The sequence below is a fragment of the Odocoileus virginianus genome, chromosome 13 (assembly GCF_023699985.2).
Source record: "Odocoileus virginianus isolate 20LAN1187 ecotype Illinois chromosome 13, Ovbor_1.2, whole genome shotgun sequence".
NCBI lineage: Eukaryota > Metazoa > Chordata > Mammalia > Artiodactyla > Cervidae > Odocoileus > Odocoileus virginianus.
Window position 1 is genome coordinate 7519323 of NC_069686.1, and position 288358 is coordinate 7807680.

Below are 288358 nucleotides of genomic sequence, written 5' to 3' on the forward strand. Positions count from 1 at the left end.
CAGAGTAGAAAAATATGCCATGGGAAGGCATAGGAAGGGTGTGTACGGTTGACTTGGAAATGGGCTTTTTCAAAAGAGTTTCCCAGAGAAATGATGTCAGCAAAATTGAAAAACTATTTAAATAGGAATATTGAATCAACAGAATAACTAAAACTGTAAAATATTTCAAATGAAGTGGTTTACACTGTGAAGGGCTAGAGCAAGAGAGAGTTTGGGCATTTGAGGAACTAAAATTTTGTGACTCACCGAAAGGACTGTATGATAAATAAGGCATGTGGGGGGTGGGGTGCCAGATGAAAAAATTACCATGAAGAACCATGTGGTCCATGATATAAATCCAAACTTATACTGCTTCTTAAGAAAAAATGGGGAGTTACTGAAGAGTTTTAATGTGAAGACAGATGGACATTAATAAGATACCTTCTCATGAACACAGCATGTTTGAATTTGTTAGTCTTATCTAGTAGTTTTTGAGTTCTTTACATATTCTCAGAAAAAAATAATGAATCTTGCTAATGTAACACCTAACTCAGAAGACATAATTTGTCAAATTGACAAATTTGGCTACTTAAAAAAATTTGTTTTTAAATTTTTCTTGGCAAATATCAGTTTGCTGACTTTACCAAAAGTAAAGTCAGAGAGCAATTGCTAAAACCTTAAGAAGAAAAATCAGCAGACCATCATGAGACTAAAAAAAATTTGTAACTTAACTGTCAGATAAACATTAATTTCCCTAAACAATAAACAGTCCTTAAAAATTAAAAAAAAAAAGTCAACCTACTGAATGAAAATAGATTACCTCTGAACAGAAAGTTAAAAGAAAGGGAATACAAATGACTTAAACATAAAGCTTGCTCAGTCTCACTCATTATAGTAAAAGAAAATTATAATTACATCAAGATATTATATCTTTTGCCTTCTTGGCTGGCAAGGCTCAGGAAGTTTGAGAACATTCTGCGCTGACAAAGATATGAGTAAAAAATTACACTTACACATGCTGGTGAGAGCACAAATTGACATAACTTCTATGAAAGGCAACTCAACAAGTTATCAAATCAAACACGTTTTAACTTTGTTAGCTTCCGAGAGTCTATCCTACAGGTAACATAGACACTTGCCAAAGACCTATGTCTGTGGCTTTTCATAACAGCATTGCATATAATAACATTGGGCTGAAAATATCTAAATGTCCAGCATTAGGAAACTGCTCTTAAAAGTTATGCACTCATAGAGTGTAATATTATGCAGTCATAAGAGAACAAGAAGTGTGTCTTTTCTGCTTACACTGAATGACCCATAAGATACATTAGTAAGTGAGAAAACCAAAACAGTACAGTAAAATATGGATAGGATGCTTCTGTGGACAGTCTGTTTGTATATGCAAGGTCTTTGGAGGGCTTCACAAGAAACTTATGGCCTGGACTGTCTGCAGCATATTCAGTTGCTGGTAGACAGGAGTGGGCAAGACTTATGCCCTTTCATAGTTTTGGAGTCAAGTGCCTCAAAAGTAAAGAAATTTAAATTTTGAACATGTTAGTTTAACCACTGAAGGATTTTTTCTAAATTATTTCACTTGATACTCTTGGGAGGGGAAAAAAAAAAAAACTGAACTTTCCTGATTCCCTGATGTTAGATAACAAAGGGCAGTTCCATGGTATTAAAATCTTGATGGTAATAAAAAGAGTTCAGAGGATATACTCATGCCCATAGAATGTTTATGAAAGCAACTAGTTCATTCATATAAAATTCTGCAACTGCCTCTAGAACTTAGCACTTTTTGGGGGGGGGGGTATTTGTTCATTTGTTTACTTGTACAGTTTGTGGGACCTTAGTCCCCTGACCAGATATCGAACCTGGGCCCTTGACAGTGTAAGCATGGACTCCTAATCACTAGAACACCAGGTAATCCCAGAACTTAGCACTTCTGATTATAAAACCATAACCTGTTAATCACACAGAATGGTGGAGATGGTTGCAGTGGATTTTCTGTGTTCTCTGCTTAGCGCCTTTTCAACAGAAGTCTAACATTTGGAGAATTGTCCACCTTTCTAACCCCAACTCTCCAAGGTTGAAACTAGAAATCTCACTTGCCTGCCTTGCTTAAACAGTCAGAAACCTGCAACCACTCACCAGCATGCACTACCCAGCTTTGCCCGGGCGTCCTGCTTGCTGGTGAGTGAGCCGCAGAGGCACGTGGGGGACAGCCATGACTGTGAGGTGGCGATACCAACAGCCGGAGCTTGAGGTCTGAGGAGAACACGTCTGTGGGGTACAGTGCCTGATTGCCGTGGTGGCCGCTAGGTCGTTTTCTCCTCAGGCTGGTGTATGGATATTTTCAGGATTTTTTTCCTAGAAGTTTAGTTTTGAGGGCTTGAGGGTATTCTCTAGTCCTCTTAATGCCTGTGGAATAGTAGTAGTGTTAGTCACTCAGTCGCGTCCAACTCTGCCACCCCACGAACTGTAGCCCTCCCGGCTCCTCTGTCCACGGGGCTAGGAGGCCAGAAGGAGGAATTCTCATTCATGTGCTGAATCTCAGGAGGAGGTACAGAAGGTACCTGAATCTGTATCGTTAGGAAAAAAAAAAAAAAGAAACTGTATTGTTTCTGACCTAAAGGAAGGTCTAGGTAAGAAGAGTAATACATAGAACTGTTACAAAAGACTAAACAAATGCCTTGAAGTCGTCTTAAGATTCTTAACATCATTACTATCCTTAGAACATACCCAAAAATTTCCAGGAGGCAAGTTAATATTAACCCTACTATAAAGCTGTCTACATTTCCTGTAAAGCACTTGTTCTCCATCTTTTAATTCATTGTATAATGTCTAGATGTTTCTTTTCCCCCATTTGAATCAGTTGCTTTTTCAATTTATAAATCCTTTTATTTATTCCAAATATTTTAAGATGTTTTTAAAGAAGATTTTGAGTATGCAAGGACTGAAGCTAAGGATGCATTCAAGGCCAAAAGGTAGTCAATTTATAAAGAGGAAGGAATTCATCAACAGTTTGCTAGTCATTCTCGCATACTGCCAATGGAGCACTATGTATTCTTCAGCAGATAGCGGGAACCTAATTACTTTCCATGTTGACAGGAAAACACACAAGAATAATTACTGCATGTTCTATATCTTCACAAAACTGCAACCTAAGAGAAAAGATGGAATATGATTTTTTAAAAAAAACTATAGTTCAAGTTGAAAATAAATGTCATGAAAAGGAAATAAATATACAGATCTTGACATGCAAATTGTCTAGGGAGAGCATTCAGGTGTAAGAGGCAACATGAGGAAAAACTCAAGGAATGAAAGCCTTGGTGTCTGTGCACAACATAGAAAAGTATGATTTCACTGTTAGGTAGTATTATTAAGGGTAAAGTATGGGATCAGACTGGAAACAGAGTTTGATTTGGGAAACTTTCAATGCTGACTCACAAGTCAGAATTTAATTCGAGAGGCCATGATCATCTACACTGGTTTCTTATATGCTGAGTTCTGATACACTAGATCAGATGCACTGAGTTCTGACTGTGTTTTGGCCATAAAAGGTGCTCAATCAGTGACACCTACTTCATCATTATTTATTATGACATATCTTTCACATTAGTAGAATTAGTGAGTTGAGCAAAAGAAATGGCCCATTAGTAAATGGATACTAATGGATTAAATTTTAATCCTTATGTTTTACATTTATTCTGCCTGGCATTTATAGTTTTGAGAAATATGTGACATGCTAATGCTTCCCAAAATATTCACTTGATAGGTAACAAAGTTAAATGAGTTCTCATACTGGAAATAAAGAATTGGATACCCTAAGTGCATACATACATAAACATAAATCTGAGTTTTCTTTTTCATTTATGTGCCCAGCATGAAGCTGTTAGAATAAAGCTGTTTTATACATCATTAAATAATAATATTTATCCTGCAGAGTTAAACCATATTAATTGCATTTCTCATTTTTCTTTTGAAAACAAGTTGAAATAATGCAAAAATTTTGATCATTTTTAAGTTGATGATGAAAATGTCCAAAATTTAATTTTTCCACTCAAGTCATATTAATCTATATTCATTGTTTGAATAGTAAGTTTTAGACAAATGTAAGTTTAATTTAATTCCTCCTTAGCTTACTTTGGGGGACACCTAGTTCCCTACTATTTGGATCAAGATGTTTTTAATTACCATTTAAGTTGACTGAAAATGAGTTTTACAGCATCTTTTTTTTCTAATATGTGTCTCCTCAGTTCAGTTCAGTCACTCAGTCATGTCAGACTCTTTGCAACCCCACGGACAGCAGCATGCCAGGCCTTGCTGTCCATCACCAATTCCCAGAACTTGCTCAAAATCATGTTCATCGAGTCCGTCATGCCATCCAACCAACTCATCCTCTGTTGTCCCCTTGTCCTCCTGCCTTCAATCTTTCCCAGCAGCAGGGTCTTTTCCAATGAGTCAGTTCTTTGCATCAGGTGGCCCAAGTATTGGAGCTTCAGTTTCAGCATCACTCCTTGCAATGAATATTCAAGACTGACTTCCTTTAGGATTGACTGGTTGGATCCCCTTTCAGTCCAAGGGACACTCAAGAGTCTTCTCCAACAGGACAGTTCAAAAGTTTCAGTTCTTCAGCACTCAACTTTCTTTATGGTCCAACTCTCACATCCATACATGACTACTGGAAAAATCATAGCTTTGACTAGACAGACCTTTGCCAGCAAAGTCAAGTCTCTGCTTTTTAATGTGCTGTCTAGGTTTGTTATAGCTTTTCTTCCAAGGAGCAAGCATCTTTTAATTTTATGGCTGCAGTCACCATCTGTGGTGATTTTGGAGCCCAAGAAAATAAAGTCTGTCACCATTTCCCCCTCTTTATGAAAGTGAAAGAGGAGAGAGAAAAAGTCAGCTTAAAACTCAACATTTAAAAAACTAAGATCATGGCATCTAGTCCCATCACTTATTGGCAAACAAATGGGAAAGAATGGAAACATGTATCTACTACCCGATGCCTGTACCTGAGAGAATCACTTTCCAGGTGAGAAAGCATGCCTGGAAAATTGCTAATCATTTGTCATTTAGGAAAACAGGAGACATACATTATTGTGTTTTCATCTATTAAAATATTTCTCTTGAGTACACACTAAGCTTAAGACTGTCATGATATCAGTTCAGTTCAGTCGCTCAGTCATGTCTGACTCTTTGAGACCCCATGAACCAGAGCACGCCAGGCCTCCCTGTCCATCACCAACTCCCAGAGTCCACTCAAACCCATGTCCATTGTGTCGGTGATGCCATCCAACCATCTCATCCCCTGTCATCCCCTTCTCCTCCTGCCTTCAATCTTTCCCAGCATCAGGGTCTTTTCAAATGAGTCAGCTCTCTGCATCTGGTGGCCAAAGTATTGGAGTTTCAGCTTCAGCATCAGTTCTTCCAGTGAATATTCAGGACTGATCTCCTTTAAGATGGACTGGTTGGATCTCCTTGCAGTCCAAGGGACTCTCAAGAGTCTTCTCCAACACCACAGTTCAAAAGCATCAATTCTTTAGCACTCAACTTCCTTTATAGTCCAACTCACATCCATACATGAACACTGGATAAACCATAGCCTTGACTAGATGGACCTTTGTTGGCAAGGTAATGTTTCTGCTTTTTAATATTCTGTCTATATTGGTCATAACTTTTCTTCCAAGGAGCTAGTGTCTATTAATTTCATGTCTGCAATCACCATCCATGGTGATTTTGGAGCCCAGAAAAGTAAAGTCAGCCACTGTTTCCACTATTTCCCCATCTATTTGCCATGAAGTGATGGGACCGGATGCCATGATCTTAGTTTTCTGAATGTTGAGCTTTAAGCCAACTTTTTCACTCTCCTCTTTCACTTTCATCAAGAGGCTCTTTAGTTCTTCACTTTCTGCCATAAGGGTGGTATCATCTGCAGATCTGAGGTTATTGATATTTCTCCCGGCAATCTTGATTCCAGCTTGTGCTTCCTCCAGTTCAGCGTTTCTCATGATGTACTCAGGATAGACATTAAATAAGCAGGGTGACAATATACAGCCTTGACGTACTCCTTTTCCTATTTGGAACCAGTCTGTTGTTCCATGTCCAGTTCTAACTGTTGCTTCCTGACCTGCATATAGGTTTCTCAAGAGGCAGGTCAGGTGGTCTGGTATTCCAATCTCTTTTGTACAAAAGTGTTAAAGTCAAAACTCAATTATGGAAATAGATGACTATGACTCTGTAATTAGCAGGGCAGAGCTGCAGACCTCTTCATAAGTCAAACATGGTGCTCTCTATCATCCTGTTCTATTAGTGGTTCTGTGCTAATGACAACCTATACATTATGAGCCTAGAAGCTGAGAGTGGTCAAACACAGTGTTTATATGAAAGAGTTGGTTGTGTTCCCTTGAATCTGGAGACAGGTTGGCCTAGGAATCAGCAGAATTGGGTTTTGTCCCAATTTAGCTACCAACAAATGTGTGGAACATCTTCTCTAACCTGGTTCTCATCTGTGAAATAGCATTGATTCTAAAGGAAGACAAGCTCTGGCCAAATGTTATAATAAGAAAAAGAGCTTATATGGTATATTTCCACTTATGCTAAGTCGCTTCAGTCATGTCCGATTCTTTGAGACCCTATGGACCATAACTTACCAGGCTCCTCTGTCCATGGGATTACCCCAGGCAAGAATACTGGAGTAGGTTGCCATGCCCTAATCCAGGGGATCTTCCCAACCCAGGGATCCAACCCATGTCTCTTACATCCCCTGCATTGACAGATAGGTTCTTTACCACTAATGCCACCTGGGAAGCCCTATATTTCCATATGCATTGCCTGAAGTAATATCATGAACCTGTGAGAAGGTACATGATGAATGTGAAAGGCAAGAGGCTCACAGTAAACGCAAAAATTTCAAAAGAAAACTCCAAGATATTTCCCAAGCAACCTGTCAAGCCTTACTAAATTAATAAAACCCAGAGTCTGGTCCCCATATTTATAGGCTTCAAAACTCTCATTTACTGACAGGTTTACCACTACCATCAATTACTTTTCAAAGAAAACATCTTTGGCTGAACAAGTTACAATTTTGTCCATAATCTAAATGGAAATGGGTTAAAAAAAAAATTTAAGACAAAGCTTGCTATTGATAATAATGAGCAGAGCAATGCAAATTTGGCAGAACAAATCAAATTTGGTTGTAAAATAAAAACACTTTCCAAGCCTGGATAGAGGTTTCAGTTGTTTGTGTATGCAGTGTCACTCTCATTAGTAAAGGCTATCTTGCATCTCCAGTCTGTAGTTTCTTATTAATAAAATGGAAAGTGAATATACATACTAAATTAAACATTTCACCTCTTCAAGACCATATCTGACAACTCTTTTTATCCATGCATTCACTCAGTTCAACAGTCATTTATTAAGCCTTGCTGTATAGAAGGCACATTCATTTTGGGTAGCATCAAAGAAGTCAATACTTTCACAAGCAGTTTCATATTTTTATTGAATCATAAAAATGTAGATTACAGAGAAGATATATAACAACACTGATATCTTTGGCTGAAGCAAAACGGTCTCCATTCAAAACTGGGGTGTGTCCTGTATGTTACACTTTCTAGATGCTGCAATTCACTGTCTTCACCGCAGAGCCAGGGGGGGAGTGGGGCTTCCCAGAGGCCCACTTCAGCTGCCCCCACCCCTCTGCTTCAGAAAGAACCACCTTCGCTGGTTACCAGAAGCTTACATTTCAGCTGCTGCTGGAAGGATTTTTGTTCTATTATATTCATGTTTTGAATCAAAGTTTGTATGGGAAAATAGCCAACAGTAAACCGTTCTCCTAAAATAAGTTGTAGATGAGCAACCGCAACTGCCACTAGGTTGCAAGTTGTCGTTGTTTAGTTGCTAAGTCGCATCTGACTCTTTGTGACCCCACAGACTGTAGCCTGCCAGACTCCTCTGTCCATGGGATTTCCCAGAAAAGAATACTGGAAGGGGCTGCCAATTCCTTCTCCAGTGGATCTTCCTGACCCAGGGATCAAACCCGAGTCTCCTGCACTGCACGTGGATTCTTTACCTGTGAGCCACTGGGGAATAGTCAACCATTCCCCTAAAATAATCTATGGGATGAGTAACTACATAGTTGATTTTAAGAGTTACATACCTCGTTAGCTCCACTTAATTGTATTCTACCATTTGTTCAGGGCCAAACTTACATGCCTCTTCTTCTACAAAGATTTCCTTGTTCCCTTCAACTACAAATATATTCATCTTTTTTCAACAGTCCTCATTCTGAGGCGGGTTAGGTTAAAAACATTTTTTTATGAAAGATAAAGTGATAAAATATAGTTTTATTCCTAATGTTCTTATTTTATTTTTAAAGTTCAAATATGTCTTACACAACCTTAATAGGAATCTCTGGAAAAAATAAAAAAAAGATCAAAGTATAATAGTATTAAAAGTATAGTAAGGAGATCTTATAAATCTTTTTTTTAAAAAGGAGAAATTGCCAGAACACATAAAAGAACAGAAACTATGCAACAAAATCATAGAGATAAGGTTAAGTACATCTGTTAATAGCAGCAACTATGAATGGCTTAAAGACCTCTGTATATTTTTTTAATGGCTTTCAGATTAGTTTACAAAAAACAAGTGCCAATTGTATAGCTTAGAAAACACACAGCTAAAACAAAAGAATACAGAAAGAGGATGGGAAGAAAAGGGTTGCCAGCAGAAATGTAATTCAGTCCCTCCTTCTTCAAGGACACGAGAGGCCCTTGACCTCAGTTAGAACTGCTCATCACACCAAGGGAATTTAATAGCCATAAAAAAATATTTTTTTTAATGATGCTTTTTTTGTGGTTTCCATATACTCATCTAAAGAATCCTTCCACCAGAATATATCTGCTCTGACTGGATTTTTTGGTAATAAATAGGCATGAATTTTAAATTGATTATCTCAACTCTCCTGCTGGAGAGTGCTATGTGACTACATAGCATTCCTGGTTACATGACTAAGAGATCTCCAAACTGAGCAGCTTCCAGGCACAGAATTACACCTGGCACTCTGAGCCCAAATAATCCCAAGTCTTTGTCTAGCTAGGAGCATATGACTGAGTCAGACACTCCAAGATAGCACTTTAATGATGGATATGGCTCTTTTCTCAAGTCCTTGCACAAAACTTTGTACCAGATAAGACAATTTTGTTGGAGTCTGCTGGACACTTGAGGCCTCTGTGATAGTGCAGAGGATAGTGTGATGCAGGGCCATGATTTGTTATAAAATCAATAAGGAAACACACAAACAATATTGCCATAATGTGGAATGATTATTTTTTTGAAAAGGTAGACTTTGAGACAAAGATCCTAAGTAGAAAACCCCAAAAAGTAACAAAGAAAGATGCAAACTAATATCCTTTGTATATTGGATGTGGATTCAAATGTCTTTAAGCTCTTTGTGACCCCACAGACTGTAGCCCACCAGGCTTCTCTGACCATGGAATTCTCCAGGCAAGAATACTGGAGTGGATTGCCATTCCCTTCTCCAGAGGAACTTCCCAACCCAGGGATTGAACCCTGGTCTCCTGTGTCACAGGCAGATTCTTTACCATTTGAGCTACAGGGAAGTCTAAGCAAATATATGCATATTGATATATAAAAGGATTCTGTGCCATAACCAAGTGAAATGTATTCTGGGAATACAAGACTGATTTAAACATCCAAAAATCAAACAATGCAATATGTCATATCAATAGAAAAAAGGACAAAAATCACAATATATTGATTAAAAAACAAAAGATCTCTCAAACAACAAGGATTCGAAGGGAAGTTTCTAATCCTCAAAAAAAAAAAAAAAAAATCTACAAAAAACTTACAGCTAACATATATTTAATGATGAGACTAAAAGTTTTCTTCCCTAAAATCAGGGATAAGACAATGATGTCAACTTTCACCATTTCTATTCAATATTGAATTGGAGTTTCTGGTCAGTGCAGTTAGAAAGGAAAAATAAATTTAAAAACATCAGATTGCAAGGGAAGAAGTAAAAGTGGGCATATTCACAAATGAGCTGATTATCTATGCAGATATCCTAAGGAATTTACGGGAAGAAAAAGCTACTAGAAATAATAGAAAATTTAGCAAGTTCATAGAATACAAGATTAAAATGCTAATTTTGTTTCTAATACTGGAAACAAAATAAAAATGAAATGAAGGGACAATTCCATCACAATACTATCAAACAGATTTAAATGTTTAGGAATACATTTAACAAAAGAAATACAAAACTTGTAACCAAAAACTAAAAAGCACTACAGAGATAAATTAAATATACAAGTAAATTCAGTTCAGTCACTCAGTCACGTCTGACTCTGCGACCCTATGGACTGCAGCACGCCAGGCCTCCCTGTCCATCACCAACTCCCGGAGCTTGCTCAAACTCATGGCCATCGAGTCCGTCATGCCATCCAACCAGCTTATCCTGCCTTCAATCTTGCCAAGCAGCAGGGTCTTTTCCAATGAGTCAGTTCTTCGCATCAGGTGACCAAAGTATTGGAATTTCAGCTTCAGCATCAGTTCTTCCAATGAATATTCATGACTGATTTCCTTTAGAATGGACTGGTTGGCTCTCCTTGCAGTCCAAAGGACTCTCAAGTCTTTTCCAATGCCACAGTTCAAAAGCATCAATTCTTTGGTGCTCAGCTTTCTTAATAGTCCAACTCTCACATCCATACATGACTACTGGAAAAGCCATAGCTTTGACTAGATGGACCTTTGTCTGCAAAGTAATGTCTCTGTCTTTTAATATGCTGTCTAGGTTGGTCATAGCTTTTCTTCCAAGGAGCAAACATTTTTTAATTTCATGGCTGCAGTCACCATCTGCAGTGATTTTGGAGCCCAAAAGCCGAAGTCCATCACTGTTTCCATTGTTTTCCCATCTATTTGCCATGAAGTGATGTGACCAGATGCCATGATCTTAGTTTTTTAAATGTTGAGTTTTAAGCCAGCTTTTTCACTCTCTTCCTTCACCTTCATAGAGAGGCTCTTTAGTTCTTCTTCACTTTCCGTCATAAGGGTGGTGTCATCTGCATATCTGAGGTTATTGATATCCAGGTAAAGGGATTTCTTTATCCAAGTAAGTATACAAGTAAAAAAGTGAAAGAAAGTGAAAGTTAAGTCACTCAGTCGTGTCCAACTCTTTACAACCCTGTGGACTGTAGCCCACCAAGCTCCTCCGTCCATGGGATTCTCCAGGCAAGAGTACTGGAGTGGATTGCCATTTCCTTCTCCAGGGGATCTTCCCAACCCAGGGATCAAACCCAGGTCTCCTGCATTGCAGGCAGACACTTTAACCTCTGAGCCACCAGGGAAGCAAGACAAATTACATTCATGGATTGTTAACAAGGCAATTTATCTCAAATTCAACACATCAGATTCAACATAAAAATCAAAATCCCAGCCGCTAATTTTGCAAAACTTGACAATCCAAACTTAAAACTGATATAGAAATATAAAGCACCTGGAATAGCCAAAACAATTTTGAAAAAGAATAAACGAATTAGGTTTACATTTTCTGACCTCAACACTTACTGTGAAGCTACAGTAAGCAAGATGGTGCAGCACTGACATAAGCATAAGCGCATAAATCAGTGGAGCACAGATAAACTCCTAAATTTATGATCAATTAATTTTTGACAAAAATGCCAGGCAATTCAATGGGGGAAGAATAGTCCTTACAATAAATATTGAAGGACAATGCCTAGCTATTTGAGCCCTAAAAATCTAATATTAAAAGCTTCCCTCAACCTCACACCATACATAAAAATTAACTGAAAATGGGTCATCAGCTAAATGTAAATCTGTAACACTTCTATAAGAGAGCATAAGAGAAAATGTTTGGAATGTTAGGTTAGGCAAAGATTTCTTAATACGACAGAACAGAATCCATTTTCAAAACTGATAAATTGGACTTCGTCAAAACTAAAAATTTTGAAAAAATATGGGCTAAATTATACCGTCATGATAATTTATAATGAATTGTTTGGTATACTAACTAACGCTCATAGCACTAAACAAAATAACGTTGAAGAATTGCAGAAGTTGTACTGATTGTGGCTTCCTGGTGGACAAAATGCTTTCAAGGGATAGGTCTTTATTTGCTCTGTATATTTCAAAAAATATATCTTGTTTAATACTAACTATAAAACTCATATGCTGTTTGTGGCACATTGGATCACTGGTCTCTGTTCTTTAATCTCTTTGCAATGGGCTCCTGGGAGACAAAAGACTTTTTCCTGCCCCTTGACTTTGGGTTTCTTCAATGTGACTTGTGTAGGGGAATGGGATGTTAGTGGATATGATGCAAAGATTTGAAATGTGTTTATGTAATTAATTTTGCCCCCCTTGAACTTCTGGTTTTCACCATGAAAAGAACTTAGTTTGGATAGCTTCTTGTCCAAGAAGGAGAAGGAATATGTAGACTTAACTCATACCTTTGAAACACAGCTGAATTTAGCCTTTATCTGTTAAACCTACCCAACTAGCCCATACTTGCATGAGCAAAAAATAAATGCTTATTGTTAATTCCCAAAACAAATACTTTAAAAATTTTGTTCTTCAAAAGAAGAAAAAAGAAGAAATGAAAATAAAAAAACAAGTCACAATCTAGGAGAAATTATTAATATTTGCAAATCCTATATCATCATATATCTGATAAAGGACTAGTAAGTTCCAGAATATACAGGGAACTTTTACAAATCAATAATAAGAAAACTTCCAGTTTAAAAATAGGCAAAAATCTGAGTAAATATTCACCAAAGAGGATATACAAATATCTAATAAGCACATGAAAAGATGTTTAACATTATTAGTTATTAGGGAAATGCAAATTAAAACTTTAATGAAATATTACCACATTCTCACTGGAGTGACCATAATTCTAAAGACTGATAATACTAGTATGGATAAGGACACAAAACTATGAACCTTCATATTTTTCTGTTATAAATTCTAATGATAATCAACTTTGAAAAACCAATTTAGCAATTTCTTAAAAGATTAAACAGGTACCTGCCATGCTACACAGCAATTCTACTCCTAAGTATCTACCCAAGGGAAACAACTTTGGTCCACAAAAATAAGTAAATACATGTACATACCCACACATACATACTTTTACACACAAATGTTCATAACGACATTATTCAAAAAGAGAGCCCAAATGGGAAATTTAGTAGAGTAACTGAAAATGGATAAGCAAAATATGGTATATCCATAATATGAGCTATTACTAGTATAAAGAAATAAACTCTTTATACATGCTACAACAAGGATAAATCTCAAAAGCACTGTACCAATTGAAAGAAGCCAGATGCAAAAAACAAAAAAAAAAAAGACTACGTATTGCATGACTCCATTCATTTGAAATTTCTACTTAAGGCAAACCTATAGAGATAGAATGCAGATTGGTGGTTACCTAAAGCTACAGTTCATGGGGTCACAAAGAATCAGACATGACTGAACACACATGTACCCACACAACGTGGTAGAGGGGGACAGGGATTGACTACAGACTAGCAGGAGAGAAGTTTTAAGTTGATGGAAATATGCTCTGAAATTCATTGTGTTGTGAATTTGTTCTTATTTTACTACTGAGTAAAGCAAGATCATGTGTCATGAAATAAAAATATAGCATTCCATTTAATGAGCTCTGCACATACATCTCATAGCTAGTGCTATGATTCTACTTGTTATTGTTATTGCCTCTATTAGACCATAGAAAGGTTATGGTCATAAGACTATGTAGCCATAAAAAGAACTTGATGCTTCCATCCAAGGTCATCCTAAGCCCATGGCAGCTCTCAAAAGACCAGTCTGTTACTTAAGTTGAGAAATTGATATCTTTTCTCATTATGTACAAAATATTTGGCCTTAAAATAACTGTTTCAAAGAATGAACATACTCTGTGAGTTATAGCATTTCTTGACAACTGCTAACACTTTCTACTTTGAATGCATTTTCATTTGTAATCTTTGTCAATATAGAAGAAATGGAAGACATTTTGTCTCCAATTTACATGATGGAACTGGAGCTTGGGGATTTTTAAATGAACTCCTAAATTCACAGGGATATTATGAAGGGGGAGCTAGGACATGACCCTGAGTCTTTCTGTTCCCAGATGTCTGCCTCCCCCACTGCAGTGCCTTTTATCCTAAATTAGTTCTTTCCCCTGCAAGCACAAAATAATGTTTAAAATACACAATCTGTTTAAAATATATTCAAAGAAATTGGGTAACAATAATTAAAAATCCTGTCTTACATTGGAATACTACTTATGTTTTCAGTTTTATTGAAGTATAATTGAAAAAACTTAAAATGAAACATGATGACTTGATATATGTCTAAATGAGTTCTTATAACTTTTTATACTATGCTCTATGATCTGAGTCACTGGAAGGATTTGTTTTGCTAGGAGTTGGAAATAAGTGTATCAAACTTTTGCTTTAAAAAACAAATCCAACTAAACAAAAAGCCTTCTAAATATAAAAAATAGAAATGAATAAAGGCTGCATAGTAATTTAATAATTTTAATACTATTATATGTTCATAAACCAAATAAGCATAGTGTGATTTAAAATAAAATCACATAAACAAGGAAAAATTTAAATATTACCTGAAAATTCTACTAATTAGCTAATTTATTTTTCACTAAGTACCTGAATCATCAAAGGGAGTTTATATTCTTGGAAAAATCTATCAAATTTCTCTTTACTCTCAATAATTAAATACTATGAAAGCAAATGTGTATTAATATATAATTATACACTGAAGCACATTTTATTTAGTTGATACATATACATAATTTTTCATTTACATACTTACATGTATGCCTACTGAGATGAAATAATTTTTTAAGTTGTGTCATAGATTTTCATACACACACACACACTTAGGAAAAGATTTGTGAAGTCAAAATTCCAGTTAAATTGTGAATACTAAATCACTCAAGTAACTAATTCTTGAAGAAAATAAAATTGAGCTTAGTTGACAGTCCCTTATTCTTATCATACTCTTTTCTAAATCAAGACTAGGTAGGTAAAATTTGAACTAAGAAAATATTTCTGATTCCTCCTACTCTCATAACTTTTCTCCTTTCTCACTTCATCCCATAATATTTGGGGGTGGAGGTGGGGATGTCCAGACTAATCTGTTCCAAAAGGATGCTACTTGGCGGAAACATTCAGAAAGAGATCAGATGTACATATTCCTGCCAAGGTGTTAACATCCTACTAGAGATCAAAATCCAACTCTCTGAATGTCACCTGATGGCTTACAGGTATGACAAAAAGCAATGGAAAAGGCTTTAGATAGAGATAACTAACAGATATGTGTAACACTCCCTGTCTTCTCTGATAACCAACCTATATCATTATTCTCATCACTTTAATTAATAAATATTTATTGACAATAATGAAGATCAATATCATATGTTAAAGGCCACTATGTTGAAAGAATCTAAATACATCTCTGTTCTTTAAGATTTGAAAACAAGTTGACAAGGAGTCTGGTAAGACTATATTTCATTTGAGAAAAATTAAACAGAAATTCTATATCATCTCTCTTATGCTTAGTGCATTGCAAAAGAATTCCAAGAAGAGAGAAAACAGCCAGATCTTTAAATATTAATATCTGTAAGGTAAAATGGTTAATCCTGCTAATAACTTAAACCTATGGTAAACTTCTGAGATGTTTAGATATTAAATGAATATATGCATAATTAACTAGATATAATCACAGATGGACAGCCCCACTTAAGCAAACCATCAGCATCATTATATGAACAGAGAGAAGATAAGATAGCTTAAGCAGTGACATTATTTTCAAATCACTTAAGCCAAATAACTCTGAATCCAAAAGCTTTGATCATGTATAATCCTGCTAAAAGACTGACTTGTAACCAGCCTGTGATACACTATGTTGCAAAGCTGCAGCACTAGAGCATAACAGAATCTTACTTTCCATTAATTCTTTTTTTTTTCTGAAAATGCAAACACTCCATATGCTTAATAGCCCAAGAAAGAACGTTCTCCCTTTTTGGAATTTCCCATTAGTGAGCATTTTATTTTTTATAAAAACACACGTACAAAGAAAACAGTGATTCAAAGCCATTTTTAAAAACTGACTTAATCTATGCTGCTTCCCTGATAGCTCAGTTGGTAAAGAATCTGCCTGAAATGCAGGAGACTTGGGTTCAATCCTTGGGTGGGAAGATCCCCTGGAGAAGGGAAAGGCTACCCACTCCAGTACTCTGGCCTGGAGAATTCCATGGACTGTATAGTCCTTGAGGTCACAAGCTTAACCTATCCAATAATAGTAACCTGTCAAATAATATTAGTCCAACTGTGTATTTTACCAAAAAAAAAAAAAACAACATATGCTGTGTTTATAGTGACTTCTGAATTTATTTAATGTGATACCTCCTCCACAAGACTGGATTCAGATGCAAGATACAAAAGAAAGAGCTCTAGCAGAAGCAAAATTAGAGTACGTAGGAAGATCTGTCACTAATATAAGGACCCACCAATAAAGAAAATTTTATTGGAAGTAGATCCCTTTATAAATATTAATCTAAGATTAAAGATAAACAAGATACCTGGGGCCATAAAACTGCCTCACATTCCAGAGCTGTATTGTCCAAAGAGGTAGCCACTTGCCACATGTGACTCTTCAAATTTAAATTTTTTAATTAATTAAAATTAAATAAAGTTTTAAATACTATTCATCATTTACACTAGTCATGTTTCAACCCAAAATTCACCTGTAGTTATAGAGCTAGACAGCAGAAAAAGAACTTTCCCATCATCACAAATATTTCTGTTGGATAGCACTGCTCTAGAACAAATGCCTTATGGGCAGGGACCATAAGTGTTTGAACCACTAATTTAAGTGCCTAGCACAGTACCTGGAACATAGGAGATACTCATTAAACAATGATCTACTTAATTAACAACCAAATGAATGGCCATCATTTTTTTTTTTTTTTGGTAGCTCCACTATTCTACATAGAACTAGACAAGGTCAACCACTAATCAGATGATTCACAGTCTTAAAGAGGAATTACCCCATCTAAATTCCCACTTTCAACACTAAAATGACTGAAACTGGAAGGCGATTTGTGAAAAAGTCAGATAAATGAATTTCAGCATGTCATATTTAAGCCATTTTTGGTACATGATATTGTTTACCTATTTTGTTTATTCTGGACGTCAGAATCTTAACTGAAAAATCAGGTGGTATACTTGCAACCACAAATTTTAATCATTAGAATACCCAAAGTGGTCCTCTAGCTCATATCTTTATAAAAGCAACAACAACTAAAGTTATAAATTACTGAACTCACATGAGAACAATAAGGAGCTATATATATTAATTTTAGAGTGTACATAATATATTGGATTCTGATCAAAAGTTTCTAATTCTCCTCCTGAGAAAATTCTGAAACTCTTCAAGTGGTTAAGGTAACTATTCCTGTTTGGGGAAAAGTTTTCAATTAGTTTAATCACACCTCAGATACACCTCATTGTCTATAAATCCACCACTCTGCAAAGCCACTATTCCTGTTTTGGTTTGCTCTGGATTTCTCATCTGGTGAGTTCCACATTCTTGTGTTCTTCTATATGATTCATAGGGATGAAGATATTCATGTACTTGAAACAAAATTACTAGTACTACTTGCAGACTTTCTCAGCTTTTGCCAGCAATTGCTCCAACTTGATTTTAAATATTTAATATTTTTCAACAGATTCTCATGAAAAATTTTTCCTCCATTACTCTGAAAACTATCTGCCATGTTTTCATTGGATCTCATTCTTTTGGACTGAACACTCTATGCAATCAAAGTTGTCTTTTCTGTTCCCTGCCCTGCTCTGGAATGTCAGAAATGGGTATGTGTTGCTGCTGACTGAGGTCCGCTCCCCAGAAACATGGAAGACAGCATGGGATTTCCTTCCTAACACCTTTCCCACAGCTAACCCACCCACATCATGGACCACTCGAGTAGCGTATCAGAGGCAAGGAGAGGCAGGGGGGAGGCAGGGATTGGGCAGCTGGTAGACAGTTGGAGAGACAGGGAATTTACTGAAAAAATATCATTCAGCAACTGTTGTCATACAACAGTTTGCCCAGAATCAGCTGCTCTCCCTTATTTACTGTAGCACTCTTCATTACAGCCAAGATACAGCAACAGCCTAAGGGTCCATTTACAGATAAACAGATAAGGAAGATATGGTGTGCATATGTGTCCGTGTGTGTTGGTGTGTGTGTATACAAACACACAATTGAATATTATTCAGCCATGAGGAAAAAAGGAAATTTGTGACAACATAGATAGAACTTGAGGGCATTATGCTAAGTGAGCCATAAAACAGAAAAAGACAAATATACTACATGATATCATTTATGTGCGGAACTTTTTTAAAAAGTCAGACTCACAGAAACAAAGAATAGAAAAGTGGTTGCCAGGGGCCACAGGGTGGGAGAAATAAGGAGGAGAGATTGGTTAAAGGGTGCAGGCTTTCAGTTGCACAGTGAATAAGGTCTCAGGATCTAATATAAATCGTGGTGACTATTGTTGACAGCACTGTATTGTATAATTGAAATTTGCTAAGAAAGTAGAACTTAACTCTTCTCATACACACACACACCAAAAAAAAACAATATAAGTATGTAAGGTAATGGGTGTATAAGTTAACTAGATGGGGGGAATCCTTTCACAATGTATACATAAATCACCATGATGTATACTTCTAATATCTTATGATGGTACTTGTTAATTGCACCTTATTGAAGCTAATTTTTAAAGCCTCTTAACCAATAGATTCAATGTTATTTCCTGGACACATACATGAAAAATAATGATAGTGGATTTGGGAAGTATAAAAATGATACTAACTTCCTCATTTCATTCTTTAACTAAATAAGCAATAAAATATACAGTATATGAAAGACTAAACATTTTCTCAAAGATCATAAAATAATAATTAATGTTTATTATGTTTGATAATGTTAATAAGTAGCCTTTAATTATTATTAAAATTATCTTAATTTTCACATTTTAATTTAATATTTAAAAATAATGCTTCATTATCTGTTGTAATTATGACTTCTCAAGTACAGTATAATTATTTTTAATACTTATACATAAATATACATATAAACACACACATACACATACACCACTCAATTACTAGAAACTCTTTTCAAATAAAGTTTCAAATAAAATAGGTCCACGTACTAGAGAAAAGAAGAGACTGAAATCTAGGGATAGAAAGAATTAAGAAAATCAATCAACAAAAGCATAAATCTTATTGTGGTTCCCAGCAAGTACCAAAATACAGTAGAATTATATAGCGGGAAGAATTTACTGGATTGCTTGATATTTTTTTCCACTAAGGAATCAGCAAGTAGTATTGACTAGGATACTGATTACATGTGGTTGTAAGTACAGGTTGAGAGTTACATTCTTCAGTGGTGGGAAGTGGCAGCTTATCCTCTTAGTTGGCTAACTCCAAGTAAAAATCATTAAAGCAACCTTATCTCCCTCAGGGATCTCCACCCTCTGCCTCAGTCGGTGCACTTCAGTTTTTACAGCATCATTTGTTTCTCTGGCATCTCAATTTTCCTCTCCATAGACCCATGAGATTTAATCACACATGCAGCAAAAACCTTACGTTCTATTTCCTCTTTTTCAAGAGCTACAATTTTGCATCTGTGCTGCCTGCCCACACCACCACAGATTTAATTTACTTGTCTAACTCATCAAAATTTCAGACATATCTGTGCCTTCTGTCTCGACGATCTTCATACTTCCTTCTCTCTTGCCAACAGCCAAAGCTCACCATGGACCTGGTTCTCCAGCCACACAGCATTGTCCATTTTATGCTGGGCATTTTCTCATCATTTCTCCTTGTTTGGAAACTGTTGTTTCTCTACATGTTTCCAATTGTTGTCCCCTGTTACATTTATATCCTCATTTAATGGAGATTAAAACAACAAAAGCAAAATGGTGCTGAAATCAACAACCCGAATTAATGAAAACTCCCCAATAGAACAGATGGCTGTCCCAGCTCTAATTTTAATAAATATCATGATTCAAAGATTCTCTTCTGCCTATAAGAAAGAGGGTTGTATTTCAGTTGGGTCCAAATGGAAAACACACAGTTCAGGTTAGTATATGCTCAGGTTCATATTTAAGGAGTCAGATTGAGGGTTTTCATAGGCTTATTACTACTCCTTTTTTTCTCATTATATTCTCCCTAGGAAAATTCCATCATATGAAATTTTTTTTTAATCCAACCAGTGGGAGAAGAGGTGAACAAGGCAAGATTTCCAATTTGTCAGAACTAAAAAAATTGGTATTTTATGCAATATTTCATACTCAATTCACTGTACACTTGAATGTTCTTTAGCCTTGGATAACCTCTAAGTGCATTTCCCTCGGGTGTTTGAGGAAGCTGGGATGACTGTTTTAATCCTGCCCATACACTGGTAGACAGAATGCTAGAAACTATGGACAGAGGTTCATAACACTGTACAGGAGATTATGACCAATACCAACCCCAAGAAAAAGAAATGCAAGAAGGCCAAGTGGTCTGAGGAGGTCTTACAAATAGCTGAGAAAAGAAGAGAAGCAAAAGGCAAAACAGAAGGGGAAAGACATAACCAACTGAGTACAGAGTTCCAGAGAACAGCAAGGAAAGATAAGAAAGCCTTCTTAAGTGAATAATGTAGAAAAGTAGAAGAAAACAACAAGATGGGAAAGACTAGAGATCTCTTCAAGAAAATTAGAGACACCAAGGGGACATTTCATGCAAAGATGGGCTCGATAAAGGAAAGAAACGGCAAGGACTTAACAGAAGCAAAGAGATTAAGAAGAGGTGACACAGAAGAACTATACCAAAAAGATCTTAATGACCCAGATAACCATGATGGTATAGTCACCAACCTAGAGCCAGGCACCTTGGTATGTGAAGTCAATTGGGCCTTAGGAAGCATCACTACAAACAAAGCTAGTGGAGGAGATGGAATTCCAGCTGAGCTATTTCAAATCCTAAAAGATGATGCTGCTAAATTATTGCACTCAATATGCCAGCAAATTTGGAAAACTCAGCAATGGTCACAGGCCCAGAAAAGGTCCGTTTTCCTTTCAATCCCAAAGAAGTCTAATACTAAAGAAAGCTCGAACTACAGCACAATTGTGCTCATTTCACGTGTTATCAAGGTAATGCTCAAAATCCTTCAAGCTAGGCTTCAACACAGTTAGGGGAGAAGGTACATGAACCAAGAAATTTCCAGATGTACAAGTTGAATTTAGAAAAGGCAGAGGAACCAGAGATCAAATTGCCAACATCCATTAGATCATAGAAAAAGCAAGAGAATTCCAGAAAAATATCGACTTTTGCTTGGTTGACTACACTAGAGCCTTTGACTGTGTGGATCACAACAAACTGTGGAAAACTCTTCAAGAGATGGGACTATCAGACTACCTTACCTGCCTCCTGAGAAACCTATATGAAGGTCAAAAAGCAATAGTTAGAACCAGACATGGAACAATGAACTGGTTTAAAATTGGGAAAGGAGTACTTGAACACTGTATATTGTCATCTTGCTTGTTTAACCTATATGCAGAGTACATCAGGAGAAATACCAAGCTGGATGAATCACAAGCAGGAATCAAGATTTCTGGCAGGAATATCAACAACCTCAGATGTGCAGATGATTCCACTCTAATGGCAGAAAGTGAATAGGAAGGTGAAAGAGGAGAAATGAAGGTGAAAGAGGAGAATGAAAAAGCTAACTTAAAGCTCAACTTTCAAAACTAAGATCATGGCATCTGGTCCCATCACTTCATGCCAAATAAAAGAGGAAAAAGTGGAAGCAATGACAGATTTTATTTTCTTGGGCTCCAAAATCACTATGGACAGTGACTGCAGCCACCAAATTAAAAGACACTTGTTCCTTGCAAGAATAGCTATGACAAATCTAAACAGCATATTAAAAAGCAGAGACGTCACTTTGCCGACAAAGTCCATAAAGTCAAAGCTATGTTTTTTCCTGTGGTCATGTATGGATATGAGAGTTTGGCCATAAAGAAGGCTGAGTGCTGAAGAATTGATATTTTCAAACTCTGATGCTGGAGAAGACTCTTGAGAGTCCCTTGGACAGCAAGGAAATCAGTCAATCCTACAGAAAATCAACTCTGAGTATTCATTGGAAGGACTGGTGCTAAAACTGAAGCTCTAATACTTTGGTCACCTGTTACGAAGAACTGACTCATTAGAAAAGAGCTTCATGCTGGGAAAGATTGAGGGCAAGAGGAGAAGGGGAGGACAGAGGATGCGATGGTTGGATGGCATCACTGACTCAATGGAAATGAGTTTGCGCAAACTCCAGCAGATAGTGTAAGACAGGGAAGAGTGTCATAAAGAAGCGGACATGACTGAGCAACTAAAAAACAATACACTGACCCAATCCTCCATGGTGATGTCTGCCCCTTTTGACTAGCAGTAACTTTCACGAGACTAGCAGAAACCTGCAAGGTTCATGTCCCCCTTCACCGAAATCACATGTATACTGACCTTCCCCCCTACGTCTTCAGACCAGTTTCTCAGAGCTCTCTGGGGTGCTGTCTCCCAGCCTATAGTCCTGATTTTGCCCCAGATAAAACTTGACTCACAACTCTCACACTGTGCAATTTTTTTAAGTCAACACACTGCCTTTAACAAAACCTCATGATTAAGGGAGTCAGTTGAATCATGAAAAAAATGATAACTTTACCAAGTAATGCTGATAATACCATACCTCCTTTTCCTTAGAGGGATCATCTTGGCACTTAAAAAAAAGCTGAAAGCACATGGATATGTATATATATTCTCATGATTGGCTGAGACCCTGAATAAATTAGATTATGTTTGATAAGATCTTAAATTTTAAGATTGTGATAGATTGTGATAAAGTTTAAGGTTGTGATAGATCCTCATGTGCATAGAAAGAGTGCTATAACTGAATAATCCAAGGAAAAAACCAGAGAAAATTACTTTTCTTCATATAGTAATTAACTCACATGGACCTGCAATGTCTCTGCCTAAACCTATATGCCAAAAAAAATAAATAAATAAATAGATCCGGTGACATTAGAAAGTATGTTAAGAATTTTCAATAGAGTACTACTTTATACAAAAGCTATTCGTGTGTGTGTGTTTAGTGTGTGTGCGGAAGTTTTTTCTGACTTCTCCAGAATAGCTTCACTGACCCATTATTTTTCAGTCTGTATATCTAGCCAACTATTTACCAAACAACCAGAATGATTCAGCAAGCTGTTAGAGCTGGTGAAAGGAATATTGAAACTTACAACCTTCTTAGTATTTGTAAACTGGATACTTGTGTTATTCATTGGGAGCTTTAGTGAAAGAAAAGAATCGCTTCCTTTGTGAGGTAGTTCACAGTTCTTTAAAAAACACTGGAGTTATCTCAAAGACTTGTTAAATTTCTGCAGCAAATGTGTTTTAGCAATAGCTGAATATAAATAGGACTTCCTTTAACACTAGCATTTTTCAGTGACTGAAGTCAAGTCTCTGTAAGGCAAAACATGTCAGCCTTCCAGTTCAAAGTGTCTCCAAAAACAAACTCTGTAGAGAGTTAAGGGTCAACATCTCAACAGAAACATGTATATATTTCAATTTCTATCATGAATTAGAATTAATAATGTCCAGTAAATCTATATGCAGACTCACTATGATAAGGTTATAGCTATGTTAAAAAATGCATTTGTATACTTGAATACTAAGGTTTCTCAGAAACAGGCAAGTCATAAGGTTTGAATTTACCTCACAATAATTTTTCAGATACTCAGAACTTACCTTTTTGCTGCTAATTTTTCTTTCCCCTGAGTCTTTTTTTATAAAAATAAATATATAGTTTTACTTACCCTTCTTTATTGTATAAAAGACATACACTATTAGTTACCTATTGCTGCATAACCTATTGCTATAAAACTTAGGAATATAAAATAATATACATCTCACAGTCTCTGTGGGACCAGAATTCAGAAAAGGCATCGCTAAGTGGATCCTCTGGTCCAGGGTTTGTCATGAGACTGCAATCACAGTGTTAGCCCACATGCTGGGCTAAAGTCATCTCAGTATTCAGGTGAAACAGGATCTAACTCACTCAGTGCCAGTGGCGTGATTAGGTTTCTCCCAAACTACTGAATTGACTGCCTCACATTATTGAAGGCTGTTCACCAAAGGCAGCCCAGATAGCGCTCTCCATCAAAACTAACAGGTGAGGAGATCCAGGGAGACAGGATACCAACAAAACAGAAGTCATAGCGTTTTATGACAACATTCCATCACTGTTGCTGTAAACGATCCCTGAGAAGCAAATCACAAAGTCTAGCTACACTCAAGGGGAGGGCTAGAATACCAGGAAGTAGGGGTCACTGGAAAACGTCAGAAGTTGCCCGACACAACTATAATTATACTCTTTTTACACCTTTTTTCACACACAAATAAATTGCAGAAATTATTTGCTTTCAGTATATAGAGCCTTTTTCATGGTCACATAGTACTTTAGTTGCTGCACCATATTCAACCAATTATTTGTAGTTGGGCATTTAGGTTATTTCCCACATTTTACTATTACAGTGACACAATCAATAGCATCTTCTATAATTCAAATTCATATTTGTACAGATGTATCTTCAAAGCAGATCTCTAGATATGATCATAGGTAAATGCATGTTTAACTTTATTAGATATTACAAAATTCCCCTCTATAGGGATTATAATATTTTGCCTTCACATCAATAGGACAATATATGTTTCTCCACAGCCTTACCAAAGTATATTGTCAAGTGTTTATGCTTTTACTAGTCTTTCAATCATTCCATATATCTGAGCTACTAGATATCTTTTTCTGTGAACTATTTATATCTTTCTTCTCTCAGGTTTTGGCCTTTTATCCTCTCACTTTTTATGATTCCTCTTATATATTAAGAAAATCAGTTCACTGTCTATTACATGTCACAGATATTTTCTCCCAATTGGTCATTTGTCTTTTGAATTTGCTGATAATTTTTTCCCCATGCAAAAGTTTCATGTGGTCAAATTTACCAACCTTTAATTTCATTACTTCTGAATTTTGAGTCATAAAGAGAAAAGTTTTCCCACATCGAAGTTATAAGAAAATTCACAGATATTATCTCCTAGAACACAAATAGTTTCATTTTTTAATATTTAAATCTCAGATCCATTTGCAGTTTATTCTAGTGTTTTTATGGAAAGCACAGATTCAATTTTATCATTTTTAAATGGCCAGTCTGTTTTCTCAACACCATTTATTTTAAAAGTCCATCTTTTCCACAGAGAATTTAGATGCCATCTTTACTAGGTAACAAATTCCAACATGCGTTAGATCTATTCTTGGAATTTCCATTCTTTCCAGAAGAGTTTCTAATCAAGCACTAGTACCACACTGCTTCCCTGGTGGCTCAGCTGGTAAAGAATCTGCCTGCAATGTGGGAAACCTGGGCTCAATTCCTGGGTTGAGAAGATCCCCTGGAGAAGGGAATGGCTACTTCACTCCAGGGTTCTGGTCTGGAGAATTTCATGGACTGTACAGTCCATGGGGTTGCAAAAAGTTGGACACAACTGAGCGACTTTCACTAGAGTACCATACTAGTTTAATTGTAGCAGTTTTATAGTATGCTTTAATATCCCCCTCATTGCTGTTTTTTTAGAGCTTTTCTAGTTTCTTCTTCATGATTTTTTCTACATCAACTTTATTACCAACTTGTCTAACTCCAAACGAAAAAGAAACTTGTTGACATTGTTCTTGGGATCATGCTGAATTGACATCCCTATAATGTGGAATTTACCCATCCAAGAACAAAGAATGTCATTTCACTTGTTCAAGTGTTCAAAGTTCTTCTCATACAGTCCTTTCATATTTCATAAGGTTATTCCTATTTTATGCTGCATTGCACATAGGTTTTCCTCTTTCATCAAGTCTTCTAACCAAAATACATAAACTATTGATTTTTGTACCTTAAGTTTATATCTTATTACAATGTATCAATATATCCCAAACCACATGTAAGCACATTGTGCTTCCATAATCAGAGTAAATGAGAATTTGAGAGATTTGAAGGTCACCCACAATTTATTACCTAACCTAATGAAATTCTAGTAGCTTTCAAAATCCTGGTTAAAGAATTTATTACTGCTGGTTTTAAGGGTGAATAAAATTTAATGATTACAATGTTTTGAAATGTCCTAGTTAAAACATAAACAGTAAAAGAAATACTGGTTTTATTATACAGTTTAAATCAGTTTTTAAACTGATTTAAAATTTAAAATAAGTAATATTTTTTAGAAATAAAATGAATGAATGTTCATGCTTCAGATAGTGCAATGCCAAGATTACTACTACCTCAGATACCATATTTTAAAAATTAAAGTTCACACTTACTGAGTGAACAAACAGATGGATAAATACTAATGGGCACTAGGCCACATTTATCCATTGGAGTAATGAATGCCACCTCATTTTCATTTGGTCAAGAAGAAAAATCTAAGCAGTTTCGATCTACAAACATCAATATTTCTTACTGATAGATGAAATAAAATCAGAAAAGCAAACAACTTTTATTGATGGTTTTCCCTTTAACTGCTAAATCTGCTTTCTGACAGGCAATGAAATAATAACACATAACATCAGAATCAAATTTTGTAATCACCAACAGGAACTCTGGAAACTAAATGAAGATGAAGCCCCCACACATGGAATGTACTTGAAATTTTAAATAGTAAAATGAGGTCATCTCAAATAGCTATTTTTAGCCCAAACACACAAGCCAAAGAACACTAAATACAAACCAATTAAGTTGTCAGACAATCTCTTCAACTCCAGCCCTCTAATGTGAAAACTGTGCCATGCAAAATTGCTGAGGTTAAAATTGCAACACCATTTTAGAAAGGATTTAATTTTTTTAATGCACACAGAAAGGAAAACTTTCAGTTGAAGTAAATGTCCTTGAGTTCTTTACGTAAACAAGTTTTGAATGTAGTAAAGAGAAAGAACCTACTGGATTTTATATTAGAACTAGCTCACCTAACATTAAAATAATCAAATTGCAAAGATGCCTTACCCTTCACCTAATTCTATATTCACCTTTCACTTTTATATCTAACAGTCAATCCCAAGGTATTTCATCCCATCTCCCTGAAAAGCACTTTCATATTCCTTTCCTTCTATAGTAATAACTTAATAAGAGTGTGTAATTTTGCCTCACCTTTCTTTGAGAGTTTTTAGGGAATACAATAAATGAAGCTTTTGCTATTTAGTAGAATTTGGCCACAGCTTTATTAAACTTCACTGAACTCCATCAAGTTCATTTTTATACAAGGCTGAATATCTTAACAACTCAAAAACCAATTCAAACCATTTGTGAGGTTATACAGTTCCAGGTGGGTTTAAGTGTAGTCTTTAGAACAGACCAGAATCAGAAAATATTAGTTATGTAAAATTTTTAAAAGATTCTATAAAACCACAAAAAATTGAACTTTAAAAACTATTAAGAACACATGATATCTAAAAGTTAAGGAGAAACCGACTGACATCATTCCAGTTCAAGATAAAGCTTCCAATCTGTTCTCTTTAACAGCCAAACAAACCTATCCCCGTTATGGAAGATCCATCATTCCAAAATTTCAAACAGCCCTTTTTTCCCTTAATCAGAAGTCTGTACAACAGTGAAAAACATATCTGACAAAACAGACCTCTTGTCATTTATTGCTGTTTACCCTTGAATGCATTTCACAGCTTGAATAAGTCTTTGTTTTACCAACTCCAACCCACAAAAAATGCTCACTTGTCAACCCACATAGAAAATAACTCAAATTGTTTCTTTACAACTCGAGATTATAGAGTGGTGGTAACCCTTTCATCCAGAGTACCTTAGCAATGCCAATTTATTTCTGACTTTCATATTTTAAAGCATCCAAATCAGATGGTTTGGTAAGTCTCAAATAAAATTTCCTAGTAAGCATTTAAAAAATAAGAATCAAAAAGTGGTTCTTTGTCACCAAGGTCATGCAGAAAAATGTAGGAGTAACCAACTGCTCAATGAGTAAGTGCATTTACATTAAAGGTTAATATATTCAGTCTTTCAGTTCAAGAATAAACCATCTGGTTTCAAATGCAGAGTTGAAACGAGCCTATAAAAAGGTAAGAATTCTTTAAAACAGCTCAGAAATATACATCCAGTAACTTCAAGTATTCACTACCTTCTTTAAAAAAAAAAAAGGTTATGATTTATATTCAAACCTACCAAATGAACATCTGCCCTCCACACATCACTGACACACAGGTGAGTAGGGTGTTACTATCTCTAGACTTCCATCTACCAAGAGTTGTCATTTTAATGTGTCAGGACCGGAGTCAGGTAGACCTATGCCTGACCTCAGAAAATATATTCTTCATCTATCATCTTCCCTCCATCCCTGGGCATCACCCTCTCCATCTTGTGGGCACAGTGCCATGCAGGGTTGTAACAGGAGACGTAGGAACCTGTGGCCTCATCTTCATGACACCCCTGAGAAGCACTGCCAGATTTTTATTTCCCAGCAATCACTTGCTACCCCTCCGATACCTCTGTTAGAGTGTCTACCAAATGGAATAAACCACTTTCATAACCTTGTGGAAACTCACCAAAGAACTTCAAACAAAGTCCAAAATTAAACATTAAACCACAATCCTTTGGTGCCCCAAAGTCCTTTGTATCAGTTATCTATTGCAATTTAGCAAACCACCCCAAAACTTAGACCTCAAAATAGCAATGTATGGCATCTCACAATTCTGAAGTTACTTCTTCTATTCCATATGGTGTTGGTTACGGTCCCTCACACAGCTGCATTTCTTTGGTAGCTGAGCAGGAACTGGGTCATCCAAGAAAACCTCATTCATATAGCTAGGAATTGGTCCTGACTGTCAGCTGGACAACTCAGTTTTTCTCCAGGTGGCATCTCTCTCCATATGGTGACTCACGTTCCAGGGCCTCCCCACCTTGGTTCTTCTCACTGGCAGGATGGCCTGGATTTCCCTATATCGTGGCAGCTGGATTCCAAAAGAGCAAGAGCAAAACTGCCACTCCCTCAAAACGAGGCCCAGAACTGGCTCAGCATCACTTTTTTGTCTTCGGTATTCTACTGGTTAGAACCAGTCACAAGGCCAGCCCAACTCAAGGTGGGCGGGGTGTTTGGGAGATAGGTTGCCACTCTGGTAGGAGTGGAATGCATACTCAGGAAAAGGAGGAATTGTTGTGCAACTATTTTGGGAGACTATCTACCACATCTTAAGCACAATTTGCATGAAAATGCCTCTAAAGAAGAGGAAAAGGTATCCTTACATAATAGGGCAACTTATGTTCACTTGACTCTCTGCTTGCACAGGAAACAGATATTAAATGACACAAGGAAGAAATGTCAAGAAAAGTCTATTTTTACTGGAGTGGGTAGCCATTCCCTTCTCCAGGGGATCTTCTCAACCCAGGGATCGAACCTGGGCCTCCTGCATTGCAGGCGGACTCTTTACCAACTGAGCCACCTGAAAAGCCCATGATACATAAAAATCAGGACAGCATGACATGCTTCTTTTATTCTTAATATTACTCAGTTCCATGATTACTAAAAATTGCTAAAAAAAAAAAAAAAATAGCCACTGCAGTAACTAATGAGAGTTACACAGCTCTACCAGACCTCCCCAGCTTGGCTTGCTTTCAATGGTAATCAGTCATATTCTGCTGCAGTAAACACAGAGGTCCAGAAATTAGAACAGTGCTATGAAAGGGAGTCAGACCATCTTTCCCAAAACCACAAATCAGATAGGAGCATCTATTACTACATTGGTAGCCATGTTAATATTTAGTTAATACTTACACTGTTTTCATCCTTCAGTAATTATTTAAGCCTTGCCAGGTTGTAGGCATGTTTGGAAAGAAAACAATACTATGGTATCAATTCCTACTTTTGAGTGCCATTTCAAAATTACAACCAAAGTAGGAAAATATTGGGCTTCCCAGGTGGTGCTAGTGGCAAAGAACCCACCTGCCCATGGAGGAGACATGAAAGTCATTGGCTGATCCCTGGGTTGGGAAGATCCCCTGCAACCTGCTACAGTATTCTTGCCTGGAGAATCCCATGGATAGAGGAGCCTGATGGGCTACAGTCCATGGGGTCACAAAGAATCACAGTGAAGTGACTTATTGCTTCCCCCAATAACCCCCTTTCTGATGGCCAGGAGATAGAAGGAAAATTGAAATAAAAATGAGAGCTCCCTAGAAGAATAAGAAGTTATGTGCCTTCCTATACACAAAAGCCTCAGCTAGCCTCTATGGCCTTTCTCTTCAAAAGAGTCAACAGTAATTGGGCTGTGGTGAGTTATTCTTTGGAAATCATGTGGAGTAATGGAAATGCCATCCAATGAGACAGGGAAGACTGCAGCAAAAGTAGGTTTGGAAGGGAAGAGCTTTGAACATGTCTAATTTGAGATGCTTGTTAGACATCCAGGTGGAGAAGTCAAGTCAGCAGTTAAATACTGAGTTCATAGTTCAGGCTCTGGGCTGGAGCTATAAACTTGGAATTTGTTGGCATCTACTTGGTATATCAGCTATGAGAAAGGATACAACCACCAAGGGAGTGAGTGTGTTGGAATACTTCAGCAATCGGAGGGAAGGGAGAAGAGGGAGCAACAGTTAATGAGACTGAGAACCGGCCAGTGTGCCCAGATGAAAACCACAGAACCATGTGAAGTAAGGGTATTAAGGAAAAGGGAGTGTCATATAACTAGTGTCATATAACCTCAAAGGTCAAGTAAGATGAAGACTGAGAAATGACCATTAAAAAACAAAGCAAAAAACAAAATGCATTATTTCACAAGCACAATGTCAAACTGCCCTGAGAGACAGCGTGTAATCATGCTCTAATAACCACATAAATTTAAATTTTCTAGTCCCGTACTCTTCTACTTAAGTTTAAAGGAAAAACTATTAAGTAAACTGGTTTTCTGTCAGACACAAGTAAAAATGTTATTTTTTGATTCCCAAAATCAACATGGCATGACCATATGCCTTATGCTTAGTTACCTCAATAACAGCAACTCCTGCAGTGCAGGACACAGCCTGTTGTTAAGATCATACCCGAGGCACCAGTGCCCATCTGTTTGAAGTCTCCTTTTCCCATCTTCCTTATCTACAGAAAATAACCTGAACAAAAGAAAAAAAAAATCAAAGATAGTACAAGTCAAAATCTAACCATAAACTATAACAGCAACACTTACAGTTTGCAACATCCCAAAGATTAAAATAAAAGTTTCACTGAGGAAAAAACTTAACTGTCTTGAGTTCTTATGTTTAAGTGTCTTTTTACCCCAATCATATAACAAGGCAAAGATGAAGATCTTCCATAAGGAATCACACACTCTCAGAAAAGAACTTTACCCACGGTCTGACACCTATGTGTTACATATGGCAAGTAAATAGCTTAAATGCTAAGAATGTTACTGCTGCATTAACAGGGCTGCAAGGATGCTGGACTCTTAAAATGCTATAGTAACTCATTTTTCTCAGAACCGGGGAAAAAAAGAAGGAAAAAAAAGGAAGAGATCAAAATAACAAACTCCCCTGCATTTCATCACATTTCCCTCGATGCCATGATTTCCTTCAAGTCCATAACACTATTATCCTGTCATCCATCTTCCAGTTACAAGAACAAAAGTGTTTATTACTCTGCATATTAGCTATATTTCTAATGAAGCGGTGCACAAATAGAACTGTATTTTCCTTATGATTGAGATTATGATTTCAGAGTTCTGAAGGAAGACACACTTTAAGATTATTTTCCAAGATGAAACACACTCACTCAACAATGAGATATGCATGGAACGCTAGTTCATGGGAGACAGCACTGCAGGCTTTGTGATTTCAAACCACAGCTCCTGCTTACGAGGAGGTATGACCCTTGTACATCTATAAAAACACATGTACCTAAAAGGTAACAATAAAGAGCTGGGCAACATGAGCAGCAAGTGAGTGATACAGAAAATAAGTGTTATGGAACCTGAGTCTGCAAAAGTTGACTCTCAAGAGATGTGGTCTAGACAGTCTCCAAAAGCCAATGAGTGTCCCCCAGGGCTTTTCAGAAGGAGTAGGAACTGAACCTAGAGGCAAGAGGCAAGACATGGCACAGACAAAGATGCAGAGGCGAGGTGATTGTGGGTTGATGACTAGACATGACCAGTTGAAGTGGAAAATTCAAATTAGAAAATTGAAAAGAGAAGGAAACAAACGGCAGGATGCTAAGGACAGCACCGGTGCTCTTCTTTCCCTCTCATTTCCTGCTTCTTCTCCCCGTGCCCCATGCCACCCTCTGCCTGGCTTTGGATTAGCCATAACCTCTAGAGTCAGAGGAGAAGGCAATGGCACCCCACTCCAGTACTCTTGCCTGGAAACTCTCATGGACGGAGGAGCCTGGTGGGCTGCAGTCCACGGGGTTGCAAAGAGTCGGACACGACTGAGTGACTTAACTTTCACTTTTCACTTTCACTTTTCACTGTCCAAAATTCTATGAGATATTTTTATCTGTTATTCTTGTTTTTCTTGCTATTATCATTATTATTATAGATGAGAAAACTGAAATCCAGAGATTTTATGTAACTTTCCCCATGTGACATGGCAGGCAGCTCACAGCAAAAATAGACTAGAGTCTGATTAACAAAGTTCTTAGATTTCAAGTTTAAAAATTTGTTCATTTTCCTCCATTAGTAGAGCACCATTGCAGTTTGCTTAATGTAGGAAAGAATAATAAAGGCATTCCTTTAGAAGGGTCAATCATCCCTAACAGAATCAAAATGTTCTGTCTTTGGAAAGACACAAATGACTCTCCTCATTTTGTTATATATGTTGAACATAGTTCTTCCCTCTTGTCTTGACTAGAAGTTCCTTAAGAGGAAAATTTATTTCCTATATATCTTTATATATCCAGAGTTTAGCATAAGTTTATGTACCTTAGTGCAGATGCAAAAGTGTTTGATTGCAAAAAGAATGGATGAATGAAATGAATATATTGAGTTCAAATGGAAGCACTTTTAGGAGTCCACATGGCAGCTTCAGGGATTTATGAACCTCACTCAAATTTATTTAAAATGTAGACTGTACGTGCTTAAGTGCATTTTCAAGAAAGAAGCTCCACATTTTTGGTCAGATTCTCAGAAAAATCCAGGACCTCATAAGCATTAAATACCATTAGACTCAGGTAGGAAGACCAGTTAAAAGTGATCAAATTTGTTCAGGGAAAGAAAAGGAAATTAATGATATTGCAACAGACATGGAAAGAATAACATGGCTAATGACATTCCATAAATAAATCCACAGAATTTGACACCAAAAACCAGAGGTCACATAGAAATAGAGAATAGACGTGGCTGCTAAGAAAGAAGGGAGTTGAGGGAAGGAGGGTTTGGGATTAGCAGCTATATTAATAAACTATTATACGTAGGACTGACAAACAGTAAGGTATTACTGTATAGCACAGGAAGCTATATGCAATACCCTGTGATAAACATAATGGAAAAGAATATATATGTACAATGGAGTCACTTTGCTCTATAGCAGAAATTAACACAACAATGTAAGTCAACTATACTTCAATAAAACTAAAAAATAAAACAGTAGTCATTGGGTCTAGCATAATAATACTATGTGGTGTCATTGTAATGGCTAGTTCCAAGGAGAGATAGCAGAGATATAACTTTTCCAGCTACCTGACTTCTTTCATAAATGCTAGAAAGTCTTCAGAAATTAAAAATGCATAGATCATATTGTTAAAATCCTACAGTGAAAGCAGACACTCTTTTTGCAAATGAGAGTCTACAAATGTTTATTGAATTCTGATATATGTGAAGAAATTGAAATTAGAGACACAGAGGTAAGAAGTAGCAATTGTGTCCCTTTTTGCTAGAAAATTGGAGAAATCTTATTTAATGAGAAGAAGAAGCCCAGAGATTTTTAAAGTATACTTAATGAATCACTAACATGATATGGATCAAACCAGAGACAATGGCCTCTTTAGTAAGACTGAGAGTGTATATTTGTCTCTAGGCATTGTGAGATTGAAATAAATCAAACTACAGTCTTGCTCTTATTTCCCTTCTGTTTTCAGTATTTTTAGATGAATTATATTAAGCTTTAAAAAGCATAAGTTTTCAATAAATATGCAAAGAGAGGGCTCCAAAGAAGAGGCCAAAAGAAGATATCCCATTGTTCATTGCAGCACTATTTACAGTAGCTAGAACTTGGAAGCAACCTAGATGTCCATTGACAGATGAATGGATAAAGAAGTTGTGGTGTGTATATTCACAATGGAATATTACTCAGCCATAAAAAGGAATGCATTTGAGTCAGTTCTGATGAGGTGGGTGAACCTAGAACCTATTATACAGAGTGAAGAGAGTCAGAAAGAGAAAGATATTGAATTCTAATATATATATGCGGAATCTAGAAAAATGGTACTGAAGAATTTATTTACAGGGCAGCAGTGGAGAAACAGACATAGAGAATAGACTTATGGACGTGAGGAGAGAGGAGGGGAGGGTGAGATATGTGGAAAGAGTAACACGGAAACTTACATTACTATATGTAAAATAGATACGCAACTGGAAAGTGCTGTATGGCTCAGGAAACTCAAACAGGGGCTCTGAATCAACCTAGAGGGGTGGGATGGGGAGGGAGATGGGAGGGAGGTTCAGAAGGATGGGGATGTATGTATACCTATGGCTGATTCATGTTGAGGCTTGACAGAAAACAACAAAATTCTGTAAAGCAATTATCCTTGTGAGGTCCATAAGAATTTCAAGCCATAGCATTTCTACTAACAGATATACACTGCTATTTTTTCACTGCTCTCTCTCTAGGTGACTGCCAGTATAGCTGAACATCTGCTAGTTTTAAATTAACTAATTCAAGTTTTCCTGAAAATGACCGTGCATGTTAAATGTATGTGAAAGAAATTATTCAAACTCAATGACAAAGGAAAATTTATAAAAATATTTAACATCTTTGCTAGCTGAAAAGAATGAAAATTGAAGACAGTGTGCAGGGACAGTCATAGACCTGCTCTACTCTTGAGCCTGAAGCAGCCACTAGTGGCTCAGAGTGTCTTATTATCTGCAGATAATAAGAACTAAATGCTCCCCTAAAGAAAAGATGTGACAAAGTTAGAGTCTTTGCTGGAAGTCAGAGGCTGGACTGTTGTAACTCCTCCAACTTGTTCTTGAGGTGGGTGTAGCTTTATAAGATGCTCCAGATGGAAGGAGGCAAGAGAAGAACAGCAGAGCCTCATCAATGTCAAGCAAGGTTTCTCTAGGATCAGTGGCATGATCTGCACTGTTGCTACTAGATAGTGACAATCAGTACCAATAAGAGACTTGAATCTGGGCTGGGACACCAATGGCTAGTGGGAAACAACTGAAAAAATCAGTCTATGAAGGATGATCCAGAAGTAGAAGGACAGGAAAAAAATAAATGCAAAAGTCTCCCACCAAAGTTGATCTTACCATATCACTTTTGCAATTTTATTGCATGTTACTAGCCAGAGAGAGGGATAAAACATCTGGAGGAGCATAACCAAGCTAGACCCAGTGGTTATTTCTAGACATTTTGTTTTCTATTACATATTCCTTTTACGCAATTTTTATAAGGAGCAATGTATTGATTTTTATATCAGAAGAAATAAAGACATGTACTTTTATGCCTATAAAAAACAACTTATCTACTAAACAAAATTCCCGAACCCCATGAAGATGTCTAATGCCAAAAAAAGTCAAAAATCAAATGATAAATTCACTCAAAATTAATTTTATGAAATAATATGGCAAAAATTTTATTTTTTAATTGTATATAGTTAAAGGTATATTATAGCAAAGACTTTCAAATAAATATGTGTAGATTGCCCAAGGAGATGTAGTAAAGAAAAACTTGCATGAAAAAAATGAAGAGGAAATTATGAAACAAAAGGCAAAAGCATTTAGACTCAAATACTGGGGAAATTTCCCAGAATAATGCATAAAAAGAGAAAGGCATTTTTAAAAGAAAGAATAGCCAAGAAATATGGAAGGACAAGAACCAGTCCTGGCCATGATACGTACTTCATAGCTGCTGTATTTAGGTATAATCTACATACAGTAAATTCAACCTTGTTAAAGAAAATAAAGAAAAGGAAAAGAAACATGGAAAATACATTGAGAATCGCCAATATACACATAAGAGGAGTTCCAGAAGAATGTAGACTATAGGAGTAGAAATACTTGAAGAAGCCATAACCAAGAAATTTTCAAATATGAAGCAGTACATATATCTTCATATCAAAAATGCTCTGTTACTAAGCATAATAAATGAATTCACACCCTAATGCATTACAGGGAAAGTGAAATAACATCAGGCGTGAAAGTATGTCAAACACATATCCAAGTAATACACTACACATTTTTTATCTGCATTATTATTTGTATTTTAAAATCTCACACATAGTATTTATTTATTTCTCTCCCCTTAGTTCTCTTGTCTTTCTCTGACTTAACCTTCTGCATCATAACTTTTCAAGATGAACAATATCATTTACTATAATGTGGGATAAAGATTATTATTTCACTAATGTTTTAGTCCCTAAGGACAGAGACCATGTACTCTTTTTCACAGTTGTAACCCAGCACCTGGAACCGTCTTGTACTTAGTTCTAGTGTTCAATCATGTTCAATAGCTGAAAGAGTAAATACTCTAAGAAATTGAGTGACTTCCCTACTTTGACCCCTCATAAATGATAGAGCTGAACAATTTGTTGTTGACTGTTAATTCATTTTGGTTTCACCACAGAGTCAAATACTTAAGTACTCTCTACATAGGCTACTGCCCATCCATTTCCTCTTCATCTATTTCTTGGCCGATGATTTCTTTCAGATCAATGTTCTAATTAACCCTGCTTTTTTTTTAATCTAGTCTTCCTTTTTGGCTCTTTCTTTTGTCATTCAACATGTTGTTATCAGTCACAAATTTACATACTCCTCAAATTTATTGCATATATTTTTATATCTATATGCAAGTTATTGGGACAAATATACATCCAAAACAGACAAGTCAAGAAAAGATGATGATTTGAAGGGGTAAGTGCAACTCAACAAATATTTTTTAAGGCATATGTTCAAAGCAAGATGCTAGGTTCATCCTTCAAAGGTATTACATAGTATATTAAAAAGCACATTATAAATACATAAACATGATAGAGGGTGATTCTAGGGAAAACATGTTATAGCATTCTGAAAAGGAAAAACAATTTTAGGGTAAGTAACATCACGGAATAGGTGACTACTGTGAGGGCCTTGGAAAGACTAGCAGCATACTGACAGAAGTAGATGAAAGTAGATAGAATTTCAGTCCAAGAAAAAGAATGAGCAAACAAATAGAAGCAGAAAAATATGTGACTGTTTAAAATGCAGCCATCTCTTAACTTAGTCTTCATAATAGGGTAGGTACAGAAAAGTAACAAAGAAGAAAATGTTGGAAATATGGCTTAATGATATATAGAGCCTTGAATGTCTACTGAAGACCTTGTATATAATTTAGTAGGCAACAAGGAACCGTTAAAGATTTTAAAAAGAGAGAGAGAGAGGGAGAAACTGTATTATGTCAAAGATATGCTTTTTGGAGTTTGAGTATGATGAGTTAGTACTTATCCCCATGAATTTAAAGTTTGGCAGAACATCTAGGGGGAAATGCACAGGGGAAAATGAAAGATGGCCCTCAGGAGAGGAGCTGGAGCTAGAAACAGTGATTAACATCTCGGGTGGGGAACAGGGACAAAGACAAGTGTAAAACACACTAGGCAGCTATTCCAGGATCCAGTCAGTGAGCTTGGGGCAGTCAGCAATGAAGAGTGCTTCATTAAGTCAAGAGGAAATAAGGTTAAGAAAAAGACCCTGGATTTGGCCTTTAGAAAACACTCTTTAATGATAAATATCAGTACCAGTGGGATGGGTGAGAGTAAAAGCCTGAATGATAGAGATAAACTATAAGATAGGAGAAAGAGCTAATGTCCTATGGGAAAATCTGGTAGTAAAAGGTGTCCAGTATAAGAATTGAATGAGGTTTCTTAGGATAAAGGAATCCTGAGCATTATTTTGACATAGAAGAATTAGGGCTGTTGTCTTTGTGCTAATATTACAGACTCTCAAAATACTCATTTCTCTATCTTGTGATACCTATTTACTTCTCATTCCCCCATGTTGGACTGCAATTTAATCAAGGATAGATGCTCTGTCTTATTCACTGTTGTTTTCCCAGCAACCAACCCATTGCCTAACACACTGAAGACACTTAATACAAATATTTTAAGATTCAAGAAAAGATTTTGGGATGTTATGAGGGAAACTGAAACTATGGTATAGTAAGTTCCTGGAGGATATGTGAAGGATTAGGATCAGCAATAGGATGAAGGATTAAATGTGAGTGATAATAGTATTTATTATCTAATTATCCCCACTGGTTTAGTTGAAAAAGTTAAAAAGTCATGTTATAAAAATATTTATATAGAAAATAAATACTCATCCTATACAGGTAGTATATATTCCTTCCAAATAGTCTCAGCTACGCATTTGTGTCAGAAGTGTTCTGTTTTCAGCTTTGAAATACCCATTCAAAAAAGTTTGTGTGATCTTAAATAGTACTTTAAATAACAAACAGATAAGCTTGGAAGTTAAAGCAAGAAAAGTTAACCCTGATTCAAGGAGAAAAAGCTGGGAAGTCTAAGAAATCTTTGATGAGCAGAAAGAAGAAAGTCACATAACACAGAAGATAAAACTCAGGAGAATATTCATCATCCCTCTTCTATCCTTGGGCTTCCCTGGTGACGCAGACGGTAAAGAATCCACCTGCAATGCGGGAGACCTGGGTTCAATCCCAGGGAAGGGTTGGGAAGATCCCCTGGAGAAGGGAAAGGCTACCCACTCCAGTATTCTGGCCTGGAGAATTCCATGGACTGTATAGTTCGTGGGGTCCCAAAGAATCGGAGGTGACTGAGCGACTGTCACTTTCACTTCATACTATCCTCACTGCCTCCTTTGCTTGTTTGGTTGGTTGGTTTGGGAATTTTGTTTTTAAGTACTTCTAGCCCTGTGAGAATAAAGAAGCCAGGATATGGGTATCTATATTTCAAATCCACTTGAGTTTCCAGTTTGTTTTATGGTACCAACTGGAAGCTGCATTTTAAGAATTTGAGAAAAAAAGGAATAAAGGCATGACTGTATCTGCCAGGAATCAACTTGGTCCCCAAATAGCCACATGGTGAGAGCTGATTTCTTTGAGGATCTGGATATAGTCTATCTTGGGTGTCCAACGGTTTTGTGTGTGGTCAAATGACTCAAGGTGGCAATGTTTTCTATTCCAATTGGGCCAAGTGAATAGATTGCAGAAAAATAATTTTTATATTAATATAAGATGCCTCTGGGTTTCCCTGGTAACTCAGTTAGTAAAGAATCCTCCTGCAATGCAGGAGACCCCGGTTTGATTCCTGGTTTGGGAAGACACCTTTGGAGAAGCGATAGGCTACCCACTCCAGTATTCATGGGATCCCCTGGTGACTCAGATGGTAAAGAATTCGTCAGCAATGCAGGAGACCTGGGTTCGATCCCTGGGTTGGGAAGATCCCCTGGAGGACAGCATAGCAGACCACTCCAGTATTCTTGCCTGGAGAATTCCATGGACAGAGGAGCCTGGTGGGCTACAGTCCACGGGGTCTCAGAGTCTGACACGCTGAGAGACTCACAGAACACAGCACAGCAAGATGCCTCTAGCTTCAGTTCCTAAATTTCAAATGTGAATGGAATTGTGGGAGGTGGTTACAATGAACAAAGAAAGCTGTAAGGAAGCAGCGGTGTTTATCCTGGGTTCCCAGTTCAGTGAAGGACTCCATAAGAGGAAAGCAAATATGCCCATGCCCATTAGGTATGCTGTCACCTTCTGAACCCATTCAGCTGCAGCAACTGAATCTCAGATGGGAAGTGATTTGTCTGTACAGGCACAACAGGGTGAGATAATCACAGTGCCAGGATCAGAATGTATCATCCCCCAATTTTCAGTCTAAGTCTTGAGCCATTACACTTTTATTATTTTACTCTCCAATTTATCCAGGGATATTTTTATTGTAGTTCCACTGTATTTCTGTTTAATGTTTCTCTTTCCACCCAAGCAGGCTATCTTCTAACACTTTGCTGGCCCTCACAATTATCTCTTTCTCCCAGTGTGAGGCCATCCTCTCCACAGCCCTCCCAGTGGGCTAGGTGAGTCATAACTCTGTAGGGATTTTCAGGTTTTGAAAAAGAAGGTGATTTCTCATGCAAAGGCAAGCCATTACATTGGTTTCATACATCCCTGGAGCACTAATCACCTTAGAGTTCTGGTCCCAGAAGAACAGATGTGCTTCTCTAGTCTTAAGACCAAAATTACTCTTTGGGTAACTTTTAATGCTCTTGAAGAAACAAAGCTCCATAAGAGAGAGAAAGACAAAATAATATGCCAACTACAACAGAAATTTTCAACAGTCAGTATGAAATTTGCTTTTTTCTTCTTTTCATTTCATCAAATATTCTGCAAACACTAATAGTTGTCCTTCATTCTTTATCTGAAAATAAATTCTGTTCATAAGAGAAAAAAGTACTAAAAGAGGGAGAATGCTTTGATATGATTTATTCAAGCCAGATCATTTGCACATCAGCATACCAAACTGCTTTTGCATATCAGAACCCAGAATCATAAATCAAATGGCCACATGAGACTCTGGAAAGTGATCTAGCCCAACTCACTACCTTCAGGGACAGGAGGACTCTCAAATTGCCTCAGCTATAAAGAGATTTTTAATGACCTTTAAAGAAAAAGATACCTTCCTTCTTTCTAATATTTAATAATGCAGAGATGGAAGGAAGGATCTCCTTTATATCCAACCAAAATGTCTTAAGGGACAACAATAAAATAGCATAAGAGTTTTGCTCTATTTTGTAACATATTGCTAATTTTTTAATGACATAGTTGATGGCTATTGCAGAAAAAGTAAAAGTGCATATGTATAGTTTATATAATTCAAAATTTTTCCTTTTTTAATGGAGGATAGTTGCTTTCAATATTGTGTTGGGTTTTGCCATACATCAACATGAATCAGCCACAAGTATACATGTGTCCCCTTCCTCCTGAATCCCCTTCCATCTCCCCTCCCACCCCACCCCTCTATGTTGTCACAGATCACTGGGCTGAGCTCCCTGTATCACACTCACATTTCCCACTTGCTATCTGTTTTACATATGATAGTGTATATGTTTCCATACTTGTCCCTCAGTTCATCCCACTGGCTCTTAAAAATAATAGATCATTGGTTAGGGTGATATAAGCAAACAGCCTAAACTAAGCTTCCTACACAATATGCTGTTACATAAAACCTGGAGGAAGTAATTCTAGAGGCAACTCTGTATCTTAGAAACAGTCATATCTAGTGGTAGAAGCAAAATGTGAATTAATTTAAATAAAAAATTGAACTAAGCAATAACTGAACAATAATTTTTCTCTCCATCATGTAAGACTTGAACAATATTCCCTTTAAAGAGGATTATGTAAGTGAACTATAGTTTCTAAAAGGAGAATTATGTTTTCACATAGATGTTTTCTAAGGAAACTATAATTTTAGTAGGCAATTATTTAAATGCTTTTTCTTAACTTTAAATCTCTTTGAGTTTGTGTTGCCTGATATTTACAGTTAAGCTCCCAGATTTGCACATTCTAGACTAAGTACTGTTTTTCTAAAATCACCAATAGCTTTCTTGTTAGAATAAGATATGTTTTTATTAAAATTCCCTGCCCATGCTTGTACCATCATTTCCAAGCTTACTCCAAACAGAGAATTCAAAGAACTGGCAAGGTCAATTGGTGACAGACAGAGGTGGTGACAGACAGAGGTCATGGCTTTCTAGGAAAAGTTTATACAAAACTTCAGAGGACTTCAAAATCCCTATGGATCATTCATTTGCCATTGAAACAAAGAATCCAAGCAATTCATAGGTCACAGTACACACAAGTTGTTCAAGGACCTTCTCTAGATTTTGTCATGGTCCAGATTCTTATGTGTAATCTTTACTTGGATACACAGACCCCCAAGAGAACCATGAATAAAATTCAGAGGATCAGAGAATGCAGACTATAAAAAGTAACATTTTTATTGTCACTGATCTCTAAATGAAATTTATCATTTCCTGAAATTATGAGGCAACAAACTACAGTGGTATTAAAATGCCACCAATAGTAATCATAGATATTTCCATATCACAATATGGTTGTTGCAGATATTCTAAAATACATGCTTCATTTATGTTCATATCTCCTTTAAAGTAAGATAGTTATGTATGCTGATATAGTAGGGAGTCCCTAAAGAAAGAGAACCAAGAATGATTTTCTTGACATAAGAAATGTCATTTTAGACCTAAGCTATTTCATGATCTAAGCCTGGCCACAACGCTTGCCTTTGAACTAGTCTTAGTAATTAACAATCTTAAGGGAACAAAGGAATGCAGGAACAAAGGAAAAGCAGTCAAGAAATAACAGTGCAGAGGTAAAACAGAATCCCAGTTCCTCCTGGAAGGACATATATAGCAATCTGATACAAATCTTCAAGTTCTGCAGGAGCGAAAACCCACACCCACATGGAGGATGGAGACTATAGGCTGAGACTGCAGACAAGTCAGTTGAAACCTAAGAAATGACGGTGTTGAACTTTTCTGACCCTTGCGACATCGATCAACTAAAATTTGGACTCCGCTACTTCTGCTTCTTGACTATGCTAAAGCTCTTGACTGTACAGATCACAATAAACTATGGAAAATTCTTAAAGAGATGGGAATACCAAACCACATTACCTGCCTCCTGAGAAAGCTGTATTCAGGTCAAGAAGCAACAGTTAGGACAGAACATGGAACTACAGACTGGCTTAAAATTGAGAAAGGCTGTATATTGTCACTCTACTTATTTAACTTACATATAAGGTACATCATGTGAAATGCAGGGCTGGATGAATCACAAACTGGAATCAAGATTGCCAAGAGAAATATCAGCAACCTCAGATATGCAGATGAAACCACCTTAACAGCAGACAGTGAAGAGTAACTAAAAAGTCTCTTGATGAAGGTGAAAGAGGAGAGTGAAAAACCTGGCTTAAAACTCAATGCTCATAAAACATAGATTATGGCATCTGGTCCTATCACTTCATGGCAAAAAGATGGGAAAAAATAGAAATAGTGACAGACTTTATTTTCTTGGGCTCCAAAATCACTGCAGATGGTGACTGCAGCCATGAAATAAAAGATGCTTGTTCCTTGGAAGAAAAACTATGACCAACCTAGACAGTGTATTAAAAAGCAGAGACATCACTTTGCCAACAAAGGTCATTATAGTCAAAGCTATGGTTTTTCCAGTAGTCATGTATGGATGTGAGAGTTGGACCATAAAGAAGGCTGAGCACTGAAGAACTGATGCTTTTGAATTGTGTTAGAGAAGACTCTTGAGAGTCCCTTGGACTCCTAAAGGAATTCCTAAAGGAAATCAACCCTGAATATGCATTGGAAGGACTGATGCTGAAGCTGAACCTCCAGTACTTTGGCTACCTGATGTGAAAAGTGGACTTATTAGAAAAGACCCCGAGGCTGGGAACTATTGAGGGCAGGAGGAGAAGGATGAGACTGAGAATAAGATAGCTGGATGGCATCACTGAACCAATGGGCATGAGTTTGAGCAAACTCCAGGAGATGGTGAAGGACAGTGAAGCTTGGTGAGCTGCAGTCCATGGGGTCACAAAGAGTCGGACATGACTTAGCAACTGAACAACAACAACCTTTGCTCCAGTTCTATGCTGAATCCCCCTCTGCCCAAGCCCCTTCGATTTCCCTCTTTATGACTGAGTGACTGAACAACTGAACAACAAGTGCCTTCACGAATATGCATATGCCACCACATCCATACATGAATACGAATGTGCCCTTAGCTTAGAGTGGCAAAGAGTCAGACACGACTGATCAACTGATCGACTGAACTGAACTGAACTTAGCTTAAAACTTCTGCAATTTAGTTGTTCCAGGAGATCAGGAAAGATCTCTGGTGTTCTTACTTGCTGCAAGAAACAAATCCTTTCTGCTTCCTGTCTTTGGCTTGGTTGTGTCTTTTGGCTCAACAACCACCAAGAAGTGAACCTAGACTTCAAGTAACAGTTATTATTATTAAATTCACAATTTTAAATCTTTTTATGACTATACTTAAATATAATTTATTTCCTTGGTAATCCTATATGTTTTATTTTATCCATTTAAAAATTATTCTTTGACAATAGAAGTAACTTTGTTAACCTGCTCCCTAGTGTAACTGGAGAAAATTATTTTTCAAAAACAATCTTTCACAGACTGGGAATAATCATGAGTATAAACAAAAAAAAATTTTTTTTTAATGAACTAAGTAAAATCAATGAAAATTCAGTAAAAAAAGATGAAAGTCTGCAGTACTTGAATTGATACTATTCCTTCCCTCTCTTCCCCCAGCTCAGTAAGGTGGACACTCCACTCCAGACTGCTGCAAGTCAAGAACACAGGACTCCCTTTCTCCCCAGCTCCCTGTCAGAGGACCTTCTTCCCAGAAGGAGCAGGACTTCAGTGTTTCTCCTCCTGTTCCCTGATGCCTGATGCTGTGGTTCAGCCCCAGGTGAATACTTCTAAGAGGTGAGGTTCCCTTTTTCTGTCCAAGCCCTACTCATGGAACTGAGGCTCTGCCCTGGGTATGGCAGGCTGAAAATACGGGGAGCCTAAAAGTCCTTTCCCTACTCATGAGGTAATTGCTCCACACCAGGTAAAACAAACCAAGAGGCTTCAGGATGCTAAACCCCATCCACTGAGTACTCAGCTCCTAGAGCAGGGATGTCACTCAGAGAGAAGCTTGCCATTGTCTCAACCCAACCTCCAGGCCTCTAGAGCCCTCACGCAGAGATTTTGCCTGTGGGGGGAAGCTGATTGTTTAAAAAAAGAAAAAAAGAAAAATGACATTTTGATTGGATTCAGAAGAGATGTGTAGATAGAAGGAAGATTGGCCTAGATGGTAAACTGGCTAAATTGTAGTAGAGAACCAGGGACAGAAAATAGCAAATACTGACCTCAGGAAATATAAAGGAGCCACAGTTTGATTGGATTCATTTCTGTAGCAGTTTATGTCCTAGAGCATTTTTGGAAACAGAGCAATCAGTCACCAACAGTGAAGTTTAACAACTGGTTGGGGCTTCCTAGATGGCTCAGTTGGTAAAGAATCTGCATACAATGCAGGAGACCCAGGTTCCATTCCTGGGTGGGGAAGATTCCCTGGGGAAGGAAATGGCAACCCACTCCAGTATTCTTGCCTGGAAAATCCCATGGACAGAAGAGCCCAGCAGGCTCAGACATGACTGAGCAACTAACAAATAAAAATAAATAAATGATAGGTTAGGGAAGAGTAAACAAGGGCCCTAGTAGGACCACTGTCATCCTAGAATGAATGGTGGCACATCCAACCAGCACCTGCTCGAGGTGCAACATCAGAGATTTAATACTGGGGGTGGTGTGAGGAGGGAGAGGAGAAGAGACTTCACTAAAATAATACTGGCAGTCACTGCGTGTCTGTGCGCTAAGTTGCTTCAGCCATGCCTGACTTTTTGTGACCCTATGGACTGTCGCCCACCAGGCTTCTCTGTCCAGGGGGATTCTCCAGGCAAGAAAACTGGAGACTGGAGTGGGTTGCCATTTCCTCCTCCAGGGGATGTTCCTGACCCAGGGATCTAGGCAGTCACTATATAAATAAGCAAATAACAAGAAGAGAGGAGCTCAGAGCAGGGGAATTGGAACCATACCCATATTTGCTATAATGTATCAAAAATATTCAGTTTCCAACCAAAAAAAAAATCATGAGCTATGGAAAGTATTACACTAGAAAAAAAGCTGGCAACAGAAGCTACCTGTGAGTGTCAAAGTGAGGGATGTCAGATTTAAAAGAAAAAAATTTCAAAGTAGCCATTATAAATACGTTCACAGAGCTACAAGAAAGAATTACTAAAGAAGTAAAGGGATGGTGGCAATGTCCCATTAAATAGAGAATATCAATAAAGAGACAGAAATTAGAAAAAAGAACCAATGGAACAGAAAAATACAATAACTGACATCAAAAGATCACTGTAGGGGCTCAAAAGTGACTTGAACTGGCAGAGGAAAATAATAGTGAACTTGAAAATAGATTGGCAGTGATTTTACAAGATGAACAGAGAGGGGGAAAAAAAGAATGAAGAAAAATGAATGGAGCCTCAGAGAAAGATGGGTACCATTAAGCACACTAACACATTCACTGATGGAAATACTGGGAGGAGAGGAGAGGGAAGAGAAAATATATTCAAGGAAATAATGACTGAACACTTCACAAATTTATTGAAAAAGAATAACCCATATATACAGGGAGCAAAATGAACTCTAAGCAAGAAAACACAAACAAATACATTACAGTAAAAATGCTGAAAGTCAAAAAACTAAGAGGAAAATTTTAAATCAGCAAGAAAAATATGCACTTTGAGATGTTCAGGCAATAGACTACCACAGGGGCCAAGGACACAGAACAAGTTGAAGAACCTCAGGTACACTCATCTAAAATAAAATAACTGGCCACAGGACACAGTGCGGGATGGGGAGGAAATCCCAGTTTTCAATCTGCTTTTATCAAAATGCTGCAGAAGATAAAGTGTCCATAGTCAAAAACAAAAGGTGGGGGGTAGGTTAAACAAAATTAAGTCAATTTTATTACTACAAGACTTGTCATAAATTTTAAAACATCAATGTGACTCTCAAGATATTGATAAAACATATCATTTCCCAAATTCCTTTAACCATAAAAAAACTTTTTGGAGTACCTCTCAAGGCTCAAAATTTGAAGAGCACTTTTAGAAACACTGACCTGGCAGTTAATAAAAGTGAGGGGTATTGATAACTGCTGAGGTCAATTGACATTTCTGTTCCTATGTCTATATCAGATACTACTTTCTCTTAAGAGCATCCATAATAGACCACTACCCATATTTTCAAGGACATCCTAGTTCAAAAGCTGTCTGAGGTTCCTGGTAATGCTGCTTGCTAAGGCCCCAAAATTTAAGTCACCCTAAGGGGTGACTGTGCCCTGGCCTGTCTTTTTTGATTTGAGGATCATATTCGGTTAAAAATCTTTAGACTTCTATATTAATGAGTGCAGAAAAGGACAACCACTGCTAACGGGCTTCTGTGCATGGAAAATTCTTTCCCATTGCTGTTTCTAGTCTTTAGGTGCTGGTTTATAATAACAGCCTATCAAAATGTTGCATGCCTCTTCAAAAAACATAGTCATCATCTGAGAGCTATACTTAACATCAAATGCCAAGGCAGATTTATCAGCAGTTGAGGCCTGGAGCAGAGCCAGTTCACGGCACTGAAGATTCGCTTGCTGCAACTCACCATCAGAGGGTGTATATTAGAAGGGGATGAACTCAAGCCAGATATCAAGGAACTGTGGCTCAGCAAACGGAATCAGGGTGACAGCAAACAAGAGGACTGGAGGAACAGGATACAGGCACATGAAGACAACTTGAAGGAACATAATATTGCTGCTGCCTGTTGGAAAATAGCAATAGCAGCACACAGACCAACCTTAGTGTACCAGGAGCTGAAGCGGCTTTTCTTTTGTTTTTTTAAACAAAAATGCTTACAGTCTCTAAGATCAAATATGACTCATAAAAAGAGCTCAGCACTATCTGCAATGCAAACAGATTAAGACTCACTGTGGAAATGACCCTAGTCTAACCAATTATATCATCAAATAGAAAGTCTACATGGAAAACTTGGTTCCTGTATATTCTGTATGGTCATTGACTTTGCTTCTCATATCCTTCTAACAGCTGTGCAAGTTTGTGAATCTGAATTGAGTCCCATCCTGCTCGAAATACTTAGAATGGTTTCTGTTTTCCTGATTAAAATAATTGTATTGCATTTTTCCAGTTAGGAGGGCTATGGACAGTTGCCTGAATGACTGTAGGGACAGGGTTCTACTTTCCTAGAAAGTTGTCCATAAGTTTGTCAGCATGAAAATACTCTTTAATAGATTATGAAAGAATAGAGAGATCTATCCTAGCTATGGCATGGCAGCCTTCCTATAAACAGGTTTCTTTCTGAGGAGAAAAAGGAGCAAGTGAAGGAAAAATCTAATGCATGCTTAAGATAAAACCACAAGACACAATTACCAACAGCTAGGACAAGCAGATCTCAAAGACCCAGGACAACTTTGGATAACAAAGGGGTGGCAGGTAGGAAGATAAGCATCATAGATTAAGAACCAATGAGCAATCAGAAACCCAAGGATTATCCCAAGAACCTGTAAAAATTGAAAGAGCACACCTTTCATATTGACTTTTTAAAATATTATCTCATTTTTGCAAATTCAGAAATACAACCACTTATACATAGTGCTAATGGGAATACAAATTGCTACACTGATTCAGGAGAACAATTTGATGATATGTTTTAAATAGTTAAAGAAGTTCTCAGTTTTAACCATACATTTCCACACCTAGAAAAGTTTTCTAACAAAATCACTTTTGTTTAAGAAAAAAGTGTGTGTGTCTCTAAGTGCCTTAAGGAAGGCTGGAAGAATAGTCTAAAGAATATCAGCAGTGATTCTATCTGGGTATTTTTACTTTCTGTTTTGATTTCCTTTATTTTCTTTAGAATAGTCTCTGACAAACATATTAATTCTGTAATACATGAAATAAAATATACTCATGAAATAAAATATACTCATATACTCAACTGAAAGGGCAATAGACTGAAAATATACACAGGTGTCAGGAAAACTTGACCATAGTTTTATGTCTCTTGTTAATTATTCTGTGGCTCCAAAGATGCAAGAGTTATTTTTGGACCCTAAGTTAGGAACTGATAAAGGGAGACTCCCAATCAAAGTGGTGAAGGCAGCAACTGAGGAGCAACAATTCCAACTGGAAAAAAAAAAAATTCCAAGCTAGCAAACCTTACCCTAACACAAATAGAGTCTCCAATCTCTGACTCTCATTCAGAAGCATATAAATAGGGAGACCTTGGCGGAGTGCAAGGGAACAGAATGATATAATCTAGGAAAGAATAGAAGAAAATAAACATTACCTGTTCTTTCCCAGCTCTTCCAGGCTTTCCAAAGCACTTCACATTGCATCCATTACAGCTTTTCAGCAAGGCCAGGAAAATTGTTTTAAAAAACAAAGAAAAAGGAAAACTTAAAAAGCAAAATAATGCTAGTTGTTTAAATTCAATGAAATTTCTTTTCCTAATACTCTGTGAGACTCAAGAGGATAGAGGCCTAGTCTTAGTTGTCTTTGTATTCTCAATGCTGTGCGTGGCTCAAGGAAGTTTGATGAACAGATGGATGAATCAATGAATAACGATTTGAATCTTTTCAAATAAATCCTAGAGCCATCAGACTTTATCCAGAAAAGTGCCAGTAACAAATCAAAACAAATGTCTTTGGAATAACATGCAAATATGCAAAATAAACTTACAAGCATTTTCACTACTTCATTTTTACTGGTATCTGTGTTAAATTCAGCTCCTACCCCCATTTATCAGGCTCCTAATACATCTATCAAAAGTATGCCAGTTGCCACACTTCTCTAGGTATTTCAGGGCCTTGTGCTTTATTACTGAATCATTGAGAAGAAACATTTAGGTAGTTGACCCTCAGTGAATCTAACAAGAGATTGACATGCATCTGCAATATCAAAGCTGACTCATACACAGAAGAAATTTGTGCTGACTGGGTGACAGCCTGTACTGCGGGACAGTGAGGGGCTTGAGGGTCTTTATTGTCACTGAGAGTGACAGCACTTCAGAAAGGCCTGATGCTGATTCTTTGACAGGTTATATAGTCACACACAAAAGTATTCTTGCTGCTGTCACATAACAACATTTTTTTAAATCTCAAACCTGTATTACACTGAATTTTAAAAGTAAAGAAAATTCTAGCCCTGACTGCATGTGAAATAGCAAATTAAAAATTATTTCACTTCTAAATCCAGACAATGATAAAAAAAAAAAAAAAAAGCAAGTGACCTCTGTGGTTCTCATACTTGTGGTTTAAAAAACAATTGGATTATTTTATTAGCAAATTTGTTTTAACTTAATCATTTCAATTATTTAACAAATACCTGAATAGTATCAATGGATTTATAGGAGTGCCTATGTGCTAAGTCACTTCAGTCATGTCCAACTCTTTGCTACCCTATGAACTGTAGCTGGCTGGGGTCCTCGGTCCATGGGATTCTCCAGGCAGGAATACTGGAGTGGGTTGCCATACCTTCCTCTAGAGAATCTTCTCAACCCAGGGATCGAACCAGTTTCTCTTACATCTCCTCCATTAGCAGGCAGGTTCTTTACCACTAGCGTCATCTGGGAAGCCCGTTTATAGGGGTGTGTTTCACTTTTTCCAAGAAAATTCATTCAAGGTCAAATTCATTCTGAGTGAGTAAGTTTAGCCATCTCCTTTCGAGGTCCCTGCCTTCATGTTTTGCAGAAGTAGGCCATTCCCTTGTCTATTCTCAGTCTTGCCCTTCTATGAGCTAAATGCTCTTACTATTGTTTTCACACACCATGAAACCTACTGCCTACATAGACATCTGTTTAGACCTCCTACTGGATTCTCTTGACATTGTTTTGCCCACCTATCTCTGGGACACTTACCCATTCCCAGCTTAGTAATAGTAAAAGCTCTCACTTATCAAGCATAATCAAGGGCCATCACTGAAGTGGAAACTTTTTATCAGTTAAGACTAATCCTCACCACAGCCCATTAAGGCAGGTATTAATAATAGCATCACCATTTCACCGGTAGAGAAGCTGGAGCTGAGAAGACTGAGCAATTTGTCCTGTAAGATGATATATGGGAAAAGCACACAACCTTGGAGTTGAAAAAATCTGAGAAGTCCTACCATTAACTAAGTATATGATCCTAAGCAAGTTCCTTCGCACCTCTAGCCTCAACTTTCTCATGAGTAAAACAAGAATACAGAAGTACTACAGTGAGTTTAGGACACGGGCCAGGGAGATGCTCACCTATGGAGTTGAACCTTCGATGACCATGCCATATAATTTTTCTTTCTTGATTAAGGGAAAAGAAAATACCAGTAACTTATAATACTATCCCCAGAATAGGCTGCCTATGACCACTGCATTCTCTCATATTATATTTTTACATGTTTTCCTGAGGGCAAATCAATGACGTACATAAATCCCACACTCAGACTTAGGCAAACTTCACCTATGATATATTAGTTGCCCCAAACTATTTAAGCAAATGCTTATCTTTTTCTTAAGGCATTGCATTTTGCCCTTTTTTGAGCCCAGCAAAAAGAGCCAGTAGGACTAAGACCTAGAGAGTCTCAATAAGATTTCTTCATCAGCCACGGCATCTACCATCACTGGACCTTGGAAAGGTTGTAATCAGTTGCTAGAGAAATTCTCCACAATTGTCCAGCAGTTCAATTTTTGTGTTGTCCTCTGATTCTTCATTGCAAACATTAGCATTTAACGAGGCTTGACATAGGACCCTCAGACGGTTGAAATCATTCACTTCCTAGCTGAGAGCTCAAAGTAAATTTTGAGGACTGCATTAAAAGGGCTTCCACAGTGGCTCAGCAGTAAAGAACCTGCCTGCAATGCAGGAGCCTCAGGAAATGTGGGTTTGATCCCTTGGTCAAGAAGATTCCCCTGGAGAAGGGCGTGGCAATCCACTCTAATATTCCTGCCTGGAGAATTCCATGAGCAGAGGAGCCTGGTGGGCTACAGTCCCTAGGACAGCAAAGAACTGGCCACAACTGAAGCGACTTAGCACACATACACGCACCACATTAAAAATAGAAAGTCAACGGTAATATGAAGATTTTGATCAGTTTTTGCCTGTTGTGGTCCTGATATTTACTTCTCTTTGCAATTAAAAGAATCAAAGTTTGGCTCAGAGAAGGGGGTCACTCATAATTTATAAGAAATCCTAAAGCACAATGGCATGCTAAAATAGTAAAGGGCTGCTCTTTTAGATGAAAGAAATATAGAATCAGAAATATGATTCTATCTTTAAGAGATAAGTCAGTTTCAATAAAAGTAGACTCTGAGGTACCCACATGAAGTTTTTGTTTATCCAGAGGCAATGGAGTGTATCATCTCTGGCAGTGCCACTGACAGTACCATTTTGGGTTACCAAGCTTATTGGTAGACTAACTATCACCAATGAGTTAGTTTCCACTCTCCACTCTTTCCTTCCTCATGAGTGTTCTCCCTCCCTAAGTTTCCAGTCTCACAAGGACAAGAAGATAAGAGCACTCTAATCCGTACATAGCTGTCTTTATTTTAGAACTTCTATGTATACATACAGTGTATATTAAACAATAAATTTCTAAATATATGTTTATATGTATATGTGTCTTTATTTGTATAAATAGCAGTGTTGGGTGAATTTTGAGCTTTGTAAAATATGGAATCAGAATACATGACTGGTATTGAAAATATAAATACCTTATAAATTTGTACCTGATGCCAAATTGAAAATCATTTATGATACAGGCCTCCTCTGATTTATTTTTCTTCCTCCTTTTCCCATCTTTGTTTTGTGGGTTTTTGTTTTTTTACAAAACATATAAAACTCAGTGCAATTTCTGATGCTTAAAAAGTAGTATACTCTGAGCATCTCTCCACTGCAGTGTTTTGTAGAAGTTTGTATTATTAAAAATATTTCTAACAATCTGTATCGTTAAAAACAATGCTTAGCTTTTTGTTTAAATCTTTGGCAATAAAGTCTACCTCATGGGGTTGCTGCAAATATTACATGACATATTTATAAAGCACTTTATATTCAATATATAATTATATGATTTACCTAATACTCTGTTAACTCATCTAGTAAGTAATGAAACAAAAATCCAGGTTTTCCCATTTCTGTCACTTGGGCAAATTATTTTACATTTGGTACCTATTCCTTAGTGTCTCCAACAGGAAAGAACCCACCTGTAATTCAGGACACCCGGGTTTGATCCCTGAGTTGGGAAGATCTCCTGGAGAAGGGAATGGCTACCCACTCCAGCGTTCTTGCCTAGAGAATTCCATGGACAGAGGAGCCTAGTAGGCTACAATCCATGGGGTCACAAAGAGTCAGACATGACTGAGCAACTAACACACACACACACGCAGTTTTCCTTACCTCTGTAAAGGAGATAATAATAGTATCTATCTCACAGGGCTGTTATGAAGAATAAAGTTAATAAAGGAAGCATATAGGCCAATGTCTAGCATGCAATGAAGCTTGTGGATTAGATACCATCATATCATTATTATTATCATTCCGGGCAGGACTTTAACACATATCTACCTTTAAAACATGCAAACTTCTCAACCTATTGCCTGTTAGCCTGAATCTAGTCTGATTTCCTGCTGCCTGAAATATCTAAAAATGCCTTCTCTACTTGGCCTATCTGATATTCAGATTGGGAACAGGCTCCCTCTGGCCTATCCATCTGCTGCCTAAACCTTGATTATCACAATCTCCAAGCCTTTTATGCACACCTTTACTGTCTTCCAGGGTGGCCGGATAAAGTGTGTGTGTGTGTGTGTGTGTGTGTAATTGCTAAGTTGTGTTTGACTCTTTGCAACCCCAGGGACGGTAGCCTGCCATGTTCCCCCATCCATGGGATATTCCAGGCAAGAATACTGGAGTGGGTTGCCATTTCCTTCTGCACAGATAAAGTACAGGAGACCAAGTTAACTTTTAATTTCAAATAAACAGTGAACACTTTTAGTATAAGTGTACTGTCTTAGTCCATCTGGGTTGCTATAACAAAATGCCACAGACTTGGTGGCCACAAATAACAGAAGGTTATTTCTCCCAATTTGGGGAGCTGGAGGTGCAAGACTAGGATCTAGCATGGTTGTGGTGGAAAACTGCTTCTGGCTTCAGATTGTTGACTTCCTGTGTCCTCACTTAGAAGAGATAAGCTCTCTGGAGGTTTTCTTATGAGGGTATCAATTTCATTCCTGAGGATTCCACCCTCATGACCTAATCACCTCCTAATATCATCACACTGTGCCTTAGTATTTCAACATATGAATTTGGGGAGGATACATTCAGACCATAGCATATATACACTAAATATTTCATGGAACATACTTATATTACAATAGTGTTTGTTGTTTATCTGAAATGCAACTAACTAAACATCTTGTATTTTTGACTGCTAAATCTTACCCCTCTACCCTATTCTAATCCAGTTCTAACGTGGTAAATACAGGAAGATGAACTTTTATTTCAGTATTCATTACTATTGTTTGGACTTAATCATGTCGGGTCTTGGGGAGGAGGTAAACTATGGAAGGGCTAAGGAAGGCAAAACTACAGCATAGAATTTCCAGTTATATTCCCAACCTTAATGGCTAATTTCTTTATATAACAGATTGCTTGGGATTCTCCTCCTATATTCCAAACCTTTCTTAACATATAAATCTCTCACAGCAAATAATGTTACCAAATTTTATAATTTTAAAATCATTATTTTCTATTCTATTTAAGTCAGTGTTTCTTTTAAGGTTTGTATGACTTCAAAAAGTCTCTGAGATCTGAATAATAGAACCACATTTCCAAAGCAGTCTTCATCACCACCATCATCTTCATCTCCTGAGTACTGAGAGAGTATCTCAACAGGTAAAAGTCATGTGGTTTGGGAACTAACAGCATGCAGACCGTAGAATATAGGTTGAAACTCAAATGCCTACACTGTTAGTCAGGTAACCTAAAACGAGTTGTCAGCTGGAGAAGAGAATTTGCATACATGTTATGAGCAAGAGAGTAAGAAATGAAAAATGTACACCTCAGCTGAAAACATACACTTGTGCCTTGTGTTGAACATCATTTTGATTTTTTTTTTAAGAGAAGCCAAAACTCCTGATTTTTATGTGAAATCCTTCCGTTGACTTTTTATTTATAAAACATCATGCATGCAGGCCTAATACAATATACCTATGAGAGGTTGCAAGGCAACCTCTTGCTCACAGCTTCCAAAATTCTAATTCCTTGAACCTCAGTAAATTTGATCCTCATGGATAATTTAGGTTATTCAATAATTGAATTTTTAATTACTGATAAAAGTATGAGTCTTCAAAAACAATTTTCTATTCAACATAAACCTGCCATCCAACACTTTGATCAAAGGCAGTTCTGTGTTTTGAATCCAAGTTAGCAGACCATGGGTCTGTCATTGTTTCCTACCCATCCACTGACAGATAAGGAAAACGACGATTACATTGATTCTGACTCATTTAAAATGCACATTTTTAAACAAAGATGTTTTAACAGAAGCTTTCTTTCTTTTTAAATTAATAGAACATTACACCTATTGCTTCTATAAAACATTCTCCTTAGCCTGTAAATATAAGGCCTGGGAGAGTGATTGTAGAGATACAAACTGTTGAGTGCTTTTCCGTTTAAAAATTTCTTTACTGTAATCATTTTTCTTTATATTTCCTGCGAAGTCATCTCAAATGCATTCCCCAAGATGGGGAAATTGTCCCCAGTATGGCTAGTACTTGGTCGTATGATTCATGTGGTTTTACACTGCATGGGCAAGAAATCATTTAAAGTGCTGAGAATTAGTGAATGTAACGTGGAAGTCCATCGTGGGAATTCCAGCTGCTGCTTTGAGTACTTGGGCCCCTGATTAATTATTCAGATAAATATGCAATTACCTTGAGCCAAGGCCACAGAAAAAAACCCTTCCTACCACCTGATTAGCAACAATGAGTTCTTCCCTCAGAACCCACTGTTACTCAGCATCAGGGCCTCCAGTGCAGGTTTTTTAAGAAATGAAGTCCTGTTGGTAAAGATGAGTCTTAAGTTTTTTATTCACTTTACAAAAAAGGAGAAAGAAACAAAATGGAAGTTTTAAAGTCACTATGAACTAATGCTTTATGTGTTCCCATATCTCTACTGTAACTGGAAAGAGCACAAGCTTTGGAATAAGCTCAGATGTGGGTTCAAATCTGCCACTTACTGCAATGGGCCCTGAGGTAGGACAGAGATTATCTTTGAGTCACCTATGAAGGCAGGTGGCAGGCAAGCGACAGATGAGTTGGGCCTATTGTCTGTGTGGGGTTAGGGGACCCCAGTGTGCGGCAGGGAGGCTCCCAGTGGGTCTTTAAAAAAAAAAAAAAATTGCCTCTTAGCAGACCTTGAGCAGTATCCATCAATGACTCTAAACCTCCATTTCTTCACCAGAAATTACAAGTAAGAATACCTACCCAGTAGCATTCTTATTAGAATTAAGTAATTACCATGTCTGCTTAAGGGTGTGATTTATGTCCCTATATTTACTAGGTACCTCTCTCCATGAAATAAGTGCACCTAGAACATGAAATTCTCCTAAAAAACTCCTCCTAGCTTACAGGATGAATGCAACTCCTAAATTTAATAAAAGCACTTATTGTATAATTTCCTCTTCATGTTTAGTACTATCTGCCTTGTGCCTGGAACCATTGGTATACCATAAATATTTACTGTTAAAGGAAACTTATTCCTCTACCCACAACAATTCTAAAGTCAAATGGATGGGGTTTTCCCCATGTCAATCAACTTTTCAGCTCTCTGAACACCAACTAGGTGTCCTATAACTTAATTCAATGCCAGGAGTTAGTGTCCAGTTCCATAGGTTTAGAGTTCAGTCTAAAAGCCCTCACATCAGATGCCAGTCACAAGTAATAAGTCTGTCCAAAGTGGCTGCAAACACAGGAGAAACTTCAAACCTACCCCCAGGTTACAATGGCTCACAAAACTCAAAGGAGCATTTACTTATATTCACCCATTTATTGTGAAGAATACTATAAAGGATGCAGATGAACAACCAGATGAAGTATGTAGTGTGAGGTACAAAAGGATCGAAAGCACAAGAATTTCTGCCCCCTTGGATTAGGGGTGTACCACCCTCCCAGCTTTCCTGGTGGCTCAGTTGGTAAAGAGTCTGCCTGCAATGCAGGAGACCTGGGTTTGATCCCTGGGTTGGGAAGATCCCTTGGAGAAGGGAATGGCAGCCCACTCCAGTATTCTTGCCTGAAGAATCCCATGGACAGAAAAGCTGGCAGGCTACAGTCAGTGGGGTCACAAAGAGTCGGACATGGCTGAATGACTAACAGTTTTCACCCTCCCAGCATGTGGATGTGTTCACCAACGCAGAAGCTCTTCAAACCCTGCGGTTTTTATGTAGGCTTCATTAGGTTGGCATGATAGGTTAAATCATTGACCACTGATGGTTAACTCACCTCCAAGTTCTCTCCCCTTCCCAGAAGTCAAGAAAAGGGACTGAAACTTCCAACCCTCTAAACATGCCTTGATCATTTTGGTGAAAAGACCTCATCCTAAAGCCACCTAGAGCCTGCCAGCCATCAGTTATTTCACTAGAATACAAAAGACACGTCATTTAGGATATAACAAAAGTTTTAGGACCTCTATGCCCAGAACCACGAACAAAGACCACATACAATTTTTTTTTTATTATATCATGATATAACATGATATCACACTTAACCTGAAGAAAGGCCCAGGAATGTCAGGAGACAGGAAAGAAAAGCCAGCAAGCCCATGTCCTGAGGGTAGTAAGCCAGAAGATGTCATCTTCCCCTAAACAATTAAGTGTCTTAAGCAATACGAGCGTGTACCTTTCACGGAGGCAAAATACAAGCATGCAGGTCAGAGATCAGCATGGGAACAGAGTAGGGCCTTTGCCCCTCAACTACCCTGAAAACAAACTCAGCTGGGGGTCTTTTCCTCACCTGGAGAAACCAAGCACTGAATACACACGTTGTCGGCTATTGTTCAGTCGCTAAGTTATGTCCAACTCTTTGTGACCCCATGGACTGCAGTGCACCAGGCTCCTCTGTCCTCCTCCATCTCCCAGAGTTTGCTCAGATTCATTGAGTCAGTGACACTAGCTAACCATCTCATCCTCTGCGGCCTCCTTTTGCCCTCAATCTTTCCCAGCATCAGAGTCTTTTCCAGTGAGTCAGCTCTTCTCATCAGGTGGCCAACGTATTGGAACTTCAGCTTCAGCATCAGTGCTTCCAATGAGTATTTAGAGTTGACTTCCTTTAGGATTGACTGGTTTGAATACATAGGTAATTCAATTCAATCCCAGAAGTAATTCAATCACCTATTAAAGGCAAAGAGACTGCATGTTTCTCAGAGAAGCATATTTAAGGAGAGCTGAGCCATGTTTAAATCTTGACAGTGCTACAATTCCTTGGGGACTGGCTGTCCAAGGGAAAACAGCAAGCGCGTGGCATTCCCTGAAGGGCTAATGGCCGCCTGTCAGATCCTTGTTCGTGGCGCAGGCTGACTGCACATAGCGGGAGCAGGAGCAGGGGATGGGCCACACTGATATCCTGCTCAGGGAGGATGGTTTAAATGACAAGAATTTCATTCGTTTCCACCCAGTTCTTTAGCCTGTAAGGCGCTCAAGTTAACCTCTGGGGGGAAATAGGTGGGAAGAGAGAACCGTAAAGCTATTGCCTCAAACCTGGAGGCAGTTCAGGGGGATGACCTTTCAGTCACACCCAGAGGTCACATGGTCTCTCATTCCATCTCAGGGAAATGTGCTAGATTATAATTTTACTTTTTTGTAAAGCCTCACAGCCCCAACCCTACTATGTAGTTCACCTGTTTGCATCCTTTTCATCTCATGCTCCTTTTAAAAAAATTTTTTTTTATTTTGCATTAGGGTATAGCCTATTAACAACATTGTGATCATTTCAGGTGAACAGCCAAGGGACTCAGCCACACATATGTATGTATTCATTCACCCCAGAAGTCCCCTCCCAGCCAGGCTGCCACATAATTTAGAGTTCCATGTGCTATACAATAGGTCCTTCTTGGTTATCCATTTCAAATATAGCAGTGTGTACATGTGCTCCACATTTAATTGCAAAGATCACACATGTTTTCAAATGAAAATTACTGTGAGTGAATGTGATGTTCCAAAGTCATCTCTTCCTGACAGTTGCATGCAAAGGTTATTACCCAGACTAGCTGACCTTACGTCAAGGTGACCACTCTTTGTCAATTGAAAGAGAGTGACAAGACTAAGGAGGGAAGAATCAGTGGTCTGCACCAGAGCATGGTTATGAGCCTGTGTGCTGGCAAGCTCACTGATGGCCTTATCTACACACCCCTGAAAGGCTAAGTGTAAAAGAAAGAGCAGTATTTTCTGGCTCACTAAGCCTAAGTGATATTGTGAACAATAGAAGTTGACAAAAGGAATATAGACCTCTGTGATTAATAATGTTTGAAACTTTCTTCTCTAAATTCCACCAGGAATTTTGGAATCACATTTAAAAGCAAAGTACAAAGTTTCAGAACACATAAAATTACATACAGCAAAAATAAGATTAAAAGCTGGCTTAAAACTCAACATTCGAAAAACTAAGATTGTGGCATCCAGTACCATCATTTCATGGCAAATAGATGGGGAAAAAATGGAAACAGTGGCAGACTTTATTTTCTTGGGATCCAAAATCACTGTGGACAGTGATTGCAGCCACAAAATTAAAAAGCACTTTCTCCTTGTGAGGAAAGCTATGACAAACATAAACAGCAGATAAAAAAGCAGAGATATCACTTTGCCAACAAAGGTCTGTACAGTCAAAGCTATAGTTTTTCCAGTAGTCATCTACAGATGTGAGAGTTGGATCATAAAGAAGGCTGAGCACCAAAGAACTGATGTTTTTGAACTGGGGTGCTGGAGAAGACTCCTCTCTCCAGAGCAGGAAGATCAAACCAGTCAATCCTAAAAGAAATCAGCATTGAATATTCATTGGAAGAATTGATGCTGAAGCTGAAGCTCCAATACTTTGGTCATCTGATGCAAACAGTCAACTCACTGGAAAAGACCCTGATGCTGGGAAAGACTGAGAGCAGGAGGAGAAGAGGGCAACGGAGGATGAGATGGTTCGATGGCATCACTGACTCAATGGACATGAATTTGAGCAAACTATGGGAGGTAGTGAAGGACAGGGAAGCCTGGTATGCTACAGTCCATGGGATAGCAAAAAGTCAGACATGACTTAGCTACTGAACAACAACAAAAATAACAAAAGTCCACTGGATTTAAAACTGGATATGTTTTCCTTTTGATTTAGACAATATCAATTTGGAAAATATATAAACCAAAATATTGAGCGAAATGAGCTTTACACAGTATTGTTAAGGTTTTTTCATATTTTTTCAGTTCAGTTCAATTCAGTGGTTCAGTCTGTCTGACTCTTTTCGACCCCATGAATCGCAGCATGCCAGGCCTCCCTATCCATCACCAACTCCCAGAGTTTACTCAAACTCATGTCCATCGAGTCGGTGATGCCAGCCAGCCATCTCATCCTCTGTCGTCCCTTTCTCCTCCTGCCCCCAATCCCTCCCAGCATCAGGGTCTTTTCCAACGAGTCAACTCTTCGCCTGAGGTGGCCAAAATATTGGAGTTTCAGCTACAGCATCAGTCCTTCCAATGAACACCCAGGACTGATCTGCTTTAGGATGGACTGGTTGGATCTCCTTGCAGTCCAAAGGACTCACAAGAGTCTTCTCCAACACCACAGTTCAAAAGCATCAATTCTTCATCACTCAGCTTTTTAGTTCCTCTTCACTTTCTGCCATAAGGGTGGTGTCATCTGAAGATCTGAGGTTATTGATATTTCTCCAGGCAATCTTGATTTCAGCTTGTGCTTCTTCCAGCCCAGCATTTCTCATGATGTACTCTGCATATAAGTTAAATAAGCAGGGTGACAATATACAGCCTTGACGCACTCCTTTTTCTATTTGGAACCAGTCTGTTGTTCCATGGCCAGCTCTAACTTTGCTTCCTGACCTGCATATAGGTTTCTCAAGAGGTAGGTCAGGTGGTCTGGTATTCCCATCTCTTAAAGAATTTTCCACAGTTTATCGTGATCCACACAGTCAAAGGGTTTGACATAGTCAATAAAGCAGAAGTAGATGTTTTTCTGGAACTCTCTTGCTTTCTCAATGATCCAGCAGATGTTGGCAATTTGATCTCTGGTTCCTCTGCCTTTTCTAAAACCAGCTTGAATATCTGGAAGTTCATGGTTCACATATTGCTGAAGCCTGGCTTGGAGAATTTTGAGCATTACTTTACTAGTGTGTGAGATGAGTGCGATTGTGCGGTAGTTTGAACATTCTTTGGGATTGCCTTTCTTAGGGATTGGAATGAAAACTGACCTTTTCCAGTCCTGTGGCCACTGCTGAGTTTTCCAAATTTGCTGGCATATTGAGTGCAGCACTTTCACAGCATCATCTTCCAGGATTTGAAATAGCTCAACTGGAATTCCATCACATCCACTAGCTTTGTTCATAGTGATGCTTCCTAAGGCCCACTTGACTTCACATTCCAGGATGTCTGGCTCTAGGTGAGTGATAACACCATCGTGATTATCTGGGTCGTGAAGATCTTTTTTGTACAGTTCTCCTCTGTATTCTTGCCACCTCTTCTTAATATCTTCTGCTTCTGTTAGGTCCATACAATTTCTGTCCTTTATTGAGCCTGTCTTTGCATGAAATTTTTGCTTGGTATCTCTAATTATCTTGAAGAGACCTCTAGCCTTTCCCATTCTGTTGTTTTCCTTTATTTCTTTGCATTGATCGCTGAGGAAGGCTTTCTTATCTCTCATTGCTATTCTTTGGAACTCTGCATCCAAATGGGTATATCTTTCCTTTTCTCCTTTGTTTTTCACTTCTCTTCTTTTCACACCTATTTGTAAGGCCTCCTCAAACAGCCATTTTGCTTTTTTGCATTTCTTTTCCATGGGGATGGTCTTGATCCCTGTCTCCTGTACAATGTCATGAACCTCTGTCCATAGTTCATCAGGCACTCTGTTTATCAGATCTAGTCCCTTAAACCTATTTCTCACTCCCACTGTATAATCATAAGGGATTTGATTTAGATCATACCTGAATGGTCTAGTGGTTTTCCTTACTTTATTCAATTTAAGTCTGAATTTGGCAATAAGGAGTTCATGATCTGAGCCACAGTCAGCTCCTGGTCTTGTTTTTGCTGACTGTATAGAGCTTCTCCATCTTTGGCTGCAAAGAATATAATCAATCTGATTTTGTTGTTGACCACCTGGTGATGTCCATGTGTAGAGTCTTCTCTGTGTTGTTGGAAGAAGGTGTTTGCTATGACCAGTGCATTCTCTTGGCAGAACTCTATTAGCCTTTGCCCTGCTTCATTCCGTACTCCAAGGCCAAATTTGCCTGTTACTCCAGGTGTTTCTTGACTTCCTACTTTTGCATTCCAGCCCCCTATAATGAAAAGGACATCTTGTTTGGGTGTTAGTTCTAAAAGGTCTTGTAGGTCTTCATAGAACCGTTCAACTTCAGCTTCTTCAGCATTACTAGTTGGGGCACAGGCTTGGATTACCGTGATATTGAATGGTTTGCCTTGGAAACGAACAGAGATCATTCTGTCATTTTGAGATTGCATCCAAGTACTGCGTTTCAGAGTCTTTTGTTGACTATGATGGCTACTCCACTTCTTCTAAGGGATTCCTGCCCACAGTAGTAGATATAATGGTCATCTGAGTTAAATTCACCCATTCCAGTTCATTTTAGTTCACTGATTCCTAGAATGTCAATGCTCACTCTTGCCATCTCCTGTTTTACCACTTCCAATTTGCCTTGATTCATGGACCTAACATTCCAGGTTTCTATGCAATATTGTTCTTTACAGCATCAGACCTTGCTTCTATCACCAGTCACATCCACAGCTGGGTATTGATTTTGCTTTGGCTCCATCTCTTCATTCTTTCTGGAGTTATTTCTCCACTAATCTCCAGTAACTTATTGGGCACCTAGCCACCTGGGGAGTTCTTCTTTCAGGATCCTATCATTTTGCCTTTTCATACTGTTCACAGGGTTCTCAAGGCAAGAATACTGAAGTGGTTTGCCATTCCCTTCTCCAGTGGACCACATTCTGTCAGACCTCTCCATCATGACCCGTCCATCTTGGGTGGCCCCACACAGCATGGCTTAGTTTCATTGAGTTAGACGTGACTGTGGTCCTGTGATCAGAATGGCCAGATCATATTCTCTAAATGAAATCAAAAGTTTCCCAAGTCAGGAAAATGAAATAAATAAAATATACAGTATTATCTTCCAGCCTGCTACATAATAACTTATTGACCTCACATATCAAAAGGACAGTAAGTGATATATCCTTTTAGATGTTTTTTTAAATGATAATAAAAAATGACTCAATAGTAAAAATGATTATACCAGCTAGCTCCCACTTTGAAGAGATAATCAGGTAAATGAGATATGTGGAGTTTTAGGAGATTAAGTTGAACGAAATCTGACACTTGGCTACTATTTCACTTGCCCACAGGAGTGAGTTTGATACTGAAGGTTGAATTAGATTTTTCTAGGAGAAAAAAATCACAAAGGAAATTCAAGTCAAGTCAGAATAAGAGATGAAGGCATATATTGACTAAAGCACAGCTCTGCTGGATAGCTCTAAAATGGGGATATATGGAGGTGGAGTTTAATCACAGATTTCTTCAAGGTCAGGGGAAAACAGGCAATGAACAAGGACTGCTTTTGAGCAACTTAAAAGTATAAGAATGTTTCAAACTAAGATGCAAGCTTGGAATAAATAGGCTACTCACTTTTGTATTTTATTATTTCTAAAGCATCATTTAAGAATGTGGGTATTGTTTACCTATGGTACTAGGTTCACTTTGTTCCCTAAGAGGGACCCTTTGCCCTTTTATTAAGATTTCAAATTAGAATATAGTTTTTTCAGGATTAATTCTAAATTATCACATCTTTTTTGTAATCTAGCCCATATGCCAATTATCTTAGTTTTTCCAAACTCAAATTCCCATAGCTGGTATAGACAAACAAATCCATTTTCACTTTCTCCTTTTGATAACAAACTTTTTGTTATTCATATTTGTATCTAAATGCACTGAATTCCCTTTATCCTTGTGTATTCTCTGAGGGTGACCATAACAGTTGCCTCAGTGTAGTCATGGCAACACTCAGGGCTTTAAAATGGCCAACTGTGGCTACTGATCTTAATTCTTTCCTGTAACAAACACGCTATCTGATACTATATCTCCTCGCAAAATCACTTGCTGTTACCATTGCTTCTTCTCTCCTGAAATATTATCTTCCTTCCCCACCATTTCTTAGTTCACTAGGACACGAATTTTCAAGACCCTGGACTTTACCTTTTTTCTGTGCTTTGAAAAACATATATCAATAAAACACAAATGAGAAAGAAAGATGGGGGAAAAAAAAGCACTGCATTATTTATGCTGATAGTATACAATCAAGGCAGGGTGAGAGCTATCATCAAGAGCAACATGATCAATGATAACAGGAACAACAAATTTGTCACTGGCTTTCTGTCCAGTATCTATAATTTTCTCTCTGGCTAGATACTATGTATTTGATTGTTGTTGTTGTTCAGTCACTAAGTTGTGTCCAAGTCTGAAATCTCGTGGACTGCAACATGCCAGGCTCCTCTGTCCTCCACTATCTCCCAGAGTTTGCTCAAATTCAAATTCATTTATTTGATAAGATTTAATTATTTGATAATATTCATTAGTTATCAGCATTGTGTATATTGCCTTATTCAGAGAAGTGAAGATGAAGTAGATGAACTGTACAACAGGTACAGGTCACAAAAGATGCAGAATAAAGTGGAGAACATTGCGGAAAAGAGGAAGAGCTTGTGAAGGGACACAGGGACGTGTGGGAGAGGGAGGCTGCAGCCTTGTAGAAACTGAAAGATATTTGATGCCGCTCTGAAGGTCAAGATGTGCATGGGAAGTAGTAAGAGAGGGTCAGAAGAGTCTGTGAAAATTCATTGCAGAATAAAATTCAAATGACTGGCAGTGGTTGACAAACATTCCTGTTAAAGGCCAGACACTATGTATTTTAGACACAGGTTCAGGCCACTTATGGTCTCTGTCACAGATTCTTATTTGTTTTTTGTTTTGTTTTGTTTTTCAGTGTGGAAACCACACTCACCGTGCAGGCCAGGGCTAGACTGGGCCCACAGGCCTCAGTTTGCCTACTTCTGCTGTAGTCAGCTGTTTATCCTGCCATGTTGCCAGATTCCCCAGGCACTGCAGAAGCAAAGGGAAACCTGAAGAGTGACCTCAAGGAGCTAATAGGATAAGGGAGGATAAGTTGAGGAGGCCAGGAAACAATCCACCTGGCTGGCCAGGATGGGCTGTAATGATTTCGCCATTCCCGCCATCACACAGTTCCTTTTAGCTTTTGAACACTGAGGTGACAGAGAATAATACGTACCTGAACATTTTGGAAAATAATACATGCCCAGGCACAGATTTAGGTTTCTTATTATGATAACAAGTATTTTGATCTTTAGAATTACTTGTTCTCCAACTATCAAAGACAGGCTTTGCTTTCAGAACCAGATCACCAGGCAGTGAGTGCAACATCCTTCTGCATTATAATTCATAGCCTCCTTTGAAAAAACTGAGTAGAAATCTTACCTGAGCAGTATTTTATTCTTCCTGCTTACTGTATCCACCTCACAAAATAAAAAGTCTCAGACACAGAAATGAGGGGCTCAGCTATAGAGATTTTCAAGGACGTTCAGTGAACCTAAATTAGCTCACAATACATGCCGACAGCCAATGCGGGCATATCTCTCTGCAAAGAACAAGCACCATACCTGTCTGGATGAGTCTCCATAAAAGATGAGGAAAAGAGGGCACTCTGCATTTATAGCTCCCAGCTTTTGTCCTCTGCCACCTATATATCAGTAGCTAGGGGTATAGCCGTTAGACTGACTCACAGCTCACACTGTGGCACCAACATCCTCCCTATTGTGAGTCCAGGCAGGTGATAAAGCCCGAAGTCTTCCTGTGTCTGAGGCACATCCCTTTACTGCTTCTGTGCCTAAAAAATCAAGGTTTGTCCTCAACTCAGGCATTAGATGCCCCAATTTTCAACATGCTAGTTCTACCCCATGTCAATGAATAGTTTCACCAGTCCATTTCCCTGTTTAGTGCAAGACATAGATCTAATTTGTCCTAAAACTGATTTTTCGATATGCATTTAACTGGATATCCAGTGGCAGTTCTTAGTGTTATCATAAATTTATTCAACTTTTTTACAACACTTTGAACTTAAACACATCAAAACTTTTTCTCTGACCTTTAACCAATTGTCAGTCCCTTACTGACTGTGCTAAACACAGCTGATAAACACAACAAGAATGTTAAAAGATAAAAATGTATCTCCTTTCTCAGTAACTCAATGTGGGGCTATTTTCCTGCTGCTTGCAATATTTCTTATCATGTTTATGTATTTTACATATGAATCTAATTTTAACTAATTAAAAAATTTTAATAATCTAGAACATAACTATTATATATTTCTGTTTGGGGGAATAAACAAGAATTAATGGGGTTATATTCTTAATAAAAAGAACACACAATGAAAGTTTTAAAAGAATAAACATAAAAACACAGTTCAAAATCTTAGAACTGAGCACAAATTAAGGAAAACATATAATTAAAAATAGAAAGAACTTACCTTAGAACATTACATGGTTACATATTGATTACCCAACTAACAATCATAACTTAGAAATGTGAAGTTTCATGAGTGTTTAAGTGGGCAAGAGAATCTATGAGAAACAGCTCTATCTATTGCAACAATTAATGTTCATTATTCAAAACACACAAATGAAACAACAAACAAAAAAAGTTATAAGGTACCACTGTACCAAGTACCAAACTAGACGTGGAGATACAAAACTGAACAAAAAAATGTCCTGTGCCCTTTTATTACAGTCCATTGGAGGAGAAGATACTTATAGTAAAATGGGGGGAAATACCATTAAAATGGTATATGTAAATTATTGGAGTAACCTAAAAAAGGAAAAAGTAAAGCCTTCACAAAGGTGACATCTGAACTAGCTCATTTGAAACTGTGATTTACAACACAAAAGAAATGTCTCATCTTTCTGTTTATAAGAAGAAACGTGCATGCTTCACCAGATGATGACAACCACACTTGCTCCCTGAACTGACCCATCTGTGTTGGGCTCTGTGGGCCTCTGTCATACCTCTTGACCCCTCAAGGTCCCCAGAGTGAAAGCGTCTGTTGCAGCCAACGCAATCCATACCTGGGCACTAGGTCAGTGACCACAATATATATTGAGTTTAAAAAGTGCTGAATATTTTGAAACTCAGGAGAAAGAAATTAAAGGAGAGAAGATCTCCGAAACAGTATGCAATAGCCTATAAGAACATTTCTGAGAGGCCTTTAGTTCAGTTCAGTCACTCAGTCGTGTCCGACTCTTTGTGACCCCATGAATCGCAGCATGCCAGACCTCCCTGTCCATCACCAACTCCCGGGATCCACCCAAACCCATGTCTATCGAGTCAGTGATGCCATCCAACCATCTCATCCTCCGTCCTCCCCTTCTCCTCCTAACCCCAATCCCTCCCAGTATCAGGGTCTTTTCCAATGAGTCAGCTCTTCACATCAGGTGGCCAAAGTATTGGAGTTTCAGCTTCAGCATCAGTCCTTCCAATGAACACCCAGGACTGATCTCTTTTAGGATGGACTGGTTGGATCTCCTTGCAGTCCAAGGGACTCTCAACAGTCTTCTCCAACACCATAGTTCAAAAGCATCAATCTTTCGGTGCTCAGCTTTCTTCACAGTCCAACTCTCACATCTATACATGACTACTGGAAAAACCATAGCCTTGACCAGACAGACCTTTGTTGGCAAAGTAATGCCTCTGCTTTTTAATATGCTATCTAGGTTGGTCATAATTTTCCTTCCAAGGAGTAAGTGTCTTTTAATTTCATGGCTGCAATCACCATCTGCAGTGATTTTGGAGCCCAAAAAAATTAAGTCTGACACTGTTTCCACTGTCTCCCCATCTATTTCCCACGAGGTGATGGGACCAGATGCCATGATCTTAGTTTTCTGAATGTTAAGCTTTAAACCAACTTTTTCACTTTCCTCTTTCACTTTTATCAAGAGGCTTTTTAGTTCCTCTTCAGTTTCTGCCAAAAGGGTGGTATCATCTGCATCTGAGGTTATTGATATTTCTCCCAGCAATCTTGATTCCAGCTTGTGCTTCTTCCAGCCCAGCATTTCTCATGATGAGAGGCCTTAATGGACTTCAAAATAGAGCATTAGACAAATGGAATCATTGGTTCAAAGGAATAAATCCCAAGGGCTTTTGTAGATATCACTTTCCAAAACTCTGACGTTTGAAACTCAAGCTTTTTCTCCATAATAATTTCTGTCTTTCAAGTCTATCAGTTTCATGGATGTTGTCTATTATTATTTTCATCTTTCCCTCTTCCACTCCATGAGGAACTGCTTCCTATTTCCACAGTTCTCAAAATATTTCATGTTATTTTTGTTTTATTTTTGAAATATTATTAACCCAAATCAATTACATTTACAAATATTCCTTCCTTTACTGATACAAAATAAGAGTGACATCCTTTCAAGTTTACTTATTTGGAATAGGAAGGTACAAATTCATTGTTGATTTTTATTTTTATTTTATTTGACTCGTTACATATTTAAAATCTTGGCAAAAATAATCCAATTAACAAAATTACTTAATTGACAAAATGGAGCATTCATATTGCCTACATTCCTGTTTATTACACTTAAAAAGTGATACTAAGCAGTTTCTGTGCCAGCCACTGTCTTTTATCTTTCCTCATAAGAATCATCTCAGAACTTACCACATATCAAGCACTCTTCAGACACTGGTAAACAGGTGGACATAGTGTTGGCTTAATATAGATAGGCTGTTCAGTGATGTTCACCATTTCAGTGATAAGAAACCAACATTTAATTTATACTCACTCACCTAGAATAGAGGTGTTTGGCCCAGACCACATCCTAAAACATACCAGGCTAGCCATAAGAACTGATTTTCAGGCTGGAAATATCAGTGGGCCAAAGTGGTTGTTTGCAGTGGGCATAACTCTGGCTGTTGGTAAGCATATTACACAAGTTGTTGAATGGTTTTAATATCATCCCTACAGTCATGTAATACATATTAGTTTGTATGTAAAGACTTAAATGTTTCTTTGCCAACCACAACCATTGAATTTTTGCCATTACTTTGATAGATTTCTTTTCTGTAGAAGAAAAGGAAGTAAAATTTGTGATGTAAACTTACTTTTCTCATTATGCTGTCAATTACCAAGATGGGTGGTATTTGCAAATGAGGGTCCAACCAGAAAGAGAACAAGCCCTTTTCTTAATAGTCAACAGCACAAGAAATAGTTTTGATAAGTCTTCCTCTCAAATTTTACATGGGGTACCTTAGCCCCTAATGATAAACGTTCAGTACTAAATATGTCTTATTTCTCCTCAGAACAGAGATTTTTATTTCATTACTCCAGTTCCTTTTTAGTCTGCCAGGAAATAATTAGTATTTCTCTCAAAGTGAAAACAAGTTTCAGACAGTATGAACATCCCCTTGGAAACTTCTTTGGAATGTAATTGGCATAATCAGCAATCAGCTTCTAATTAAACATCAGCGGTCATGACACCAGTACAGTTTTGTTAAATCAATTAATTAATTTCTTATTAGATACCATTCAGGATAGGGATCATGCTCTCTTTTTACATTCAAAAAAAAAAAAACTTTGAATTGGATATTAAATAACATATAAATTCCTTATGCCATTATCTAATACCATATTCATTGCCTTAAATCTCTTTCTATTGTATACAGTTCTCTCACCTTTCCAGCTCAGCTCACTCTGATTTTCAAGGTTATCTTTCAATTTCCACTCTTTTATTAGCTCAGCAGTCACAATTAATCCTTACTTGACAATTGTATATATCCTCCCAATTTCTCCTTCAATCAGGTGAATATGGTCTCAACTCCCAGGATCTTACCAAATAAATTATATCTGGGCCTATTCCATCTGGACCATCCCATGTCAGTGTATTCTCATCAGGTTTATTTTTCCAGTCTACATCTTAGAGAATGAGATTGTTAGACAGTGTCACCAACTCAATGGAATGTGAATTGGAGCAAACTCCAGGAGATAGTAGGGGATAGAGGAGCCTGGCACGCTGCCATCCATGGGGTCTTTTCAAAGAGTTGGACACAACTTAGCAACTGAACCACCAACACAACAATATCTTAGTTCAGTTCAGTCCAGTTCAGTTCAGTCGCTCAGTTGTGTCCGACTCTGCAACCCAATGAATCGCAGCACACCAGGCCTCCCTGTCTATCATCAACTCCCAGAGTCCACTCAAACTCATGTCCGTCGAGTCGGTGATGCCATCCAGCCATCTCATCCTTTGTCGTCCCCTTCTCCTCCTGCCTTCAATCTTTCCCAGCATCAGGGTCTTTTCCAATGAATCAGCTCTTTGCAGCAGGTGGCCAAAGTATTGGAGTTTCAGCTTCAACATCAGTCCTTCCAATGAACACCCAGGACTAATCTCCTTTAGGATGGATTGGTTGGATCTCCCTGCAGTCCAAGGGACTCTCAAGAGTCTTTTCCAACATTATCTTTTTTTAAATGCTAGGAACAACTATATGAAATTTTGTTTAGTTATTCAAAGTTTCATAAAGTTTTTCTACAGCTCCAACTTTTATTATTTTCAAAGAATGCAACTTATTATTTCATGCATCATAGGTAGCTTTTTCTTAGTGTTCATTAAAATGATAGAATAGCTCTAATCTCTCCCTGTCTACCATTTAAATGAATAACTAAGCTATTTGCATCATAGCTGCCATCACCTACAATGCTGAGACTTGATCACTTTGGCATTTTGAGCCATATTTACGGCAGTAAGAAAAATAGTAATATTTCTTTTTTTTGTGGTTGTCAGATATTTCTATAGAAAGGAAAAAAATACTGCACTAACTTTATTTTGCAAATATCATTTGCAAATATCACTCATCTCAGTAATTGACAGCATAATGAAAAAAAGTAAGTTTTCATCACAAATTGTACTTCCTTTTCCTCTACAGAAAAAAAAAATCTATCAAAGTAATGGCAAAAATTCAATGGTTGTTTGGCAGAGGAATGTTTAAGTCTTTACATACAAACCAATATGTGTCATTTGCAGCCAGTCTTCAGAGCTTACTAGATTTTAAAAATAATGGATGTAAATCTCGAGATTTAAAAACTTCTATAGCTGATACTTAACTGCTGTTTCATTTTGGCTGACACAGGAACTAAAAAACTCAAAAAAGACTAATACGTTTTTACAATGAAAACTTTTAACAGCATTAAAGTTTATGAGACATCTGACTTAAATCCTGTTTTGAGAAAAGTTCCATTAGGAACTCAGAGAAAATGCTAAGCATGAGCTCGAAGACCTTGTTAATGACCCTTTAATGGAATTTTATATGTTGTTGTCACACTCCATATTGACAGATTTTGACAGCTTAATAATATCCCTGATGAATCAGAATCAATTTATGCTTCAGACCTCTGACTCTCTTATGTAACTAATGAAGTAATTATTGCTCCTTCCTTCACCAGAGAAAGTCTTTACAGGGTTCTGTGAAATAGTATAAAATCTCATGCTGTGACCCACAATAGCATCCTGAAAATTCTCCCTACCAGGATACCATTTGTGGAGTTTTCAGTAAATAAAATACAGACATTTAGGAAGGTGTTTATTGCCAAAGCAAAGATAATAATGGCTAGTATATGCTAAAATGTGCTATTTTAGAATTGCTAGCTTCCAGCCTGTAAAAGGTAGCAGATGTTGAAGTAAAAATACTGAAACATTATTTATTGATATAAAGTTCTTTTTATGGAACTTCCAGAATATTGATCTCATACTGACCTCTGAAAGTTCATTTCTCAAGTAATTTAAACTCTTCAGAAGCTTTGCCAAACTCATAGGCAACCACAATATTCAATTAGAAATGATACCAGAATTTAGCATCCAAGTATGTTTATAAGAAACATTATTTCCAATATTATTTAGACTAGCTTTTATCTACAACTATTTTGTATATCTATTACATTAAAATGCTACTATAAACCACCTCACACTTACAATTGTTCACAGAAAAATTAGCCTGAAATAATTTTGCTATAAATGTTAATCAACCAAAGAACTGAGATCAACTTATGCAAAGTGCAACTATCAGAATTCACAGAGTCACAATGTCACTCTAACCTTGCTCCTTTGTAGAAATGGGATTCTAACTGATTTTGTTATAAATGTTACGGTTGGAACTATTCTAGACCAAGAAACACAACCTGGTTCAACACAATGTGAATGAACCATTCTGAGTATTTAACCTTAAGAAGTTAGTTTAGAGAAAGATCTATGTCATGTTTCCATACTGTTCCCCTGCCAGTTAACTGGCTATTGGTTATAGGAGGGCTGTCAAACCTAAAACAAAGTCCTCTGTAACTTTGGGTCTGGTGTCCGGGGGAAAAGAAACAGCTATTATAATCACTGTAATAATTACATAAATAGTACATTTGGGGCCTATAATAGAATAAGTTAGAGAAAAACTAAAAAAAAAATTTATTTTTAAAAAAGCTAATCTTGGAATCCTGCTCAATGTCATTAAGCCTGGGCTCAAAAATAGCAGAGAGCTCATGACCGAGCAACTGACAGCCACACTTGGAGAAAGGAGGAGGGACTTGGATTGAGGAAGGGCCTCACATAATAAAGCTGGAAAGAGAAATGAAGGAGAAGAGAAGTCTCATGTATTTAGCAAATACTATGTCAAGTCTGTCCTAAGACTGTCTTAACCCATAAAATGTTGCCTTAATCAATATTTACAATGACCTTGTGAGAAAGGTAAAACTAGCCTTATTTTCAGATGAGAAAACAAACTCACCTCTCCAGGGGGCCAGCTATGAAAGGTAGAGCTGAAGCAGAAAGCCAGCTCTCTTTATCCAAAGGCCTTTATCTTTTCTCCAGTCGATGTGAGGGGTATTTTCCCTGCACAGGAAGAGAATATAACAGTGTCATCAATCTCTATTCTAACACCCACTCAAAGATCGCCATGAGTTCTTTGTCTATTTGGTGGTTCTCCCAAGCCCTGAATTTCTAGAAAGAAAAATTAATAATTTCCTTTTAGTTACTAAGGAATCTCCGACACCACTGTTGAACACTTTGTTAGAGACATTTTCCCAGCAGCACTCAAGAATCACTGTTCTGAGCCCACATGTCACATAGTAAAAATGGTGCTACAAAATCAAGTGTAAATGAAAAAGCCTTCTCCCTTATCACAAACAACTTAAGCAGTACTATATGCGAAAGAGTGCCACCCCCCAGTGTTTGCTATCAAAATGAAAGAAGTTCTATTTTCATATTACCACAGCTTCCCCATAATAAAAGGTCTATGAATGTGCCATTAATTAAAAATAAGTGCAATAGTTTGAAGATGACCTTAATGGATACTTGAAATGTTGTGACACTAACCAGCTATATTGACTTAATAAATAGTACATCAAAATTGTCAGAATACTTTATCCACTGATTTTAAAGATAAAGGTGCCATTTTACACATTAGGCTAAATATACAAGTAAAAGTAATAACAATAATAATTATTGCATTTGCTTTTTAAAATAACATATTCTTTCTTTTTTCTTTTATTACTGTGTTAGTCAGTAAGTTGTCGGATTCTTTGTGACCCCATGGACTGTAGCCCACCAGGCTCCTCTGTCCATGGAATTCTCCAAGCAAAAACACTGGAATGGGTAGCGATTTCCATCTTCAGGGGATCTTCCCAACCCAGGAATCAAACCTGGGTCACCCACATTGCTGACAGATTCTTTACCATCTGAGCCACTAGGGAAGCCACAATATAATGTATACCATGCTAAAATTTTCCTTTCTCAATTTTTTTCAATGATTCATATTCCAATACATTTAAATAACTATAATATTAATGTTCCCCAGAGAAAGTTTCTATTAAAGTTAAAGTTTCCCTCTTAAACCAGCCAAGAAAAGGAAATGCTTAGATATGATATAGTTTTGGGACCATGGCTAAAACTATTAAGCCCTGAAACTCCTCTTTAATGCCAAATTCAGAGTGGTAAACCACAGATCCTTCCAACATATGTCTCTTTTAAAATTAGATTGGGCAGACTAACAACCTTGGAATTTTCACTTTCCCCTTGACATTTCATCCCAATCACATCTCAGTATCCAATTAAATGCTTTCACTTACCATTAGAAGGACTGATTATTGCCAGCCTTTACAACAATGCTCCCAGCTGCCTGACAAGCCAGCATCAGTTAATCCTAAGAAGGGCCACTTCAATTTGTCATTGTCCTAAAGATCTGATATTCCTTGGATATAAATTCAAGACAGGGATTCTTAAAGCAGTCAGATGGCTTAGCTCGAAGCTAGCACAGCTGTTATACGGACGTATTGTTCCAGACAGTCATTCAGAATCTGCTCTGGTAGTAGACAAGAACCCTTTCTTCTCTGTGCCAGATACTTGGGCAGGCATCAACACAGCCTTCTCCCTAGAAAGCACTGTGATTGCTTTTAACATCCGCATGCCTTCACCTCTTTGCAGAGGCTGCCATGACACTTACACTCATAAAACCATCTCAGGAACAAGTCTCCCTTGCTTGAGATCTTGAGAACGATGTTTTCATGCATCGGAGAATGTTCTGAAATCATATAGTATCCGATAGTATGAAATTAGAGCATTTAGGGCTGAAGCGGGAGCATTACTCCTTTATATTCATAAAGAGGTTTTTCTTTTACAGCATTTTTCAGATATAATAACATCTGTCTGCACAACCTTCCCACAAGGGATGCCAGTGGGAAGATGATTATCCAGGTTTTGTACACCAGTAATGCAAACAAAGCCCAGAAAGGGAGACCAAGGTTTTATATTCCTTGTCCCTGGAGAGCTGAGGAAATAATTCAGGTCTTTCGAGTTTCAGGAAAATCTGCTTCCTTTTAGATAGCAAGCTAGCTTTCATTAGATAGCTTGTTTTAAGGGGGATACTCCTCTAAAAACCCATTAAATGCTTTTATATCAGTTTGAAGGATTTGAATCAGAAATGAAGGAAGGCTATTAGAAGGTGTATTCTGTGACTGTAGCAGAAAGGAGGAAGTTGGCAGTTACCCTGTCAGATCCAAAATTTGCTTAACTTTACATTCCTAGGACTGGGACTTTCTGCAGACTTTGGAATCAACAAATCTAGTCAATTTGTTGTGCCTCTTATTTCAAATTGGAATCATGATATTTAAGTATTCCATAGACAGGGATATAACAATAGTCAATCTATAGGGTCTCCTAATATTTATCTTATGTCTCATAGGATATTTAAAATATAATAAATCATCCACCAAGTTTCCAGTACTTAGAACAACATGCTGTTCTAATAAAAAAAAGCATGTGCCAAAGTCAAAAACACATCATCCCCATCCATCTTACTATGGCCTCTCAGCCTTTTATGCAATTTAGCATATAACCTCACATCTCAATTATTTTCCATAACTTACTCACTCTCCTCAGAGAATTTATAGTCAGAGAAAACCTTAGCCAGAGACACTGGCTGTATTTCTGATTAAATATTCTCCCCTGACAACAGAAAAGCCCTGGTCAAAATTAAAAGGCCTAAATAAAATTTATTTTTAGTGCTTTACTTACACCCAATCAAAAACCTTCCTTGCTTAAATTTTGTGACTTTTCTTTCCTGCCTTAAAGCCACAATAAAATAAAGAAAAGGGGGTGATAAACACTTGCAGAATGTTAAAGCATACTGATGCAGTGCCTTAACCCTTCTCTGCCTGGCTTCTCCTAACACCTACCCACCACCCTCCTCAGCCTGAATCCAAGCCAGCCTGCCCCAATAATAGTGAGTGTCTATCCACACACAGCTCCCCATTTCCGTCACTTAAGCCACCACGTCCTGTATATCATGCCTACGAAATATTTCTGTTTTATCTCCTTGTCTCTAGTTCCACTTTGTGTTTTTAGTTAATGCTGATTTCATCCCTGGCTGCAATATTTTTCTAACTGGTCCCAGATGCCAGGCTCATTCCTTCAAATCTATGAATTTTCTGAAGCAAAAATGTGACGATGCTGGCTCTGCCAGAAGATAATACTGAAACAAGGGAATCACAGGCCTTCATTACCTGGCCTGCAGGCATTCCAGCCTCCTTCCTCCACACCCTCCGTAAATCAGCCACGCACCTCTGCCCCTCTTCCGCTACGCATCTTGTCTCTATCCATGGACAGGTCTTGCTTCGCAGACTGCCCCTCCTTCCTCTCCCACAGTTGGATCATGCCCATCTCTGAAGATAGCTCAAGTTTTAAGTCTCTACTAAAGACTTCTCTATTATTGGTACAACCTTTATTTGTCCACATTTTACTATATTAAAATCATTTATAATTTTTATTTATTCAATATTTATTGAGTTCTTCCTCTCTTCTACCATATAGATGTGTCTGAGCTCTGAGCATAAAGCATAAGCAAAACAAACATAAACTCAACCTCATGATGCTTACAGTTTAGTGGGGAAGCGTGTGTGCTTGCTCAGTCATGTCCGACTCTTTGCAACCCAATGGACTGTAGCCCACCAGGCTCCTCTGTCCATGGGATTTTCCAGACAAGAAGGCTGGAGTATGTTGCCATTTCTTTCTCCAGGGATTGAACCCACATCTGCATTGGCAACAGATTCTTTACCACTGAGCCACCAGTAATGTCCAGTGGGGAAGACAGGCCTTAACCAAATAATCACAAAAGAATGTGATCGCAACTACAGTGTTATGAAAGAACAGTAGACAGAGCAATGAGAACATGAGCAGGAAGACCTGATCTAGTCTTTGAGAAAAGAGAGGGCCTCTCTGAGGAAATAACTTTTGAACAACTGTAAGCAGAAAGATAGAAGAAAAGGAAGGAGGATGGATAAGTCAAATGATAAGGATTAGACTCACAATGGTGCAATCAGGATATATAGAAGGCAAGTCCTAAGTACTTAACACTGGACTCTTATAATTCATCAACATTTTATGTAAGTGACACCAGCAAATTTCTTCTGACCAGGACCTTCCTGCTCAAGTAAGAAATATTTTCCAATTGTACAAGTGTATATACTATGAAATTTTAAAAAATGAAATTTTTGTCTCAAATAATATCAGTCATGCAACCCTCAACCTTGTCTCAGTTCCACAGATCTGTTTTTACCCAGATAGAGAGCATAAAGTTCAGATTTAGTAGGCTGTTTAAGAAAGAAAAGAATCTAGCCCAGGTAGACATCACTATGGATCACAACCCTCTTTCCCAAGGAGTGTCAACTCAGCTTCAAAATCTTTCTCCTGGATCACCCCAATCAATTACTTTTAATAAGCCAAAACTTTTTTCAATTCAGATATGTTTTGGCATTCCCATTCTAAACCAGCCTTCTGCCTTGAAGTTGAATTATATATTTGTTGATGTAATTTTTGTTACAGTAACTTTCAAAATAAAATTACATCTGCGTTTTCCCTAACAAACCCATATTACAACTGATGGGACATGGACGTGTCTGCTTCTCATTTGGAACACTCTGAAGAATAAAAATGATTGAAGAGTTCCAAAGGTTTGAGAGTAAGCATTAATCTACATCAGCATCTGTCTGTTGGTGAGAAAGAGGATGAATGCTGCTCTTTGCTCACAAAGTAACAGCAGGTGGCCCTTCTCTCCCCTTCTCTCTTCTTCTAATGAGCTAGCCCTAAATACAGCAGTGCATTTCAGAATACACTGCAGCTGGAATTCTGGCTCCGTATCAAGACAAGATAAGTCAGGATCAAACCCCTGAAGAAGTCATATACAATCTGTTGACATACATTGAAGGACCTGTTTAATTGTATTAGGGAAAAAATATTTGTGATTTAAAGCTTCAGCCACAACTTGATCCTGGGTGGGAGGCAGTACCAAAATACTTGAACCACTTAAGACAGAGAGCTGTCTCCTCTAAAAGTTACCTTAAAATAAAAACCAGTACTGAATCACTGCCAGAACAACATGCTCTATTTTGTTTTATCCTAGATTTACTTTGAAATGACTTTTCTTGTTGTTGCTTAGTTGTGTCCAGCTTTTTGCAATCCAACTGCAGCACACCAGATTTCCCTGTCCTTCACTATCTCCTGGAGTTTGCTCAAATTCATGTCCATTGATGCTATCTAACCATCTCATCCTCTACTGCCCTCTTCTCATTTTCCACTACTTTGGGATCCTATGGACTGTAGCCCACCAGTCTCCTGTGGCTCTTCTTTCCATTTCTCAGCAAGAACACTGGGGTGGATTGCCATTTCCTCTTCCATGGGATCTTCCCTATCTAGGGATCAAATTCACATCTCCTGCATCTTCCTGCATTAGCAGGCAGATCCTTTAGCACTGAGCCACGTGGGAAGCCGTTAAAGGACTTTAGAAACTCATCATTTTTAGTCCTCTCACCTCTAGCCACGCCCTGCTTCAAATCTTTCTCTGCATTACAATCCAAATCATTTTTTTTTAATCAAAAGTTGTTTTATGTCCATCTTCATTTAAAATCTTTAGAGGCTTCCCTTGCTGTCAGTAAAAAGTTAAACCCTTTGATAAGGTTTATCACAATATTGATGACCTAACTCCAGCTTGTTTCACTGGCCTCTAGCCACTCCATTCTCCCCTTGATCTCTACCCCCGCCATACAGCGTTGAACCACCTTCAGTTCCTCAAAAGCGATGCTGCTCCTTGCTTCTCTGTTTTTGGTCAAGTTATTTCTTCTGTCAAGGATATAGTGTCACTATCCTCAGTTGGAGGCCATCGCCAGTACCTCTGTAAGGATCAGGCTTTTTATCTATTCTTTTAGGAAGGGTCTTGGATCTGGAAATTCATATATGGTCTATTGCAAGTGCTTAGTTAATAAACTCTTTTTTCCACTGCTTTGTGAGTCTAGGAGGGCAGAAAAATTGTATGTCTTGCTCAACAATGAACACCCAGCTCTCAGTATAATACCAGATGTGTAAAATATGACATGGAAATTATCAAATTCTCCAAAAATCAGATACCAAACTTTTCCTCAGTGAATAAATTAGTCTGATTCCCCCTCTCATATAATTGCATGAAATACAAAATCTACTTGGATTTCTTAAGTATTTGTATGAGTACTCAAGAAAACATCCCACAATGTACATTTAATTGATTGTCAGTTTTATCTCAATATAACTATTTTGATTTGTTTTGTTTTGTTTTAAAAAAAAGACCCACTCTTGACTTCTTGTTAGAGCAAAAGAAGTCCAAAAAATGAATACTGCTAACTTAGGACTCTATATTCAGTGAAAAATTCTCATCAGAAATTTAAGAGAAATAAAGATATTTCAGACAAAGGCTAGAACTTATCAGCAGAACTGCACTAACAGATACTCTAAACAACAGCAGCAAAAACCAAACACTCAGAGACATACAAAGAAATGAAAATCAGTAAAAAGAGATGTTAATATGCAGGCAAATTCAAATGAATGTTAAATGTAAAGCAAACACTAATGTCTCAATTATATATATATATATATATATATATATATATATATATATATAGCAAAGACAAAAATGATATATTAAAGGATTCTAAGGTCCTTTTGTCATCCAGAAAGAAGGGGAAAATGCTAATATTGCAGTTTGGAAAATCAAGGATACATATTGGAAAGGGTCTGCTTTGCAGGTAGAGAGGAGGCACAATGGACTTCTGAAGTGGCAACAATATTCATTTCTTGACCTAGGTGATACTTTTATGGCCATCTGCTTTGTAATTAATCATTGAGCTGTACATTTCTGTCTTGTGCATTTTTCTGCATGTGTGTTATAATTCACATATAAAATTTTAAAAATATGAGGGGCATGGAGGACTCCCAGGGCTCAAGCTCAAACTCCTAAACACTTTTTGAGATTTTTCTCACATCACACCTGCTAACATCCCACAAGCCAAGGCAAAGCCCGAAATCCAGGGTGGAGAGATGCTCTTAACCTTCCGTTAGACTGGGGAATTAGTAACGCATCCTGTGAGATGCCAGATAGAAATATTTTAGGTTTTATGGGCCAAATATCTCTTTTTGCAAATTTTTCTTTTTTTCAATATCTAAAAACACAAAGGCCAGGGCTTCCCTGGTGATCCAGTGGCTAAGGATCTGCCTGCCATTGCAGGGAACACAGGTTTGTTCCCTAGTCAGGGAAGATTTTGCATGCCAGGGAGCAGCTAAGCCCATGTCAACAACTATTGAGCCCAGAAAGGCCACCACAATGTGAAGCTCCTGCACCACAATGAAGAGTAGCTCCCACTGGCAGCAACTAGAGAAGACTCAGTACAACCAAAAATAGATAAAATTGTAATACATACATACATACACACATACACACACACACACACACACACACACACACACACACACACATATATATGTATGGGCCATTATTAGCTGAGGATCTTACAAAAACTAGCTAAAGCTGGATTTGGCCCTCAGGCCATACTTTGCCCACCATTACATTGGGCCATGCTCTTCTGTCCCTGGAATTTTCCAGGAAAGAATACTGGAGTGGGTTGCCATTTTCTTCTCTAGGGGATCCTCCTGACCCAAAGACTGAACTCAAATCTCCTGCATCTCCTGCATTGGCAGGTAGATTCTTTACCACTTGTGCCACCTGGGAGGCCCAACATTCCATAGGGAAGTTTTTCTTAAAAAGTAGGGCAAATAATTTAATCTTCCCCAATTCATCTTCTGGGTTGTGACTATTCATATCCCTATCGTGAGGAGAATATATTGACCCCTATCTCAAGACACCACCAAATCCACTTAAACAAAGCATCAAGCTATCGTCCTGATATACATTAGGTTCAAATGTGGCCCCTCTAGATCCATAGATATAGGAAGTAAATAAAGTTCCTCAGTGGTCAGTGGACAGGGTAACTGGAATAAGACATTTCCATTCAGAAAAGGGAGAAGAATAACAGGCACATAGGAATCACTGCTCCCTAGAAATTCTGAAATATAATGGGCAAATGTTGCCCCGTCCATCACAGTAAAAGAACTTTCCTTGATTAGACTCTAGTTTTAAAAATAGGTAAATTCCTTCCTGGAGGAGGGTTGTATTTTCTGTTTGTTTGTTGGTTTATCACAGTAGTTATCAAAATTTTCCAGGAGGCAAAGCTAGCCATGCAAGCCCCTTTCTTGTCTGCTACCATCCCATTTGTCAAAGAAAGCCATATGGCCAAGTTCAAAGTGAAAAAGTAAAAAAAAGTACATGAGTATACACCCACCATGAGGACATGACAAGAATGTGGCTGCATAATACTACTTAAAAAGACTAAAGCATTAAGGTCAACTGCTTCATCTGCCTGAAGGACCCCACTTTATGATATAATGGCCTGGAAATTTAGGTTTGACCTCTGTGATTCCATATTCACATTGTTTTCCAAAAACAAATTAGATCCCAAATCAGGGTCACCTGAACATTAAACACAAGATTTTTGTTTACAACAATGAATATTAAATTATAACAAATATTTAAACTCAATAAACAAAATCCTTAAATTGACTGTAAAGAGTTAAACTTTATTCAAAAAAAATAATAAATCTAATAATTTAAAAAGGGAGGAGTAGCTAATGTCAAAAATAATGCACAAATTTCTGTGAAAATGGATTTCAGTTGACTTGCTGCTTATCATGAGCTGACATTGTAATGAGTCTTCCAAAAACCTAATGGAGTCAAGCAGCATTTGGAAGGTAGATACCCAACACAGGTGATACTGTCACTATTCTGACGTTCAAACCACATATTATAAAATATGTTCCATTTTAACAGAAACATTGATTAAATGGAATGGTCTAGAGGAAGGTGACCAAGAGAATGAAGGGTCTTTAAATAATGCTCTATGATAAATATAGAAAGGAACTTTGAAATTTCATCTTGGAAAACAAAAAAGCAAGAGAGGAGAGAAACATGAGAAATGTGTTGAAATGTTTTCATTCAAGGTTATCATTTGGAAGAGGAAATATATTAATTCACTACTGCTAAAGATCAAAGGTTGGCAATATGTAGGTCCAAGAATGGGCCTACTTTTTCAGCAATAAACCAGCTAGGATATAAATATTTTAGGCCTGGTAGTCTGCAGCAACCACTCAACTTTACCACTGTAACAGGAAAATGGTCATAGATGATGCATAAACTGAGATTGCTGTTCAGTCGCTCAGTCAGTCGGGCTCCTTGCAAACCCATGGACTGCTGCACGCCAGGCTTCCCTGTCCTTTACCATCTCCCAGAGCTTGCTCAAACTCAAATCCATTGAGTCAGCGATGCCATCCAACACCTCATCCTCTGTTGACTCCTTCTCCTCCTGCCTTCAATCTTTCCCAGCATCAGGGCAACCTGGGAGTGCTGAGAATTCAATTCAACCAGGAGCATTCCTGACCAGTGAGGGCGAGAAGACAGAATCCATACCTCAGTGTCCCCCGCTTAGTGGAAGAATCCGAAGGTGGGTTCTTCACTGTCCATCAGAGAACCCCCATCATAACTGAACCCCAGCTGCCTCATTAATTCAAACTGCACTAGCTTCCCCTGTCAATGGCTCATTTTTCCCCACTCTCACTTTTGCTTCTGAGAATCACCTCCCAAATTAACCACCTGCCCTCAAGGACTTATCTCAGATTCTACTTTCTGCAGTCTCAAATTAAAATAGATGTGTCAGGCTGGAGTTAATGAACATGCCCTTAGGGACCAGATGATCACTAGCTATCAAAATGGAAGGTATTTTTAAGTTAGACAAATGGTTCTCAACTGATTTCGTCCCCTAGAGGCAATTTTTGAGTGTCATGACCGCCTCAATCCTCACTCTGGCACCTAGTAAGTAGAGCAAAGTGATTCTCTTAAATATCCCACAATACGTGGAACAGTCCCACACGACAAAGAATTATCAGTCCCAAATGTCCACAATGCTGAGTTTGAAAAACCTCCAGTTAAGCTGGAGATTGATTTTAAATGGACTCTAACATCCATGCACTATTCTAAGATTCTACCATTTTAAGAAACCACACTAAAATTCTTAACCTGATGAGCTTCAGAGGATTCATAATGTCTTGGAAATTAAGTGCAGAATTTTTTGCCTATGTCTATCTTTACATTTTAGTGGACAGTGTCCACGGCTCTCATAAATTTCTCTAAGGGGTCTGTAACCCATAAAAGGTTAAAAGCCAAGTCTTAGAAAATAATTCTTAATAATTTTATCATAGTTCTAAATCTTTAATCACCTTTTTTCCTCTTCCATAAGATTAAAAATGTAAGGATTGACTTCTCACATTTAACAGCAGTTTTTCCTAAGGCTGTGTAATTCTGATGGATATAAGAAGTAGGCAAAGAAGAGACTGAATTTAGTTAATTATGATACAGTAAGAGGACACAAACTTCCTGGCAATCAATCTGGCACTTTCCTCAAGTACAAATAAAACTAATTTTTAAACCCCTAATTAATATTTCTCAGTAAATATCGCTACATATTAAAGAAGAAACTGAGCAAATGAAAACTGCCTAGAGAGAAGAGTCCTTTATAGCCTCTTAACCCGTATCTTCTTGAACATAAAGCCACTGCCAACCAAGTGCCTAAGATAAAGAATTGGTATAGACCTTCCTTCTGTAGATTTCTTAAGCCGGGGCCATATAAATCAAACAGGATTACTTTATCTGCAGCTAAGAATTCTGTAGAGACATATTGAACCTATAAGAGATGGCAGAACCTGGCCAAGTTCTGTCTTTTTGGTAATAAATTCTACTACCATTCTGACTCTGCTTTCAGAGTCCTTTCTAAATTGATTTTAGGGCAAGATATGTGGATTTATCTGCAATATTAAACAGATTTTTCTTTTACAAGAATCCAAAACTTTGCTGCCTTAGATTAAGTATGACTCTTCTGGTACTGTGCATATATGAAAGAATGAGAAAAATAATACAACTAAATACATGTGATATAAAATTCAATGTAAAACACAAGTCAGGTATTAGACTACCCTGAAATAATATGATATTCAGCTTTATGATGTACTTAATGAAAACTACCTTTTATGAGAACTTACTAAGTGCCAGATATGATAGAGTCAGATAGATATTTAAAGCCCATGGCAATTATTTGAACTAGAAACAATTTTTCCATTCCCACTTTACAACTTAGGGCTTGGAGAGTTAAAATAATTTACCTAGGACGATAGAATTAAAAATGCCAGAGCAAGGATTTAAATCCAGATTTCTAGCTCCAGAAAGTATCCTTATCCACATAAGACAATACTGCCTTACATGGTATAGCAGTTTAATTAGGAAATGTTGGGAAGATATGAATCTCTGCACTGGAAATATCTGAGTCACCACAGAAAATTTTGGAAAGAAGCTGGAGTTGATAACTTTACCTGAAAAAGTTTTAACCTGCAAATAAGTTTAAGGGCACCAAAACTTCTATGCTGTGCAAGTGAGCCAGGAGCTTGAAGTATTCATCACCAAAAGAGGCCAGAACTTTGTGGGAGGCACAGACACATTTAGGTTTTGAAAAAGAGAGTAGGAGTCGGCTTCTGTCAAAAGCAGGAGTCTGCATCTATCAGAAGTGTGTGAGAGCAGGAAGGTGCAATCTACCAATGACTAAAATGACTGAGCTAAGAACTTGGCCCAGAAGAAGTGAAGAGTCTAAATTATACCTGGTTTTTAAAATTAACTACAAAGTCAATTTAGATTAATGGAATAATTTAGAGAGAAATAGGTCCCAAATAAGAACTAGGAAAACACTTCTGTATTAGTAAGGACAATTTCAGTTTTAAACCAAAAAAGCTGAATTCACCTTAGGGAAAATTATATCTATTGGACATATAACTGAAAACTCTAAATATATTTCAACTAGGGCTAGATAAAGGTAATCAGAAAAAGGGCTTCCCTGGTGGCTTAGCTGGCAAAGCATCCCCCTCCACTGCAGGAGATGCAAGAGATGCAGGTTCCATCCCTGGGTTGGGAAGATTTCCCTGGAGAAGGAAATGGTAACCTACTCCAGTATTCTGAAAATTCCACGGACAGAGGAGCCTGGCTGGCTACAGTCCATGGGGTTGCAAAGAGTCAGATACAACTGAGCACTCATGCACACACACACACACACACACACACACACACACACACAAAGATGACCAGAGGTTGCCAGGCAACTTTATAACTCAATTCTGCTTCCCTCTCAACAGGCTTCGCTCTCAACAGGCTTCCTCCTCTTCAGAGAGACAATTTCTGTAATAAAAAGGTGACCACCACAAGCTGCAGGCCTGAAAGGTCCTAAAAGATCTTTGTCACCCTCAAAAAGAAAGCCTGTTTCCTGGTAGCTTTGACAAAAGCTGGGGTCTGAGTTGGCTTGGATCATGTGGCCATCCCTAAGCCAGCCACTGTGGCCCTATGGCGCAGGTCTCGAGGAGCCGTTGCAAGTCCTCCCTGGCCCTATTTTGGGGAGTGCAGGGATTGAAATCAAGCCCACTCAACAGAGGGACAGAGCATAGGTGGGAGGAATAGCTTCCTGTAAGAAGGGATGCTGGGCAGGAAAAATATAAATGAACATAGAAATAATGTATCAAATTCTGAACAGGATTTGCAGGATGGGTACTGGCTAGAACACAGTGCAGCCTGGATCCAGAGGCCCACACACGGAGCATCAGGGGGTGGGGAGTCATATTTCAAGCAGTCAAGCATTTGTTGAGTATTTATTATTATATTTCATTGATTGTAAGATGCACATTTTTCACATTTTAACAACTTAGATATCAGAATGTGTCTTGCAATGAATGACATCCTGTCATGGCTGCTGGCCAGAGGGCAGCTGTGTTACAGTTTTCAAAGTCTGCACAGAACTGGGTCATAATTCTTCATATTTCCTGTCTCTTCAAATGAGTTATGTACATTGTTAATACTATATTTGCAGAGTTCAATGGCTGTTTAAAATATCTTCTGAAAGATTAAGCTATGATCCAGCACGGAAATGAAATGTTATTATATATGCAGAAAAGGAATCTGTGTGACAGGGCATACAGTTAATATTAATGAAGCACATACTCATGGTTGGGAGAATGATCACCATCCCAAAATTTTTTGCAAAGTAACACCAAGTGCTTTTTTACACCCAAGAAAGGATGACACCCACAAATAGATTACATTTTTGTACTGATATATACATGAAAAGTATTGCCTTTCACATGCCAATGGCCCTAAAGATATTAGTAATTAATAATAGCAACACTGAATGATAAACATGTATGTCTAAATAGTCCAAAATAACTCTTTCAATAAATTTCAGTTAAGTTAAATTTACTATTAGAATTTAAAAAATAATGTCACTTAACAAAGTGGTACCATTTGTTGGTAGTACATAAAATAATATTATATCTTAAAAATCAGCAGCAATGGATTTGATGAAATAAGGCATATGACAGACACTGCAGTAGGGTACTAAAAATGCAAGAGAAATAATTCATAGTCACTATATTTGAGATGAGCATTGTTAGTGGTGTGTGGTAGAAAGGTGTTATCAAGACAACCTTCACTGAGTCAGAAACTTTCCCTCACATATCACATGTGTTTTGCATTCTGACCCAGTCTTCATTTCCAAAGTATTATATGAAAAATATTTACGGAAATGTTTGCAGATTTTAGATTAATAAATGATTATAAATTATGTAACTGTCTTGAAAACTCCAGTACTCCAAATATTTAAGCCAAAAACCTTAGAGTCACTCTTGACTTCTCTCCGTCTCACATTTCACATCCAATCCTTCAGAAAAGCTTTAGCTTCAAAATATACCTAAAGAATCAACTACTCTGCTACTGTTTCAATCCTATCCACCACCCTATCTAACCTAGAATACTGCAAGAATCTCCTTACAAGTTTTCCTGTTTTCATCTTTACTCATCCACCTCTCATCCACAGTCTGGCTTCAAGGCAAACCAAATAATGTAGATTTTTTAATGTAGATTAAGTGTAATGTAGATTATGACACTCTTGTGTCACAAATTCTGAAATGGCCTACCATTTCACTCAGAATAATGGCCAAGGTCCCTGCAAATGACCAACAACACTCTCAACAACTAATCTTGGGTCACCTCTCTGATTTCGACTATTATTCCCCCTATTAGTTACTTCACCCCAACTTGCTGGCCTCCTTGCTGCCCTTTGAACACACCAGGCATGCCCTTGCTTCCAGCGTTTGCTCCTGTTTTTCCCTCAGCTGAATGTTCCTCTGCAAGACAACTGCTTGGCTAATTTTCTTGCCTCCTCTCAATCTCTGCTCCAATCTCATCTTGTCAGTGAGTCCCCTCCTGATCACTCTAATGCCTACTGTGAGTGTCTCCTCTCCTCGGCTCTCCCAGCCCCCCTTACCCTGATCTCATTTCCTTTCTTACTACAGCTTTTATCTGCTTCTAACACATTATATAATTTCCTTATTTGTTATGTTTATCTCATTACTTCATTCCCCACTTCTTCCATCTCACAAATCTAAGCTCCATGAGGACTATCTTTTCTGCTCACTGTTGCATTCTAGCACTTAGAACAATGAAAAGCAAATAAGTAGGTGCCCCATAAACATTTGCTGAATGAATAAATGGATAATTTTCCCTGGTCCAAATATGTATATGAATATAAATTTACATCTGTAAAACCACTTAGGATGGGCAGAGAGGACATAAGCTAAAAATCCTCTAAAATAAAAAAATAAACATGCTGACAGAGTGTGCAAAGGAAAATAACCTATAGAAGCAATAGTACTAAGAGTCCAGAAAACAGAGATAGGAGGAGAGACAGGAAAAACAGACAACAGGATTGCTACCTTAGGTGAAGGGCAGGTCTGCTAGGATTAATGATCCAAGCTTCTGGAATTAATGTCTTCAGACCATATTCAATTGAATGCATAAACCCTTCCAACAAGCCTCTGTAAAAATAAGCAAGCTCAGGGACATCTTCCATTCCCCCTAACCTACCCCTAATCCCCAGCAAAGGCTACAGGGAATGTCCCAGAATACTCATCTTCTAAATAGAACCCAGATCTGTGTACCCAAAGCAGACATCTCACTCCTGTCAAAATGAAATCCACAGATTGCCTGTGGACACACAGCTGGCATAAGCAAGCCAGTAGCAATCCAAGCATATATTCTACTTTCTCTCTCTCCTTTATCCCTTATATTCTATATGCCAAAGGGGTGAAAGGAGAATTGGAGCTAATTGGAGAATCATTAAATTGCCTTTTACTCTTCAGCTCTATCTATATCTGTCTTTAGGGTAAAACTCCTCTATAGAAATAAAGGTTTTGAAATAATATTCGAAATCCAATAAAAGTGCATGTCATGGAAAGCTGACTACCTGAGGATTCAAACTCCTTTACTTTCAGAATCTCAAATTCTCTGGCACTGGCATCTTATTTCTCGCTTTTCTCTCTTCTCACTTAGATTGGATAGGCCTCCTACAAGACCACACACTTCCTCCATTTTGCCCCCACCTCTAGCTGCAAAAATCCCACCCATCCCATCCTTCAATGCCTAGCTCCAATACCAAACCCCTCTGGAAAACTGCAGCCTTTGACTTTTTCCCTTCTTCTGACATGTCCCTTTTCTTTTCTTTTCAAAGGCAGCACATGGGCATTTGATACAATTTTCCATAACAGACGGGAGCTTCTCCCTTATCTCTGCATTCCAAAAGCACATGAGCAGAACAGCACTGAACCGAAGGACTGTCGAGGCCACAGTCCAACCATGCAGAAAGCACACTTGGAAATACATGAAAAAACATGGTTCCAAGAAGACAAGGATCTGAAGTATAATGTCCTCTTTTATATCACATGGACACTCTTCTATAGTTAGAACCTAGTAGATTTTTTTCAAATATCTTTTTAAAATTTATCTGATTGTTTGGTATTATTCTGCTCTTAGTAGCTCTTGGAAGAAAAAGCTCATATTTTTAACCCAGATGCATTAAACTGTCTCTTCTACTTTTTCCAAAAAACTTGGGAGAGTAAACTCAGTTTGCCTCTGTGGTGGAGGTCTCACAAAAGGTGTAGGAGGAGGGACGTGGGACGCTTGCCAATACCTAAGACAGCACTGCCAGGAATGAGTACACCTCATTTAAGGAGAAGAAACCCTTCTGGTGTAATAGAGCCACGTTTAGGTAACCCGACGACTTATTGTCCAAACCAGGTCACTGCTGCAAGTGAAAGACGCAGCATTAACCATGCTAACAGGCAGCAAGTATTAACTGGAACTGTATCCGGCAAAACAGAACCTATGACAAGCCTTCCAAAAGTCCGTGAACCTGAAGCTTCAGGGCACACACAGCAGGAGAGAGACCATTGCAGGTCTAAAGCAGATCTAGCTAGCTTAGAATAAATCCTCTGACAAAGCTGACTATTGAAAGAGCCATTCAGCATTCTACCACCTCTAGAAAGCTCAGCAGGAAAAGAGAAAAGTGCTGAGAAAGTTATGTTGAACAACCTAGTCACCATGGAATTAGCAGAGTGGAGGCTGCAAGAAGTCTCTGCTATCCATCAAAATCCACCTCCCACTGCTGTCACCAACCATTAGGATCAGCAAGTAACCTACCAGGTTGAAGAGACTTTATTATCCAGGAGTCTGTATCTTCTCTGCCATCAAGACAGAGGTAATGACTGAAGGGGAAAGAAGAAAAGCCCCATTATCTTCCACAATCAGATGAAGGAAAGAACTATAGAGATACAAAATGCTGACACTAGAAAGGGTCTCAGGGACAATCTAATCCAGGTTCCCAAAATATAAATGAGGTAACTTAGTTCAGCAAGAATAAATAATACATTTTATGCACCTGGAAAGCATTTGTGATTTAATTCATTCATTTCTTCATTCAACTGGGCACTCTCAACATGTCAGACCCTAGTATAAGTACTAGAAAATGAAAAGATAAATAAGACATTGCCTGCCCTTGACAGTCTGTGTATTTATAGTTTAAATGTCTTAATAATAAAATTGATTTTGAGTGTATCATGAGACTATTGGGTTAATACCACTTGACTATTCTAGCCAAATGGCAAAAGGAAAAGGATACTTAATAGGGAGAATGTGAGAAAATATGGTAACTTTACTGAGAATTCTTAGACTGAAAAAAAAATGTTTAATAATAAACCTTCTTCCACTTGTCTTCTTTATCTATTTTTTCTTACCCCACATGTATGCATCACCATATGCAAAATGAGAATCAAATTGAATCCTACAATTTTCTATCTGTAAAATAAATGAGCCTCCAAAACCACACTAATGAATCTTTACCGTTTATTCACAGAATGTCATCATGTAGAAAGATGGTCATTATATGAAATTAGTTTGACTAGAAGATCTTTCTAATTCATTCATTCTTTATAGAATTTATAATAACAAGCATGGAGGACTCTAAATGTTTTGTAAGAAAAATAGGATTTGGAGCTTAAATGAAACCAGAATCTAGAATGATTTCAACATAACCCAAATAAAACATTACTTAAACCTGCAAATATTGGTTACACTCTTTCATACTGAATAAAATTATTTGTCATATCAATAAAGCATCAGAACCCAACACTGTGAAAAGTCTTGTTGTAGTATGACAATTTTATTTTTTTGTTCTAACTTCATTTCTCAATATTGCTAAATTCAAATTTTATCAAGTTTAATTAGATTTTCATATTCAAATATAATATGGTTTCTCCTTAAATACTCATAAAAATAATTTTTTCTTTATGTACATGTGAACAGTTCAAATTGTGTCATGAAAAAGACTGAAGAAAAAAATGAGTTTCTCCAATATTGTACTTTCACATTCAATTACGATAATAAACTGGCACACGTTTTCACAGTTTTAAATATTTTCAACCCACATTGAGCATAATGGTTTGCATTATGTGAATGCTAAATTAAATGAGGACAAGGTGAGTGAAAATATTTTCAGAAACCCTCATACCATTCCCGGTTAGTATAATTTCTTTATGAAACAAAGGTATTCAAATATGTCCAATGCTGAATATATCTGAGCTTCCTCTAGTTCATGAGAATAATAAGGCTTTGAAAATAAAAGAACTATTAACAAAAATATAAAACAGAAAGAGATCCACAGACCTTATGGGAGGTAGATAGAAGGATACTTTGGGAGACTGGGAATAATATATACATACACATTACTATGTATAGAATGGATAATCAATGGGGAACCACTCCATAGCACAGGGAACTATGTTCAATATTATGAAGTGACCTATAAGGGAAGGAAATCTGAAAAAGAATACATATATATATATTCTTTTTATACACACACACACACACACACACACACTCATACATACATATGGTTGAAACCCTATACTCTACACCTGAAACTTATGCAATATTGTAAATCAACTATATTTGAATTTAAAACATTTTCAATATAACTACCAAGTCTGTATAGTGTGATTAAGTACAGATGGGAAAAAAAAAAAACAATATTCTCCTTAGCAGGTTCTATACAAGTTTGGGGCTTCACAGACTGCAAATGGTGAGAAATATTCTAAATCATAAAAGAAATAATTATTTTTCATTTATTTTTATTAGTTGAGAAATAATATTTTTTACTTCACTTCATAATCATACATGTAAAAGGTCACCAGCCTAGACTGAGACTCCAAAATATGTTGAGCTTGATTTAGCTCTAGCCTTTGCGCAAAACCATGGATGCCGTCATAGAGTCAAGTCTGCAGCACACTTTGTTCATTTCCTCATTAGAGAGAGGATGATGAAAGAGACACATGCACCCCACTGTTCATCGCAGCACTGTTTATAATAGCCAGGACATGGAAGCAACCCAGATGCCCATCAGCAGACGAATGGATGAGGAAGCTGTGGTACATATACACCATGGAATATTACTCAGCCATTAAAAAGAATTCATTTGAATCAGTTCTAATGAGATGGATGAAACTGGAGCCCATTATACAGAGCGAAGTAAGCCAGAAAGATAAAGACCATTACAGTATACTAACACATATATATGGAATTTAGAAAGATGGTAACGATAACCCTATATGCAAAACAGAAAAAGAGACTCAGATGTATAGAACAGACTTGTGGACTCTGGGAGAAGGCGAGGGTGGGATGTTTCAAGAGAACAGCATCGAAACATGTATATTATCTAGGGTGAAACAGATCACCAGCCCAGGTTGGGTGCATGAGACAAGTGCTCGGGCCTGGTGCACTGGGAAGACCCAGAGGGATCAGGTGGAGAGGGAGGTGGGAGGGGGGACCGGGATGGGGAATACATGTAAATCCATGGCTAATTCATTTCAATGTATGACAAAAACCACTGCAATGTTGTAAAGTAATTAGCCTCCAACTAATAAAAATAAATGAAAAAAAAAAAAAAAAAAAGTCAGCGGAGCAGCGAAAACCCAGCGCAGCCAAAAATATATAAGTAAACATTATTTTTTTTAAAAGTAGGGCTCAGTTTGATAAATCAGGCATTAAACCAATTTTGGAAGCTATCAGAAAACTTGCTTTTGAGACAATAGCATGCTTGCCTGGAGACCTAACAAGCAATTGTTAAAGAAACACAGTTAACTACGGTACAATCTTGATGGTGAGTTTAGATTGCTTTGCTAACTTAAGCCTTCAGCAGTAAGGAGCTACTTCAGTCTAGGTTACACCCTCCCTCAAGGCAGCTTGCGTCTACTGACCAGTCACTGCAGTGGTACTAGGGCTTGGCCTTTTGCCTCAAAACGAGGCAACCCTGCAGGACCATTCCAGCTCTCAGTCACAGCACTGACTGAGCTTGTGTTGCAATTTTATCACAATCCTATCCAGTCCTGCGTCCCTACCATCCTAATAGATATCAGTCCTGAATGTACTCTCCTGTTAATCCCCTCCACGCCAACTCTCCAAACAGTTGGTCTCAAAAACCATTCCCAGGGCACGTAACCTGTAAGGTGAAAATCTCTGATATATCTGCACATTTCAAAAATCTTTTCTTCCTCTAATGTCATCTGTATCAAAATTCAGGGATGGGGGGTGGGATGAAATGGGAGTTTGGGATCGACATATGTACGCTGTTGGTGTATGAAATAGGTAACTAGGGAGAACCTACTGTAAAGTACAAGGAACTCTGCTTAGCACTCTGCACTGACCTAATGGGAAAGAAATCCAAGAAAGAGTGGATATATGTGTACGTATGGCTGATTGGCTTTGCTGTACAGTAGAAAGTAACACAACATTGTAAGTCATCTATATGCCAATAAAGATTAATTTAAAAAAAAAAGAGAGAGAGAGGATGAGGATAGCATGGTTTACAGACATGGGCTTTCAAATCCTACAAACACGGGCAAAACCCTGGTCTTGTGATTTTGCACAAGTTCATCCACGTTTCTAAACTCATTACCTCATTTCACAACAGTTGCTGAAGGGTAAAATAAAACTCAGTATGTTAAATTGAAAGGTTGTTGCTGAACAATAAGACGCTGGGATTCTTGGCCTCTGGAGGAGATGAATTCAATCCGGGGCCAGAGACGAGGCTGGACCACTCAGAGCTTTTGTGTAATAAAGTTTTATTAAAGTATAAAGGAGATAGAGAAAGCTTCTGACATAGGCATCAGAAGGGGGCAAAAGAGTACCCCTTTGCTAGTATTAGCAATGGAGTTATATACTCTCCAAAGAATCCAAAGAATGTCTGGAGGTTGTAAAGACCTCACCAGACCTACTCCCATAATTTACATTTTAAGATAACAGAGTTGGCCAGAAGGTTTAATCTAAAGATTGTCCTCAGGCAGGATACATCCTTGTAAAGACCAGACCTACTCCCATAATTTATGTTTTAAGATAACAGAATTAGCCAGAGGGTTTAATCCAAAGACTGTCCTCAGGCAGGATACGTTATTGTTATATAATCCTAAGGAATGTAGAGGAAAAAAGTAAGAAAGTTTGTCCTTTCTTCCTCCTTGAATATCCCAGACCTCTCTCTCCTTGGGGGCCCCTAGACTTCTTATCAACCTGCCTAGGAAACGACTCTCTCAAAATGTTAATAATTATTACTTATTTATACAAATTTTATCCAACATCACTGTGGTAGGCATAATAATGGCCTTCCAAAGATGTCCATGTCCTAATCCCCTGAACCTATAAGTTTGTTACCTTATGTGACAAAGAGGAAGTAAGGTTGACAATCAGATGACCTTAAGATATGAGAGTTATCCTGGATTCTTCAGGTGGGCTTAACATCATCACAAGCATTCTTAAAGGTGAAGAAGGGAGGCAGGATTGCTGGGGTCAGAAGATGTGACTATAGAAAAGCAGCCACAGAAATTCAGTGTTGTTGGCTTTGAAAATGAAGCAGAGGACTTGAGCCAAGGAAGAGGGGACTGTGGGAAGCATCTTGAAGGTGGAAAAGGCATGGACAAGGATCTTCCTTGAGAGCCTCCAGAAAGGAAGGTAGCCCTGCCAACACCTTGACTCCAGTTCAGTGAAACCAGCATCGGACTCCTAACCTGCAAAATTGTAAGATAGTAAATGCGGGTTTTTTTAAGCCACCAAATTTGAGGTAATCTGTTGCAGCAGCAATAGAAAGCTAATACTATTATTATCTATATGGCTCTCTAGGCTTCCCTGGTGTCCCAGTGGTAAAGCATCTGCCTGCAATGCAGGAGACACAGATGCAGGTTTGATACCTGGGTCAGGAAGATCCCCTGGAGAAGGAAATGGCAACCCACTCCAGTATTCTTGCCTGGAAATCCTATGGACAGAGGAGCCTGGTGGGCTACAATCCATGGGGTCACAAAAGAGTTGGACACAACTTAGTGACTAAACAACAACTGCTGGGTTCTAGAGATAATGACTTAAGTAAGACACTTTAGGGATATATTTCCATCTCAACAAGTCCCATTTTAGAGTCCTGGAGAAACTTCTTACAGTATACAATATCATGAGTATTGCTTAGAAAAGTTCTATACCTATAGTCTAGACAACTAACATAATTTATTAAAACATATCTTTGGAATTTTAAGGACTCATATCTGGTTCTCCTTCTACCTATGGTAAATAGTTGAAGGCAGAAATTTTGCCATAGATGAAGCTTTTTGCAGAAACAGCAAGTTGCCTGCCAAAATTCTATCTGCCCTTCTTCCCCTACTCTTACACAATTGGTGAATCAATGTTTCCAAATGAAATCCTAAATTTCTACATTGCTTTTGCATAAAAAGGTACCAAATGAGATGTAAGCTAAATTTTCAAGGTAGAACTCCTTGAAATGATCTCTTCAGGGGATTACTTATCTTATAGACATGCTTATTCCTCTATCCTTCTTTCTGCCTGGAATGAAGTAGCAATTTTGTGACCATATGAGAATGATGACAGAAACCAAAGGTAGAAATTAAGAGAGAACTCAAGAATAAAACCCATGCTTAATGAAAGGGCTAATAGAATTACCGAAGGAGCCAGGGATGACATGATATAGTATGAATACTAATTGCAACCTATGGAATTCTTTTATGAGAAAAAATAAACCTTTAAGTTGTTAAGCAAGCCAAAAGCAACACTTATACCTGATCCAGTGTTCCTTTCTCTAGTTTTCCAAGTGGCATATCCTCAAAATTCAACATTGAAAAGAGGACACTAAATAGTGCTAGAACGACTAGACATCCACATGAGAAAAAACGAATCCATACCCAACCTTACAATTTACACACGCACGCGTGTGTGCACAAGAACCAAAAAAAAAAAAAAACCTCAAAATGGCTTACAGACCTCAATGTAAAACTATAAAATCCCTAGAAGATAACATATAGCTGGTAAAAGAAGGTTATCTAAAATATACAAGTGAAAGTCGCTCAGTCATGTCTGACTCCTTGCAACCCCATGGACTATACAGTCCTTGGATTCTCCAGGCCAGAATACTGGAGTGGGTAGCCTTTCCCTTCTCCAGGGGATCTTCCCAACCCAGGGATTGAACCCAGGTTTCCTGCACTTCAGGCAGATTCTTTACGAACTGAGCTATCACGGAAGCCCTGATATACAAAAATAAACAAAAAACTATGCAAAGAATCTTGAAAACTCAACAATAAGAAAGCAAACAACCTAATTAAAAAGTAAATCAAAGACCTTAACAGACACTTCACCAGAGAAGATATTCAGGTGGCAAATAAGCATATGGAACTATATTCCACATCAAACATCATCAGGGAAATGTAAATTAAAAATAGAAATGTGACACTACTACATACATACTAGAGTGGCCAAAATTCAGATACCATCAATTACTGGTAAGGACATGGAAGAGGAGGAGCTCACGTTAATTGCTATTGAGAATGGAAAATTATACAGTCACTCTGAAAGACAAGTTGGAGGTATCTTACAAAACTAAACATACCCTTACCTCACCCACAAGAAATTGTGCTCTTTGGTATTGCCCAAAAGAGCTGAAAACATCTTCACAACCCAGATAATCATGATGGTGTGATCACTCACACTCACCTAGAGCCAGACATCCTGGAATGTGAAGTCGAGTGGGCCTTAGCTAGCATCACTACGAACAAAGCTAGTGGAGGTGATGGAATTCCAGTTGAGCTACTTCAAATCCTAAAAGATGATGCTGTGAAAGTGCTGCACTCAATATGCCAGTAAATTTGGAAGACTCAGCAGTGGCCACAGGACTAGAAAATGTCAATTTTCATATCAATCCCAAAGAAAGGCAATGCCAAAGAATGCTCAAACTACTGCACAATTGCACTCATAAAATTCTCCAAGCCAGGCTTCAGCAATACATGAACCATGAACTTCCAAATGTTCAAGTCAGATTTAGGAAAGGCAGAGGAACCAGAGATCACATTGCCAATGTCCGCTGGATCATTGAAAAACCAAGAGAGTTCCAGAAAAACATCTACTTCTGCTTTATCGACTATGCCAAAGCCTTTGACTCTGTGGATCACAATAAACTGTGGAAAATTCTGAAGGAGATGGGAATACCAGACCACCTGACCTGCCTCTTGAGAAACCTGTATGCAGGTAAGGAAGCAACAGTTAGAACTGGACATGGAACAAGAGATTGGTTCCAAATAGGGAAAGGAGTATGTTACGGCTGTATATTGTCACCCTGCTTATTTAACTTATATGCAGAGTACATCATGAGAAACGCTGGGCTGGAAGAAGCACAAGCTGGAATCAAATTGCTGGGAGAAATATCAATAACCTCTGATATGCAGATGACACCACCCTTATGGCAGAAAGTAAAAAGGAACTAAAGAGCCTCTTGATGAAGGTAAAAGAGGAGAGTGAAAAAGTTGGCTTAAAGCTCAACATTCAGAAAACTAAGATCATGGCATCCGGTCCCATCACTTCATGGCAAATAGATGGGGAAACAGTGGCTGACTTTATTTTGGGGGGCTCCAAAATCACTGCAGATGGTGATTGCAGCCATGAAATTAAAAGACACTTACTCCTTGGAAGGGAAGTTATGACCAACCCAGACAGCATATTAAAAACCAGAGATATTACTTTGTCAACAAAGTTTTGTCTAGTCGAGGCTATGGTTTTTCCAGTAGTCGTGTATGGATGTGAGAGTTGGACTGTAAAGAAAGCTGAGCTCCAAAGAATTGATGCTTTTGAACTGTGGTGTTGGAGAAGACTCTTGAGAGTCCCTTGGACTGCAAAGAGATCCAACCAGGCCATCCTAAAGGAGATCAGTCCTGGGTGTTCATTGGAAGGACTGATGTTGAAGCTGAAACTCCAAATCTTTGACCACCTGATGTGAAGAGCTGACTCATTTGAAAAGACCCTGATGCTGGGAGGGATTGGGGGCAGGAGGAGAAGGGGACGACAGAGGATGAGATGGTTGGATGGCATCACTGACTCAATGAACATGGGTTTGGGTGGACTCCGGATGTTGGTGATGGACAGGGAGGCCTGGCGTGCTGCAGTCCGTGCTGCAGTCTTTTGCAGTCGCAAAGAGTTGGACATGACTGAGCGACTTAACTGAACTGAACTCCTTTTGTAATTGTTCCATAGTCTTTGGTATTCTCTTTTATGTCTATTTGGTTTTAATTTTGGAGGTTTCTATTGAGAGATCCTCTAGCTCAGCAATTCTTTCTTCAGCCATATCCAGTGTAATAATAACAAGCCCATCAAAGGCATTTTTCATTTCTGTTGCAGTTTTATCTCTAGCATTCTTTTTTCAGTTCTCCCTTAAGATTTCCATTTTTATGCTAACACTACCCATGTGTTCTTGCAGGTTTTCTCCTTTATCCATTAGGACTCTTAGCATATTTTTCATAGTTTTTTTTAATGAAACAAAGAATTCCAGCATTTTTGCCCTGTCTAGTTCTGATGCTTGCTCTGTCTCTTCAGATTCTGTGTTTTGCCTTTTGGTATGCCTTGTAATTTTTTTTTCTTTATAACTAGACATGATGTACTAAGTAAAAGGAACTGACATACATAGGTCTTTAGTAATATGGTGGTGAGGTTTGGGGGTAAAAAATGTTCTACAGGTCTATGCCTAGGTCTCAGTCTTTTAGTGAGCTTACGCCTTTGGACTGTGAAATTCACAAGTATTCTCAGCTTGTATCTCTCCCCTTAAGTGGGAGAGGCTGAGGAAAGTTAGCTAGAGTTGGGCATTTCCCGTTCCCAAAGTGAGTGAGGCTTTGATAACACCCCAGCAGGTTAGGCTTTGTTAACTAGTTTCTCTTGAGAGCAGGCCTTGGTAAGGAGAATAGAGTGCCCTGGATATATCAAAATGGTTCCTTTTTCATCCCTTTCCTGGAAGCACAAAAAGGTTTTTCTCCAGTGTTTGCTGTGAGAACCTGGTCAAGCTCCTTGAGGTAAAACTCACAAAAATAGGGGGCCCCCTATGACTGGGTTCCCCCTGAGTTTTTAATTCAGAGTTTTCCACTGAGCTTCCATCAATGAGTCAATTATAGTTCAGATTTTCCTACCCAGCACTAGTTCTCATAGCAGTTTCCTCTTGTGAGGCTCTGCTCTAATCCATCATGACTCCCTGTTTTTGCATAAACTGTCTCTCCAGTCTTTGGGGCAGTGGTTTACCCTGTGTCTTTACCTCTCTTATGGATCCTAGGAGAGTTGTCAATTTTTCAGTCTGTTTAGATTTTTACCTGTTGTTAGGATAAAGTGGAAAATTCCAAGCTCCTTACATGTAGAACCAGAAACAAGAAGTCACTTCTGCTCAATTTTCCAGTGAAGCTAAACTGTTCTAAAAAAATAAAGTCTAGTAATAAAAATATTTTTTAAAAGTCTCTAGTTCCTTGAGACTTCTGAGATCTGGCAGCATAAAATGCCTTTCATTTAACCCAGTCTCCTGAGCCTCCAGAACTCTTACGTTCAATAAATAATCAGTATTCCTATAAATATCTATTCACAAATGTAACAATCTTAAAGAGTCCTTCCTATGTTTTTGTGTCTGAACAAAGCAGCAACAATATACACTATTTCCTTGGAAGGAACTCTGCAAAGTGAAAGCTGCTCAGTCGTGTTTGTGACCCCCTGGACTGTATTCCAGTCCATGGAATTCTCCAGGCCAGAATACTGGAGTGGGTAGCTATTCCTTTCTCCAAGGGATCTTCCCAACCCAGGGATGGAACCCAGGTCTCCCACATTGCAGGCAGATAATGAACTACTAAATAGGTTTAATGATGAGGCTGCTTATGAGAAAACTTGGGAAGGGTTAAGGCTTTCCTGTTTGCATATACATTCTAAATCCTAGTATAGTATGTAGATAACCATCTTATAGAGACTCAGATTTCCACCCCTAACAGTGTTCTGGTATGAAGGCCTGAATATTCCATCATGGCAATTCAACACTTGCTTTTAAAAAAATCATTATAATCAGTTCACAGAAAGATATTGAGGAATAGCCAGAGGCAAGAAAAATGCATGGGCCTCAACTAGCTTCAAGAGAGTTTAATCATAAAGTAGGATTCTGTATCACTTTTTCTCCTGGATTTTTGCCTTGTTAGCACCAAAGATTTATGATGAAAAGCAGTAATCTCTCATCTAATAACCTCCCTCTTGCAGATATACTCTCCAAGGATAATATCTCTTAACTCTTTTCTGTTTCTAGGAGTTTGGGTGGTTATCTCCATAAGTGTAAGTAAGAAATTTGTTTCTTTTTTATTATCCTGACAGTATACTAAGTTTAGATAATATCTATTGACTGTCATCTTTATGAATTGTGAAAATTGAATTCATTTTCCTTGATCCTTCCTCCCCTTCTTCTCTCTCCAGTCTTGGATATTTATATTGTTATTTTTAGCTTTTGCATTTGTTGACCATTAATTATAAATAACATACTAAATACTTACTTCTCAATATATTGCCTCTCTACAGAAGCTCTTGAAGACACTTTGTAATATAAACACATTAACCCCAAAGCATGTTTTCTCTGCTTCTCATAAGATTGATTCTAAAAATGGAAATCAATAAACACAACAATAATGACTATGTAAATCTGTTCTAATGTTTTACTAGAAATATATTCCCTTCGCTACAGTTTTCGTAACATGAATAACATATCAGTTGAGTTCAGTTCAGTTCAGTCACTCAGTCGTGTCCGACTCTTTGCAACCCCATGAACTGCAGCACACCAGGCTTCCCTGTCCATCACCAATTCCCGGAGTTTACTCAAACCCATGTCCATTGAGTCAGTGATGCCATCCAACCATCTCATCCTCTGTCATCCCCTTCTCCTCCTGCCCTCAATTTTTCCCAGCATCAGGGTCTTTTCAAATGTGTCAGCTCTTCGCATCAGGTGGCCAAAGTATTGGAGTTTCAGCTTCAACATCAGTCCTTCCAATGGACATCCAGGACTGATCTTTAGGATGGACTGGCTGGATCTCCTTGCAGTCCAAGGGACTGTCAAGAGTCTTCTCCAATACCACAGTTCAAAAGAATCAATTCTTTGGTGCTCAGCTTTCTTTATAGTCCAACTCTCACCTCCATACATGACCATTAGAAAAACCATAGCCTTGACTAGATGGCTTTGTTGACAAAGTAATGTCTCTGGTTTTTAATATGCTGTCTAGGTTGGTCATAGCTTTCCTTCCAAGGAGTAAGCGTCTTTTAATTTCACAGCTGCATATGTTATAATATGGTTATATAATTCTTTCTTTTTGCCTAAAAGAAAGAATTCAACAAATACTTATTTAGGAGTTACCATACACAAGTCATTATCAAATCTAGTGCATAAAGATGTGAAGGAAAATATGTGTTTCTATACAAGAAAAAAGAAAAACCTATGATTCAGGTAGAAAGTCATGAGATCTGAAAAGTATTTGGTATGTTATGAATGCTGACTTAACCCTTTCCTAACTGTTTGGAATTTTAGTTATTAGGATTCATTTAGTCATGCAACAAATGTTCTAGTGCTTATTATATATCACGTAGTGCATAGAACACTCAGGAAAAATTGGCAAGCCAAAATAAACATGGTGCTATAAAGACTCTAAGAAAAGGTGGGTTGTAAGAACACAATAGAAGTGGACATGATTTAGTTTTAGGAAAGTGAAGACAGAGTTGGGAAATAACAGTTGAGCTGAGATTCAAAGGAAAATAAAAAGGCAGCATCCTGAGCAGAGCAAACAATATGCATAAAGCCCTTGGGACTGCCCTTTAGATAAACAGAAAGAAACCAGGTAGAATCCAGAACAAAAGTGAAAATGCAAATTGTTTTATGCCTGATAGATGAATGATATGTATGTATGTAATTAAAATACATATTGTATATGTAACTTTACATATCTGTGTGTTCAGTTGACCCTTGAACACTGCAGGTTTAAACTGCACAGGTCCACTTACACTCAGGAGTTTTTCAATAGCAAATACTATACTACTTATATGGTCCACAGTTTGTTCAACTCATGGATGCGAAACTGTAGATATGGAGGAACTAAACTACACATATATATATATATACAGAAAGGTAACTAAGTTTATATAGAATTTCCGACTGTAGGAAGTGTTGGTGTCCCTAACCCCCTAGTTATTCAAGGGTCAGCTGTATATGTGTATATATATATAAAATTTCATATATGTGTAAAAAGTTTAAAAGGATATATTATCATAAAAATCATATCTGATATTAATTCCTATATGTTATATATAATAGTATAATTATATATCCATATATGTATTTCTAATTAATTTATCAATTACTCTATGAATTACTAAAATAATCCTTTTTTTCTAGAAGAATTGTATAAGCAAACTATGAGAACCTATGTAACCCCATATATAAGATTTAAGTTATTTCTTCCAAAAGTTTTTAAGCCTCATGTTTATGTAGCTAGAAAGACAAATAGGATTTATGTAATGTCCACACTAGTGAAATTACTCTCTGCTTTGCAGTTCTTGAAGCTCTTCTGTACCCCCTCCTTTTTGTTTTTCAAAACACTGTACACTCATCAATGCTGCTGTTTCTGTATGGCCCATTTCCTAGAATACTATTTTTTGCAATGGTACTTTGAATCTGTTAATGAAATCAATTAAGTGAATTAATGTTTGTTAAAAGTGAAGAATAGAATCAAACTTTTTAAATGGTACAATGCATTATACATAAAGGGAAGTGTTTCTGAATCTTTTGTTTTAGCTATATATATGTATACATATATACACATACACACACACACACTCATCACATCGAAATTTTCTATTGTCATAGTCAAAAACACGTGAGAAATACTGATCTAGAAACTACTATGATAGAAATGTCAGTAACAATGCCAAGGGAGTAATTTTTCCAAAATATATATAATTCAATCTATTTGCAATAGAAGTATTTTCACCATCATCATCAAGTGTTAAGAAAGGCAGTCTCATGCATGCTTGACCACATAAGAATGAGCCCTGGGCCTAGAACACTTCTCTGTGTGGGTGCTCAGTCACTTCAGTTGTGTCCAACTCTTTGCAACCCCATGGACTGTAGCCCACCACACTCTTCTGTCCATGGGATTCTTCAGGCAAGAATACTGGAGTGGGTTACCGTGTCTTCCTCCAGGGGATTTTCCTGACCCAGGACTCGAACCCATATCTCTTGTGTCTCTTGCATTGCAGGCAGGTTCTTAACCCACTGCACCACCTGGGAAGACCAGAGCACTTCCTTCTCAAGAGATAAAGAATCCTTATAGTCTGTGCGAGGTTATCACATGCTGTTTGGATTATCTTTCCCTGCTTCAGACCCACTGTGTATTCCCTTGTTCTGCTTAAGCATATACATCAACGGCCCCCACCCATGTTTCCTGCCTGCTTTGTCTATTTCAGACCCCAGAGGAGACGGGCCAAGTCTTTCTACTTCAGTAGAAAATGGGCGAGTACAACAATATTGCCTGTGCTAGCTTGCTGCAGAGTAGATTCAGAGGCCATGGGGGACAGACACATTGCAAGGGGCTGGATCTCATGCACTCATGCACTTTCTCTCCTCTTGCAATGATTAAATGCTGACCCACCTGAGCCTGGGGTACCTGATGTCTGCTCTCAGCAACCTCAAATCATGGTCTGGTTTCTTCTTTGTGTGGTACTTACTGCCTTTTAACCTTGACTTCATAGCCTGGACACTTAGGGAATGGCAAACATCAAGCATATCATCAAATAAGATTTAATAAATGACTATTCAATGTGTAGAATACAGACAGAATTGAGTCTTGTTAAGACAGAGTTATATAAAGGGTCCAGCTTCCTGATTGTACATAATCCAAACATCTGAATCTTGACTAGAACAGAAGATAGGGCTCACCAGATCAGGCATCTACCTACAGAAATACTTATAGTTGGTTAATCTACAAAAACAGTTACAAAAGTCAAACCATACTCAGTGCCCTTCAACATCATGTTCATATACAATAAAATATAAAAAATATACACTAGTTCTCATGTCAGACTCCAGTGTTGACTCACTAAGATGTTGATAACCTCTAGTGTGTGTGGTAAAGGAAATAGCATGATCAATATTCAAACCTCTTTCCATGTCCAACATTGGAGAATTTTCTGAAGTGATAAAATAATAATCAATTAGTGAACGTTATTCACTGAACACCTAATATATCAATCAGGGAAGAACTTCAATAGGCTGAAAGTGCGTCATATACTAAGGTTTGTGGTTAATTCAAGTCTGTGCATCTGAAGTTAAAATAAAGAAGACAATGAGCATAAACACTGCTTCCTATGTCAAGAGATTTAAAAATTAGTAAAAATTAGTAAGGAAGGAGAATTTCTCAGCAGTATAGAAAAGTCATTGTAGGGAGACCATACTAGGTGAGAAGAATAAGAAAGCAGAATATTCAAGTTTCTCATAGTAGTGAAATTGTTTCCTAAATGTTTGTATCAGCAAACACTTAATTCGTTCTAACTCTAGGATTGCTTTTTATCAAATGCCTGTGCTTACCACACTCTAAAATCAGTATTCTTTGGTGCAAATAACAGTTTTAAAATACACCAGAATCTAAATCAAAAGACTGTAAGAGGAAAAATTACGACCTAAGAAGCTGGGTGAGCAGGTTTTGAAAACTCATAGTCATCCCTTCAGGAAGAAACAGGGTAATTTAACTGGAAAAGATGCTGGTTGAAAGGGAGATCAATATGTAATTTTAGCTAGATCGCTTCCCTATTGTCCTTTGGGCCAATGCCAAAGAAACTCTCTGCCTAACTTGGGACAATGGGTCAAACCAGAAACATTGCTTTGCACCTGAAAGAGAAAATGAAGCTGGTACAGGCAGTCTGAGATAGTCTGAGATTCCGCTAGAGTGTCAGTCATGAATAAGGTAAGATGCAATTTCTATGGCTTTGAGATAGTCTCACCATCATCAAGTCTCCCTGGGCAAATTCATTGATGCATTTATGATGAAACCTCTCATTTTCTGCTATGTTTCCTCTCTTGAACCTTAAAGTAAATTCATCTTTTATCAGTTCCACCCTTCATTGAGTGTCATGATCTAGAGGAGATAATAAAATACTGGCTAGTGCTGCAGTCCATGGGGTCGCAAAGAGTCGGACACGACTGAGCAACTGAACTGAACTGAGTGCTGCCCCAAGAGAGGACACTGAACCTGCCTTCATTTCAGGAGACCATACTTATGGGAATTGATTTACCTGCCAAGACCACTGTCGATTTAAAAAAAAAGTCATCTTGAAGCAAAGCAGAGCCAGAAAATTAGACGCTGTTGTCTAAATGTAGACACCGTCCTCAAAGACTAGTAGGAAGAAGGATAAGACAGTATTCTCAAATTCAGAAAAGCAAGAATGAATAATTACTATCATCAATTCTTCCTTGAATTTTATTTATTTTTCCTTAAATTTTATTTAAAAATATTTTTCAGTGTTTATTTTGCCCTCTGCTTCTAGGCAATAGCATTCACATTATTTTAAATCACATAGATTTTTTAGAGAGATAAACAACATTTAAAAATAAATCTTCTCAAGATTATACCTCATATTACTGGCATGAGTTTGTGTGTGTGTGTGTGTGTGTGTGTGTGAACACTAGGGTCAGGAATATCACTATCTAAAATCTTAACCATCAAAGTAATAGCACTTTTACCTTGAAGCATACCTTTAAATCCAAAAGTTTTAGCCCTAGTACTTCAGTGATTTGCCCTCTTGTTAAATTTGTTCTTCCCCAACCAGTAAAAGGGCGTTTCTTCTATATTGAGAAAAGTTTTCCAGATCAATATATTTTGATTGACAGTCAATGATTTTTACCTCTAACTAGACAAATATTAGGAGAATACAGTGAAATTAGGAAAAGACCTGGGGAAACCTGCACAGCTTAAATTGGAAACATAGAATGCCACTGGCCCATCTATTCGGTAAAATTTTTATGAAGTCAGCTGTCTTCAGAAGACTCTACAAAGGAGATACAGTTATTATGAGATCATTTTATAATTTACTTTGATTTAACATTAAAATCTGCCAAATAGCTTGACTATCTCTGAATGCAAATCTAAAATATTCTTTCCTAAGCAATAAATGAATCCAGAATGTTACATTCCTAAGTAATAAAAAGAGTTAATTTCCCTCAGGTAACTTGTTTAGAAGACATCATTGGTTGCGTCTGTCTTCTCGTCCCTGATTTCTGACATGCGCTCAAGTATCCACCCCTAGGCCAGTTAGCTCATGAACTTGAAGAGAAATTGACCACACACACAATTTGAGGGTTGGCCCTGAGTGCTCCAATGTAGTGCAGTTTCCTTCCCATGACTGGTTCAAAAAGTAAACCTAACCCAACAAGCTAACAGCATTTCTTTGGTTGAAGGTTATTGATAAAATAATTAGGCTAGTTAGACATGAGGGGAAGTTTACTAGACAAAGTGGAAAGAAAGTTTCTCTGCCTTAGAGAAAGGCAGAAAAGACAACCCTTCAGATGGTGACAGCAGCCATGAAATTAAGAGACACTTGCTCCTTGGAAGAAAAGTTATGACCAACCTAGACAGCATATTAAAAAGCAGAGACATTACTTTGCCAACAAAGGTCTGTCTAGTCAGAGATATGGTTTTTCTAGTATTCATATATGGATATGAGAATTGGACTATAAAGAAAGCTGAGTGCCAAAGAATTGATGCTTTTAAACTGTGGTGTTGGAGAAGACTCTTGAGAGTCCCTTGGACTGCAAGGAGATCCAATCAGTCAATCTTAAAGGAAATCAGTCCTGAATATTCATTGGAAGGACTGATGCTGAAGCTGAAACTCCAATGCTTTGGCTACCTGATGTGAACAACTGACTCACTGGAAAAGTCCCTGATGCTGGGAAAGATTGAAGGCAGGAGGAGAAGGGGACAACAGAGGATGAGATGGTTGGATGGTATCACCAACTCAATGGACATGAGTTTGAATAAGTTTCAGGAGCTGGTGATGGACAGGGAAGCCTGGCATGCTGCAGTCCATGGGGCTGCAAAGAGTCAGACATGACTGAGTGACTGAAGTGATGAAGGTGAGACCTAGTACTGCTGCAGCCTTGTGACAAGACTGAGAGGAAATCAACACAAAAAGATGAAAATGCCAAGAATATCTCAGCCAATCAGACCACGCTCTGCTTAAACGAGGCCTAATTTCCATCCCAACTAGAAGTTTCTTGGGATTCTTGAGGGCCAGTTTGAGTTGAATCTGCAATTACTTATGACTTAAAATACTCTAACACATATAATTAATAGGGTTCTCTTTCATAATTAAGACAATTGTATAATTCATCATGTTTCACTTTTTCTGATAGGAATTTAGAGTCAAATTTGAAACTCAGTCACAAAAATTATACATAAGCTTGGTGGTGTTCATTTTCAGTCCCATTTAATAAGGTCGAGTTTTCCCTCTTGCCTATTTTTTTTCCTGGTTGTTCAACATTTTCTTTATAATTTTTAATTTTTATTATAAATGCATAAAGATTACTTGCAGGATAAGTTGAGATATAAATAAATTAATAAAGTAAAATAAAATGAACTACAGAATAAGTGCAACTTTCTCAGAAGACCCGCAGTACAAACACAAGCAAGGAAAAATCAAAGAAATGATTAAAGGTATTTTACAAATCAGAAATGTTTACTGAAGAAAGTATGTTCTGTTCATTTCCCACATAAATGAAACTTATTATTATATTTTATGTAATCGACCAGAAGAAATAAAATTGGTTTTATATAATTTTTGATGATCTAAATAGAATTCAAGTTACAAAGTAACAGAATTGATAGCCTAAGAATTACTGCAAAATGCCTCATGTTACATAGCTCATCTTATTTTTTCTTATTCAGACCATCTCACTTCATTACTCAATTAATTTATACTAAAATATGTCAAACCTGTTGCATTAAATTTTACATTAAAGTTGTTAGCTTTCCAAAGAATATTTGTCTCTATAATTGGGTTTTGGAATAAATACATATTGCCTGTTACACATTTTTCACCATTTTGATAGGCATATACTTTCTTTTCATAAGTATGCATAGCATGGAAATCATAGTGCATTTTATACCTTGAAATACATGTTAAATATTTGATGAGAGTGCTACAAATATAATTTAAATATATATATGAATTTATACTAAGTCTGGTGGAAAAGCAATCAGCTCTGCTTAATTTTATCTTCTTCTTTGTGATTATAAATCCAAATTGTATTCCTATAGGATTAACCCTTCAGAAGCAAGACAGACTGTCAACCAGACAGGAGCGAAATGTTTGTCAATCCATATAAGGACAAGCAAATATGGTTTCTCTAAGAAAAAAAGTAAAAAATGGATAAAATATTTTAATACTTCTTTGATATGTTAATGGCTTACAAATCACAGAATTGGTTGCTTTTAGAAATACAGGAAAGCACACTAAAGAAAAAAATAAAAATAAATTCCCTGGCTTTAAGAGTACAAGGGCTTCCCTGGTGTCTCCACAGTAAAGAATCTGAGGACCCACCTGCCAATGCTGGAGACGCAGGTCAGGAAGATCCCCTGGAGAAGGAGATGGCAATCTGCTCCAGTATTCTTGCCCGGGAAATCCCATGGACAGAGGAGACTGGCGGGCTACAGTCCACGCGATCGCAAAAGAGTCAGACAGAAGTTAGCAACTAAACAACGGGAGCACAAACTCCCATCATTTAGAACCTTTTTTTTTTTTTATTGACTATTACTTTCATCACTAAGATGCTCAGGATGATGCTTAAATTTTCAGTTCTCCTGATATGATGAAAGCAAGATTTGATTAAGGGAAGAAAGTAGCACGGAGAGTTTGGACAAGATGGAAACACCGTAAGTTTTGCCCATTTCCTCATTGAGCCCATGCCAGCTCGGAGGTGTGCAAACACAGGTCAGTGCTCACTATTTCAGCCTAAGGCATCCGTGTATGCTGAAGACTTAGCAACCAGGCCAACTGCAGAGCTTCTAGGCCGTCTATAGACCTCTCACTGCTCTATTTGTATGTGGCTGCTTAAAGTCATTTACAAATCAAAATTCAAGAAAAATTTCTCTTGTTATAATTTGTAAATGTGTGTCAATTATAACTACAAAATTAAATATAAACAATTTAAAATCTGCAACTGTTATCAAAGTGTATCTAAAAATTATTTTCATTTAGTGACAATTATATATGTATATGCATGCCTTCATTAGACGGCAGCTATCTTTAACAAATTGACATAAATGGCAAAAGGAACTCGGGTTTGTTGCTGCTTGTCAATCAATCAAACCCTTATTTAAGGACCTATTACTTGGTTCAGAGCACTTCTAACCACCGCAAACATTTTCATCCTGTTTTCCATCATTAACATGCTCTTCCGTAGCTTCATGGAAGGGTCATGGGGGGGTTCATAAGTAAGACTAGTGCTGTAAGGAACTAGAATCTGGATGTGAGCAAATCACAGCACACACCCACGCAAAGTCTTCTGTGCAGACAGACAGGTAAATCTCTTTAAACAGATTGTTTTTAAACTTAAATTACTTGAGCAAAGCAAGTAATGCAAGACTCTAGCAGCAGGGCAAAGTTCAGAGTCTGAGGCCTCCATACTTAAACCAAAGTCTCAAATTAGCTTTCTTATGGAAACAGTAAGGAAGGAGAAGCTATTCCCCATACGCTCTTACACCCCAAAGCACAATTTCCTCGCTCCCATTTCCCAAAGCACCCACAGACCTCTCTGGTCTCAGAAACAGTTATTCTGAATTAGTCTGTGGTTTGGGAATTGTGGATAACTTTTTACTCATTATAATATTTACTTGTAATGCTCATTTACCTATTTTCTTATTCTGGTTTTTCTGTGTTAGAATCATTGTAATTGCTGTCCATTATTTACTGAGACAAATAAGAATTCAAACTGACAAGAACTTTCAAACTCCAGCAGAGGAGAGATTATGCTTTAGTGACTAGCTGTGAATTCATGTATATGGATATTCATAAGAACAAGTAATTCCAATTTTTCTCTTTAGTATGTTTGCTATTATTGGGGGATAAATACTGACAAGGAGATGTTACATATGAATTCAAAGACCTAAGATCCAATGTGCAGTTTATTCTTGTCTTGCAATTCCTTCCCATCTGGCCCTAAATCCCTAACAATGACTTAAAAAGCTTTCAAGAAAAAAACAAGAATATTGACAACTTTCTGAAATGCTGCCCTTAGAGTCCATGCCATCGATCGTTTATTCCCCCGTCCTATGCAGCTATAATCACAGAATGCCACAGAAGACAGAATTGACTTCTGAGTCAGACAGCCCTGGATTAGTATTCCAGCGCAGTCTTTCTACTGTGCGCTTATCCGCTCTAAGCCTCAGCCACCTCATCTACAAGCTGGAGGTAATACGAGCACCCACTTCAGAAGGTGCTGGAAGCTTTAATGGAACAACTCACATACAGCATCCATGTCTGGCACAAAGAGTGCTCAGTAAACATTACTCCTTTCTCCCCACCCCTCTACAAAGCCTAAACTATTGCAGGGCAAAACTGCAGATTAGGAGAGAGAACCTTTCATGTAAATGGGATTCATAACTATGACTGTCATTGATTCAGTATCAAACATCTGTAAGTAATTCCTGGTGCCTTGGCGTGCTAACAGCACCAAAGCTTGCACCTCATTCCACTTGTTACCTTTGGACTTTCTGCTGTGTTCCAATGGAACATACTTTCTCAGATGAAAATGGAGTTTATTTCCTTGGACTGACACTCATCCTACCTCCTGCCAATTATTTCCCCAAGGTAGCAGAAAAATGAAGCCTTCTCCCTCACATCCTTAAAGGATGGCTAAAGTCCTCTCCAAATGAACAAATTATCTGAAAATTCTGAGTAACGCTGCTGTCAAAAAACTCCTGTCTTGCTCACCAATTGGTCTCTGTGGTTACTAGGAAAGATAACATTTCCAGAAACAGCATAATCTTAGTAACAACATTTTGCAAAACATACTATTGAAATTGTAAGCTACATTTATGGTAGGCCAAGATACATTCAACTTAAATGTATTATGTTCCAAAATGCCATGTGTAAGCCAATTATTTGGAACTCAAAATATGTTTTCCCATAAAATATTATACAATGATTTAGTACTTCTGTCTGTCATACATAAACTACTATAATTCATGATGTAATCCACCTGAGGTAGACTACCAGACATACTGATGTGCACAATTAGTCTCTATGTGTATAGCTCACTTTTTCTCAGCCCTCATCAGCCTTCAAGTTTAAATTTGTTCATTTGTTCAACACAAGAATATAACATGCATCACCTGCTGCTAAATGCCAAGCACCCTTCTAGATTCTTCAGATGTAGACAAGACAAAGACCTTGCCTCATCATGTTTACAGACAAATGGGGGGAAAGAGACAGAGAACAGAGAAGCCCTATATAACTTCAGGTATGGAGAAGTGCTGTGAAAGATTTTTAAAATCTTAGAGACATTCTTTCTGAGGAGGTGACATTAAAGCAGGCTAAAGTGGGAATGGTAACAAGGTGACCATCAGGGATAAGCACTGAAATTAGAGGGAACAGCAGTGCAAAATGCTTAACTGGGCTTGGTAGTTAGAATGTTCTCAGAACAAAATATTTATTTTAGTTCAGTGTCAAAGGAAAATTGTACCAGATTGAGTTAAATAGGCAAGGAAGACTCTCTTCAAGATTATTGCAATAGAGAAATGAGACTTAACTCTGCTGAAACAAAAGGTGGGAGGGTTTTTAAGCATTGTGGTGAGCTTGTGAAAAAGTACCACAGTAAGTTAGGGAAGAGGTGGATCAATCTGATTATGCTATCTGTCTCTGCTAATTGGTGCTTACCTTTCACAGAAACTGAGAGATAAAGGTGCTAGCTTCTCTGACAAGATTACATTTCAAACGGATGTCTCTCAGATTCTTAAGGTGGTGTCCCCAGTGGCTCATTGATAAGAATCTGCCTGCCAATGCAGGAGACAGGAGTTCAATCCCTGGGTCACGAAGATCCCCTGCAGGAGGAAAGGGCAACCCACTCCAGTATTCTTGCCTGCAAAATTCCATGGACAGAGAAGCCTGGTAGGCCTAGCAGGCTACAGTTCACAGGGTCACAAAGAGTTGGACACGACTAAGTATGCATACTCGCACAGGTCGCACAGAAGATCTCAAAGGGGCAGAGAAAGAATTTACAATTGCAATTTTTCTAAAGTAAAAGCTGTAAAGTCATATCTAATTGTGATATTGATTTGCATTTCTCTGAGGATTAGCAATGTTAAGATTTTTTATGTGCCAGTTGGCCATTTGTATACCTTCTTTGGAAAAATGTCTATTCAGGTTTTCTGCCCATTTTTTAATTGAGTTCTTTGGGATTTTTTATTTGAATTGCATGAGCTCTTTATATATTTTGGATTTTTACCCCTTATCATTCATGGAAAGTTAAAGTCACTCAGTTGTATCCAACTCTTTGTGACCCCATGGACTGTAGTCCATGGAATTCTCCAGGCCAGAATGCTGGACTGGGTAGACTTTCCCTTCTCCAGGGGATCTTCCAAAGCCAGGGATTAAACCCAGGTCTCCCACATTGCAGGTGGATTCTTTACCAGCTGAGCCACAAGGGACATCCAAGGATACTGGAGTGGGTAGTCTATCCCTTCTCCAGCAGATCTTCCTGACCCAGGAATTGAATCAGGGTCTCCTGCATTGCAGGCAGATTCTTTACCAACTGAGCTATCACTCATACCATTTGTAAATATTTTCTCCCATTCAGTAGGTTGTCTTTTCATTTTGTCAATGGTTCCCTTTGCTGTGCAAAAGTTTTGAAATTTAATCAGGTCCCATTTGCTTATTTTTGCTTTTATTTCTTTTGTCTCTTTTTCTTAAGAGATAAATAAAAAAAAATCTATGATTTATGTCAAAGAGTGTTTCACTCATATTCTCTTCTATGAATCTCATGATTTCAGGTCTTATATTTATGTCTTTGATCCATATTTATTTTATTTTTGTATATGGTATAGGGAAATATTCTAATTTCATTCTTTCTTTTACATGTAACTGTCCAGTTTTCCCAGCACCACTTATTGAAGAAACTGTCTTTTCTCCATTGTTTATTCTTGTTTCCTTTGTTGATGATTGGTTTGGTTGTTTAGTCACTAAGTCATGCCCAACTATTTTGCAACCCCTTGGACTGATGCTCACCAGGCTCCTCTGTCCATGAGATTTCCCAGGCAAGAATATGGGAGTGGGTTGCCATCTCCTCCTCCAGGAGATCTTCCTAACTCAGAGATGGGACCTGTATCTCCTGCATTGGCAGGCGCATTCTTTACCACCAACTCACCAGAGAAGCCCTTGTTGTTGATTAACTGACCATAAATGCACGGGTTTATTTCTGTACTCTCTGGTTTGTTCCACTGATCTACATATCTGCTTTTCTGCATCAGTGCCATGCCACTTTGATTGCTGTTGTTTTCTAGTAAAGTCTGAGAGATAATACCTCTAGCTTTGCTCTTTTTTTCTCAAGGTTGCTTCGGCAATTCAGGGTCTTCTGTAGTTCTAAAGGCATATTAGGATTATTTTTTCTAGTTCTGTGAAAAACGTCATGGGGGTTTTGATGGGGATTGCATTGACCCTATAGATTGCTTTGAGTAGTATGGATATTTTAATATTTATTCTTCCAATCCAAGAACACAAGATTTCTTTCCATGTCTTTGTATCATTCTCAGATTCCTTCATCAACATTTCATAGTATTCAGAGTATAGGTCTTTTATCTCCTTGCTTAAGTTTATTCCTAGGTTTTCTCCTTTCTGATGTAGTTACAAATAGCTGTCATCAAAAAGTCTACAAATAACAAATGTTGACAATGATGTAGAGAAAAGGGAACCCTTGTAGCATTAGTGGGATTGTAAATTGGTGCAGCCACCATGGAAAAGAATATGGAAGCTGCTCAAAAAACTAAAAGTAGAACTACCATATGATCCAGCAATTCCACTGCTGGATATACATCTGAAGAAAACAAAACATTAACTTAAAAAGATTCATGTACTCCAATGTTCATAGAAGCATTACATACTATAGCTAAGATAGAGAAGCAACCTAAGTGCTCATCAAATGAACAGAAAAAGTTACACACACACACACACACACACACACACACACAGGAATATTATTCAGCCATAAAAAGGATGGAATTTTGCCATTAGCAACAACAGGGATGGAACTAGAGAGTACTATGCAAAGTGAAATAAGGCAGACAAAGACAAATGCTCTGTTATCACTTATATGTTGAATCTAAAAAAATAAAAGAAAGTATACAACAAAAGAGAAACAGGCTTACAGATTTAGAGAACAAACTATTGGTTACCTGAGGGTTGAGGGAACTCAGGAAGGGCAATATAGGGGTGTGAGATTAAGAGACACAAACTATTATGTATAAAATAAATACAAGAATATATTGTATAGCACAGGGAAATATAATCATTGCTTTGTTGTAACTTTAAATGGAGTATAATCTATAAAAATACTGAATCACCATGCTGTACATCTGAAACTAATACAATGTTGTAAATCAACTATAATTCAATTGAAAAAAAAAACCAAGAAAGTCAAAGCTTTAAGACAAAGGAAGTCAAGGACTACAGTCAGGAAGAAACTTGTCAATTTTAGTCAAGCTGAGGGGAATGTTAAGGCTGTCTTGGTCAGTAAAAACATCAATATCCAATGATTAGATTCAATAAGAGAAATCTTTGTCTACAAGTTTTCCAGCCTTCCATTCACTGCTGCTAAAATTCCTTAAATGAAGTGATAGAGTATGTCAGCACCTGAACACCATCTGCACCAGAAAAGGTTATCAAAGGTCCAGAACCCTGTTGGAGCAGAAGCTACTCAGCTGCAGGTAAATAAACCTCTATCCACCTCCCAAATGGCTAGAACATCAGACTCATGAAATTTCACAGAGATTGATAAACTTCTTTGTCTTTGGGGTCTGGAAATGTTTGCTGTATTGTTTTTTGTTTTTCTTTGGTTTTTTTTTTTTTTTTTAAGTATTAAAAACCAAAGGTTTAGCCTAGAGACAGTAGTCAACCCTGATTTTGGTAAGGGACTAAAAGAGCCATTTCCTGGAACTTTGAACCTGATAACATTGCCTCCTGAGAAAAGAGGTTTTCTCAATTCAGGCTTCCACACTATTCATACAAGGTCACATAAATCAAATATTTATAAGCCAGGAACTGCATACATAATGTCAAGCCTAATAGTTCTAAATTCTTTGTCAGCGTTTCCCAGGAGGCACCAGTCGTAAAGTATACGCCTGCCAATGCAGGAGCTACAAGAGACCCAAGTTCAATCCCTGGGTCAGGAAGATCCCCAGGAGTAGGAAACAGCAACCCACTCCAATATTCCTTCTTGGAAAATTCCATGGATGGAGGAGCCTGGCCGTGGGGTCTCAGAGAGTCAGATTTGACTAGGCACCCACATGCATGCAACTCTTCATCAGGTTTTTAAAGATATGGACATTTTTAACATTTGCAAAATAACAAAATTACAGAGATGGAGAATAGCATAGTGGCTCCTAGGGGTCAGTGATGGGGGAGGGTGCAAGGGTGGCCATAAACGGACAGCATAGAGATTCCTGTGGTAATGATCCACCATTAGTTTAAGAGTAAATTAAGTATCTTTAATTGTGGTGGTTATACAAAGCTATATATGTGATGGAATGTGAAAGTGGGAAGTCAAGATATACCTGGAGTAACAGGCAAATTTTGCCTTGAAGTACAGAATGAAGTAGGGCAAAGTCTAACAGAGTGTTACTAAGAGAACGCACTGGTCATAGCAAAACACCCTCTTCCAACAACACAAAGGAAGACTCTGCACATGGACATCACCAGATGGTCAATACCGAAATCAGACTGATTATATTCTTCACACCCAAAGATGGAGAAGCTCTATACAGTCAGCAAAAACAAGATTGGGAGCTGACTGTGGCTCAGATCATGAACTCCTTATGGCCAAATTCAGATTTAAATTGAAGAAAGTAGGGAAAACCACTAGACCATTCAGGTATGACCTAAATAAATCCCTTACAATTATACAGTGGAAGTGACAAATAGATTCAAGGAATTAGATCTGATAGACAGAGTGCCTGAAGAATTATGGATGGAGGTTCATGACATTATACAGGAGTCAGTGATCAAGACCATCCCCAAGAAAAAGAAACGCAAAAAGGATCATCGAAAAAGCAAGAGAGTTCCAGAAAAACATCTACTTCTGTTTTATTGACTACACCAAAGCCTTTGACTGAGTGAATCACAACAAACTGTGAAAATTCTTAAAGAGATGAGAATACCAGACCATCTTACCTGACTCCTGAGAAATCCTAAGGCCTCTGAGGAGGCCTTACAAATAGCTGAGAAAAGAGAAGAAGCTAAAGGCAAAGGAGAAAAGGGAAGATATACACATATGAATGCAGAATTCCAAAGAATAGCAAGGAGAGAAAAGAAAGCCTTCCTCAGTGATTAGTGCAAAGAAATAGAGGAAAGCAATAGAATGGGAAAGACTAGAGATCTCTTCAAGAAAATTAGAGATACCAAGGGAACATTTTATGCAAAGATGGCACAATAAAGGACGGAAATGGTAGGGACTTACCATAAGGAGAAGATATTAAGAAGAGATGGCAAAAGTACACAGAACTATACAAAAAAGATCTTCATGACCAAGACAACCACAATGGTGTGATCACTCACCTAGAGCCAGATCTGGAATGCAAAGTCAAGTGGGCCTTAGAAAGCATCACTACAAACAAAGCCAGTGGAGGTGATGGAATTCCAACTGAGCTATTTCAAATCCTAAAAGATGATTTGTGAAATTGCTGCACTCAATATGCCAGCAAATTTTGAAAACTCAGCAGTGGCCACAGGACTGGAAAAGGTCAGTTTTCATTCCAGTCCCAAAGAAAGGCAATGCCAAAGAATGTTCAAACTACCACACAATTGCACTCATCTCACATGCTAGCAAAGTAATCCTCAAAATTCTCCAGGCCAGGCTTCAACTGTACTTGAACCACAAACTTCCAGGTGTTCAAGCTGGATTTAGAAAAGGCAGAGGAACCAGAGATCAAATTGCCAACATCAATTGGATCATCGATAAAACAAGAGAGTTCCAGAAAAACATCTACTTCTGCCTTATTGACTATACCAAAGCCTTTGACTCTGTGGATCACAACAACTGTGGAAAATTCTTCAAGAGATGAGAATACCAGACCACCTTACCTGCCTCCTGAGAAATTTGTATGCAGGTCAAGAAGCAACAGTCAGAACTGGACGTGGAACAACAGACTGGTTCCAAATTGGGAAAGGAGTATGTCAAGACTATATATTGTCACCTTGCTTATTTAACTTATATGCAGAGAACATCATGCAAAATGCTGGACTGGATGAAGCACAAGCTGGAATCAAGATTGCCAGGAGAAATATCAATAACCTTAGATATGCAGATGACACCACTCTTATGGCAGAAAGCAAATAAGAACTAAAGAACCTCTTGATGAAAGTGAAAGAGGAGAGTGAAAAAGCTGGCTTAAAACTCATCATTTAGAAAACTAAGATCATGGCATATCTGGTCCCATCACTTCATGGTAAATAGATGGAGAAACAATGGAAATAGTGACAGACTTTATTTTGGGGGGCTCCAAAATCAGTGCAGATTGTGACTGCAGCCATGAAATTAAAAGATGCTTGCTCCTTGGATGAAAAGCTATATATAACAAACCTAGACAGCATATTAAAAAGCAGAGACATTACTTTGCCAACAAAGCTCCATCTAGTCAAAGCTATGGTTTTTCCAGTAATCATGTATGGATGTGAGAGTTGGACTATAAAGAAAGCTGAGCTCCTAAGAACTGATGCTTTTGAACTGTGGTGTTAGAGAAGACTCTTGAGAGTCCCTTGGACTGCAAGGAGATCCAGCCAGTCCATCCTAAAGGAAATCAGTCCAGAATATTCATTGGAAGGGCTGATACTGAAGCTGAAACTCCAATACTTTGGCCACCTGATGCGAAGAGTTGACACATTGGAAAAGACCCTGATGCTGGGAGGGATTGGGGGCAGGAGAAGAAGGGGACGACAGAGGATGAGATGGTTGGATGGCATCACCGACTCAATGGACATGAGTTTGAGCAAGCTTCAGGAGTTGAGATGGACAGAGAGCCTAGTGTGCTGCAGTCCATGAGGTCACAAAGAGTTGGACACGACTGAGCTACTGAACTGAAACATTTTTTCACTGAATATGCTCAGTCAAACTTGGTTGAGTAATTTTCATGAACACTATTGTGGAGTAATTTTCGATTAGGGTAAGAAAATGGATTTTTCTTAAGTGTCTGGCCAAAAAAAAACTCCATGACTATTTCTTCTCTGGCTATAAGGATTAATATACACAGATTCTACCTACCTTACACTTATAGCCTAGACGAGTTGAAAAAAAATCACTGTAATGAAAAATGTCATTTTTTCCTTTATTATCCAGAGAAATTCAAAGGGTGACAAATTTATGTTAAGACAAATGGAAAATGTTTAGCAAAATATTTTCTAAAATAGAGCTGTTCACTTAAAACAGGAAACAATGGAATTATAAAAGTAAACGATGTTGCAATGTTTCAACATACAACTTCTAACATGTTCAGTTCAGCCTGATTTTCAAAATATAAATATACAGTTTAAAAAATTCCCCTAAGTGTTGGAAAACTACTTCCTAGTCCAAATTACATTAAATCTGTTTGTTTCTAAAGTGTCTAAACTTACAGACACAGCATCAAAGGTATGATGGAATGACAGAATGTTTAAGATAGAATGGACAGAAGGACAAGCTACCTAACTCCAGCCACAATTTCCAGACCAGTGTTTTTCTACTATTCCTTATTCAATGTAAATTGAGTAATACCCTTTAAAGCGATTGTGCTGCAAAGAGCAGAAAGAAAAAACAAACTTCACTTAGGTCAGTAGACAGAAGAGCTAGAATTATGAAATCAGACAAGGAACATGCAACTCATGGCATGATTGACCACCGCTGAATACTGTCTGTGAAAGAACAATGATTGAAAATTGCTCGTTTTTAGTGCACTTGGGATTTTGCTTTAGTTTGTAAAGGACACAGAAAGAACAAAAGGATAAAATGTTTCCACCTTGTGCTCTAGCATAAGGGTCACCCTTGGAGATGAAAAGCTCACATATAACTATTTGAGTGAGAAAAAGAACTACTTAATCCAGATGGCAGTAGTGCTGTGATGGAGAAGGAACAAAAAGGGCAAGCACTCAGCAATTTAGGGCTGAGATGAGGAGAAAATTTAGAGGAACCATGAAATTCAAATGAGTTCTGAGTAAGCATGCTCCTATCTGACGGTGCAATAGCAATTAGATTAAGTTTTGTACCATCAATAAGAACTGTTATTGCAAGTGAAATGAATAGTTTAAGCATTGATTTCTTTAAATCTTCCCTGGAAATATACAACTTGCTCGATACAGCATCCATATAAATTGTATTCTAGTAACTATTTAGTTCATCCATATATTCATCTAACATTCACACTGGGGGTAACATAAATGCACCTGTCATTCATTCGCTTATTCATTGTATATTTACATCATGTTGGTTATATGATGGTTATTTTCCTAGACACTAGGGATACAAATATAAATAAGAAAATGTTTTAACCTTCCAACCAATCTAGGATTCTTTCTTAAAATATCCCTGAAAGCTAGTCCCTCTTTGACTAGATTCAGTGACAGGAAACATAATTTCTCTGATATCCAATTTCATTTCTAGACTAATAAAATTGTCTAAGAATTCTATTTAAGATTGGTATAAACTGTTTCACAATATTGAGGTACATATAATAAATGTCATAATTTTGAAATTAGGCAAACCAAATTAAAACAAATTCACCAAGACTGGCAGGAAAGTCACTATGAGTTATTCCATAGGAAGACATACACAACCTTAGCCAAGCACCTGCAAATAGATAGATAATGCACACTCATTCATACACCAGTGAACCAGTGAAGTCGCTCAGTCATGTCTGACTCTTTGCAACCCCATGGACTGTAGCCTACCAGGCTCCTCCATCCATGGAATTTTCCAGGCAAGAGTACTGGAGTGGATTCCCATTTCCTTCTCCAGGAAGATCTTCCCAACCCAGGGATCGAACCCAGGTCTCCAGCATTGCAGGCAGACGCTTTACCATCTCAGCCACCAGGGAAGCCCATTCATACATACATATACACAACTTACTCTGAAGTGAAAATCAAACATGATCTCTCAGGCACACAGCCATTCTTCCTCCACTCTGTGCCTAGTGCAATGACTCTATGTGAAACACATTTAGGTACTTATGAGTCATAGTGGATTGGCAGCATGATTGGGCGTGGCAGATTTTCCCTGAGCCCTAGACACTTATCACCAAGGCATTCACACCCTCTCAGAACTGTAACCTCCAAGATCCTGCAGTCTCAGAGCTAATACATTCATGGAGAGTCCAGAACTAAGTTCACCTGAAAATGCACTACTCTCTCTAAGCTACCAACAATATCTCTAGGTCAACACTTTAAGCACACAGCTTATATCTCATTTCCTCTTAGACAATTAACTCTAATTGCTTCTCAGAGTCTTGACTTGTTAATTTTTCCTTAAAGGTAAGAAAGATAAGGATTTTAAAGAAAACACAGCTACATTTTTGGAATAAGGAGGGGGAAAACACTTTTCATTGTTTTAAGCATGGTTAATTTCTCCATAGGTGGTTCTGCATAATTAAATGTTAATAACTTTTCTATTACATTCACCATGAGATGAAATCTGTCATCCTGTAAATTCTTCCAAACAGTACTAATCACACCTCATGTAAAATCTACTGTCAAAGGAAAGAGGCCATGATATTTAAGGCAGCTCTGAGGTCTATCAAAGTCTTCTCCAGTTTAAATATGCTCAAAGCCTTCAATTGCACCCAGCAGCACTTTATCGTATTTAACACTGAAGACCTCTAATGCAGCCAGAATTTTTTTTAAGTAGAATGGTATGCCAGAATGGTGACTGATTTTAAAGTACTTGATTTTGCATTTCAGGGCTCAAACCCAGTGATGAATGATTTTAGTTTGGCTGGCATTAAACTAGCATCTGGAGAATGAAGTCAGGTGGGTCTTAAGAAGCACTGCTGTTAATAAAGCTAACAGACGCGACAGAATTCCAGTAGGACTACTCAGACCCTAAAGAAGGATGCCATCAAGGTGCTGCACTCAATATGTCAGCAAATCTGGAAGACCCAGCATGGTCACAGGACTGGAAAAGGTCAATCCTCATCCCAACTCCTAAGAAGAATAGTACCAAAGAATGTGCTAACCATCAGACAATTGCACTCATCTTCCATGCTAGTAAGGTCATGCTTAAAACCTTGCACACTAGACTTCAGCATTATGTGAACCAACAATTCCTAGTTGTCCAAGCTAAGTTTAAAAAAGGAAGAGAAACCAGAGATTGAATTTCCAACACTTGTTGGGTCATAGAGAAAGCTAGGAATTCCAGCAAAACATCTACCTCTGTTTCATCAATTACACCAAAGCCCTTGATTGTGTGAATCATAATAAACTGTGGGAAACTCTTAAAGAAATGGGAATACCAGACTATCTTATCTGTCTCCTGTGAAACTTGTATGCAGATCAAGAAGCAACAGTTAGAACCCTGTATGGAACAACTTATTGGTTCAGGATTGAGAAAGGAGTATAACAGGGCTGTCTGCTATAACCCTAGTTTGTTTAATCTATACACTGAGCACATCATGAGAAATGCCAGGCTGGATGAATTACAAGCTGGAATCAAGATAGGTGGGAGAAACATCAATAACCTTAGATATGCAAATAATACCACTCTAATAGCAGAAAGCAAAGAGGAATTAAAGAGCATCTTGATGAGGGTGAAGGAGGAGAGTGAAAGAGCTGGCTTAAAACTAAATATTAAAAAAGAACTAAGATCATGGCAACCAGCCCCATTACATCTTGGCAAATAGAAGGGGAAAAGGTAGAAGTAGTGACAGATTTCTTCTTCTTGGGCTCTAAAAGCACTAAGGATGGTGACTGCAGTCATGAAATCAGAAGACGATTGCTTCTTGGCAGGAAAGCTATGACAAACCTAGACAGTGTGTTGAAAAGCAGAGACATTACTCTGCTGCCAAAGGCCCATATAGTCAAGACTATGGTCTTCCCAGTGGTCATGTATGGTTGTAAGAGCTGGACCATAAAGAAGGCAGAGCACCGAAGAATTGATGCTTTCGAAATATGGTGCTGGAAAAGACTCCTGAAAGTCCCTTGCACAGTAAGGAGATCAAACCAGTCAATCTTAAGGGAAATCAACCTCAAATACTCATTGGAAGGACTGATGCTAAAGCTGAAACTCCAGTATTTTGGTCATCTGATGTGAATAGCCGACTCATTGGAAAGGTCCCTGATGCTGGCAAAGATTGAGGGAGAAGGAGTAGAAGGCATAAGAGAATGAAACAGCTGGGTGGCTTCACTGATGCAATGGACAGAAACTTGGGTAAACTCGGGAGATGGTGAGGGACAGGGAAGCCTGGCGTGCTGCAGTCCATGGGGTCACAAAGAGTCGAACACAACTCAGCAACTGAACAAGAACAAACCAGCATTAAGAACATCTTCACTTCTTAGCATGCTTTTTTTCTCTTCCCTCTTCTCATCAGCTGATAAAATTGTTTCATTGACAAGTCTAACTCAGACATGGAGATTAATTCATCAAGCTATCATAGTAAGTCTGTAGTTATTAACATGAACCAACTAACTCTTTGCTTTTCATTATTCTTTGTGTATTAATAAATCACCAGTACCTGCATAAAGAAAAAGTGAAAGAATCTATAAAAAAGTGCATTCAATGGCAAAACAAAGAGTGGTCGATTTAATCAGGAAAAGTTGATGAGAAATGGATCAATAAAAGCTCCAAAGAAGAAGAAAACCTTGAAATTTAACTTTGTTAGCTGGGCAGGGGTGAAAAAGTAAGCTTTTTTTTTTTTTCCTCAGGGGAGAGGGGCTGCGCCACACAGCATGTCAGACCTTAGTTCCCTGAGCAGGGATCAAACCTGTGCCCCCTGCACTAGAAGCACAGAGTCCTAACCATCGGACCACCAAGGAATCCTCTAGAAGGGGGTTCTTGGCAAAGAATTTTAGGCCTGTCCCAGCCTAAATTCAGTTACTAAGTTAACAGAAATCAAGGAAAGCTGAGTTTTAGGGTATCAGTGGTTCAAGTCAACTTTTTCTCTACCTGGGTTAACTATGGGATTTTGCCTTTTTTCTCTGGTCAACTCTTTGGCTTTTTCAAAGAATATGAACCCCTGCCTTACTTTCCAGTATTCCCCAGGGCTTAGATTCCTGCCTTCCATTTCAAGCACCCTAGAAGACAAAATGCCCTTTGTAAATCTGAGCCTTGTAACTGGGCGCCCCCCCACCCACCCCCGCACCTTCCTACACACACATCTACAGCCAAATCAGCCAGCCTAGATGTAACCCTGGATTCTTTTCCCTACCAAAATGCTGAGATGTTCTCCTGTTTGAGCTTCCTTGATTTGGCCATTTTCAGTAACTTCTATGAAGACTTCTCCTACTAGTGGGTTTGTTTGGTCTCTGGATTCCAGTCTTTCTCAGTTTGGCCTTCATAGCCAAGTCATCATTATAACTCATTTGTAAAACATCTACTTTGCTTGTAAAGAGCAAAACTGACTTCATGTGATTTATTTCACCTAAAAAAAAAAATAATGGTTTCAAAAGACTGTTTAAAAAAATGTAAATGAGACTTCCAATTCAGATAGGCTAGAATACTTTGTGATAAACTAAAGTTGCCACATAGAACAAGCAGAAAAGCCAGATAAAACAATGTTTATAATCATTAGACATCTGAGGAAGCAACTCAAGCAATGGAAGTTAAAATTCTGAAGGGAGACTGTCAGAAAGGTAAGCTAATTATCTGAAGCAGCTTTATTCCTGGGGTTTCTTGCTGACTCTGGGGGTCAAGCAAAGGCTAAGAATCTGAAAAATCTGGGCTTGGCTTAGGCAGAGTGCCATGGAGTTAGGGTGACAAAATTGGAGACTAAAAGATCTCAAAATGACTTTTTTCAAATTTTGAAGGCACATAGGGTTGGAGGCAAAAGCTTCTGAAAACAAGAATATTTTTCAGAGTCTTTCAAAGCTTTGGACATTACCGATTGGATTTAAGGACCTATCAGAGAAAAGATTCCCAGTAAATACACTGGAATCTTAGTTCAAAGACTTGTAGAGCTGTACCCTAAGAGCAAGAATGAGTAAAAGATGGACTACAGACTTCTAAAAAAAAAATGGCTGCCATTCAGCCTTCTCACAGCACAGTCATCAGTTGGATTAGCTTCCACTCTATAAGCCATATTTATAAACAATGTCTAATGTTTTTCTCTTTAACAGGCAATAAAAATAGATGCACAAGTGATCTGAATATTGCTTTAGCAGACAAAAGTTTAAAAGAACTATGACTAATAGGTTCATGGAAAGAGAGGGAAAGATGGAGAAACTATATTAAAATGGAGATGTTTTTGCCACAGAACTGATATCCATCACATAATCAAGTGAAAATTCTGGAATTAAAAAAATGTGTCTGTTATTAAGAACTAAATAGATGGGCAAACAAAAGGCTACAAATCACAAGAAACATGATTGATGAACTAGAGGGCCGATCAATTTCTGAACAAAAACACAAAGAGAAAAAAGAATGAAAAATTCAGGAAAGATTGTTAGAAATGAGTGGAACACAAGAAAAAAGTTTTATGCTATGTGAGTTAGAACACAAAAGAAGAGGATTGAAACAATGGGGAGGAAGAAATATTTACAAAGATAAAGACCAACAATTTTCCATTGATGAAACACATCAATCCAAACTTGAGAAATCCATTGAACCACAAGTAGGATAAATCCAAACAAAGCCATACTTTTCATGTAATAGAAACAAAATTACCTTGAACTATAATTACAAGCCTTGGGTATAGCACTTCAGTTCTCAAAGGTATGACTAGTCATATTGCAAAATAATATTTACAGGTCACAGAGGCACTTGATTTTTTTTTCTCAGGAGCTATCCATTCTAGTCAGCTAAGATGGAAATTCTTAAGAAGCTTCACTATGTTTGTCAAGATGCTCACTTCTCCCAAAAGAATAGAGGAGCAAATAGGAGTAAGGAGAAGAGAGACTCAAAATTTCATCAATAAGTTTGAGTCCCCAGCTACAGAAGCCACACATATTTCTTATATTGCTTCATCATCACCTTTAATCACAAACTCTACTGATGGTTAATGAATAGACTGAGATCACAAACCACCATGAACAAACTTTCTCATGACACAGGACTGTTGAGTTGGCTGCAACTCTGCCGCATTAGCAGCATTTGAACACTAAATGGTAAAATGACTTTCAAGTAGCTGCTGAATGAGTAAGAAATGTGGGGAAGCCAGAAGCACAGAGAGTAATTAATGCTGAAGAGCCCCAGGCACACTTCCCTGGAAATAGGAGCCGTGGGGAGTCCAGCCCAGTTAGTAGCTATCAGGGAAGGATTACTCTGGGAACAAAGCCGGAAGCCAAACTCTAGTATAGGTCTATAAACAACTAATTCTTCAAATAATTAAATTCCTTTATCTAGTGTGCAAAGTATTTTTGGTTCTATATTGCATTGGAAAGGGAAATGCCCTCTTCCGTGTTATTATCAGACCCATTTCTGCCCACTTTCCTGCTGGTTCCAGCCCCTCCCGAGGGTGGCAGGTCACCGTCTGCTGAGTTAGAGCCCAGATACTCACTGGGCCATGTTCACATAGTGGCTGAAGTCATTGGGCTTTCAAGTCAGCACTATGGAGTGTAGCATTCTCTTCTATTTTCTATGGCAAATTTCAGCTTTTTCTCTCTGCATCTCCAACTGTGTCCTCAGTTATGTAAGGGCAATCTCTGAACCTACAGACTTTTTTTTTTTTTCCATCACAGACATGCCTAATGAACCAAAACTAGATTATGGAGGAAGTGCTCTCTCCATGTGCTACAAGTCAGTATACCAGAGGGACCAGCCACTGCAGATTATTAAAAGTTCTTGGCATAGCTAACAATAAACTTGCATTTTGATTTGTTATTTCTTATGCATACCTCCCACTTTTTAAAAACTTGAGGGGAGGATAGATGATCAGTAAGGCATATTTTGGATACTATAGAATCTGTAGCCCTAAAATCATTATAATAATGTGTCACAAATAGTCTTCACAGCTTTAGTCATGTGATCATTCTAGTCATAGCCAAAAATCACTATAAATATCATAATATTTTAAGGTATAAAATCAATCTAGGTATTTTAAGTGGTAATCCTAATTTAAACATACACAATTTTTTTAAAAATCCTAATTTTAAAATATGTTATGTGTGCCCAGAAATATTTCATATCCTCCAATTTTGAGTATGACAGTAAGAATATCTAAAGATCTAGGATTTCAATAAGATCGAATTATTAATCATTTTAAAGTGAGTTCCAAAAAAAAAGAAAAAGAAAGAAAAAAATAAAGTGAGTTCCATAGCAACCTTTTATAGAATTACAGAGTTGAGAACCCTTAAAATGAGGTCTTTTTGCTTGTAAAGGACAGAAAACAAACTCAAGTTACTTTAAGTTAAAAAAAAATCTTTGTCATAGAGATGAAAAGTACAAAGATAGAACTGACTCCAGAACTTTGCAAGGCAGTTACTCAAAGAATGTCATTAGGATCTATCTCCATCTCTCAATTCCCTTTTTTCTGGCATACCTTCTTCCCCCATAAGATATCTACAAGTATATCAGACTTAGAAATCACAATAGAATGAAATTGTCCCATAGTGATAGCAGAAACCCCATGGCTGGTCTTCAACAGGCCCAGATTAAGTCATATACCTATCTCTGAAATAATTTCTGTGACTTATTTGGACCTTGGTCATTACCCAGCCCTGGACAACATAGAGTGAGGGTATGAGTGATTTCCCTTTTAAAAAGTCAGTTTTAACAGTTAATAGGAAAAGGAATGAGGTTGACCAAGATAGAAATAAACAAATATCTTTTCCCTGAAGTTTTCTCTATAATAGAGAAATTTTAATAGACTCTGCGGCCCTGATGATGAAACACATGCATAAATTCACATTTCAAAAATGTTCCTCAAATATAAGAAATCCAATTTGACAACACTTGAAATTACTGAGAGTGTAATTATCACATAAGCTAGTGTGCTCACCCATGCAGAGATCTTTCCCCTCCTCTCCAACTTCTTACTACCATTTAAACTGTCTCTTTTGATGGCTCCAACTTGATGGAGACATGTATTTATCATAAATTCAAGTTTTAGACAGGCATAAAGGGAGAAATGAATTCTGCATGTTCTATATAATTTATTCATGATTATAGATGTTAGAAGTTTAAAATTAGAAATTATCTAAGCATTACTGCTTTCTATGTTGTAGAAAGATTTTTAAATGCTGCCTTGGAATAGATCATTAGTTTGAAAAATACGCATCTAAACTCTTCATAGGTCCCCCAATTTAGCTATACAAATGGTAAAGAAAATAGGGTTTCCATTATCTCATTTCAGTTGTTACCTTATGGATTTGCTATGGGCTGAACAAAAATTTTCATTGAGCTATACAAAGATTTTGGTTGGCTTTTCAGAGTTCACTTTGGGTACTACATAAAACTGAAGCACAAAGCCGTTGTGAATCATATTTCTGCCTTCATTATAAAGAATAATAGGACATTTAAAAGAGCTATACTAAGTCATTAAATTCAGAGCATTCCTCTTCCTCTCTCCCTTGCCTGTGACAGACATCACGAACTGATCAATGTACTCCTTAAACCTTTCTCAAAATAGCACTCCAGACAGCTACCACAAACACAGAAAGCCCTGAAAACAAAATTATTTACCAATTTTGTCCTTAAAGAATGTTTACTAAGCCAACCAACAAGAACTGAAAAATCATCTTACCTTTTATCAATGACCCTATCTGGATTGTTCTTCCAATCCTGGATCTTTGGAGCTTAATTTCCTTGGAATTACATCTACCTGTATCTTTAAGCATAAACAATATCAATAGCTACCTAAGACTCCAGAGTTATTGGAATGTTCCATGAATCTGTCTAATCCCGTCCAGAGAGCAATATGAAATAGCCAGGAACAGCATTCAGAAGCGTTAGGGACTCTTACCTCCTGGCCATTAGAATAGAATACCTAAAGTATCTCTATCAGAGTGGGTCCCTGGGAGTGTCTAAAGAACCCAGAGAGCTCAGGAATAGGCTTTGTTTTACATAAGCCCGAACATTGGCTGCAAAGATGTTCATATTCTCCAGGATTCCCTCAATCAATGCAGAAGACTTCTCTACTCACTTCCCCAAATGAAAAGTCTTTCTTCAAAGAATCATTCATTTACCCAACTCAGTTTGCTTTTGAAATAAGTGCAAAGATCTGTTTCTTTGAGATTTCAATCGTTTGCATCTTTTTTAATGCTCTCTTTGGTTGCCTTGATAAGAAAGCAAGGCAATGAATAAATTAATAAATAATTAGAAAAGTGTGATTGTTTTGATATAAGTGTGCTTACCCATGGAATGACTGCATGGCTTTGGCATCATGTGCTGCACATCTGGGCAGAAGTCTGCTTGGGGAGTTAGCTTGCATCATACCCTCCCTCAGTGTGTGGAAGCTAATTCACCAAAATGAATTATTCAGTCTCTGAGGGCAGGAAAGCATTCTGGCAATGACAGGAGCATTAGTTTCAGCATTGTTTCTAGGAGAACCAAGGGATCTTTTCTATGAAGTGAATTGTTATTAAAATTACAAAACACAATAAGAAATATATCTCATCAAGCAATGTTGTGTCTCTCACTTTATGGAATAGTGGTGTTTGGCCAAACAGTTTATAAAGGCAAAGTGAATCACATGTTGTAAATGTCTGTTATAAAAATCATGTGTGTTTCCACAGGGGAGGGTCCACCAAATGAGAGAGTTGATCAAGGTTTATTGGAAAGCAGTCACAATTATAGCTGTCTCATGGCGTGCACTATCACTGCTCATAGGGATAGACCTTCCCAGCAACTCATTTTTCTTTGGCAGCCCTTTTCTTGTTCAAGATCTTCTAAGACCAGGCACAATACTACTCCCATCCCCAGAAAATAGTATGAATTCTGGACAATTCTGGAAATTATGTGATTCAATATTCCCCAACATGCCCCCTCAGATTCTTTTTGTAAAGGCATTTATAGCACCTAACAGCTTAAATTTGTCAAAGCAAGTGAAACTGGAAAGATGGAAAGGGCAAACTTGAGAGAAACCTGAATTACCAAACTACCAGCAGGTACTTTCAACCTGAACAATTCTGAGAATATGAGTTGAAGGTGTGTTTATAAATAGCTATCTGTCATCTAGAGAGTCCCCTATCAGAAGAAAATATTTTAATTTGCTTCTCTGATTTGACATCAAGTTTAAATATTTATTTTAGTTTAGTTGATTTTTAGTATGCCTAAAAAGTATCAACACATACATTGCCATAGTGCACAAAGAAGCTAAGTGAGTTGCCCACAAGTTGATCAGTTGCTAAGACTCTTTGTCTTTTCTAAATATAACTTTTTGAAATAAACTTGATGTCATTTATGCTAATCCAAATGACTCAATCAAATTTCATAGTTAAGATGTAATTAAATTACATTAGATTAGATCATAGACCCTCCCACACAGTACATAAAATATTGCCAGTTAATTAGCCTGGTCAGTCCTTCATTTATTCATCTTGTGTGCAAGTTATTATGCTAACTGCTGTACCTTAAGCAGGTACAATGTAGTCAAGACATAGTAAGTAACACTAAAACTGCAATCTAGTGTCAAGAGAGTGTAGCAAGAAAGGCACAAAGAAATTTCTATGAGAGTTTACAGAAAAGAGAAAATATTTCTATTTGAAGATATCGAGAGAAGCAGAATTTGCCTTGAAAGATGGGTGGGGTTTTAACAAACAGACGTAGCAGAGAAGATCATTCCAGGGAGAGAAGAAAGTTAAGTGGTCCAGAAGTGGGGAAATGTTAGAGGACTGGAAAGAAGCCTAGTTGGGCTGCAAAATAGAGTCTAAGAGAAAAGTTAGTAAACACAGCTGGTGGGGCTAGACTATGGGTACAGCAAACCAAAGGAATGCCAAGTTAGTTGGTAACGAACAATGGGAGTTGTTTAAAGTATTACACAGAAAGATAATGTCTTATGCTTTTAAGATTAATCTAGTAAGATGGAGTAGAGAAACACTGGCTGCCAAGAGCTAAGCAAAGACACGATAGACTAGTGCCAAGAGAACAGTTACGAGACTGCAGGTTTCCTCACAAAAGCCAAGTGGTGGCAAGGACCATAATGCTTTTCTGATGAGTCTACACTCTGGAGTTAAGAGATACTGAAGAAGTAATGATGGCAGACCTGTGAAACTGACTAACAATGGAAGGAAAGGGGGGTGATTAAGATTTTGAGATTTTAAGAGCAATTTTATAATAAATTCAGAAAATCTGAGCATGATACATTCATTCAAAAAATATTTTTGAGCCTCTACTACATGCAAGTTCATATAGAATTTTGAAGACACTGAATCTGAAGTGCTAAGACAGATATTCAAGCAGAGATGACCAGCTGTTCAAAATGTGTTTTTACATTCAGTAGAGAAACTTCAGACAAGAAAACATTTTAATGACCTCTCATTTACCCAGGACTTTAGTGTGGCTAGATCATATTTCATATCAAAAATTTTTTTTGGCCTCCAAACCGCCATGTCTGCTTTAGTAATTTGTGACCTTCCATTTTAAAAACAATTGTTTGAAAAACACATTTTGCCTTTCCTTCTTATTCCATGGTGAAAAATTATGATGTAATAAGTCCTATAAAAAATAGATATTACCCATAAGAAATTCAGAACTTAACAGTTTATCAATTATCTAATTTTCTCTTAATATCCACATTCTAAATGTCACAAAAATGGAATTTTTGCAAAGTAATGATAACCAATCTTGATGACAGAGGTTGGTGAAAATAAAAGATAAATTTTTTTTTAATTTTAACTGGCTTAAACAATGAAACTTTAGTATTGTACTAGTTTGGGATATGTCTTTTCAAAAACTGAGAGCCTTAGGAAATGTCTTACATTTATTCTGTTTTTCTTATAAAATACTTGCCATTCATTTTTGAAGGAAAAGAGGGGCCATATGATTGGTATACACTTACCCCCCCAAAACAAATCATTAGAGAATATTCAGAGGGATTTTTCTGAAAGTTCCATTTGTAAGGTAAATTCAAACCTAGAGTTAAGTATGATTCTCTTTATTTGAGGGGCTGGGGGTAGGACAAAGTTTAAAGGACAAATAAATAAACTGAAGCATATATAATCTACAGATGCTATATACGCTTTAGTGATTCTATTATCTCTTTAAGCCATCTCCTTGGTGTTTGCATACATTCACATACAGGGTGTGTGTGTGTGTGTGTGTGTGTGTACTGTCTGCTTTCTTTCTAAGTTTCTTCTGAAGTGTTAGCATCCTATTGCATTATCCATCCTAATTTCAGTTACAACTAATGGACACCTATACCTAGTGACTACTAAATTAATTATTGTAACTGGATTCTAATGGTTCTATTTATCTTTTTTATTATGGGTATGGGAAGAACACTCCTCAAATTTAATCTAAAACATAAAAGAGGCCATTTAGCCTAAAGAGCCTTAAGAGAGCTTCTAAATGTGGGTTCTTTGGGTAACAGCACATTTTTGCCTTTTAAGGCATTTGTTTCCCTACTGGTTCATTCTTCAAGATAAATAGCTGTTTCCATATTTTATTGGAAACAGACCATGCATAACTGGACCCAATAAGCAACCTCTATCCTTAAAGTACATTATGAACCCATCTATAAGGTACTGGCAGAGTTTAACAAGGAAAGGCAGACGTCTCCTGTTGTATTAAGGCATAAGAAAATAAAATCATCATGTTTCACATCTCACTGGAGAACTTTGAGAGGTACATTTTATTCTCAGGAAATTTAAACATATCATAAAAGTTTAACATATATAAATCAAGATAATAATTCCGTAATTATACTTAATATGGATGACACAGGGAAGAATATATTTTGAAAGACCAACTGTGAAAGGAAAATGTTAATATAAATTTTCCACAAAGGTGTAAATAGTTCAGTAGTCTATCCTGTAAGGTACTTGAAAACAATTTTTAACTAAGTAAAGAGATGAATTAGTTGTTTGGCAAATGACAGATATTCTTGGAAAGTCCTTGAGTTATGCTTTGGATAAATATGAGCCACTCTTCTTGAAAGACCTAAAATACAGCATCCAGGGGACCTCCATTATCCTGCAGAACTAGCACAAAGCTTCCACACTCCAGCTTTCAACTCTATCACCATGATAACAAACAACCCTATAAAACTGTCTGTATACGACTGCAAGATTTTAAAGATAGTGTGGATATTTAAGCTGATTGTATAGACTAGAATCTTTAATAAATTTGGAACTGTTGGCCATTTTAAGGATATTCACAGACTACAATAGAACTTTATATTCTTGCAGCAATAATTGCCACAAAAATAGGCTCATGTGGTGACTGTATTCTTACAAGCTTTTTTCGAAAAATGATGCAACAAAATGTTTCACTTCATTTATGCTCTCTTTCTGGCTAATGTGAAATTGCATTAAATCTTTCCTAGGGCCTGGAGTTTGACTGTGGTAGACTTTAATTTTCTAGTTATAAATTTGAAAGAAAAATCAGAACAGAAAATAAAAGAGAAAAAAAGAAATAGAACATTAAGTTTAGTAAACACGCACTAGGCCATTTTCCCTTGTAATTTATCACTCTTTCTACAAATATTTAGTGAGTCCCAACTCTGTATCAAGTACATGTTTTAGCTACCAGGAATACAAAAATAAACCAAGCAGAAAAACTTACATTAAAAAACTAGAAGACAAAAGATAAACTGGTAAACAAACACATTTAAAAGAATTTTAGTTAGTGTTTGTGCTCTGAAAAAACCAGAGGGCACTATGATAGTGACTGGTCCGGGTTAGGAGCGCAGCTTTAGATTGGACAGGTATTTTTAAGCACAATGGGAAGATGAAGATCTACTGGATGGTTTTAGGAAGGAAAGAAGCATCTAATATATAAATTTTTGAAGGATCTTATTGGCTGCTCTGCTGGTAGTAGATCATAAGGTTGCAAAAGTAGAAAGCAGGTAACCAGTTGCAGTTGTTGCGGCAACTTAGGAAAGCAATGGCATCCTGGTCTAGTGTTTAGAAAAAAGATCATCAGAAATAGACCGGTCATATACCTTGGTGGTAGAGCACACATGAATTGTCAATGGATTGTATTTGGAGGTGCTCTGGAGAAAAAGATGACAACCCCCTCCAGTATTCTTGCCTAGGAATCCCCATGGACAGAGGAGCTTGGCGGGCTACAGTCCATGGGGTCTCAAAGAATTGGATACGACTGAGTATGACTGAGCATCCCTGGGTGGTAGAGCACACGTGACACGCCAAAGGATTGTATTTGGAGGCTAAGTAAGGAGAAGAATCAATAATATTTCTTAATTTATGAATGTGATATGGTGCTGCTCACTGACACTGAAAAGCCTGGAGAGAAGCAGATTAGGGGAAACGGTTCTTGAGGGTTGTCCTGTGGCTCTTGAATTAGGGTAGGATACATTCTGCTATATAGTTAATAATAACTACAAAATCTCAGGGACTTATAACAAAGATGTACTTCCCACTCAGCCTACAAGTTCAATGTTCAGGAGTGAGGCTGTGCACCACGTGGTCCCTACAGATCCAGGATGATAGCGGTTCCACCAAGCAGTAGGTGCATTAATTGAATCATAGTGTTCCCTCAGTTGCTAAAGGCAAAGAGAGAGACTAGAGAATTATTCATGTGTTTTCATGGGAAAACAAAGGTTCACATTTCATTGGCCAGACTAATCTCACAGCCCCACTGAACTTCAAGAGGTCTGGGATATGAGGAGCAAATTGAAACTTTGTTGAGATTTCTGCTTTTGCTATAGACCTGTGGTTTCTGAGATGCCTGTGAGTGATTCTTATTTATTGTCTTCCTTTTGACACCATGCAAATTATTGAGATTTTAGTCAATCAGCAAAAGGGATTTCCTATCAAACCAATCACCAAGAGCTAAGACAATCATGCACTGGCTAACATATTTCTTAGAATCTGAACATTCCAAAATAGTAGGTAACTTAGCTATCAAAGTGTCAACAAAAAAGAGATAACATACTCAACTGAGGAAAATTCAAGGATGATTTGTAAAGGGTCCTTAAAGCACACACACCATACTCACCACACACACAAACGCTTTTACAATCCTGAAGCCCAAAGAGATAAGGAGAAACATTTATCAGAACCCAGAAGGAGACAGTAATATAGAGAAGACAGCCTATAAAGGAGCAGCAAAATGCTCCTCACAATCAAAGGAAAACTGACCAGGAGGAACCACTTGATACAATTTCCTAACCTCACTCTCACTGTTTCCCATCTCCAAATGTGACTACGAGTTGCCAAATCCAATAGGAAGCTAGAAGACAGGGAAGCCCATGGTCTATACAACTTGCCTCGCAGGGCAAAAACACAGGATGAAGATGGGTGAAGAGTAAAACAACTGGTGATATACATAGAAGATATCTGACACAGAGAAATCACTACCTAAGTTTTTCTTACATGAAGCTGTATATACAGTGGACAATCATTCTACTCAGAATCCTGCATGTGGATTCTGTATTTACAGAATGTTTACCTAAAGATTATATGCTACACTCCCAAAGGACAATAATGCTGAGCACCAAAGAATTGATGTCTTTGAACTGCAGTGCTGGAGAAGACTCTTGAGAGTCCGCTGGACTGCAAGGAGACCAAACCTGTCTATCCTAAAGGAAATCAACCCTGAATATTCATTGGAAGGACTGATGCTAAAGCTAAAGCTCCAGTACTTTGACCACCTGATGCAAACAGCTGACTCGTTGGAAAAGACCCTGATGCTGGGAAAGATTGAAGGCAATAGAATGGGATGACAGAGAATGAGATGGTTGGATGGGATCACCAACTCAATGGACATGAGTTTGAGCATACTCCAGGAAATGGTGAAGGACAGGTAAGCCTGGTATGCTGCAGTCCATGGGGTCACAAAGAGCCAGATGTGACTGAATCACTGAACAACTCAAAGAAAATGCTTTAAGATTTAGAAGTTTTAAAAGATTGAAAAGTTTTTGAGGAATAGGTGTAATTATAATTATATAGTAAATATAGTAATTATAACATTTTAATTACTAAATATCATCCTTTGTATATTGTAAACTAATGGCATAAATATGAGAAATTACTGGTATACTATTTTAAATTAAAATATACAGTGAAGCTAGCATTTCAAAAATATGTCTAAGTATCATGTAAAATTCAACTGTAGTCATATTTTTTATCTTTCTTTAAAATTATGGTTTCAACCACTTATGCATTTGTTCAGGCTCCAAAATGAAATTTTTATTTGACTTAATATAAATATGCAAAAATTTAATGCAGGTTAACATATACACCAATATATTCCATATAGCCCATGTAATATATACAAACATATATATATATGACTAGAGGAATTATTAACAAAATATTGGTATGTTCTTGAGCAATGATTGCTGTAAGAATAAAATGTACATGAATATTTCAGTGTTCCTTAGTATGTCATATCGCCAACTATCAGACAAACTCATTGAAACAAAGATTATACTAGAGGCCAAACAGAAAATTGCTGAGATAATATGAGCAAGAATTGAACTAAGCCATGGAAATGGAAATTGGAGAGCCTGAGGTAGCAAATGGTAAGGGAACCTCCAAAAAGTATTACGAAGAAATCATTTAAAGTCAGTGGTTTATTGGATGTAATATTGGATATCAAGGGATATGTAAGGGATCAACATCTAAGATGATACACAATGCCGCATTACTCTGTGATCAAGTCATTTTTACACACTATGACTGTGAAATGCCTGTGGAGTATCCAAGTGAAAATGCGAAGCAAGCAATTGTTCTAGTTCACAGCCAGGCAGCTAAATATATTAGATTCAAATATTAACATGTGATCAACTCCTTCTGCATTCAGACCACTCTAATGAACTTCTGAAGATTAGATACTTTAAGATATTTATTGGTATTATTAAAAGGTTAATGATTATAGCTTAAATATGTAAATACTATATGTGTTGAAGAATGGGTTCTAGCTTATGGTGGATTCAGGCATCATTCATCTTTTACTGCCTTTTGCTGTTTCAAACCAGCAATTCAACGAAGAGAGCATTTAGATGCTAATGCTCAGATACTAGGTTTACAGTCTATAGTCCCTGACCGCCATATCTCACATAGCATCTTGGTTTGAGTCGGAATCATAGGTCTGCAGAATCAAAGTCCTGTCACCAAGTACCCCTGGTCATTAGTCAGTCAAGGAGGTGATGCTATCGTTCTTCATATTTCTAACAGCCAAGGAGAGTGGGTGAAGTGAGGTGGGCCAGACCTCAGGCATGGAGAGAGATGAGATGGGTGAAAGTTATTATTCCATAAATTCATAAGAAAACAGGCATTGATTGCCAAGAGTTAGGATTATAACTAATAGACTCTTTGAGGTGGGTGATAAATCTCATCAAATAAACCTAACAGACATACATAAAACATTTGATATAACAGTAGTAGAAAACACAATCTCCTCAAGGTACATGGAACATTCTCCAGGACAGATCATATATTAAATCACAAATATGTCTTTAAAAATTGAAGTATATTGAAATCATATCAAGCACCTTTTTGACTACAATGGTATGAAACTAAAAAACAATTGCAAGAAAAAACTGGAAAATTGACAAATATGTGGTGATTTAACATGTTCCTGAAAAAATCAAAAAGTAAATAAAATTATATCTTGAAACTAATGCAAATGGAAACCCAGTGAACCAAAACCTGTGTAATTCTGCCAAAAGAGTTCTAAGAAGGAAGTGATAAATGCCCACAATTTTTTTAAAAAATAAAGCTCTCAAATGAACATCCTAACTAAACACCTTGGGGACAAACTAAGCCCAAGTGAGTAGGAAAAAGAAAGTCACAGCAGAAGTAAATGAAATAGAGACTGAAAAGACAATTAAAAAGATCAATGAAACAAAAAATTGTTTTTTTAAGCATAAATAAAATTGACAAATCTGCATTTAAAGACACAGAGAGAGAAAATACGCAAATAAAAGGAGGAAACATTATAACTGATAATTCAGAAATAGTGAGGATTATAAGAAATTACATGCCAACAAATTAGATAACCCAGAAGGGATGGATAAATTCCTCAGAACATAAAATCTACCAAGACTGAACCATGAAGAAACAGAAAATCCGAACAGACCAATTACTAATAAGCAGATTGAATCAATAATCAAAAACTCCCAAACAAACAAAAGTCTAGGACCAGATGGCTTCATTGTTAATTCTACCAAACATTTAAAAAAGAATTAATACCAATCCTTCTCCAACTCTTCCAAAAAATAGAAGAGAAGGGAACACTTCCAGACTCATTTTATGAGGCCAGAAGTACCCTTATAGCAAAGCCAAAGACACTACCAAAAACTAGGGCAAAATCCCAAATGAACATAGATGCAAAAATTCTCAACAAAATGTTAGTAAGCAAAATTCAGCAGTACATTGAAAAGATCATACACCATGATTAAATGAGGTTTGTTCCAGGGATGAAAGTACAGTTCAACATCCACAAATCAATCAATATGATACACTATGTTAACAAAATGAAGGATAAAAATTGTATGATAATTTCAATGGATGCAGAAAACATGACAAAATTTAAGATGCTTTTATGATTTTAACAAAACTCTCAACAAGCTGACTATATTGATAGAAAGAACATAACATAATTAAAGCTGTATTCAACAAGCCCACATCCAACATCATACTCAATGGTGAAAAGCTGAAAGCTTTCCTCAAGATCAGGAGCAAGTCAAGGATTTCCATTCTTACTACTTTTTTTTCCCCATATTAGTACTAGAATACCTAGCCAGAACAACCAGGCAAAACAAATAGAATGCATCCAAATCTAAGAGGAAGAATTTAAACTGTCTCTGTTTGCAGATGACATGATACTACATAGAAAACTCTAAATATTCAACAACAAAATCCTGTTAAAACTAATAAATTCAGTAAAGTTGCAGGATACAAAATCAGTATTAAAAATCTGTTGCAATTCTATACACTAACAATGAACTATTAGAAATAGAAATTAAGAAACAATCTCATTTATGATAGCATCAAGAAGAATAAAATTGCTTAGGAAGAAATCTGGGGCTTCCCATGTCGCTCAGCCCAGTACTCTTGCCTGGAAAATCCCATGGACGGAGGAGCCTGGTGGGCTACAGTCCATGGGGTCGTGAAAACTTGGACTCGACTGAGCGACTTCACTTTCACGTATTGGAGAAGGAAATGGCAACCCACTCCAGTGTTCTTGCCTGGAGAATCCCAGGGACGGGGGAGCCTGGTGGGTTGCCGCCTTTGGGGTCTCACAGAGTCGGACACGACTGACACGACTTAGCAGCAGCAGCATGTCGCTCAGTAGGTGAAGAATTCGCCTAAAATGCAGGAAATGCAAGGACACGTGGATTCAACCCCTGGGTGGGAAAGATTCCCTAGAGGAGGGCATAGCAACCCACTCCAGTATTCTTGCCTGGAGAATTGCATGGGAAGAGGAGATTGGAGGGCTACAGTCCATGGGGTCACAAAGAGTAGGACATGATTGAACTGACTGAGTGCACACGCAGGAACTTTAAACAAGGAGGTGAAAGATCTGTACACTGGAGACCGAAAGGCCTTAATGAAAGAAATTGAAGAGACACAAATGAATGGAAAGACACTCCATATTCATGAGTCAAAAGAATTGGTATTGTGAAGATGGCCACAATAGCCAAAGTGAGATACAAATTTAGTGCAACCCCAATCAAAATTTCAATGGCATTTTTCACATAAATATTTAATAGAAAAACAACCCTAAAATTTGTGTAAAACCACAATGACTCTGAATAGACAAAGCAATCTTTGAAAAAGAACAAAGCTAGAGACATCACAGTTTTTTATTTCAAACTATAGAATATGGCTATAGTAATCATAACAGTATGTTATTGGCATAAAAACAGACACATAGATTAATGGAACAGAACAGAGTCCAGAAGTAATCCCATGCATAGATGGTCATTTCACTTTCAACAAAGGAACCAATAACATACAAAAGAACAGTTCCTTCAGTACATGGTACTGTAATAAACAATAGCCACATGCAAAAGAATGAAGCTGGACCACTATATCACACCACATAAGAATCAACTCAAGAAAAGATTAAAAGATTTGTATGTGAAATCTGAAACCATAAAAATCCTATAAGAAAACACAGGGAGTAAGCCTCCTGACATTGATCTTGGTGATGAATTTTTTGAATTTGATACCAAAATCAAGGGCAATGAATGCCAAAATAAATGGGTAGGACTGCATCAAACTAAAAGCTTCTGCTCAGCAAAGTAAACCATCAACCAAATGAAAAGGCACCTATGGAATGGGATAAAATATTTTCAAACCACATATCTGATAGGGGTTACTATCCAAAACATATAAAGAACTCATACAACTCAACAGCAAAAATAAATAACCCAGTTTAAAAATGGGCAAAGAATCTGACAGGCATTTTCCAAAGGCATACAAATGGCCAACACGTACACGAATAGGTGTTCAATGATACTAGTTATCAGAGAAATTGAAATCAAAACCACAGTGAGGTATCATCTCACATCTATTAGAATGTTTATTATTAAAAAGACAAGAGATAATATCCTGGCAAGGATGTAGAAAAGGGGGAGCCTTTGTGCACTGTTGGAGGCAATATATAAACTGGTACAGCCATTATGGAAAACTGTGGGGTTTCCTCAAGAAATTAAAAATAGAGTTACTGTATGATCCAGCAATCCCAGCTCTGGGTATCTGTATAAATGAATGAAATCAGGATCTTGAAAAGATATCTGTTATATTCTGTTCATCATAGCATTTTGACAATATTCAAGGTATATTTTAAACAACCAAGTGTCTTTCAATGGGTGAATGGATCAATAAAATGTGGTATAGATAGAAAATGAAATATTATTCAGTCATTAAAAAGGTGAATCCTGTCACTTGCAACAACATGAATGAAACTGGAGGGCATTATCCTAAGTGAAAAAATCCAGACAGAGAAAGACAAATATTGCATGATATCATTTATACATAAAATGGAAAAAAAATCAGGCCCACAGAAACTGATTAGAAGCATGGTTTCAGGGGCTGATTATGGAGAGAAATAGAGATTGATAAAAGAGTATAAACCTTCAGTTATAAGATGAATAAGGTCTGAGGGTCTAATATATAACATGGTAATTACAGGTGATAACACTGTATTGTGGATTGAAATCTGCTGAGAGAGTCGAACTCAATGTTCTCTCACACACACATACACACAAATAAAGCAAATACGTGAGGTGACTTAAGTGTTAATTCAATAAAGGGAACTCTTTCATAATTTATATGCATATCAAATTATTACATTGTGCACTTTAAACATATTACAACTTTATTTGTCAATTATACCTCAGGAGAACTGAAAAAATAAATAAAGATCTTTGACTTCTCTGGGACAAACTAAGTAACAGCTGAAGTCATGGGCAAATGTTGTTACCTGGGGAATGCATAAAGCAAATGGCTGTGAGTGGACTCTTAGGGAATATTGCATTTAACATGCATTATTGACAAGAAATACTCATTACACTAAGGGCTTCATGGTGACTCAGTGGTAAATAGTCCACCCGCAATGCAGGAGATGCGGGTTCCATCACTGGGTCAGGAAGATCCCCTAGGGAAGGAAATGGCAACCCCCTCCAATATTCTTGCCTGGAGAATTCCATGGACAGAGGAGCCTGGCAGGCTACAATCCATAGGGTCACAAAAGAATCGGACATGACTTAGTGACTAAACAACTCGTTACACGAAGTCAAACGGTATTCACATGCACATTCTTAAAGAAATATTCTTTTAAGAACTTCTGACACTGAAAAATATTAATCAGGTTAACTGAAAGAAACACAAAATACATTTGTCAGTAGTTGATATAACAAATTGATAAATCCCTCCTTTCTCCCTGCCCGCGATCCTGGCCTCGTTTAGATGGCTGGTTTAGATGCTGGTTTAGATGGCTGGAGATGAGAAGAGTGGTTCTTTCACAGGTCATTTTTTTATTTATTTATTTATTTTTTTTGCCACTTCTGCTGCCTCCCAGGTTTTGTGTTTCTGTCTCTTTTCTTTCAGCGGTTCACATAGCCTGCTCCAGTTGGAAGGATGGATTCCATCTTCATTCCCTACTCTTTTTCCTTTCCAAATCAGAGAGTTGCTTCCAGTTTTGTTTTTTGTTTTACCTAGTTTATTTTTTCCTACTTTTCCAGCTAGTTTGAGAACAGCTTCTTCCCAGTCTTCCAATCACACCCTGTTCCATGAAATATTTGTATACTATATAATTCCAGGTGCTGGGACAAGAAAATTTTACTTTCTTTTTCAAATTAAGATCAAAGGAAAGTTGAACCATTGCCAAGAAACATCTCTGCATTGCACCATTTCTTGACTACAGACAGAGCTGGTACAGGACTCAGAAGCAGGATAACAAACCTGATGGAGCAGGCAGAGGAAGTGATGCCTGGAAAACAGCTGAGACTTGAAGCAGGGAAGTGAAAAACTGACAATTCATGACTAATGTGTGAATTTTTGACTACTCTCTAAACATATTAATCCCACCATCTTACTCAGTGAATAAATACTGCATATTGATGTGAAGATTTCTGGTCTAAAAATTACTAATGGCATCATTACCAGTTCCTACAAAGTTCCTTAAATATAAAAGGGTGCTTGTCAGCTGACTGCTATTTTGATAACATCCAACTGAAATCTGGTTCCTTCTTTTTGACCATCTTTTTCATCACTCTACTCTGACTTTCAGCTCTGGTTAGTTGATCTGAGCTGATATTTTTCCCTGATGGCAGAGGAGAGAAAAGCATAAGCCTGTGCCTCTGCAGAGTCATCTATTACCAGCTGAAGATTTGGCAGATACAGAAGGGGAAATCAGGCTGCAGGGTCTTTATCTGACCTCCATTGTTTCTATCTATTTTAGGTTAGAAAAGGTGTTAGAAGTGAGGGCTATTTTGTACAGTATATCATAAATTCTGGGCAAGTTGTGCAATATCACAAAGGCAGAATTCAGAAACAATGGGGTTCATATCATATCCTGTGACCATTTTCTCCTCTTTCCCTGTTAAAAATTTTTCACCGTGTTAAATCCAAATAATGTCAATAACCAATAAAAGTAATTTATATTTCTGGTGATGACAGAAATTTCATGAAATCATGTATTTCAGATTGGAAAGGTCTCAGGCGTAATATACCTGATTTAAATAACATTGGATAAGAAGACATACAATATAAAACAAACAGAGAAATCTTGCTCATGTACTCTAGCACAACCTTTGCTAGTAATTTATCAAGAAAAATTGGCCAGGAGTTTTGATTTGACTGGGACATACCTCATTTTGATTATCTTTATGATAATTCCTGTGGACTACTCTCAAAATTCATATGAAGTCCTAACCCACCGTGAGATGGTACTTGGAGATCGGGCTTTGGGAAGTAGTTAGGGTTAGATGAGATCATGAGGGTGAGGACCTCATGACAGTGTTATCATTTTATAAGAAGTAGAAGAGAGAGAAGGAGGCCACCTGCAAGCCAAGGACAGGGCTCTCACCAAGACGTGGATCGGCTGGCATCTTCATCTTAGACTTCCCAGCCTCCAGAACTATGAGAAACAAATATTCAAGTCACCCAGTGTATGGTATTTTGTAGTTTCAGCCAGAGACGACTAATACAATGCCCAGGTGGAAAAATTCCCAGGGGGCACAGTGGCAAAGAATCTGCCTACCAATGCAGGAGATGTAGGTTTGATCCTGGGCTAGGAAGATCCCCTGGAGGAGGAAATGGCAAGCCACTCCAGTGCTCTTGCCTGGGAAATCCCATGGACAGAGGAGCCTGGTGGTCTACAGTCCATGGGGTCACAGAAGGGACGGTCACAACTGAGCAACAGAGCACATGTAACAAAAGAGTAACCAAAATCACCAAAGAATTTAAATTCTCTTCCAAAATTACCATAACTGTAGATGGAAATAGTATCATATGAAGGCACAGTAAATGTTATTCTCTTTTCCTCAACTCCCACATTTATTCATAATCAAGTTCCATTAACTCTATTACCAAATAATCACACAATAAACCCAAACATTTCTTTTCGTTCTACTAAAGTCACCACCATCTTTCACCCAGATAATGCAGCAGCCTCACAGCCGGTCTCTCAGCTTCATCTCTGCACCTCCCACCAGCCATTCTCCCCACAGCAGCCAGAGTGGGTTTTCAAAAATAAAACACACCCTCCAGCTGAACAATTGCCAATGACTTTGCACTGCACTTCAGTATAATTCAAACTTCTCACCCGCTTTACAAAGCCCTGTACATCTTGCGGCCTGATTATGCTGGTCTCATATCACTCTCCCCTGTAGCTTTGCTGTTTCCCCAGCCTGCCTGCCCATCAAGCACATTTCTGCCTTAGTACTATGCTGTTACAGTGCTCTCCCGAGATCCTCTTCACTCTGATCTCCACCTGATTGGCTTCTCCATGTTGTTCAGATCTGAGTTTAAAAGTCAGCTTTTCAGATAGGTTTTCCTGAGTGTGCAGCCTAAAATAAGCGCTCTGCCATTCTCTATCACACCATTCTGTCTAAATACTGTAGAACATTGTTGCTGGTTGATATTTTGCTTACTTGGGGGCTTCCCTGGTAACTCAGCTGGTAAAGAAACTCTGCCTGCAATGCAGAGACCCCGGTTAAATTTCTGGGTTCGGGAAGATCTGCTGGAGAAGGAGATAGGCTACCCACTCTAGTATTCTTGATCTTCCCTAGTGGTGCAGATAGTAAACAATCTGCCTGCATTGTGGGAGACCTGAGTTCAATCCCTGGGTTGAAAAGATCCTCTGGAGAAGGGAACAGCTACCCACTCCAATATTCTGGCCTGGAGAATTCCATGGACTGTATAGTCCATGGGGTCACAAAAAGTCAGACATGACTGACCGACTTTCATTTTCATCTTTATTGGATGTAAGCTCCATGAGAGCCAGAACTGGTTTACCTAGCTACATCCCCAGCTCCTAAGAGAGTCTGGCACAGAGTTAGTCACACATATTTTTTAAGTGAATGAATAAATTATATAATTTCAGAGGACTAAAGAGGCCTACCTATAGAAATGTATTCCCTTTATTTGCCATAGTACCAGAAATGTCTATAATTAAAATCATTTTTATGAATATGACTTTATTAAAATATAAGTATATAAGTAAAGTGAGGCTTTCCAAGTGGCGCTAGTAGTAAAGAGCTTGCCTGCCAATGCAGGAGATGAGACTTAAGAGACACAGTTTCAATCCCTGGTTGGGAAGATCCCCTAGAGGAGGGCATGACAGCCCACTCCAGTATTCTTGCCTAGAGAATCCCAAGGACAGAGGAGCCTGGCAGGTTACAGTCCAGACCGTCACACAGAGTCAGGCATGACTGAAGCAACTTAGCATGCAAGCAGGTAAGCAAAGTAACCTACTAAGATATGATTAATTATTAAAACTTTCATATAACTAATCAACCATAGATAAAAACATTGCTTCAACAGAATGGATTTTAAGAGGAGGGGAGAAAAGGAGAGTAGGATTTGGAAGTTACGTCTCAGAACGAGAAAGTAGTATAATGGGAAAGCTTTGAGTAGCTAGAGCGATTCATGGAGGACAATGAGTGAAGGGGTCACCTGAGCGACAATTTTGAATAAGTCCTGCTCTGAGAAAAGTGTATGTAGTGAGTAACAGAAGCACCCCCGGAACTCAGAGTTTTATTTCTCATTTTATTCTCCCTCCGGAGTGTTAAAGTATCTCCCTAGTTATGCTCTCAGTTTTCATCTACCATCTCTGTGAATCAGGGAGGTTGCATTGTCCCTGCTAATCCACTAAAAAGGAGAAGTTAGGACACTCTGTCACATGGTTGGAGAAGGAAATGGCAACCCACTCCAGTATTCTCGCCTGGAGAACCCCATGAACAGAAGAGCCTGGGGGTCACAGTCCCTGGGGTCACAAAGAGTTGGACACAGCTGAGCGACAGAACAACAGCCACACCGTCAGTCACTCCCCGTTAGATCTGAGATCCAGCCACAGCTCTTCTCATTGCCAACCCATTCTTCCACAGTGTCCACTGGACCTCTAGCTCAGAAAAGTCTCACTAAAAATTCTATGGGCTGGTAAGATTGTAGTATTCTGTGAGTAACATGAGAGGTGTGAGAGGTGGAGTTCAGTCACTAAGTCGTGTCCCACTCTTCTGCAGCCCCGTGGACTGTAGCCCACCGGGGCCCTCTGTCCATGGAATTTCCCAAGCAAGAATACAGGAGTGGGTTGCCATTTCCTTCTCCAGGGGATCTTCCTGACCCAGGGGTCGAACTTGCATCTCCTGCATCGGCAGGCAGATTTCTGTACAGCTAAGCCACCAGGGAAGCCCTGACGTGGGGTTTGGAGGGAAGCAAATTACAGGGATGAAGCGATTTTGGAAACATCAGTAACCTCACAACTAGTCTCCTATCCTGCTCCATGTCTAGATTGTTGCTCACATAGTCACATCACTTAGTTGCACTTTGTTTTGTAATTCATTCATTACGCAGTCAACAAATATTTCTTGAGCATAGGGAAGTGATAGGCACTGGTCTAAGGGCCTGGGACACAGTAAAGAGCCAAATTAATTCCTTTTCTTTATGTTACTTTATTATTGCAAGGCTTTCAAGGCTTTCAAGTTTCTTAATGGCTATACATATATATATATATACTTTTTTTTTTAGTTCAGGTCTACCATCTCTTCCCTTAGATATCCTTATCCTCACTCCACTGGCAAGTGAACATTTACTAAAGTTAATGAAATTGAATAGAATAGGAGAGAGGAGATGGATGATCTGTGTTCTGACCCCCACGCTGCACCCAGGTCATGTTTGTCTTATGTTGTTCAGGGTTTAAGGAGAATTGCAGAAGAATGGCCAATGTAGTAAACAACTGAAAGCAATAAGTCAGTGTTTCCAAAGTATGGTCTTTGGACCATAGACATTTGTGGTCTAGGATACCTGTTAAAAGTGAAAATTCCAAAATCTCAACCCAAATCTCCTACGTCAAAATCCCCTAGGCACATCTGCAGTAATCCCAAAGATTCTTACACACGTTCAAGTCTGACCAACACTGTTTTAGGCCTCAAATTAGAGCCAGGGGTTATCACACAATGCACTTCACTTGTTCTGAGAGTGCTATGGAACTTATAAATGATTTTTTTTTTTTTTTTTAGTATCTCTTCTGTTGACACAAGTTCACTTGTTAGTACCTGATAGACAAATGACCAAAAAAAAAAAAGAAGCAGCCATTTTAGATAGGGCCTGAAGTTAAGATGTATATCTACAGCTTATCAAGCATCTGATTGACATAGTCATTTTTGTGGAAGTTCTGCAAAGGGCAGACAGCATCTCTGCAAAAGCTATCTAGTGATGATTGACTTTGGTTCTTTTATTTTAGTGGAATAATTATCTCAAATAAAGGCAGCTTCTTTATCTAAATATCCCTCAACAATTATTCCAATTTTCTGCTTGACTTTAATGCTGAAGATCTGGCTGACTGGTACCAAGAAAATATACTGCTACCATTTTTAATAATATAATTCCAATTATTACAAATTTAATTATGAAACTGGAACTATACTTATTAATAGGAGCACTTGCTTTTCCAAATGAAGGTAGCTTTCATTATCACGGGTAACTCTACCTCAATTTCCTTACACTATTTTAAATTATCACTCCAACTATTTGTATTCTCATCTTGGCATTTATCTAATGAAATACTTTAAAACTTCTTCCCCAGAAACTAACACAAAGTTATAAATCAACTGTACTCCAATAAAAATTTTTTAAGAAACTACTTCCACAGATAATGTCAGAACATAATGACATCCAAATGGCCCCATAATGCAGTAACCACTGGAGTTTGTTTAAAGTTTTTATTTTAATATATTGAAAAATAAAAAGGAAGGGTACTTCTATGGATTAAAATATAATCCTCATGAGAATCTATTAAGTACAAGTTCTTCCTGACTTCTAATATTTTTTAAAAGATTTTGTGCTGTGTAAAATCTTTATTATGGCTATCTATTTAAGGCTGAGTATTATCAAGCTCTCCAAATTTATTTCCCCTACTCTGAGAAAGAAACCACCATTACAACCACTGAAAATATAGTTCTTTGTTTTTACCGTTAGACATAGATCCAAATTAACCAGTTTTATTTTTCAGATTAATCTGCTTTATATGCTCCTTCATTTTATCACTTCTTTTACTGCAAGTAATATATAAATCCAGCCCACCTCCAAAATAAAGTCATTTACATTTAATTTATTGATTCTGATATAACTTGGTAAAGAGTGGTAAGAGACTTGCAGCTATTTGAAGGGCAGATTTTTTAAGTCTAAAAGTTTACAGAGTTTTAAGCTATCTCCAGAAAAACATCAGCAGCCAGAGTTTTAGGAGGAAATAATGGCGTTGGCTCCATAACCTCCATCCTCATAGCTCATACCCAGTCCTGCTCCAGGCCCAGGATTCTATTTCATCTTTATTTTCAGCCTTCTTCCCAGAGTTTCTTTATAGACCAGGAGTTTCTGGGATACATACAGAGGACGGTACAAAAAAAAAAAAAAAAAAAGAATCAGAGAAATCTGATTGTAGAGAGAAATCTACAACAGATAAAGGAGAGTGTGGGAGTGAAATTTACTATGGTTCAATCAGTTCAGCCCAGAAAAGATGAAACAGAAGTAGTTGCTTTCTCCTATTCCCATACTTATGGATGAATATCATCAGGCTACTTTTGGAGGAGTTCTGAAGAGACCTGAAAAGCAGAAAGTACCACAGGCTACACCACATCTTTTAGGTCAAAAGATTTGAGTGGTTGCTTTCAGGGGGTTGGTTGGAGGCAAGGAAAGAGTTGACAGATTTAGCAAATAAAAATGCAGAACCACCAGTTAAATATGAATTTCAGATCTTAAAAATGACAGATTTTTAGTATTTAGTATATAGTCCCCCAATATTGAGGACATATACTAAAATAGTCTTCATTATTTATCCAAAGTTCTAATTTACATAGGCATCCTGTACAGTAAGACTCCTTTCAAGTCTGGGAGGTCTTAAGCTTCCCATTGATCTCTGGGAGGGCAGACAGACAAGAATGGAGCTCTCCAAGAGCCTTGGAGCACAAAAAAAATAACAGGAAAATGCCCAAAAGGAGCTGGTAGGAGAGAGAGACAGAGAGAAAAGAGAGAACAAGGAGACAGAACACCTTCTAGGAAATCTATCCTACCTCACTGGAATGGGCAGAAGATGAAACCTGTCATCTGCTTGCTCAACAAGGATATCCAGATGGTTTAAGAGAGAAAGGATTGACCCAGAGAAGTTAAAGTATTTTAAGAATTAAAGAACATATAAGAACCACACTAGAGCTAACCTGCAGGCATGCAGGCTAAGTCACTTCAGTCCTATCTGATTCTTTGCACCCCTATAGACTGTAGCCCGCCAGGCTATTGGATTCTCCAGGGGCATATGTATACCTAGGGCTGATTCATGTTGATGTTTGACAGAAACCAACACAACTCTGTAAAGCAAATATCCTTCCATTTGAAAATAAATAAATTTTTTATAAAAAGAATATTGGAGTGGGTTGTCATGCACTCCTCTAGGGGATCTTCCCACCCAGGGATCAAACCTGTCTCCAGTGCCTCCTGCCCTTCAGGTAGATTCTTTACTGCTGAGTCCCTGGGGAAGCTTAACCTAGTAAGCAGTAAAGAATAAAACAGATGAAACACATTAAACCTGTTGATGAGTCTTATAGTAAAATCATTGTGTTTAAATTTGCCATTTAGGAGACAATAACTAAATAGTTTTCCTTCAGTCAATTTAAGACGTATGTATGAAACTTGACCCTGAAGGGTCAAAATTTTAAAGTCAAAGCAATTTACAAAAAAGAAAAGCACAGTCATAATCTGCTCACTACAGAGGGCAGTGTTGCCTCAGAACTTGCAATTTCTCTAACAATAAATCCATTCAAGAAAAAAAATTAAGTTTGACTGCTTATCTGAAATTTGCCAAACAAACATTTTGGCTGAGTAGTCAGGTGAGATATCTCTCATGAACAAGTTTTGTGCAGGGTTTCTAACTTAAGCAGCTGCTTTCCCCCCACCCCCCAACCCAGTTCTTTCAGGTACCAAGAGAAATCTACTGCACAGAAATGTTTATTTGAAATTATTAAGTCCATGTGATCAATTTGAATTTTATTCAAACTATCCTTCATCAAGAATATCAAGCTTTTTGGTTTCAGTGATTTGTACTCAGATATATTGAGTTAAATTCTCCCAAGATTCAGAACTTAAAAGTCCATATGCTCAGGCAAATGATATTAAGGCATTCTTAACCTTCTTAATAATTTCCTTTAAGAAAATATTTATAAACTTTAGTAAACAATAAGTTACAAAAAAAAACCCCTAGCAAAGATATTATGCTGTCATTCATCATTTAATGATCTTACTAAAGATCAGTTTTTATTAATCTGTCTTCTTTTATCTCATCACAAACACTTTGACATCTAAACTACTGACTCGCATTATAGGAGCTCAAAATCAAGGTAATGTTAATATGATATTAGATTACTAAGGAAACTTGTTATATGAGAGAGATGACATTGCAAATCAATGAGAAGCCAGTCAATAAACAGAGCTGGGAAAATTAGTCACCCTTCAGGGAAAAAGGACTGAATTCCTACCTCATAGCAAAACCAAAAATCTATCACAGATGGACTAAAGATTTAAACATTAAAAAAGCAGAATTTCTAAATTTTTGGAAGAAAACCTAGTAGATTATCTTTTTTATGCTCTCTGGATAGGGAAAGATTGAAACAGTGAAAAGTAGTTATCATCTATTAAAAGTTTAAAAACATTAAAATAAAAATTTATGCTCACCAAAATAGAGAATGAATTAAGTGCCAATCTAGAGGAAACAGCAAGACTGATTCATTCAGATCCCTCTTGGTATCTTGGAGATAAGGATGTACCTTTCCTCTGGGCATAGGGAGAGCACCTCACATGAGCCTCAGGGGAAGTTCCTTCCTGCACATGCCATTTCTCAGATTCCTTCAGCTTAAAATATTTAATCTGCCAAGATACCATATTTTGGAGTAATGTGTTCTGAACTCCATCAACATGCACACATACCCTGTAGACACTCCTATACATGTGTAGCATGAGACATGTTCAAAAATGTTAATAATGGCAATGTTCATATAGCAAAGAAATTGATAAAAATCCAAGTGTCCATCAAAAGGAGATTAGGTAAGGTGGAGAATATTATTTAGCAGTGAAAATAGGCTAATTGCTATATACAATACACTCAACTATATACTAATACATACTGCACATAATATTAGATGGTTTCTGTATGCATAATATTACTTTTTTTTAAAAAAGTCACAAAACACTGCATATAGCATGATGCCATTGAATACAGATGAAATAAGCAAAATTGAAGATGCATCATTTATATTTATGTGCGGTAATTTTTCTGAAGCAAAATAATGCAGAATTTTGCTGTCAAAAAACAAGAGAATGAGAAGCACAAATATCTTCAATGTTATAAGTAATTTGATGATTATTAGTGGTGAGGTGTGCTCATAAGGATTTGCTGTACTATTATGTTTAACAAATATAAGTTACATATTCTGTTGTGTGAGTCAAATAGTACATACAACTGTTTATTAAAGAATTAGAGCATTACAAATCGAGAGAGAGCATTGACATGTATCCACTACAATGTGTAAAATAGCTAGCGGGAAGCTGCTGCCTTGCACAGGGCACACAACTCTGTGATGACTTAGCGGGGTAAAATGGGGGCACGGGGTGGGAGGGAGGCGCAAGAGGGTTGCTGTACAGCAGAAATTAACACAACATTGTAAAGCAATTATATTACAATTTTAAAAATCAAAATGAAAAAAGAAAAACTTGGAGAATAAGATTTTAGCTAGGTTGACTGTAGCTCACTGATATCCCATGGCAAAACTTAAGCCAAGAAATAGTCATAAAAGCAAATGAAAGTTAGCAGAAAAAGAAAAGAAAGAAATCAGACCACAAGCCATGGTTTAGTCATATAGATCATGGTTTAATTGTGCATAACATTAATTTTTTTTAAATATATTGGTCTCCTATTTACTGTCTAAATCTAATTTTCTTAAGTAGCTATAACCCAAAACCAGACCATGGGACGACCAAATCCAGCCTGTATTCTGTTTCCAGGCACATTAGGTATCATTCTTAAAAATAAGCCATCCCTTAGTCAGGGAGTTGGGACGGCCATATACACACTGTTATATTTAAAACGATCATCAACTTAGAGCATATGGAACTCTGTTCAATGTTATGCGGCACCCTGGATGGGAGGAGAGTTTGGGGGAGAATGGATACATTTATACATATGGATGAGTCCCTTTGCTCTACACGTGAAACTAACACAACATTGCTTGTTAACTGGCTGTATTCCAATAAAACTAAGCCATCCCTGAACCACTGAAAACAATTATGTGGCTCTTTGCAGTGCTCTAGGAGGACATTCTTCTGCAGCTAAGTGTCCTACAACAATAAACAGACGGTTACAAGAGAGTGCCAACTGCTGTGATAGAGAAGTTCACAATGTGTTGGGAGCATATGTCTACAACACCACACAGAGAGAAGTAGATCAAAGACTTTCCAGGAGATGACATGTACTTGAAGTTCAAAGGACATATAGGAATTGTCAAATGAATCAAAGAGTGACAAATTATTTAGAAAAACATAGTCATACATTCTTAAGTACTACCAGGTATACTTTATGAACAGTTTAAGAGATCTTCAGGAATAATTTCTGGTGCTCCAGATTTCTACCCTACTTGGTAATTTTGAAATCTAATTCCTGAAATAAATTCAACTCTAACATATATTGAAACACTGCTCTTGAATTCCAAGCTAGGATTCAGTTCAGTTCAGTTGCTGAGTCATGTCCGACTCTTTGCGACCCATGAACTGCAGCATGCCAGGCCTCCCTGTCCATCACCAACTCCCGGAGTCCTCCCAAACCCATGTCCATTGAGTTGGTGATGCCATCCAACCATCTCATCCTCTGTTGTTCCCTTCTTCTCCTGCCCTCAATCTTTCCCAGTATCAGGGTCTTTTCAAATGAGTCAGCTCTTCGCATCAGGTGGCCAAAGTATTGGAGTTTCAGCTTCAACATCAATCCTACCAATGAACACCCAGGACTGATCTTCTTTAGGATGGACTGGTTGGATCTCCTTGCAGTCCAAGGGACTCTCAAGAGTCTTCTCCAATACCACAGTTCAAAAGCATCAATTCTTCAGCACTCAGCTTTCTTTATAGTCCAACAGTCACATCCATTTGTGACCACTGGAAAAACCATAGCTTTGACTAGACGGACCTTTGTTGGCAAAGTAATGTCTCTGATTTTTAGTATGCTATCTCGGTTGCTCATAACTTTCCTTCCAAGGAGTAAGTGTATTTTAATTTCATGGCTGCAATCACCATCTGCAGTGATTTTGGAGCCCAGAAAAATAAAGTCTACCACTGTTTCCACTGTTCCCCCATCTATTTGCCATGAAGTGATAGGACCAGATGCCATGATCTTAGTTTTCTGAATGCTGAGCTTTAAGCCAACTTTCTCACTCTCCTCTTTCACTTTCATCAAGAGGCTCTTTAGTTATTCTTCACTTTCTGCCATAAGGGTGGTGTCATCTGCAGATCTGAGGTTGTTGATATTTCTCCCAGCAATCTTGATTCCAGCTTGTGCTTCCACCAGCCCAGCGTTTCTCATGATGTACTCTGCATATAAGTTAAATAAGCAGGGTGACAATATACAGCCTTGATGTACTCCTTTTCCTATTTGGAACCAGCCTGTTGTTCCATGTCCAGTTCTAACTGTTGCTTCCTGACCTGCATACAGGTTTCTCAAGAGGCAGATCAGGTGGTCTGATATTCCCATCTCTTACCACAGTTTATTGTGATCCATACAGTCAAAGGCTTTGGCATAGTCAATAAAGCAGAAATAGATGTTTTTCTGGAACTCTCTTGCTTTTTAGGTGATCCAGCAGATGTTGGCAATTTGACCTCTGGTTCCTCTGCCTTTTCTAAATCCAGTTTGAACATCTGGAAGTTCACAGTTCACGTATTGCTGAAGCCTGGCTTGGACAATTTTGAGCATTACTTTACTAGCATGTGAGATGAGCGCAATTGTGTGGTAGTTTGAGCATTCTTTGGCATTTCCTTTCTTTGAGATTGGAATGAAAACTGACCTTTTCCAGTCCTGTGGCCACTGATGAGTTTTCCAAATTTGCTGGCATATTGAGTGCAGCACTTTCACAGCACCATCTTTCAGGATTTGAAATACCTCAACTGGAATTCCATCACCTCCACTACCTTTGTTCATAGTGATGCTTCCTAAGGCCCACTTGACTTCACATTCCAGGATGTCTGTCTCTAGGTGAGTGATCACACCATCGTGATTATCTGGGTCATGAAGATCTTTTTTGTACAGTTCTTCTGTGTATTCTTGCCACCTCTTCTTAATATCTTCTGCTCTGTTAGGTCCATACCATTACTGTCCTTTATTGAGCCCATCTTTGCATGAAATGTTCCCTTGGTATCTCTAATTATCTCAAAGAGATCTCTAGTCTTTCCCATTGTATTATTTTCCTCTATTTCTTTGCATTGATCACTGAGAAAGGCTTTGTTATCTCTCCTTTCTATTCTTTGGAACTCAGCATTTAATGGGTATGTCTTTCCTTTTCTCCTTTGCTTTTCGATCCCTGTCTCCTGTACAGTGTCACAAACCTCCGTCCATAGTTCTCAGGCACTCTGTCTGTCAGATCTAGTCCCTTAAATCTATTTCTCACTTCCACTGTATAGTAATAAGGGATTTGACTTAGGTCATACCTGAATGGTCTAGTGGTTTTCTCCACTTTCTTCATTTTTAGTCTGAATTTGGCAATAAGGAGTCCATGATCTGAGCCACAGTCAGCTCTCAGTCTTGTTTTTGCTGACTGTATAGAGCTTCTCCATCTTTGACTCCAAAGAATATAATCAATCTGATTTCCGTGTTGACCATCTGGTGATGTCCATGTGTAGAGTGTTCTCTTGTGTTGTTGGAAGAGGGTGTTTGCTATGACCATGCATTCTCTTGGCAGAACACTATTAGCCTTTGCCCTGCTTCATTCTGTACTCCAAGGCCAAATTTGCCTGTTACTCCAGGTGTTTCTTGACTTCCTACTTTTGCATTCCAGTTCCCTATAATGAAAAGGACATCTTTTTTGGGTGTTAGTTCTAGACAGTCATGTAGGTCTTCATAGAACTATTCAACTTCAGGTTCTTCAGTGTTACTGGACAGAATGATCTGTTTGTTTCTAAGCTAATATATTTAGCTTTTAGAGTTTCTTTTCCAAAGTCACTCTGAACCACCACATTGGCTTTAAAAGTCATGGAAATACAGTCTTAGAAGAGATTTGAATGATCATCTAATTCATTTCCTTTATCTTATACACATAATTCTAACATACCCAGAATCTCATGTGAATCAGTTTCAGAACAGTGGCATGTTTTATATCTCAATTAATGACAAAAGTACATTTTTAATTCCATTTTTACTTACTTTTCTCATAAACCATTGTAACTAATTAAGTAATCTGGACTCATTCAAACATGAAAGAAACCATATTCTTTTTACTCCTCCCCATTAAGCCAGCTTCACGGACTCATTCTTTGCCTCTTCTCAATGAAATCCCAGACAGATCCCATAGCTTTTCCAGTCACTATTACAAATTAAATAAGCAGAAGCTTATTTTTTAACCTTTTTTAAAAGTGTAGCCCAATATAAAAATCAAATACGTCTGTCCAAGCCAGTGTAAAAATCAAAGGCAATTCAGAACTTCTTCCTTCCCCCAGATCACATCTGAAGCTGATTTGGAAGCCCAAGGGATGAGGAAAGCTATGTGGTGAGGTCTGCCCTCTTCCTCTCCCATCTGCTACTCCCTCCAAGCCCAGAGCATAAAGCCAAAGAAGAGGTAAAAGAACAGCTGTCTCACAGGACTGCCCTAGTCAGGATCTGGGATTTGTGTTCTACGTGTGTGACCGATATCCAAAGCAAATCTTTTTTTCCAGTGGAGGGACATGAGGAGACTTTGGCAGACACCTCACAGATCTCCTCACTAGGAACTTCAGACAGCAAGACTACCCTCCCAGGGGCACATGCAGTGCCCTTCTCCAGCCAGCTACCTCCAATTCACCCCATTCCCTGTGTTCACCTTTTCTTCTTTGGACCACACTGTCTAATGGCCTTCTTGGGCAGAATGGTTTTTAAGAAGTCTCTATCAATATCCATAAGCTCTACATCTGTCCCCAAGAAACCTTGCCTTTGCCCCACCACTGGTGGAAATGCAACTTGCTTCTATTACAGCCTTCAGTCCTCTAACTAGGAAGGGCCAACTCCAACTTCTTAACTCTTGACCTTTCAGGCATGAGTTAAATACCAGCTCTGGAGTCCGTCTTCCACTAAAGGACACAGACTTCAAACTTTCAAAAGGGCAGTTCCCCTCCTATCCATTACCTGTGCTGGGGGCACAGATGGTGAAGGAGAACAATCTCACACACTGACAACTTCCTCCAACAAATATCCTCTCTCAGCCTCTTCAGTCTCACCGTCTTATATGGATGCAATATAGGTGATGGATTCTTACTAAGAAAATCCATCTTGGACCACTCACTTTTCAAGTGCCACCGAAGCGGCAGGCACCTCACTTTAGAATGTGAAGTCCCCTTCCTTCAGCCTTTTGACCTCTACAAAAACTCCAAGGCAAGAGGAAGACATGGTACTGACATCTTATTTCATCATGAACACACAATTCATGGCCTCATTTACTCAAATCCTTATTCTCAGATCCACTTCCTGACACCCCACAACTCTTCTGGTACCATACATCACTCCAAAATACCCCCTAAATAATTCTTTATTCATAAGATGCAGACCTGAACTTTCCTTTTCTTCCTTTACCTTTCTCTTAGCCTTTTACTGAGTGGCTTTTAAAGGTCCTTTGGAAGGTGTAGAGGAAGTAAAAATGACCTGTCACATATAGGATTCACTCTTTACAGCCTGGGATAGTATGAGGAAATCAATGTACAGTCTCAAGCTAATGATTTGTCCCTTACACTTATGAGGAATCATATCTAGAGAGGTAAAATAACATGTTCAAGGTCTTATAATGATTAGGGGCAGAGGTACCAATGGAGCCTTCCTGGGACCAAAAAATACTCTAATCAGTAGAATAAATTACATTACATATTATTAAGGATTTAGCAAACAATTTAAAATAATTTAGGAGGCTTTTAAGTGTATCAATATATTGTTGGTTTGGAAGCCATATTTTTAAAATGGCAAGTCTGTGGTTTCTTGAATGAGTAAGATAGTTTACAGTGCATTATCCTATTCATTCTGATGATACAAATTCCCAGTCACTGAATTGTAAAGATTTCTTAGACATGTCAATATTTGTACAGATTTGCAAAAATAAAAATAAAAAATAATTTAGAGGCAATAATGAGCATAATACCTCATAAGATTTTGAATTCCTGTGTCTTTTATTGGAGACACATCTGCCACCGTAAATAGACACACACAAACACCCACCTGCCCCACCCAGTCAGAGAAGGAGAATTTCTAAAGAAAGTTTATTTCCTTTTCAGAAAAAAAAATTACTGCCTACTATGTGTCTAGCCCTATGTTAGACAGAGTGGAAGATATAAAGATGAATAAAAATATACCCTGCCTTCCAAAAACTGACATTTTTATATTTTAAAAAATCAATATATATTACCAGTATAAAAATGAAAGTACCAAGATAAAATGATATGGGTTCAGAAGAGGGTTCTCAATAAATATTTCTTGAATGAGTAAATGACCACTCTCTGGAGGAGGTGGCGTTTGAAATGGCATTTGAAAATGGGTAGAATGTGAACATGCAGAGACTAGAAAAGGGCCTTAAATCAGAGGGACTAGCACAAGAACAGGTAGGAGAGAAATCACAAAGATGGGAACTGCAGCTACAGTTTCTGCCTGGCACTTCATTTATCACCTCACAAGTATCCTCCGATTCTACCCTCACAGTCATGATGCCATTGGCATGATTTTACAGATCACACCAAGAGCTAACCTTTATCGAATGCTTACTGAATGCCCCGCATGTACTTAGGACTTGTATATAGTCTTATTTAATCTTCTTAACAAACCTATGATATGAATAATGTGATGTCTCCATTTTCCAGTAAAGAAAATAAGGATCATAGAGATGAAATATCTTGCCAAGGTCATGCGGCAAGTCAGGATGAAGACTGATTTCAAGACCAGGTCAATTCCATTCCAGAGGCTTTGCTCTCAATTTCTGTTATACTCCTCTGGAAAATAGCAAGTTCAGTTTGATCTGAACAAAGGGTAAAAGCAAAGGATAGTTGAAAATAAAATATTAAAAGTAAAACAAATCTTAAATACTTGACTATGTTGGGGCTTTATTTTATGGAAACAGGAAGTTATTGAGACCTATTTGTAGGTTCTGGGTTTCAAAAACCATTCGCAACAAAGTTGTTTATTGCTTTTTAATCTAGATGTTAAACAGCTCATATCGACAATTTTTACTTGTTTTTGCCAAGTGTGGGAAAGTCAGACTGCAATAAATAACCTCCCACAAATTCCAGAAAGTGATGGTGGAGGGGAGCGTGGTATGTGAGCTCTTCATTCAAAGATTGAGGAGAAAAGATCAAAACCACAGAATTCCCTGGTGATCTAGTGGTTAGGACTCTGCACTTCTACAGCAGAGGAAAGCAAGGGTTTGATTCCTAGTCAGCAACTAAAAATCCCGCAAGTTGTGTGATGTGATCAAAAAATAAAATTAAAGGACAGCCATAATTTAAATAAAATAAAATAAAACCAGTGTCCCACCAGCCAAATCCTGGACACAGATATTTCATTTAGTCCACAATTTCTTTTAAATGTTGGAAGTTTTAACTTAAAAATTTGAATTTGCCTTCTCTTAAAAATTCTGCAGATTTCACACCACCATATTATACAGCAATATTTAGCTGGAGCCAAACAGCTTTTCTGCTTTAGACAGGTCATGCTCTCCAGCTTGCCAGCATCCCTAAAACTCTCTATGTGCTTTTATTTAGCCCTTCCTTTATCTTTTTTAAACTTTTTATGATTAATTATATAATATTTCAAACATACCAAAAAAAAAATCCCATAAGAAAATAGACACACTCAACCCACTAACTATTAAGACATTTTTGTCCTACTGCTTAATATCAACTTTTTCTAATTTAAAGAAAAAATATTATGGGATTTTTTAATATTTCTGGTGGAGAGTGAGAATCACTATAAGTACTTTTGAGAGCAATTTGACCATGCCAAATAAAGCTCAAATCTTCAAACACAGCCATATCTAGAGATATCTACTCTAGAAAAACTCTCGTATACACACGTGCATGAGACACACAACTTTCTCTTCTCTTATATAATCGGCTTACTTCACGTGTTTATATTACTTCCCTCTGCTTGTTATCAGTCATTAATCTATTTCTCTAATTGCCCACCAACATCAGCATCACCTAGAAACTTAGGGATGCAAATTCTCAGACCCATCCCTAGATCTACTGAATCAGAAACTAATAGAGACAAGATGGGCTCCAGAAATTTATACTTTAATGTTTGGAAAGCACTATTCTAGGATTACAAATGAACTTCACTGTGATATATCTTTAAAGCATTATTTTTTCCTATGCGAAGTAGATTGAATTATGTCCCACTCCCTCAAATTCATATGTTGAAGCCCTAACCATCAATCTGTCAGAATATGACTATATTTAGAGATAGGACTTTTAAGGAAGTGATTAAGTTAGAATGAAGGTTAGGATGTACTCCAATCCAATCTGACTGGTATCTTCATAAGAGGACCTGCAAGTTAAAGAAAGAAGCCTCAGAAGAAATCAAACCTGCTTACACCTTGATCGTGAATTTCCACCCTCCAGAAGCATGAGAAAATAAATTCCTGTTGTTTAAGCCACCTGGTCTGTAGGATTTTGTTACGGCAGCCCTTACAGACTAATTAGTTCAGTTCAGTACAGTCACTCACTCATGTCCGACTCTTTGTGACCCTGTGGAAAGCAGCACACCAGGCTTCCCTGTCCATCACCAGCACCCAGAGCTTACTCAAACTCATGTCTTGGGGTCAGTGATGCCATCCAACAATCTCATCCTCTGTCTGCCCCCTTTTTCTCCCTCCTTCAATCTTTCCCAGAATCAGGGTCTTTTCTAGTGAGTCAGTTCTTCCCATCAGGTGGCCTAAGTATTGGAGCTTCAGCTTCAGCATCAGTCCTTCCAATGAATATTCAGGACTGTTTTCCTTTATGATATACTGGTTGGATCTCCTTGCAGTCCAAGGGACTCTCAAGAGTCTTCTGCAACACCACAGTTCAAAAGCATCAATACTTCACTCAGCTTTCTTTCTTTTATTTTTTTTCATTTATTTTTATTAGTTGGAGGCTAATTACTTTACAATATTGTAGTGGTTTTTGCCATACATTGACATGAATCAGCCATGGATTTACATGTGTTCCCCATCCCGATCCCCCCTCCCAACTCCCTCTCCATCCCATCACTCTGGGTCTTCCCAGTGCACCAGCCCTAAGCGCTTGTCTCCTGCATCCAACCTGGGCTGGTGATCTGTTTCACCGTTGATAGTATACTTGTTTCAATGCTGTTCTCTCAGAACATCCCACCCTCGCCTTCTCCCACAGAGTCCCAAAATCTGTTCTGTACATCTGTGTCTCTTTTTCTGTTTTGCATATTGGGTTATTGTTACCATCTTTTAAAATTCCATATATATGCATTAGTATACTGTATTGGTGTTTATCTTTCTGGCTTACTTCACTCTGTATAATGGGCTCCAGTTTCATCCATCTCATTAGAACTGATTCAAATGAATTCTTTTTAATGGCTGGACACTCAGCTTTCTTTATAGTCCAACTCTCACTTCCATACATGACTACTGGGAAAAACCACAGCTTTGACTATTTGTACCTTTGTTGGCAAAGTAATGTCTCTGCTTTTGAATATGTTTTCTAGGTTGATCATAGCTTTCCTTCCAGGGAGCAAGCATCTTTTAATTTCATGGCTGCAGTTACCATCTGCAGTGATTTTGGAGCCCTCCAAAATAAAGTCTGTCTCTGTTTCCATTGTTTCCCTGTCTATTTGCCATGAAATGATTGAACTGGATGTCATGATTTTAGTTTTCTGAATGCTGAGTTTAAAGTCAACTTTTCCACTCTCCTCTTTCACTTTCATCAAGAGGTTCTTTAGTTCTTCTTCACTTTCTGCCATAAGGCTGGTGTCATCTGCATATCTGAGGTTGTTGATGTTTCTCCCTGCAATCTTGATTCCAGCTTGTGCTTCCACCAGCCCAGTGTTTCTCATGATGTACTCTGCATAGACGTTAAATAAGCAGGGTGACAATACACAGCCTTGACATACTCCTTTTCCTATTTGGAACCCATCTGTTAGTCCACGTTCAGTTCTGACTGTTGCTTCCTGACCTGCATACAGATTTCTCAGGAGGCAGGTCGGGTGGTCTGGTATTCCCATCTCTTAAAGAATCTTCACAGTTTGTTGTGATCCACACAGTCAAAGGCTTTGGCATAGTCAATAAAGCAGAAGTAGATGTTTTTCTGGAACTCTGTTGCTTTTTCTATGATCCAACGGATACTGGCAATTTGATCTCTGGTCCCTCTGCCTTTTCCAAAACCAGCTTGAACATCTGGAAGTTCACAGTTCACATACTGAAGAAGCCTGGCTTGGAGAACTTTGAGCATTACTTTATTAGCGTGTGAGATGAGTGCAATAGTGTGGTAGTTTGAGCATTCTTTGGCATTGCTTTTCTTTGGGATTGGAATGAAAACTGATCTTTTGCAGTCCTGCGGCCACTGATGAGTTTTCCAAATTTGCTGGCATGTTGAGTGCAGCACTTTCACAGCATCATCTTTCAGGATTTCAAATAGCTCAACTGGAATTCCATCACCTCCACTACCTTTGTTCATAGTGATGCTTCCTAAAGCCCACTTGACTTCACATTCCAGGATGTCTGGCTCTAGGTGAGTGATCACACCATCATGATTATCTGGGTCGTGAAGATCTTTTTTGTACAGTTCTTCTGTGTATTCTTGCCATCTCTTCTTAATATCTTCTGCTTCTGTTAGACCCATAGAATTTCTGTCCTTTATCGAGCCCATCTTTGCATGAAATGTTCCCTTGGTATCTCTAATTTTCTTGACGAGATCTTTAGTCATTCCCATTCCATTGTTTTCCTCTATTTCTTTGCACTGATCACTGATGAAGGCTTTTTTTTAAATCTCTCCTTACTATTCTTTGGAACTCTGCATTCAAATGGGTATATCTTTCCTTTTCTCCTTTGCCTTTCACTTCTCTTTTTACTCAGCTATTTTTAAGGCCTAATACAGAGTAATAGATTAAGTGAAATCAATATATTACTTTGAGTTATTCACATCAAGTTTCTCCTCCAGGGACTGGGTGATTTTCATCCTGACCTCTACTATTCTGATTTCACATCTTCATCTGGACCCTTTCCAGGTGAGTCCACCTAACAGCTCCCTCTGCAGCATCCAGCTCTGCCCAGCCCTCTGTGCCTTTTGAGTCCAGTCTTGCTCACAAATGTCCACCCACAGATCGGTCTAACCCTGCTCTGCTTGTCTGTCACCAGGCTGCTCATAATGAATCAGGGATATTAGTCAGCCTCTGTCTTTCTCAGTTGTAGGCCTCTTAAGAAAAACATGCTGTTTTCTACCTGACACATATTAGTTGTGTGTTGAATGAAAACACAAAAAGCTAGATGTGAAGGCAAAAATTGGAGAAAACGAGTGTGTCATGCCATACCAAAAACAAAGCTAAGGGAAAGCTTTCAGAATAAGAGAACTAGGACAGAAAATTTACATTACGAACAACATGAATGTGAATTCATGGATTTCTCAAATCAGACTTCATTGTGAACCACGCAAATACCTGAGCATTTGCATCTGCTGAGGAGCACAGACAGCCAACAGATTTATCGACGTTAACTGAACAGCTAATCTGGTAAGGTGAGGACGTGCTGTGAATTTTAGGAGTAAAGTATACACTTCAGTGACACTGAAATGTCAAGTATAATGAAGCAACTTATTGTGATGTCTCTTAAGCCCAATTTTTAAAAGTTAATATTAGTTCTAAAATCAAAAAGAAAAGACAAGTGTATGCAAGATTAAGAGGAAATGGGCCAAATAAATTTCCTTCAGTGAATGAAATTATAAAAATGAGATTTACTAAATGGTCATGGCTGAAATTATGGAGTAGGACACAGCTCTGCTAACAGCCTCAGAGGAGGAGATTTCTAAATGTTCTCCCTTCAAACACAAGAGGGTCTTAGCACCTGGAAACCACCTGTAGATTCACTTTTTTCTTTAAGTCATACTAATTCAGGCATGTAAGTAGGTTGGCAGGAAAGAAGCTTAATCCATTGCTTCCTTTATGCTGCATTCATCCTACTGTTGGCTTCTGGGAGAAGTAAGGTAAAATATTTTCTATAGAAAACAAGACTATTTTCTGGATACTCATAGGCGTTGTACTCAGCATATGGCAAGTGGATGTATGCTGAAGTGAACTTATAAAATCATCATTGATGAAAAAGAACAACAAACTTCTACTGGGAATAGTAATATTTGCTGTCTAGAAAGTTGTTCCTGGAAGTACATGGAAGGCACTATCCTTTCATATCCCGTGTTTCTTTCATTCGCTCATTCATCTATTTTATTCACTCATGCAACATTACTGTGCACATACTATGTGCCACCTCTGAGCAGCCTCTGCTCTCGAGAAGCTCCAGTCAAGTAGGTGAAACAGGTAAGAAAAGAGCTGATAGCCTGATGGACCAGGCCCTTTAATCAGACATGAACAAATGTTATGGTGCATGGGACGATTAGTATTTATAAAAGTGTAACTTGAGGTTAGATTTGAAAAACGTTTCTGCTCCCCCAGAGCTTTCCACCTGGGGTAGAGACTACACTGGAAACAGTTCAGAGCCAAGAACAAAAAGAAGTGCATGATTCACCCCCTAAATTCAAAGAAAATCAGCATAAATAACATGATAGATAAATGTAAGTTTTCAAAGTAGCAGCATTCCAAGGGAATGTGATGGCAAAATGTTGTGCTTGCTCCCAACTCTGCCATCTGTGTAGGAGTTTGTGAGTTATCAGAGGTCACTGACTCACCTCCAGCCTCCTTCCCTTAGGGATGGGTTTTTCTCTTTACCCTCGACCTCAAACGACAGAGCCACAAGCCTGCAGATGGACTTTATTCTGTCAGAATATGGGGGAAAGTCTATATGTGAAGCTGAGAGTTGAAATGCCCAGCATGGTCTGAAACCCCACAGCTTAGCCTACATGGATGACTAAGTACTCCCTGGTTTAAAAACACCCCTGGATGCAAGTGGTACTTAAGTCATCTACTGGTATTCTATAACGACTGCCCATTGAACTGGTAAGATTCCAGTTGCAAGACTTCTTGCCAAGACGATAAAGAGTGGCTACAACTAGGAAGAGTCACCCACATTGGAGAACTGGCTAAGAGGAAGCCAAGGCAGATTCCCCAGAAGAACTCACAAATGTGATGCCCAAAGGGCCAACACTGATGTGCCAGAGGCACAGAGGGAGCCAACAGACAGCTGGTATTAGAAGGAAAAATAACAATGACCAACAGAAGAGGGGACCACACTTGCCACCGCCAAACCATGGTCTCTCATGGAACAGACATTCACACACGCTCATGCGCGCGTGCACACACACACACACACACACACACACACACACACACCTGCAGCTTCTACAGCTGAGTGGACATAGGAAGCTGGAAGAAGGGAGGGGAATGTGTTCAGACACAAGCCTGCCTTTGGTCAGTGGGACTCTGTAGCTGTGTGGGATCTCTGAGTCCAGGAAAGGGGCTTTGAAATAGACGCTCACATACAGTTTCTCAAATTGACTGAAATGGAGCTTCTTTAAACTGGAAATGACTGAAGAGGAGAGGGGGCAGATTCTGAGATAGGGAAACAAATACAAAAACTATCTGGAATATTTTTCATATTTGAACATCACTATTGAAATGCTTCTAGAACTAACACCCAAAAAAGATGTCCTTTTCACTTTAGGGGACTGAAATGCAAAAGTAGGAAGTTAAATACCTGGAGTAACAGGCAAATTTGGCCTTGAGTACAGAATGAAGCAGGGCAAAGGCTAACAGAGTTTTGCCAAGAGAACGCACTGGTCATAGCAAACACCCTCTTCCAACAACACAAGAGAAGACTCTACACATGGACATCATAAGATGGTCAACACTGAAATCAGATTGATTATATTCCTTGCACCCAAAGATGGAGAAGCTCTATACAGTCAGCAAAAACAAGACTGGGTGCTGACTGTGGTTCAGATCATGAACTCCTTATTGCAAAATTCAGAATTGAACTAAAGAAAGTAGGGAAAACCACTAGACCATTCAGGTATGACTGATATCAAATCCCTTATGATTGTACAGCAGAAGTGAGAAATAGATTTAAAGGACTATATCTGACAGACAGAGTGACTGAGGAACTACAGACAGAGAGGTTCATGACACTGTACAGGAGACAGGGATCAAGACCATCCCCAAGAAAAGGAAATGCAAAAAAGCAAAACGGCTGTCTGAGGAGGCCTTACAAATACTTGTGAAAAGAAGGGAAGCGAAAAGCAAAGGAGAAAAGGAAAGATATACTCATTTGAATGCAGAGTTTCAAAGAATAGCAACAAGAGATAAGAAAGCCTTCTTCAGTGATCAGTGCAAAGAAATAGAGGAAAATAATAGAATTGGAATGACTAGAGGTCTCTTCAAAAAAATTAGAGATACCAAGGGAACATTTCATGCAAAGATGGGCTCAATAAAGGACAGAAATTGTATGGACCTAACAGAAGCAGAAGATATTAAGAAGAGGTGGCAAGAATACACAGAAAAACTATACAAAAAGATCTTCACGACCCAGATAATCACAATGGTGTGATCACTCACCTAGAGCCAGACATCCTGGAATGTGAAGTCAAGTGGGCTTTAGGAAGCATCACTATGAACAAAGGTAGTGGAGGTGATGGAATTCCAGTTGAGGTATTTCAAATCCTGAAAGATGATGCTGTGAAAGTGCTGCACTCAATATGCCAGCAAATTTGGAAAACTCATCAGTGGCCACAGGACTGGAAAAGGTTAGTTTTCATTCCAATCCCAAAGAAAAGCAATGCCAAAGAATGCTCAAACTACCACACAATTGCACTCATCTCACATGCTAGTAAAGTAATGCTCAAAATTGTCCAAGCCAGGCTTCAGCAATACGTGAACCATGAACTTTCAGATGTTCAGCTGGTTTTGGAAAAGGCAGACGAACCAGAGATCAAATCACCAACATCCACTGCATCATAGAAAAAGCAAGAAAGTTCCAGAAAAATCATCTACTTCTGCTTTATTGACTATCCTATAGTCTTTGTGTGGACCACAACAAACTGTGAAGATTCTTCAAGAGATGGGAATACCGGACCACCTGACCTGCCTCCTGAGAAATCTGTATGCAGGTCAGGAAGCAACAGTCAGAACTGAACGTGGAAAAACAGACTGGTTCCAAATAGGAAAAGGAGTACGTCAAGTCTGTATATTGTCACCCTGCTTATTTAACTTCTATGCAGAGTACATCATGAGAAACACTGGGCTGGTGGAAGCACAAGCTGGAATCAAGATTGCGGGAGAAATATAAACAACCTCAGATATGCAGATGACACCATCCTTATGGCAGAAAGTGAAGAGGAACTAAAGAGCCTCCTGATGAAAGTGAAAAAGGAGAATGAAAAAGTTGACTTAAAGCTCATTATTCAGAAAACTAATGGCATCTGGTCCCATCATTTCATTGCAAATAGATGGGGAAACAGTGGAAACAGTGGTAGACTTTATTTTTGGGGGCTCCAAAATCACTGCAGATAGTGACTGCAGCCACGAAATTAAAAGATGCTTACTCCTTGGAAGAAAGGTTATGACCAACCTAGAAAACATATTAAAAAGCAGAGACATTACCTTGCCAACAAACATCCATCTAGTCAAAGCTATGGTTTACCTAATAGTCATGTATGGATGTGAGGGTTGGACTATGAAGAAAGTTGAGCACAGAAGAATTGATGCTTTTGAACTGTGGTGTTGGAGAAGACTCTTGAGAGTACCTTGGACTGCAAGGAGATCCAATCAGTCCATCCTAAATGAAATCAGTCCTGAATAGTCATTGGAAAGACTGATGTTGAAGCTGAAGCTCCAATACTCTAGCCACCTTATGGGAAAAACTGACTCATTTGAAAAGACCCTGATGCTGGGAAAGATTGAAGGCGGGAGGAGAAGGGGACAACAGAGGATGAGAAGGTTGGATGTCATCACCGACTCAATGGACATGAGTTTGAGTAAACTCCAGGAGTTGGTGATGGACAGGGAGGCCTGGCATGCTGCTGTCCATAGGATCGCAAAGAATAGGACACTACTGAGCAACTGAACTGAACTGACTGAAATGCTTATGTCCTATCTACTGCATAATTAAAAAAATTTTTTGAACTTAAATTTGTATATTACATTTGAATGTGCAAGGACATTTAACATATTTCTGTTTCATTTTATCATCTCAATAAGTCTACAGTGCAGGAAGAGTAATTGAAATCCCTATTTGACTGATGTGAAGATTGAAGTTCACTGATATCACACAGATAATATATTGCAAAAGTGAGACTAGATCTCAGTTTCACTTTGAATGGATAACATTTTAAATGAATAAACTGGTTTTAAAGTAGGGTATTCTGACCATATGGCCTAGAACTTTTTAAAATTCATATTAACAGTAGAATTTATAAAGTTTACCACACCTGGCTTTAAGTAATGGGCTCTACCTATAAATGCTGCCATCGACTGGTACTTATATAATTATTAGCAATGTTTTACATTCTTTAAACTAGTAGGAAACTATGTTTACATATTGGAAAATGGTACAAAACATGCTGATTAATTATAAGAGAAACTGACCAAAGGCAAATTTTCCCTCTCACAAAAGAAAAAAAAAAAATTAAATCTATAGCATCTGGGCAAATTAGCATGAGTTTAAAATCACACATTGACCAAAGAAATAATGATAATTTCCCTAGGTTGAATATCCCTTTTTTAGAAGGGAAGCAGTTGCAACTGTTTCTGAGTAAGGATCAAGTTGCTTAAGGTGTCAGCTATGTCTAAAACAGGAATCAATGAAAAGTGAATCATTCTAAGTGCTCATTAATTCTTGAAAGAATGAATGAATAAATGAAAGAATGGATATTTTGAGACTTTTTACATGTGAAGTGCTCTGCCATCATTTGTTAATCTAGGAAGATTGAGTTTGCGGTCTTGGGGTCTATGATTATCAATCAGTTGTATTTGTTAAAAACTTATTATGATCATAGACAGCTGAAATAAGGAAAAATCTTATCAGACAGGTCACAGAGGTCAAGAACCACTATATAGTAGTTAGTCTCTGAAGCATGAAATAGAAGTTTCACCAGGGGAAATAGGGCAAAAAGGTATAACCTTGACTGATCATCTATGAAATGGGTGAAGTTATGAGCTCTACTTGAGAATCAATTCTACCAGCATGTGGAATTTGGAGAAAAGAATCTGTTAGCAAGAGAGAAGTATTAGAAACTACACCGATTTTCTCCTATGAAAGCCTTAGTGCTTAAAAAAAATTGACAAACTTGAAGATTATCACTCTCTAACAAAATATAAAGTGGTCATATCCATACAGAATTAATTTATTTTTAAAAATCATCTCTGAGCAGAAGTTGCTTACTTTATTTATCTGTTATGGGAACTAAAATTTCAACCATAACAGTCATATAGGACTGGCACAGAACTGAACCACAAAACTGAACCAGAAAGAAATAGAAGATCTTAACAGACCCATCACAAGTGAGGAAATCGAAACCATAATCGGAAATCAAAACCATAATCAGAAATCTTCCAGCAAACAAAAGCCCAGGACCAGATGGCTTCACAGCTGAATTCTACCAAAAATTTAGAGAAGAGCTAACACCTATCTTACTCAAACTCTTCCAGAAAATTGTAGAAGAAGGCAAACTTCCAAACTCATTCTATGAGGGCATCATCACCCTAATACCAAAACCAGACAAGGATGCCACAAAAAAAGAAAACTACAGGCCAATATCACTGATGAACATAAATATAAAAATCCTTAACAAAATTCTGGCAAACAGAATCCAACAACATATTAAAAAGATCATACATCATGACCAAGTGGGCTTTATCCCAGGAATGCAAGGATTCTTTAATATCCACAAATCAATCAATGTAATACACCACATTAACAAATTGAAAGATAAAAACCATACGATTATCTCAATAGATGCAGAAAAAGCCTTTGACAAAATTCAACATCCATTTATGATAAAAACTCTCCAGAAAAACAGGCATAGAAGGAACATACCTCAACATAATAAAAGCTATATATGACAAACCCACAGCAAACATTATCCTCAATGGTGAAAAATTGAAAGCATTTCCCCTAAAATCAGGAATAAGACAAGGGTGCCCATTCTCAACACTACTATTCAACATAGTTTTGGAAGTCTTGTCCATAGCAATCAGAGCAGAAAAAGGAATAAAAGGAATCCAGATAGGAAAAGAAGAAGTAAAACTCTCACTGTTTGCAGACATGATGCTCTACATAGAAAACCCTAAAGACTCTACCAGAAATTACTACAGCTAATCAATGAATACAGTAATGTTGCAGGATATAAAATTAACACACAGAAATCCCTTGCATTCCTATATGCTAACAATGAGAAAACAGAAAGAGAAATTAAGGAAACAATACCATTCACCATTGCAACAAAAAGAATAAAATACTTAGGAGTATATCTACCTAAAGAAACAAAAGACCTATACATAGAAAACTATAAAACACTGATGAAAGAAATCAAAGAGGACACAAATAGATGGAGAAATATACCGTGTTCATGGATTGGAAGAATCAATATTGTCAAAATGGCTGTACTACCCAAAGCAACCTATAGATTCAACACAATCCCTATCAAGCTACCAATGGTATTCTTCACAGAACTAGAACAGATAATTTCACAATTTGTATGGAAATACAAAAAACCTTGAATAGCCAAAGCAATCATGAGAAAGAAGAATGGAATTGGAGGAATCAACCTGCCCGACTTCAGGCTCTACTACAAAGCCACAGTCATCAAGACAGTATGGTACTGGCACAAAGACAGAAATATAGATCAATGGAACAGAATAGAAAGCCCAGAGATAGATTCATGTACCTACGGACACCTTATCTCCGACAAAGGAGGCAAGGATATACAACGGAAAAAAGACAACCTCTTTAACAAGCGGTGCTGGGAAAACTGGTCAACCACTTGTAAAAGAATGAAACTAGAACACTTTCTAACACCATACACAAAAATAAACTCAAAATGGATTAAAGATCTAAATGTAAGACCATAAAACTCCTGGAGGATAACGTAGGCAAAACACTCCGACATAAATCACAGCAGGATCCTCTATGACCCACCACCCAGAGTAATGGAAATAAAAGCAAAAATAAACAAATGGGATCTAATGAAACTTAAAAGCTTTTGCACAACAAAGGAAACTATAAGCAAGGTGAAAAAGACAGCCCTCAGATTGGGAGAAAATAATAGCAAACGAAGTGACAGACAAAATATTAATCTCAAAAATATACAAGCAACTCCTGCAGCTCAATTCCAGAAAAATAAATGACCCAGTCAAAAAATGGGCCAAAGAACTAAACCAACATTTCTGCAAAGAAGACATAAAGATGGCTAACAAACACATGAAAAGATGCTCAACATCACTCATCATCAGAGAAATGCAAATCAAAACCACAATGAGGTACCATTATATGCCAGTCAGCATGGATGCTATCCAAAAGTCTACAAGCAATAAACGCTGGAGAGGGTGTGGAGAAAAGGGAACCCTCTTACACTGTTGGTGGGAATGCAAACTAGTACAGCCGCTATAGAGAACAGTGTGGAGATTTCTTAAAAAACTGGAAATAGAATTTCCATATGACCCAACAATCCCCCTTTGGGCATACACACTGAGGAAACCAGATCTGAAAGAGACACGTGCACCCCAATGTTCATTGCAGCACTGTTTATAATAGCCAGGACATGGAAGCAACCTAGATGCCCATCAGCAGAAGAATGGATAAGGAAGCTATGGTACATATACACCATGGAATATTACTCAGCCATTAAAAAGAATTCATTTGAATTAGTTCAAATGAGATGGATGAAACTGGAGCCCATTATACAGACTGAAGTAAGCCAGAAAGATAAACACCAATACAGTATACTAACGCATATATATGGAATTTAGAAAGATGGTAATGAAAAGAGACACAGATGTACAGAACAGAATTTTGGACTCTGTGGGAGAAGGCGAGGATGGGATGTTTCAAGAGAACAGCACTGAAACATGTATATTATCAAGGGTGAAACAGATTAGCAGCCCAGGTTGGATGCATGAGACAAGTGCTGAGGGCTGATGCACTGGGAAGACCTAGAGGGATGGGGTGGGGAGGGAGGCGGGAGGGGGGATTGGGATGGGGAATACATGTAAATCCACAGCTGATTCATGTCAATGTATGGCAAAACCACTACAATATTGTAAAGTAATTAACCTACAACTAATAAAAATAAATGAAAACAAAAAACAAAACAGTGATTTCGGGAACAAGTAAAGATATAAAAAACCAAGTAATAGCAAAATCAGATCTGGCCAAAAGGTAAAAGACTAATCAAGATACTCTATATTATAGTGTATCTGGGCAAGAGGGGGATGGGCAGGGGTGGGGATGGGGCACTGGTGCGTTTTTAAGACTTTGTGCAATGTCCGAACCTTTTATCACAGCTCTCCTGCCCACCCCTCTGTGTCTTCCTGTCTCTCTTTCTCTCTCACACCCAGCCTGAATATCATTTAAATATTTTTAAGTTAGTATCAACAGTTACATTATAAGATTCAAATTATTACATACTGCTTTTCTTTAAGCCATTGTTCACAGTAGCAAAGCTTTGCATGGGGAAGGGGGGATAGTCCTTGAGGTCATTTTTTTAAAAACTGAAAATGGCTTCATTTCATGTACTTTTCTGTTGTCTGAAACCTGAAATATTCAACAGTAGCACAAAAGTTTAGGTAATTTCTGCCCATATTTAAATGACTGGAAGGATTAATGACTCTGTGCCGAAGAGGTTCTCATTATCGGAGATTTTCTGATGTAACTCAGGCTTGCAGATGCATCCATTGCATGCCTCTATGTCAATCCCTGGCTTTATGTAGGAAAGATAGGCCATATAGAGTTTAGGTCACTTCTATCTAAATATGTCCACAAATTCTTTTCCATGTGCACATATCATATTAATCAAAAGTGCTGATAACTTAGAAGGCTGATAAAAAGAAAACAACTTCTTGCCCTTGACCTTCCAACTCTAATGACTGATTTGTAGATAGAAGTGGTTCTGCTATGGATGATTACATTTTTCACAGAGAGACAAGACAGTCATCTGAGAAGCTCATTCTTTGCAGATTGTTTTTCTAAGTGCTTTCCATGTAAATTATGGATGTATGAGAGTAAAATAAAATGAAGAGGTAGAAGCTGTTACATCCAGTAACATGTCTAGTCTTAGTATAGTGTGCAGATATTTTCCATTAATTTAGTTTGTTATTTGAAACATAAAGTTACAGTATCTTTCCACTCCCTAGATAAAGGGAATTTCATTTTTAAACCACTCTAAAAAAATAGTCTAATAATGTCCATATTTGAATTTTCCTCTAAAATTAGTATTTCATTTTGGTTGATATATTCTGATTAGCAAACTGATATACTCTTGATACAACTGAGACCAAGTATGTGTTTCCTTTAGCTATTTCATGATTTAATATTTTATTATGATTTGCTACCTATTCTATAACAAAGAATTGTATTATTTTTTCAGTAGCACAATTGAATGATTATCTCATTGACCTTTATTAACTGCTCATTTTTCTCCTTAATTAGATTATTATTCATAGATGGCCTTAAATGCATTGATTGAAGATTTTCAGTGGTATACGAAAGGTTTAAACTGCTTAACGAAAATAAAGATAGATTTCTGTGACTTCAGAAGTTCATGAAATATATGATTACCTGCAATAAACATTAGTTATACAGAAGGCTAAGCAAAGTAATATATTGATTCAACTACTATTTCCTTTAATGTTCAGTGTTTCCAACTGTTCATCCAAAAGGGAATGTGGACAAATTATCCTGCAATGCTACTCTGGATAGAAAGACTCAATCTCCAATTCTGCAGTATCATACTAACATTTTTCTATTAAAAATAAGAAGAAATAACTAGGATAACTGACACATTCAAATAAACCTTTTCATGATTGATTTTCCATTATTGTAAGGAGTTCATGTATGCTTACTTTCATTTTGACTAAACATTACTTGTCAGTTTCAATACAATTTTGTTCACTTAATTCTTCAAACTGGATTTTTTTTCCTTGAAAGTGTAGGACCTTATTTGCTTTGTTTTATCAAGAAACTTCTGCTAATAGAGAAATAGGAAGAAATGATCAGAAAACTTAATGATAATTTTCATCCTGAAATATGAGAAAATACTAGTCCTAGAACCATTGTGCAAACTAATGGGATTGTTTTGATTTTATTGTTAGTATTATTCTTTTTAAGTAAGGGTTACATTTGAATTTTACTGTATTCTAAAATAATAAAATCTCATCTAAATCATATTCTAGTGACAGCAAAAAACAAACAAAAACAACTAAATGGTGAACATACATACGATGAAATCTCAGTATTTGTTCTTTAAAAGGAAGCAAACAGATTGGCTAATGAATGGCTCAGATTACCACGAAAATGTTTGAAATTCATATAAATAACAGAAACAACTAGGGAAAGTTCAAAGATGTGTTGCTTATACTCTCACTATCTTTCTTGCTTTGGATATTCACTTCTCTTCTCTCTCTGTGTTGAATGAATTGTGTGTCAAACCCCACCCCCCCCCAATATAAGATACTTGTGAATGTTACCACATTTGGAAATAAATTCTTTACAGATATAAAGTTAAGATAAAGTCATACTGGATTAAGAAACACCCTAAATCTAGTGTGACTGCTACGTTTCTAAGAAGAGAAAATGACACATTTACGAGGGAAAAGGCCATGTGAATACACAGGGGAGACGAGTTCTGCAGCGACCAGCCAAGGAATGTTAGGCTAGTCCGGAGCCATTAGAAGCTACAAGAAAGGCATTGGAACAGATTCTCCTGCAAAGCCCCCATGAAAGAACCAAGCTGGCTGACAAAGTGATAAGACCTCTGGCCTCCTGAACTACAGGAGAATAAATTTCTGTGTTTTTCTAACCCACTCCATCTGTGGCCCTTTGATACTGTAGCCCGAGGAGATTATACACCATAAGTGAGTGGTTCACTGAAGACACAGATCAAATGCTAATTTCTGGAAAGCATATTCCTGATCAGTCCGGTCCACAGCTTTTTTTCCTTCGCGAAATTACCAAGGAATCATAGGACACAATTTAGGAATCAGTAATGTCTATCCAGATAATTCATACCCTACTTGTAGCTCAGGGATGGTTTTTCGTCTTTTGCATCATTCGCATACCTCTGTGAACAGTCTCATCCTTTCCTCATCCAAACACCTAGGAGCTGACTGCCTACACAATATGAATTATTCTTACTGACTGGCTAAGACACATACCAGCAGAGACATGGCTGGGATAAATAAGAATAAACTAGTATAATAAGTCTGCTTTTCCCCAAGGAAATGAGTAAGTAGAAATTACCATTATTTACTTCTTCAACTAAAAATAATCTTTAATTCATTAAAGACTACTTTGACTTATATGAGTGGGTGTACTCTGAAATTGGAATTTTGCATTAGCTTCATCTAAAGGTTGATGTATTCTTTTGTTATGCTTTCAAAATTATGCAGACCACAGAGAAAGCAACTTATGAAGTTCTTAAATGTTTAGCATAGTTATAGATAAAACAATAAAGTTATTGAATGCTTATTTTTTTCCCAGTTTATGTTCTAAATATATTATTTAGGCCTCTCAACAAACCAATGGAGTAGGCTTATCACTACACTTTTTTAAGATGAAGAAAACTAAGGCACAAAGCAGTTAACTAGCTTACTTACCTAAGATTACAGAGATACTATGTAACAAAAGCAGTTCCAAAGGATACATCTGTACTCAAAATTGACAAAGTTGCATGGGTTTTTCTTTTTTCTGATTTTAACAAATAGCGCAGTTATAAATGCAGAATTTCATAGGAAAGTGATTCAGTGAAAAAATGAGAAATTGCTCATTATCCCACTTAAACTAGTCACTAATAGCAAAATGAATGTAAACAAAGATTCCAAATGAAACCAGATACATGCATGAGAGGAATGTTAACTGCTATGCACATAATGATTGAAATACCATGTTTTAATATTTACTGATGTCACATATAAGACTTTTCTTAAAGTTGGTGACAGCTCAAAAACCTGTTAGAATAATTGGAATTACAGGACAAAATTTTAGCCTACTTATTTTTTAAGATTTTTTCAAATTTATTTATTTATTTAATTTTGGCTGTGCTGGGTCTTCATTGCTACGAGGGTTTTCCTCTAGCTGTCGCGAGTGGGGGCGACTCTCTAGTTGCTGTGAGCAGGCTTCACATTGCGGTGGCTATTCTCGTTGCGTAGCATGGGCTCTAGGGCACACGAGGTTCAGTAGCTGCAGCGCGTGGGCTCAGGAATCGCGGTTCCTGGGCTCGAGAGCTTAGACTCAGCAGCTGTGGAAGGCGTTAGTTGCTCCGCAGTATGTGGGCTCTCCCCACACCAGGGATTTAACCCGTGTCTCCTGCATTGGCAGGCGGATTCTTTCCCACCGCACCACCAGGCAAGCCCTAGCCTGTTTAGACAGTCAGACTTTGTAAAATTCTAACCCACTGTATTAATATTATTCAAATATATTTAGTCAATATAAGTGAGTCATCTGTTCTTTAAAGGAGACCCAGAGCAAGCATACTGTTCACCTTTGTTACTATCCATACTTAAATTAATAATAACAATAGAGAAATTGCATTCAGTATCTCATAGGCTGCAAAGACTCTCAGATGCATTATCTTGTGTGTTCTGCAAAGATCTAGTGGTCCAGGGAAGCTGGTATGATAACCATCCTACACATGTAGAAACTGATGGTCAGAAGTTGTGTCCAGTTCAAGGTCAGTAGTCTATTAAATATGTCTCAAGTCTTTTGTTGCCTATTTCTATTAATTAAACTCAGACTTTTAGTTCAAACTTGATGTCTTCTTCCTTCTGTCTCCACCATTAAACCAGATTAGTGAGATGTGGGATGTTACAGAATATAAAGAAAAGTGCATTTGCTTATATACCCTGTAGAGTCCTATCATTTCTCATTTTTAAAAGAAAAAATTCACTTAGGAAGGAAACAATTGAATTCTATGACCCTGAGATCAGCAAAGAGCCCTACATTAGCTGTTAAAATGTTCTCATTAAATAATAAACACTTAAGTTTAATTTAGATCTTTAATCACACTAAAGGGCATCACAAACTTGCACATGAGATTATTAAATCACGATGAGGAATGAAATCCAATTTAGTCTTCATGTGTCATGTCTAATAAAACCATTTACATTAGCTAAACTTTACAGGAGTGTCTGCTTTTTAAAAATGCTCTAAATTTGTGTTGAGAAATCCATTTTCTAACTGGACCTTTTCAGTTATGGCACATCCAAGCTCAGAGTCATGCCTTTCAATTTCCTATTGTCCAGTTCTCTCAAACACCCACTACCAATTTATTATAACAAAATGAGGAAACAAGGTTGAGAAAAGAAAATGCTAGCATACACTACTCAGAAATAACCAAAAGAAAAGATTCTAAGTATATGTAAATATTTTACTTATAATTGTATAACATCTTATTTGGAGCTAGGCTACTAAAATTGTTTATAAGTTCAAGGGTCCACGTACCAAAATACATTCTCAATATATCAAGTATTTAAATGTAAAAACTGAAATCATACAAGTGGTAGGAGAAAAATAGGCAAATATTTATTAAATTTTGGGATGGTGAAGGACATTCTCAGCATAGTTTATGAGAAAGAAGCTAGTGAAGGAATCTGCCTATGATATTAACAGATGTGATCCTGTTCACTGCTGATATTCCATCATTAAGCAGAATCCAGGGAGCTGAGTAAAGTATTAAACCCACAAGTACTCATTGTTACAAAAAATTTTGATGGAAAAACATTATAATACATTTAACACCTAAAAAATTAGTGTTCTTAATTTATAAAGCATTCTTACCTATCGATAAAAATTTATTGCATTTTCAGGCTCACACACGGCTAGTATATTCACATTAATTCAAGAGTTAAAACAATATACCACTATAATAAAAAATTTTTTCTGCTAATATTTAAATGTTTTAGAGTACTTTTAAAAATACAACACCACAATCTTAAAATTTTACACTTTGGGCTCTTAATGTTTTAGAATAAGCAAATAATATTTGAGAACATGTTTTAAGCATAAACTTCTTATAACACCTGACATTGGAAAATACTATAGATAAACACTATAAAACAAATTTGTTCTTTAAATTCAAAATTAAGGAAGATATTCTTAAATATAGTAAACTTTCTACTGAATGTTTAAAAGCCTCAAATGTACATCCTTCACTAACTTTTCAATATTTTGTAGTTTTTAATGCAAATAGCTTCACTTTTGAATTTTCTCTCACCCCCAGTTTCTCAGAGAGCCCTGCATAGCTTGTCTATTTGATCCTATTTTTGACCTTTATTATTTTGACCTGGCACAGAGACCTGCCTTTGGTTTCTTTTATTCTGTTTCCAACTACCATGAAAGATTCTCTCTTAAAGGGTCTTTGTTTAAATTCTTATTACCCATCATTCATCAATCCCCCATGAAGATTTCCCATGATTTAAAGGTACCAATGTAATAGACTCATCAAAGACATCATTATTCTGAAGTATTTGCTCTTGATCTCTCTTTGTCATCTAGTTTTCTGTTTCTGACTGATTTCTCTCATTGCTGGCCAGTTATTCAAGATGAGCACAATGAGGTTTTGTGATGGCTCTCTGAAATCAGAAAAACAATGTTCCTAGTTAAGAAATATATATGATTTCTTTATTTTACGTCTAAAAACTCAAGCATCCTCCTGTTGACTGTTCCTTTTACATAATTCCAGGAATGACATAGTCACCTGGTAGGTTATGGCATGAAAAAGTAATATAATACAGTAATTTATCAACCCTTAGCAAAAAAATTCTTGAAGTTCTCTTTCTTTGTAAATTGTAAAATAAGCATATCTCCAATTCCATTTCAAGGACTCTCTGTGATATTGAAATCTATGGGCTGCAGAAGAGGAATCTAATAGAAACAGTCTTCTATTGCCTTTTGCACTTGATCCACATGAACTCTGGGTTTAATGAAACTTCCATATTTTGAAAAGTTCATCTACAGAAAGGAGCTGATTGTTCTCTTAAATTATTGTACATAAATGTCATTCCTTATGGAGCTTTAGATATCTTGATAACATTCTATAAATGCCTCCTTTTAATTAAATAAAAAATACCTTCGGTCATTACGGCATTTTCCCTGGAAATCCTGAAGTTTATTCTTACTATCTCATGCTTTGGGTCCTCCAGATTTCTTTGGGTTGTGCTTATGCCAACAATATTAGAGCTCAAACTAGAATGGTCTTTAAAAATAAAAGGTAAAAATATTTCTATAGAGTACATATAAAGGCTAGCAAAAGCCACACAATCATAAAAATCCTTAAAAGTAAGTAGATTATAGCAGTGAACTATATTATAGATCAAAGTTACTTCAAGAAGATCCCTGCTCCACTCTATAAATATCTAGTCTATTCACCCAGCTAAACGACATGTGAATTCTAAAAAGCATATTTATTCCTTTGGTGTAACTTGATAAAACATCAATGTCCCTGAGCATATTACAAAATTTTATCAATCACCTTTACCATTAATTTGAATGAATTTCGGAATTATTTCTAAGAATAAATTTTAATAAGAAAAGAAAGGGTAATGGGGTTTAAAAACAGGAATGAGTCTGAAGAAGCTTAAACAATTAAAATTATTAATAACTTACTTTCAAAATGCATAGTTGAGTCCACATATGTGTTAGGAGCCAAAAGTATAACTGAAAGCTCTGAAAATTAGCTTCCATGAAATACAATGCTTTTTTTAAATTTATTTATTTTTGGCTGCATTGTACAACTTGTGGGATTTTAGTTCCCTGGCCAGGGATTCAACCTGGGCCCTCAGCAATGAGAACCTGGAGTCCTAAACACTGAACCACCAGGGAATTCCTACATACAATGTTTTTTTAAAGGTTAAATAATAAAATGTACTGGGACTTCCCTGGCGGCTCAGTGGTAAAGAATACACATCACAATGCAGGAGACAAGAGTTCAAACCCTGGGTCAGGAAGATACTTTGGAGAAGGAAATGGCAACCCACTCTAGTATTCTTGCCTGGGAAATCCCATGGACAGAGGAGTCTCACAAGCTATAGTTCATGGGGTCATAAGAGTCAGATACAAATTGGTGACTAAACAACAACAAATAAAATGTACTAATGTGAATATGCATTATTAAAGTTCAGTAGTAAATGTAGCAGTTGTTTAGGACTTAAACAAAAGACTGATTTTTTTTTGAAAGAGAAGGATTTTATCAATGACATTTATCAATTACAATTGCCAGCCCATGGTGACCATTCAAAGCATGCCAGCTTTTAGCCAATTTTGTTATTTTTTTTAATTCTCCAGTGACAATATATCCCTTTAAAGCCTACACTATATTGGAGCAGTCTATAATATATTGGTCTATTTCCTTCTCAAAAGGAAAGCTATGACAAAACTAGACACTGTATTAAAAAGCAAAGACATCATTTTGCCAACAAAGGCCCATATAGTCAAGGCCATGATCTTTTCAGGAGTCATGTACAGGTGATGTGAGAGATGGACCATAAAGAAGGCAGAGCACCAAAGAACTGATGCTTTCAAACTGTGGTGCTGGAGAAGAGTCTTGAGAGTCCCTTGCATAGCTAGATCAAACCAGTCAACCTTAAAGGAAATCATTCCTGAATACTCATTAGAAAGACTGATGCCGAAGCTGAAGCTCCAATACTTTGGCCACCTGAAGCAAACAGCCAACTCATTGGAAAAGACCCTGTTGCTGGAAAAAAACTGAAGGCAGAAGGAGAAGAGGGCAATAGAGGATGAGGTGGTTGGATGGCATTATCAGTTCAATGGACAGGAACTTGGGCAAACTCCAAAAATTAGTGAGCGACAGGGAAGCCTGGCATGCTGGAATCCATGGGGTAGCAAAGAGTCAGACACAACTTGACAACTGAACAACAATTCCCATAGCCCTATATTGAAGTTGAAATTTTTGTTTTTCTTTAGTTTTATACTTGTTATAGAAAGTTAAAATTTATACCTAGGTAAAACACAAAAACAGCTTTCCATATTAGTCATTTATTCAAATTATTGTCCAGGGCAAATTTAGGATAGTTACATTACACTCTGTTTGTGTGTGTGTGTGTGTTCAGTTATGCTCAACTCTTTGCAACCCCATGTACTGTAGCCAACCCCATGGAGTGTAGCTCCTCTGTCCATGGGATTCTCCAGGCAAGAATACTGGAGTGGGCTGCCATTTTATTCTCCAGGGGATCTTTCCAACCCAAGAATCAAACCTGCATGTCTTGAGTTTCCTGCACAAGCAGGTGGATTCTTTACCACTGCCCACCTGAGAGCTACACTAATGATTGGTAAAGAAAATGGTGCATAGGCCAAAATTTGGGTCAAAAATCCAGGAGTGTTCTATTGGCCATATATAGCTTATCATTTGAATTTGTTCTAAGAAGACATGGACACAGTTGTGCTTGTAATAATAATTCTCTTGTAAGTATTTCAGAGATTATAAATAATGTTTTCTTGATATTACCAAAGAAGAAACATCTTGCTGAAGCACATGTATATTTAACCTCACAACAGTCTGATGTCAATACCATCTAATGTTATTAGAACAATTTAATTTAGGCAAGATGCAAAACATTCTAAAGAGTTAAGCAAAACAACAGAAGATTCTCAAAGAGCAGATCGTGGTCTCTGACAGAATATAAACAAAATTTGAATTTGAGCTCTCCACAATATTTTGAATGAATTTTTGGTTACTACTAATAATTTTAGAAAAAGCTGATTAGAAAAACCAAACAAATCTAAATTTGGCTTATAGTGGAAATTTTTAAGCTTTTTTTTTCAGCTTTTAGAGAAAATACTTCTTTTGATATTGAATATCAAAACAAATAAAGCAAGTGAGTATGCAACAAAAGTGACACTCCAGTAAAATATAAAGAAAGTAAAAGGGAAACATTTATATGACTATGAAGGGGAATATCTCTATGTAAAAACTCCTAATATCAATTTCTGAAGACTGCTTTCTAACCTTTATAAATAAAAAGCACAAAATTAATTCTTTATAATATCCCAGCACTGAAAAATATGAAAAAAGATTTTAAAATGTTGCATAGCTCTAGAAATTAACTTAGATGATAAAATTACAATATGAGTGATAGTGATTTATGATTATGTTAAAACATTTTCTGTAATAAAAATAACATCATATGTGAATTATTATAATCCTTGAGAATGTTACATATAAGCATGGTTCATTTCCAAACGCTTTAACAATTTCAACAATTTCAATTATAACAGTCTGAGCAGGGGATCTTCTTAGGTAAACCAAGTAGTACCAGAAAGGGGAAAATATATACTGAAACAAAGAAAAAAATAAAACTAGTTAAGTTTCTATGAATTGGGATAATAAGGCTGATCTGTAAAGGGCTCAGGGGCATCCTGCCTCTGGTTGGAAAGGTCTGTTCCTCCTGCTTAGGGATGCTTCTGTTTCCAAGCATCTACCCAATTCCTGCATGAGTACCCGTCATACCTCATATAGAATCCCAACATTGGAAATACAAGTTGACCTCATGAAGCTCACAGACAAATGGCAGAGACAGGCATTCAGGAACACACAGTATCAGTAATGTTATAAAGACCCTATAATTAATATAACTATAGGAAATGTGGCCTTCCCTGGTGGCTCAGAGGTAAAGAATCAGCCTGCAATGCAGGAACTGCAGGAGATGCAGATTCGATCCCAGGGTCCAGACGATCCCCTGGAGGAGGGCATGGCAACCCACTCCAGTATTCTTGCCTGGAGAATCCCATGGACAGAGGAGCCTGGCAGGCCACAGTCCATAGGGTCACAAAGAGTCGGACACGACTAAAGTGACTTAGTCTGCACACACACAGGAAATGTAAAATGTAAAGGGAGCTCTCTTAAGACAATGTGAGTAATTAACAGATTACCTGAAGTCACTTGATTTCAACCTTAAGTAAGTAAGAATTAGTCTAGTGAAAAAGAAGATGAGGATGTTCAAATTAAAGGGATATATAATGGCACTAAGGCAAGAAAGACCAGGGTGTACATTCTTTGAGATGGCTGACACTTAGGTATATGTGGGGAAGTGAAAAAGGATCAATCTTGTTTGTACACCTAAGGAGATCAAAACTGGACTTTATCCCAAAGGTCAAGAGGGAATTTAAACAGGAGACATTGATTTTAAACAAAAAAAAACAGTCTAAGATTAGTTTTAGAATTTCCCTCTGGAAATGCCTAGGAAAAAGAATCTTAAAAAGAGGAGGCAAAAAATAATTTCAAATCAAATAGATGAGAAACGTTCCATAAACTGAGTTAGTAACAATGAGGAGGGGAAAAAAGAGATATTCTAACTGAAAAAATGTTTAAGAAAAAGAAGCAACAGAATTTGATAGCTGAGAGTATATAAGCTAAAGAAGGCAATTCTCAGATCATTCCTTATTTCCGCCTTGAGGGACTTGATGAATAGTTGTTCCATGTTTAAATTTAGAGAATAAAAAGAGTAAGTTGGAATTTAATTAACAATAACTTTATTTTAATGGAAGCTCATGTTTTATTTTGCTCTTAATACTCCCAGTGAATTCTAACATCACTTTTTCTTTTTCCTTCATATTCACATCACTTTTATCATTGACTTCATGGGACAAATTGTTGGTTAAATCTTTATTCTGAGACTCCCTATAAAGTATCTTGAAACACGTAGGTGAAATATTTGTGGGGAGAAATATCTTGGATCTGGGGAATCAAGTTGCTGTCAACAGTAGGATTGCCCTTGTTGAAAAATAAAAACCTGCTCTTACTTTTCTCTTTTTATATAATAAATGTACAATCACATTCCTTATCTGTAAGGATTCTATGCAGAAAATCCTTCAATCAAAATTACCTATTTCTCTTGCTCTGTCATAAATTTGCAATTGCTTTGTCATAATACTGAATTTTCCAAGCAACACAGCCAAAAGGTTACTATATATGAAGATGCCAATAGTTTTTCTTCCTTTGTTGATTCTCTTCTTGAAACTATAAACAGATGCCCTTTTCCCTGAAATCATGTTTTTATCAGTCAGCTCCTTTCATGCCATACTTCATACCATATGTTTCTCTAGTAAGTTTATTCAATCATTCTAAAGGGCAGCATCTATTCCTTTCCCTTCTGTTTAAAATCTTTGCACTCAATAAATTTATATGATAATCCAATAGGTAGAAAAAACAGCACTCAAAACTCCTCTGAAAATGAAACAGGATCATGGCAGTTAAGTGAGAATCTCTTTGTAACTATGCATTAAAACAGTCAATAAGAGGAACAAAACTTGGGAAGAAAAGAGGTGAGACCCATACCTGCTAATGACACATAAAACTAAATCCCAAGCAATCCTGATGATTATTTCACGTGGAAAACAAAGTTTCTCAAAACAAAGTAAAAGATCAAAGAATCTTAAAGATGATAATAACAAAAGAACAAGGCAAAAAAATTTACTCACAGTACATTTCCATTTATATAAATTTCAAAAACTGTATTGTTACAGAATGCATACATAGGTGGTTAAATAAGAAAGAAATGCCATGGCATCACAAGAGTCATTTTAGTGATACCCTCTTAGTAGGAGGAATTATCTTAGAGGATCACCTTTTTGAAAGCTCTTAATATTCTATTTTTTGGACCTAGAATACATTACAGAGATGTTTGCTTTATAATTTATTTTACTATAATTTGATGTATTTTGTACTTGTTCATATGAGTGTTATACTTTACAATAGAAAGATATTTTCATAATTGCACAAATAATAGAGTAGAGATAAATGCAATAAAGAACTTTTCTTCATGTATTATCATCAGTCAGTGAAAAGTTGTTACCTGGCAAGTTTGCTGAAGCAATTTCAATAGAGTCAATCAGGAAAATACTTAAATGAGACCATGGGGGACAACATACAACAAAAGATAACAAGCCAGAGAGTTTTCCATTTTTCTGAAAAATATTTTTTATATAACAATTTAAAAAAAAATAGGAAGGAAGAGCCTTAAACTTTACAAGCTTATATAATTCAGTTCAGTTCAGTTCGTAGCTCAGTCATGTCTGACTCTTTGCAACCCCATGGACCACAGCACACCAGGCCTCCCTGTCCATCACCAACTCCCAGAGTTTACACAAACTCATGTCTATTGAGTCGATGATACCATCCAACCAACCATCTCATCCTCTGTCGTCCTCTTCTTCTCCTGCCTTCAAATGTTCCCAGCATCACAGTCTTTTCAAATAAGTCAGTTCTTCACATCAGGTGGCCAAAATATTGGAGTTTCAGCTTCAGCATCAGCCCTTCAAATGCATATTCAGGACTGATTTCCTTTAGGATGGACTGGTTGGATCTCCTTGCAGTCCAATGGACTCTCAAGAGTCTTCTCCAACCCCACGATTCAAAAGCATCAATTCTTTGGTGCTCAACTTTCTTTATAGTCCAACTCTCACATTCATACATGACCGCTGGAAAAACCATAGCTTTGATTATTCGTACATTTGTTGGCAAAGTAATGTCTCTGCTTTTTAATATGCTGTCTAGGTTGATCATAGCTTTCCTTCCAAGGAGCAAGCATCATTTAATTTCATGGCTGCAATCACCATCTGCAGTGATTTTGGAGCCCCCAAAAATAAAATCTGTCACTGTTTCCATTGTTTCCCCATCTATTTACCATGAAGTGATGGGACCAGGTGATATGACCTTAGTTTCCTGCATGTTAAGATTTAAGCCAACTTTTTCACTCTCCTCTTTCACTTTCATCAACAGGCTCTTTAGTTCTTCTTTGCTTTCTGCCATAAGGGTCGTGTCATATGCATATCTGAGGTTGTTGATATTTCTCCCAGCAATCTTGATTCCAGCTTGTGCTTCATCCAGACCAGCATTTCACATGATGTACTCTTCATAGAAGTTAAATAAGCAGGGTGACAATATACAGCTTTGACATACTCCTTACCCGACTTGGAACCAGTCTGTCGTTCCATGCCCAGTTCTAACTGTTGCTTCTGGACCTGCATAGAGATTTCTCAGAAGGCAGATCAGGTGGTCTGGTATTCCCATCTCTTTAAGAATTTTCCAGTTTATTGTGATCCACACAGTCAAAGGCTTTGGCATAGTCAATAAAGCAGAAGTAGATGTTTTTCCAGAACTCTCTTGTTTTTTCCATGATCCAGCAGATGTTGGCAATTTGATCTCTGGTTTCTCTGCCTTTCCTAAATCCAGCTTGAACATCTGGAACTTCACGTTTCACATACTGATGTAGCCTGACTTAGAGAATTTTGAGCATTACTTTACTAGCATGTGAGATGAATGCAATTGTGCCATAGTCTGAGCATTCCTTGGCATTGCCTTTCTTTGGGATTGGAATGAAAACTGACCTTTTGCAGTCCTGTGGCCACTGATGAGTTTTCCAAATTTGCTGGCATATTGAGTGCAGCACTTTCACAGCATCATCTTTCAGGATTTGAAATACCTCAACTGGAATTCCATCACCTCCACTACTTTTGTTCGTAGTGATGCTTCCTAAGGCCCACTTGACTTCACATTCTGGGATGTCTGGCTCTAGGTGAGTGATCACACCATCATGATTATCTGGTCGTGAAGATATTTTTTGTACAGTTCTTCTGTGTATTCTTGCCACTTCTTCTTAATATCTTCTGCTTCTGTTAGGTCCATCCCATTTCTGTCCTTTATCGAGCCCATCTTTGCATGAAATGTTCCCTTGGTATCTCTAATTATCTTGAAGAGATTTCTAGCCTTTCCCATTCTGTTGTTTTCCTCTATTTCTTTGCACTGATTACTGAGGAAGGCTTTCTTATCTCTCCTTGATATCCTTTGGAACTCTGCATTCAAATGGGTATATCTTTCCTTTTCTCCTTTGCCTTTAACTTCTCTTCTTTTCTTAGCTATTTGTAAGGCCTCCTCAGACAACCATTTTGCCTTTTTGCATTTCTTTTTCTTGGGGTTGGTCTTGATCACTGCCTCCTATACAATGTCATGAACATCCATCCATAGTTCTCAGGCACTCTGTCAGATCTAATCCCCTGAATCTATTTCTCACATCTACTGTATAATCATAAGGGATTTTATTTAGGTCATACCTGAATGGTCTAGTGGTTTTCCCTACTTTCTTCAACTTAAGTCTGAATTTAGCAACAAGGAGTTCATGATCTGAGCCACAGTCAGCTCCCAGTCTTGTTTTTGCTGACTGTATAGAGCTTCTCCATATTTGGTTGCAAAGAAAATAATCAATCTGACTTTGGTATTGAACATCTGGTTATATAATTATCCAGCAATAAATGTGTCAATTTTTTAAATTCTATTGCCTCAAAATTGCTAAATTTCAATTTCCTGACTAGAAATTCATATGAAACAATATATTTATTTGTTAATCCAATGTTAAAAGCTATATATCACTTTATATATTTCCTATAAAATGTTATTAAAAGGGAGGGCGGGGAGGCAAAAAAAAAATGCTGTTATTACAGATTTTAGCCACAATGTATTGTAATCTTTTAGCCCTTCCATTATAATTCTATTTACAGTACTATGACTAACAAATCTAAAATTCCTCCATGAATTATTGAATTAATGGTACCAGAAAAATATTAACTGTTGCTCTAATAAATAAAATTAAAATAAACTTTGCAAAATAAAGATTGAAAATCATTCTTCTCAGTAAAAAACAAAGGCAAATATCAAATTCATATATTACTGGTTTGAAGGGTTACACAAAGTGCACAAAAGTTGGACTGTGCACCATAACTGGCCCCTCTACCACCCTCCCTCCCATAATTTCCCTCAGTATCTATCAATTCATCCTAAATAAAACTGTTATAAATAAATATACAAGGAAATTAGCAAGAAGAAATGTGTGCTTGCTACACAGCTTCAAGGTAAGAGACTCAGCACTCCTTCCTACAGTATTCACATCCTGCTACACCCAAAATTGTTTGCTAAGTTCACACCAATCAATGAGATCATTTATCCTATCTTCATTGAACATGCTTTATTTTAAGAATTATTGTTCTCCCTGTATTTTTCAGGCAAAGGATCAAGATTCAGATTACTCTCCAAAATCATGATAGGCATTATCCGACAGTGACAGTCTATAGTGTAAGCAAACTCATTCAGTTGTGTCTGACTCTGCAACCCCATGGACTGTAGCCCAGCAGGCTCCTCTGTCCATGAAATTTTTCAGGCAAGAGTACTTGGGTGGGTTGTCATTTCCAACTCCAGGGGATCTTCCCAACCCATGTCTCATGCATTTCCTGCTGGTATATTCTTTACCACTGCACCACCTGTGAAGCCCCAATCATTTATAGGTACTGCTAAGTCGCTTCAGTCATGTCCGACTCTGTGCGACCCCATAGACAGCAGCCCACCAGGCTCCCCCGTCCCTGGGATTCTCCAGGCAAGAACACTGGAGTGAGTTGCCATTTCCTTCTCCAATGCAAGAAAGTGAAAAGTGAAAGTGAAGTTGCTCGGTCGCGTCTGACTCTTTGCGACCCCACGGACTGCAGCCTACCAGGCTCCTCCGTCCATGGGATTTTCCAGGCAAGAGTACTGGAGTGGGTTGCCAGTGCATCTCTGATAGTTTATAAAGATCAGACCTAATAAAGAAATCAACTAAAGTTTCAGTCCTACAGCTTGGTGGTCACCAGATCATAGCCAATGCACCAGAAGATTCACAGATTCTCATTAAGCAAAAATCACATTGGTTTTGGCCTACAGTTTGGGGGTTACAATTTGCAACCAATCTACATCAGTCTTGCAGCAAGGTCAAATACTGAGTGAAAGAAAACAAACCTAAGAGCAACAGAATTTCCTCATTGGCATTATCCCTCTCTATGAACTGAAATAATCCCTGGTCCAGACCTACAAAATCCCAAGGATACTAAATAACTTCAGGTGAAATGAATGTAAAATATAAAGGAACATAGATTCTCAGGGTTCAATGGCACATTTAAATAATTGATTCAATCATCCATCCAACAGTGTACAATATTTCTGTTAAGCAGTCATCCAACTTCTGCTTGAATAGAACTTGCAGATTTTCAGTTACTATGTGTATACATTGTTACAGATGCTGAGGAAATTTGTTTGCAATAGTCATTTTAGCATGGGAAGCAGGCATGACTAATAGAACTGGTCAGAGCTTGATATTTATTGATACTGATTGACATTCCTGGCATTCATGTTTTACTGGGCAGAAAGTTTGGCCCCTCACTTCTTGTCATGTGCTGTGGGTTTTCCTTCACTACCTGTGTCCAACCCTATGGTTTATTGACTAGTTATCTGTAACTGGGTGATAAAGTGAGGCCAGGTACAGAGTGCAAAATTAGTGCACTTCCAAAAACCTCATTTCCAATTCAGTGGTGCTAGTGGTAAAGCCACTAACCCACTCAGGAGATGCAAGAGAGGCAGGTTCAATCCCTGGGTTGGGAAGACCCCCTGGAGTAGGAAATGACAACCCACTCCAGTATTCTGGCCTGGAAAATTCCATGGACAGAGGAGCCTTGGTGGTCTACAGCCCATGGGGTCACAAAGAGTCAGACACGACTGAGCATGCATACAATTTGTCCCTCATAAACTTCCTCGATGTAGTTTATTAGAAATCTTGGAAGAGAGTAATAAAAACAATAAGGGATGAGAGGTACATTGAACTCTTAACATCCATGCTGTGATAGCATTACTCAAGGTGCCAACATGGAAATGATAATGCTCCTACCTTCAAATAATGCACAAGCTAAATGAGGCATCAAGAGTTACAGCCAATATGAGAAAACTGTATCCTGGATACACTCCTCAGCTCTACACAGAGGATCCATGAAATTTTGATGAGAGAATATCTGATCCAAATTCTGAAATACATGTAGATATTTCCAGTGAATGAGAAGAGAAAGGATAACCCAGTTCAAAGAGACAGCATGCGCAAAGGCAGAGAGGCATGAACCAAGCTATACTAAGCCATTTTTGGGTTATTAAAGATATTTTGTCCTCAATTTCTGGGACTTTACACATGCTTGAACCAGTCTCTTCCCATTGCTCTTTTCCTCTATCCTTCCCATTTCCTGATGCACCCTTTGGTCTCAGTTTAGCTATCTCCTCTCCCAGGAAGTCTCCCTTGGCCCCAGGTGTGTGTTACATGCCACTCCTCACTGCTTTCATAGCCCCCTGCACTTCCTCAAACCAAACTTCATTACTTTGCTTTGGAATCATCTGTTATCTATCTCCCCAGTGAAGCTATAAGGTCCACAGGGTAGCAACCTTCTCCTTTTTTGTTGTATACCCAAAAACCAACACATTGCTTGGCTCACACTAGGAGCCTAGAAATGTTTACAGACTTAATGATAACCATTAGTTAGTTAGTTAGATAATTAATGTTCCGAAAAGATATAGTCTTTAGGTAGAATATCTAATGATAATTTATACATGTATTCTTTCAATAGCTAGAAAACTACAGAGTTCCCAATAAAACTTCTTACCAGTGATCATTTTCACATAAATAAAACAGACTGAAATGGAAATAGATTATTTTGACAGATAAGATATTTATTAATAGAAATTATTCATAACTTTGCATGTGGGTTTACAGGGATGATAGCCAGCTGAAACATACCTGTGAGGTGTTCCAGATGTTTACGGTGGAGTCTGCTCTCTCTGGCAGTGCGCATGTCTATGTCATATCAATTGTCAAACATTATTAGCATCACCCTCTATACACACAGGGCTTTCCTGGTGGCTCAGACAGTAAGGAATCTGCCTGCAGTACAGGAGACACAGGTTTGATCCCTGGGTTGGGAAGATCCCCTGGAGAAGGGAATGACAACCCACTCCAGTATTCTTGCCTGGAGAATCCCATGGACAGAGGAGCCTGGTGGGCTACAGTCCATGGGGTCGCAAAGAGTCAAACACGACTAAATGTCTAACACTATATATGAAAACCACAGATGAGGTTCCATCTCACGGAATTAGTTGTGAGTAACGTTATAAAGTGATTTGAATCCCGTCACTGATTTTTATTTCCCTGCTTTTCAAATTGTATGTTTATGACTTCTAGAAGTTACGGTGACACTGTTGAGGGATGGAAAATTTTAGCCATCTCTCTCTACCCCATCACCCTCCCAGAGCAACTCAGTCACTGCAACCTCATCCTCCTGTCTCAGTAATCTTCTTTCCAAAGAACTGAGTAACAAAGCTATCTATTTTCTCTTCTTTTCAAGAAAAGCACTCACTTTGAGCCATGTGAATGAGAGTGAGTGTGTGTGTGCATGTATGTATTAGGCATTGCCTGGCTCCACAAGGATGGTTACATTCTAGTGAAACATTTTAAAACACTTAAACATTTATAAATATACATAACTATTAACTAGCTATTAATAAGCTGCCTTTATAGTACTGATGAAGGCTATACTCATTCACTATTAAAAATTGTCAAGACATACTTTCTCATTTTGTATCAATCTGCTTTTCTAGCCTTCAGGAATTAAATAAAATTAATAATTCTGTGTTATTTAATTCGAAATTACTAATCTACTACTTTTCTATAATGAAGATCACTGCCTTAGAGGGAAAAAAGTCTACTCAGTAAATATAAAGGGAAAATGTTATTTACATATTTCACATTAGATAAAAGAAATGTTCCCACTTGGAAGCTTATAAAACTGTGAGCCCGAAAGAGTCTTCATTACAGTAGGACAGAGAACAACCCAGGACAAAATCACCCTTGCATCAGCTGCTAAGTCAGATTTAAGTTTTTCCTGCCTAATTTATTTCCTAATAACCTCCCTCAGCTAGCTAAATTTTTATCATATTTATTGAAATAGACCTTTGTCTGTCTGCCCAGTATGCTTTTCTTGGGGGAGTCGTTTTCCCTGCAGTAATCCTCTTTAATTCATCCTCTTTGATCCAGGGGAGGCTGACACAGCCCAGGAAAGGAGTACATGCCCCGAGGCAGGACAGTCAAAAAACTGCCTCCAGAACATTTGTGAAGACTTTCTGTGAGGGCATTTGTGTTTTCTCTAAGATCATTAACTTAAGGACTATGTTCCCAGAGCTTCAGGCGCTGTGTTCTCACTGCATAGAGTGAGAAACTCTCACTGCATAGAGTGTGTGCCTGAGAATGAGGCCACAGGGGAAAGGCACAGCTGAGCAATGGGAAGGACTGTTCAACAGTAAGTCAGTGAGGACGAGACAGAGGTGTGTTTTTTATAAAATATCTTGGAAGTACCACTGGTGTTCTGAAATCTCTAGAAGGAAGTTTTCTTCTTCTGTTAGAATACAATTTTATATGTTTCAAAATGGAAAATATCATATTAGCCATCCATAGTGACTATGTGAATATTTAATAAGAAGAGGGAAAATAGATGACTCCTAGGCAGATGAAGAAACAGCATCATCCAAGAAAGATAATCCCTCCTTAAAGTCTTTCTCTGTGCATTTTCTCTCATGACTTGCAGTCATTCCTTTTCCTTCCTTACCATTTGCATTGCCATCATACCTGAAGAAATCTCAGGCCCTCCCAGAGACAGCCTAAACTGGGATGATGCCAAATGTGTAAAATAGCAAGCAGCCTAGCAAATACAAGAGGAGAGCCGTCCAGCAAAGAGGGTGGCAAAGTGAAGAGACAGACAGCAAATATAAAGGAACTTCTCCAACAAGACTTCTATGAAAAAGCACAGCACAAAATAGGTATTCCGTATTCCATCTCTATTTTTATCTAGCCAATTCCAGAGGAATTTACTATCTAATTTTATTTTTCCATGATTGCTAGTATTGCCATTTCTCAAAGGACCTGATGAGAAGGAGGACTTTTCTCTGTCCACAAATTTCAGAATAAACAACTTAGAGTCAATACGACTTTCTAAACTAAGAAACAAGGTCAGAAGCCTGAGGCCACAGGATTACCTGGCTGGCACACCTTCCAAGGCAGATGAGGGTCTGCCCACTGTGATACTGTGTCAGGCAGCACACACACACACCTGATTTGCACAAGGGTGAGGGGTGAGAAGATGCCAATGAGGGCAGACAGAAGGAGTTGGACAGGTACAGAGCCTTGCACTCTAGGTAAAAGATCAATCAGCACACCTAAATCTGCAGCAGTGACACAGGCAGGAACTTTAGGAGCCCAGCTGTAAATGCTTCTGCATACCTCTGCCACACACTAAAGGGCTTGTGAGGAGAAATCGAGAAGCAATAAGTCAGCATAAGCAAAGGCAAAGCAGACAACAGGCAAAGGGGGAGGGGTTGTGGAAGAAGGTCCATAAATTCACAACCCCTATTCTAATCAAATTTAAGAAAAAGCTGGGCTCCAAAAGCTCTTGAACTCTAAGCATGACAGGAACATGCTGTTTCTGGTGTTTGACCTTAGAACCTTGTCCCTTTTCCTGTTTGACCAGCAATGTCATTGAGAAGCCTTCCAAAGACATGTACAATTAAATCATTCCTTAAGAGCCATTAGCATGGCAAAAACAATTGTTACCAAGGTTAATTTCTTCAGTAACCTTTAAATTTCTTTCTAGACATAAGTCGCCAAGAGTATATCAATAGTTATTTGATTTGTGGATGTTTCTGACAAAACAGAATAGAGAAACATCTTCCAAGATACATGATGATAAATGAAATACCAGACCAAAAGGATGACTTCCTTCTCATTCTGAAGTAACACAAGTTTAAGTCATCAGTTCTCACAGTCAAGACATGATTGCCATCACTTCCCAAAAACATTAAACTTATCATGATACTGCTCTTATTTCATGCAGAAACGTGAGAAAATAGACAAAGCAAACAAATGTGCCAATGTAACAGAGTAAACTAATGAACAGAGACATTTAAACATCATCACAGGTTTTCATTATGGAAAACCAAAATAATTAGCAGTTTTCACTGAAAATGCTTCCTACTTCTTTTACAAATCATTAAACAGAGGCACTTTTGTCATAAAATTTCTGTGTGATTCTTTTTTTCTTTCATAATGATCTTTTTTTTTTTTTTTTTTGGCTGTTTCAAAATAAGGGCCTAACACATCATTAATACTTTAAACTCATATAACTTTTTCACAATTTATATTCAGTATAGGCACACTTACATTTATAAAGGAACATATCAAAGAGGAACAGAGGCAGAAGGCTGAGGAGAAGGGTGGGTGACTAGAAAATTACCTTTTAAAGGAACTATGTGGGACTTTTAATCCAACTCTTTTTAGGCCTGTCCCACCTTGAGATCATTAACCAATTTTTGTGGTGAATCTCCTGATCTGAAATCACATTATGTTGCTTGTTGTACAGTCCTGACAGTCAGTATCTATATTTCCCTTTCCCTTGAGAGGTGCCTGCTTAGGTCATAACAAGTTATTAAAAGTGAAATTATAACAAAAGTACCACGTCACCAAGTCATAACTTCTTGGCAATTAGAATATGAAGGTGTGCACACCTCTCATAATTTCAGAAGCTAAGTCAAATTATTCATCTCTTTTCAGGGGATCAAAAGCAGATTCAAGATCTTCTGGTACAAATTCAGAGTTGACAAAACCTTGAGAAATTTTACCCCTCACAAGCAGTATTGTCCTTGAGGTTATAGCCAAAATATAATGTACAAGATATTAAAATATCAGATCTGTGATCCCCCTAGCAATATCTTTTGAACAACTACAACACAAAAGTATGACCATTGAGGGGAAAACACAGCACAAGTGACAGCAGTCCTGATCAACTGGAACCAAAATCTATTCCCTAACTGTACAGCACCATTGCCACTAGCCATGCAAACCTATCCCAAGGGCTTCCCAGTTGGTTTTCTTGGCTTCTCTACACCTAATCTTGCACTCTCCCCCGACTCTCAATCCATTCTGCATACAACCACTGGATTTGTTATTGAAAACAGATCGTCTTTCCATTCCACGATCCCCGGCTTACCCATATGTATACATGAGAATTTTATAACACTTAATCATGTAGGAACTTCTCTGGTGGCCCAGATGGTAAAGAACCTGCCTGCCAATGCAGGAAATACGTGGGTTCAATCCCTGAGCTGGGAAGATCCCCTGGAGGAGAAAATGGTAACACCCTGAGTATTCTTGCCTGGAAAATTCCGTGGACAGAGGAGCCTAGCGGGCTACAGTCCATGGGGTCACAAAGAGTCAGACACAACTGAGCAACTAACACACACACACACACACACACACACACACACACACACACACACACAATGGGCAACTGTGTAGAACTTTGTGCCAAATAGTTTTGCATTCAGAGTTTCCCTCCTCTGGTTCCCTTTTATTATTTGAACTTTACTGTCTAATCATACAGAATTATCTTTCTATTGCTTATTTTGTTGCATTGTATGTATTTCACAATTTGCTTTTGGAAATGTGTTGAGTATGAATTTAGTAAATAATTACTCATTCATTCAGGTATAGCTTCAAGCTACCCATTCTGTAAAGTTCCTATTCTCCTCCAGGAAGTCAGTCACACTCTTTCAGCTACTTTCAGCTACGTATTTGTCTCTGTTTAAGCACTTGCTGCATAATGTAATCATTTGTTCTACTTATTATTATTGTATGTTATTATTTATTATTATTTGTTCCTTGTCACAGGAACTCTTGCCATCACTATATATGACCTAACACTATATAGATAGATAGAGATATATTTACATATATGTATGTATATATATGCCAGCATTCTCATATGGTTATTAGTGGCAAAAAAATGATTATTTGCTGAATAAATAAATGGTCCCTCTCCAGATGTAGCTAATTTTCTACCTGAGAGTGCTGTGCTAACAACTGGAAAGGAATGTTTCTTATAGATGAGAACACAGAAGGGAAGAAGAGAAAAAAACAACATATATATATAAACATATGTTTACAATCTGCATGTATACTCTAATTATTTAAATGATTTCTGCATTTCAACTTTAAGACATACCCACCCCAACATTTTTTAACATTTTTAAATTTGTGTTCTGTCTCATAACTGAAAAAATAAATTATAAACATAGATAATACCATATTATACCATATACCAATTATATATATATATATATATATATATATATATATATATGTATAGGAGAAGGAAATGGCAACCCTCTCCAGTGTTCTTGCCTGGAGAATCCCAGGGATGGGGGAGCCTGGTGGGCTGCCGTCCCTGGGGTCGCACAGAGTCGGACACGACTGAAGTGACTTAGCAGCAGCATATATATATATATATATATATATATATATATATATATATATACATACATACACACACATATACACACCATATTACTTCAGATAGCATAACTAAGATAAGAGTCAGGTCTGACTGTGACATTTGTACCTTAAAATTATAGAGTACTTTTTATAAATAAATAATATACAATTTGATGAAGAAATTCCCTGGATTCAATGCCAAATAAGGTAGAAACTAAGGCGGAGGAGCTAAGATGGTGGAGGAACAGGACGGGGAGACCACTTTCTCCCCTACAAATTCATCGAAAGAACATTTGAACGCTGAGCAAACTCCACAAAACAACTTCTGCTCGCTAGCAGAGGACTTCAGGCGAGAAAAGCAGCCCATTCAAAAGGAGGTAGGACAAAATATAAAAGATAAAAAGAGAGAAAAAAGAGCTAGGGAGGGAGATCCGTCCCAGAAAGGGAGTCTTAATAGAGGAAGTTTCCAAACACCAGGAAACCCTCTTACTGGCTGGTCTGGGGGAAGTTTTCGAATCTCAGAGGGCAACCTAACTGGGGGGAAAAATAAATAAAACCCACAGATTACATGCCTAAAAGCAAATCCCAGCAGTAAAGTACCCCATAAGCTTGCATCCACCACCAGCAAGTGGGGGCTGAACGGAGAGGAGCTGGCGGCAGTGCTTAGGAACAAAGGAAGTGAAGTGAAGTGAAGTGAAGTCTCTCAGTCGTGTCCAACTCTTTGTGACCCCATGACTGTAGCCTACCAGGATCCTCAGTCCATGGGATTTTCCAGGCAAGAATACTGGAGTGGGTTGCCATTTCCTTCTCCAGGGGAAAGACTGAGCAATTCCACAGAAGAGCTAGCCGGCGGCGGACCGGCCCATCCCCAACCGGAGGCAGGAGGCAGGGGGTAGGGGAAAGGGGTAAACTCGGCCCCAGAGACGGCACCCCCTACCAAACTGCAAACAGGTTCCCAGTTTCTAACCAAAGACTTCCTGAGATTCTGGATGGTCAACATCCGCCGGGAGGGTTGCGGCTAGAGACCAGCTCCCCAGAACAGACAACAAGGTGCCCGCACCCGACCGGCGCGCACGGAAACTGAGGCTGGGCCCGCGGAGGGGATAAGGGGCACCGCACCTGGAAAGAGTGCACTCGTCAAGCTCCTGGCTGACTGAGCTGCTCGGGCAGGGAAGGCACAAAAGGCCCAACTGAGTCCGCGCTTTTGTGGAGGACCCGAAAACTGGAACCACACGCAACGCAGGGCCCGCTCCCTGCAGAGCAGCCTGGAGTCCGAGCAGTGTAGATGGGGAAAGCACACACGCCAGCCGCGAGCAGGGGCAAACCCAGTGTGGCCGGAACACTGCGAGTGCTCCCCACACACGCCAGTGATGTTTGTCTGCAGGGCCCCTCCCTCCCCACAGCAGGACTGAACAAGCGAATCTGAACTAGAGACCACCTCCACCCGCCTGTGTCAGGGTGGAAATTAGACACTGAAGAGACCTGCAAACAGAAGCCAAATAAACAAAGGGAACCGCCTTAGAAGTGACCGCTGCAACAGATTAAAATCCCTCTAGGTAACACCAACTACACCGGAAGGGGCCTATAGATATGGAGAAGTGTAAGCTGGAACAAGGAGCTATCTGAAACTGAACCAAACTCACACTGCCTGCAACAGCTCCAGAGAAATTCCTAGATATATTTTTACTTTTTTTTTAATTAAAAAATTTTTTTCTTCCTTTTTTTCTTCTTTTTCTTTTTTTAACTTTTTTTTCTTTTATTTTCTTTTAAAATTCCATATTACTCCTCTATTACTCCTTAATGTTCATTTTCATTTCACTATAACCTTGCAAAAAAAAAAAAAAAAAAAAGACCCTGTTTTTAAAGCAAACTTCATATATATTTCTTAAATTTTTTGTGTTTGTTTTTAATATTGAATTTTTAAGAGTCTAACTTCTACTGTAGATTTTTAATCTTTGTTTTTCAGTATTTGATATCAATTTTGGACTTTTAACAATCCAATATTCAATACCCATTTTTGCTCAGGAGTGTGATGATTACTCTTTCCTCCTTTTGACTCACCTTTTTCTCCCCAAGATCACCTCTATTTTCTCCCTCCCCCTTCTCTTCTCAATCCATTTCTGTGAATCTCTGTGGGTGTCTGGGCTATGGAGAACACTTAGGGAACAGACTACCGCGTAGATCTGTCTCTCTCCTCTTGAGTCCCCCTTTTTCTCCTCCTGCTCATCTATATCTCCCTCCTCCCTCTCCTCTTCTTAATGTAACTCTGTGAACCTCTCTGGGTGTCCCTCACGGTTGAGAATCTTTTCACCATTAACCTAGAAGTTGTATTATCAGTGCTGTATAGTTGGAGAAGCCTTGAGGCTACTGGAAGAATAAGACCGAAAGCCAGAGGCAGGAGACTTAAGCCAAAAACCTGAGAACACCAGAGAACTCCTGACTACAGGGAACATTAAGTAATAAGAGATCATCCAAAACCCTCCATACCTACACCAAAACCAACCACCACCCAAGAGCCAATAAGTTCCAGAGCAAGACATACCATGCAAATTCTCCAGCAACGCAGGAACATAGCCCTGAACGTCAACATACAGGCTGCCCAAAGTCACATCAAACACATAGACCCATCTCAAAACTCACTACTGGACAGTCCATTGCACTCCAGAGAGAAGAAATCCAGTTCCACACACCAGAACACTGACGCAAGCTTCCCTAACCAAGAAACCTTGACAACCTGATCGTCCAACCCCACCCACTGGGAGAAACCTCCACAATAAAAAGGAATCACAGACCACAAGAATACAGAAAGGCGACTCCAAACACAGCAATCTAAACAAGATGAAAAGGCAGTGAAATACCCACCAGGTAAAGGAACATGAAAAATGCCCACCAAGTCAAACAAAAGAGGAGGAGATAGGGAATCTACCTGAAAAAGAATTTAGAATAATGATAATAAAAATGATCCAAAATCTTGAAAACAAAATGGAGTTACAGATAAATAGCCTGGAGACAAAGATTGAGAAGATGCAAGGAATGTTTAAGAAGGACCTAGAAGAAATAAAAAAGAGTCAATTAAAAATGAACAATGCAATAAATGAGATCAAAAACACTCTGGAGGGAACCATCAGTAGAATAACAGAGACAGAAGATAGGATAAATGAGGTAGAAGATAAAATGGTGGAAATAAATGAAGGAGAGAGGGAAAAAAGAATCAAAAGAAATGAGGAAAACCTCGGGAACCTCTGGGACAATGTGAAACACCCCAACATTCGAATCATAGGAGACCCAGAAGAAGAAGACAAAAAGAAAGGCCATGAGAAAATACTAGAGGAGATAATAGCTGAAAACCTCCCTAAAATGGGGAAGGGAATAGTTACACAGGTTCAAGAAACCCAGAGAGTCCCAAACAGGATAAACCCAAGGCAAAACACCCCAAGACACACATTAATCAAATTAACAAAGATCAAACACAAAGAACAAATATTAAAAGCAGCAAGGGAGAAACAACAAATAACACACAAACGGATTCCCATAAGGATAACAGCTGATCTTTCAATAGAAACTCTTCAGGCCAGAAGGGAATGGCAGGACATATTTAAAGTAATGAAAGAGAATGACCTACAACCCAGATTATTGTACCCAGCAAGGATCGCATTCAGATATGAAGGAGAACTCAAAAGCTTTACAGACAAGCAAAAGCTGAGAGAATTCAGCACCACCAAACCAGCTCTTCAACAAATGCTAAAGGATCTTCTCTAGACAGGAAACACAGAAAGGTTGTATAAATGCGAACTCAAAACAACAAAGTAAATGGCAACAGGACCATACCTATCAATAATTATCTTAAATGTAAATGGGTTGAATGCCCCAACCTAAAGACAAAGACTGGCTGAATGGATACAAAAACAAGACCCCTATATATGCTGTCTACAAGAGACCCACCTCAAAACAAGGGACACATACAGACTGAAAGTGAAGGGCTGGAAAAAAATATTTCATGCAAACGGAGAACAAAAGAAAGCAGGAGTTGTAATATTCATATCAGATAAAATAGACTTTAAAATAAAGGCTGTGAAAAGAGACAAAGAAGGACACTACATAATGATCAAAGGATCAATCCAAGAAGAAGATATAACAATTATAAATATACATGCACCCAACATAGGAGCACCACAGTATGTAAGGCAAATGCTAACGAGTATGAAAGGGGAAATTAACAATATCACAGTAATAGTGGGAGACTTTAATAGCCCACTCACACCTATGGATAGATCAACTAAACAGAAAATTAACAAGGAAACACAAACTTTAAATGACACAATGGACCAGCTAGACCTAATTTATATCTATAGGACATTTCACCCTAAAATAATCAATCTCACCTTTTTCTCAAGTGCACACTGAACCTTCTCCAGAATAGATCACATCCTGGGCCATAAATCTAGTCTTGGTGAATTCAGAAAAACTGAAATCATTCCAATCATCTTTTCTGACGACAGTGCAGTAAGACTAGATCTCAATTGCAGGGGAAAAATAACTACTAAAAATTCCAACATATGGAAGTTAAATAACACACTTCTGAATAACCAACAATTCATAGAAGAAATAAAAAAAGAAATCAAAATATGCATAGAAATGAATGAAAATGAAAACACAACAACCCAAAACCTATGGGACACTGTAAAAGCAGTGCTACGGGGAAGGTTCATAGCATTACAGGCTTACCTCAAGAAACAAGAAAAAAGTCAAACAAATAACCTAGCTCTACACCTAAAGCAACTAGAGAAGGAAGAAATTAAGAACCCCAGGGTTAGTAGAAGGAAAGAAATCTTAAAAATTACGGCAGAAATAAATGCAAAAGAAATTAAGAAACCATAGCAAAAATCAACAAAGCTAAAAGATGGTTTTTTGAAAACATAAACAAAATTGACAAACCATTAGCAAGACTCATTAAGAAACAAAGGGAGAAGAAGCAAATCAACAAAATTAGAAATGAAAATGGAGAGATAACAACAGACAAAACTGAAATACAAAGGATCATAAGAGACTACTACCAGCAGCTCTGTGCCAATAAAATGGACAACTTGGAAGAAATGGACAAATTCTTAGAAAAGTATAACTTTCCAAAACTGAACCAGAAAGAAATAGAAGATCTTAACAGACCCATCACAAGCACAGAAATAGAAACTATAATCAGAAATCTTCCAGCAAACAAAAGCCCAGGACCAGATGGCTTCACAGCTGAATTCTACCAAAAATTTAGAGAAGAGCTAACACCTATCTTACTCAAACTCTTCCAGAAAATTGCAGAAGGAGGTAAACTTTCAAACTCATTCTATGAGGCCACCATCACCCTAATTCCAAACCCAGACAAAGATGCCACAAAAAAGAAAACTATAGGCCAATATCACTGATGAACATAGATGTAAAAATCCTTAACAAAATTCTAGCAAACAGAATCCAACAACATATTAAAAAGATCATACATCATGACCAAGTGGGCTTTATCCCAGGAATGCAAGGATTCTTTAATATCTGCAAATCAATCAATGTAATGCACCACATTAACAAATTGAAAGATAAAAACCACATGATTATCTCAATAGATGCAGAAAAAGCCTTTGACAAAATTCAACATCCATTTAGAATAAAAACTCTCCAGGAAACAGGCATAGAAGGAACATACCTCAACATAATAAAAGCTATATATGACAAACCCACAGCAAACATTATCCTCAATGGTGAAAAATTGAAAGCATTTCCCCTAAAATCAGGAACAAGACAAGGGTGCCCACTCTCACCACTACTATTCAACATAGTTTTGGAAGTCTTGGCCACAGCAATCAGAGCAGAAAAAGAAATAAATGAATCCAGATAGGAAAAGAAGAAGTGAAACTCTCACTGTTTGCAGATGACATGATCCTCTACATAGAAAACCCTAAAGACTCTACCAGAAATTACTACAGCTAATCAATGAATATAGTAAAATTTCAGGATATAAAATTAACACACAGAAATCCCTTGCATTCGAATACACTAACAATGAGAAAACAGAAAGAGAAATTAAGGAAACAATACCATTCACCATTGCAACATAAAGAATAAAAAGGCTTATGAGTATATCTACCTAAAGAAACAAAAGACCTATACATAGAAAACTATAAAACACTGATGAAAGAAATCAAAGAGGACACAAATAGATGGAGAAATATACCGTGTTCATGGATTAGAAGAATCAATATTGTGAAAATGACTATACTACCCAAAGCAATCTATAGATTCAACGCAATCCCTATCAAGCTACCAACGGTATTTTTCACAGAACTATAACAAATAATTTCACAGTTTGTATGGAAATACAAAAAAACCTCGAATAGCCAAAGTAACCTTGAGAAAGAAGAATGGAACTGGAGGAATCAACCTGCCTGACTTCAGACTCTACTACAAAGCCATAATCATCAAGAAAGTATGGTACTGGCACAAAGACAGAAATATAGATCAATGGAACAGAACAGAAAGCCCAGAGCTAAATCCATGTACCTACGGACACCTTATCTTCGACAAAGGAGGCAAGAATATACGATGGATAAAAGACAACCTCTTTAACAAGTGGTGCTGCGAAAAATGGTCAACCACTTGTAAAATAATGAAACTAGAACACTTTGTAACACCATACACAGAAATAAACTCAAAATGGATTAAAGATCTAAATGTAAGACCAGAAACTAGAAAACTCCTAGAGGAGAACATAGGCAAAACACTCTCTGACATAAATCACAGCAAGATCTATGACCCACCTCCCAGAATATCGGAAATAAAAGCAAAAATAAACAAATGGGACCTAATTAAACTTAAAAGCTTTTGCACAACAAAGGAAACTATAAGCAAAGTGAAAAGACAGCCTACAGAATGGGAGAAAATAATAGCAAATGAAGAAACAGACAAAGGATTAATCTCAAAAATATACAAGCAACTCCTGCAGCTCAATTCCAGAAAAATAAATGACCCAATCAAAAAATGGGCCAAAGATCTAAACAGACATTTCTCCAAAGAAGACATACAGTTGGCTAAAAAACACATGAAAAGATGCTCAACATCACTCATTATCAGAGAAATGCAAATCAAAACCTCAATGAAGTACCATTACACACCAGTCAGAATGGCTGCTATCCAAAAGTCTACAAGCAATAAATGCTGGAGAAGGTGTGGAGAAAAGGGAACCCTCTTACACTGTTGGTGGGAATGTAAACTAGTGCAACCACTATGGATAATAGTGTGGAGATTCCTTAAAAAGCTGGAAATAGAACTTCCATATGACCCAGCAATTCCAGTGCTGGGCATACACACCGAGGAAACCAGATCTGAAAGAGACACATGCACCCCAATGTTCATTGCAGCACTGTTTATAATAGCCAGGACATGGAAGCAACCTAGATGTCCATCAGCAGGTGAATGGATAAGGAAGCTGTGGGACATATACACTATGGAATATTACTCAGCCATTAAAAAGAATTCATTTGAATCAGTTCTAATGAGATGGATGAAACTGGAGCCCATTATACAGAGTGAAGTAAGCCAGAAAGATAAACACCAATACAGTATACTAACTCATATATATGGAATTTTAAAAGATGATAATGATAACCCTATATGCAAAACAGAAAAAGAGACACAGATCTACAGAACAGACTTTCAGACTGTGGGAGAAGGCAAGGGTGGGATGTTCAGGGAGAACAGCATCGAAACATGTATACTATCAAGGGTGAAACAGATCACTAGCCAAGGTTGGATGCATGAGACAAGTGCTCAGGGCTGGTGCACTGGGAAGACCCAGAGGGATGGGATGGAGAGGGAGGTGGGAGGGGGGATTGGGATGGGGAACACATGTAAATCCATGGCTGATTCATGTCAATATATGGCAAAAACCACTACATTATTGTAAAGTAATTAGCCTCCAACCAATAAAAATAAAAAAAAACAAATTTAGGTAAAATTTATTTAATTATAAATTTATAATTTGCATATATATTTAATAAAAATATATTAACATTTTTTAAGGTAGAAACTAAAAGTATGGGTAATTAATAAATTTATACCCAATCACATTCCAAAAAAATTCCAAGCAAGTTGCAAAATACCCTTAATTGTAAGATACATCATTGTTTCAATAACTTCTCCACGATTAAAAAGTAGATAGGATATATTTACATATCACATAAAATGAATTAAAAAAAAAAAAACCCTCCCACCTCCCTCCCCATCCCGTCCTTCAGGAAAAAAATTCTGATTTTTTCAGTTATAAGAAATATCCAAATTTTTAACAATGTTGTTGCAGAGCATGTCTTAAAATTGAAAAAAGACAGCAGTCTCTTAAACAACTACAAGAATGCAAGTCTGCAAGGAAGAAATACAAAAAGCTATGGTGGGGGTTGAGGGGAGGGCACAGAATACAGAGCTTTCACGCAGTCATGGGGAAGGAACAGGGAAGCCCTCTCTGCCTATGTGGTGTTTAAGTGAAACCTGAGCACATGTAAGGGAAGAGAGAACAGACGGTGCTGGCCACGTGGAAAGAAGCACCCTTAGGAACAGCATCTGTGACAGAGCTTCTGGATGAGGAGACCAAAGCAGAAAATGTCAGCATACTTGTATCTGAGGACCATATCCCTGGGGGGTCCCTCAGTGCTATTTGAAGAGATATGGAGATGTGACTCAGGGCTGTGGAATGTGGTCATTAACTTGGCTATTAATATGAGATCAGTTAGATTCAAGGGCTGGTGAATCCTGGGACCCAGGGTTACATAAAGGTGTATCTATCTTCCCATTTATATGCCGAGACTTAAAGGAGGTTACTCCAGGATCTTAGCAAAGAATCTCAGCTTTTAAGATAAGAATGCTTGAATTTTGGGAGGGGAGAGATTGTCTCATAGCCAAATAGGTGGAAATTTTCATTTTGAAAGTTCATTGGGAGGTTAGACGTCGATTTTAAATTGCATAACTTTATGGTACTGGAAATCAGCCAAAATTGCTTTAGGAATGTCCGGCTTTACTCTTTTAAAATCCCTTTATACAAATTTGTCCCAATTTTTCTTGAAACATATAATAGTTTCTCCCAAACCACAGGGCTCGGGTTGAGAAAAATTCCTGTGGCGTAATTCACAGTCAATAAATTAAAGCCATAAGAGAAAAACAGAGTTGAGAAAACAATGTCACAGCTAAATCCGTGAGAAGGCTAAAAAAATACCTTCACATTTGTAAAACAAAATTATGAAAACAGCATCCTAAATAAAGATACTAGTACTAAACCAAGCATTTTATACATCATGATTAGCAACAACAGTTATTATACACTTGCATGCTCCAAGTTTTCAGAATCTCCTTCTCTCCCCATCTCTCTTCTCCAGTATTAATAACATGCTAATATGGCAGAAAGTGAAGAAGAACTAAAAAGCCTCTTGATGAAAGTGAAAGAGGAGAGTGAAAAAGTTGGCTTAAAGCTCAACATTCAGAAAACTAAGATTATGGCATCTGGTCCCATCACTTCATGGCAAATAGATGGGGAAACAGTGGAAACAGTGTCAGACTTTATTTTTTCAGGCTCCAAAATCACTGCAGATGGTGACTGCAGTCATGAAATTAAAAGACACTTACTCCTTGGAAGGAAAGTTATGAGCAACCGAGATAGCATACTAAAAACCAGAGACATTACTTTGCCAACAAAGGTCCGTCTAGTCAAGGCTATGGTTTTTCCAGTGGTCATGTATGGATGTGAGAGTTGGACTGTGAAGAAAGCTGAGCGCTGAAAAATTGATGCTTTTGAACTGTGGTGTTGGAGAAGACTCTTGAGAGTCCCTTGGACCGCAAGGAGATCCAACCAGTCTGTCCTAGAGGAGATCAGTCCTGGGTATTCATTGGAAGGACTGATGCTGAAGCTGAAGCTCCAATACTTTGGCCACCTGATGCGAAGAGCTGACTCAATGGAAAAGACCCTGATGCTGGGAGGGATTGGGGTCAGAAGGAGAAGGAGACAACAGAAGATGAGATGGCTTGATGGCATCACCGACTGGATGGACATGGGTTTGAGTAAACTCTGGGAGTTGGTAATGGACAGGGAGGCCTGGTGTGCTGCGGTTCATGGGGTTGCAAGGAGTCCGACACGACTGAGCGACCGAACTGAACTGAATAAATTATTATAATTAAGCTTTGTTGCAGCTAACACAAATACTTCAAAGGATCTTTTTTCTTTGTCTGTGACTGTATCTAAATGACCATGGTCTTTTTAGCTTTTTTTTCAAAGTTTAAACTTTTTATTTTGTATTGGGCTATAGCCAGTTAGCACTGTTGTAGTTTCAGGTGAACAGTGAAAGGGACTCAGCCATAAAAACACATGTATTCATTCTCCTCCAAAACCTCCCTCCCATTCAGGCTCCCAGATAACATTGAGTGGAGTTCCATGTGCTATCCAGTAGGTCCTTGTTGGTTATCCATTTTGAATGTAGTAGTTATGACTCAGAATGGACTCCCATCTCCCCACTGCCAGACTCACTCATCTCTCCAAGGTCTCCCCAGGTGCTTAGCACATTGAGGTCTCAACCAAGTAGTATCTCTTCCTCCTGGAAGCTATGGGGAATTTTCTAAAGCCCAGTTTTTCTTTCACTTATCTTTCAGTACTTTTCCTAGCTGTTATAAAACGTTCTGCTCCTTTTCTACCATTAGCTTTACTTCCCTTTTTAATATCCCAACTCCCAGTTGTCTTTTTTTCTAAGTACCTCCAGAATTACTGGTCACACTTTGCATACAGTGAAATCTAAAATCTTTAAGATGCCAAAATGAACTGCAAAGTTACTTCAGCTGATCTCAAGTTTTTATATTGGGATCTCATCTTTGAGGAGATATTATTGCATTTCAATCTTGCTATATGTTTGTTATATAAGCATTATATACATGTCAAATTAAATATTGCTGTCCAAAATTTTTCTAAATATCCCAACTTTTGACCTTTTCCATTTAGAATAAAGGTTTCCCTGGTGGCTCAGATGGTAAAAAAAATCTACCTGCAATTCAGGAGACCTGGTTCTATCCCTGATTAGGAAGGATCTCCTGGAGAAGGGAATGGCAATCCACTCCAGTATTCTTGCCTGGAGAATGCCATGGACAGAGGAGCCTGGCAGGCTACAGTCCATGGGGTCACAAAGACTCGGACACAACTGAGTGAGTAATACACACACACTTAGAGTAAGACACAGATGCAGGCAACTCTGAGACAGAAAATTAAGAAATCCTAGGGGGGAAAAACATGGTTTTATGAAAGCAAAAAGTTCCCATATGACATAGAAGTCCAGAGTTCAAATCTGTAGTAGACCTGTTTATCTACTGTGCGGACTACATTCCAGAAATTTCAGGTCCTTAATAACATTTATTCAACTCCATCATCCAAAATAAGAATGAGCAATGCAAGATAATTCTAATATAAATCAGAAAAATGGAAAAAACTATTTTTTTAATGTATCTGGGCTTGTAAAATTTTTAGTATAATCTTTACAAATCTTAACAGATTAATTTTTTCAGTCTTAATAAGCATTCCACAAAATTTAGGAAGTTGTTTACAAATGTAGGAAATAAACTTCAAATTTTTTACTTACATTATGATTTTTAAAATAATTCATGTATAAAATATTTTTCTATCATTTGACAGTAAACATGAAGACATGGACAAAGCAGTAGGGTGCTCAAAGGCAAGTGAAGCTTTAGAAATTAATTCCAAGTATCCTCTAATAGCAGATATAAAAAAGAAAATGAAAATTATGTTAACTTGGAATGTCAAGAGTTCACAGTAAACCTACTAAACATCTTATTAAATTCTCCACACATCTAACACTATAATTCACACCTCTGTCAACTCTCACCAATTTTTTTAAAATGCTCTGTTAATTTTAAAATATCTTTATTTTTTCCAAATTGGCTTAGGAAATGAAGATACTGTGCTTCAAATATTCTAAATTAGAATTACTAAATCATTCTTATCTGAAAATAAATTCCTTTTGTCTACCTGCCAAAATGTATTTGTTCTTTCTTTGGGGTAATATTCCCCAGAGAAATTAAAGAACACTAATTCCTTTGCCTTCTGTTTAGGAATTCTGCTTTTAAAAAATTTCAGTGAAAATTTAACACCATAAAAAAAATGAAAATGAAACAAAGAGCTATTGATACTTTCAACAGTGAAAAAGTTTTTTATACATCTATTTAAGTTTATTTGACTGAGTTTTGTTTATTTTCTTGGATTTGTTTATATTTTAGGAAATATGGTGAGCCATTTGGCCAAGCTCTAGAAATGTCTCCTACTTACATATTCCTAAAAACTTTGATAGACTTCTTGGGCCCAGTTTATAAGGATTATTATATTTCTCCTTTATATTCTTTTAACAGAAAACTTTATAAATACGTTTTTACTCTTTTGTTAAAGTTAGCCACCTCCTTCTTTTTGAAACTGAATTCTTGTCTCACGTGTTGATTTTCCTGTTTCCAGGCCAACCCAGATCCTTTGGGTCTAGATACCTGTACTGACTTCTCTCCCCTGCTCCTTCCCCCAGAGTTAGGTGTTTCCCAAAGCTCTTCTCCTACACTCCAGTCCTCAGAGTTTAATTTCACTGCTATATCTCAATTATCACTTTTTAAAGTAGATAATTTCTAAGTCTGTGATCTCTTTACTGAATAAAGGTCTCTTTCTATCTTGTAAAGTTTTCTACTTAGTCATTACACTCTCGAACTAAAAGCCAATAAAATTATCACTTTCCCCTCAAAACTGGCTTCTCCATCTAATTTCTCCCTTTATGTTCATGGATTTCATCCTTCATTTGTCTTCACCATTAAAATTCAAACTTCTTAACTCCTTTACCTGCGTTTTTTTCTGTCACTCCCCAATCCAAGTTGTCATTAATTCTTTTCAGTCTTTCCTTCAAGAGTTCTCACACCTATACCATTCTTTTCATTTCCACAATGACCCTGTCCATTGGGCTGTCATCATTAATGGTGTTAGTCACTCAGTCATATCTGACTTGGTGACCCCATGGACTTTAGCCCACCAGGCTCCTCTGCCCATGGAATTCTCCAGGCTAAAATACTGGAATGAGTAGCATTCCCTTCTCCAAGGGATTTCCCCCAACCAAGGATCAAACCCAGGTCTCTCACAATGCAGTGAAATTCTTTACCATCTGAGCCACCAGCAAAGCCCTCATCATCATTCATACCTAAACAATAAATAGTCTCGAGCTTGGCCTCTTTTATTTTAGTTTCTCATATACTACAATCAATCTGCTCTCCACTATGAAGTAAATCTCCCTAATATGTTATCATGATTTCAGTCTTTATTTAGACTTCCAAGCTTTCCTTCCCAATTCTTTCCAACAGAAGAAAGCATCTACTTCATTTATATTGTCTAATCCCTGATCTGCTAATCCATCCTATTGATCCCTTAGAAAGCCTTTCCCACTCCACTTATCTAAATATTGCACATCTTTCAATAAACAGCTCAGATAGCTAATCCTGCATGGGCTTTTCTTAGAATGGGTGACTTTTCCTTCTTGGAGTATACTGTATTAACAGTCTGCCCAACTTCTACAGCAGCTGAGGAGGGTAAAATAGAAAAACATTCAACTAAGCACCAAAGCACCCCAGCCTAAGCACACCTCTGTTGTTAATCTACCTTAGAACCCTCATTACAAGTCACTTTAATTTTCCAAACTTTGAGTTCTCACCAAAAAAAAGAAGAAATGAGGAAAGGACTATAAGATATCTCAGCTTTAAAGATGCAGTGAACCAACTGCATCATGATACTCTAATGCCAATGTGAATAGAACCTTTACAATAAACCTTGTCTCTAAAAGCTGACTGCAAGTTCCTTAGAGAGACACAACTTTTCCTACTTGTTGGTGCCATAGCATCTAATATTATGCTTTTCATTTTGTAGCCCCCTGAGAAATCTTTTTGCTGTTTGTTGGGTATGAAACCCATTGAAGGTGGCATGTTTCCTGAATTATGACTAAAGAATCTAAATTAGAACTTTGAAGTCAAGTTCCAGGTTTGATACTCCAAGGATGCTAAGTTATCAAGGGACACTTCTCACAGACTTTTGGAAAAATGATTATAAATAACTGAAATCAAGATTAGAATTAAGATCTTGACTTTAGGGCCCTAGCATAGGAAACTGAAATTTTAACTGGATTTTCTCCCACTTACTAGTCACATAAATTAACTTCTGCTGTGGTCTTCTTGCCCTAAAAAGACTGAAGACTACCTGCTATGCTTATTAAGATAAAGCCATCTGTAAATGGTAAAATATTGTGAAATGCAAGGCTATTATTATTGTATAATAAATCCAAAAAGTATCCCCTACTTAATCTCAGATCTACAAAGACTACCTTCATCCATCCAGCCCTTCTGCTATCAGAAGATATTTGATGGTGCTCACTTATCATCAGTGAAGTCATTTAAAGATACACACTTCTAAACATAAGAATTTTGCTCTAAGGAAAAGGAAACCATGCCATCTTCCAAGTGTAGAAGCTTTTCTATTAAAATAGGATAAAATGATCATACTTTAAGCTAAGAAAATTTGACTTTTCACACTCTTCTGAGATATAGATGCTAACATTTCTGTGCTTTTTAATTTTTGCCAAGGTAACCAAATCACTGATTTTGGAAAGACAACTGTATAATATGATTTTTAAAAATCAGTTTGTTCTAACCATTTATTTCCCCCCCTCAAAGGAATAACCCCCCATGCATGGGTTATTTTGTGACAAATAAGGAAACATCTTTCATTTTTATGATGAATATGGCACCACTCATGACTTTGGTGCTCATGTCTTGAAGACCATCACTTGCTCATGAACATAAATCAGATGTTTCTGCAGAGCCACATAATGCTGCCGCCATCTGCTTACCCCTGGCACCTAATGAGGCATGAGACAGGCTCTGAGCACAATCTACATGTTTACTTTTCTCTGGTCAATAAAGAACAACAGAAAAGTATTAGAGTCTATATTCACCTATCATAGAAGAAATGCGCATGGGAAACAAAGAGTCTTCAACATTAAAATGTCTGGAAATATTTTCTATAACAAGCCAAAGCAAACAATGATGAACAAGAAGGAATTGGGGCAATGATGTGATCTATCAGCAGCATCAAGATGAAGAGAAGAATATGTACCTATAGCTGCTAAAGATACTGTCCTCATATCTCTGGGATCCTCTTAGTCATCAAAGAGGAACTTTTGTGTGAACGCAGAATAGGAAGTAGTCTTAAGAAGGAAAATAATTGCCTCTTCACAGAGGGCACAAAAAAGACAGAAATCTTGTAATACAAATAACCTTAGTTTTGGAAATATCTTCTTTAAAATGGAAACACCCAAAACTTAGTTTTGCAAGAAAAATGTTGACTCAGAAAGCAATAACATTTCTATTGTGTAATAATTTAAAATACACTAATTGTAGTCATTTAAAATACACTAATAATTTTGAAGAGTGGTTAAGAGGAATGTGCAACTGCTCTGGTTAAAGTTTTATATATTTTTATTGAAAAACATCATTGATTATGCCGGGTCCTCCCTATTCCAGGTCTTCAGCAGCAGCAGCAGCGCAAAGAGTGGTCTGCTGCCCCTTTTTCGCTTGGGTTGCTTGGTTTTTTATTATTGAGTTGCATGTATTTTAAAAAAAAAATTAATCCCCTGTTTGTCACATCAAATATTTTCTCTCAGTCCATAAGTTGTCCTTTGGTTTTATTTATGGTTTCCTTTGCTATACAACATCTTGTACATTGATTAGGTGATCATTTATTTATTTTTTCTTGTATTTCTACTGTCTTGGGAGACTGACCCAAGAAAACATTGGCATGATCTGTGTCAGAGACTGTTATGCCTGTGTTCTCATCTAGGGTTTTATGATATCATGTCTTACATTTCAGTCTTTTTAAGCTATTTTGAGTTAACAATGGGGACCTAGACTCTGTCTGGAGCACATCCTGCAGTTGCAGATTGGTCAGATGGTTCAACACTCCAGTCCCCTCGGGCTGTCTCCGTGCAGCGCGCCCTAGCCCCTCCTTGGGTTTGTCGGTTGAAGCCTGAGTTTCAGCCCCTGCCCTGTACACATGAGCACACATGTCTCCTGTGCTGGGGAGTGCGGCAAGGTGGCCAGGACCATCTGTGCGATGTGGTTCCGCCTTCCACGGTGGATGGCTGCACTCTTCCCTGAGCCTCCGAAGCTCCCTCTCTGTCCCAGCGGATCTCCCAGCCAGTGAACGGGGCTCCCAGGGTCAGAGAACTTTTCTTCTTTAACAGTTCCCTCCCTGGGGCACAGGTCCTGTCTCAATTCCTTTTTTCGTTTGTTTTTCTCTTTCATCCTACCTGGTTACCTAGTGGTCTTTCTTGCCTTTTTGGTTGTATGAAATCTTTCACCAGCACTCAGTAGGTATTTTATGAGAACTGTTGCACACATACATGCATTTTTGATGTATTTGTGGGAGGAGATGAGCTCTGTGACCTATTCCACCATCTTGAGCTCCTCCTGCAAGTATCCTATATAGTGATTTGATGGTCACTTGGGAATATAGAAGGAGAAAAATTCATCAAGACGTACATTTAAAATGTATGTTGTGCATTTTACTCAATGTTACTGTATTAATTTCATTGCCCTAACAACCACAAATTCAGCAGCTTAAAACAACAGTTTTCTAAGTAAGAAGTTTGCCTCAAATGGCTTCTCTGTTCCAGGTTTCACAAGAATATTGCAAAATATTGGCAAGTTAAACTCCTATTGGAGGCTCTCAGAAGAACCCTCTTCCAAGTTCATTCAGGTTGTTGGCAAAATCCAGGTCCTGGCCATTGCAGAATTAAAGTTCCTATTTCCTTCCTGGCTCCTGGCTCCTGGCTCCTGGCTAAAGGCTATCCTTAACTCTTAAAGCCTCTTTCTTCTCTGCACAAGGACTCCTGCATCTCAAAGCCAGGGGCAGTGTATCAAGCCCTTTTCATGCTCGGAATCTGACCTCACCTCCTGCAGCATCTTCTCTGTTTTCCTCTTCTGCCACATTTCTCTGACTGACTCTTCTGCCTTCTCTTTTGCTTTAAAGGGTTCATGCGATTACATGGGCTTTACCTGGATAATCCAGTATAATCTCCTTATTTTAAAGCCCATAACCTTAAGGACATCTACATGTCCTTTATGGTGTGCAAAGTAACATATTAAATAGGATCTGGGGATTAAAGTGTGCACATTTTTGGGAGGGAGGACATTATTTGAATATCCAGTTATCCCCAATCATTTTTTAATATAGTAACAGAAAAGACAGGCTGCTCTTACTGAAGAAACTAGGAGTGGGTTGAGCATAGACTTTTATCCCATTTGGCCTTACTCTCATTTTATCCCATTTTGTCCTTGACTCACTTTGTGTTCTCAAGAAAATAGAATATTCACAGCCTACGCCTCCTAATTTTATATGTATCATCATAGATATTATTGGCTGAGACACATGCTTCTAAATCCACTGAGTTAGTACATGCTTACACTAACATGAGATAAAAAAGTATTTCCAATATATAAAACTACATTTTTATATCTACTAATCCCTCCAACCAAATGCATTTTATATGATTGGTTACTGACTTAATTCAACACAATTCACTCTAGTCAGTTTTATTGGTCAGATAATACACCCTCTTTAAACATTAAAAACAATATTTTACCATTACCTAGGCACTGTGTTAAACATAGATTATACAACTTTGCTTTCAGAGAGAAAACATATTTAAGAAGTTACTTGCATATTGGTTTATTCATTCTAATTTAGTTCAAAAATCATCCTTGCAACTGTTATTTTTACTTGGAGATTTATGGAAGAAAAAAAAATCACCCAAACTACTTGGTAATTTATGCAGTTGTGCTGTCAAAATCTGATGTACTTTCAGCTTCCAAAGCACATGTGTTCTTGCGCTGTTTTCCACAAAATCCAGTGTCAAATAAAGACATCAGTAATTTTGACTTGATTGCACTATAATTATTCAAATATCCTTAATTTTATGCTCTGACCTAATTTCCATATTTGTTGTTATCATTAAAAGTGATTATTATAGATAATGTACCTAAAGTACTTCCATTAATTGGAAAATGCAGTTCTTGAACAATAATAATCACAACAAAAACAACTGAATATAAAGGCCACCACGGCAATGTTGCTGTACTTATTATCAACATGAATCATGACCGAGTGCCATCACTTCATATTTAGCGGTCCCCTTCCAAATTTGCATGATCACTCTGCAGTGGATATGACCACTGCTTGACCAGGGACCACATCAATAAGCCAAGTCATTCTTTCTGACTCTGTGTAAGGCAAACTCTCAGGTGGAGATCAATAGCTTAAAAACACCCACTTCCACTGAAGCAGGGATTTGCTTATTGCAGCTGCTCAGCAGGGCTCTGCACCTCTTATCAATCAAGGAGGAGCTGCAACATTTCCTGCCCTCTGCAGGAAACAGAGTCTCTCGCTGAGACTTAGCAGCAGGGATTCTAGAAGTTCCGAAGGATAAGAAAAGAATTCAGGGTCAAGGAGAAAAGGAAAAGGTGAAAAGGAAGGCAAGAGAGGAGACAGGAGTACAAATAAGGAATTAGAGGCTCTATTGTAGACCCCTTCACAGCACAGTACAGGAGGTTTCAGCAGGATGCGTCTATGGGGATTGGTGAATCTTTCAATATTAAGCATAAAAACACTTCAGAAAAATATTGTCCCTTATAGGAAAAGAAGCTTTATATAGTCTATAGGGTAAAAATCCTTTAAATGCTAAACATTTTAACTTTGATTTTTCACGAGAGGTCATTTAATTCTCTGAACATAAAAGCAGTCAAAATCTAAACCAAGACTGCTGTTATAAAAGTGGAATATATCTAGATAAAGATTACCAAATTGCTTTTATCCAATTCTAACTTGGATTTTAGGGTAATTAAACAATTGGATCAAGTCATTATCAAACTTTTGAAAGCCTGGAGAATATTGTGACAGTGCCCAAACCCTAGGAAAGTAGAAACACAATAATGCCTGGCTTTCAAAGTTAAAAAAAAAAAAAAAGTTATATGGTTCTAATAGAAGTTTTGAATTGTCAGTCCACCAGTTTATTAAGCTTAATTTTTTATCATCTCAGTATTCTTTTTTTTTTCCTCAGTATTCTTTTATGAAAAAGTTAAGCATACTTCTTTTCTAAAGAAAAAGATTTTTATGTTACTTAAAAGTAAAAATTAAGTAGATAAAACCTATCTAGAGAGCCAAGTGATATGCTGAAACAAGAAATTATGCCAAAGCTCTGATTCCAAGCTCTGACAGTAATTAAAGAAAACACTACTACTAGCTTAGAATGACAATAACACATTATAAAACTTAAACTTTGAGAAGAAAGCAATTTCAGATCTACTAAGAAAAATAAAGTATTTTTAAAGGGAAGTATATGTAAATCACAATGGAAGAATTAAAAAATAATTTAACTTCTAGCCATGATCCTAACTCTACTTACATTGTTCAAACATAATACACAAGTCTACCTGTCAATGGAATCTGAATCAGTACTGCTGTGCTGTACCCAGTGGTCATACCATGGTCTTTTACAACCCACAATAATCCCCAGGTACTTAATATAGTCAACACAGTGACTTCACAACCCATATATCATAGAGGGGAAATAATGTCCTATAGCTATGAGACAATCCACAAAGATGTCAGAAAATCTTAGAGAAGCTAACCACCCCATCAGGGATGTAGGATTTACTGTTAGGAACACCTGCTCCCCTTACCCTATCACTGCTAGAAAGAAAAAGTAATAAAAGAGTGACAGAAAGATAGAAAGAAAAGCAAAAACAGAACAAAAAGCTTCGAAGCTTTTAACAGAGGGGGATTTCTTTACTTGGTTAATAAAAAAAAAAAGAATGCCTTGCAAAGTTTCCAGTGTTCATTTGATCATTTAATTTCACACAAAGTAGACCTCAACTCTGCATAAATTCTATAATATCTAGCCTATAGCTGGAGAAAATAGGATCCCCTGTCAAACATCAGCCCAGAAAACTCAAGATTTGCCTGAGTATCAGCATGAACAACACAGCTGAAGGTTAATATTTAATCTGGCCTCTTCTCTGATCCCTAAAATCAAGTGGGTAAGGTGAAGTTACTTTGAAATTGCTGAAAGCAAGATTTCATTCACCATGAAACAGAAGTTATGTCAGAAGAAGGAAAAATGAGGAAGCCATGAAAAATTTGTTGAAGGCTGAGTAAATTTTTTGTACTAGCAACATATTAAGCAGCCCAACTGATTTGAGAGCATAAAGAATCTACTTTAATCTTGTCTTTTCATAGGAATAAGCCTTCAGAGATATTATTTCCCGAGTATTTATGTTGAGCTGCCAAGAAAAAACCAAAGGAAGAGGGAGGCTAGATAAAAAACAAGAAGAAAGTCAAGGAGATGCCAGTGCTGGCTAATTTCAACTATGTTTGATTCACTGTGAGAAAGTGTCTGAATGTGTTTTGTCTTCCTTGTAAATATTTATGTATACTAATCCACTTTCTCACAGCATCTGTTCCCTCCTCAATTCTGTAAACTTTCCCAGGGAGCCCTTATCAGGAGAGCTTTCCTCCCTTCTTCCCTGGAGGGTTTCAATGCCTGACTGTCATTCTTAAATTTGGGCACAAAAAGTATACAGTAGCTATATCTGTTTACAACAATTTTATATATTAGAACCAGTGGCCCCTTTAATAGTAAGTTATTCCCATTTCTGCACAAAACACGCCCAGTACAAACTGAAGTGTCAAGACGTTTCACCCAGAGAGTGACATCATCAAGATGGCAACATCAGCCTTTTCTTCAGTCCCACCACAAAAAGACCACCTAGCCACTAATTGTAAATAAGACACCACTGTGAAAATTCTAGAATGGGGGTCCTCTAGGATGTGAAAATTCTAGAATGGGGATCCTCTAGGAGGACTACACTGGAAGGGTGAGAGGAGCAGCTACCCTCCAACCACATCCACCTTCCCTGAGACTGCTTGGCACAGCGCTCCCTGTGGTGGGGAGATGGCCAGCCTGGGCCGCAGTTCTGCCAGGGGGAGAGAGAGAGCCCAGGGTGGACTTCAGCTTCACAGCCTGTGGGACACTCCACAAGGAGCCCAGCTGGGACTCGCATCTCAGGGAACGCTGGGAAAATCTGCGAGGCTTGTTGGCAGACACAGTGTTACCAAAACGCAAGTCCAAGTGCCCGTCGCACAGTGAGGCCAAACAATACCAAAACATTGGAGTCTGGAACAGATAAAGGTTTATTGAGGGTCATGCAGGAGATGGGTGGATCATGCCTTAAAAACTGCAAACTCCTGACTGCTCTCAGCAAAACCCTTTCCTAGAAAAGGTGGAGGAACATGGTTAGTTGTAAGCTTCAAGGTGTCAGAGCCTTTGTTCTTGAGGTCAGGTCATGGTCAGGTAATGATGTTCCTGTAAATCTCCCCCAAACTGATGCTATTTTGTTCTGACAAGAAAGGACAAGGTTCCCGGGTGTAACTTTCACCCTCTGGGTGTCCAGTCCTAGCTAAGAGGAGACAGATCTCAATTGACAGCTCCTGAAAGGTCAGATCCCCAGACCCTGCCGAGCCATCATCACTGAAGGAGCCAGGCACCCAGGACCCAGCTGGACCTCAGGCTCCTCAGGCCACCCAAACATCAGGGGCAGGTCTCGCAGACTGTAACCCAGATGGACTGCCTCTGTTATTAGGTCTCAGAGGCCAAGAGGGGGAATGTTTCACTGTTGCCTCAAGGCCTGGGTCCAGCCAGTGGGCAGCTTCGGCAAGGGCTCTGGAGCCCTGCAGGAAATAACCCCCAGCCTGTTCCCTGGGCCCCAGCTCACCCATCAGCCCAGGCCCGGTGAGCAGGAAGGTCCCAGGGAGAAGGCCAGGATTGGCCTCTTACCTCACTCCACCTGATGACCACCACTCTGCCACCATTGGCTGAATGGCCCACTAACAGTCACTCATTGCCAGTTGGTTTCTTGGGGGAGTGGCCTGCTGTGGTACTCACCAGTGGTTGAGCAGCACCAGTAGCGGATCCCATGGAAACTGTTGCCTGGTAACAGGGTGGGGGGTTAATGGCACATAGCAACAGCCAGATGCTAAGGGTTGCTCAGGCTGCACTTTATCTCAGTAGAAGAAGGATGACTTATAGCAACCAACACTCAGATTTTGGCCCACCACAATCCTCCTCACAGCTGCGAGAAAGTGGAGAGGCCAGACAGAGATCTGTACACCTGCAGAGTCCAGCCAGTGGCCCTTCTCCAGCCAGGGAGCTCCATGAGCAGTTCTGCCTAATTCCAGTCACCAGCCATCACGCCTGCTTCCACGACCCCACTCAGGCAGAGAACTAAATTCACAACCGCACTTAACTGTCAGCTATGGTAGCCAGTCCCATGAGAGGAAAAGGCCTGAGCAGAAACTCTGGACAGCCGCAGAGCCCATCCTATAGTCTTGCTGGGGTCAGGCATCTCGCCAGCAGTCCTACCTGACTGTTAGGTGCCGTCTCTGGCCTCATGTAACTAAGCAGCCTGAACAGTGATTCTGGGCAGTGTATGGTCAGGCCTAGGCTGACACTTAGGGCAGTATCGCCCTCCCAGCAGCAGAGCCCAGCCCAGGCCTTGCCCAGTTACTGAACACACCTATAGTTTTGCCCAGGCAGGAATCTCAGGCAGTGACCCTGTCCAATTGTGGAGCAAAGCTGACAGCCCAACTCATGAGGGAGCCCAGACAACCCGTCTGACTGTAGAGTTTGGTCCCAAGTCCCACTCAACTGCAGGACATACGTGGAGGCCCCACTGGACCAGGGAGCCTGACCAGTGACCTTCCAAAGCAGCGGAGCATATTTATCAGTCTCCCTGATTGTGAAGTCCAGCCTTTGGCCCTGCCCAACTTCAGGGCATAGTCTGCATCCCCACCTGACCTCAGAGCACAACCTCAAAGCCCTGCTGTTGGTCCCGTCTGAACACCGAGTGCATCCAGCAGCACCATCAGGTTGGGGATCACAGTCTAAGACTCCATCTGACTAGGAGCAATTTCCAAGCCACGCCTGTAGCCCCTGCCTAATCGAAGAGTCCAACGAGTGGCACAACTCCCAAGGGAAAAAGCCAGCCAACTCACCCTACCAGAGGGGACCGAGAGCCCAGCTAGCAGCCCCAGTTGACCGCAGAGCATAGTCAGCAGCCTCCCACAGTTAGGGAGCCCAACCAGTGAGCCTGCTTAAACGTGGAGCCCAGACAGGGCAGCCCCTGACCTGGGCATGGGCAGTGTCTTTGCCCAAATGGAGACTGAAAGCAAGCCTCGCTAGCCCAAGGACACCACTAGCTGACCCATTAGCTAGGACATCATCCAAAGCTGAGTGACTGGGGAAGGACTCTCCCTGCCAAAGGGAATCTATAAAGTCTGGAAGAGAAGACTGCTTACTCAAATGTGCAGATACCAATGCAATTGTTGACAAAATTCAATACCTATTTATGATAAAATCTCTCAACAAATTGAATCTATAAAGAATATACCTCAATATAGTAAAGCCATATATGAGAAGCCTATAGCTAACCACACTCAAGAGTGAAAGGTTGAAAGCTTTTCCTCTAAGACAAAACAAGGCAAGGTGCCTGCTTTGACGACTCATATTCTGTACAGAACTAGAAGTTCTAGCCAGAGAAATTAGGCAAAAAAAGAAAAAGAAAAGAAAAGGCATCCAAATCATAAAAAAGAAGAAAAATGGTTTCTGCTTGCAGATGTTATGATCTTACATATAGAAAATCCTAAAAATTCCACCAAAAACTCTTAGAACTAGTCAACAAATGAAGTAATATTGCAGGAAACAAAATCAACACACAAATATCAGTGATATTTCTATGTAGAGTTGGCACTCAGTGTCAGCAGCTACAGAACCTGAGAATAAGGAGGGCCAACTGTACTACACCATTTTATACAAGGGATTTGAGCATCCTTGAATTTTGGTACAATGGTCTTAGAACAAATCTTCCACAGATAATGAGGGAAAACTGTGCTACCAACAAATTATCTGATAAAAAATAAGGAAAACTATCCTGTTTACAAGGGGGATTTAGAAACAAAAACAATAAAATACTTATGAATAAATATCACCAAGGAGGTGAAGATCTGTACACTGAAAACTGTCAGACATTAATGATATAGAAGACTGAAGTAATGGGACAATATTACATGTGCAAGAACTGGAAGAAGTTGTATTGTTAAAATGTCCATAATATCAAAAGCAATCTATAGATTCAACATAATCCTTATCATATATGAAAGATGCTCAGTATCACTTATTATTAGAGAAATGGAAATCAAGACTACAATGAAGCATCACATCATACCAGTCAGAATGGCCATCATCAAAAAATCTACAAAAAATAAATGCTGGAGAGGATGTGGAAAAGGGGAACCCTCTTGCACTGTCAGTGGGAATGTAAATTGATACAGCCAGTATGGGGAACGGTATGTAGCTTTCTTTAGAAACCAGAAATAAAACTATCATATGATCCAGCAATCCCACTACTGGGCATATACCTGAGAAAACCACAATGCAAAAAGACACACATGCCCCCAGTACATTCCAGCACTATTTACAACAGTCAGCAACCTAGATGTTCATCAACCAATGAATGCATGAAGGAGTTGTGGCACAAATATGTGATAGAATATTAATCAGCCATAAAGAGGAATAAATTTGTGTCAGTTGTAGTGAGGTGCATGAACCTAGAGACTCCTAGACAGAATGAAGTAAGTCAGAAAGAGAAAAACAAATATTGTTTATCAATGTATATATGTGGAATCTTGAAAGATGGTTCTGATGAACCTATTTGTAGGGCAACAATAAAGATGCAGACATTGAGAGCAGATTTGTGGACACAGGGAAGGAAGAAGAGAGTGGGACAAACTGAGAGCATAGCACTGAAACATATGCATCACTGCACGGAAAATAAATAGTCAGTGGGACTTTGCTGTATGATGAAGGGAGCTAAGCCTAGTGCTCTGTGACATCCCATAGGGGTGGGATGGTACGGGAGGTGGAGAGAGGTTTAAGAGGGAGGGATATATGTATACCTATGGCTGATTCATGTTGATGTACAGCAGAAACATAACATTGTAAAGTAATTATCCTACAATTAAAAATAAATAAACTTTTAAAAACAGTAAAAAAATGTAATCCTTATCAAATTCCAATAACATTTTTCACAAAAATATAGAAAACAATCCTAAAATCCTACAGAACCACAAAAGACTCTCAAAAAGTCAAAGTAATCTTGAGAAAGAACAAAGCTGGAGGCATCATACTTTCTGTTTCAAATTCTATTTCAAAGCTATAGTAATCAAAATAATGTGGTATTGTCATAAAAACAGACACCTATGGAACAGAATCCAGAGCCCAGGAATAAACCCATACATATACAGTCAAGTAATATTTGAAAAGAGAACCAAGAATGTTCAATGGAGAAAAGATAGTCCCTTCAATAAATGGTTTGGAAAAAAACTTGATATTCACATGAAAAATAATAAGATATATGACACACGAAACACAAGCAACAAAAGTGAAAAGAAACAAGTGGGAGTACATCAAACCACAAAGCTTCTGCACAGCAAATGAAAGGCATCCTACAGAAATAGAGAAAATATTTACAAACTGCATATCTGATAAGGAGTTAAAGTCAAAAACAAATAAGAAACTCACAAAACCCAATAGCATATATCCCCTCCTGTATACCTGTGACTAATTCATGCTGAGGTTTGAGAGAAAACAACAAAATTCTGTAAAGCAATTATCCTTCAATAAAAAAATAAATTAAAAAAAAAACCCAATAGCAGAAAGACAAATAATCCAATTTAAAAATGGGCAGAAGATATGAATAGACATTTTTCCAAAGAAGATATTCAAATGACTAACAGTTACATGAAAAAGTGTTCAACATCACTAATCATTAAAAAAATGCACATTAAAACCACAACAGATATCACCTCACACGTGTTAGAATGACCATCACAAAAAAGACAAGAGACAAGGGTTAGTAAGGAATTGGAGAAAAGAAACATTGTGCACTGCTGGTGGGAATGTAAATTGGTGCAACCACTATGAAAGTATAGAGGTTCTCCAAAAAGGTAAAAATAGAACTTCTGTATGATCAAGCAACTCTACTTCTGGGCATATAGCCAAAAGAAATGAACACAGGATCATGAAGAGATACCTCCATTCCCATGTTCATTGCAGCATTATATACAATAGCCAAGACATGAAATCAGATGAAAAGTTAAAGAATACAGTCCATGGGGTTGCAAAGAGTCAGACACAACTTAGCGACTAAAACCACCGCCACAATCATTTATTATTATTATTATTATTATCCATATTTTACTGTTTTTTCAGCCATAAAGAGAAGGAAACATTGAGGTTATTAATGCTAAGTGAAATCAGTCAGATGCAGAGAGACAAATACAGTGTGATCTCACTCGCACATGAAATCTAAAACCACAGAAACAGAGAATAGACTGGTCCTTGACAGGAGCAGGTTGGGGCAGCCGATAGAAGAAATGGGTGAAGGTGGTGAAGGGGTACAAACTCCCAGCAAAAAGACAATTACTTTCTGGGGAGACAATATACAGCATGGTGACTATAGCTAACAACACTGTGTGGTATATTTGAAAGTTGCTAAGAGAATAGATTTTAAACATTCTCAGCACACACACCAAAATAATTGTAATTATGTGACATGATACATGTAATGTAAGTGATACATGGTAATCATTTTGCAATATATACATATATGAAATCACTAGGTTGTACACCTTAGAATTAAACAATGTTATATTTCTGTTATATCCCAATAAGGCTAGGAAAAGTATTTCTTCCACCCAATTTTATGACTCAAAATAACGAATCATATATGAAAAAGTATTCATTTTGGCTTTGGAGAATAAAGTAAGTTTTGGGAAACCTAATCAAATGAACTCCCAAGACAGAATTAGGAGACAGCTCAAAATATGCAATCAGTAATTCTCTAAAAGTAGATTCCGTTTTTAATGTAGTACCTAACTACTGTAAAAGATGTTGGGCTAAATACATTTTTAACTACCTCTTCTAATTTCCTTCAAAACATTTACATATGTGGATCAAAATGAAGGAAAAATACACTTAATTATTGTTCTAATGTTCATGCTTTGTAGTCTCTCAGCCTTTTGAAATCCCATAATGTTTTACTATCTCAGTGGGTTTACAAGTATCTCCTCAGATTTACATTTTCCAGAATATTTTCTGCTTCTTCTTCTGAGTTGTTATGAAATTTTTGTCATCAGTCTGTTAATTTTAAGGTTAATTAGAGATCATATCTTTCTGAGGGTCTGGCAAAATGCACATGTGTTACCAGGGCAACTAGCCCACAGGTCATTACATGCACATATAGCTTTCTGAGGCTATGAGGGAGCAGAGAATTCAACCATTCAGCTTCCACAGCTCTAAGCTCACTGGAGTCTAATTTGATCCATAGAGTACCATACAAAGAAACACTGAGAGGAAAATTCCGATAAATTAAAACTATGATTACAGTAGTTTAATTACACAGTTAAGTTTAAAAATACTCATCCGAGCCTTGCAGCAGAGGTCACACAATGCTCGCACATCCTCGGCTTTGAGCGCATGTGCACGTGTCCCTTGGGGATAGAGATCATGTTGAACCAGTTTTTGTATTCCCAAATCCCTACAAAGCCAGGCACACTATAAGTACTCAACACACTTGCTCTAACAAGTACACAAAGGGAGCCTCCTAAGTAAGCCTTATCTCTAGCAGAATGTGCAGGGCATGAGAAATTGGAAAAGAAAAATAAAAGCATTAGGTGCAAAGTGCTAACTAACCATAGACTGTGGAGATGGATTACCTAGCTCATGGTAAGTCCCAGGGGTCACTCTGGGAATGGTGCCCATCACCTGGTCCCTTCCTTCAAACAATATAACATCTCCCCTCACTCCCATACATGCAATCTGAATGGGAACTAACCTTATCTCCATGGCCACACAGTACCTGGTTGAAGCCTAAGTCTGTGACATAAATGAGTCCAGCCCTAGAACTTTTCAAACTGAAAATGAAGGGAAGAATTGCTTTTACCTTTTACAGTGGAGGAGAATAAATCAACAGCTACAGAGAAACAAAGACAAATGTTAGAGAGAAAAGAAAAAGTAACTTCTAGATCTGATCATCTTGACTTACACCCCTGCCCTTCCAATTTTATGAACCAATAAATTCATCTCTTGCCCCAGTTAATTCAAATTGAGTTTCTATCATCTATTCTCAAGAAAGCCCTAACTTTTGAAATGAGTGATCCTGCCTGCTGAGAAGGGGAAGTTCTCAGGCTGGGAGAAGGGGTGTGGTGAGAGAGGAGATTGTGTTTGAAAAGATCACCTGTTGTTGCTTCATTGGAATATGTTTTCTTTTTTATAAAAAAATGTCCTAGTGGGAGCCAGAAATTATCCATATTTATCCCCCTCCCCCAAAAAAGCACATGTTTAATTTCCTCATCAGAAGCATCAGGCTGCCTCGTTTCTTAGACTCATATGAGTCAGCTGAGAAAGCTATCCTGTAATCCTTTGTCACTTTCCTGAGGAAAATGAGAGCCCATGGGGACAAGTTAGAATTCTTGTAGGTTAAATTGGCCCAATTATCCAACTTGGGCCTTGGCAGTTATTCTCCCAGACTACCTGAAGTACTTACCTCATCATCAGACCTACTTAATTGAGACTTTGGTTCTATTCTACCTTCTTCAACAAATAGTGTTACCCAGTTGGCCTCAACTCTTTTCAACCTGACTTGCCTTCTCATTTTATTGCTGTTTACCAAGTTACTATATTAACTCTCTGAATCTATTACACTTCCATTTGGCCCTAATCCTCCTCAGGTAACAACTTATTTTCCAACGAACTTTATGTCCATTTTGCAACACTGAAATACAATAAACAATCAACTCTTCAAGTTTAGACAAAAAAGAAGTAGCATTTTTCCTCATTGAGAATGTTATCTGGAACATAAAAACCCTAAATAACTACCATTTACTAAAAGCCAAATGCTACGTACATACCCTGTATTTCTCTCCTGTCCTCTCAATGTCCTTGGAAGATAAAGATTTTAATACACACAAATGAGAAAATGCGAAAGCGGAAGGTAAAGTAACAGGGGCTTCACTGGTGGCTCAGCGGGAAAGAATCTGCCTGCAGTGGAGGAGACACCGGAGACGCAGGTTCTATCCCTAGGTCAGGAAGATCCCCTGGAGGAGGAAATGGCAACTCGCTCCAGTAATCTTGTCTGCAAAATTCTATGGACAGAGGAGCCTGGCAGGCTACAGTCCAGGGGGTCCCAAAGAGTCGGACACGACTGAGAGACGGACGCAGATACAGTAAGTGGCTCAACAGCTGTTTTGTCCAGGTGACCGTCAGGCTCCTGGCGCTCTCCTGGGCGCTACACACATATGGTTACCTCACATAATACCCCACCAACAAATGAGGGATGATGGTCCGTCTTATAAATAAGGAAAGCGGACTTAGAGCAGCCAGACACCTGGCCCAAAGTCAAAGCTGTCCAGCAGTGAGGCCAGGACGCAGGAGCAGGCCTCGTCCCTGCTGGAGGCCTCATCCTTTCCCCTGCTCGGGGCTCCTGTGCCCCAAATTTGTTTAGCTCAACTGCGACGTAAGCATGACTGATAGAGGTCAGACTCTTTTAACCTTTCTTATGGGCCATAATTCATGTTAATGGGGAGAAAAAAAACCTTTATTTTTAAAATTAAACTTCATGAGAGCTTTAGGACCTTTTATTCTAAAAGGAAGTTTTGGAAGAGGTAAGACTGATACATACTAACATTCATTCATTTCAGAGCTATGACTCCTCAGTTAACTGTGTTAAAATAAAATGCATGCTTTCCACATTTTAAGCTATATAAAAGGAGTATGAATCACACAATCCAATTCCAAAGGAATTTTTTTATTATTACTTAGAAGAATAAGTTAAAATAGTCCCAATGTGTGTCCTAAGCCATGAATACATATGATAATGTTTCTTCTGACATCCACATAGCTAACAAACGTGTGAAAAGATGCTCAACATCAGTCATTATCAGAGAAATGCAAATCAAAACCACAATGAGGTACCATCTCACACTGGTCAGAATATTTGCCATCAAAAAGTCTACAAACAGTAAATGCTGGAGAGGGTGTGTAGGAAAGGGAGCCCTTTTATACTGTTGATGGGAATGCAAACTAGTACAGCCACTAGGGAGAAAAGTGTAGAGATTCCTAAAAAAACAAAATAGAACTGCCTTACGACCCGGCAATCCCACTGCTGGGCATACACATGGACAAAACCAGAACTGAAAGAGACACATGTACCCTAGTGTTCATTGCAGCACTGTTTACAATAGCTAGGACATGAAAGCAACCTAGATGTCCATCAGCAGACAAACAGATAACGAAGTTGTGGTACATATACACAATGGAATATTACTTGGCTATAAAAAAGAATGCATCTGAGTCAGTTCTAATGAGGTGGATGAAACTGGAGCCTATTATACAGAGTGAAGTAAGTCAGAAAGAGAAACACCAATACAGTATATTAGCGCATATATAAGGAAGTTAGAAAGACTGTAACAATGACCCTATATGCAAGACAGCAAAAGAACAGATGTAAAGAACAGACTTTTGGACTATGTGGGAAAAGGTGAGGGTGGGATGATTTGAGAAAAGAGCACTGAGACATGTACATTACCACATGTAAAACAAATGACCAGGGCGAGTTTGATGCATGAAGCTGAGCAGCCAAAGCCGGTGCTCTGGAACAACCCAGAGGGATGGGGTGGGGAGGGAGGTGGGAGGCGGGTTCAGGATGGGGGACACATATACACCTGTGGCTAATTCATGTCAATGTATGGCAAACAGCTCCACAATACTGTGAAATAATTAGCCTCCAACTAAGATAAATTAATTAATTTAAAAGAAAAAAACCACAGTGCGGAAAAAAAAAGTTCTTTCTGATGGTCACCCTCAACTGAATTTTTTGGTATTATTAGCACCACAATGTTTTTAACTTTAACTTATATTTGGATCCCTAATTGTTGCCACACTACCTTCAAATTACATGATACAGCAATAAAATGGAAGTCATTTTTTACTGTAGAAAAGAGCCACACCCTAGGACTCCAGTTAAAGGAAATAAACATTTCTAACTCTTATAGTATATATCATAGTACATTCAAAGGCAGAAGAAACTCATATGTATCACTAGGATGCCAAAACTGATTCAGAACAATCTTTAGATTTTGGACATGAAGAAGGCTCAGTCTCACACTTTAATAATGATATTGAAAAAACAAAACAGGTATTGTTACGCTTGGTCGTTAATTTTATTTTGGATATCTAAGAATGTTTTGAGTAAAATACATAAACAATGTGAGGATTTTGCTAACATTTCCATTTTTATTAGTATATGTGTTTTTATTTTATTTATTTTATTGCTGGGTTTTACTTTATAATTTAATCCATGTGTTATAGGATGTCATGACAGGGTCATAATGAAACTACAGGAGAACTACTATAAGCTAAAGACTGGATAGCTCCACTGGACATGGAGCTGGATGCAAAACCCAATGAGATTTTATGTTGTCTTGCTTTTAGAGAAAAGGTGCATCAGGTTTTACTTATTCAAGAGTTTGTTGGGTTTAAATAGGTTGGAGCATTTGGCTGTTGCTATTGTTGATCTTGTTTTAAAAGTTTTTTAAAAAAAAGAAAAGAGAGTATAGTAATGTTGCACAGCCATGGGGAAAATTTATTGGGCATTTTTCATGCTTAAGGGTCACTGGTACCTTTCGAAGCTCTTCTTATGTTTGGAGAATTTGCCATATTCTCAATCCATGCCAGGAGCTCATTTCTTCAGTTTCCTGTGCAGTCAGGGTAAAGGCTGGAAGATCTGGCTGTGACACTCAGAATCAGTATTGCAAATCTTCAGTTCAAATGCAGTTGAAGAAACAGGCATTTCATACAAATCAAAACCTCAATGAGGGGCCATTACACGCCAGTTAGAATGGCTGCTATCCAAAAGTCTACAAGCAATAAATGCTGGAGAGGGTGTGGAGAAAAGGGAACCCTCTTACACTGTTGGTGGGAATGCAAACTCATACAGCCACTATGGAGAACAGTGTGGAGATTCCTTAAAAAACTGGAAATAGAACTGCCATATGACCCAGCAATCCCACTTCTGAGCATACACACCAAGGAAACCAGATCTGAAAGAGACACGTGCACCCCAATCTTCATCGCAGCACTGTTTATAATAGCCAGGACATGGAAGCAACCTAGATGCCCATCAGCAGACGAATGGATGAAGAAGCTGTGGTACATATACACCATGGAATATTACTCAGCCATTAAAAAGAATTCATTTGAATCAGTTCTAATGAGATGGATGAAACTGGAGCCCATTATACAGAGCGAAGTAAGCCAGAAAGATAAAGACCATTACAGTATACTAACACATATATATGGACTTTAGAAAGATGGTAACGATAATCCTATATGCAAAACAGAAAAAGAGACTCAGATGTATAGAACAGACTTGTGGACTCTGGGAGAAGGCGAGGGTGGGATGTTTCAAGAGAACAGCATTGAAACATGTATATTATCTAGGGTGAAACAGATCACCAGCCCAGGTTGGGTGCATGAGACAAGTGCTCGGGCCTGGTGCACTGGGAAGACCCAGAGGGATCGGGTGGAGAGGGAGGTGGGAGGGGGGACTGGGATGGGGAATACATGTAAATCCATGGCTAATTCATTTCAATGTATGACAAAAACTACTGTAATGATATAAAGTAATTAGCCTCCAACTAATAAAAATAAATGAAAAAAATAAATAAATAAATAAATATTTATTTCTTTCATAATTTGAAAGAAATATATTTTAAATGTTAAAATGAAAGGAAATCAAGTCCTTGACATCTACAAAAAGGGGAACACAGAACACAACCTGTCTCAGATGACAGCTCATTCTGGGGCTTAACAGAAAAAAAGCTTCATCCAATCGGCCAGCATCCACATGAGTGAATGAATAACAAAATGGATAAATGAATGGATGGAAGGATTACATGGGTATGTTCCAATAGTGGACTTTTTTCCAAAGTTTTAACTATCAGAGTGAGACACATATTCCAGGAGAGCAACCCCCTTTCCATTGAGCACCCTATCTCATTTCTCTCCAAGAAAGGTAATGACTCTCCACTGCTTGCTGCCAACAGAGGAATCATTCCCACCAAGTTTTTCTCCACCTACATACTGAAACCACACACACACATGGCCAAGAACCAAGAAATAGCTCTGCTTGGCAATCACCCTCAGGACTAAAATTCCCTTTAACAGAGATCAATACGTCAGTAACTTGCAGAATCCTGAACTTGAGTTTATGCCATTGGCTTCTCCTTACCCAGCACTGTTACTAAACCAGCACTGAGGATGGAATTTTTCCCGCTATTCTTTATGCCTTCACCAACTATATACATATATTTTTTAAAGGAAAGTACTGATAAAGGTATTGTTATATTGAAAACGCTATATATTTATAAATTTTACCTTGAAAAGCTTTTACTTCACAGAAGTAGCAAATCATATAAGTAAAAAATACGATAGTTCATGATGACACAGGAGGCACAAATAAAATGCTGAATAATAGAATGAATTTCTTTCAGTTCAGAATACTGTTTTTATTTTTCCCAAGAGAAACAGACTCATTCAGTATTTTGTAAGTTAAGAAATTTTGAGTGGGACAGGTTCAATAAAACTTCATTTAAAATCAAATTTACACATGGAAACCCTCTGACTTTCTGTGGATTATCATTGGTGTAATATCAGACAAGAGAGTACACTGAGCTATAATTTTAAGATCTTTCAATGCCTTTGACAGATATCAAATAATAGTCTATTTAAAGGTAATTCTACTTACTTGAATCAAGAGATGAACTTGAAAATAACATAAGTACAACCTTTGGAAAAATACTTGTAAAATGCTAACCTTTACTGGAACATAGAATTCAAAAAAATAAATACAAAGCTAATTCTGTAAAACATGGCCTATAGCAACATAAAAGTCTTCTTAGCAGAAAGGTTAGAAAGAAAAGAGAGAGATAAGAGAGGGGGAAAGAGAGGAAAATGGTAAAGAAGGAAGAAAGGGAAGCAAGGAGGGAGAAAGGAAGGAAGGAAAGAAAGGAGGAAATCCTGAAGTGATATGACCTAAGCAACTCCTCAAATGCAATAAAAACAGTTATTCAATAAATAGGTATTTATTAAGGTACCTCACAATATATAGAACCACATTAAGTATTTGTATTGCACATTAAATAAAAGATAAAGACTCTGCTTTGAGAATTTTACAATCCAAAGGGATAAACACTATAGCACATAGTTCAATTAAACTGATTAAAGTGTGTGTTTGTCTCAAGAGGGAGTCCTTCACCAATCCACACCCGAAAAGAGAATGACCAAAGAAGATGAAGTAGCCTTAACAAGTTGTCCCCCCTGAAATTGATCCTCTAAGTCACATACTCATCTCTGATGACAGCTATGCCATGAACCACCACTCACTTTTTGCTGCCTGGACATTCTTAAACACAGCATCCGTGGCAGCTGCTACCCTATCTGCATGGACCCCAGCCCTGGCTAAACAGCAGGCATGCTGTACTTACAATTGAGCCCTTTCATTAATTCTCCACAAATTCACTACACTCGACTGTATAAATGAATCCGAATTTACTGGAGTTTGGGTAATTAAAAGGAATTCAGACATAGATGTTAAAATTATTCTAAGCAAATGCTAACCATGACTTCTCCCATAATATCAAGAAAAGATAAGCAAGATGACACACACACATCAAGTTTTCAGTTCTCCAACTTGCTTCTCTGTATGGTCTGTCTCTCAGGAAACTTCCACTTAAAAACTACAGGATGTGATATCATTCCATGATCCATTCTTTTCTTTCAAGATGTTTGTTTTTTCTAATGAATCCATTAGAAAGCCCTGTTGTTCCTAGAGGACAATCTATGATGGTCTTTGACAACCCAAGTCCCTTAGAACAGCCAGGATCAGTCCTGGCCCTCCAGGACTGATATCTATGTAGTTCTATGTAGTTCTCTCTTAGTGAAAGTTCATACACGCACACACACACACACAACACAACACAACTAAACATGTCCTTCAAAGGAAAAGATTAATTTCTAAAGACAGAACATTCTAATCCTACATGGAAGAGGAAAAGAGCTTTCTTCGTTTAAAGCTCCCACCCCCACCCCCGCCTCCAACAATGGAGTTACAGATTCTGATGTAAATCAGAATCATACTTATTCCTTTCATTCCTCCATACTCTCTCATTGGTCAGCCAAGGACCTTATTACTAAAAGTGATCATCTCTAAATATCAGTCTTCCCTTAATCCCAAAGGGCTAAGTAATATCTTGCTATTACCACTTCTAGGAGCTCTTACAAGAATCTTTCAAATTCTCTGGAATATCTGAGGCTGTCTAGTGGGAGAAATCCTTGTTTCTTTGATTCTTCAGTTTTTGTATTGTACATATGCATATATGCACACACACACACACACACACACACACACACACACACATACATATACACACCACTGTGAGAAGGATTTCCAAAAAAAAGAAAAGAAATGAGTCAAAGATTTTGTTAAAAGTTTAAAAAGAAAGTTGAATTATCTGTGGCATAGATTTTTCAAAGGTGTCAATCAAGCTTAGCTCAAAGTTTAAGGATGGAGACATGCGACATTTTGGACAGAGGAAGAATTGCTTCACTTCTGTGCATGATCGTAGCAACAAAAGTGTGAACATTTCAAAAAGTTAAACCTGCCAGATATATAGGATGAGGCTGTGGAACTTTGTTTCTTGTATTTCATAAATATATTATTAGTAAATGGTATATCAAAAAAGTAGAAAAATAACTTTGAAGATAACACTAGTGTTGATTTATAGAAATATAAAGGATAAAAATAATAAATTATAAATGTATTGTGCTATCTTTTCAGTCACCATGGTATGAACATTTTAATTTAGAAACATCTATATTTATATTACAACTTAATTACAAAAGTTTAAATTAAAAAATTTTATCAAAAAAAATTTAAGATTTTTTAAAGTTTAAATTTTTTAACTTATTTATTTTTAAAGTTATAATTAGACATTGATTCACTGAAATATTGAGATTGCTAAATCTCTAGTCAGACTGATCAAGAAAAAAAGAGAAGATACAAATTTCCAATATCAAGAATGACAAAGGGAGTACCACTTGAGAAATTTCAGACACTAAAGGAATAATAAAATAGTAGTATAAACAACTTAGGCCAATGAACTCAACAACTTAGAGGAGGAAATTGACTGCAAAAGGGCACTAGAGAATTTTGGGGGTGCTGGAAATTCTCTACACCATTATTGTGGTAGTTGCTACACAAATATAACCATTTGTTAAGATTCATCAACCTACACAATCAAATGTTGAATTTTACTTTATGTAAATTACACCTTAATAAAGCAGACAAAAATCATATTTAGAGTTACAGTAGTATTTTGTCAAAAGTGGCATAAAATATTGGTATTTATTTTTCATTTCTATAGTGAACAACTATTTTTTATTTTCTGGCTCCATTCCATTCTTCTAAGAATATCATTCCAAATACCTTCTTCTAGGAACTGTCCCTTCTCACATTCCATCTTTATGTTTTCTACAGGAACTGTTCTGCCACCATTGATGAGTCCAGGAGTTTGCAACTAGCTGACCCAAGTTGAGTCAATCAGTCCCTTTCCAAAAGATTCATCTTATGTCTCTGTAGCCCCTGAAGCTTTAATATGTAATTTTGGAAGCTGTTAGTAGTGCTACGAGCCAAACAGTGAAAGGAGTCTGGTTTGATGAAAGAAAACTACTGATGCAGAAAAACTAAGTGGTATCAATAGGAGATGTAAATTTCCAACCTTTCAAACCTTAATTTTCCTAAGGGTGTGTTGAATCCCAGGCCTTCTTTGATCATTCATTACTCTTTTGACCTCAGAATCTTTCTCCCCTAAAAAGCAATCTTTCATTTTTTACTGAATTGTTCTTGCCAAATGCAACTAAGAGAGTTCTAACTTATCTGCCACCCAAGGTCAGTTCAGTTCAGTCGTTCAGTTGTGTCTGACTCTTTGCAACCCCATGAATCGCAGCACTCCAGGCCCCCCTGTCCATCAAAAACTCCCAGAGTCCACCCAAACCCATGCCCATCCAGTCTGTGATGCCATCAAGCCATCTCATCCTCTGTCATCCCCTTCTCCTCCTGCCCCCAATCCCTCCCAGCATCAGGGTCTTTTCCAATGAGTCAACTCTTCGCATGAGGTGGCAAAAGTATTGGGGTTTCAGCTTCAGCATCAGTCCTTCCAATGAACACCCAGGACTGATCTGCTTTAGGATGGACTGGTTGGATCTCCTTGCAGTCCAAGGGACTCTCAAGTGTCTTCTCCAATACCATAGTTCAAAAGCATCAATTCTTCGGTGCTCAGCTTTCTTTATAGTTCAACTCTCACATCCATACATGACCACTGAATAAACCATTGCCTTGACTAGACGGACCTTTGTTGGCAAAGTAATGCCTCTGCTTTTTAATATGCTATCTAGGTTGGTCATAACTTTCCTTCCAAGGAGTGTTTTTTAATTTCATGGCTGCAATCACTATCTGCAGTGATTTTGGAGCCCCCAAAAATAAAGTCTAACACTGTTTCCACTGTCTCCCCATCTATTTGCCATGAAGTGATGGGACCAGATACCATGATCTTAGTTTTCTGAATGTTGAGCTTTAAGCCAACTTTTTCACTTTCCTCTTTCACTTTCATCAAGAGGCTTTTTAGTTCCTATTCATTTTCTGCCATAAGGGTGGTGTCATCTGCATATCTGATGTTATTGATATTTCTCCTGGCAATCTTGATTCCAGCTTGTGCTTCTTCTAGCCCAGCATTTCTCATGATATACTCTGCATAAAAGTTAAATAAGCAGGGTGACAATATACAGCCTTGATGTACTCCTTTTCCTATTTGGAACAAGTCTGTTGTTCCATGTCCAGTTCTAACTGTTGCTTCCTGATCTGCATACAGGTTTCTCAAGAGGCAGGTCAGGTGGTCTGGTATTCCCATCTCCTTCAGAATTTTCCACAGTTTATTTTGATTCACACAGTCAAAGACTTTGGCGTAGTCAATAAAGCAGAAATAGATGTTTTTCTGGAACTCTCTTGCTTTCTCAATGATCCAGCAGATGTTGGCAATTTGATCTCTGGTTCCTCTGCCTTTTCTAAAACCAGCTTGAACATCTGGAAGTTCACAGTTCATGTATTTCTGAAGCCTGGCTTGGAGAATTTTGAGCATTACTTTACTAGCGTGTGAGATGAGTGCAATTGTGCGGTAGTTTGAGCATTCTTTGGCATTGCCTTTCTTGGGGATTGGAATGAAAACAGACCTTTTCCAGTCCTGTGGCCACTGCTGAGTTTTCCAAATTTGCTGGTATATTGAGTGCAGCACTAAGGTAGTAGTACGTTCATATCAAGATCCTGTGGTGTTCATGCTGGGGCTTCTTTTCCCAAGGTTTACTTAAATGCCATGCACACAGTAGACAAAATAAATTAATTGCCAGTGAAGAATTTAATTCATTGGGTAGTCCATAGGCTAAGAATATAGCTGTATAGAAATAAACAGATAGGCCCTTTTGATGTATTTTAAATTAGTGATTCCTACCACCAGATATATATATATATGTGTGTGTGTGTGTGTGTGTGTGTGTGTGTGTATACACACACATATATGCATATCAAGTTGGAATTAAGTGCTGCCAAGGTTAGTACCTTTGGAATGTATCATAGTTGATTTGGCAGAATATAATTTGTGAAATTATTTTTTGAAACGTCTTTGTAAATTGGAATATCTGTTTCTGCTTCTCATCTGCTCATAGCCTCAATATCCAAATCAAAGCAAAACCTTAAAAAAATGAAAATCAAAATTCACTTTCCTGTCAGGAATCAAGACAAAGAAAAGTTTGAGAAGCAAAGTTTCAGGATTAGAATAGCATATAGATATAGGTATTCAATTAATATCTATTATAACATCTCTAACAAATATTGAAATATTTACTTTTTTAAAAAAATTAAGTGATTCTGGAGTTAAGTTGCCTGCAGGGCTTTCCTGGTCGCTCAGATGGTAAAGAATGCACCTGCAATTTGAGAGACTGAGGTTCGATCCTTGGGTCAGGAAGATCCCCAGTCGGGGAGATCCCCTGGAGAAGGGAATGGCAACCCACTACCGTATTCTTGCCTGGGAAATCTCATGGACAGAGAAGTCTGATGGGCTACAGTCCATAGGGTCACAAAGAGTTAGACACAACTGAGCAAGAAATATTTTTACTTTCACTATGGATATCCTATTTCTCCAATTTCCTGTGTCACTGAGCAATCCTTTACACTTCAAAATCACCTTCATAAAGTGGGAATTACAAAGGTACATAGTAAAACACTTAGAACAGTGCCTGACATGTCACAGTGCTATATAAAAATAAGCTGTTATTTTACTTATTATAATTTTCATACATATTATATAATATGTATAATAACCCTGATATAATAACTCAATATCAAGTCAGTTGATATAACTGGAGAATCAACTCCTTTATTATTATACTTCTAAAAATTCCTTCATTAATATGTTTGCATAGGCAAAGCAATCTTGAGAAAAAAATCACATGCCATAATTTTAAACTATATTTCTATTTCAAACCTATAATAATTAAAACAGTATGATATTGGCATAAAATCAGACACATAGATCAAATGAACAGAATAGAGGGCCTAGAAATAAACCAACATATGCAATGTCAATTAATTTATGATAAATGAGTCAAAATATATAATGGGAAAAGGAAAGTCTCTTCAAAAAATGTGCTGGGAAAACTGAACAGTCACAAGCAAAAGAGTTAAACTGGACCACTATTTTACACCATGCACAAAAATTAACTCAAAACAATTAAAGACTTGAACATACTTGAAATCATAAAACTTCTAGACAAAATCAAAAGATAAAATATTCTTAAAACTGGTCTTGGCAGTGATTTTATGGATATCATACCTGAAACACAAGCAACAAAAGCAAAAATAAGTGTAGCAACATCAAACTAAAATGCTTCTCCACAGCAAAGGAAACCATCACCAAAATGTAAAGGTAACCTACTGGATGAGAGAAAATTATTGCAAATCATATATCTGATAAGTGTCTAATTTCCAAAATATGTAAAGAACATATACAAGCAAACAGCAAGAAAGCAAAGAATCCAATTTTAAAATGTGTAGAATCTCTGATTAAACAGTTTTCCAAAGAAGACATGGAAATGGTAAACAGGTAAAGATGTTCAACATCATTAAACATCAGGGGAAAACAGGAGAGACCACATAAAACACCACTCTTGAAATCATCATCCAAGTCAAAATGTGAAACTTTGCCAGTGATCTCCAAAGTTCCTCCATATGTCCTGTCCCTACCTCAAAGCCTTCTTTCCCCCACCTATAGAAAGTAACCACTATCCTAACTTTTATAGCAATCCCTTCCTTACAGTTCTTCATAGGTTTTGCCACCTACATGTGCATCCCAAGCCACTGTAGTTCATCTTTGTCCATTAAAATTTAATATCATTACTCCCTTTAATGTACATGCTACCTCCACCCCTTTTTCCTTTAGCTTTAAAACTAATCTTGAAGAACCCAAAATATTTTGACCTGTCTAGTTTGCCAGTCTGGAGTCTACTGATTGCACATTCATGGTACAATTCAACATAATCCTGTTTTCTTATTTCCAGAAATTGGCAGCTCAATCCAGAGGCATCAGACTTGAGCTCAAGTCCTTTGGCAAGATTATAAGCTTATAGAGATCACTTATCATATAGTTTTGTGGTAAATATTATCAATAGGTCTTTGGTTTTGCTATCTAGATCGTCTGTCTCTATATGAAACCTGGAAACGTTCCCAAAAATGCCTTCACTTGCTCACATATTCCCAGTATAACTTAAGCTATTTTCACTGATTTTTCACCATTTTCAGCCAAGACTGTATTGGACAATACACGCCCCAATCATTTATCTCATTACAAGTCATCATAAGCATATTAACATGGGTTTCCCTGGTGGTTCAGGACTAAAGAATCCACCTGCCACATGGGCTCATTCCCTGAGCTGGGGAGCCCCCCTGGGGGAAATGGCAGCCCACTCCAGTATTCTTGCCTGGGAAATCCCACAGACAGAGGCATCTGGTAGGCTACAGCCCATGGAGTCGCAAAGAGTCAAATAAGACTGAGTTATAACAGCAACTACGACAGCAACTATATAAAGTATAACAGCAACAACAAAGCATACTAACATCAAATCATTAAATTAAAAGAAAGTAGCCTAGGAAATGCCTGGTGGTTCAGTGGCTAAGACTCTGTGCTCCCAATGCAGGGGGCCTGGGTTCGATCCCTGGTGAGGGAAAAAGATCCCACATGCTACAACTAAGACCTGGTGCAGCCAAAATAATAAATTAATAAGTTAATTTTTTTGAAAAAGGAAAATAGCATAATGATAGTTCTAAGTGAGTATGGATAAGCACCACCACAGTTGATCGATTCTAGTGACTGGCTAAAATTGAATGACTTAAACCTTTTGGTTAGCTAAATTCTTCTTATGACCTTTAGTCTTAGTAGGTGTCCCCAACAGCTTAAAGGGAAAATGCCTAGCAGCTTATTTGCAAGTTTCTTAACAAAAGACCTATTCCTCTGTTCTGTTAATCAATAGATTTGAGAACACAAGTTCAAACCATGTTAAATAATTTCCCTCATGCAGTTGTTTACAGGAGTTTTTTCATCTATTGAGTAAACAAAGAGAAATTGCACCCTTACTCTAATGCTATTGCCAGAGTCAGTGCTGCAGATAAAACAATTTTATAAAGAAGTATTCAGTAACCGAGGGCTTCCTGGTGGCTCAGATGGTAAAGAATTTGTCTGCAATGCAGGAGGCCTGGGTTCAACACCCGGGTCAGGAAGATACACTGGAGAATGGAATGGCTACCCACTGCAGTATTCCTGCCTGGGAAATCCCATAAACAGAGGAACCTGGTGGGCTACAGTCCATGGGTTGCAAAAGAGTCAGACATGACTTCATGACTAAAAAACAACATTCAATAACTGAACCTTCTCTGATGGGGTTCAAAGTTGGCTGGTTTTATGATAAGCTATTATATATAATAAGTTTTAGCCCAAAAAATGGACTGATTTTTAAATTATTAATAATATTAATGATAGAAGGTGTACCTCACGGGTTCTCTTTTATCAACATACTACTCACAGTTATTTGAAATAAGAAACTCAGTTATCTTACTTAAGTGCTGCTGCCTAACTCATCTCTTCTCAATGTGCCAAAAATGACAACCATTGCTATTTGCAAAGAAAAACAGCTTGTACAGTGAAAGTTTACAAGCGTCCATCAACTTAAAACCAGGGATCAAACCCAGGTCTCCTGCACTGCAGGCAGATTCTCTACCATCTGAGGCACTCAGTGATGCTATAGGCAAATCTCCATTTAAAACCAGTGCCATCTAAATAATGTAGCTGAGTAAGATTGGAAACAAAGCCCTAACATTTGACTCATAAGCTTTGCTTTTATTAGTGGACTAACATGTCCTACTTTCAGTAATTCAATCGCAATGATCATGAGATTATTCATTCACCAAATAAAGAAGTGGAATATGTAATAGAGAGCTTCTCACAGGCCTTAGATGGAAGGCATTACATAGGGATACAGGGAATGACAATATTCTGCTCAGTATCCATCACAACAGAATACTCCAAAGACCTCTCAAACTGAGCATGTCTCATTACATTATCTCTTGCATCCTTCCACCTTTATTTGCAGTGGTGAGACACTGTATAGCTGCTTGTTAACTTTGCCATTTTTGCTCCGGGCAAAGCCTCACCTTTTTTAAAAATCTCTGCTGAAACTACTATAATAAATCGCTGCCTACTGGACCAAGGAATCAAGATGTCTGGTGAAAAAGAAATGTGCACAGCTCTTCATTCACGTTCCATACACGATATGCCATATACTAGACCATTTTTATTTTCAGGTCTGCCCATTAAATTAAAAATAAAGAAATAATGATGAGGAGAAAAGATTGAAACAATAGGAACCTTATGAAATGAATGGCATTTTCTAATACTTGGCCATAAAATATTAAAAATATAAATTCAACTGTTTTAAGAAAAGTACAGAAGGAAATGGGGCTTAATAGCAAGAAAATGATGTTTTAACACTTGAGTTATTTTCTCCCATTTGCTATACTAAATGATATCAAAGGCCTAATGGAAAACTTTTTTTAACTGTCTTCTTATGCTATTAAATGAAAACTAATTTCTGCCTATACATTTAGAACTGTGCCAAGCACATAGACGGTTTCCAGGGGATTCGGCAGTAAAGAATTGGCTTGCAATGCAGGAGACACTAAGAGGTGAGTTCAATCCCTGGGTCAGGAAGATTCCCCTAGAGGAGGAAATGGCAATACTCTAGTATTCTTGTCTGGGAAATCCCATGGACGGAGGAGCCTGGCGGGCTACAGTCCATGGAGTTGCAAAGAGTCATACTCGACTGAGCGTGCACACACACAGACAAACACAAGCACATAGAAAGGGCCCAATTCTTTATATTCTTACCACTGACAAACTTACTGCATGTGTCTTTCCCTTTCCTCCTTCTCATCTCAAGAGAAGCACTCCATCTACTCTCACTAGTTCTTGTGTTTTTACCCCACTTTTCTCTACTGGCTATTTTCTCTCTGCTATAAAACCTAGCTCATTTTCTTCCAGGCCCTGTTCTTCATTTCCCTTCTATCTGTCTCCCTACTTTTCATCTTCCTTTCAAAACCAAGCTGGCTCTAATTTCTCACCAACTATTCATTCCGCAGTCCACCAGAATTAATGGTTGGGCAGAGAAAGAGGAGACAGCAGCACTGGGATGTGATTCTGAAGTTGGATCGCTCCCCTGCCAGATGGCAACAAGGCATCTCTGGGTTAAGTGAGTACTGAAGCCTTCTGGCATGCTACAACACGGCAATTACCAAGGACTTCACCTGTGGTGACTTGGAACAGATTACATGTAGAAGGGATGCAGTGGCCTCTGTGATAGCATTGGCATTCGTCACAAATGGAGGAAATAGTAATTATCAGGACTGGGAGATTTATTTGGTTCTTGTTGAGTGGTATTGATGCGCTGAAGAGAGAAAATGACAGGCTCTATTCAGCCAATTAGCCACTTAAGGCAAATGGGAAAATCAGAAGGCACCCAGGGCAACATTTATGAAGAGGCTCCTCTCCTACACTCACAGGACAGACCATGCTGAAGACCAGGCCTGGAACCTAACTGTAAGGGCAGAGAATTTCTGATAAGGTTGAGTTTAACAGCCCAGCAATTCTTCTATACAGTCGGGGAAAGAGTAGGACCTTTCCAAGGAGTCTACGGCTTCCCTGGTGGCTCAGAGGGTAAAGAATCTGCCTGCAATGCAAGACACCTGGGTTCAATCCCTGGGTCGGAAAGATCCCTTAGAGAAGAAAATGGCAACCCATTCCAGAATTCTTGCCTGGAGAATTCCATGGACAGAGGAGCCTGGAAGGCTACCATCCATGGGATCTCAAAGAGTCAGACACAACTGAGCAACTAACTTTCACTTTCATTTTTTCAAGGCTTCTAAGAGTAGAGATAACCACTCAAGAACACTGAACTCTCAGACTCCTCAGAACCCTATGGGTCCATGTAAGAAGCCCAATTCCCCTAGTTAGAGAATGGAAGAGCCCGCTGTACTGCCTGAAGACCATGCAGAGGCCTCAACTGAGCCAGATGCGTCACAAGACAATACATGCCTTCCTCAAATCTGGCCCATCTCTCCTTTCTAGTCAAGACAATAACAGAGTCAAATCTTAGCATAAGGGGAGAAAGCAATCATTCACTCAGAGTTGCAGGACATGGCTAATATGTACCAGCAGAATCTGGGAAAGCATCCTAAGAGTACATCTTGAAAGGACCACTTGTAGAGGACCAGACCCAAGACAAATATAGACAAAGGTGTGTATGATCCCAGATCAAGTGTGGGCATGGTGAATAAGATATCTATTGGGAGAATAATCAAAATTAGAAATGGAATAACTCAAATGCACTTGTGATTCTCACTCTCTTTTCTATTCTACTGGGCTTTCCTTGTGGCTCAGTTGGTAAAGAACCCACCTGCAATGCAGCAGACCTGGGTTCAACCCCTGGGTTGGGAAGATCCCCTGGAGAAGGGAATGCTACCCACTCCAGTATTCTGGACTGGAGAATTCCAAGGACCATACACACCATGGGGTTGTGAAGAGTTGGACATGACTGAGTGACTTTCACTTCACTTTCTGTTCTATCAACAAAAACAACTTGGCAGAAAATAAATACTTAATATGTATTTGTTGAAAAAATTAAAGACAAAAAAATAATAAACTGCACATAATTTTATAAGCATATAGTATGTCAAAAATCTATCCTGATGTCAATGTCTACTTTTTAAACTAATATTTTAATGTTTAAATTGTGGAAGTCAGGAAGATCTCCTGGACAAGGGAGCGGCTATCCACTCCAGTATTCTTGCCTGGAGAATTCCGTGGACAGAGGAGCCTGGCAGACTACAAAGAGTAGGACACAACTGAGCGACCAACACTTTAAAATCTATTAGAAACAGAACAACAAGTTGTCAGTCTTTTCTGACTGTAAGCTTGGTTGGTAGCAATTCACTCAGACCACCTCAAGGATAGTAGCTTTGCTGTAAAGAAACACTGGGATCAGAGGAGGCAGGAGTCACACAGAGACCCTGCGCAGAGCTTGGCTGCGCGTCACAGAGGGGGGGAATGCTGCTCGCAAACTAAGACACTCCAGTGTATTTCCAGGTGCACACTGTCCCACCACCCCTCAGCAGCAACAGTCAGTAGAACACACCCTGTTATGACCCAGGCCTCTTTGCCCCTGATTCTGCTTCTTTTGCTACTGACCAACTTCCTCCACATTAATATGCTTCATTATATAACACTTGCTCGTACCTTTGTCTCCTCCCTCAGGTCTCTCAAGGTCTATTTTTGCTTCTGTCCCTGCAGCCTAATGTCAACTCTGGATATATCTCATTTTCAAATGCTCAATAAGGTAGAATCTTATTGGTGAGCATCACCTCTTGCCTCTGTCCCCGCAGCCAAATGTCAACTCTGGATATATCTCATTTTCAAATGCTCAATAAGGTAGAATCTTATTGGTGAGCATCACCTCTACTCGAGCTTTTGTACTAAGCATCTTATCAATGATTGGCTAGTTCTTGTGACAGATGACCTCCTCTTATCTGACTAGCCATGGAGAAGAGGATAGTAGTTTGATTGGTGATTGACAACTGAATAGTTCATTGACGAGAGTATTAACTAGAGGAAGCCTAAACACTATAACAAATATTCCCAAAATATTAGTGGCTAAACACAATAGAACCTGGTTTCACCTTGAAAAACAGTTCAATATTTCTGTCAGCCAGCTTTCCCCATGAGGTTATGCAAAGATTTGGTGTTCTTATCTGGAGCTCTACCACCATCTAGGTATCAAAATCTGGATCTTCTCTGGGGAGTGGAAAGGACAGCACAAGGATGAAGAGGTGATCCTAAAGAACTTTATCCTTCCCTTTATCCTAGAGCTTTACTTTTTAAAAAAGGACAATGTCCTCAGGTCATATATGTATAATTTTCTAAAGAAGCAGGTTAAAATAGATCATTCAGAGATCCCTACCCTGCACACACAGTCTTCTCGGGATATGTCACACCCACAGCGCCTGCTGAAAACATTCATTCACTATTCAGTGCATATTCCATACGCACCTGCTGTGTACTAAGCCTTGTTCAGTCTAGGTAGTGGGGGTACAGCCATGATCAACGCTCCACGCTCTTCTCTGCATGCTCTCTTTGTTCATTCATGATTTCTGCCCTGCCCCCTTATGCCTCCCACACTCTGACTTGATGTGGTTTTAGCCTACCACAGAACCACCTCCAGTACTAACACTTTGAAGGCAGTGCTGTGAAGTGGCTATGAGTATAGGCTCTAGAGTCAGACTGCCTCGGTTAAATACTAGCTCCATGACATCCTTTGACAATTTCTGCAAGTTATTTTACTTTTCAGCACCTCAGTTTTTTCATCTGTAAAATGGGGATGACACTAATCCATAGCATATAGCTGTGAGGAAAAATGAGTTAGAACGTGAAAACCGCTTAGGACCATAGTTTAGGACTCTAAGCTCCTGGCAAGTATTAGATGTTATCAGTATTTCAGCAGACATACACAAACTAACTGGGTCTCAGGTCACATTTTTGAGAGAGAATCCAATCAACTCAGTTCAGTTGAGGGTTTATGCCTCTTGATCACTTCTGACCACTGGGTCAGCCCTTATCACGTTCTCAAGGCCTCAAATGATCGAGCTTTGACTGACCTCAGGTGACCTCCTCAAGTTCACCTTGGACCATGTATTAAAAGTAACTTATATACAAAAAAGAGACAGAAAATAGCACTCTGACACTTATTATAAGACCTGGCTATTGTGCGTGTATTTTATACACATGAGATTCTGTTCTTTTTAAAAACCCCTTTTTTCATGAACCATTTGAATGGGTTCCTGTACCTTGTAACCAAAGAACTTAGAATAGAACAATTCCTTCAGGAAAATGGGTCAAGCCCAAAATATCTCCCTGCTCACTGCTTATGCACAAGTATTGTGCAGATAACATATTATGCATAGTCTTGATGCTAAAGAGAAGGGAAAAGCAAAAGGCCAAGGTCCTTTTCAAGGTTTAGGAAGGAGAAAAGATGCTCTGGGTGATAGCAACAGAGTGTTATTCAAATGCAAAATCCCAGCACCTTTGTATGAGAATCTGTTTTATTACCTTTTCAAATTCTATTCTCTATCCATTAAATTGAGCCCTGAAGGGACTTCGATTTTACAATATTTTGTTAGTTACAGTGTTAACCTGAAAGTCAAAATGATACTTTGTTTTGAAGTATTCTATAATACTAATTTCTGAGAAATTTAAACTGCTTCCTTGCAGTCTGATAAAGCGAAACTTCTGTCTGTTTTCTACCACCATAGGTATGGTTTGGGCATCCCCTACCTGTTCAGACATCCACATAGTCTGCTCAACAGCAACTTGGCCCATATTGAAGATATAAAAATCTTTCTCCGTGGAGTCAGCGATTGGCAGCTTTTCTGCCTCAAGGACATTGTCTGTTTCTTTCTTAACTCAATCAGCTCAGCACCACGACAGTGCCCTGCGCAGACAGAAGCCTCATAAATGCTTTTGAATCGACTAAGGTTGCCAGAAAATGCAATGTCTTCCCTCCCCACTTCACCTGCTGCCTTAAGCAAGGAAAATCAGTAGGTACACACTGGGAGAGAGAGGAAGATTAAAGTAGACCTCAGATGCAGAGCCTAGCATTTAAAGTAATAATGAAATTTTCTGAGAAGAAGCTTACTAAAACCCACATGTATTCAGATTATCCCACTAGGAAATATTACAGGTGATAAATTAAGCACAATAGTGTTTTCCAGATTCCCAGGCATAACACATCTGTCTCAGTGTGGTAGCCAGAAATAAAAAAAGAGGGTGTAGAATTAATAACTGCACATTTTTAAGGATTTAATGAAACATTTATAGACTATTTCAGGCTTGTAATAAAAGTTATTACCATTTGGTTGGCAAGTGTGACCTCCAGGGAACAATATCATTCTATTACATCCCCAAATTCTATAAAGCTATTAGTTATCTCCTACAGGAAACCATCTTCTATTGACAAGAGATAGGATGAATAGTCTAATCACTGAAATGATTCCATAAATTTGAACTTGAAAGCTCTGTTGGAGTCCGTTACCCAAATCAGAATTTTAAAGTTTGTTATTAAAGGACTGTCAAAATTATAGCTAGGAATTGCTGAGTTCCATGGGCACATCAAAACCAGCTTCACTCTCATCTTGCAGAATATGTGATTATGAATTGCAGAGGGAAGCTGATGAAAAAGAAGCGGTGTACTTCTTGCCATAATGAACATTCTCCTCTCCGGTCTTCCTGTTACACATGTCTAAAACAAATAAAAATGCAAGTCCAGATTAAGACCCTCACGAACGAAAGCTGCCTTTCTAAAATGAAATCGATTACGTGTAATATATTGTTTCCAAATATGCGAAGAAAAGTTTTGAAACCCACAGTTAAGTTTGAATAGATAGATAAATAGACAAAGAAGAGTCTGTTTATGTGAGTTGGAGTGTAAATAAAGTAAATTGCTCCACCTGCTGGTTGTATTTGGAAACAACGCTAATTCTAAACTCCAAAGAAAAATGGTGGTAATCGAGAGCTCAGAAAGCTCTGGAAATCTCAGGAAAAAGTTTCATCCAGCACTCAGCAAAAAATGTCAGCCAACCCCCGTTCGAAACCTTGACGGTCCACTAGAAAGCAGTCGATGTTGTACTGCTAATAGAGCTCGAATGAGTCACTTGAACAGGTGTTTCTCCGCCCTACTGACATAATGAGAGAAAACAGCAAAACCCATCCTCTGGACACCACATAAATGCTGAAATTTGACATTGGAAAATCTAAAGGTTATTCACACAGACTCGCTGTACTCACAGCACTCTCAGCTCATGTTTTGGTAGAAGAAGTTCACAAGTCAGCAAATTTATAAATATTTTCAGCAACCTGATGCTGAATAACATGTAGTAAAATTAAATACACTTTTTAATAAAGAGTCTCCAGATTAGGAATTGGAGGCTTCTATAGCTCTTTATCTACAATCTTGGTTTTGCAGTTATTTTTCATAAAGCTTCAATCTAGTAGTCTTCACCAAAAAAAGCAAAAAAAGAAAAAATAGATACATACTAAACAACTTTCAGCAATATCATTCGCTTATTTTCATTTAAAATGTAAAATTTGTCCCATCTCCTCCATGCTGGCTAGTCCTTTTCCCCAAGCTGGTACTATACATTTTTCACTGTTGAATTAGATGAGTGAGGAGTTTTGCTATTTCAAGATGCTTGAAAACTACTCTCTACTAATATTTAATCCCTACGAATTTTTCTTGTTCAAAAGCTGAAATTTATTTGAAAGATTTTATCCTGGTTTCCTTTCCTACATTAAATTGCATCCTGAAAAGTTCAATTACAAATTCATGGGAATGACTTTAACCTGGGTTTTGTAGTTTATGATACCACTGAAACTCCTCAGCTACACTGCACTCAGTACAAGCAGCACATTACTCTTTACCCAGCAATAGTGTCTTGTGAGCCTCTGGCTTGCTGTAGGATTGTGCTTTATCTGTAAAATCTTTTTCTCTCCTAGCGTATTTTTCATGTAGCAAACTTGAATCATTCTTCTATTCTATTATGAAGTACTAAAGTAACTTGTATCTTGTTGCAAAGAAGAAAATCAACTTATCCTTGAAGGAGTTCAAGTTTTGTATTGAATATAAACTATTAGATGCAGTTTTCCAACTGGATGTGATAATGAAGGGCAAATGTTCTTTCAATTATTCTTTTTAAGATGATTTCATCTTTCCCAAAAAGCAAGTTATATTTAGTGATTATTTGGGGGGGAAAGGTCATTTTTTTGCTCAACATTTCCCTCAAATCTGACATTTTTCTTACTTTTTGGTATTTGTTATATGAAATCTCTCCATTATTTCAGCATCTTTCTGTTGAAATAATGGAGTGACCATCACACAACTCAGCCCAACGATTTAATAAATGTTATTATCTGCTGATAGGCATCTAGGTTACTTCCATGTCCTGGCAATTATAAACATTGCTGCAATGAACATTGGGGTTCACGTGTCTCTTTCAGATCTGGTTTCCTCGGTGTGTATGCCCAGAAGTGGGATTGCTGGGTCATATGGCAGTTCTATTTCCAGTTTTTTAAGAAATCTCCACACTGTTTTCCATAGTAGCTGTACTAGTTTGCATTCCCACCAACAGTGTAAGAGGGTTCCCTTTTCTCGACACCCTCTCCAGCATTTATTGCTTGTAGACTTTTGGATAGCAGCCATCCTGACTGGCGTGTAATGGTACCTCATTGTGGTTTTGATTTGCATTTCTCTGATGATGAGTGATGTTGAGCATCTTTTCATGTGTTTTTTAGCCATCTGTATGTCTTCTTTGGAGAAATGTCTGTTTAGATCTTTGGCCCATTTTTTGATTGGGTCATTTATTTTTCTGGAGTTGAGCTGAAGGAGTTGCTTGTATATTTTTGAGATTAATCCTTTGTCTGTTTCTTCATTTGCTATTATTTTCTCCCAATCTGAGTGCTGTCTTTTCACCTTGCTCATAGTTTCCTTTGTTGTGCAAAAGCTTTTAAGTTTCATTAGGTCCCATTTGTTTATTTTTGCTTTTATTTCCAATATTCTGGGAGGTGGGTCATAGAGGATCCTGCTGTGATTTATATTGGAGAGTGTTTTGCCTATGTTCTCCTCTAGGAGTTTTCTAGTTTCTGGTCTTACATTTAGATCTTTAATCCATTTTGAGTTTATTTTTGTGTATGGTGTTAGATGGTACATATACACCATGGAATATTACTCAGCCATTAAAAAGAATTCATTTGAATCAGTTCTAATGAGATGGATGAAACTGGAGCCCATTATACAGAGTGAAGTAAGCCAGAAAGATAAAGACCAATACAATATACTAACGCATATATATGGAATTTTAAAAGATGGTAACGATAACCCTATATGCAAAACAGAAAAAGACACACAGATGTACAGAACAGACTTTTGGACTCTGTGGGAGAAGGCAAGGGTGGGATGTTTCGAGAGAACAGCATTGAAACATGTATATTATCTATAGTGAAACAGATCACCAGCCCAGGTTGGATGCATGAGACAAAAGCTCGGGCCTGGTGCACTGGGAAGACCCAGAGGGATCGGGTAGAGAGGGAGGTGGGAGGGGGGATCGGGATGCGGAATACATGTAAATCTATGGCTGATTGATGTCAGTGTATGACAAAACCCACTACAATATTGTAAAGTAATTAGCCTCCAACTAATAAAAATAAATGAAAAAAATAAATAAATGTTATTATCTGCTGTCCACAAGCTTATAATCTAATAGGAAAATGCAAAATTTTCAACGAGGTAAGGACAACAGTGACATATGCTCTTACAGTGAGGTGAGAACAGCAGTAGAGAGGCATTTCTGGTGGCTCAGTGGTGAAGAATCCACCCGCCAATGCAAGAGACACGCAGGCTGGGTCCCTGGTCTGGGAGGAACCCACGTGCCTCAGGGCGACTAACCCAGTGCGCTGCAACTACTGAGGCTGCGCCCTGGAGCCCCACTCCACAACCCGATACTAGCCCCGTTCTCCACGGCGCAGCCGCAAAAACCCAGCACGGCCAAGAAATAACTAACTAGCTATTTTAAAAATTAGTAACCTTAAAAAGAAAAAAAAAGAACGATAGCAGAGATATCCTGAGTGAGAAGCCATCATTGTGTGGGGATGATATAAAAAAGCAGATCAGAACCGAGCTAACCCTCGAAAAAGGGACAAAAATTCCTCCCCTGGCCAAGGAGAGGTGAGGACGGGGCTTCAGACAAAGAAAAAGTAGGTGAAAAACCCAAGATGTGAAAGAATATAAAAGTTTCCTCTTTACAATTCCCAATTCCTATCTTATTTCAGATGAAAAGGTCTACTTGGAAAATCTATCTCCTAGTAAATGTTAAATATGAAACAAAACCTTCTGATAAACTAAGGGAAGTTTAAAGCTTTATAAATGAAATACCTTTTAGTAAACATGTCTTCAAATATAAAACTTTTACAAGTAGAAAAAATAAAATAAACTTCATATATCATATATTCAACTGCATTATATAAATGTTTGTAGTTCTGTACATGGTCAGTCTAGGGGGTCCCTGAGAGAATCATTGGGTGATATGGAGTAAACTCTAGTGTAATTAAAAGCAGCATCAAAAAGAGCAGTATGGGCAAATTCCTGTGGAGTTGGGGGGGGGGGGGAGCCTAGCTTTGCTTTGTACCTAAATAATCTGTAGGCATGTTGGACAGCAGGCTATAACCCTGTCAATGACGTTATTTCCTAAAAGAAAATAAGTAATTAAATGTACCCTTTGCTTTTATTAGAATAGACACAATTGGGAATTTCTGCATTTATTTTCACAGGAAGCTTCACCTGATTCTCAGCTTGTGGCACCCGGTGCTGTTGCAATTGAGATTTAATGATGAGGAAATGAATAGAAACATGTGCTAAACACTCCTGGAAGTAAATGCATGCACTTTAGTGCCACTAAGTGATTGGGAGGTGTGACAACTTAGGGCATGCGGGCCCTGCATTTACACTGCATGACATATATTGGCAGCCTTCCATGACTGTGAGATTTGCATCACATTTCCACCAGTTTTCCCTGTGGGCGTGGGAGTGGAGGGTAGAAAGACATGTATTTACAATTATACATATTTTACTTTTATTAGGAAAATTTCAGACATAGAGGAAAAGAGATTATTAGCAACATGGCCATGTATGTGTGTCTCATGTATAACCCCTCTGGTTACCCTGTATTCCCAATCATTTTTGAAGCCAGTTCTATACATCAGATCATTTTCTATATATACATTTTAGTATCTATCTCTAAGGTGTAGCTGTTTTCAAAATAAAGCATATTATTAGAAGATATTTTTAACATATTAGAATATAACATTTTACATGACTTCTATATCAAACGCATGTCTTGTATAATCAATAAATATTTCTCAAACATAAACTCATTAGCTAAGCAGACCTTCAAAGACAAATTATTTGCAGTGTATATACATAGAGGGTATATATACAGGGAGAAAAAGAGCATAGTACCGTGTGTGTGTATGTGTGTGTAGTTATTAACTTCTTACAATATTCCTGAATGACAAATAGTAAGTACATGTACTTCTTTTTCTCCAATGGGCCTTAGGAGAGATTACGTTCTATGGATTACTATAGAGCAGAAACCAGAACCCCACTCCCACAGAGTGCCGGGAGAATTGGTAAGGTCTCAAATGAAAGAGACCAAGAATCCCAGCCCCCAACATTCCCATTCTAAGCTTGGCGCAAAGTGTGTAGGGCCACTGTCTTCAAGGAACCAAATGGGACTGAGCCGAAAGAGCAGGACTTTCCCCCACAAGTCTGGAGCTTCATACCTGCCGGTACGAAGGTTCTGGAGTCATACCTGCCCCATGCTTATTTGATTAAAGCTGGAAGGACTGTAAATGACAGAAGGAAACTCCCTCCTCCCTCTCCTGTGCCCTGCAAGTTCATACAGCACACAAAGAAAGAGTTCAGAAATACTGCCCTAAGACATAAATTCTCCTTCCTAAAAGAGTTGTAATTACATATAGACGATAAATTTATGCATTAGATCATATGTATAACGTATTAAGTTATACTTTGACAGTTTTAATCCAATAGTAAGTTGACTATTTAGAAAAGTGTAGGGTTCTCACCTTGGAAATTAATATTTAGAGCATATTGAACAGGCTGAGACTTAAAATAATAGAACTCTCATTTGCAGATGCCAGTGAGCTATGATGGAAAACTTAGTCTGTGAATTGCTTTGTATGTAAATACAGCTTTGTACCCCCAGATCATTTAGTAGGTCTATAAATGAAACCACTGTAATTGTTCAGTTGTCCTGCAGATTAAGATCTTGGCAAATGGGAAAAGAAAATATGAGACACCATTAAAAATAGCCATTTATAATAAGCAGTTTTTCAAACAACTGCTAGAGACGAGCAGAAGCCATAAATCGCAGAAGTGAGTTAAATGAATCTTGATGTGATGGGAGTCAGTGATCGCCAAGAGAAGGCTCACAGAAACAGGGAACGGAGCTCTGTGTGCAATCCATCTCCCAACCAGATGTCTTTGTCTCCTTGGGAAACAGATAATGTGGCCTGGTTTCTTTTTAATCAAGATATTATGTGGTTCTTTCTCTGCTTCTATCGTGAGCTATAAAGATAAAATGAAAATACCAAAACTGAAATTTTGAAAAGCCAACCAAAAAGGCATTGCAGTTTTGTGGAATGAATGTGAGATGAACTGAGGTCTGAGCTCAGGCTTGAAACTGATTCTTCCCCTATGACAGTACATTTTCCCTGGTGGAATGCTTTTCAGGCAGTGATCGGTGATGATACGGAAACCTCGCTCTTGGGCCTGCCCTCCTTGCTCCACTGAGTCTCCTGCTGGGCCTTTCTATCTGCTTTTTCTATCAGCAGGCCTATACCAGAGTAGCCAGTTTTATGTGTACCTGAATCTCCTCCTTGCAAAGAACCAGGTGAGCCCATTAAGGGTGCCGTCTGTTTGGATCTTCATTTACTCATTCATCAATATTTACTCAACTGAGCATCTACTATGTGCCAGGAACTCTGTTAGGTGCTGGGAATGCAGTAGTAAACAAGACAGACAGTCTCTGCTTTAATATGGATTGCAGTTTAACAACAGAGGCAGTTTAATTGTGATCTCTCCTACAAAGGAAATTACAAAATATAATAGGGGAGCCAATTATAATTATAACAAGGGTTACAAAGGGAAGCAATATAAAGAAAAATACAGACCGGTGCTTTTGAAACTAAAGCTATAACTCATTAGTGGAACAAGAAATCAATCTTGTGAGACAACAGCAGCATGTCTTTATTTAATGGGATGAACTGGGATGGAAAGAAACCAAAAAGGAAATATTTGAGTATATCACCTATAATTAGAAGTACTGCTTCAAAAATCAACACACAGAAGAATGCTGGGATGAAATGGGGGGAAAATGTACTTCTTCCTGTGGGTCACGGTGGAAAAGTTTTCAGGTCACTGATTTAGACACAGCATACAGACTAGAAATGTGTTAGTCACTAAGTCATGTCAACTCTTTTGCAACCCCACGGACTGTAGCCCTCCAGGCTCTTCTATCCACGGAATTCTCCAGGCAAGCATACCGGAGTGGGTAGCCATTCCCTTCTCCAGGGGATCTTCCTGACCCAGGGATTGAACCTCAATCTCCCACATTGCAGGCATATTTTTTATCATCTGAACCACCAAGAAGTCCCTGTAGACTTAGCAGGATGCTTATTATTGCCTGTTCCAACCACAGCTAGCACACTCAAGTCTACATGACCATCATTCATCATTCTTAAATGTGTCTGACTAGTCAGGAAGGTGACCATGAGCTAAGTCAAGCCAGCGTATTACTAATTATTGATCAGATTCATCTGTATGGACTTTGGAATTGAGGCACTGGAACTCAATCAAGCCTGCCTGATACAGGCACTGGAGCTAACAGATCATGTAAAATCATAGCTGAGATGCCATATGGGTCCCCTGCTCAAGATGAGTAAGCACAGAAAGTCAATTCAGAGGGAAGAGAAAAAACACGCAGAGAGAAGGAAAGACAGAACAAGGAAGCTCATCTCTAGACCTCAGGTTTAGAAACTCAATTCAGCTTATTTACTCTTCTCAGATTCCACAAGCTCTTAGTATTTTTCAGTGAATAATTTTCACTTGAGTTATTTGAATCAGTTAGTTTTTTTTACAGCTAAGAGTCTTCCCTGGAAAAAAAGTTATTTATGTTAACTTTTGATTCTTATTGATGTCAATTATAATAACATATTCACCCAAAAATGGGTAGCCTATCATTTATTTAAAAAGAGACCAGAGGGAAAAAAACTAGTCATTCAATCAAAGAAACTTTGCAGATAAGTCCTCAATGATTTTTGCTCTAATATCTAGATTGAGGATTTCAGCCCTTAGAACTGTATCCTTCCATAATAAATGATTTTCTACATTGGTTTCACAGTATTCTCAGCAGGACAGTGATTCATTTTTAGATACAGAACAGAGAAGCTGGCTCGTTTCCAGGTCACTCCCATGTTAATGACATATCCACAATAACCTGAATGAACTAAACTGAGATACGCAGTGTTTGCTTACCACAGAGTCTGTCTGTTGGCTTTAGTGTGAATGGCACAATAGCCCAAAAATGAAGATGCCACTGATAGATGACACCCTTGTGTTCATTCACTTTGAGCTTTGTTTGCTACTTGAACTTGATTACAACTGACAGCCATTGAGGAATATAAACACATCCATTCTCCCTTTAGTCATTCAGACACATAATGAGTTTCAACAAAACACAGAGGAATTGAAGAATCTGCCTACCCAGAGAGTGCCCTTGAAATGAAGCCTTACCTTTTATTAGAACAAAATGTTATCCACACTAAGAAGATAGTCATAAATGTGTTCACTGCAGTTGAGACTTCATTTAGACTTATCCTATTTTCCCTGTGCTTATGAAATGTAAACTCAAAGACATCAAATCTGTTAAGTAAAACACACAAAAAAATGCTTTCTCTTAAGGTGAGGGGTTGGGTGGAGTGGAGTGTTGGTTAGTCCCACATTAGAAAAGACAAATTTTTCAAGGTGACTTCTGAAAATAGCTTCTTATCAAACTAAAAGAAAGCAAGGAATATAGGGCACAAAATAAAGAATACAAAACTGTAAGAAAAAAAGTCAATCTGAACAAAAAGTTGCATCCTGACAGACTAAACAATTACATTAGAGTCTGACTACATGGGCCCTGATGCTAATATGACTGAGGCTGGTCGTCTCTCCCTCAGGTCAGTCAATTCCCTCCACATCCTGAGACTAGATTCCAACCCCTATCAACAATCTTACTAACGCATGTGGGATGCTAAAAGAAAGTAAAGCCCAATGCTGCCATCAAAAAGTAACTAAACTCCATTGCTGCCCTGTAAATAAATTCTTCAAAATCATTTTTCTAGATTCCATATATGTGCAATTAGAATGCGATATTTATCTTTCTCTTTCTGACCCACTTCACTCTGTATAAGAGGCTCTAGGTTCATCCACCTCATCAGAACGGACTCAAATGTGTTCCTTTTTATGCTAAGTAATATTCCATTGTGTATATGTACCACAACTCCTTTATCCATTCATCTGTCAATGGGCATCTAGGTTGCTTCCATGTTCTAGCTATTGTAAATAGTGCTGCAATGAACAATGGGATACATGTGTCTTTTTCAACCCTGGTTTCCTCAGGGTATATGCCTAGAAGTGGAATTGCTGGGTCATATGGTGGTTTTATTCCTAGTTTTTTAAGGAATCTCCATACTGTCTTCCATAGTGGCTGTATCAATAGACTTATGGACATGGGGAGAGGGGAGGAGAGGGTGAGATGTATGGAAAGAATAAAATTTAAATTTACATTACCATGTGTAAAATAGATAGCCAACAAGAATTTGCTATATGGCTCAAGAAACTCAAACATGGTCTCTATATCAACCTGAAGGGGTGGGATGGGGAGGGAGATGGGAGGGGGCGGTCAAAAGGGAGAGGATATATGTATACCTATGGCTGATTCATGTTGAGGTTTGACAGAAAACAACAAAATTCTGTAAAACAATTATTCTTAAAAAAATTAATTAAAAAAAAAAGTAACTAAACTTAGCCCTCATCAACATCCAAAAACAGCATCTTAGTGTGTAAATAACAACTTATTCTTGTTGGAGTAAAACATTTTTTAAAAAAAAAAAACTTTTTATTTTATATTGTAGTATAGCCAATTAACAATGTTTTGATAGTTTCAGGTGGAGAGCAACGGGACTCAGCCATACATATACATGTATCCATTCTCCTGCAAAACTCTCTTCCCAAAATAAACCTTTATAATCTTATTCATTTACCAAGCATCAAGAAGTATCTGGGAAATATACAAAATCATTTATTATTTTGACCTTTTTCTTCCTACTTAGAATATTCTAAAGAAACAATGGAGAATGTGAGTGCCTAATTGCCCTGGCATAGGACCAACAACTCAGCTAGACAACACGGTCCTACAGAGCTTAAGTTTGAAGTGAGAGGAGAGATATTATTAGTCTGGAGCCTCTTCCTCCCAATCACATTTTTCTCTTACTCCCAGTATTCGGTCTAGACCTGGTCTGAATTCTATACTACGTCTGAGAAGAATTAAAGGTGTCTGAATTCCTGGGTCATTAGAATTAACTCAGCATCCAGGATTAATCCTGTCTGACCCTGAGTAGGAACAAACTAAAGGCCATTTAACTAAGTTAGGGAGGATCTACAAAACCCAGGCCAGAGCTTTCCTTTCCAGTCATAGATCCCCTACATTAGGACTGCAAGACAAATAAAAGCATGAGAAACATCCAATGCCAACCAGATGTCATTTTAATATGTCTGAGCAGCTAAAAATAGAAAAAGTGAAGATTCTAAGCTTTTATCCAATTTAAATCTATGTTTACTCAGAAAAGATACTTTATACCTTAGAATCTCATTAAGTTCAAAAGTGAGTTAGAAGGGAAAGATACGTACTTATCACAGAAGATAAAGAAATGTAAAATCTATCAAGTGATTATACTGATGAAAGAAAACTTGTAGACTTCTCTGAACACACCAAAGAATTAAGCAACCTGAAAACTCAAATCCATGGGCATGAGCTATATGAGCATCCTGCTTGAGTCACGGAGTTACTAATTGAGCAACTACCAACAGGGCTTCCCTTGTGGCTCAGATGGTAAAGAATCTGTCTGCAGTGAAACAGCCCCAGATTCAACCCCTAGGTAAGGAAGATCCCCTGGAGAAGGGAATGGCTACCCACTCCAGTATTTTTTTTTTTCTAACATGCTTTGCAAATCTCTTTTATTTTTTTTCCATTTATTTTTATTAGTTGGAGGCTAATTACTTTACATCCACTCCAGTATTCTTGCCTGGAGAATTTTGGTGTAGTTTGGTGGGCTACAGTCCATCAGGTCGCAAAGAATGGGCATGACTGACCAACTAACACTTTCACTTTCAAAGTGGCTCAGTGGCTCCCATTTCTCCAGCCGAAATCTGAACAGTGAGTAGACACAAATGTCTGGTCAAAGTAACCTCAGTTAACTGTGATGGTAACAACTGATTTAAGGAGTTCATATTTTTCAACCCCAAGAAAATTTAAAATTAAGTATGGAAATGTTTTGTTGTTTGTTGTTTAGTCGCTAAGTCCTATTTGATTCTTTGCAACCCCATAGACTACAGCACACCAGATTCCCTGTCCTTCACTATCTCCTGGAGCTTTCTTAAACTCCTATCTATTGAATCAGTGATGTCATTCAACCATCTCATCCTTTGTTGCCTGCTTCTCCACCTGTCTTCAATCTTTCCCAACAATATGGTCTTTTCCAATGAGTTGGCTCTTCACATCAGGTAGCCAAAGTATTGGAGCTTCAGCTTGAGCCATCAGTCCTTTCAATGAATATGCAGGGTTGATCTCCTTTAGGACTAACTGGTTTGATCTCCTTTCTGTCCAAGGGACTCACAAAAGTCTTCTCCATCAACACAATCCAAATGTTTAAGAAAATCAAAAGTATGATGTTAAATTCTTGTGTTAGAAAAGAGCCTGTCCATACTTGTATTTTCTGTACTTGCAATATTTAGAAGAATTAGAATTATTAGAGTGACAGCTTTGTGATTCCAATTTAAAATATATAATTGGATGATTGATTTAGACCAATTTTTTAAGTTGCTATATAACTAACTTTATAAAAAACATTGAACATCTATGTTCACCATATTTATAAATTTAACTTTTTAGAGTTACAAAAAACTGGTCAATATTTGGGAAGATTTATTAAGTCAAAGGAACATATATAAAGTTATAAAGTATGTTAAATATATAGAGGTACTTTATAATATCTGAATGTGCTTAACTAAATTAGGACAAATATTGACCAAAGGCTCTTTACATGTGATTAACATCTTCTAAGCTTATAAACCAAATGGATAAGATATGCAAGCTAAACTTAAAAGTCTAACAAAGAACTAAGTTTTGCTAATTTTTTGGAGTAGGAAATGGCAACCCACTCCAGTATTCTTGCCTGGGAAATTCCATGAACAGAGGAGCCTGGCGGGCTCCTGTCCAGGAGATGCAAAGAGTAAGACACAACTGAGCACATACATACACTGTGAATTTCTAAGTCAAGCTTAAAATTCTGAATAATAGCCTATGCATACCAAAATCACACTGAATAATACCAAGTTTCATAGAAAGAATTTTGGACTCCCGAACTCCCAAGTGTGGACATTGAGAGATTCCTCCTAGGGAATTATAAACTTTCATCTTGATTACTATTTATATCAGAGTTTAAGAATGAATCTTTTGTAGTACAGAATGGGCAGGGCGATTCTCACATCTGACACAAATGTTCTATTTTCATGGAATGTCAACCTAATATTCAAAAACAGGAGAGACGGAGCAAAACTGAAATCACACAGATCGTGGTGACTTCTGGGAGCTCTAAGTAGCCCAGTATAGCAGACCACAGGGTACAAAGGAGGATGACCTTAACTCTGTAATATATTTAAACACAGAGGTCGGAAACACAGGAGCAAAATACTATTTTAGAGTTATAAGCAACTCAAGTTGTTGTTGTTGTTTCTGTTGTTATTTAGTTGCTAAGTCATGTCTGACTCTCTTACGACCCCATGGACTATAGCCTGCCAGTCCATAGGATTTCCCAGGCAAGAATATTTGAGTGGGTTGCCATTCCCTTCTCCAGGGGTTCTTCCTGATCCAGGGACAGAACCCAAGTCTTCTGTGTTGGCAAGCAGATTCCTTACCACCGAGCCACCAGGGAAGCCCCAAGAGAGATCATCTATTTCATTTTATCAATAACAGAACTCCCTATCTCCAGTCTCATAGATAGTTATGCAGAGCCTGAATTAGAATCTATGGCTATAAAAATATTGCTAAATATTTTAAACTACTATAATGACACAGCTTTCCCATAGAACACTTGACAATTCTTGATGGAAATACAAAAGCAATTACAATGTCATAATTAACAACAACAAAAGCACCAGAGAACAGCAAATGGTGCTTGATAAGATGTTGACAATAACTGATGTTCTCAGAGGATATTGGAAAACATCCTTTCAGATCTGCTCAACAGCAGTAAGAGAGTAACCAGGAATGCAAAGAATATTTTTAATCTGAAATAATACACATACAGGTAGTAAGCATCTCCTCTCATGTGAAAGGAAGTAGCCAAGACAGTAGGAAAAGTATTCATACCCTTGCCTAATCCAAGAAATCTGGCTGAGCTATGTTTCCAAATATTTGTCATTCCATTTCAACCTTCACAATTTTTACCATATCCTCATAACTCTTGTGTCTTATTATTTACTTAACATTTTTCCTGAAGTTGAATTTAGCTTTTTTCTAAGTGGTAAGATGCTTGGAATCACAAGGTTGATGTTTGAGTTATATGTTTACTAGTACACATTAAAACATATTTACACCGATGTATTATTTTTTTCCATGCCTCTGCTTAAATCACCACATACACCTCTAGTGATATGTATAAAAGTACTACATATAGGAAAACACCAGAAAGTACAGAAATGCTGCCTTTGATCAGGAATTACCAAATGCACAGAAGTTTCCTCTAGTCTCCAGCAAGAAAGACAAGTCTGCATTTGGCCCGCCTCTAAAAGAACCATTTACTCTGAAAGTGTAGTTCAGCAAACACAAGCACGTACTTCAAGTCCAACACTGTTCCCCAGTGGTACCCGAGACTTATTCTTGCTCTCTAGGAACCTAGAGTGCCATGCCAAATGAATAGATTCTCTGGGGTGGAAAGTACCCACCATATCTTAATAAATATTCCTATTATGACCAAACCTCAGCATCCATTTACTCCAGAGACCCATTAGAGTACCATTGAGGACAAAGCCGATCCCTGACAAAGCAGACTGAGAAGTATAGAATCAAACCGAACCAAAAATGAGTCAAGGGGGAGCAATCCATATGATATATTATGTTCTGAAACAGATAATGAAATAATGTGTAGAATGGGACCATAATTATACAAATATATGTATATTTATGCATAAAGATTAGAAGGAAGTACACCAAAATATCAGAATATTAACAGTAATTATCTCTGCATGTTGGAATTACATGTGTTTTATTTTCTCACTTAAATTTTTTGTGTTGTACAAATTTTCTTCAGTGAGCTTCTTTTTGCATATCAGAAATAAAATCTCTTTACTTTAATCTTTGGTTCTTATTTACTTCGGACTTTTTATTAGAGAGGTTTTATTGTGTTTGTTTATCCTTTTTTATAAAGAAGAGAAAAGGGAGCTCACCATCAGAAAAACAAACAATTCACTCAAAAAAATGGGCAGAAGACCTAAACAGACATTTCTCCAAATACAGGACATGTCCAAATACAAGACATACAGACGGCTAATAAACATATGAAAAGATGATCAACATCACTCACTATTAGAGAAATGCAAATCAAAACTACAATGAGGTTATCACCTCATACCGATCAGAATGGCCATCATCAAAAAGTCTACAAACAATACATGCTGGAGAGGATGTGGAGGAAAGGGAACCCTCCTGCACAGCGGGTTAGATGGTAAATTGATACAGTCACTATGGAGAACAGTAGGGAGATTCCTTTAAAAATTAGGAATAAAACTTCCATATGACCCAGCAATCCCACTACTAGACATATACCCTGAGAAAAACACAATTAAAAAATACACATGTACCCCAATGTTCTTTGCAGCATTTACAATAGCCAGGACATGGAGGCAACCTAGATGTCCATCAATAGATGAAGAGATAAAGAAGATGTGGTACATACATACAATAAAACATTACTCAGTCATAAAAAAGAATGAATTTGAATCAGTTGCAGTGAGATCAATGAACCTAGAGCCTGTTTTACAGAGCGAAGTAAGTCAGAAAGAGAAAAACAGGTATCGTACATTAATGCATATATATGGAATCTAGAAAAACAGTACTAATGAACCTATTTGAAGGCAAAGAATGGAGATGCTGATGTAGGAATGGACTTTTGAACACAGCAGGGCCAGGAGATGGTAGGACAAATTGAGAAAGTAGGTAGCATTGACATATATACAATATCATGTGTAAAATAGCTAGCCAGTGGGAAGCTGCTATATAACACAGGAAGCCCAGCCTGGAGCTCTGCGACAACCTGGAGGGGGAGGGGTGGGACTGGAAGGGGGAGGGAGACTCACAAGGGAAAGGAGATATATATATATATAATTATAACTGATTAGCATTTTCATATGGCTGAACACCATAAAGAAATTTTTTCCAATTCAAAAAAAAGAAATAAAGGAAACTCAAACCAAAAAAAAAGAAAGAAAAAGGGATGAATCTTTTAAAAAGTTTAACCACTGTTCTCTATAATGGCCTCACCATTGTCTGCTTCCTGTCTTTGCCATTCCCTCTGACCCAAATGCATTTTTTCACTTCCATATGAAAATATATCTATAGGTTTTTCCATGAAATATGAAGTTAGAAGCAATTTCCTCTTGTGAAATTTCACAGTACCTTGTTTGTAACTTATTTATGACAATCACTTTCCAACACTTTGAACATGAAAAATAAAATCAAAGTTTTAGAGTCCAAAGCAATCCTGAAGAACACTTCATTCAATTTACTTTGCAGATGGGGAAACTGAGGCTCAATTAAATTATGTGATATACCCCAATTTGCACAGAGTAGATGTAGCATCAAGATCCTAGGTTCATCTAGGTTTCATCTAGGTTCATCTAAATGGGCCTTAGGAAGCATCACGTTGAACAAAGCTAGTGGAGGTGATGGAATTCCACTTGAGCTTTTTCAAATCCTAAAAGATAATGCTGTGAAAGTGCTGCACTCAATATACCAGCACTTTTGGAAAACTCAGCAGTGGCCACAGGACTGCAAAGGTCAGCTTTCATTCCAATCCCAAAGAAAGGCAATGTTCAAACTACTGCACAATTGCACTCATTTCACATGCTAATAAGTAATGCTCAAAATTCTCCAAGCCAGGCATAAACAGTATGTGAACCATGAACTTCCAGATGTTCAAGCTGGATTTAGAAAAGGCAAAGGAACCAGAAATCAAATTGCCAACATTCGTTGGATCACCGAAAAAGCAAGAGAGTTCTGGAAAAACATCTACTTCTGCTTTATTGACTACGCCAAAGCCTATGACTGTGTGGATTACAATAAACTGTGGAAAATTCTGAAAGAGAAGGGAATACCAGACCACCTGACCTGCCTGCCAAGAAATCTGTATGGAGGTCGAGTAGAAACAGTTAGAACTGGACATGGAAAAACAGACTGGTTCCAAATTGGGAAAGGAGTATGTCAAGGCTGTATATTGTCATCCTGCTTATTTAACTTATACACAGAGTACAACATGCAATATGCATGATGAAGCACAAGCTGGAATCAAGATTGTGGGGAGAAATATCAATAACTTCAGATATACATATGACACCACCCTTATGGCAGAAAGCAAAGAAGAACTAAAGAGCCTCTTGATGAAAGTGAAAGAGGAAAGTACAAAAGTTGACTTAAAAGTCAACATTCAGAAAACTAAAATCATGGCATCTGGTCCCATCACTTCATGACAAATAGATGGGGAAACAATGGAAACAGTGACAGACTTTATTTGGGGGTGGGGGCACGAAAATCACTACAGATGGTGACTGCAGCCATGAAATTAAAAGATGCTTGCTCCTTGGAAGAAAAGCTATAACAAACCTAAATAGTGTATTAAAAACCAGACATGACTTTGCCAAAAAAAGGTCCATCTAGTCAAAGCTATGGTTTTTCTAGCGGTCATGTATGGATGTGAAAAGTGAACTCACTCAGTCATGTCCGACTCTTTGCAACCCCATGGACTGTAGCCCACCAGGCTCTTCCATCCATGGAATTTTCCAGGCAAGAGTACTGGAGTGGGTTGCCATTTCCTTCTCCAGGGGATCTCCCTGACCCAGAGATCAAACCCAGGTCTCCCACATTGAAGGTAGACTCTTTACCATCTGAGCCAACAGGGAAGCCTCATGGATGTAAGAGTTGGACTATAAAGAAAACTGAGCACCAAAGAATTAATGCTTTTGAACTGTGGTGTTGGAGAAGACTCTTGAGAATCCCTTGGACTGCAAGGAGATCCAACCAGTCCATCCTAAATGAAAACAGTCCTGAATATTCATTGGAAGGACTGAAGCTGAGGCTGAAGCTCAAATACTTTGGCCACCTAATGCAAAGACCTGACTCATTTGAAAAGACCCTGATTCTGGGAAAGATTGAAGGAAGGAGGAAAAGGGGATGACAGAGGATGAGATGGTTCAGTGGCATCACGTACTCAACAGACAGGAGTTTGAGCAAGCTCTGAGAGTTGGTGATGGACAGGGAAGCCTGGCGTGCTGTAGTCCATGGGGTCACAAAGAGTCAGACATGACTGAGCGACTGAACTCAACTGACGTGAAGTTCATCTAGGCTCCATCTAGGATCCTAGGTTCCTTTTCTTCCTCCTTACAGAGTTGTGCCTATTTGGAACTAGTGGTTATTTTTCTTAAGTTGAATGGCAAATTTTGTCAACGAAGAGTTTTAAGTTACTTTTCTCCAGTGAGTTAACCAAATGTTTAATGACTGTGCTTGGTACAGCATGAGGTAGCCATGAATTGACTGAGTTTCTCTTTCTCTTTCTTTTTGACCCAGCATAGCCTCTGTTCTGGCCATAAAGAGAAGAAAAAAATAGTCCATAAAGCTAGTGACTTAAATTTGAGTACCAAATAGATGTGTACTCCATCTTGAGCAAAAAAAAAAAAAAAAAAAAAGGACTTTCTAAAGTCTGATATTTTCAGCATTGTCTTTTCTAGTTTCCTAGTAAAAAAGACTTAAATCTCATCTCCAACCCCCCTTTCCAAATCATTTCACTTAAATGTTGTATAATGGAAATATCTCATTATTGACAACTGAACGATACTGATTTCCAAATCTAGCAAACAATTCACTGAAGTATATTTATAGGAAAAGGGTTTTACATTAGGGATCCACTAAAGGGATTCTTCAACTTTCATGCAACCTATACTTCCCTACTTTATACTCTGATCCCTTTAAAATATCCTTCCCCATAGAATCCAGGTTTCTAACAAATATTCCGGTGAACATTTCACATTAGTTAATGGCAATGTAGCTTTTCAAACAATGGTTTTATTTCTTTGTAATTGAGTATTATTAAAGTAACTGAGGGAAGAAACAGCAAGTTCAAGGCTTCCTGAAAACAACACATCTTTAGCTTCGGTCATATACTCATTGGGCTTAGACCTATATATCTATAATTTTGAAGGAAAAGATGGAAATTAAAGAATATGTTCAAAAGCCTGAAAATATATTATCAAATATTTTCTTAAAGGCAACATTTTATAACATCATTTCAACTATCTGGGAAAGGAAATCTCTTTATGTAAGCCTATCTCAGATGCCACTCAGGCTCCAGTAAATCGTCTATTAATTCGTTTTGACTTTTTGTTCCTGGATAAAGGAGCTGACTTGTGCATCAGCTCCCTGGGCTTTCTTCCCTTTATAAAATATTGCTTCTTCCCCCTTTTGTTCAGAAGCCAAATGATTAGCTTCAGACTCAGGACTGATTTCCCATTGTTCCCTTCCCTTTAACCTCTTGTCATTGTGCCAACACTCTGGACCCCAGAGGGATTTGTCACAGTTCTCCAATTCTTTCTCTCTTGGCAGCAATTTTTTTTATTTTTCTTTTCCTTTGCTTTTATAAAAAGAAAAATTCTCATATTAACACTTCCCTTTGAATTGTCCTTTGGTTATGAGAGAAATAAAAGGCCTTAACTTCTTGGAACTCATACAATATTGACAGGGAAACCTTGTGCTCATTTCTCTGGGTTACAACCCTGACACTCTTAAAAATGGTACTGCCTTTCAATCTATATTTGAATCTGTTCATCATAATGACAAACTTTGGTTTGATTCGATCATGGAAATTACTCTTTTAATCACCTACCAATGTAAAAATAATCAACAATTACTTTAAAAAATTATCTGGAAAAGAAGGAAAAATGATATTTTGATCTCAAAGAAATGGTGTGACTTTCAGGTACCAAAGAACATTCCATGATAATACAAACACAGCTGCTGAAATCATTCTGAATGGGGAAATTTGTTGTCATCAGTGGTAATAGTAGCAACAATCAAATAACAAAAGCTACCATTTGTTGAAAAGTCTCCATGATCCAGGCAGTATACATCTGGAGAATGTATTTAATCTTCGCGACACTTGGTGAAGTATAAAGTTTTTAATCTCCTCTTTTATACATTAGGACACAGTCTCAGATAGGTTGCTTAAGCCCAATGTTACAAAGCAGAGACAAAATGAAACCTCACAGGTGCAAGTAAGGCCTGGATCCTGTATCAGATTCTATTCTACTATCTTTGTGATTTTACCAAAAACAAGAGACTGAATGAAAAGATCTCATTTAGTTGAAATGACACCATCTCTTCGGGTGCAATTTTTGAGCATATATTTTTGTAAGACAATATAGTAAGTGAAAATATTTATACCTAACACCCATTTTCCTGAATTTTGAATAAAATCATACAGAGAAACTATTCCAAGGGATAAAAAACAAAATTCAAAGGTTTCATAAGAGTCATCTGATAAAGAATTATCAACACTATTAAGAACTTTATCTTCATATTTGAAAATATTAGATTATATCTTTTTTACTATAATCCAATCTGTTTAAAATAATTTTTGTTCCATATCACTCATTCATATATAGTATATCACTTGAAAGAGTTTTAAAATATTTATGCAAAGAAAACTATCAAGAGTATACTCAACTTACAGTGAAGTGAAATGAAATCACTCAGTCATGTCTGACTCTTTGCGACCCCATGGGCTATACAGTCCATGGAATTCTCCAGGCCACAATACTGGAGTGGGTAGCCTTTCCCTTCTCCAAGGGATCTTCAAAACCCAGGGATTGAACCCAGGTCTCCCGCATTGCAGGAGGATTCTTTACCAACTGAGCTATGAGGGAACAGTAGAAATTTGAAAGCAGACCACAAGTTTTCTGAAATTCTAATATTTATTTTCTTTATTTGTATTGGCAATAAGATGCAATGGATATGAGAGAATCCTTTCAGAAGCATCCCAATGACTATAGGATAACTTTCATCTACAATTCACCCCTTATTTGACACCAAACAACATAACAAGGGGGAGTGGCCATTCAAATTATTACAAATCAATTTTGAATTACATAATATGCAAAATATTGTTGATTTTACCATGAATTGTTAAAGGTCTTTTTAACATTGTTTCCACTCATGAAATAAGATTCGCTAACTTCAATAAGAGCTGCTTCCCTACAGATTGAAGAATTCAGTTCTTAATCTTAGAAAAAATGGAAAATTATTTTTCTAGTTTATTTCTCCTTTCCCCTTAAGATTCTTAAGTCAAAACAGTGACTCTCTGTCTCCTCTTATGTGGCTATAATAGCATTGAACAATTTTTAATAATAATATGAAATGGATCTGTGTCTTAAATCCCTTGATCTGGGGATGATTAAAAACAACTAACTGTTGAGGAATGGAGGACTTAGAAGAGAGACAGAGCCAAAATACAATTTGGGCCAAAATTGCCAAAATACAATTTCCTACTACACAATTAAATGAGGAGACTTTAAAAGACTTAACTGACATCCTGGGCACTTCTGAGCTTAACAGCGAAACATTCTGACAAGGAAAGTTATAAACAGATAAGATACATGTAGAATGTTTCCCTTGAAATTCTCAAGGTTTTAAAATATAACAGATAATGTGCTTTGAGCTTTCATTTAATTCTCCATTCTTATGAAATTCAATGATCCTGAACATAGAGGCTCTCTCCCTCACCTAGGATTATGAATCAGTCTGGAAACATTAATCACATATCAGGGCTGATCATTGACCTGGGCACATAAAAAGATCTGATGCACCAAATCCATGCTGAATATTCAGATGTGTAATCCAAGCCCAAGAGACAAATCAGAAAGTACAAGGGAATAGAAAAAGAAGTAAAAGAGGCAAATGAAACAAAAATGTCACAAGAGTATTATTGTAAGGACATTATTGCATTAACTGTGCATCGACAATCCTCAATCTTGCAAGATCCCAGCACATTAAAGCAATACAAATCAAATCTATCAGCCTAAGAAACAATACCAAAGTAAAGCATTTTTCCTTATGTTCATTGGTCACAAAAAATACATTTAATCAGCTGAAAGTGATGTATCTGTACAAGGGAAAAAAACACTTGAACATATTCTATTTAATACTGTCTTGCAGCAACCAAACTCAGGACTTTTATTAACTTTTTTAATATAAGTGAATCCTTAGGAGAGGAATTTTACAAATTAATAATGTGAAAATAAGACAGTGGCTTAGGGACCTATACGCAAAAACATTTCTGGCAAGAGATGAATGGGCATTGCAATCCACTGTAACAGCATAATTATGCTGAGGGCATAGTTGCCTAAGGCCTAAAAATGCTATAGAACTTAGTACTAGACTAATAAACTATTTTCAAAGAGTTTTCTATCCTGAAAGCTTGGTGATGAGTATCATCATGGTCATCATATTTAATGCATCAGTAAAGGATTGGGGCCTCAGAGAGGTCAGACCGGATCACAGCTAACTCTCAAGATGGTTTTAAGGATTAAGTAAATCATATACAATGTTTCTATATAAATCACACTTAGAGATACAAACATAATGGCTTAAAATGGTATAGTTTACACCTGGTTCAACATACCATAATGAAGTGAAAGTCACTCAGTGAGTCTGACTTTTTGCAACCCCATGGACAATAGCCCACCAGGCTCCTCTGCCCTTAGGATTTTCCAGGTGAGAATACTGGAATGGGTTAGCCATTCCCTTCTCCAGGGGATCTTCTCTACCCAAGGATCGGTCCTAGGTCTCCCACACTATGGGCAGATTCTTTACCATCGGAACCGCCAGGGAAACTCAATATGCCATAAGAAACACACATATTCTTCTTTCCTCCCAAATTCTCCTTGAAATAACCAGTAAAAGTAGATTTTTTTAAAAGAAATCCATGGTACCATAAAGTCAAGAAAGGATGCCTTCTACAGACATGATATACTGATGTACTAATGTTTTCACAAATTTCTGGAAGGTGGAAAGAGAAAGGTATTATATTTACAAACCCAGCCTTACAAAGCCAAAACAGTTGTGCTTATCTACAGGAGAAGGCTGAATGGGGATGTTGTCTTTCTGTTGAAACTGATACACATTCAGGAGGGCTGTAGCATTCATCTCCAGCTGCAGCCCCAAGAAATTTTCACGGAAAACAGTGTAAGATTTGTTTGGGAAGGATTATTAGTGTTAGTGTTTGGGCTGGGAGTACAGGCAGAGCACCCCTACAAGAACTCCAAAATAACTCAATGAAGCCGAAGAGTAAAACAGGAATGACAGTTCCTCCAACGAGTAAAACTCACTAAAGATCGGTATTATGGGCTGAATCATGTCTTCCTCAAACTCATATGTTGGATTTCTAATTCCAATACTTCAGAATGCAACTGTACTTGGAGGCGGGGTTTTTTCAGATCTAATTAAGTAACAGCAAGGACATTAGGGTGGCCCTTCATCCAACATGATTGGTATCCTTATAAGAGGATATTAGGACACATCCATAGAAGGCAAAACCGTGTGAAGACAAAGGGGAAAGAATTCCATTCACCAGCCAAGAGGAGAAGCCTCAGAAGAAATCAGCCTGGCTGACACCTTGATCTCAGAGCCTCCAGGAATGTGAGAAAATAGGTTTTTGTTGTTGAAGTCACCCAGTCTGGGGTACTTAGTTATGGTAGCTATAGCAAACTAAGACAGCCACCCCCAGTAAAACTGCCCCCAATAAGATCTCCCCTACTTTGAAAATTGTGAGGTGTCCAAGCATTAGCCTGCGAAATGACACCAATGGAGCTGGAAGTCTGTGGGCAATGACTCCACTCGAGAGACCTTTTGTAAAGAAGGTTCCATACTAGGTATTTCTATGAATCAGTAAACTCCCCGTTTCAAAAATATGATTGCTCAACCAAAACTCAACAGGTATCTAATGAAAACTGACAGAGTGACATGGAAAGACTTACCTTGAACAGACAAAAAATAATACGTGGCAGAGATGCAATCTTAAAAAAAAAACAATTCCAATTAGTATCCTCAAAGTGTTTCAAGCTATTATAGAAATAGAGTTGGTCTGAGAATGGAGAGCTATCTCATTTGAAATTTCCTTTTCATACCCAGCACACCAGCTAAGGCAGCCACCTGTTTCTTTAAACTCTAGACAGTGAGGCACAATTAGTAATTAAGAGAGGAAAATACAATGATAAAAATAACTAGGTGGACAGGTTTGTCTTTGTTACATCATTCCAGAATTTCAAAATATCTGGTGAGAAGGATTTAGCTAGTACCAGAACTACAGTATATTCTAATAACAGATAATAGTTGAATATCTGTAAATGAGTCACAAACTTTAAATCTCACTGTAAGACTAAAGTACAGAGAAAAAGTAATTTCTTTATTTCATCTGTATTGACTGGCCTGTTTTTACCCATTGGTAAGCAAAACATATGTATATGAATAATGATGACAGATAGATAGACTTGCTAAATGGCCAGTCTTATATAAGTTTAGTCTCATTTTAATATTTTAAAACAGTCTCTTGGCAGTCAATTCATATGATGGCATCAAACCACTCTGACACAGCAGTGCGTGGCTGGCGATCTCAGATCCGGATCTTCCTTAATGGCTGTGTGTCTCTTCATCCCTGGCTGACTACGGGCCCCAAACCCTCTGACTCATCTTCCATCAGGCTCCCAGTCCATGGAGCCACCCCACCACTGGCAGGCTGGCTGGAATTCCAGAGTCCACATCACATGGGAAATCTATATTTCAAATACCCACTCTATTTTAACCCATTTTTTTTTATCAAGTTTACATTCATGTGGCTGTGTCTCAAGTGTTTTGTGGGAGAACTTCAGAGATAGCCTTCTCGTAGAGCCCTAACAAAGAAGGGGAAAGGCAGTGTATTTCTAAGCGCCCCTCTGCCCTTGCTGTTACCTCATAGATTTAAGCCCCTCCCTCCCTAGGACATCTGAGTTCAGCCATCACCACCCTCTTGCCTGAACCTTCCTTTCTTACCAGCGTGCGAAAGGACAAGCTCTGCCCACTTCCTCTTCCTACCTAAACTTCTTGCATATAACATCACCTAGAGCAATCCACCAAGCCTAGACCTTGATAAGCTAAAAGGAAAGATAATGGATTTAGAGAATCCTTTCTGAAGACACTAGTCCTGCAAAGTCTTCCTTTTGAACATGAACAGTTAAGTATTATCTTTGCTCTTCTTGCATCTATTCCTATTCTTCCAAAGCCAAACCCAGGGCTACAGATGCTCAAGAACAACCAAAATTATGCACTCAAAAAAAGAAAGACAAATGAGACCTGCCTGGTGGTCAGTAGTTAAGAATCCACCTTCCAATACAAGGGATGTGGGTTTGATCTCTGGTCAGGAAACTAAGATTTCACATACTGCAGGGCAATGAAGCCCAGCATATCACTGCCATTGATGGCATGCTGATACCACTTGCCATTCCCCTGTGCCACAGCTGAGACCTGATGTAGCCAAATCAATGAACATTTTTTAAAAGAAAGAAAAACATATACAAACAATTTTTTTAAATGACCCCAATTGCTTATAGTTTTTTAAACTTCAGTCATATTTTATAACAGAGACTTGTTTAGTATGATCCTCACATGCCAACCAGGATTTCTGTATATCTACGGATATAGACCAATACCACTGGAACTCTTGTTCATGGCCTGTGGAATTTTTAATGCCCTTCCTAAGAATTCTATGAAATCTGAGGAGCTTAGTTTTCCTTGAATCATTCCTTTCCTTTCCTCTGAATCATTTCTTGCTTCTGAATTTTTGTTCTCTTTTCTGCTTTTTGTGACTCCCTTCAGTCTTTTTCACTAGCATCAACCCAAGCAAAAGTCATGGCCCCTCTCTTTGATTCCCTACTCCTGCTCTCAACACAACTCAGATGAGTCAGTCAATGGCTTTCAGCAGACATTTGGAAGTAACCATGACAGTAATGTGCCACAATTGTGGTACATTAACATTGTGGAAATTTTTAAATTAAGCATGAAACATCAGTTTTCTAAAAATTTTCTTTTTCCTTTTCACAAGTTCAGATTCCCACTTTTCTACTCTTTTGTTCAACCATTTCACTCTCTATACAAACTGCAGCACAACAACTCTAAAAATTTTATTACAGGAAGAATGCATCCTTGTCCAGCACTTACATCCAAATTCATCAACTGATGAATAGATAAATAAAATGTGATCTATCCACACAATAGAATGCTATTTGGCAATAAAAAGGAATGAACTACTAATTCATGCTGCAACATATATGACCTTTGAAAACATAAGTTAAAGAAGCCAGTCCTGAGATGATGACATATTATATGATTTCACTATATGGAACTTCCAGAACAGGCCATCTATAAAGACAGAAGATGCCGAGTAGCTGCCTGGGGCTGGGGAATTAAGAGGAAATGGGGAATGACTGTGGGTACATGGGTAAAGAGTTTCTTTTAAAAGGTAATGAAAATGTTCTAAAATTGTCTGTGCACAACCCTATAAATAAACTAACAACTGTTAAATTTTACACTTTAAAAGGATAAATTTATGGCATGTATATTATATCGGAATAAAGCTGTTGTGAAACAGACAAAAGGACTTGTACACAGCATTCCCTATTGACAATTATAGTCAATATTTCTTAATGGTAGACCTTTTAATTTTTTTTACTGGAAGATAATTACTTTACAATATTGTGATAGCTTCTGCATGCATCAACATGAATCAGCCATAGATATACATATGCCCCCTCCCTCTGAAACCTCCCTCCCACCTCCCTCACCATCTCACCCGTCTAGGTTAACATAGAGCACAGCTTTGAGTTCCCTGTGCCACACAGAAAATTCCCATAAGGTCAGTATTTTGTGGCCATAGTGTGTGCAGCAAGCAAGCAGCACCTTCTACAGAAGGGTTTGTCCTCTTCAGGAGTGTGATGTGCTATCGTGGCTCCTGCATTGATTGATAGCTGTGATTTAGTAACATCATCAACCTTCATTGGCGTACTGATTACACCATCCAGTGCCACCTGTTCCCCACTTGTCTCTTGCTGTGACTCCTATTGTTCTGTTCATCTTATTATTAAATAAATCTGTTTCATTTCAAAAAGCTGTGTTTTGGCTCCCACTGCACAACAAGAAGCCCTTGGAAACTTGGCTCTTCACACATGTTCCTGATATCATTTTAATGGACTTTGGCACACACAGGCAAAGTACAGGTAGGTTATTTTCTAAAAGATTCTTTCTTTGGAATTGATGTACAGACATTAAAATCTCAGAGAAGACATTTTACAAAGATTAACTTTCTCTTTAAGTTCTTCAAAACTGTAAGATAATGAGAACAAAAAAAAAAAAAAAAGCTGGTAAACCCAAAATTTTCCATCAGAGCATTAATGTCAATTGTTGAAGTAACACTTGAACAAATCTATTTTTTCTTAGCCATGAAAATTATATAATAAATAACTTTTCAAATTTATCTCCATCTATGGAGGCTTATTTTGGGCTAATATGGGCCCATGAGGACAAGGAGGAGGCTCGGGTCTCTGTTCCAGACCAGGGTTGCCAGAAAAGTAGACATCTGAGTTCATGTGAGCTCAGGAGATAAGGGACAATTCTAGATTGCAGAAAGGGAAAGAACTGCACCTGAAGCAAAGCATCTGCAAAGGACAAGCAAAGTGGATGAGCAGGTCCCCGAGGCAGAGCCTGAAGAGATCTCTTATGGGAATGAGATACAGAAGGTGAGACGCAGCGGGAAAGAGCTGTATAGGAACAGCTCCTAGAACCAGCCTGTAAACAAGAGAAAATGCAAAGGATACTAGCATTCTGGGTTTTTTAAGCCTTATTTTTTCTTGAGTATTTAAAAATGCAGTAGATGCTATGCTCCTGCATATTTTTCAAAATCTTACATGAGAATTGGAAATGCAGCTCCAAAATCTTCAAACCTTCAAAAGTATTTGATCTCAAAACCCATATTCATTCCATATACAATAACTTTTACCAGTTTCTTCCTGTGACCTTCATACCACCTGGAATTAGGAGCAGAAGAGAGACTCGAGTATCCCGCTCAGACACAATTTACCACAAGTTTCCAAATGAACACTTTACAAATTCACTAAAATAAAACCTAGACAGGAGAAATAAGAGAGCCAGGTTTAGTAGAGATGAGTATCGGTGCTCAGTAAGTGTTTGGTGACTGAATATAGATGACTAAGTATATGCCCAAACCGAGTACTCATAAGCACTTTCAAACTCATGTAAAATAGAGATTTTTAGACCCATTTGCAAAAGACTGCTGAATACTGTGTAAAGACACTACTACAAAAACATTCATAGTAACCCTTTCAACCCTCCAGAACAAAGGCCCCAGCTGAAAGTCAGACACTATAACTATGTTCATCCTGATTTTCAATAAACTCCAAAGCACTGTAATGGATCACTTTAACCATTTACTTCATACACTTACTCTGAAACTTCCAGAGTAGATGGGAAACCAGTCATGATAATTCCATGAACACTCTACAATATTCCATGTAAGTTAAAACTGAGGACTATTTAACTATTTTCAAGAATATTTGTGTCCTTCCCATTTTCTACATAGAAATATTCAATATGTTCATAACTATGCATGAAATTACAGAATATTTAGAAAAGAGAGTTTCAGGTACATTAAAAGAAAGGATTTATAAAATGAATGTGAGATGAAAATGCCCTGAAGAAATAGCTAAAATGTTAATCCTATTGACAGGATTGAATACTTTACACTATTAATTATTCTCACACAACATACATTTGCAACATTGTTCCAAATTTTAAGTAAATATAAGAAATCTTTGATGGAAGTCACCTTTATTGTGAGATTTTCAGTAAAACCTACTACTTTTCTAATAAGTAATTGTCAGTCATGACCAACCTAGACAGCATATTAAAAAAAAAGAGACATTACTTTATCTCAAAGGTCTGTCTAGTCAAGGCTATGGTTTATCCAGTAGTCATGTATGGATGTGAGAGCTGGGACTATAAAGAAAGTTGAGTGCTAAAGAATTGATGCTTTTGAACTGTGGTGTTGGAAAAGACTTTTGAGAGTCCCTTGGACAGCAAGGAGATCCAACCAGTCCATCTAAAGGAGATCAGTCCTGGGTGTTCACTGGAAGGACTGATGCTGAAGCTGAAACTCCAATACTTTGGCCACCTGATGCGAAGAGCTGACTCATTTGAAAAGACCCTGATGCTGGGAAAGATTGAAGACAGGAGAAGAAGGGGACGACAGAGGATGAGATGGTTGGATAGCATCACCTACTCAATCGACATGAGTTTGGGCAAACTCTGGGAGTTGGTGATGGACAGGGAGGCTTCGCGTGCTGCGATTCATGGGGTTGCAAAGAGTCAGACACAACTGAGTGACTAAGCTGAACTGAACTGAATAAGAGGCATCTAAACTACCATAGACCCAAGTTCAATCCTTGGGTCAGGAAGATCCCCTGAAGAATGGAATGGTTACCCACTCCAGTACTCTTGCCTGGAGAATTCCATGGACAGAGGAGCCTGACAGGCTACAGTCCATGGGGTCACAAAGAATCAGACACAACTGAGTCGCTAAAAAAAAATCACATATTCTAATAAACAATCACATACTTTATAAGTTCAGTGAATGGGAACAAGGTAGTGAAAAACAAGATGGAAAACCTTTTAAGCACATGAGAAAATAGAAATATGTAATTCTGAAGTCATTAATTCAAAATCAAGTCAGCACTAACAATAAGAGTAATCCTAATCACAAACACAGTGGGAAATTTTTTAAATCACAGACAAAGTTCAAAGTTTATAAGGAAAGATAACTGAAACTCTTGGAGACACGAATTTTTTAAATTATAGGCAATACAATTGACCTACAAGAGCTATTTGAACACTTTGAGAAACTTAAAAAAAAATCTAATTTATTAGCTGCCATGGAATGCATCAAGTTAAAATAAAAATGTCAAACGATGTGTCCTTCAGCATAAAATCACCAAAGTGTTCTATGTTATTAACAACAAGCACCTTTATTATTCATAGAGAACTTCATCTCAGTGCCTTTGAATTCACAGGGGTTAACTTAGTGAACAGTGTCTTCCATTTATTGCATAGTTTCTCTAAAGCCCTGGACATTTCCAGCTGACAAATACAGACACAGTTTTCATTTTCAGGAACAACATTAGTTTGCTGCACCATTGGGTGAAATCCAAGCATTTAGTCAGGCTTGTTTCTCTTGCTGCCTGGCTTAGCACATATAATGAGAATTATGTCTTTCACTTCCACGCCAACTTGAATACATTAGATGCAAGAATAACAGAGTCAGCACTATATCAAGATAGACATGACTGCAGAAAATAATCTAATATGTCCTTACCCAGGTGGCATTCAGCTTCTAAGCATTGTAACTAATGAACCACAAAAAACTAATGACAGGCTACAATTTTATATTAGTCTCATAAAATTTCACAATTTAAACCATTCAACGCACTTGTTCTTTTAAGCAGAATTATCTTGAGACTTACCAATAATCTACTCAAGTATTTTTTCCCATTTTGAAAATAAGTATATAAGGAACATGAAAATATGACCAGCTTTTTGTTGAGAGGTTAAAAAGGCCTACATATCATACCAAATGGAATATTATTTTCTAAAGAATAGTTAAAAGCACAAAAAGTAAATCTGAATAACTCTTGGTTTGGTTTTTTTACTTATTTTTATTTGTACATTTTGGAATTTTTTTTCCAGTAAAGTGCTAGATGCTAGACTATATCATTTTACATTTTACATATACTTTCTAGTTGAAGCTTTATACTCATAAATGGGGTTTCCCAGGTGGCACTAGTGGTAAAGAACCCACCTGTCAATGTAAGAGACATAAAAGGGTTTGATCGTGGTTTGGGAAGATCCCCTGGAGTAGGAAATGGCAACCCATTCTAACAGTCTTGCCTGGAGAATTCCGTGGACTGGTGGGCTACAGTCCATCAGGTCAGAAAGGGTTGGACATGACTGAGCACGCACACAGGCCAAGGCATGGACTCAGTGAACTTTCTGGCTGTTGTGGTAGAGACTAGTAGCTAACTATCCCAGTGGCCACTCCCAAGACACTTCCATGTTGCTTACCTCTGCTATAGCATTTGGATACTTTGAGTATTCACTTTTCAGACTCCCTTTCAGCTAAGAGTGGCCATCTGACATGGTTCTATTCAAAAAGATATAAGCAAAAGTCACCTGGGGAACTTATGAAAACAACTCTGCTGCTTCATGAAAGTGGACAAATGTGGCTAGCGTCACCCTTTTCCTCTTCATTCAGCCTAGACTCAAAACATAATGCATGGAACTGAGTCTTCCATCTTATGTCCAAGAGTCAAAAAATATAAGGGCAAAAGAATAACACACCAAAGATGGCAGAATAGATATGGAGAAAAAGTTCTGAGAGGCCACTCCCCCCCATGACAGTCACACTTGGGCTTCTTTTAACATTTCAGTATATATCCTTAAAACTGTACAAAAAAGATCTTCATGACCCCGATAATCACAATGGTGTGATCACTGACCTAGAGCCAGACATCCTGGAATGTGAAGTCAAGGGGGCGTTAAAAAGCATCACTACTAACAAAGCTAGTGGATGTGATGGAATTCCAGTTGAGCTATTTCAAATCCTGAAAGATGATGCTGTGAAAGTGCTGCACTCAATATGCCAGCAAATTTGGAAAACTCAGCAGTGGCCACAGGACTGGAAAAGGTCTGTTTTCATTCCAATCCCCAAGAAAGGCAATCCCAAAGAATGCTCAAACTACCACACAATTGCACTCATTTCACATGCTAGTAAAGTAATGCTCAAAATTCTCCAAGCCAGGCTTCAGCAATATATGAACCGAGAACTTCCAGATGTTCAAGCTTGTTTTAGAAAAGGCAGAGGAACCAGAGATCAAATTGCCAATATCTGCTGGATCATCGAAAAAGCAAGAGAGTTCCAGAAAAACATCTACTTCTGCTTTATTGACTACGCCAAAGCCTTCGACTGTGTGGATCACAATAAACTGTGGAAAATTCTGAAGGAGATGGGAATACCAGACCACCTGACCTGCCTCTTGAGAAACCTGTATGCAGGTCAGGAAGCAACAGTTAGAACTAGACATGGAACAACAGACTGGTTCCAAATAGGAAAAGGAGTATGTCAAGGCTGTATATTGTCACCCTACTTATTTACCTTATAGGCAGAGTACATCATGAGAAATGCTGGGCTAGAAGAAGCACAAGCTGGAATCAGGATTGCCGGGAGAAATATCAGTAACATCAGATATGCAGATGACACCACCCTTATGGCAGAAAGTGAAGAGAAACTAAAAAGCCTCTTGATGAAAGTGAAAGAGGAGAGTGAAAAAGTTGGCTTAAAGCTCAACATTCAGAAAACTAAGATCATGGCATCTGGTCCCATCACCTCATGGGAAATAGATGGGGAGACAGTGGAAACAGTGTTAGACTTTATTTTTGGGGGGCTCCAAAATCACTGCAGATGGTGACTGCAGCCATGAAATTAAAAGACACTTACTTCCTTGGAAGGAAAGTTATGACCAACCTAGATAGCATACTAAAAAGCAGAGGCATTACTTTGCCAACAAAGGTCCATCTAATCAAGGTTATGGTTTTTCCAGTGGTCATGTATGGATGTGAGAGTTGGACTGTGAAGAAAGCTGAGTGCTGAAAAATTGATGCTTTTGAACTGTGGTGTTGGAGAAGACTCTTGAGAGTCCCTTGGACAGCAAGGAGATCCAACCAGTCCATCCTAAAGCAGATCAGTCCTGGGAGTTCATTGGAAGGACTGATGCTGAAGCTGAAACCCCAAGACTTTTGCCACCTCATGCAATGAGTTGACTCATTGGAAAAGACCCTGAAGCTGGGAGGGATTGGGGGCAGGAGAAGAAGGGGCCGACAGAGGATGAGATGGCTGGATGGCATCACCAACTCTATGGGCATGAGTTTTAGTAAACTCTGGGAGTTTTTGATGGACAGGGGGGCCTGGAGTGCTGCGATTCATGGGGTCGCAAAGAGTCAGACACGACTAAGCAACTGAACTGACTGAACTGATATATCCTTAGAGTTGAGGCTCTCTTGGCTGCTTTTTCTAAAACTCAGAACCAAAACACAATTCAGCCTGGCTAGGTTCCAGGTCTTGGAATACAGCACATTTTTGTGAAACTCACATTCTCATGGAAATGGCATTTGATAAACAAGCATTTCAAGAGCTGGGAAGAATAGTAAAGCAGGGTAATGGTACAGACCATGACAAGATGCAGGGGAAGTTTCTCTAAAGAGGTAACACTTAACCTAAGTAGAATTTGGAACAAAATTATGTTTTGGAAAAAGAATCACTGCAAGCTCAGGAAATAAAGGCCAAGACAAGAAAATGCCTGACATACTCAGAAATCCACAAATGGCTGGTGTTGCTGAGCCTGAATGGGTAAGAACAGAACATTGCCTCAAAAGTAAGAAATTCTGTTAATAGCCATGAACCTTCATTTTAAAGCGTTTTATTCATCTGCTAGCATTTAACTTCTTAAAAAGCCATTCACTTGACTTTTGGCAATTAGCTGCCCAGCATTTAAAGTTTTTGGAAGACAGTGTGTGTGTGTGCGTGAGAGAGAGAGTCGCTCAGTCATGTCTAACTCTGCAATCTCATGGAATGTAGCCTGCCAGGCTCCTCTGTCCATGGAATTCTCCAGGCAAGAGTACTGAAGTGGGTGGCCATTCTCTTTTCCAGGGAATCTTCCCAACCCAGGGATCAAACCAATGTCTCCTGCCATTTTTAGACAGATTTTTTATCATCTGGGCCCCCAGGGACACCCATGTAAAACATTATCCTATCTCAAATATCATTTATCCAAGGCAGTCTTGGAATCATTTTAAACACATACATTCACCTGTGGTTTTTTTTATTTTAAATCTATTTTTATTATTTTATTCAAGTTTTTACTTGTTATTTGTAATATTTTATAACTTACTGATAAGGTGCAAAAATAGTACAAAGAATTTTGTTATATCCCTAATCAAGAAACCTCACTGGAATTTTATCAGCTGTCCAGTTACGCAAAAGGATTCGATCCTCAGTCATTGCACTTAGCTGTCATTTCTCTTCGGCATCCCTTACTTTGGAATAATTCTTTTTCCTTGATCCTCATGAATTTAACAATTTTTAAAATTATAGGCCAATTACTTTGTAGAGTTTCCTCAATTTGGATTAGTCTGTTTCCCCAAGAATAATTTCAGGTTCTGCATTTTCTGCCATTCACCTGTTTTTAAGGATATTGGTCACACCAAGGAATGGGAAAGGTTCTTCAAAACTTGACAGAAGACATGGAAGGGATGAATAATAGTACTTGCTGGAATCATAAAATCAGGTCTCTGAACAAAGGTCTGACATATTTTTCACACTTCTTTCCCTCAGATGTCCTTAATACTATCCTACAATGCTTTTTTTTTAACTGAGATAGCACCTAAGAATAGAAAAAATTAAACAATTTCCTCCCAACATGTTCAGAAATTTTTGACATCAACATTTAATGATGAACTATGAGATTCCCTTCAAGTCACCTTCTGTTAACAGAGGTGGTTTAGAAGCAGCAGTGCTTTAAAGATGCTGGATAGTTGCCTCCCAAGGAGACAGCTGGTAAGCAACAGAAAAATCACAGATGCTCATCTAACCCATATATCTGATTTTCCTATCCCTTTGTGTAAGCGTTACGGCAATCAGCTAAGAATAATTGCTTTTTACCTTGCATCTTAGAGGGGGAAAGCAACGGATTTGCAAAAAGTTAGAACAATTCTAAAATCAGCATTAGAGGAAAACGCCATGTGCAAGACTGGGTAGCATTTTAACACATATTTCTAATTCTAACGTTAACGTGTAACTGAGTACATGATAAAGTAAGTCTCCAGGACTCCATCATGAGTCTAAATATCTAATCAGAAGATAAATATAGACATTGACATAAACATCCATATAAATAAAAAGTATTAAATTATGTTTTATTCTGTACTGGATTGAAATATTCATGAATGGTTCTACTCAGTCAGAAGAGAAAGTTTGTCTTTATAGAAGAATTCCAGCTAATACCTGTCAAATAATGATAACATTAGAATATCACCATTTTGTAACCCAAATGAAGTCACTGATTCAGACAATTTTCATCAATGATTGACACCTTTAAGCAACAAGTTGATGGCGAGCTTTTCAGTGGGCGGCATCAGGCTGTCACTGCCAGACACTTCTAAAAAAACCCAGTCTTACAGCCTGTACGGGACTACCTGACATCATGCCTCCAGATGTGGTGTGATAACATCACATAGATCACCTAGAAATAGTCTCGCCAAAAACAGCTGAATGTGAATTTACTTAAACACTAGAACTAACTTTCACTTACAGGGAATACATGTAAGAAAGGAGGAACAATTGTAACATCAAAAACAAGTGAAGAGACAAATTCAGAATCTAGGTGATCAGTCAGGCTTCTAAGAGTCAATGGCATGGGAGAAAAAGCTAATGAAGGGATTGCTTTATACGAAAAAAGACTGAAGGTAAACAACCATCAAATTTTAAAATGTGTAAAGAGACCTTTTAAAGTTATAGAATTGTAATTATGAACTGCACATTGGGTGAAATTAATTTTTTAAACTATTATTGATTTTGAAAATGAAACTATAAGAAAATACCTCTTTTATTTAACAAGTGAATACGAAAGTTTATATGTCTTAATTGATATTATATTTGGAATCTGCCTTAAACTAAATCAATAAAGAAATAAGGAAAAGAGAGGAAAACAAATTAAATATGGCAAAATTCTAGTAATCGAAGTAATAGGTATAGGATTTTATTGAACTATTTTTCCTATTTTTTCATATTTGAAAGTTTTATTAATTTTTAGTATGTATTAATTAGATCATTAAGCAATTCATTTGAAAATGTCTCTTCTAGGACAAATAATAATAGCAAAGGCATTTAAAAAGAAAATACGTGATTACTGAAAGTAATAACAGATACAAGTTCTCATATATCCATGGTGTGCCATGTAAACATAATTTAATTTATAATAGCCTATTTTCATTATTTCTGAAATCTCTGCTCAGTAGGAAAAATATAAGAAAATTATGGAAAGGGGTTCCAAAACTGATCCTGTTCTTATCGCTCTTTAACAGTATACTAACACATATATATGGAATTTAGAAAAATGGTAACGATAACCCTATATGCAAAAAAAGAAAAAGAGACTCAGATGTATAGAACAGACTTGTGGACTCTGTGGGAGAAGGCGAGGGTGGGATGTTTCAAGAGAACAGCATTGAAACATGTATATATCTAGGGTGAAACAGATCACCAGCCCAGGTTGGATGCATGAGACAAGTGCTCGGGCTTGGTGCACTGGGAAGACCCAGAGGGATGGGGTGGAGAGGGAGGTGTGAGGGGGGACCGGGATGGGGAATACATGTAAATCCATGGCTAATTCATTTCAATGTATGACAAAAACCACTGCAATGTTGTAAAGTAATTAGCCTCCAACTAATAAAAATAAATGGAAAAAAATATATAGAAAAAAAAAGAAAAAGTCACACCAGAGCCTATATATACAAATACATTTACCAATCTAGGGTTTCTCAGAGCCAGGTAGCCAATTATATTTGGACACCTGCAGATTTTAATATCTGTACATTTTTGTATAGCTCTTAAATTTTGCTTATTTAAGAAGGATTACTACAAATCACTGCAGTCTTTTTTGAGAGTAATCAGACAGTTAATGGCTGTCTTATTCACTTCGGACTGCTAAAAAAACTACCATAAATTAAGTGATTTAAACAAGCATTTACTTCTCTGGAGGCCCTGAGCTCTGAAGTCCAAGATCAAGGTGCCAACAGAACCGGTGTCCAGTGAAGGCACTCCTGCTTTTGCAGGAGACCGTCTTTTCGTACAGCGCCCTCGTGTGGTAGAGAGAGCGAGCGAGCTCTCAACGTACTTATGATAGAAAAGCTGGGCAAAGAGATAAGTCCACGTTACCTACGGACACCTTATCTTCGACAAAGGAGGCAAGAATATACAATGGAAAAAAGACAGCCTCTTTAACAAGTGGTGCTGCGAAAACTGGTCAACCACTTGTAAAATAATGAAACTAGAACACTTTCTAACACCATACACAAAAATAAACTCAAAATGGATTAAAGATCTAAATGTAAGACCAGAAACTATAAAACTCCTAGAGGAGAACATAGGCAAAACACTCTCCGACATAAATCCCAGCAGGATCCTCTATGACCCACCTCCCAGAGTAATGGAAATAAAAGCAAAAATAAACAAATGGGACTAATGAAACTTAAAAGCTTTTGCACAACAAAGGAAGCTATAAGCAAGGTGAAAAGACAGTCTTCAGAATGGGAGAAAATAGTAGCAAGTGAAGAAACAATGGATTAATCTCAAAAATATACAAGCAACTCCTGCAGCTCAATACCTGAAAAATAAATGACCCAATCAAAAAATGGGCCAAAGAACTAAACAGACATTTCTCCAAAGAAGACATACAGATGGCTAACGAACACATGAAAAGATGCTCAACATCACTCAGTATCAGAGAAATGCAAATCAAAACCTCAGTGAGGTACCATTACACGCCAGTCAGGATGGCTGCTATCCAAAAGTCTACAAGCAATAAATGCTGGAGAGGGTGTGGAGAAAAGGGAACCCTCTTACACTGTTGGTGGGAATGCAAACTAGTACAGCCACTATGGAAAACAGTGTGGAGATTCCTTCAAAAACTGGAAATAGAACTGCCATATGACCCAGCAATCCCACTCCTGGGCATACACACCGAGGAAACCAGATCTGAAAGAGGCACGTGCACCCCAATGTTTATCAGCACTGTTTATCATAGCCAGGACATGGAAGCAACCTAGATGCCCATCAGCAGACAAATGGCTAATGAAGCTGTGGTACTTATACATCATGGAATATTACTCAGCCATTACAAAGAATTCATTTGAATCAGTTCTAATGAGATGGATGAAACTGGAGCCCATTATACACAGTGAAGTACGCCAGAAAGATAAAGACCAATACAGTATACTAATGCATATATATGGAATTTTAAAAGATGGTAACGATAACCCTATATGCAAAATAGAAAAAGAGACACAGATGTATAGAACAGACTTAGGCTCTGTGGGAGAAGGGCGAGGGTGGGATATTCAGAGAGAACAGCATTGAAACAAGTATACTATCAAGGGTGATACAGATCACCAGCCCAGGTTGGATGCATGAGACAGGTGCTCAGGGCTGGTGCACTGGGAAGACCCAGAGGGATGGGATGGGGAGGGACACGGGAGGGGGGATCGGGAGGGGGAACACATGTAAATCCATGGCTGATTCATGTCAATGTATGGCAAAAACCACTACAATATTAGCCTCCAATGAATAAAAATAAATGGAAAAAAATTAATTAATTAAAAAAAAGAAAAGCTGGGCAATAACCTATTATCCAACCATTAGAAATATTTAAGTAAGCCAACTCTTTGAAATACTATAAAGATAGAGATTATATAGATGTATGCAATAGTATAAATTTATAATATCAAATGGAAAGTGTAGAGTCACTGAGTTTATAGTGATGTTGCTCTAATACTAGTTATAACTTTGTACATGTGTGTAACTCTTCTGGAACTTAAGTTTCCTTCAGAGCATTATAATAAACATTCACCAGAAGTATCCAATAAATATTAGCTATTATGATTATTGTTATTTTTATATTATTAGAAGGAGTAAGAAATACCAAAAAAAAAATCATATATTTGAAGCAAATGAATACTAGGTATCACATGTAAATTTATTTTTCAAATCTTACATTATTTAAAATTCAAACTAAGAAGGTAAAACTGAATCACATACTTCTCAAATTTAGGATGATTTCCTTCTGCATGTATAGATAAGTAAGGCATATATTTGACTGACCTAGGCAGTGTCTGTGTTTGAGATTTCAGTCAATCAAAACTCTGATAATTAAATTTAACAATACAGTTAACATGATCAATTACAATTAAAGATTTTTCTGTTAATCCATTCTTACATTTCTAAGGGAAAGATGTCTATGACTTATTTATTCAGTTAAATTATTCTTGCCAATATTGCATTTAGAAATTAGCTTTGTGTTCATAAAGGAAATGGCCCTATAATATTTCTTTTTACTTTTTTCAGCATCTTTAGTAAAGGTATATTAGCATCATAAAGTGACTTAAAGAGCCTTAAATGTAGAAAAGATTTGAAAAGTTCCTAAAAGTAGAGATTATTTGTTTTGTGAAAGATGGTTAAAATTCACCTGTTAAACAATATGGACTTAGATGGATGTGCATTGTTGACTGTGTGTGTGCTGTAAATTTTTAACTACTGATTCCATTTCTTGTCTGACAGTTTATAGGTATGTTTATAGTTTTTTAAACTTTTATAAGCAAATTTTCTACAAAATTGTCCATTTTTTTTTACCTTTTCCAATTCAGTAGTAGATATTTACATGTGGTTTTCCCTTGGGTTTTTTTTTTTTTTATTTTATTTGAATTGGAGGCTAATCACTTTACAATACTGTGGTGGTTTTTGCCATCATCGACATGAATCAGCCATGGGTATGCATGCGTCCCCCATCCTGAGCCCCCCTCCCACCTCCCTCCCCACCCCCTCCCTCGGGGTTGTCCCTGAGCACCGGTTTTGGGTGCTCCGCATCATGTAACACGCACCACTGGTCATCTGCTTTACATATGCTTTACATACACATTTCAGTGCTATTCTCTCAAATCATCCCACCCTCGCCTTCTCCCACATAGTCCAAAAGTCTCTTCTTTACATCTGTCTCTTTTGCTGTCTTGCGTGTAGAGGTCATCATTACTGTCTTTCTAAATTCCATATATAAGCATTAATATCCTGTATTGGATTTTCTCTTTCTGGCTTACTTCACTCTGTATAATAGGCTCCAGTTTCACCCACCTCATTAGAACTCACTCAAATGCATTCTTTCTTATAGCTGAGTAACAGTGCATTGTGTGTATGTACCACACTTTCCTTATCCACTCGTCAGTCGGTGGACTTCTAGGCTGCTTCCGTGTCCCAGCTGTTGCAGACAGTGCTGCAGGGAACACTGGGGTACATGTGTCTCTTTCAATTCCGGTTCCCTTCCCTGAGGGCTTTTTCACTTTCTGATAAACCTGTAGCTATGTTCTGCTTTCGGTCCTAGACTTACTTAAGCCTTCTCTCTGTTCAATCAGTTTTGTGGTGCTACAGCTTGTGCAGCATAATGGTTCAGTTATACATACATATGTGTGTGTGTGCATATCCTTTCTCAGATTCTTTTCTCTTGTAGATTATTACAAAACATTAAGTAGAGTTCCCTGTGCCATACAGTAGGTTCTTGTTGGATACCTATTTTATAGTAGTATTTATGTTAATCCCAGACTCTTAATATATCCCTCCCCCACCTTCCCCTTTGGTAACCATAGATTGTTTTCTTTGTGAGTCAATTTCTATTTTGTAAATAAGTTCATTTGTATCCTTTTTTTTTAAATTTCATCTAAAAGTGATATCATATGATACTTGTCTTTGGCTTATTTTACTCAGTATGACAATTTCCATCCATATTGCTGCAAATGGCATTATTTCATTCTTTTTAATGGCTGAGTAATATTCTAACACATATTCATACTGTATCTTCTTTATCAAATCCTCTGTCAACAGACATTTAGGTTGCTTCCATGTCTTGGCTGTTTACAATGAACACCACAATGCATGTATCTTTTAGAATTATGGTTTTCTTCAGATACTTGCCCAAGAATGGTATTGCAATATCATATACTAACTTTATTTCTAGCTTTTTAAGGAAACTCGATACTGTTTTCCATAGCGGCTGCACCAGTTTATATCCCCACCAATAGGGTAAGAGGATTCCCTTTCCTTCACACTCTCCAGCATTTATAATTTGTAGATTTTTTAATGATGGCCATTGTGACTGCTGTGAGGTGATACCTCATGGTAGTTTTGATTTGTATTTCTTTAATAATTAGCAATGTTGATCATTTTTTTCATGTACCATTTGGCCATCTGTATGTCTTCTTTAGAGAAATGTCTGTTTATATCTTCTGCCCATTATTTGTTTGGGTTGTTTGTTTTTTTTATATTGAGTTGTAGGAACTATTTTTGTATGTATATTTTTGGAAATTAATCCCTTGTCAGTTGCATCACTAGCAAATATTTTCCCCCACTCTGTAGGTTATCTTTTCATTTTGTCTGTAGTTTCCTTTGCTGTGCAAAAGCTTATGAGTTTAAATAGGTCCCATTTGTTTATTTTTATTTCCATTACTCTAGGAGATGGATCTCAAAAGATATTTCTGTGATTTACGTTGGAGAGTGTCCTGCCTATTTCCCTCTAAGAGTTTTATAGTGTCCAGCCTTACATTTAGGTCTTTAATACATTTTGAGTTTATTTTTGTGTGTTAGATTTGTTCTAATTTCATTCTTTTACATGGAGCTGTCCAGTTTCCCCAGCATCACTTTTTGAAGAGACTCTCTTTTCTCTATTGTACATTCTTGCCTCTTTTGTCATAGATTAACTGACCATCAGAGTATGGGCTTATTTCTGGGCTTTCTGTCCTTTCCATTGACATAAGTATCTGCTTCTGTGCTGGGGATACATTTTTATGATAATTTCTCAGTTTAGAATTTTCTAAACAATCAGGGTACTAGAATTTAAATTCCAAATCCATGTGAAGGCTAGTCCCAGGTTTAAATTTCTCATAGGAACTTTCTCTCCCAACCAAATAATGAAGAAGAAATCTTCATTTTTATTTCCTTCAGCCTCCATTCTAATGGATGGATGTTTTTAGTCCTTTCTGTTGCAATATAACTTGTCAATAGTCAGGGCATTATGCATGGGTCCTACCTCCAACTCTCTAGCTCCAGAGCCCAAAGCCTACCCTCACATTCATGTGTAGGTTTTCACACCCAAGCCTCTAGTCGCTATCTGGCCCAAGAGCTCCTCCAGGCTCTCACTGTCCACGTCTCTACCTTTCTCTCCAATGCTTATACTCCTATTTCCTCTAGCACCTGGGGATTTACTCCTTACACTCTTTTAAGTCCATCCAAGCATATTTTTTAAATATTTTTCTCTATTTTCTCAAGCATTTCTAGGTATTTGTAGTGGGAAAATTTTCACCAACATTCGAGAAGCAGAAATAGCAATACTTAACATTTAATGAGTTGATGTCTGGCTGCCATAAAGTTGGCAAGTCTTCATGTGAGAATGAAATTATCCCGCTTTTAACTCTGCATTGAATTAAATTATTTTACTAGTTACAAAGTCAAATTTGTATTTTTGTAATGATAATTCACAATTGAAAGAATTTTATACAATTAGAGGATAAAGTATTTGATAAAATGACAGGATTTTGATGTGAAAATCAGGCAGAAAATTTATAGCTTTATTTTTTATATACCAAAACTATAAGAACACAAGTGAACACGATATTAAATTGATGCCAAGTGAAGACAAATGGAATCACAAAGTTATTTTATAAATGAAGTTTCTCAGTACATAGAAAAGAAATAATAGAAGTGAGTCATCAACTATATATGACACTATTGCCATCATTACCAAAATTCTTCTTATAAAATATGATTCAATTTCAGATAAACATCAACCTCTATCATATTAAATAGTTTTGCTAATTTGAATCTTATTTGATTTTATGGATTGATTGATTTTTAATGTATAAATTTGTTATGATTTTGAAGTTGGGTTAGTGCTACAAGAATTGTCTACTATTATATATAGAGTACATATTTTTGTAACTTTATACAAATGTAAGTAAATACTAGAAGCCAGATACTTTTTTCTTTTAAAAGACTGAGAAACATAAATGCAAATACAGAAAGTTACTCTACTCAGCTCCATTTTCAGTTGCAAAATACTGAAAACATCCCATATGTCCATACATAGAACATAACTATAATAAACTGTGGAACATTGACACAAAGGAGTCTTATGCAGCTATGAAAATTGGGAAGAGTCTTCATGTGTTGATACAAATGATTTCCCAAATATGTTGTTAAGTGAAAAATGGCACAGTACAAAAGACTATATCATATGCTACTTTCTTGTAAGATGAGGAAATAGAAACACACATATATATCTACCCAACTGTCCAAAATAAAACACAGGAAGTTAAACCAGAATCTAACGAGGTAGGCTGCACACAAGGAGTAAATGGAATTGGGGTAAAATGTGTTTAAAAACTGAAACAGAATGTGTAAGAAAAATGATACTTTCCTAAGTTTGTCTATTTTACAGTTTGACTTTTAGAATCACTTCAAACGTTTACATTTCCCAACTAATAAATAATTAAAATCAACAAGTATTAATAAATAATTAAAAGTGAATGCAGAAAGAAACAGATGATCTTAACTGTATTACCAATGAATAGCATAACCATATGAAAGCAGAACAGAAAAAACTAACATGTAACTTTGGAAAAACAGTGACCATAAACTCTGAAAACAATAGTCCAATATCACTCTCAAATAAGTTGCCTTGTTTACACAGGGGTATGTATTAACAATTCAGAAACTACTTTTAAGTATTCCAATATTGAGCAAATCCATAAATATATTATGAATTAGGAAGGCCATGTTCCTTCCTGAGTAGAGAACAGAGCTACAAATAAGGAAAGAGGGATGGCTAGAATGATCAAATGGTATTATAACGGATCTGGAGGTATCAATATAAATCTATGATTTTTAAGGTAGAAGGGGGCAACAGAGGATGAGATGGTTGGATGGCATCATTGACTCAATGGAGATGAGTTTGCACAAACTCCAGCAGGAAGCCTGGCATGCTGCAGTCCATGGGGTTGCCAAGAGTTGCATATGACTTAGCAACTGAACAACAACCAGAGATAGGCGGATAGATAAACAGATAGAGACAGACAGATACACAAACTTAGGTGTGTTGTATACATTCATATATTTCCTAACTCTGTCCATTTAGAAGGTCTAAAAGCAATGATATTCCAGTACCAATACACATACCTAGTGCCCAAATCTTGGTTTTTATCAGGTTGACTAAAAATTTCATTTGGGTTTTTCTCTAAGATGAAAATGAAAAACCTGAGCAAACTTTTTGGCCAACACAAATAAATGCTATTCTTCAGAAAAAATAACCTGGACTCTGGAGAAATAGCTGATTCCAGGGCTGGGTTAGTGAAAGCACTGGCCTAGAATATCTTGAAGTTCCAGAAAGTAAGGAACTACATGCATGCGCACACGCATGCAAAAGCAAAAAGGGCAACATGTCAAGATCTAGGAACCAACTCCCCATGGGTAATGGGCAATGGGCAAATTTTAACAACCTAAATATGATCATAACATAAATGGATTATAATCAACAGAATAAAATAAGAATCCACAAGTACAGACATATATAAATAAGTAATGAATAA